Source organism: Ptychodera flava, chromosome 18 (assembly GCF_041260155.1).
Source record: "Ptychodera flava strain L36383 chromosome 18, AS_Pfla_20210202, whole genome shotgun sequence".
NCBI classification, from domain to species: domain Eukaryota; kingdom Metazoa; phylum Hemichordata; class Enteropneusta; family Ptychoderidae; genus Ptychodera; species Ptychodera flava.
Genome location: NC_091945.1, coordinates 38,643,443 through 38,848,704, shown reverse-complemented (window position 1 = coordinate 38,848,704; position 205,262 = coordinate 38,643,443). Strand labels below are relative to the sequence as shown.

Genomic DNA, 205,262 nt, shown 5'->3' with positions numbered 1-205,262 from the left:
TCAATGGTGTCACACACAGAGACTGGTTGCCAAGTTTTACAAGCAGTTCAAATTCACGTAGAGGTGGTAAAAGAACGATGTTACTGCAAATTTAGACTCAGAGGACAGTGTTCTTTGTAGTTGAATATCAATAAAGTTCATGACTTCAAAAATAATAGAGTGATGTGTGATGTGATGCGTTTTTTGTCTGGTTCAACGTCTGTTTGTACAAATGTACAGATCATTACGCCAGTGAAACTGATAGCTGCTAATTACGTGTCAGCCTATGTATACAAAGCCCCACCATGGCTGGCAATACCACCGGGCAATACCAGAACATCTCGTTGTCTGAGTTTTATTAGACTAGAAAGTTGCTGACTCAAAGCCCTGACTTCCAGACATTGCTATCGCTACTCAAATGTTCTGATTCTTTCAGATCGATTTGTGTTGTTAGTTTTAGATTTTGTTTGAAGTCATGAACTTTATTGATATTCAACTACAAAGAACACTGTCTATTATTTTTTTGTGTTTAATAAAAACGTCGGATCAACTAGAAATGATAAACACTCTTACAATGTTGCAATGTTTCTATCGCTTGTCGCTACAATCTTGTCAATATAGAAAACAAATGACGTTCACGAAATAGCCTGAAACCCCCAAGTTCACTTCGTACTGAAGTAGGCCCCGATGTCAGCTCATTGAGAAATGTGGTGTCATTCATTTGTTGATAACCAAAGTAAAGTTTGTTCATTTTACACATCACTCTATATTATTTTGAAGTCATGAACTTTATTGATATTCAACTATTGATATTCAATCATTGGTAAATGTACTGTAATATACAGGTCTTTATAGATGAACTAAGTAATATGTATTGAATTTCTGATGAAATCTGTAATTTTGTATTTTGGGGGGCAATTTTTGCCATTTTTGGTCAAAAAATGTGTATTTCCAAAACTACTCATCTGATAGCTTTGAAATTTGGTATACAGGTTCCTACAGATGATCTTAATGACATTTATTGAATGATGATGAAATCTGCAATTTTTATTTTGGGGGGCAATTTTTTCCATTTTAGGTAAAAAAATGTGTTTCTTAAAATGTACTGGTCTGATAGCTTTGAAATTCGATATGCAGGTTCCTACAGATGAACTAAATGTGACATTTTGAAATTATGATGAAATCTGTAATTTTGTATTTTGGGGGCAATTTTTGCCATTTTTGGTCAGAAAATTTAATTCTCAAAAAACTACTCGTCAATGATGATTGCTTAGCGCATGAAACAGCCTGTAGAGTGACAACTACAAGTTCCTAGATTCTCAGTATATATATATATATATATTATATATATATATATATATATATTATATATATATATATATATATATATATATATATATATATATATATATATATATATGATATACATATATATGGTATACATACAGTAGCTTTGCGAGGGGGTATAGCTGACGACCCATTCAATGCGAAGCCGCGTCGGATTTTCGACGCATGTGCGGGAATAAGATCGAAGGGGGATACAACGGCACTACACCGGTTCAGGTCAACAAGATGTTTATTTACATATCCACTGCGCAAATTGCCAAATTGTACGCATTCTTCTCGTCTCTGATCGTTCTTCTCGTCTGGCCTGCTGGCACCATCATGCTCATTGACACTGTCACTTGTTGGCTGCAATTCTGCTCTGCGCCAACGTGGCCCGTAGACGCATGTATGAACAGGAGTTGCGCAATGTACATGTCGACAGTAATCAGTATCACGAGTATAGGCCTCTCAGGCGCAGAGCGTCATTGCGGCTACGTACACTGTAAACAAGTGACCGTAAAACATACGTAGGATGACCTACGGCTGCCGTGCTAACTACTTTTTTATGCTTATTATCTAGAACTTTTTTAAAAATAGAGTCAATGACACTTGGCTCACATTTGTGACAGGCCAGAGTGAGTGAGTGTACTTTACTTCTATATGTTCTATATGATGCTAATGGCTTGTGATCTTAACACAGATATTTTTATTACATTTTTTGCATGATCAGTGTTTCAGTCACGATATTTAACACTCAAACAAGCGACCTAACGGCCGATATAGCTCCGCTGTGTTTATGTAGAGAATAACTATTTTCAACACATGTTGATGAAGAAGGTAGAAGTCTTTGATAGCTCATTTCAGTGGCCAGAAAAAAGTGGCTAAAATAGCTGCAAAAATACACAATTGAAGATTTCATCATAATTTGAATATATCACATTGGATCATCCCTAAGAACATGTCAACCAAAGCTCATTGACGAGTAGTTTTTTGAGAATTAAATTTTCTGACCAAAAATGGCAAAAATTGCCCCCAAAATACAAAATTACAGATTTCATCATAATTTCAAAATGTCACATTTAGTTCATCTGTAGGAACCTGCATATCGAATTTCAAAGCTATCAGACCAGTACATTTTAAGAAACACATTTTTTTACCTAAAATGGAAAAAATTGCCCCCCAAAATAAAAATTGCAGATTTCATCATCATTCAATAAATGTCATTAAGATCATCTGTAGGAACCTGTATACCAAATTTCAAAGCTATCAGATGAGTAGTTTTGGAAATACACATTTTTTGACCAAAAATGGCAAAAATTGCCCCCCAAAATACAAAATTACAGATTTCATCAGAAATTCAATACATATTACTTAGTTCATCTATAAAGACCTGTATATTACAGTACATTTACCAATGATTGAATATCAATAGTTGAATATCAATAAAGTTCATGACTTCAAAAATAATAGAGTGATGTGTAAAATGAACAAACTTTACTTTGGTTATCAACAAATGAATGACACCACATTTCTCAATGAGCTGACATCGGGGCCTGCTTCAGTACGAAGTGAACTTCGCACGAACACCTTTTTGCACGAACAGCTTAGTTGTCGGCACCTGATATCCGAGTTGTTCGCGTTTTGTGTATGATATTGTGTCTATTGTGAGTGTGTATCATGTTTGATTGCTTTATGTAAAGTGTTGATTAGCCATGGCGAAAGTAATAAAGGGAAAGCAACTCCACACATCGTTCATACCTGAATTGTTTGCGTTTTGTGTATGATTTTGTGTAAGTGTGTATCATGTTTAGCTGTTTTATGTAAAGGGTCGATTAGCCATGGCGAGACGTACCCGTAATCTACGTGTCTTGCTGTTAACCCGCATTGGAGCGGAGAGACTAACTTTACACTGCGATCCTTTGGCGCTACGTTTCGAAAACAGAGTTTTCTTCATCAGTTGCTTATTATATAAAAATTCATTTTTGATTGGTGAGACGTGTTGAATGATCGATTGATTTTATGTGTCAATATATGTTGTTCTACTGATTCAGAAGTTTGTTGTTCAAGTATAGGGAAGCTATGTCTACGATTTGGTCTTGTTGTGTTTGTGCATGCTCATGTGAATCGGAAAGTGAGCTATTGTAGTTTTTGTGAAGTCTGGCATTTACAGCAAAAAACAGGATGGTTGAACAGTCTCATATACATTACGTTTACTTTTTTGTACGTGGCACACAAGTTTTGTAGATAACATTGTAGATAAAAAGAACCGACTCATTTGAGTGTCTGGACTGAACACACAAGGGAATTGCTAAATTACTGAGGGTGTTGATAGTAGAGACTGAAGTTAATTAGTACAGCACTCTGGCTAAACAAACCATAAAACAATGTATACCTACTGAAGCCAATCTGTTGTTATAGACATACAAGGATAAACAGTGGAGTGGAGTGTTACATGATTCAAATGAGTCGGTTCTTCTTATCTACAATGTTATCAACAGAACTTGTGTGGGACATTCAAAAACGTAAACGTAATGTATATGAGACTGTCCAACCATCCTGTTTTTTGCTGTATAAGTGTATCTATTGGTTGCTTTTGGAATATAATTTTTAGTGTTTCGTCTTTTTCAAGTTCACTCCAGCTTTCTATTACGTCTTGTTTGATTCTTGTCGTTTTGATGTACGGACTATATGTTGTTATGAAGACTAGAGTATGTGTATTCTTTAAGTGGGGTCAAAATAATGTATTGTCATGGAACTAGTAACTACGGTGGCCCAAAACTACCTGTTCTCCGCATTCAAAGTCTGCGTCGCATTCAATTGTTTTTCTCTCACATATGTCTCCGCATTCAAAGTCTGCGTCGCATTCAATTGTTTTTCTCTCACATATGTCTCCGCATTCAAAGTCTGCGTCGCAATCAAATGTTTTTCTCTCACATAAGCTTATGTCTCCGCATTCAAAGTCTGCGTCGCAATCAAATGTTTTTCTCTCACATATGTCTCCGCATTCAAAGTCTGCGTCGCATTCAATTGTTTCTCTCCTAGATGGGCGTCGCAGTCAGTGATTTTGTCACCAACACATGAGGGCGCTGGCAAGTTTCTGTGAGCGTGACCCTCGCTCCATGATCCATGATTGCATCCGGAAAAAGTATCACTCTTTCAGTGTTCGTGATCGCGAAAAGCTCATTGATTTCGAAGGTAAGTGACAAAGTTATTCATTGTATTGTAAGCTTATGGGTTAATGATCTAGCCACCGTCTAGCCCTGGATGTATTGGCAGTTGTGGGACAGGCTGCCGTTTTACATTCGGACGCTCATGTGGGACCCATTATGATGCGCCCATACTGGTGAGCAGCGTACCCCTTGGCTAGATCATTAACCCCATAAGCTTACAATACAATAAATTACTTTGTCACTTACCTTCAAAAATGAGCTTTTCGCGATCACATATGTGAGAGAGAAACAATTGAATGCGACGCAGACTTTGAATGCGGAGACATATGTGAGAGAAAAACAATTGAATGCGACGCAGACTTTGAATGCGGAGACATAAGCTTATGTGAGAGAAAAACATTTGATTGCGACGCAGACTTTGAATGCCGAGACATATGTGAGAGAAAAACATTTGATTGCGACGCAGACTTTGAATGCGGAGACATAAGCTTATGTGAGAGAAAAACATTTGATTGCGACGCAGACTTTGAATGCGGAGACATATGTGAGAGAAAAACAATTGAATGCGACGCAGACTTTGAATGCGGAGACATATATGTGAGAGAAAAACAATCGAATGCGACGCAGACTTTGAATGCGGAGAACAGGTAGTTTGGGCCACCGTAAGTAACAGCCGAGGTGTTTCGATACGTGTTAAAAATCATATTGATGGCGAGTTTGAAATTATCTGAACAGATTGAGTGAGTCGGTCTTTTTCATTTCGATATTTATGCTACAAATCAAGAGAATGGATAAGCTTTTTATTATAGGAATCTTAGTATTATGAATAGTTGAGTATTGACTTTAGAGATAATATTCTGATTGGCGGCAATTCAATGCAGCGTTTGACGAACATCTTGACAGGAAAGGTGGGAACTATCAGGTAAAAGAAAAGATGTAAAAACTGTAGATGTTATGATAAACAGATTCAGTATCAGTGATATCTGGAGAATTAAGAATCCGACCAAATTGCGTTTTACTTGGAGGGGGGAACCCTTGATCCAGAGCAGAATTGACTATTGGTTGGTATCCGATTCACTACACTGCACGACTTCGTTTCACATGTTGGTATTCGCATGAAGGCGCGACTTTGCACAATTTTTAAATATCGGATATTTACAATCTAGTATCGAAGTTTGACATATCGACGATTTCAGGACTACTAGACGATACTAGAATAAACTGCGGTTGTCCCATGGGAATCCGCGTCTGTGAGATCTCAGATATTTACCCGATATTTTTTCGGCGATTTGGGGACTCTAACATCGATACTAGACGATACTAGAAAGACTTGCCCTGTGAATCGGCACGTCGGATCTGTGAAATCTCCGATATTTACCCGATATTTATCGACGATTTAGGGACTCTAATATCGATACTAGACGATGGTAGAATGACTGGCCCTGTGCCTCGGCACGCCGGATCTGTCAAATCGCCGATATTTACCCGATATTTTCAGCGACTTGGGTGACTCTATAATATCGATACTAGACGATACTAGAATAACTTGCCTTGTGCCTCGGCACGCCAGTTCTGTGAAATCGCCGATATTTACCCGATTTAGCCTACTAGAATGTCTTGCCCTGAGTATTGGCACGCGGGGACTATAAAATCGCTGGATTGACAAATCTTTCCAATTTGTATCGGCAATTTTGGGATTACGTTATTAGAAAACATTACTCGTTCACTTCGTTTCACATTACGCCAGCCTCATCTTTATTTATAAATATCATTTCTTACATTAACGGTGTTTACATTAACATTTTGTACAGTGAGCGCTATCCTGTAAATATTCCACCACAATTTTATAACTTTTTGTTGACCTTTAATCTCTTACATAAACGGTTATCTCGTCTTTGTATATAATCAATAAGAACATTCTAAACTTCCATTGTGAGAAATGCACAGCAACAGTGAAGCGGTTCAACCAAGAAAATGCTTGCTCTGCTCTTTCTGTATTTACCCCACTAATTTCCTCAAAACGATCCAAAGATGGGTGATATCTACATAAAGGATTTGCAGGTGGAAAACACTGTGGTTCAGTATGCTTGTTACAATGGAAAATATCTACAAGAAACATCACGCGTAAATATCCGATATATATCGGAGAATTCACCACCTCACAGTTCTGGCAAAACCCGACTTCCAAAGACTGACTCTAGCTTTGATACCAGACGATACTAGATTCATTCAAATCGCGCGTAAATATCCGATATATATCGGCGATTTCAGCCCTTTATAGATGTAGCTAAGCCAATCTAACTTCGATATTGTATAGTCTAGTAGCCGTAAATATCGGATATCATATAAAAGTGCAATGTCGCAGTGTCCCCGGTATTGGTGCACGCATCAAGTCTAACCATTCTGCAGTTCATCTAAAGACTAAGTTTAAATAGCTACGAATGTGATGAAAGAGGCAGGGGATATTGGAAAATTGACTCATTACTATCGGAAGATGAAGATTTCATCGGAGGCTTGCATATACGGCATGAAAAAGATATTTTGGACAAGATTTCTCTGACGTTCTTGATCCAAGGCTTAAATAGTATAAAATCAGGGATTTTTGTATAAAATGCAGCAAAAAAGGACTAAGTGCCAAAGAGACAAGGAAAAAAAGCTGGAGCAACAAAAAGGAACTCGAAATTAAGAAAGAGAAATAGAGAAAACAAGGAAAGACATTGATGAAGTTCAAAGAACTTTTATTTAAACGTCAAAACACAAGGTGAGAGAGTAAGATGGCATGAGCCTGATGAAAGAAGCAATGCTTATTTTTTGAAGCTTGAAAAGAGAAATCATTACAAAAAGCACCTTTGTAAACTTCAAACATCTACTGGTACTGTTACTACAGATTTAAATGAAATTTTAAACACGCAGAAAGAGTTTTATCGAAATTTATACCAGACTACATATTGTTTTCCTGAAGAAAAAGCAGAAGAGTTCACTGGTGATTTGCATATTCCTGTACTGTCAGAATTACAGAACAAATATTTGTGTATTAAAATTTGTCCGCATTTCAAGCTGCGTATTCGATGTCGCGCGTGTACAGCTACATTTAGTAACAAACCTGTAACCGTGAACAGCACTATTGAAATTTATAGCAATTTCCTAAAAGTTAATTGTTTCTATTGTAATGCTAATGTTCCACTGATTTATATCTAGAAATTTGGACTTGAACGAGTACATTGATTTCTTGCATGTACAAAAGTTGACTACACATCTCAATGCCTCTTGAGAAATAATTTATTCCATCTATGGTCACTACGCTTCCCCATTGCCATTGATTTCCTTTGTCCGTATTACATTAACATCAGTATGAACCTTATGCTCGGTTCGACTACAATATTGCCAATGACATATATTTAGCCGTCCCCCCTCATCTGTTGACCCAAATTTGTGAATTCTTGAACTGCAGCAGTCTTGCTCATTGAGTTTTTCTCATGACTATGTTCATCTACTGAGAGATACCAAGGCAAGATGGCAGGAAAATTATTTGAGTTCAGGAAATTTTAACAGATTTCACCTCCCTAGGATGCTTGAAACTGTCACATCATATTTCAAAGGGCCCAGCAAGTGTTTCCTGATAACATCAAAATGTATTTTATTGAAATAACAAAAGTCTCAAATTATAAAGCTCATTCAATTATGATTTGAGTAAATAGGTAAAAGAACATCTGTAGCAGCCTGCAAACTAAATGTCAAATCACTTACAATTTCTGAATATGAAAGTTTTAAAAACAGAGAAAACAGGAAAATATTACAAAATATACAAAATTGAAGACATTCCTACAAAACCATTAGGATTAATAGAACACTATTTAACAGAACTATATATACAAATTGAAAGGTAGAGAAATCTGAAAAGTAGTTTCTGAATTCTAGGCTATTTATCATTATCTCTTTTTCAAAACTCGCATATTTTTGGGACAATCACTTTATTTCAACAATGTTATCTCTTAGTCCCATGATGCATCCAAACACCAAATATAAAAATGATATTACATAGCAGTTGGGAAGTAGATGTGCTATGGACAGAATTCTTTTCTAAATTTAGAGAAAAAAATTATTTTCTTAAAAACAGTTCACTGTCCCGATTCAAAATTTGGTTTGCAGATCCCTACAAATATTTTTATAAATATGGATGAAACCCTGCATACCTGCAATTTTAACCCTTTGAGTGCAGTAATTTTTTCCCACCAAAATTTTAGTGCAACATTTTACCAATTTTTATGAAGTTTTCTTTAATTTTTTTGATAATTTTGGACCAAAATAATATCAAATTTCCTTAGCTGAAGTTTTTTATCAACATTTTGTCAAAAATCTGAAAAAATTGACTTTGATATTTTACAAAGGTTACAAAAATTGACTCTTGCGCACAAAGGGTTAAAGCATTGAACTAGGGAGTTGTGAGAAGATAATGAATGTAGATGGACAACGGACAACAGAGGAAAATCCACCCATCTCTGAGCTCTTCATCATTGAGAGTACAGCTAAACATTATCTGTGCAGCAAAGACTTTTGTTTACCTAAACAGATTTACGACTAGATGGCAGGAAATGTACAATATGTGAAGTATTTCACAACTTTGATACTGCTTAACATTGATAAAGTTATAGAAAATAATTAACTGGAGACAAAACTTGTGAAGATCACGTCAGTATTGCTTTAAACTTAATTACTTACTACAGTTTTACACCATACACAGTTTACCATATCAAATGCTCATTAAATCACCGTGTTGTTATGTACTCAAACTTCATATAGGTGTAATAACACAACCAAAGTTAAAAAAATATCGTAGAAAAATTTAATTTTGCTAATTTAGCATAATCTGAAAAAGTAATAGTACTACCATTCAAAGGAACTTCCATTTCAAATTTCAAAGGGCGAACAGAAGTGGTTCTTGTAAAAAGATTTTTTATAAATAAATAAGTAAAAATTTAATAAAATTATTACAATGTTGTTTCATAATGATTTGCATATTTACATTTTTGGAAAACCTTTTGGGGCCTGCAAAATTAAATTTTAAAACAATTGGGTTCAATATTTTTGAGAAAATTATAATGATTTTACTAAAAATTGAATCATGAAGAAAAAATTCATAAACATACAGAATTGAAGATATTCCTCTGAAAATGTTGAAATTTACATAACCCTACCTCTCTGCTAGCTACAAATAAAAAAATAGAGGAATTTGACAAATACTTTCTCTGGGCTTTTTCCCTTTTAATCACCTCATTTGCATATTTCTGACACAAACATACTCATTTGATGAAATTCATATCCCATCCTATGATGCATCTGCACTCCATACACTAAGGTGGTAGGTGCTCGGGTTCTGGAGTTTTTGATACATGTATACATAAAACAGACAAAAATATAAACATACATATGACAGGCAACTTCCTAGCTTTAACAAATACCTTCCATAGCCATATATATGGCAAAATGGAAGCTAATAGTTACCCCTAAAATACATATTTTGGCACAATTTAAGGAAATCTCATAAGGGTAACCCTAAGGAACTGGCCTATTACATTAGAAAGTAATCTTACAGGATCTTCTTGGAAAGCAGTTTGAAATGTGAAAAGTTGACCGAAGCGAATACCACTGGCAGAAAACCACATTTCTGATGAGCTCTATGTCACAGACAGCTGAACTAAAACATAGGGCCAAAGTCCCTGAAGCTAATATAGACATGGATACAAATGATATGTCATAACTTCATTTATATGGAAGCCACACCAACCAAAATCTAATTAGTTTTTGCAATTAGCATATGGTACCTGTCTAAGAAATCTGACTTGAATCCATTCAGGCATTTTGAGTTATTGTGTAAACAGATAGACAGATATAGACACAAAAACAGACACAGAAAGACAGACAGACACACACACGTGCACACTCACACACACATGGACTGACAAACAGACATTGCTATGACATAAGCTCATGTGTGTGAACACATGAGCTAAAAAATTAAAAATGTTCCATTTTCAAAGTTCTCTTCATTTGGCTATCTATGGCTTGTGTAAAGTTGCGATGTATGAGTGATTGCTAGCAGAATTTGACCTCTCTGACATTCCTCTGAGGTTACCCTAGATAAACAAGTAATAATGATTTAGCCAATCAAAACAGAGGGCATGTCGGCGTTGACCAATGAAATCTGAAAGCTCAATGACTAATTGCAGTGGTCATTCAATGCCTAATTGCAGTGATGTCAATATTATATATCTCCACTGGGTCGAGCTAAAGCTTATGAAGTCGTGTTTAGGATTTGACAGACAAGTAGTACACACGACTAATCGTCGATTCTCTCGCTGAATGATGCAAATAAAAGACAGAAAACATGTAATAATATCAGAACCCCATGATGTGTGAGTGCAAGCACACCGTACTAGCAGTATTTGCATGAGTGCTGCAGTTTATTTGGCTGTTGCGAGTGAAAGGCCTGTCGCCGAATACCCCGTAGCACTCGTGCAAATACTGCTAGTACGGCGCGCTAGCATTCACACGTCATGGGGTTCTGTCATATAACTCTAAATAGTGTCTGTGAATACTAAAATGGTTATTCAAATTCACATGTAAAAACATGTAACCAGTGAACAAGTTCAACTTTCACCATCCCTGCTTTCATTGCCAATGATGATGGGTACAGGGGAAAGTCCATCTTGCAAAGAATTCATGGGTACATCATTTTCAAGATTCATTCTGAATGGTGTAAGAGTTATTTCCTCCCCTCCATTTTCAGCAACACTGTCCTTTGCAACTTCAAACTGATTGTTAGGATATTTTACTTCATCACTGTCACTCAAAATTTCTGCAATATGTACATCATTTTGCTGCTCTTTTTGAGTAGGATCTTCTTCCCTGACAAGATCTGTATTGACATGTCTGTTTCTCTCGCTCTCAAACTTCTGAGGTTCATCTTTCCATGCTTGTTGAAGTTCCGATGCTGGTTGATGGTATGATGATGAATAAGACTGTGGCTGATATTGTTTAAGTATAGTTGCCACTCCAGGCTCTCTAATATCTTTTGGGGTCAAACCAACCAGGGTACAGAGCTGTCCAAGGCTGCAGACAATAAAAAACATCATATTAAACATTTGTTACATGAGAAAATTAAAGGGACAAAGTCGCCCATTTTTCATGAATTTTGTTTGATACGAGATACTACTTATATTGTTTGACATGACGAAAGTTACTGAATGAATGGGTGACCACGCATATATTCGACCTCAGTTTTAGAAAAATTAAATGAAACAAGTGCGAAAATTAATTAATGGTCATGACCATTAATTCATTTTCACGATGGTTTCAAGTATCGTGTCTACAACGGGGGTCAAATATATGCATTGTCACCCATTCATTCATTATCTTTCATCATGTAAAACAATATAAGTAGTATCTCATATCAAACAAAATTCATGAAACCAGATATGAACTGTAAATGCTCACGTGTTTCATTATATATTGCAGTTATGTGTAAATTTTAACCTTTGCCACATGTTTGCAACTTCATTGAAATAATTACGATCAACATAATAAACAATATTCACCACAGATTAACTCTATAGGTCATGAAGTATTAAAATATGTTATTAGCTGAAATAAAATATTGATTTCTTTGACTGCTATCATTGTATCACAACTTTATACAGCAAGTGTAATTAATTGCCTTTGGTCAAGTCCTTCAAACTATATATTCCAAACTTTGAAAGCTCATTAGATATGCAAACTATAAATTAGCTGACATGAAAACTTAAGTGCGAAATGATTCCAATATTGGTATAACCTGGTATAATCATCAATGTACATAGCATGTTATGCCAACTTTGATCAAATAAATCCAAGTATATATCCCTAATTAGGAACGTTAATTAAATACACACATTAGGAATTGGCTGAAGCAAAAATACTTAATGCTTTTCAATAATGTTAGCCTACATAATAGTATCTTTAACGTACATAGCAAGTTTCATCAATTTTGGTTATGTAAATTCAAATACATATCCCTAATTTCAAAAATTCATTAAATATGCAAATTAGGAGCTGGATGAAGTAAAAATGACTTTCAATAATGTCGTATCGTAGCATCTTTAATGTACATAGCAAGTTTTGTCAACTTTGGTTTAGTCAATACAGATAAATATCTGCTTATGAAAGTTCATTAAATATGCAAATGAGGAATTGGCTGAAATTTAAATGCTTAGTGACTTTCAATAATGTTCTATCATAGTATCTTTAATGTGCATAGCCAGTTTCATCAACTTTGGTCTCGTCAAATCAAATAAATACCCCTAATTAGGAAAGTTCATAAAATATGCAAATTAGAAATTGGCTGATGTAAAAATGCTGAATTACATGATTTAATAATGTTCTATCATAGTATCTTCAATGCACATAGCAAGTTTCATCAATTTTGGTCATGTAACTTCAAATATATATCCTTAATTTCAAAAATTCATTAAATATGCAAATTGGGATTTGGATGTAGTAAATATGCTTAATGACGTTCAATAAGGTTAAATCATAGTATCTTCATATGCATACCAAGTTTCATCAATTTTGATCGAGTAAACTCAGATATATACTCCTAATTAGGAAATTTCATTAAACATGCAAATTAGTAATTATCTTTCACATCACCCCTTAATATCTTTCAAAGCTGATATATCTTGGTGTGATCAACATTTGTAGCGAATCTCATCAAATTGTGTGTGGTCGTTGTCAATATATATCAGTTTTTTCTAAAATCATTAATTATGCAAATGAGCAAAAAGTAAGAAGCCACACCCACCAAAAACTAATCAGTTCTTGCCATTTGCAAACTAAATCTATGTACCAGATTTGATTCTGATCTGATGAGCCGTTTTTGAGATATTGAGTACACAGACAGACAGACAGACAGACAGACAGACAGACAGACATCGCTGCGACATATGCCCACGTGTGTCAACACGTGAGCAAAAAATGGGCGACTTTGTCCCTTTAATGGTAGTATCAATTGTTGATATGAACTGATAATTTATCAGATGAGAGGTTTCTGGAAAGATGATTCATTAAATATGCAAAAGAGTAATTACTTGATACTCGTGAATGCCTTTCAGTGCCAGTACATCTCTGTATGGACTACCGTATTCCTCCGATTCTAAGACCCGGGGTCAGCAACATGAAATGGTTGTAATTATCAGGGGGGTCTTATAATCGAGCCATCCCACATTTTGAACTAACACTGCTAATTTATGCTAATTTATTCACGTCAATTCAGCATTACTGGAGACTTTCACACATTTTTTGGCAGAACGTACTAAAGCTTACTTATATTAGCAACTTCTGACAAATTATTCTCGAGAATACACAAAGTCGAAAATACATGTAAATGGCAACTGTTCCTTCATTTTCAAAGATAAAACACAGCGATCACTTCCCAACCTAACTGACGAGTTGTTTTTTGATCGCTGTTAAAATTTCAACTGCTCAAACAATCCCTGTCTGATCAAATGGTTTGTGAGGTGAAATAAAACTTTGAAACAATTCTTGAAAGACGTAGACAATTCAAAACAGAAAGTCGATCATATATTCACCGGATTGGCATCATGCAGTTAACTCATGGCAATGCCATTGGCATATACAATACATGCATTTGCTGCACGTAAAAATAACCAACCTTTCTTTCAATCTAAGGTCTGTGTCGAGTAAAATAATGATATGGCACTGAAATTCATGGTTGTCAACGGTAAGAATTCATGATCCAAGGTGAAAAACTGTTAGCTACAAACAGTAAACCCGTGCATGAAATGGTAACACATACATCGTGGATCAGCTTGCAGCATGCAGCAAAACAATATGGCGGTCACTGTGGACTATTCTATTATATTGAGCAGGGGCCGCAGAAGGTTAACAACGGAATGATACAGAAAGAAAAGTATAAGGATAAAATTTAGTTTTGCCTGCCGTTCCAGTAAACAAATTTCAATGTTACATCATTTTAGCATCTTCAATGATTTTTCTAGGTCTTAAAGGAAATTTTAACCACTAAACAATTTACAACACTATGCTTATGCGTACACACCCTGCCTAACAAATAGTATCTCCATTACAGCTCTTCAATAGGCTCAAACAAAGGCCAAACAACCTTGAAAGTGTCAATGGGCAATCAGCAACATCAGCCGTCGTTTGTAAATATGCATGTTAAGGCTCTTCTAAATCGTTAGATGGCCAGTCAGCAACAACTTCGTATTAGTGATCGTTGAAGTCATACTATCATCAATTTTTGAGTTGTGATTTGTTGGCTTTTTGAACTAAACTAGGGAGGGGTCTTATACACGGATGTATAGCATTTTTGAAAATCTTCTAAAAGTGGGGGAGGGTCTTATAATCGGAGGAATACGGTATATGAATAATATAAAGGGAGTGTTGAAATCAAAAGGCCTATAATCCTGCATAGTCCTATAGGACAATGTTCACGGATGCATGACAGTGCGTAGTGACACAAATCAAGTGTTAAAGGGCCTATGACATGCCCCATACAATCAAACGTAAAATCACTCTTTGGGTCTTGAAGTTAGCCTACGTCACTGTCTTGCATTGCGTATCGTCCCCCTTGTCCAGATAAAACGCAAGTAAAAGTTACGGGTGGGCGTGTACCCCTAGCCCAACTTGCCCGACTTTTTTCGGCTTTTCGTAGTTGAGCCGACGACCTATCTTAATACGGGCAAACAGTCTTTCAAAACTTCGTAATCTCATGTCCGTAAGTGTGTGAGGAAAGGGCTTCCTTTGCTCAGAACATACATCCAGCGCGCAACGCACGAGAGAATATTGTAAGCTTAGTGTTTAGTTTGCTATAGTGACATGGTCTTTTCAGATTTACCAACTGGCGGTCACATGTCGCGTACGGCCGATCGCCTCGCCAATCGAGTAACTTAAAATGACTGAAATTAAAATGACTTATCAGGCTATCTGATTAGGTGTACTATGCTTTCGTGCCAAATATGGGAAATAAACATTACATAAGAAGGATGACAGTCAATGTCACATTCTCATTCATCGGGAAACATTTGTGCGGCCGGGAGCTTCCCGTCTCTACACAATCGCGAACGGTGAAGCGGGCGGTGAAGACGGCGATTCAAAATGGCGACCCGACATGCGGCGACAAGCTTTCTTTGTTTTTCTTCATCAAAACATGTACAAAATAGGCCTAACACATCACTTTTTGCAGGATTCGTTTGCTCTGAAAATGCACGGGAACATGGGTCGATTGCATGATTGCACCATTTGTCTTGTGCTCCAAGGAAATGATAGTTCTGTCAAAGGTCGACGTCCAACACAGCTACACTCAGAGAGATAGTTTTCAGAAAGAGTAGTGAATTTCGCCCAAAGCTATTTCATAAACAAGTCATCGTTGATGACACAGTCCCCACTTGTTAATGGGTGCTTTGATTACAGGTCCTCAGAGAGGATAGAGTCCTCTTCATTAGGTCTGTGATAAAAATACTTTTGAATAAATTCGCTTGATACATGTCTGAGTTGTAGTTCAGGAGATGAAAAAATCATAATAAAATGGCCACATGGTGGCCATATTGGATCGAATCACAAAACAAATCAATGTGCATATGTATGACATAGGTCAATGTCCTTGTACCAAGTTTGAATAAAATTGGTTGAGATATGCCTGAGTTATGGCTCTGTACATGAAAAAATCGTAACAAAATGGCCGCATGGCGGCCTATTGGGTCGCATCACAAAACAAATTGATGTGTATAGCTATGACATTGGTCAATGTCCTTGTACCAACTTTGAATAAAATCTGTAGAAACATGCCTGAGTTATGACTCTGTACATGAAAAAATCGTAATAAAATGGCCGCCTGCTGGCGGCCATATTGGATCGTATCACAAAACAAATCAATGTGCATATGTATGACATAGGTCAATGTCCTTGTACCAATTTTGAATGAAATTGGTTGAGATATGCCTGAGTTATGGCTCTGTACATGAAACAATCGTAACAAAATGGCCGCATGGCGGCCATATTGGATTGTATCACAAAACAAATTGATGTGCATAGCTATGACATTGGCCAATGTCCTTGTACCAACTTTGAATAAAATCTGTAGAAACATGCCTGAGTTATGGCTCTGTACATGAAAAAATCGTAATAAAATGGCCGCCTGGCGGCCATATTGGATCGTATCACAAAACAAATTGACGTGCATATGTATGACATAGGTCAATGTCCTTGTACCAATTTTGAATGAAATTGGTTGAGATATGCCTGAGTTATGGCTCTGTACATGAAACAATCGTAACAAAATGGCCGCCTGGCGGCCATATTGGATTGTATCACAAAACAAATTGATGTGCATAGCTATGACATTGGTCAATATCCTTGTACCAACTTTGAATAAAATCTGTAGAAACATGCCTGAGTTATGGCTCTGTACATGAAAAAATCGTAATAAAATGGCCGCCTGGCGGCCATATTGGATCGTATCGCGACGCAAATCAACGTGTATATGTATGACATTAGTCAATGTCCTTGTACCAATTTTGAATGAAATTGGTTGAGATATGCCTGAGTTATGGCTCTGTACATGAAAAAATCGTAACAAAATGGCCGCACGGCGGCCATATTGGATCGTATCACAAAAAGAATCGACGTGCATATCTATGACACTGGTCAATGTCCTTGTACCAACTTTGAATAAAATCAGTTGAAACATGCCTGAATTATGGCTCTGTACATGAAAAAATCGTAATAAAATGGCCGCCTGGCAGCCATATTGGATCGTATCACAAAACAAATCGACGTGCATCTGTATGACATATGAAGTAATCCTTGCACCAAGTTTGAATGAAATCGCATCAGGCATCTCTGAGATATCTGCGTGAACGGACGGACGGACGGACGGACGCACGCACGCACGCACGGACGCACGCACACACGCACGGACATGACCAAACCTATAAGTCCCCCCGGACGGTGTCCGTGGGGACTAATAACGAGCACTACGAATTCTTATTACAATACCCACCCTGGGTGGAGGGACGGTGCCATACCTTTTGTGTTTATCGTCAAACTGTTAACACGACGGAAGTGGTATTTAGTGGGTCAAGTTGCAAAATTTTATACCCCGTGTTGAGTGCGTAGTAATCGGATGTCGCATTCGGAAAGTGAGTAAGGGCTAAATGTTGATAATTTGAAACTTCAAAATATACAATGCAAGATCCGAGGTACATGAATATTCCACATTGATTAAGGGTCATTAGCATAGAATTTGAATACCGAAACAATGCTCATTAGTGTAATCTGCATATTTGAATATCATTATACCTCGCATCTTGCACTAATAGCTTCAAAACCCCAACTTTCATTTTCGATGTGTTAAAAAAACTGAATGTAAATATTTCGTGATAATTAGTTACGTTAATAGACGACATAACCATATTTCGATGAGTTTTGCGCTTACCTACCGGACATATGGGCTGTTTCTGTGTGTTGCTTTCGGCACCTTCTATCGTGTTGTCTGGCTAACTTCGCCAAATTTGTATAGCCCGAAATAGCTTCTACTAAACAAACTATCCAAAACGGGACAGCAGTATCACTTCACTTAATATGAGGTCACACAACTTGTAAAACGCTATCATTACGGAGCGAAGTGAGTCCGATGAACAGCACGTGATTGAATGTCCGAAAACTGAGGTCGTCCGAAAACTGCACACTGAGTGTACTGTACTGCAGCTACAACATGAAATGCATTGGATCGAAACACTCAGGCACGGGATTGCTCCACTTTTTATTCAACCGTGAAAAGTTCAAACTGAGACTGATATTGTCTTATTCCATACAAAGAAATGAAACGTAGCCTAATCGTACTTTCAAGTCTGTCCCGAGCATTCCATTGCTTTGTCCACTCGCGCGTTGTCCTTTAGAGTCAGAATCTGACTCTGATTTGGATCCACTCGCCCCAGATGCCTGGGGTTGCCTATGGGCCTTCAAGCTAATTCCCCTCGAAATGACTTTCTGAATTCTGGTGCAACACTGTCCTCACTGGAAGCAACTTGATAAGTCCCTGCAGCTGGACCGCCGGTGTGGCTTCCTTGCCAGTGTTTACTGGGTGTCTGACTTTGTTTGTGGTCTAATTTATGCAAGAACCGCTAAATACAGTACACTTTCGTGACAATAGCGTGGCACAAATGACGTCTAATTGTACCTGTTGGTCAATATGCAAATACGGCTGCCTGGCTCGGGTGTGAAAAGGCCCCCTGATCACCAGGCATGAAAAAGGAGTCAAATTTCGCCCTTCGCGCACACCTTTCCTAACTGACACAATATGCAATCCACAGACAGGTACTCTAGCTGACTTTTTGAAGGGAAAAAATAAAAACTTTGGAAATCATGTCATAGGCCCTTTAAATCGCTAATTAAGCTCATGAATATCATCAGTAGATAATGAGCACACCTGCACTACAGCAATAAGAGGCTTGTCATGTTGCTCCATGAGGGGTTAGAGGTCAGATTAGACATCAACGCCACCTTGTTATGCAGATACTTCATGCATTATGTCATCCCAATTGATTGTCAACAGATTATCAAGATTATTTCATCCAAACTATGCACGCTTTCTTGACTTTGTTGCATTTATCTTGTTGCAAGAGGAATAAAAAAGTGACCTAGCGGCCGATATAGCTCCGCTGTGTTTATGTAGAGAATAACTATTTTGACACATGTTGATGAAGAAGGTGGAAATCTTTGATAGCTCAATGCAGTGGCCAGAAATAGAAGATTTCATTGTACTTTGAATATATCACATTGGATCATCCCTAAGAACATTTCAACCAAAGCTATCTGATGAGTAGTTTTGGAGAATAAAATTTTCTGACCAAAAATGGCAACAATTGCCCCAAAAAATAAAATTTGCAGATTTCATCATCATGTCAAAAGATCAAATTTAGTTCATCTATAGAAACCTGTATACCAAATTTCAAAGCTGTTGAACTGTTGAACAGTACTTTTTGAGAAACACATTTTTAACCAAAAATGGAAAAAATTGACCCAAAAATACAAAATAGCAGATTTCATCATAATTTCAATAAATATTATTTAGTTCATCTATAGAAACCTCTATACCAAATTTCAAAGCTATCAGATGAGTAGTTTTTGAAATACACATTTTTTGACCAAAATTGGCAAAAATTGCCCCAAAAATACAAAATTACAGATTTCATCAGAAATTCAATATATATTACTTAGCTCATCTGTAGAAACCTGTATACCAAATTTCAAAGCTATCAGACCAGTACTTTTTGAGAAACACATTTTTTTACCAAAAATGGCAAAAATTGCCCCAAAATTACAAAATTGCAGATTTCATCATAATTTCAATAATATCATTGTGGTGATCTGTAGGAACCAGTATACCAAATTGCAAAGCTATCAGATGAGTAGTTTTGGAAATACACATTTTTTGACCAAAAGTGGCAAAAATTGCCCCAAAAATACAAAATTGCAGATTTCATCATAATTTCAATAATATAATTTAGTTCATCTGTAGGTACCTGTATATTAAGTTTCAAAGCTATCAGATGAGTACTTTTGGAAATACACATTTTTTGACCAAAAATTGCAAAAATTGCCCCAAAAATACAAAATTACAGATTTCATCAGAAATTCAATATATATTACTTAGTTGATCTATAGAAACCTGTATGCCAAATTTCAAACCTATCAGACCAGTACTTTATGAGAAATACATTTTTTGACCAAAAATCGCAAAAATTGCCTTAAAAATGCAAATTTGCATATTTCTGCACAATTTGAACAAATCTGAAATAGATCATCCCTAGGGACATATGTACCAAATATCAAAGCTATCTGACTGGTAGTTTTGAAGAAGAAGATTTTTAAAGATTTTTTTACCAAAAATGACAAAAATTGCCTTAAAGATACAAATATGCAAATTTCACCACGATTTGAACAAATCTGACTGAAGTCACCCTAAGTAAACTGCATATCAAATTTCAAAGCAATCGGACAAGCGGTTTCAGAGAAGAAGATTTTTTACCAAAAAACACCAAAAATGCCCCAAAAATACAAATATGCAAATTTCACTACGATTTGAACAAACTTAAGTGAGGTCACCCCAAGTGAGCTGCATATAAAATTTCAAAGCAATTGGACTTATGGTTCAGAGGAGAAGGCAATTGTTGACGGATGACGGCGGACGACGACGACGACGGAAAATCAACCTATTTGATAAGCTCCGCGTCGCTGACAGCGGAGCTAAAAAAAAGTGACAATTTTGCATGCGACATTATAATTCTTACCAGAGCCTTGAATTGCAGTGTGTTGGTGCCCCATGAACCATGTTACTCATCACTCGTGACCACAGACAAAACCGCTTGGCTAAATCCCCAATCTCATAAAAGATTGGTTCAATAACCGAGCTAAGGATGTTACAATTCTGACTGCGCCCTCGCCACTCGATCGCCGTAGAGTTCGTGAAGCACACACGCAAGTACACACACTATCATACATCTCACACAAACTTTATCGAAGCGAAGCAATGAATACAAAGCCATCCTAATAGCTTCTATAGACTTAGTCTACAGTAGCGAAACACCACATAAATAAATCAATGCACTGGTTTATCTTACCCAGCATCTCTGAGAAGATCAAGGAATGCATGGAACTTGTTAAATGATGATTCAATACTGTCAAGTACGCTTTCATCTTCAAACTCAAAGTCTCCTCCTTGTGGTTTACTTCTGAATGGAGATGATGGACCCCTGGCATTGATGATTTGGAGATGATGTTTCAAACGGCTATTTTCAACTTCCAACTGCAGTTGATATTAAGAAAGACACAGAAAAGGTCAAATTGTGATAAGTAAGTTAAATGATTAGATATGTGGGAACCTGGCCCATTTTAAATCAAAACTCCAATGTAACACCCTTTACTGTGAATAATTTCATAACAGACTCTTTACAAGTGGATTTATTGTTGAAAGTCAATTTAATGCATCTAAAACACTAATTATGTCAGTGCATTGTCCCTGTACTGACTGTGGGATAAACTAAAGCTAAATCTCTGCATTAGGGAAAGACTGCATTAACTTGCATGGTACCTGAAACCCGAGTCCTTGCCTGACCAACTTGGGTGACAAACAGAAGACTTTTAATCCCCCAAGGTGTGAATGTTTCATTGTTATGTTTATCTAATCCATCTGGGGCTATTGTAGTGCCACGGTAGGAAAGGCAGGTCTGTGAAATTGATCCTCTGATAATTAAGTAGGGAAGTAGGGTATTCCTAAGTTAATGGAGCTTTCCCGTAATGGATCTCTGGACACTTTTAAAGGTCATGGACATGGACATAAACATCAAATAAAGTGCGACCAAAATTTCTCATCTACCCGGTATGCTGAGAGTGTAAGAACACCTGCACCATGTGAGATCAATTTGTTCTCACTTTGTATTATTGCACATGAGAATGATATTGTCTTTTGACAAATGCTCATTGGTCATTTTCTGCCCCTGTGCCTAAGGTGTGCATATGATTTGATAAACAGCTTTTGTATTCAACGTCACTGCATTGATCACACTGTTAACTTTTTGATATCAGTCAAGAATGCAAGATATTTGGACTTTAACATTTCATGAAAAAACTTTGTGCAAAGTCTATATTACTGGGTATTACTCACCCACCAACTGTGCTGTTCAATAGGATTGATAGAAAGATGAAAGAATACCTCAATAATCCTGGCATCTGCTGCAGCTCTTGTTCTACTTTCAACATAAAATCTTCTTTTGACTTCTTCCAGTTCAATTTGCAAATCTTTGATTACTTTGACCTCCTCAGTGTGACTCATTTCCAACATGCTTTGCTGTTTAAGATACTTGTCATGTTGAAGTAGTTTCATATTACTGATTGGTGTGGAGTTTTCACTGGTCAAATTACCATCAGAGTGAGTGCTGTATCTATGTACATGTATTGATGAAGAAACATCAGGCACAGCAGTCTCACAGTTGGCATCTATGGACAGTGTTCCAGGGTCTCGGTCAACCGGTAAATCTCTGTTAAACAAAATTTCCTTGTTATTTCCTTGTTTCAGGCTTTTAACAGAATATTTACTATTGAGTGATCACACCAGTAAAATGTTCAAATAAAGGAGAAAATCATTGTAGTTTGATTTCAAAGATTCTGAATGTCTTTATTATAGGAATTACAAAGAAAATTTAATGCACAGATCACCCAGACATTGGACAAACTAGCTTTCAAGTATTCACTAATCTCAAATTTACAAAACTAAGTTTTGCAGCTTGATGGAATTTCACTGTAATTGACCCCCACCAGTTTATCACATGACACATGGACACACAGACGGAAGTTAATTGGCCAAATCTTGACAGAAGGAAGTAAACGTTGACGCTGCCATACTGGTTTTCAATTCTAACAGCTCCTCAGTATATAAAACTGAGGAGCTAAAAACAAAATGTATGCACTTTCATTCTGCACACAAACTTCGGTCTGTACCATCAGTCTTCCTCCGGGGACATTCAATCGAATTCGTCACTACATTCTTGTATCTTGGTCATGTCTTTACATATGATCTAAAGGACGACGAGGATATTGTTTCCCAACGAAGTGCATTATGTGACAGATCAAATTTACTTTTGGGAAAGTTTAGTGATTGTAGTATACGAGTAAAAATGTGCCTTTTCAATGCTTTTTGTAAAAATATTTACTGTATGCAACTTTGGTGTAATTTTACTGTTTCTGGTATTCGAGCTTTACATGTCTGCCATAATAACTCGCTTCGCAGGTTGTTGGTCTTACCACGAAATGCTAATATTTCATCTGCTGTTGTAGAAAATGGCTTCAACAACTTTTCTATACTGAGAAGGAAATCGGCATATAGTTTTATCTTGAGACTCCAGACTACTGAAAATGTTTTATTAAAGAATATACTCGCATCTGATGCGTCTTTATCTTTACATTTTAACTTTTAAAACAGTCATGTTTCATGGGTTTTTTTATCGTTCGTTTTTCTCGCTGCTTTTCTGGTCTGGCTGCTTTATTTGTTGTCTATAATGTGTATCTATATTCATACTTGCCTGTGTTCTTTTAATTACTATTTTTTATACCATAGTAAGATATGTATTTTTGATATGGGATGTATAGATTCCTGAGCTAAATAAATAATAATAATAATTTACATTTGATAAAGATCTGGCAAAGAAATCATTAATGTTTGATCTACTTGCTCCTGTTTTTTTCCAACCGGAGCTCAATGTTTTGCTCCTTTAAGAATGGCTTTTTATAGCCCTGTGTACGATGCTGTGTGCTCCCGGCGTTAAACTGCCTTCCACTACAGCCTACTAAGGTACATAGACATGCAGTCCCAATTTGGACTGTGCACCAAAAACTACTTTTCTATTTACTTTCGGCTGAAATCAACACAATTCCTATCAATGCCCACCTGAATCAGGTGAATTGTTATCATGATGTACCAAACCATTAGTTTGTCGGGAGATGCACTGTCAAGGGTGCAAAGGCCGGCATGAATGTACCTAATGGAGTGCCACAGGAACACACAGCATTGTACCCAGGGCTAGGCTTTTTGATACATCGAAAGTCTTTTCACAAAGTTTGCATCTTGTCGTGAATTTATCTTGTGCCTACTCGAGCCATCCTATGTACTCCGGCTGTTTTAACCAAAGGTCACTGAATAAAGACTTTTCAGGAGGTATTCCTGTGTGATCCAAAGAAACTTTAAATTTCCATAACCAAAGCTGGAACAAGCGACTCATGCCTACTTTGACGCCACTGTACATGCGTGCAAAACAGTAGATAATGGAATACACAACATGGTCTTGCCCACGCTAGTGCAAGGGTACCCCTTTATGATATTATAAGAAACACTACTAAACTCTCCAAATTTTGTCTCAGGAGGGCTCCCCACCTGTCGCAAAACATCTTTTTGCATTTTACGACGTTTGATGTTCGACAACTACACTGTTTGACGTTCGCCTTTACCATCTGGTCATTCTTGACTGTGAGTGTGAGCGATCGTAACTAGCGATTTTCCAGGAGTAAATTTTGATTTTCCAGGAGTTTCCAGGAGAGGTTTTAAATTCCAGGAATTTCCAAGAGTTTCAGGAGCATACGAACCCTGAAAATAGCTCTCAAGGCATCGCTGAGACATCTGCGTGAATGAACGGACGGATGCACAGACACACACACGCATGCACATGACCACATCTATAATTCCCCCCGGACTGTGTCTGTGGGGACTGATAATACGTGGATACACAAAGCTAAATTAGTATATTCTCACAAACTTGTTTTAGTGTGAAAGTAAAATCATTAAAATAATGTTAAAAAATACAGCTAGTCAGGCTTTAACCATTCCTACTATTGAGTACCTCACATACCATAATATGATATTTACATCCATACAGGGAAAAAAATTTCAAGGGATCTTAATTCACAGCCATCTCAAATGTTGCAATGGTTGGTACACATGTGTGCATGTGTATGTACCGTATATGAGACAGAGTTCAAGCTGGCTAGTTTACCTGTGTCTATTAGCTCTAGCAGCTGTTCTCCAAGGAACAAAGCCTGGCCCAGGCTTTGTAATTTCTGGTTGAGAAAACGCCGGATGCCTGGTTTTAGACAATACAGCTGATCTACTTTGGGCTTTTGATGCACTTGAACTGATACGGATGGTTGTTTTCCTTCCAAAAGCACTGTTTAAAGTCCTTGTTTTCTTGCGTGATTTCACCTTCTTTCCCACTTCTTTGGAGGATATTTTTAACCATTTGAACTGAATAACAGATAAAAGAAGCATATCACAAGTTTTTTACCTTTTCAAAAGCAGGAGCTGATATGAAAAGAAAAAGTCAAGCAAAATCAGGAAATCAATAGTCATAGAATCACTACATATTTCACTTCAAAACAAGAAGTAATTTTTAATGACACGGCAGAAATACATTTTCATGTGCCTATTTCTTTGTATGAGAAAACTTTCAGTCAGTCTTGGCTTGCTAGGATATTCAAACCTGCAATTAATGATTGGCTTACTTGATATGTACATTTATTGTCACCTGGTGTATGGGAGTGTTATTTGGTCTGCACATGCCAACAAAATCTTGTTAAAGGTCTTGTGAAATCAACTCATTCGGATTCTGCTGATTAAATAGCTTACAGGGATAATATTGTTACACTCGCAACAGAATTACAACATAAAAAGTACATGCGAGTGTTAATTTTTGTCATATTTCTATGTGCGGTTTCTATTGGGGTCATTTTGATACACTTAGGCTATGCCCTCAACGGGATCATGGTCAGTGCACTGTGACATCACAATGCTGTTCATTTTAATACATTGAATCGCATCCAACACCATCCTTCATCTCTGCCCCATATGTGATAACACAACAAAGTAAGCCCCGTGTGTGATCAGTGCAACCCACATCAGCCTTCTGTTTCTCACCAGTAGACTCTCCTGCTACGTCTGTTGGAAATTGACCAAGAAGACTGCTGCAAGTGCTGTCTGCTTTGTTAAATATGCAGGTTTGTCCTGATTTAAATCCATTGTGGACTTTTACCCTGGGAAGATTGTACCCATGATGCCTCTGTGGACATGTACAATGCAAACACATCAAATGCGTCAGTACCACAGTCACTCGTGATTCGATACACAACGGCTGCTGTGTGGTACACATAATGCATACTACACAAGAGCGGCCATCATGTAACCACAAGTGACTGGTCAGTACACCCTCTGATGGGCATTGCTTCCAGATAGCCTCAGTTACAACCAGGAAGTGTTACTCGCTTTGATCTATTGGCAATACTTGTAGCTTAGGCTGGCGAAACCAAAATTTAACATTGAAATTTTTATTCCCAAGCATGCCGAATCATTTTGATTGAATATTTATTTAACACATTCAAGTTTTTATCACATTTTGCGAGTGTGCTGAGCTTATCGTGAACACTGAGTATGATACTAATTATGTATTAGCGAAAACCCTAAAAGTTACTCCCTGTGGGGAGCTTACAAAGGTGTGAAATACTTATTTCCGATTTTAACAGATACGGCGTCCGGCAAACATGAGAAAGGTGGATAGGGTTGGAGACACGCCCAAATTGCATTTTCCTTTTTCATATTTAAGGAATAATGTAATCTCTCCCAACCCATAATGGACGAAAGTAAACTTTGCACGACATAATGTATAAGGTGGAGTTGAGTACATTACAGACAGCAAAGTTTGCTTGGGTCCATTATTGACAAACTAAAAAAAATACAAAAATAATTCAATTAACTGGAAAAATTACATCATGGCCAACTTGCCATTTCGAATCGATAACTATTTTATCCTGTACAGCAACTCAATCAAGCTGAGACGGCGTGCTGCTGGCCTGTCAACTGCACTATTACTACGGTATTTCAACACAACGGGTGCCAGGCAGTTGTCACAAAAGAACAATGTCATTTCCGGTTGCAACATGTCAAAGAAGTGATATTTTAGTGTTGAACTGAAGTACACATATTTCATTACTTGTACAAAAACTAACGTTGTGGTTTTTTTTGAGAATAACGCACTCTTATCCCCTGTGGTCATGGATTCATTGGCTTTCAGAACAAGTTGCCTTTGTAATTCTGCAAAACTAGCTATCAAATCATTGTTTGACCAAAGTTTAAAGGGATACAGTCGTTAAAACTGTGCTCAAAGGTTGTATCAGACCAATATGACCAATGTAAACACTGTATTTAAGGTACCATAGTGATTGATGGAAGTTTAAACATGTCTGTCACAATCTACACAGTATAATTTAAATGATGCAGTTATGATGATTAGGTGCATCTACTGGTAGATATCATGCATGAAATAAATTGTTTATAAACAAGAAACTCGCACAGATGCACTTCCAACAACCATTTCCCTTTAAATGTCAGTGATGTATTTGACGAGCCAAAAACAAATAATTTACGTGAGCCACACAACAAGTTGGCCTTCATCTTGCTGTTCCAGACAAGAAAACTAAGTCTGCTCAGAGCCAGTGATCATTGACTGGCTCAGAAATTTACGGTGAACACAGCTAGAAAAATTGGACGGTACTTTATTTTACCAATTCGTTTTGCAGCATCGTAATGATCGATGGCGATCACTGTAAAACAAGACACATGCAAAGTTCAGACTGTTTGCCACAAAGTTGTACAGAGATTTGACAGTTCAACAAAGTGAATCACAAGCTTTCCTTTGATGCAAAGGTGCATAGATTTACACCTCCAAATTGTTGACAAGTCTACAGACAGTAAATTACAAGTCTTAAAACTTCATACGTCGACACATGTTTTAATCATGCTCAGTGTAACCACGGTGTGGCTGGGACAGTTATTGCTGCAAATTTAAAATATCAGCGTGTTCATTTTTAGCTGGATGCCAGCCAAATTGACCGGCTACTTTCGTATTTTGGGCGGCTACTTTTCAGCACTGTTTTGCTCTCTGGCCCGGAAATTCTGGTTTTGATAACAATATTTTGATTTTTTTGGTGGTCTTGCAAGCTGGAGATAATACTTCAGAAGTGCCAATAGGCTATATCATGTAGTCTAGCAATTTACGCGGTGAACTTGTTGCTATCACTGTAGTACCACTATCAGCGAACGTGTTGTACTCATACTGGGAATCGCTCTCGAGGTCAACCTTGCTTGCCCGATCACAGGCCGAATTATTCCGACGTTCACATCGGGTATAGCCGAAAATTGGACTAACATACAATTACGTTATGCCCGCAAATAGCCGACCAATTCTGAATGAAGCCGACTTTTGTTTCGCTCAAACGCGGAAGAAAAAGTCGACGCTTGAGAGCTTTGGTTTTCTGCATAAGAGTAGGGCCTTGTCTGATGGGTTTGGTAGGTTTTGATCAAATCTAAAGCGACCAAAAGTTACTGAGTCTCATTTTTCATACTTTGAAACACTATGTCAATCCATCCATGGTCAATCACAATGCCAATATTCAAGTCGATCGACATCACGTTTTGTGGAGGGGCCGTGGTTGTGTGCATCGCGGAAGAGAAAGTCGATGCTTGAAAACTTTGATTTTCTGCGTAAGAGTAGGACTTTGTCTGTTGGTTTTGGGAGGTTTACATCAAATCTAAATAAACAAAAAATAACTTGGTATCACTTTTCATACTTTTGAAACGCTACGTCGATCACAGTGTCAAATTTCAGGTCGACCAATATCGCGTTGTGTGTACTTGACTGCCGGTGCTTTGTACACACACGGTGTAGTACAGGCTGGCGTTTGGTGTTGTTAGTTTGAGGTTTTATCAAACATGAACAGTGAAATTTAGCTCTCTTTTCAATTATATTCAACATCACCAAAAAATCATAATCAGCTCGCGGATTCGTTTTATTGTGAAATTAGTACAGTGAATTAAAATCACTGAGAATTGTGTTCCTATATTTCATTGAATTGAATAAACTGTTAGACTTTACTGTATCTCCAATCAAGTTTATTTAAATCAGTAAAAAACTTTGTACAGCCAGGCTGATCAGGATTCTAGCGGATCGTTTTCTGGGTTATGAAAACCCCTATTCTATGATGTATTTCAAAATGTTTGTTCAAGTCATGAGCTAAACATAATTCTACATAACAGTCTGGTGAAATTTTGCTATTATCTTTGTCAACTGAATGCAGTTGACAGGCCCAAGTGATATCAAATTAATTTTTCTGACGTTTTTTAAAAACTTTATCCCTTTAATTTTAAAACATGTTGTAATTGACAATGATAATGATTATTCTGTAAGCTGAAATGGTCTTTAATACTGTACAAGAATGCATAAAATTACTCCAAAATGTCTTCAAAATTTAAAAATTTCTTGCCCACAGGGACGGGGAGCCCGTCCCTGAAACCCTCCCCTACGTGTATGTTGCAATAGCCTTTTACACACTGTATAAGAATGCATTAAATTGCTAAGAAATGTCTTCAATTTAAAAAAAATACTGAAACCCAAGATATCTTCACAATATACATATAACTGTGTAAGGTCTACCTAAAGTACTTGCCCAGTAATTTTCAAAGCAATCAAAACAGTGGTTCGTGAGTTATCAGTTTTTGACAATTTTCACATTTTGTAAGCTCATTTGCATAATATTGGCAATGCAAACTTCATTTGAACAAAATCCCATCTATAGCCCGGGATGCATCCACACACCAAATACCATGCTGAAACGTACAGCAGTTTGTGTGTTTTTGATGTTGACGGACATACTGTACGTACATACATACATACATACATACATACATACTGACGCTACTGACGTCAGCTTATATGATAACCTCACATTGGTATAACCAAATATGAACTAAAAATTTGTACTTTTCTGCCATTCATTTATTTTCTTCTGACGTTTTATTTCAACAACTGTCATTCCTGGTTGACATCATCCCTAGGTAACAAAGTATGCCCATGTTTAGGGCTAATGCACGTTTAATTATCAAATACCAAAGCGTTGAAGTATCAAAACATATTTTTTGTGCTTTTTTAGAATCCCATGTGCAAATGAGGTAGCCTTCTCTGGCACCTCATTAATTCACTCTCACATACACCGGCTGCTTGAAATTCACACTGTCTATGGGAAATATAATGAACTCAAAATCAGAGTCTGGGATTTCCTTTATATGCCTTTGTTTTTTTGTTATGCACTATTAGAAGTGTTAGACTAAGGTGCACTCAAGGAATAGAAACCGTTGCACCATATACATTGAATGGAGACTCGGGGAAAAAATTGCACATAGATTTGAAGGATATTGCTGAGGCTTGTAAATGCACAAAGTCAAACCGGAAATCTTGCAGCGAGTTCGCTAAAGGGATGAAAAACCATTTTTAGAAGGTTCAGCAAAATGCTTGTCACGTGACTATTGTGCAAATAATAACTGTGTACTGTGCACAGTTGCATTTCCCAAATCAGAGCTTTCAGAAAATATATACTTTATTGGGGTTTTGGACTTCTAAAAGTGGGAAAATAATAAAAATCTGAATGTGCCAATTTTGTATGTAACATCCTTAATACATTTGTGAAAAAAAAACTGTCCTACCTCTGCTGCCTGTCCGCCACCACTGTTTATCAGCACTTGCTCCATGACATCTTTAAGCAAGTCTCGGTCTGGAGATAAATGAAAAATAAATGCATCTATTAATAGAGATATCCAATTTGAAAGCAATTTAGAGGGTTAGCAATTAAAAATACCTATCTTGAAGAAATAACAATAAAACATAATGCTGGTGTAGAACTTGTAAGGAATTATCAACGTGCTTCACAGTATGTGGTTTATCCTATGATGAAACACAATTTGTATACACGGAGATCACCATTCTACCACTGACAGGGCCATTGTAAATATGAAAAAGCTGTCCCCCAAAATAGTCATAAGCTGAAAATTGAGTTTCATGCATATGCATGATTTTTTATCCTCGTTCGCAGTTACTTTCATGTGATTGTCCATTACACATACATTTTTCTGGTTTTTTCCACATTGTATCTGAAAATTCATATCATTGAAAAATTAAAGTTGAGTTTTTATTTTTTGATCTTTTATGGAATATCCTTGACTATCTTCTCTGTTTTTTTTAATCCATGATGCCTTGAAGAGTACGTACGCCATCGCCATGCTTGCTTCAAGTAAAAATATGGTCTGTTTTTCATTTGACCGATTTCTAGAAATTTTGGCACAAAGATTCGGTGAAAAAATTTTGATGATACTTAGTCTATTTCTTGAGGAGATCTAGAAGTGAGGGTTTTGAAAACTAATCAGTATACCATTGTTGCACAACTTAATAAAATTCCAAAGATATACTGCTTGCCTATGTTGACCCCAAAATTGAGGTAAGAGATAGAGTTTGAAAAGGACAGTCACATCAGAATAAAAAAATGTACTTTGCCATGTTATAATTTTGGCTTTTGTAAGCACATGCACTGTACTCATGCTTAATGCTTGTACTGGCTCGTGTCAAGACAAAAATCCTATGATACCATACCATACCAAACACCGTCATGCGCAAAAACGGAATACAAATGACTGAATTGTGGAAGTGCCCATACACTGGCCTATAGAAACATAGGGCCAAAGTTCCTGAAGCTACTATAGACATGGATACAAAATTAAGTATTTTCTGACTCTATGAAATTATCTCACTAAAGTCATCCTATGGATCTGTAAACCAAATATTAAAGCTGCATGTCTGACCAGCGGTTTTTAAAAACAAGTGACCCAACAGTCAACAGAGCTCTGCTGTGTTATGTAGAGAATAACTTTTTGTGACACATGTATTGATGAAGAAGGTGGATATCTTTGATAGCTCATTTCAGGATGGCCTGACCAAAAATGGCAACATTAGCTGCAAATATACAAAATTGAAGATTTCATTATAATTTCAATATATTACATTAAGATAAAGCCTAGGAACCTGTATACCAAATATCAAAGCTATCAGATGAGTAACTTTTGAGAAACAAATATTTTCACCAAAAATGGCAAAAATTGACCCAAAAATACAAAAATTGAAGATTTCATCAAATTTCAATATATCACACCAAGACAACCCTAGGAACCTGACTGTATACAAAATATCAAAGGCATCAAAATATCAAAGGCATCAGACAAGTAGTTTTTCAGAAACACGTTTTTTGACCAAAAATGGCAAAAATTGCACCAAAAATACAAATTGCAGATTTCATTATATATTCAATATATCATATTTAGTTCATCTGTAGGAACCTGTATACCAAATATCAAAGCTGTCAGACGAGCGGTTTTGATGAAATTAAGTTTTGACCAAAAATGACAAAAAATACCGTCAAGGACACTATGCGCTCACATTCGGTTTGAATTGGTCCATTCAAGAAAAAATGTAAACCAGGAAAAACAAGAATGACAAAAGCAAATAAGGTCTCCAACTTAGGTACTGGAGGTAATCTTTAGGAACATGCTTATCAACTTCTATAGCAATGGGACAAGCAGATCCTAAATACATAAGCAAATGTCAACAACAAAAAATAGACAGAGAAGGCTTAACAAAAAAAAATACCGTCAAGGACACTATGTGCTCACATTCGGTTTGAATTGGTCCATTCGAGAAATATTTAAACCAGGAAAAACAAGAATGACAAAAGCAAATAAGGTCTCCAACTTCGGTACTGGAGGTCATCTTTAGGAACATGCATATCAACTTCTGTAGCAATGGGACAAGCAGATCCTAAATACATAAGCAAATGTCAACAACAAAAATAGACAGAGAAGGCTTGATAAAAAGAAAAGGTGGGAGTGGGTAAAAAATGTACAAGAGATCTGGTAAAAAAGTAATGCTACCTCATCAATCTTCTAGACCCTACCCCCTCCTGAATATCACATGTTCCATCCCTTGGTATTACATAACGCCAGATGACAAGAAATGTATTTACAACCTTGGGGATTTTTTAACTAATGCGATGAGTATTCTAATGTAAACAGCACTTAAGTTAGTTACAGATAGTGAAATGCCTTCCACAGCGGGCGGTGATTACAACATCAGAATTATCCTGGATCCAAATTTCTCATCAGTTCTTGTATGTCTTACATAGAAAAGTTGCAAAAATTGGTCCGCAATGAAAAAATTCACCTCAGCTTTGTTTTCTTGATCAAATTTTCCCACAAATTGATACCAAATATGACAAAATTATGTTCACAGCCTTCGAAACTGTCTCACAACATATCCTGGGTTGGTGTAGGTCATTTAAGGTCTCAAACTGAGAATATTACCTAAAATATACAAATTTGGGGGGTTTCCCAACACTTTGAGCAGAAAATTTATCTAATAACATCCCTCGGGACTTTATACCAAATTACAAAGCTATCAAACAAGTAATTTTGAGAACAAGTTTTCTTGACCAAAAATGACAATATTGTCTTAAAAATACAAATTTGTATATTTAAGGACAATTTCCACATATCTAACTATTGTCATCTCTGTACGTCTGTGTACCAAATATAAAAGCTGTCAGTCCAGGGGTTTTAAAAAGAAAATACTGTTTATAAGATTTTTTGACCAAAAAAAACAAAATTGCTCTAAAATAGTAATTTTCCCAATGTTGTCATAATTTCAACAAATTAGAAGAGTAACACCCTCGCAAAGATCCAACCCAAATTTGAGAGCAATTGGGCTGGTGTCAGAGAAGAAGAATTTTTATTGAAAATGAGAAAAATAACCAAAAAATTCAGCAAAAATACAAAATTAAGGGTATCTTCACAATATTCATAAGACTATAAGGTTCACGTAAGGTACTTGCCCACAAATTTTCAAAGCAATCAAAACAGCGGTTCTTGAGATATCAATCAGTGTTCTCCCCAGGCCATTTTAGCGTAGCGGTCCCGCTACGCTTTCGCCTCTCCCCGCTACGCTTTGATTCTCCCCGCTACGCTTTAAAATATTCCCGCCATCCTTTAGTTCACTCGCTCTGCGTAGCTACCAGCTGTTGCATGCATTGTCTACACATTAGCGCTCACTGCAACTTTCAACCTGGTGAAAGAGTGGAAGGTGTGAAGTACGGTATGCATCAGATAAGTTGTCCGGAAGTGTTGAGAGGAACGTTAAAACAATAGAACAATCGGCTGGGTTGTTCACAAATTTTCATTCTACAACGACTATTACGACCAACAAAGACCTTTAGTCAGTATACATCGCGGACAAGTAAAGTAAAGTAAAGTATTCACAGAGTTAGGCGGTGTAGCACTAGCAGGGCCTTTGATCACATTTCCATGCTTTGATCAACGAAATGGACCGCAAAATAAACAAGAGAAGCAGTTGACTGGTGAGGTTGATTATGATCTTACAACGATGATCTTTTTTTGTCCCATTATGATCGCGATCGCGATCGAGTTCACATTCAATATGGCGGCGGCCATGTTGGCCGACGTGTTTATAACGTGTTGACATTGATCCTGGCGTCGCGTGTGGTTCCACTCTGACACGTTCTCTGAAAGATTTTACACCTGATTTTCGAGCGATTCTAGTCGTACTTTGTTCATGTCTTGTGATCATATATGTGGTATTTTTAAAATCAAGAATCGAACGACGATGTCATGTTCAGTGGCAGTGGTAGTTACGCGGGGGGGCGTTGGTTGAAATCGATCCCCGTGATTATTCGCGGTGTTTGTCGTTCAAAAATGATATAAAGCTCAATTACATTTGAACTGTGTAAAGCTTAAACTTGTGAATTTTCCTCTTTGTTGGCAATTTTTGACAATTTTTTTAGCAATATAAGTATTAATGACATTCCAATCAGACGAACCATTTCTTGCTTTCAATCTGAACTTGCTGTTACTGTTTGAATCTTCTATTTTAATTGCAATTGTAATTACAATACTGTGATGATTTATTTAAGTGTAATAAAGAGTTTCCATGATGTTCAAATTGCATACTTGTGTGTTACCATTGCATTTTGTTGTGAGTGTACATGAATATGTGGGTGCATGTTCAAGCTTACATCCATATGCAAATATAACTTAATGATATGCAAATGATTATGCAAATTAGCCGCTACGCTTTGGCTTGATCCTGGGGAGAACACTGTCAATTCTTGACCATTTTCACATTTTCTAAGCTCATTTGCATAATTTTGGCAATGCAGACTTCATTTGAACAAAATCCCATCTACAGCCCAGTTTCGGGTGACAAACAGAAGACTTTTAATCCCCCAAGGTGTGAATGTTTCATTGTTATGTTTATCTTATCCAGCTGGTGCCATTTTAGTGCCATTGTAGGAAAGGCAGGTCTGTGAAATTGATCCTCTGATAACTAAGTAGGGAAGTAGGGTATTCCTAAGTTAATGGAGCTTTCCCGTAATGCACGTTTGAAAAAAAGGTTGTCGCAAAGGCGGAAAGCTACCTTAACTATACAAATACACTCCCTGCTATATTACATATGGTTCAGGAACATAAAAAATCACACAGACTCTATATATCAGCCCATATACATGTATGTCATACATAGTTTTCTTCCTATTTTAGAATGTTGGCCCCATATTCTGATTATTTTTCACCAAATAATACTTTTTTCTGCTGGTACTATTCAATATCAGTCAATATTCTTTAAAATGCCTCCAGATTTATTATTTCTTGCCGCAATTTTGGCATTTCCATGGCATTGAGCTCATGTTTATACAACAAACGAGTAAGTTTTTTGGCATTATTAAATGAGCTAAAACTTACCAATTAATGGGTTTCTCCTTAGGTCTAACACCATTAGAGTTGAGTTGGACTTTAGTACTTCAAGGAAGGCCTTTGCTCCTGCATCTGATATTCCACACTGTTGCATATCAAGAGCTATGATAAAAAACACAAAATATCATCTTGAGAAGAATTAATTACGTGCAATATTCATATAGTTATATTCAAAGTATTCATATTATGCCCATGACCTTGTGTTAGGGAGATTACACAAATGATTTTGATGCTGAGGTTTGTTTGTTATTACATTAGGTTTGGTACATATACACAAACAGAGCTTGAACCAGGAAAGGAGCAACATGGAAATCCATCATTAAACACAAACTGAACTAAAACTGCAAAACTAAACTAGCACAAAACCATTCTCACAGAAAACCAGACTTGCAGAATGATCTTCTACCCTGAACCACCAACAGCTGTTTCCTTAAGACTATTTGTCACCTTATGAGTGACTTTAGTTACCTTTGGATAACCACAGGTTAGTGGGACTCAGCCAATTTCATAACACCGGCAAGCAATTTCTTAACAAACCAGAGTGGAGTGAAGAGTAAGTGGCAGAAATACAATGACAAAAACTTCTCCTCTTCTCACTTCTGCTTTGCTTGTGGTTTCCTTCTTTTGTGGAAGAATATGTATTCGCCGCTTGAGATTTTGTCCGTTGTTTCAGAGAATCAGCTTGTAACATCAAAGCTATCAGACAACTGGTTTTTGAGAAATTTGACCAAAAATGGCAAAAATTGCCCCAAAACACAAATTGCATCATAATTTCAAAATATCACATTAGTTCATCGATAGAAACCTATATACTCAATACTAAAGCTATCAGAGGAGTAGTTTTAGAGAAACAAAATTTTTTGACCAAAAATAGCAACATTTTGCCCAGGGATACAGAATACAGAATACCTCCATAACATAGGAAGGAAAGGGTTAACAACAATCTAACAAAATGTTGCAATTTGCAACATTAATCAGTTGCATAAATGTATCAATTCAACTGGACTTTTTCTTTTTTGGGCCTTGAATACAAAAACTACTGAACAAGAAACAACAGTACTGAACAACATTACTCATCTTTTTTTGTAATTTTCGCTTGTAGTTTTAAGGTTTCAATTTTTCAGAATTCTTTTTTTCCGTGCTGGTTCTCTTCCCTGGAGCTCTTCATCATCAAACTGGTAATCCTTCATAAAGTGGTACCGATAGAAGCAGGGATCAGGGCACATTCTCACACCACATGCTCTGCAGGCATATTTTGTTTCTTTCCTTTGAAGATGTACTTTGCAGTTAGAAGTGGTGTATTTCCTTTCAGGTGCATGCTCTTTTGTCCTGTCAAACCTTGTATCAGGAGAAAGAGGTGCTGATGGATAGCAACCTGGCTGTCGACAAAATGACTTGCCACCTATGAGCTGATCACAAAATTCCTCACGGAATGCTAGCATTGATTTCTTTGTTTCAGGATGTGCTTTCTTGTACAGCAGGAAAGCATTCAAAATTGCAACCTCCAACAGATGCCAAAATATCTGAAAATACCATGTCTGTCCTTTCATGTGCCTCTTGTAGGACTGCAGACGTTGGTCAGCTAAGTCCACTCCACCCATACAGTTGTTATAATGGGCAATTGCTTCTGGTCTGTCAACTTCCTGGTGAGTCCATCTGCCACCCTGCTTCACAGATCTCAGCACTGTGTGTGAGTTGTTGTTGACTGGTGTTGTTGCCAATAAAGATACATGGGCTGAATCTTTCCACACAATAGCAGTCATACCATTTTTTTGCCTATAAACAGACTCTCCACGTCTCAGACCTTTCACAATCGGAGTGGATTTCTTCATGTCATCAGGCAGCCCTTTTCTGTTCATTCTCACCATGCCACAGGCCAAAATCTTTCGCTCTTCCAATTCAGTGTATAAAGTTGGACTTGTGTAGTAATTGTCACTGAACAGATAATGTCCTTTGTTGAAGTATGGCTGGCACAGTTGAAGAACAACTTCATTTGTTGGTGAATCACTGAGCTGCAAAGCTTCCTTCCCTGTGTACACCTTTGCATTGAGAACGTATCCCGATTTTGCCTCTGCTAAAGTGAAGACTTTTATCCCCCACTTAGTCGGCTTGTTCTTTATATACTGGCGGAATGATATACGTCCCTTGAACTTTATCATGGTCTCATCAACAGACAAACACCACGCGAGATTTACGTATTTTCTAAAGTTACCGGTGATCATGTTCCACAATCGACGTATCTTCCAAAGTTTGTCAAATGCCGGATCAGCTCTATCATGTATAGCACCGTCATTGTCAACAAAGTGGAGATAGCGTAGTATTTGACAGTACATATCTCTCGGCATTGTAGTACTGAAGGAAGGCAATCGCGTAAGCCAGAAATTCGACCAACAATCTTTGAAAGATCCTTCTCTATCGACCAGACCCATTGCAATGGTTAGTCCAAGAAAAACTTCAAGATGTTTGATATTTATACCGTTCTCAGGCCATTCTGATTTTGGGCCGTTAGCTTCGCCTGCACAATGCTGGTTCGCGTATTGGTTGGTTTCGGTAACAATGTAGTTCATTACAACTCCCGCAAAAAACAGTTGGAAAAGTTCCAGCACACTCAGGTTGTCAACTTCCCGCGCAACACTAACGTTCTCATCATCAAAATCTATATCATCTCTCCTTTCAAACTCACGACTCCCCTCACCCAAATCGTCATCAGAATTACCATTACTCGAAATTGTTGAAGCGCGTGGTGTTGGTCTTGAATCGGCGTCAACGTTACTTCTGGGTTGATCAGTGCCGTCTATGTCAGATTTCATAGTCAGACCAACCTTCATCGTCAGATGATTCATGTCGATTATGTAGACGAGCAAGAGGTACCGGTATATCATCCTCGATATCAGACTCGGTGAAACCATAGAAAGAGTCACTGCTACTATCATAAAATATGTCAGCGGTTTGGTGTCTAACCTCCATACTATCGGCCATTTTTAAAGTTTGGGAACAAAAATTCGGAGCAAAACGGAAGCAAAACAAGCGCAGAGGTCAAATAAATATTCAACAGCCAGCTTATTGTATATCATTAGAAAGCCCGGGAAATCCCCTAAACAATGATCAATAGGGTGTACCCCTATAGGAAGAATTCTTTATTCAAATAGGGTTTAAAGTTCAACTTCGGCTTTTCTCGTAGTTCGCCTGTGAGGGAGCCCCCATTTTCCTACGTGTTTTCATGTAGTGCGGAAGGAAAGCGTCAAAACAAAAGAGAATTTAATAGTGATTAAGAAAATATACTACTTTGGTTGGCAGGCATGTTTACATATCAAAATATCTGTCATGTTGTTGAATGTTGTCATATTCAAGTTTTTATTCAGATCATAAGGGTATACAGAATACCTCCATAACATAGGAAGGAAAGGGTTAAAGAGTGACATTTTCCAGAGCTCCCCTTCACGCTGCTAACATTTTCCTTACATGATGTGGAGTCCATCTTGTACTCAAGGTCCTGGGTTTAATATATTTCATCCATTTTAAAGTTATCTTAGAAGCTTAGTAACTTTTTTTACTGCAAATCTTGATTAAACTAAAAGATATTGAAGCTACAGCCATGACATGTGATGATGCACTCACAAGTATTGTGGGATTAAAATGGCCATTACTATGTGGTCAAGGAAAATTTTTATCATACTGTAGTGAGGTATGCATATCAATGAGCCACTTACCACTCCCTTCAGCAACCCACAGCATGAACTATTATATATAGTACAGTGTTTCACACTGCTTTATTCTGTATCCAAAATTTTTATTTGTGTAGCTCATAAGTTTTTGCCATGGCTCAGATATTCTGTATGACACTTGGCATACCAAATGACTGTGTCTAATAGAAGAAACAATAATTCCGTTTGGATGACTTTCAAGTGTTATAGCCTTAACCTCTGACATGGCAATCATAGTCATTTGTGAATAAGTATATGCCAGCCCTTCCAATTCATCTAAAGTCAAATGAGAAAGAGTGTAAACAGAGGTGGGATAGAAATAGGCATGGGGAATGACAACCACTCTGTGGACCACTGAAAACCTGAGGACAGAAAATATTCTGTAGTTGACAGGATCCCAACATGTACCCTGCGAAACCAGTGGTGAAAGGACCATACACAGGGGTGGGGGTGTTTACCTGAGTGGGAGTGCTTACCTGAATAATACAGTACTAATACATTTACTGACACAGGGAAAATGATGACATTGCTTTTTTTGGTGGCATACCATTATGTATGTACTATGATAGAGGAGCCAAGAGTCACACAACTTTTCATTGATCCTGTGATGATGTACATCAGCGATTTACATGAGAACATACGCAAAGGCTTGAACTATGATACAAACTCACCTTTAAGCCATAAGTCATCATGAAGTGAATCTGCCATAGCTCTGGCACCGTTATCATTGACAAGAGAATTGCAATTCATGGTTAATCTTCGGAGTCCTGACATTCTGTCCAAATCTGGTCTTCTATATCTAAGACTGTCTTGCCATGCTTCACTGTGCCTTTTGGTTGCTTGATGCTGTATTTGGATTCAATAGGACCAGAGTTCAATAACATATACAGTACAGACCCCAATTCATGCACCAGAATTGCTAGCTCCCAGTGCACTTGATGCACATCAAAACACAACTCTTTCCTTCCTTTTTTCAGGAAGGGCATGCCAATGGATTCACTCGGATCAACAGTACCTGGCGCGTTGTCACATTGGTGTCACCGATGCTACACCGTGCAATGTTTAGTCAAAGTGAGATGTTTCCAAGTTCAACTGGTGATCATGTTGTGTTTGGAAAAAACCACGGAATAGCAAAAAATGTCTTTTAAATCTTAAAAACGAAGATTTAGGTAAATCAAGATTTGCTAACTTTCCTAACGCAAAGACAATGTATTAGTCTCTGCCTGTTTCACTATCACCATGGCAATGTTAAATCGTTTCAGTTTTACCATAGACCCATTGGGTCTATAGTTTTATTTCTGTTTCATTGTCCGTGTCATTTGAAAAAATAATCTAACAGCTGAGCTCTGACGCCTAAACTATGGTAAGAACCAGATTCAGCGACCAGAAAATTCAGAAGATCGAAATTTCCTATCATTGGACGATCATGGATCTCACGCAAGTTATCGGGCCCTTCCGTTACAGTTTGAAGTCCTCAAACTCGAGTATTTGCCATAGCACTGCATCGATCTCGCCAACGTCCATGTCACTCAGCGTTTCTATGTCTTGAAAGTGGAATCAACAGGAAAAATAATCAAACAGCTGAGCTCCGACGCCTAAACGATGATTAGGGCCAGATTAAGTGACCAGAAAATTTGGAAGATCAAAATTTTATACCATGGGACGACCATGGATCTCACGCAAGTTATCGGGCCATTCCGGTTACAGTTTGAGGTCCTCAAACTCAAGTATTTGCTGTAGCGCTGCATTGATCTCGCCAACGTCCATGTCATTCACTGTGTCTACGTCTGGAAAGCCTTCTAATTCCTCCTTTTCGTCATTGTCAAGGAAAATTCTCATGATTTCAGCATTCGAGCGACCGACATCCGCGAGTTTTCAGTTAGGGTTAACGCTACGGCAGGATGTAAACAAAAATTTAAAATTCAAACTTAGCAATGCGTCCAAGAAAACATCGATCGATTTTATGCAAAAACTTCTATGGCAACCTGTATATTTATGAGCGGGAAAATGTAGCCTAACATTTGCTTAGTATGTCATCAGAAAATGATGACACGTTCATCACGGAAAATCGTTACCTTTCGCGCATTTTCAAATCGACCCGGAAATCTGGAATATTCGGGCTCTTTCGGGCGCTTTGGCCGCATCCCTATAGGGCGTTTGAGGGCCCTCTGGACTGCAAGGGTTAAAAATGAGAAAAATCACCAAAATATTCAGCAAAAATACAAAATTAAAGATACCTTCACAATACTCATAAAACTGTATAAGGCTCACCTACTAAGGTACTTGCACAAAAATTTTCAAAGCAATCAAAAAAGCAGTTCTTGAGTTATTAATTTTTGACCATTTTCACATTTTGTAAGGTCATTTGCATTACTTCAGCAATGCAGACTTCATTTGAACAAAATCCCATCTATACCTCAGGATGCATCCACACACCTAATACCAGGCTGAAACGTGCAGCGGTTTGCGTGTTTTTGATGTTGACAGACATGCTGTACATACGTACATACATACATATACATACATACAGTACATAAATACCGGTACATACAGATGCCACGGACCAGCTTATATGATAACTTCACATTGGTATACCAAATGTGAGCTAAAAAGGACAAAAGGTAGCAATAACGTCCCTTTTATAAATAAGATTCTCTATTGATGTCTGCATGTATGAATGATGCATAAGTTTTGAATTCTCCACAGAAATTATGATAGTCATGAGGTACACTGTCCAGGATATGAAGACTATAGTCTCAATTTTTAAGATGCACTTGCAGAATGGACAAAGAAGCACAAAGCCAAATGAACCACAGTCCTCACCAAACCCTTTGATTAACTTTCACACCTTCCTTTGGTATTGCCCATTCCCCACAATTCATTTAGCTTTGTGCTTCTTTGTCCATTTCACAAGTGCATGACCTGTTGTCTTCAAAAAGCTCATGGTACAGTGAAACAGTCAATCAATAGTATGCTACCCTGAACAATATTGGTATCAGTCAAGATCAACACGGATCTTTAGCTTATCAGGGTATGAAGAGAAACAGTTGTAATTTCAAAAGGCACCATTTGTCAATGTGCAAACCACATGTTGTAAATGATTACAAAGCACAGTCAAAGAGTCTTACATGTAAATTTGGCCACCCACTTTTTTATCATCTTTTTTCAGTGGAGAACACTGTAGATACTGCAGTTTTTGATGGATATACATACAAACATATAATGTATGGTACATACACACATACATTTATTCATACATACAGACAGACAGACAGACATACATACATACATACATACATACATACATACATACATACAATGTACCGGTATGGTACACACACACAATACATACATACATACATACATACATGTATGTATGTATGTACATACATACATATGTATGTATGTATGTATGTATGTATGTATGTATGTATGTATCGTGTGTGTGTACCATACCGGTACATTGTATGTATGTATGTATGTATGTATGTATGTGTGTATGTATGTATGTATGTATGTATGTATGTATGTCTGTCTGTATGGATGTATGTATGTATGTGTGTGTGTATACCATACATTGTATGTATGTACATACATACATACATACATACATACAATGTATGGTACACACACACATACATACATACATACATACATACAGACAGACAGACATACATACATACATAAATAATATTATATAGGGCTCAGCCCTTGGTGTCGCGCCAGGGGTTAAGATTGGCAATGTTATTTGTATTGATTCATGATAAAATAGAATTAATTGTTACTTCATATATGTTTGTATGACAACTATGAGTCATTTTCCCTCTGATGAAAGCAGTTCACGTAAGTACACGATGTCAAACCCTGCAGCAGTGCAGGTGTAGATTTTTCTGTAATGTGTAAAAATGTTGGACAAATATTGGCAATTTTTACCATGATAACAGCCTATTGTGTTAAACGAAGGACGTATTATGCCATCATTACCATTGCAATAGTAACCGCACTGCACTGCCCACCTTCCACTTGCAAGCTGAAAACTAGAGCGTTCTGTCTAAAAACTGGCAATTTTTGAATCTTGTTATTGACACAGGGGGCGCTTTTCTAAAATTAATTCCCAGCATTCTTTGCATATGCCTCCGTTCATATGCACGACAGTTTTCTCCCGTTTTCTATTTGTCATGCGTGATATTAACAATATTTTGTATCAGCGACAAGGTAGATAATAACACTAACTGGCTGATAAAAGATATATTTTATAAATGGCATGTTATAAAATAATAATTTGCACATTTCGTATTTGTTTATTTACGAGTACTCAAAAAAACATGGCGGCGCCCATGAAAGTAGGGTACACTTCCGGTTACTCGCATAGTATATTATGAATATGCGCATGCGTAGTCAGTAAGCCGCTGGCGCGACTATTACATACATTCAGACAGACATGCAGATGCCACGAATTATCAGACAAGATCTCTTTGGTATATATATATACATACACAAGTTAATAAAACCATGCAAAAATGCTATAAACTCATACATGTTAGTATCGTAATACAATAGCAATGTTAATGACCTTTCCACAGGTGGGTAGACACTCAATTCAGGTGAAATTACATATAGCAAGGGCTGTGAAATTTGTGCTGTATGTCACACATTGTATTAGTCCCAAAATATTACCGTAAAAACCCGATCAATTCCACCAGAAAAAAATAATTACGATTTCAAAATCGTCGATTTATTAGGAAATTAAAACTGCCGAAATAATTTAGTGGTCGAATTAATTGGAACGACGAGGATGAAATTTACGCGAGACATGTTTGCCATGTTGAGACTGCTTCAAAGCATGGACTGAAATTTTGTGAGGTCGACAAATTAGGTAACAAAAAAAACCTCAAACGCACGTGGGTGTCACATCAAAATCAAAGTGGCCGCGATTACAGACGGAGCGATCTATGACACTGCCACCGGCCGCTCGACGGACGACGCGTAAGTTGACATCGTTTGCCAGCCCTTGGAAATATATTGTAACTCCCTGACAGGCAGATGAGATAGTCTAATGGCGTTTGATGCATTGAAAGTTTGTAAAAATAATAAAAAATGACATCACCGATCATACGAAACGTGGTGTTGAAGATAATAGTTTTTAAGAGAAGACTATGACGATCATATTTCTGTAAGTATTGTCAAACTTTAGAAAACCAACATCTGAAGATTTACTTCAACCAACACTTTTGGATTTGTTCTACTCTTATTATAAGATTAATCGAATTTCTGGAAAGTAGGTGTACATTTTCGATTTCTGTGTATCGTCTATACCGAAGTTACCGAAGTCATATCCGAAAGAGTATAATCAGTTCGCGACAGCGTAAACCTCTCTCTCTCCGGCATTTCGATGTTTTATATTGTCGACATTTATATATCAGTCTGAAGTTTCAGGTCACTGCTCAATGCAAGTAGTTGATGTCAATTTTCCGTATCGGGCATGGTCTCTATCGTCACTCTAATCGTTTGTTTTTTTCCTGTTATATTCGATATCGGACTCAAAACACAACGTGAACAACGCTGATAATATATCCCATCTTTCGTAACGAAAACCGGTAAAGTTCGTAACTGGTGACATGTCACGGCCGGGAGAAAGTTCATCACCACGATCGAATGTCCGTGACGCTTTTGCTTCCAAATAGACATATTGAAATGCACAGGGAACTTCGCGGTATGGCAATTATATGAATTTTACCGTGAAGAAAGTCTGTGAATTTAAACTGGCCGTACAACCAACAATAAACATGGCGGAGCAATGATACCGACTTCAGAGACTTCAATTTTTTTCATTGCGACCGCAGGTGAGAGCGAGTCGTCGAATTTTTTCCCACTGGCTATTTGGCTTTGAATTTTCAATTGCCATTATGTGCTAAGTTAAAGCTATTAAAACACAAGACGGGCGTTCTCTGTAAATCAATACGCCCTTTGAATATGAAAAAAATCTGACATCTGAACCTCAACACGCAGCTTGAAAGTTGTTCTCCGAATCAGGACAGGGACATCGGTGAGGCCGGATTTCACGTAGTAGCTAACCGACGGCTCGTTCCTTGTAAGAAAGCATGCGATGTACGTCTCATGCTCCCTTGGGGCGTGGACTTTCGCCGTATCGCCTCTACAGACTACACCGTCTATTACCTAACCATGCTAACAAACACACGATAGTTCAGTAACATATGTCTTCATTAATCTACCGATCATCGACCGTCGAACCACTTCAAAACCAATGGTCGCGGTCACGGATTTAAGGACGTTCACAAGAAGACTATCAATAAGTGGCGCGCAGAATTATTTTCACTGGTTTTGAGAACTTCTAAAATAACTTGTAATTGTATTGAATACCTATCACCATCGAAGTTTCTGTCTTTCACTGTAGAGTTCTTTTTTATCCAAAACACATATCCAGAAGAGTCCCACAGAGCAGTCAAATGAAAGGATAATTGCTTCAAACGAATGAAATTGCACGAAAGAATGAAAATCAACAGCACATCCTGAACGTGATTAAAAACAATAGCGCTTGTGAATAGGACTATTCTATTTGAGTAACGGGGACGGAAAGCACAGAACTGTAAAAGTACTGGAAAAACGTGCCGTTTTTCTCGCAATTTTAGTAACTGTAACGACCCTTTATTCTTTACTAATACCTTTCCATAATTGATTTTAGGTTAAGGGTTTATACACACAGTGTACACTGATGTACAGAACTTTAAAAAAGTACTCTGCTGGGAACGAGCAGGGGTTTACACTCTAATGGGCGCAGTAAAACAATGGTCACGTCCATAGGTTCAAGGACGTTCACGGGGAGACACGATGGCAAAGAGTGCAGTATCGTAAAATCGCTAAGACTTAAGTTTTAAGAACATACAATATCTGGTCATCGGTGTACCGCTACCTGTGAATCGAAACGACATGTGTAGGCCTATAGCTTCGGAATTTTATGGGAGAGACACCACGACTGAGACCGACAGTAGCACAACAAACTATTCCGAATTGTGCGTCCGTGTAGGTGATTCTGGTTTCTCAATCGAATCAAGTTGAAAGTCCGACATTGACAATATTGACATAAAATATGTCCGAAAAGTTATGTTTTATTCAATTAACTGATTCATCTCCTTTAATATCCCCTAAGCTACATGTAAACAGTCCGGAAAGACTGACATCGATGTCTCCCGGGCCCCCATGCATGCATACAGTATGGCCGTACGTGTTCAAATATTTCTTCACCGTTTTGCAAAATATCTCGTCAACCGGGAGCATGGGCAACGTCTTTGTACGTTGGTCAAAACTAATGACACTATAGGTCAGGATATAACATCGGTCAATGTAAGAATGAATATGGAAGACGAAAATGCTTTCATCGATTGACAAAAATGAGAAGGAACGAGTTAGTAAATATCGAACCATAAAGGGGAGATCAAGACTGCCATCCCCCCCCCCTGATTAATCAACTGGGAACAAAATATATATTTCGATCAACAGACTTACACAACCAGAGACAGCATTTTATTCAGCTTTAAAAATAAGTCACCGCCTTTCCTATAATAACACCGTGTTTCCGTTTCGATCTACTCTGCTCTGTCCCCAATCGGTATGGCCGTCCGGGTTTCGCCTGCCGTACTGACTGATACATGGTTATTTCTTCAGCTATTTTTTCATCGTTTGGCATAAGATACAGCATCTCTTTTGGTGCACAAGGCAAATCAACGTTTAGAAGGAAAGTCACAGGACGTTAGGATATTATATAGGTGAAATTAGAATGGAATATTGAAGATGAAAAGACTTTTATCGGTCGACAAAAATTGCCATAAACCGAGAATTGAGATTGTCTATGATTTATTAATTGGGAACAAAAATATTCGATTGAGTCATTAAAACAACCAGAAAGAGCATTTTCTTCAGCTTGAAAACATAAGTCGTCGTCTTACTCTTTCCTTGACAGTCCCCATTTGCGTTTGAAAATATTAGTCTGTTCCCGGTCGGTAAGAACGCACCGCGCGGCGGCGTCGGCCGTTCTTACCGACATGTAACATCGATGTTTCCTCAGCAATTTTTTCAGCGTTCGCAAAAGATTTCGCAAACTCGTCCTTTTAGTGCACGGGGCACATCTGTCTATGTGTTTTAGGAACAAGCAACATGTGGTTTAGAACATAATATCTGTCAAATTAGGAAGGGATATTGATTCACACACAGAAAGAGTCTGTAAATTTCAATCGACACGGGATGGTAAGAATTCGGAAAAGACGATGAGAAAGGGAGAAAGTAGGTAATTTTTTCTTACTTTCTTCGATATTAAGGTGAGAAAATAGTTACAAAACCAGAGACTAGAGGGTTGGTACTTCACACACGCTGAAACTTCACGCATATTTCGAAAGCGGCGACTGAGATCCAGCTCAAAATCACTGAGGTTTCCCACTCAGCGAAAATAATCATGTGACCCAATGAAAACTAATCTGAAAGCCGCTTACAAAGCCCTTTGTTGTTCTCATTTCTGCCTTTTTGTCTGACCCGTGGTTCATCGTATTCGTAACGGTGGTTTTCGATGTCTTTAAATATCGTTCATTCACCAACTGATGGAAGTTTTTGAAGGGTATGTAATTCGGTCGAATTAATAGAGATCGAGAAAATCCCAATTTTAGTCGGTGGTCGATTTGAAAGGGCCCAAATAAAATTATGTTTTGTGAAAAAAATAGGGTGGTCGAATTAATAGGGTGGTCGAATTGATCGGGTTTTTACGGTAGTATGTCTGCAGCAAGGGTATTTGCATGAAAATGTAATATGATAGCATCATCAATCTTTTTCTTGCACTGACAAAGGTATAGTATGAGCCATCGGTGTCCAAAGTACCGGTAGCCATATATTGATATATGACAATGCCAAAACAGTATTAACAATATGTACCTTAATGACTTTAGCAAGTGTTTCAGCTCCCTTCCAAGTCATGCTACATCCACTTAAATTCAAAGATTGAACATTAGCAGAATTCTTGATACCCTGGCAGATAATATCAACACCAACATCTCCTATCCTACAATATTCCAGAGACAGGTGGCGTAGTGAAATGTTCTTAACGAATCCCTGACAACAAAATAAAAGAGAAGAGAAATTCATGATGTCTTCCACACATGTATACTGGAGTATTTTTACAGATAAGGAATGTGTGCTACAGTGGAAGGAATGTTTACAGACAAACGCTGTTCAGTTTACTTCGGGTAAGCAAGTGTATGCGTATTACTCCTTCAGTTAAACTATGTGTATTCAGCTTTTGAAACTGTATGATGTAAGTTGATACATGTTGATCAATGAGAAATGTGGTTTAACAGAGTTTTAAGGTGAACATACTATACATAGCTATCTAAATACAGCATACTATGTGATGGAAAGTCATCTTGATATCAAAGGCAGTAATACCATTTAACAATATAGACATTTTGAAACTCTCAAACCTACCTTTCTACTTTCACACACAAAAAAAGACACCACACAAGAGAACACTCTTCAGTTATTATGATAATATTACTCATTTCTGATGACATCCTTTAATCCACATAAATTTTCCATCACATAAAAACATTCTAAAGCAATCTAAAGAATCACCCATACAGCACCACCAGAACGAAGGGATTTAAAATTCATATCGCTGAAAGTCACAACAAAGTCCAATAGAGTTGATAAGTGATACCTTTGCAAGAGCAGACAAGTCTTTTTCCCTGAGTGGTAGTCCCTGTAACTCCAACACAGTCAGAGATTGTGTCACTGTTAGACACTCTTTAAGTGCTTGAGCTAATCTGTGAGTGACATCTTTGTGTCGGATAGCTGGTGCTTTCTTCTTGGCTGCAAACTTCTTTGCTATTGAGATTCCTTCTATAACATAGATTTAAGCAAAGAGATGAAAGAGCATGTCAGTCATTTTACTTGATTTGAGATTCTGTATGCAAGTTCACCATTGTATGCAAGCCATTCACAAACATAATTGTCCCACACTATGGTTGTGTTGAAGATGGATGGTTGATATAAAGTCTGTGCAGGGATCAGCATGTGCAGTCATAAAGAGGACCACAGAGTTAAGGAACAAGTCATTGACAATGACACAGTCCCAACTTGTTAGTGGGTAGTTTAGTTACAAGTCCTCTGAGAGGAAAGAGTCCTCTTCATTAATTAGGTCTGTGATTAAAAATACTGCAATACAGATGGGGCTTAATGGCCAAAAATGAGTTCCATGGTGGTGAAAACATATAACCAATGTAAGCCGCTATACTAATTACAAAAGGTCTTAAGATGAATCAATTAATACTTAATCGACAGGATGCTGCCAAACATTTTTGTATCCTATCCTAACACTGACATATTATCACCGGTACCATACTTCATTAAGTTTGATGCAGTACTTTGGACATTCACTCTAAAAACAAAAATCCATTATGTAAATGCATACTAGCAATTAATTTATAGATATAAATGATACCACTAAGTGTCATTGATTTGTATTTACAACACTATGAGATCAAAATGTGTACCAATTTTCATCAAATTTAACGCAGTGTTTGTGGATATATCATTCTAAATAGGAAAGTTCATTACATATGCAATTACAAATTAATTAACTTGACACTGATAAATGTCTTTTTCACTGTTAAAGCAATGTGAGCTTAACATCTGTACCAAGTTTCATGAAATTTGATGGTTTTTCTTGACATATCAGACTAATTACGAAAATTCAATAATTGATATGACACTGCTACATGCTGTTAAACAAATTGATCTGCATATGTATGACATAGGTCAATGTCCTTGTGCCAACTTTGAATGGTACTGGTGGAAATATGTCTGAGTTTTAGCTCTGTACATGAAAAAATCATAACAAAATGGCAACCAGGCAACCATTATATTGCATTGGACTGTGAAACCAACAAACATGCATATTTATGACATGATAGGTCAACGTCCTTCTACCAGCTTTGAATAAAGTTGGTTGAGATGCGCCTGAGTTATTGCTTTGTACATGAAAAAATTGCAACAAAATGGCCACACGGCCGCCACATTGGATCGTGTCACAAAATAAATCAATGTGAATATGCATGACATAGGTCAGTGTCCTTGTACCTACTTTGAATAAAATCTGTCGAAACGTGCCTGATTTATTGCAATGAACATGAAAAAATTGTAACAAAATGGCCGTCATGCGGCCATATTGGATCATATCGTGAAACAAATTCATGTGCATATGTATGATATAGATCAATGTCCTTGTACCAACTTTGAATAAAATCGGTTGAGATGTGCCTGAGTTATGGCTCCGCACATGAAAAAATCATAACAAAATGGCTGCACAGTGGCCATATTGGATCGTATCAAAAAAGAAATCGATGCATATGTATGACATATGACATATGAAGTAATCCTTCACAGTCCCTCCACAAAACGGCTCTGTACATGAAAAAATCATAACAAAATGGCAACCAGGCAACCATTATATTGCATTGGACTGTGAAACCAACAAACATGCATATTTATGACATGATAGGTCAATGTCCTTCTACCAGCTTTGAATAAAGTTGGTTGAGATGCGCCTGAAAGAAATCGATGTGCATATGTATGACATATGAAGTAATCCTTCACAGTCCCTCCACCAAACGGCCGGGAAACGCTATTGTCAAAACGTGCAAACGAGGGGATGAGCTGGTAGGATGTGCGTTGCGCGGGCGTTCGCTGTTGATGATGTCACACCAGCTGTAGCGTCCCTTCAAAGAGTGGGTACGGTTGTGTCGTCTTGACGAAGAAACTAGCCTGAATCGGCCGTAAAGTGAACAGCTACTTTGAAACGTCAGTATTTTCTCGATAAGCAGTATTCCATGATGAGAAAAGTGGGTGATCTTTTTATTCCTAATTGATTTTCAGCGCTAAATCGGCGTTTGATCACGCTATCGTGTGTAGGTCATTTTCATTGAATTGCGTCTTTCATAATGTGTCAGGAGAACATGAATTTTTGTTCGCTCTACACTGCAAAATTATGACGGTCTGTTTCATTCCGATGTCTGTTCTTGTGATTAAAGTGTACATAAAATTAAACTGACAAACCCAGTTTTTGAATAAAGGTTTATAATGAGACGCAAACTGATAGTTTATTGTGTAATGCTTTGCTCCGCAATTTAGAAAATGGCGTCCACTGACGATCTGTGTTCGCATTGTGTGAAGAGTCGAAATATTCATGTTTTTCGTTTTGATGACTGGTCAAATAAGTTCGATTGGGACCTATTTATCTGATTGAAGCAATTTTCAACTTATTTTAATGATTCAAAGTATAAAGTAAGGATAGAAAAGCAGATGACCCAAATTCCGCTGAACGCCATTTTGTTTTGGGACCCTCGTGGAGTCGATGTTCGATTCTTTGAAATCTTTTTTGATCGCTGTGCCTTGCGTACTACATGGTATTTTAATGTAGATTTTCTTGATTTGGTACTTGTAACACCATTTAAAATAAACTGACGACGCAATTTTTGTGATCAAACGTATCCATTGGCGGGAATTTTACGTGAAAAATATTGTTTTGATTCAAACCCCATTGCGATTTTTCTGGCGTGTCATGAAGCCCTATCGAGCCATGTGCTTGATGTGTCACACAGGTCTCCCGGTAGCTGTAAAACAATGCCGCTACGAATAGGAAAATTTACATTTAAGAAAGGTCATTTTTGTTTCGATGTCCTATGTCCTCGAAAACCGCTGGCTCCATGCACTTATGCACTCGTTTTCACGGACGGGGCATGTGAACTTCGTTTTAAACTTAAAGTTATACAATCGGAACAATGTAGACCTCTTCACTCTGTTCCTCTGAAATGATGTTGAAATCGGTGTCTTGTCATCAAGAGAGATGAAATCATGGCTGTAATGATTACATTGGTATTGACTGCAAGTGTAGTCTAGTCAAACCAGCACGTGTAAATACGAAACACAGCCTATGTAACGCATGCGCATTGTCCTTTAGTTCATTGCATGTCAGGTAAAAATGGTGTCATCGTTTATGCTAATGTTAGACCAAGCCGCGATAATCTCTTTACGCGAATAAACAGTGTAACGGAAGCGCAACGCGCATCAGGACAATAGAAATACATTGCGTTTCCCTACCGTTTTGTGGAGGGACCGTGAATCCTTGTACCAATTTGAATTAAATCACTGCAGGCATCTCTGAGATATCTGCACACACGCATGCACTGACATGACCAAACCTATAAGTTCCCCCAGAGGGTGTCTGTTGGGACTAATAAGAGCAACACGTAATTCTATGGCATTCTCTTGCAATATAGATCATCGGGCACAAGTTTTACAGGTCACATAAGGCAACATAAATTGAAAATTTGCAGCCTAAGCACTTATTTTCGTCAAACATTTGGGCCATTGCAGTGATCGCGTTTGCATCTACAGATAGAATAAGAGACAACAAGTCATCTTTGATGACACAGTCCTCACTAGTTAATGGGTACTTTGATTAGAGAGGATAGAGTCCTGTTCATTAATTGGGTCGAAGATTAAGAATGAGCTCCATGGTGGTGAAAACATAAAACCAATGAGGACTAACACCCAAACTACAAAAGATCATTAAATAGTCAATTTGTAATTAATCGACAGGATGTTGCCAAACATTTTTGCATTCTATTATCACACTGACGTGTACCACATTTCATAAATGATACTGCCAAGTGTCAAGGAATTGTATTATAACACTGTGAGATCAACATCTGTACAAAGTTTCATGAAATTTGATGAACCATTTCTTGCCATATCAGTTAATTGCGAAAATTCATTAAATATGCAAATCAGTAGTTAATTGACATGATACTCCTACGTATCTTTGCATGCCATTACACTACTGGAAGATCAATATCTATACCGTGTTTCATCAAATTTGATACAGCAATTCTAGCCCTATCACACTAATTATGAAAGTTCATCAAATATGCAAATTAGCAATCATTTGACATGATACTGCTTAATGTCTGTCTTTACACGGTATCATAGCACTAAAAGATAAACATCTGTACCAAGTTTCTTCAAATTTGATGCAGTATTTCTGGACATAACCCACTAATTAGAAAGGTTCATTAAATATTCAAATTATCAATTAACTTGAATGACACTGAAAAATGTTTTCATTCAAATTTTAAAGCAATGTGAGCTTATCATCTGTACCAAGTTTCATGACATTTGATGAATAATTTCTGAATATATGTCTAGTTAAAAAAATTCATTAAATATGCAAATAAGCAATTAATTGACATGATACTACTACATATCAATGCACATCATTACATCCCCAAATGATCAGCGTTATCACACTAATTACAAAAATCCATCAAATATGCAAATGAGCAATTAATTGACAGGATACAGCTTAATGTTTTCATACAGTATTACAGTACAGAGTGATTAACATCTGTACCATGTTTCATCAAAATTTCATGCAGTGGTTCTGGGGAAACCCATTAATTAGGAAAGTTCATTAAATATGCAAATTAGCAATTAATTTGCATGACACTGCTAAGTTTCTTTGTAAACTTATGTGGGACTATGCGCTTAAGATCTGTACCAAGTTTCATCAAATTTGCTACAATATTTCTAGACATATCAGCCTAATTACAGAAGAATCAATAAATATGCAAATTAGCAATTAATTGATGTAATACTGACATATCTCATTGTGTGCTAACAGGGCTCTGTGTGATGAAATCTATACAATCTATATCTATACATACCTTTTAGACACTTTCAGATTTTTATTTTTTTATCAATTGAATACGTCCCAAACCCCAATAAAGTATACATCGCAGACACGGTTTTGAAGGATATTGTCAAGGCTTGTCAATGAAGAAATTCTAACCGGAAATCTTGCAGCGTGTTTGCATAAGGCGGGAAAACCGGTTTTTTGAAGCTTCAGCAAAACGCTTGTCACGTGACTCTTATGCAAATAATGACCTTGTACTGTGCTTGGTCGGATAGCTCTACATCAGAGCTTTCAGAAAATGTATACTTTATTGGGGTTTGGGACGTGTTCAGTTGAGAAAAAAATAAAAATCTGAAAGTGTCTAAAAGGTATTTAGCTACCTTAAATGGGAAGCTAATTCGTACTGCACTGGTACTGAAGCATTCTCAAGTATATGTAATATTGAATATGTATATAAATCTATTTACCAATCTGGAAGCACATGACAGGTCAGATACACGTATTAACAAAGAGTAAAGATATGATATTGACAATGGAAATAGTTTGTCAACTGGCAAGATCAAACTATGTAATGTTTATAAAATCAACCAACGTCTTGGAAATACTCTCTTTTCTAAAAATTAGTGCAAGATTGTTGATTACTCTGAAAAGTTAGCATAATGTACTTGTAGTAATGTCTTAACTGTACCTTCTCCAGTGACATACTGGTAGTAACTTCTTATTCCAATAAATCGCAAATGCCTATTTATCTTGATGGAATTCAAAATGGGAGTCCAATCATTGAGTCGTATCCGGTCTGCATTGATATCTAACACATCATCATGGATATGAGCTTTAACTGACTGTAAAGGACATGAATTCTGAAGCATACACAAATTATCGTAATGACTAGCAAAGTCATATGCCCCAAGGTGCCTTGCCTGTACACTTTCAATCATTTTGCAGAACTATTCAATGGATCTGAAACAAGAAAAATACAAAATTGCTTTGAGTACATGCACATGAATCATTGATTCAGTTGCACATGGTATCTGATAAAAATGTCATGTGCATAGAACAATGTGTAAAGAAATACTTCCTCCTCAACAGTTCCTTGTCAGTCAAAATTTAATAAAACTTTACCTCTGCACATTGTACATGATACATGTATACACAAAGTAAAAGCACACACACACATCAATTGCTTTCAAAGAATAAGGGGACGTGCCTGTATGTATGATGTATACATTATGCTGTTCACTTTGGTTTTGCATTAATCAATCAATTACCGTACATGTATGTATGTACATAAGCGTCGTTCACCTGTGTCATTGTCAATAGTGACTTGCATTTATAAAGTTTAAGGTTGGTGACAGTTCACATCCTTTAAGTTTAAGCCTTCCCAATTAAATATTATGTAACTTGTGAGGGTTGTACAAATTGTTTTAAAGGGGAAGTTCACCAAGGATGATTTTTACATATGTGGTAGCTCTGTGGTCATTTACCCAGGAAAAACTATTTTCACCATTTATAACTCACAATATTTTTTACAAAAACGATAAAAATAGTACAGGAAATTGCCCATGTAATTTGAATCATGGGAAAAAAGCTCCAAGCTTGGAGCTTGCATAACGTGCATATGGAAGGGACCATCTCTGGACGGGTATGGCCCCCACATCGTCCACTCTCAGTAACACGGTAGTAAACAGTGACACAAAATCTGACAGTGAACAGTTAATTATAAGTAAATCATTGTTTATGCAAGGATACTCAGTATAAACAAAAGTTATGTAAATACGCACAGCCCGCTTTAAGCATGAGTGAGTGGACAATACAATACCCATGGGAAAATGGTCCCTTCCATATCACATTATGCAAGCTCCAGGCTTGGCGCTTTTTTCCCATGATTCAAATTACATGGGCAACTTCCTGTACTATTTCTATCAGTTTTTGTAAAAAATCTTGCGAGTTATAAATGGCGAAAATAGCTTTTCCGGGGTTAGCGACCACAAAGCTAGCACATATGTAAAAATCATCCTTGGTGAACTTCCCCTTTAAGACTCTAATCCTTTTTAGCTAACGTGTTCACACACATGGGCTAATGTCAGGGCTCTGTCTGTCTGTCTGTCCATGTGTGTTAAGTGTGTGTCTGTCTGACAGTCTGTTTACACGATGACTCAAAAACACCTGAACAGATTCAAGTCAGATTTGGTACACAGGTACCATATGCTACTTGCAAGAATTGATTAGATTTTGGTTAGTGTGACTTGCATATTCATGAAGTTATGCAATATCATTTTTTTCCGTACAATAGTTTCCCTATGAAGACGGTAAGGCCAAAAAAAAATTGTGCTGTTCTGATTACATGGTTTTCAAAAATAGGGTAGGTAGGTAGAGAAATTTTTTTCATTTTTTTTTTATTTCTCATGTGCATTTTGTACGCGTTCAAACAAACTACCAGTGAACAATTTCCTCATGAAATGCACTCAAATTGAATACCAGTTTATTAAAAATAAAACATACATCAGTAGAATTGAAGTGTGTGGTTTATTAGACTGCCACGGAAATTGATATGGCTGAATTACAATTCTTTGACAGGAAAGTGAACTGTTTAACCACAGGTAAGTTTGACTTGTAAGAACTGACACAACATAATATTTACTGTCATCAATGAAGTGTTTCATCTTGGATACTATACCAGGGGGAATTGGTCCCCCTCTCCTGGAATTTTTAAAGGGGGATTTTAAAATATTGGGGGCGATTTAACTGAAACATTTAAGGACATCTTATGTAAGTTTTAATGTTGCAGTGATGTAGTCAATTGTGACATACATACTACAAGCCATAAATCACTTGCTTACACAATCCAAGCTGCTGGCTCCAAACACCATCTTCTATATGATTTTTTCAAAAGTCAACAAATTTGGGTATCACTGTTGTGAATGTACTAAGGGCTTCCAAGAGTGGCGGACGACTCATTAATATTCATAAGCTTTAATATCCCTAAAAATTGTAGCATATTCCCTCATGCTTAAATATTCTGTATGTTTGTTTGCACATATTCTGTAAGTTTGCTTTCATAGGGCTTAATGTACATTCAAACATCAAAATTAACAACAGCCAGCCATTCCCACTGTAACCTTCAAGGGATTTTTTCATTTTTTACTGAACTGTCTGCATTACACAAACCAAGAAAAAAATCTATTGTAGTTATAAAAGAATGTTTTGTAGCTTCTGAAAAAAATAATGTGCTTGTTTGTCACGTTTTTACTGTGCTTATATCAACATTGCCCTTTGCAAACCATTGAGCTGTATTTTTGTAGTGACCTAGCTGGTCTTGTAGTTTTGTGCGCAGACTCAGTAGAGCTAAAACGAACACCTTAGAGGGTCAGATCCCTTGTTTTCAATTGAATACGGAGTCGACTTTTTCTCGATGTCAGATTTGCTCCAGTTGCTTTTTTTTCAGTCATTTTAGAATGGGGAAAATAACAAAGAGAAAGGTTGGTTGTCACCGACAGTTAATTTTAGGGTTTATTTGCTCCGAAAAATGAGTCAGTGTCTGTTCACTGAATTCAAAATCCGGGCCCATTGACACCACAGCTTGCTTCAATGCTTGTGCAGTCTGCACTGAACACGTTTCTGTAACAGTAAAGTCCAATATTAAGTCTAATTTTTCGTGTCAATTTTGCTATCAGAATTATTTTCAGAGTGTTATGGACATTCGTATGATGTACAAAACCTTCAGTTTGTCTCCTTTTCTCAATCGTGCAGAGATGATGTGACACAGAAACCTTATCAGGCTAGGGGAATGAACTTTTGTGAATGTAACTCTCAACTGGTTAATTAGCCCTGCGTACGATGATGTGTGTTCCGCTACAGCTAATCGCCCCGCTCACCACATGTGGTGAGCGGGGCGATTAGCCGTAGCGGAACACACAGCATCGTATGCAGGGCTACTGGTTGATAGGCTTTCATATGCAAAATCAGCGTACGGAAATTTACGCGTGGTATTGTTTCAAAAGCATTGTGTTGAAGTAGATCAAAAAGTATCAAAATCGAACTAAAATTAGTTTCATGCGTTTCACGTTTTTTTTCATATCATTATTTTTACTTCCGGGTTTACTCTAAAAAGTCTAGGGTCGGGGGGATAAAATTGGGGTAGGTCGGGTAATTGGAACAGCACATATTTTTTTTTTTGGCCTAATGACAGTGTAGACATATATCAAGAAATACTGCACAAAAATTTCATGAAATTTTCACAGATGACAATCTCAGAACATTATGAGGATCCTGTGAGTAACATGTCAATTATCTGCTCATTCGCATATTTAATGACTTTTGTTATTAGTGATATAACTCTGAAATTCCGGCACCAAACTTGATGATACCTGCAACAAATATTGATCTGATATATCTAATTGTACTCGAAGCATTGGGCAGTGTCAAGTTAACAAATAGCTCATTTGCATATTTTATGAAGTTTTGTAATTAGTCATATGACTCCGAAATAGCTGCACCAAATGTGATGAAATCTACTGCAGATACTGATCCGACAGATATCTAATTGTGGTGTAAAGCATTTAGTTGTGAGGAGTTAATTAAGGGTTCATTTGCATATTTAATGAACTTTGTAGTTAGTGATATTACTCCAAAATTACAGCATTACATTTGATGAAACTTGCTACAGATGTTGATCTGATAAATATCTAATTATACTGAGAAGCATTGAGCAGTGTCAAGTTAATAAATAGCTTATTTGCACTATATGAAGTTTTATAATTAGTCATATAACTCCAAAATAACTGCATCAAATGTGATGAAATCTGCTGCATATACTGATCCGACAGATATCTAACTGTGTTGTAAAGCATTTAGTAGTGTGAAGTTAATTAAGGTTTCATTTGCATAATTAAAAAACTTTATAATTAGGTATGTAACTCTGAAATTACGGCATCAAATTTGGTTAAACCTGCCACAGATATTGATCTGATAAATATTTTGAAACATTGAACAGTGTCAAGTTAATTTAGGGCTCATTTGCATATTTAATGAACCTTGTAATTAGTGATATTACTCTAAAATTACAGCATTAGATTTAATCTAATTGTCCCATGAAGCATTGAGCAGTGTCAAGTTAATTAATAGTTCATTTGCATATTAAATAAAGTTTTGTAATGAGTGATTAAACTCTGAGAGTACTGTGCGAAAGTTGATAAAACCTGTTACATATAGTGATATAACAGAACACTGATTGTTCTGTGAAGCGTACTACTATTAATGAACCTGTTGTAAAACATGTGTTATGTCAAAGCTGAATAAATAAATAAATAAAAATAAAATAAATTTGGAAAAAAATACTGTGTGACACATAAAGTTCAGTCTCGAAAATGAGTAACTTCAATTTGTAGTCGGCAATTTCAAAATAATTAAATTATTCATTATTCCATTGACTTTTATTCATATTCATTTATTTATTTATTTATTCAATATTTATTCAATGTTTCTAGGATGCTCCATCAAGGGGGAGTGGTCCCCCTCTACAGGAATTTTGAGGGGGATTTAAAAGGGTAACTCTCGGTAGGGCCCTATTGAGAAAATTGACAAAAATGGGCAGAGCAAAACATAACTATATGGTTTCTTTGTGAACAAAAAGTAGCAATTTACAACAGCTGCTTGAACACCTCAAAAAATAGAACGTGCATGCCAAATATTATGTAAACAATGATTGCACAGTGACTTTATAAATACTCTATTCACGGTTTACTTTCCACACAATACATCTAATCATTTTTCCCATAGGTAAGTTTTGAACATAAACATTTTCGAAGTCTTACTGGAGCAGAGGTTCGGCGCCTCGGATTTGTACTATTAATTAAACCGTGGTGATGTTGCCAGGTGATTGACACTCCTTAGTTCTCATGGCGCACGTTTCTCATACAAAAACGAAGCGTTTGTCATAGTATTCAGCGCGTTTTTGCATGAATTCAACATAATGCACATCATGACAGTGACACTACTTATCCGCATCTTTGTAAATGGGTAAACGATGCTGAAATCCAACTAGTAGTTTTTCTGCCACGTTGGGATCAATTATCGGGGTTTTCCTCAGCTCATAGTGTACATCACTCTTGCAGGGAGTCTTGATAACAGTCGTGTTTGGATATGTGTTTGCCTTGATAATGATTCAAGAAGCACCATTTTGTCAAAATACCATCCTAGAAATGTCGCATTTCAGGAAAGAACAGGAATAAATCAAAACAGTTCTGGGAGAACAGTAAATACGCCTATTTACACGTCCAAATTTATCGAGTTTGGTTATTTCAATGGACGACTTTGGACATTTACCACGATGCTCAACAGCCCAGTCATCTACCAAATTTTGTAGAGCTTTTGTCGAACAAACAATCCTTTCCTCACTAGACCCTAGTTCAGCGAGGCTGTGTCTCCATTATAAAACGTAGTTTTCCATGGTTCTTGGATGGCTGTAATTTCCTTTTCAAATTCCGCCGTCTCATGAACTCGGTGCTATTGGATGGGAGGTACAGACGACAATTCCTCTGGCTGTGATTACAAGTTTTATGGTGACCGAAATAAAAAGTGGTGTCGATTTGTTGTCTTATGATTATTTCAAAAAGCTTCTGAAAAATACTCCAAATTGGATCCGCATGTTGCCGGTTTTGTCCATGGCAATCAGCAGAGCTGTGGTGGGAGGTCATATCACGGCGGGAACACACGGCATCTTACGCAGGGCTAGGCCACAACATACTTCCAAAAGAGATCTATCACGAAATATTATACGGCAGGTCAACATACACACATCACCCATTCATAGGCCTACAGGTACACAGATCAACAAACAAACGGGGAGAGGCAATCTGCTTGAAACCATGAAGTAGTCCGTTTGTGTCTGAACTCATCTGAGGCTCGTGTTCAGTAATCGTTGGTCAAGTATTTTGCTCAGTAGTAACAATCATTTATTCATTTTTGACATCGTAATCGATCTGATGTACACAACAAATGTTTGAACGTTTTGCACCTTTGTGAGTCCCGTCGTGATTGGCAGCTTTCATCTATTGTTTGTTGGACACTTCGAACACAGCATCGGAGCAGTTTTGGCATCAAAAATCAACTTAAAATGGAAAAAATGAGAGAAGTTTGCCAACAACGTGATGCCACAAGTATTCACAAAACGTAATATGATGAAACAGTGCTTTAATTTACACCATGGTTGTTGAAAGCTCCAGATTTTCGAGAGGATTTGTTGACGCTGTTACAATGTGCAACTCATGTTGGATTATGAGGGGGTATTTATAGGCTCCCCCTGCCTTTAAGTATATTGGAAATCACATCAGAAATAACATTTAATCACTCATGAAATAATTAATTGTATAGCATGACAAACACTACACGTAGTACTATTTTGGTTTGAACATTTTCCATTGCACCACATACATTGGTCATGATAGCTGCTACTTGGATCAACTAATGAGCTTCAGCAAGTCATAGAAATGTACACTGAAACCATTTTCTACTTCCAGATGTAATATTTTCATCATTTGTTGTTTCGCAGAAAGTAGCATCATAATCATTCTGAAATATATGTTTGGCCTATAATATTTTATGTTAGAATTTTATATATGCAGCATAAAAATCCTGTCAAACTATGTTCAAGAGTTACTGAAAATCTATAAACATTGATGGCATTACATATAAAGCAGCTGTCTACACATTGGAGGCTGCATTCTGACTTGACGGATAGCTAGAATGAAACCATCACATCATGTCTCTCATTCACATTCTGCAGTTGAAATTCTATAGTAACTATACTGACATACAAGACAAAGCAACGGATACGGTTGTGGTAACGGAAAATATTCAGTTCCGGAATGTCTTGATCACGAAACGCGCTCGTCATTAACTAATACTATAGTAAATGTGCAGACAACGGCTGCTTACATAATAGAATATATACCATAATGCATAATGTTCAGTTGTAAGATGTAATCATGGAGGTAGAAGGAGAGATGTAAAGGAGAGGGCACACCAAGTTAAAAGTGTGATCACATTGAATATTTTGATTTCGCCATATAAGTAAAAAATTGACGTGACATACCTAATATGAAACCACGAAGTGTAACAGCTCTATAAACGCGGGATACATTCGAACATTAGTCTAACATGTCTGGTCTTGTCACTGTCAGAATTAAACTTGGCAGAATTTCAAGTCGAGGTAAAAGTTTAAATGAAGACGACGTCAAAATGTTACATGAAGTCCGATGTCTTAAAATACCTCTGATGAAACGTCTCAGTAATTTGCGGGCAGAAAGTTTGGGACACCTCAAATAAGTATTTTCTCACAATTTCAACTTCGGCGTTCTGTCAGCCTGGTTGACAAAATACATTTCAGCTTCAAAATATTACATAGCGATGGGCATTGCTAGAAATGCTGATGATTACGTTGCTGCGGTTTCGCAGCCCTGCAACTCCCTGGCAACCAGCCAGGGAGTGGCAGGGCTACAGGGGTGCTTACACTGATAACCATCACTGAATACCAGTAGGCAAAATTAAGCTTACCTGAGTCGATCGAGTAACCATACCGTACCGAGAGGTTAACATTTTTAAAATGGCGCTGTTTGACAATGCTGAAGTTATTTTCGTCTTCGGATTCGTATTCGTAGTGGAGTAACTCATAAATGTTTTATTTTTAGTCGAAATTTGGAACCTTAATATAAAAGTTTTGTCTTTAAAGAACTTTAAGTTCTTTTGTGATAATATATCATACTTCAATATTCGAGAATGTAAGTTGAAAAAAATGATCCGCCATCTTTTTTAGGCCCTAGTCGAAAATGGATATGACGCTGAAGCTGACGCTGAGTAGCCTCACTTTCAGCAGCCAAGAAGGTCACCTCAGGCTGAGTGAGGATGCTGGATGATCATGATGCAAGGCTGGCTGTACGCTCGTTCAGCAAAGTGAGTGACGCTCCGCCCCGCCCCGCCCCGCCCCGCCCCTCGTAAGGTCGAAGGTCACTTTCCAGTAACCTCCTTTTACATCCGGTCCGACAATGATCAGAGGTTTAGGTTCAACTTTGGTAACAGCTACTTATCGGTTTTCTTTAAACTCACTACAAAAACGTTTGAGGATGGCTTCGAAGACATTGAACAGTGAACGAATGACCACTGCCGACAACTTGAGCTACACTGTTGGCCACGACAGATCAAACAGAGAATTCTATATCCAAATTGATGACGCTATAAATGGTAGGTACATTTCAGCTGGGTAGCCTGGGCCACCGGGCAGGGCGCTGGGAACTGTGTAGCTGCAGTACAGTAGCTCGAGGCCCAGGTGTTTGGGTCGGACGGCTAAACCATAAAATTAAAAACCAGGTTCTGGTTTTGCCGCCCGACCCAAACACCCAGGCAAAACCTCGCAGCTTAGGAACTGGGTAGAGTGTATGCTACGTTGGATTGTCTGCGTATCATCAGAACGTCGAAACTTAGCGTAAACACGACACTATCTACCCAGTTCCCATGCGCCTGTGGCCTGGACCCTGCCTACGATGCGCGATGCCATGTGTTCCCAGTGTTGTACGGCCTCAGTCCCTTGTGAACTGATACACGACGGCCTCTAGCTCTATATGGTACACAGCGGCTGTCGTGTATTGGTTGGTCCAATCACAGGTGCCTGGAATTTGCCAGTGTGGACACACAGAAACTGAGAAAGGTTAGGTTAGGTAGGTTACTGGACGCAGGGAGAGGGGGGATACATGTATGATACTGTTTCTACAGGTAGGACAGTGAATCCAATAAAATCTGGAGTTTTGGGTCAAATAAAAGGTCTAAATCGACAGCGAAATAGCTCTTGCCTTAAAGTAGGGATTTTACATGAAATTGATAGACAGCTACAATAATGATAAATTAGATATCAAAAGAAAGCTCTCTTCAAGACCAATTGGTTGTTTTTTGTTAATGAAAATCGGTTCAGTACATGCAGAGATATGTCCTGTTGAATTGTAAAAATACGGCTTCCTATTTAGAGATCTGGTGAAATGGTCCCATTCGTGTGACTGAATATCTTCCAGTTGGTCAATACTGTTACACTCGCGACAGAATTGCAACCTAAAAGTACGCGCAAGTGTTATGCTTGGCCGTCTGTGACGTCACAGGTGTGTTCATTTACATCGAATAGCGGTCCAATGCCGCCTTATCTCTGCCCGGTATCCGCTAACAAACAGTGTTCGCGCTGCCCATTTGCCACGTTCGCCAATGCGAATCGAAATCCGAAGTGGTGAAAAAAAATCGATCCTAATTCGCCACAGCGACGAAACTGATTTTTGTTTTAAAAATATGGTAAAATAAAGAAAAAACGTGGGTTTTTCAGTCTTTTGTTTAATCTGCGCTTCTCTCTCGGTGATTTGCAAAAACTGTGTCTTCTTCCGTATTACTGCGTTCTTTCCGTCGTACGTATTTGCAATCGAGCCAAGTCTCGCGAGAGATTTGACGTCATTTAGTCTAGTGTACAGCATGCACAAATGGCTCTCGCGAGAATTCAAACTTAGACACACGCAATTTGAGCCCTCGCGATAAATTTGACGTCATTTTGTCTAGTGTACAGCGGGCATAGGAACGCTCGCTCGCGAGAATTGAAACTTTTGCTATACATAGCAGACATACGCATTTTAATTGAGACAACAAGGTTCGGTGTTGCAGTTGATTTACATTGCGGTCTAGATATGTTCTGTGTTGTGCATTTTAATCACGGTCTTAAACATTCCATGTTGCAGTCGATTTCCATCGCGGTCCTCGTGGTCCGGTATTCCCCGTTGTTCTTCAATTTAATTGCCGTCCCAACGACGCGTTCCGTGTTGCTATCGATTTGTATCATGGAGGACTCTACCTCCATGATTTGTATCGTGATCTCTACGTTCCATGTTGTTGTTCGTTTTAATGGTAGTCTCAACGTTCAGTGTTGCTGTTCATGCAGCTGATTTGCATCGTGGTCCCAACCTTCCGTGTTGTAGTTGTAGTGCATTCTAATCACGGTCCCATTTACGTTTTATACAACGGGGAATACCGGATTGCGGTCCCGACGTTCCGTGTTGTAGACAAGTGCATTTTAATGGCAGTCACTACGTTCAGTGTTGGTGTTCATGCAGTTTATTTGCATTGCAGTCCCAACCTTCTGTGTAGCGAGTAGCGAGGCAGGCTCAGCCGAGGGATCGTGGCCGATCTTACGAACCAGCAGAGACAAGCACATTATGGTTCAAACACTCAACACTTGACGGGAACTTGAAAAAGTTTACAGTTTAGCCGTTCATGTTCTTGCCGCTGTCTCAGCCACCAAAAGAACAACGTTTTCCCATAGTGGAGGAGGACACTGTCCTGATCATGTAAGCAGAAACCCTAGAAGTTACCCCCCGTAGGGAGCTTACGGAGGTGTGAAATACTTTACTTCCCGTTATGAGATACGGCGTCGGGCAAACTTCGGAAAGCCGAAAAAAGTCGACTGGAGAGGCTCGGGGGACACGCCCACATTGCATTTTAATTTTGCCATATTTCATAATCACGCGCGCTAAACGAAAAAAGAAATGAATGTAACTGTTTTATAGACCATCAACTGTATTTCTGTAATTTTGCAACATGGGCATTTCACCAGACCCAGGGCTTGACAATTTTTTTTCCAGTTCACTTGTCCGTCGGACAAGAGGATTTTCAATTTCACTTGTCCTCACAAAAATTTTACTTGTCCTCCATTTGTAATAATCAGGACCAAAATACTTGCGACGAATTCCGTAGCGGCTTTCAGGGCTTTCTTATTTTGGTAATTTTCGCCGATGTTGACGTAGATTTTCTCAAAAGTTCACATTGAAGTAGCCCTGCGTATGGTCTGTGTGTTCCCGGCGTTATACGGCCTCCACCACAAGAGGCCGTATAACGCCGGGAACACACAGACCTGTACGCAGGGCTAACATTGAAGGTACATCGGCTTCCCGTGTTTGGCAAGCATAAATGCCGTCGTAAAAACTTACGTTCGCGTTGATTGCGCCAGAAGTTGTATAAACAACTTGTCCGGCGGGCGACCAGATTTTATTTTTGACTTGCCCGAACGTAAATTTCACTTGTCCCGGGCGTCGGGCGATAGGAATTGTCAAGCCCTGCCAGACCTTTAGAAATTACGCCATAGTTTCCAAAACTAATACCGATTGAAATGACTGAGACTTAAGTTTGCGCAAAACATGAAATTTCACTGCGAGAGCAGTTGCAGACACTGCGCAACTAGCGTGCAAGTAAGCCTCACAGTACCCACAATCCTGTTTGATTTGTACCAACGACGTTAGTTTTCTTATAACTTTTTCAGTTGTGCATAAAAGCAATTATGTGAAGTCTCCCGATAATTGATTAATTATATTTATTAAAAGTGTGTTGAAATATTGTAGTATAAATTTCAAAGAAACCGTCAATTAACCATTAAAGCCCCCAGTTAATTATCAGCTTTATCTAATATAAATATTATTTACTTGATAAAATATTCAATGGAAAACAAAAGAATGACAAACTGTTAATGGGCCGTTGACACATTCGGTAATGCGAGAACCTGGGATTGAGAAGGGCTCCTTTAAAGTCACATTCTGCAGGCACTACAAATGTTGTTTCACAGTTTTGGGAAGCAAGTTATGACAAACTGAGGGTTTTCATTCTCTGAAAAAAGTTAGCATGTAAATTTCTTTTGTCTTTTCTTTTTGGAAAAAATCAATATCCTTTTATTTCATAAAACAGGTGCAACTAGTCTCCCTACTTTCCATCATGTCATTCTGTATGGCTGCAGGCACAATCAGTGGAAAATTTTTAAAAATGCTATCTCCTCTCTCAATCAAGCAAAATTTTCTTAGTCCTTTAAAATGGGAATTGAGAAGAAAGGTGTCCTTAAAAGCACATTTTCAAAATTTTTTTCAACTAGTCCAGGAATTTGTCTACACATGGGAGACATGGTACACTTCACAGGGGAATCTACGTTGCTACAAATCATGATGCATTATGGGAAATTTCTAGTACTGTGAGCCTTTAATAGTGGGAACACTGGTATACATCTTATCATTTTCAGTACCATGTAATGCCCATGACAACCTCTATGAAATACAGGTCCATAACGACAATGATCATTTTTATCTACTATAAACTATAGTCTATAGAAGCTATTGGGATGATGGGTATCCGTCTGGTGTCCGGGTCAGACTGTATGTATGTATGTATATATGTATGTCCGTTTGTGAGGCGTCCGTCCACTCAAATATCTTGAGAACCGCAGTACTTACTGATTTGATATTTGTTGGGTAGATTAAAAATATGATTTTGAGAAACTATTTTTTTCATTTTTGATGTTGTTGAAAATATGCAAATTAGCGCCAAAATAGGCGTTTTTGGTAAAAAATCTTCATCTTCATAACCGCTGGTCACACAGCTTTGTTATTTGATATACAGGTACCTAGGGATAACCCAACTTAGATTTGTTCAAATTGTGATGAAATATGCAAATCTGAATTTTTAATGAATTTTTTTGTCATTTTTGGTCAAAACTTTACTTCATCAAAACCGCTCGTCTGACAGCTTTGATATTTGGTATACAGATTCCTACAGATGAACTAAATATGATATATTGAATATATGATGACATCTGCAATTTTGTATTTTTGGTGCAATTTTTGCCAGTTTTGGTCAAAAAATATGTTTCTCAAAAACTTCTTGTCTGATGCCTTTGATATTTAGTATGCAGGTTCCTAGGGGTTGTCTCAGTGTGATATTTTGAAATTTGATGAAATCTTCAATTTTTGTATTTTTGGGTCAATTTTTGCCATTTTTGGTGAAAATATTTGTTTCTCAAAAGTTACTCATCTGATAGATTTGATATTTGGTATACAGGTTCCTAGGCTTTATCTTAATGTAATATATTGAAATTATAATTAAATCTTCAGTTTTGTATTTTTGCAGCTAATTTTGCCATTTTTGGTCAAGCCATCCTGAAATGAGCTATGAAAGATCCACTTTCTTCATCAATACATGGGTCACAAAAAGTTATTCTCTACATAACACAGCACAGCTCTTTCAAATGTTGGGTCACTTATTTATTCAAAACCACTGGTCAGACAGCTTTAATGTATTTGGTTTACAGGTCCCTAGGATGATCTTAGTGAGATAATTTCGGACACTCAGGAAATACTTTATCCATGTCTATAGTAGCTTCAGGGACTTTGGCCCCATGTTTGTAATTAGGGTGGCAGCCCAGATGGTTTACATTTTCACCACCATGGAGCTCATTCTTAGCCATTAAGCCTAATCTGTATTGCAGTATTTTTAATCACAGACCCAATTAATGAACAAGACTCTTATCCTCGCTCTCTCCCAGGACCTGTAATCAATTACGAATTAACATGCGGGGACAGTGTCATCAACGATGCCTTGTTTCCCCACAGCATCATTTGGTTAGCCAAGGATTATTTAAGCAGTAGATTTTGAACAGCAATAAAGAAGGCATGTCAGTTAGGTTGGGAAGTCATCGCTAGATCCCTGTTATTTATCTTTGTAGGAACGTTTGGCTGTCAATGTACATGTATTCAATCATGTGTACATTCTAGTTTTGTGAGTTGGTGAGAATAGTTAATTAGATCTTAATGCCCATGTGAGATTTTGTACATTCTGACAAAGAGTATGTGAAAGTCCAGAGTTATGCTGAATGGATGCAAATAAATTGGCATACATTAACAGTATTGGCGGAAAACATTTGATGGCTCAATTATAAGACCCCGCTTATAATTACACCCTTGGTCTTATAATCGGACGAATACAGGTATACACCTGATAGTGTATTTTAGTTAACATGTTTGTATGAAGGAGTGTAATAAATCCATTGTTATACATTTTCAAGAGATTTATTATGTTGTTCCTTTATAACTCCACGAACATCAAACTTTCCTATCCATTCCATTCCATTCCAGATCCTCAAAGAAAAGCATTCCTGCAATATGACTATGTCAGTAAGGATATAGTTGACATCTTTCATACAGAAGTACCTGAAGCTTACAGGGGAAAAGGAATCGGCAAAGTTTTAGCAAAGGTAAATTTAAATTGAAGTTCAGATATGATCATGTACTGAAAGGTATAGGGAATGTACATGAATATCCAGGTAATGGGCCATACCCAACTATTGAGGTAGAGCGTGCCTCAGGGACAGATATTCAGACTCTCAAACTTTTACAATTCTATTTGATATACCTTGTGGGGTTGATTTTAAAGCTCTTGGTGTAAGAAAACTTTTCACCGGCTTAGTTTTTGGAAATTCAAAAATTTTATTTTTCTCCAAAGAGTTAGATGGTGGCAATTTTGAATTTTAAATATTGGTAAATCTTGAGTTATTTGTTGTTTTTGTACCAAATTTGCATGGTGACCCCCAATTTTTATCCTTGATTTATTTAGAGAATGGTTGAAAGTTTCATTAAGAAAAGTTTGGTCAAAAGTCTTTCACTTTCGAGGCGCATACTACCTAAAGTCCACCGTTTGCCATACCTTTGTATTGTCATTAGTATTACAAATTATGTATCACAGCTGTAACTCCCTCCACAAGGGTTATGCATGAGTTCATATAGCATCAAAATCTCATTTACCTATATCCACCTTCAGCATGGTTATAGTTTACTTAAATAACAAGTGTATATATGTTGTCAATACAGTTTACTAATCTACTAGCAGAGAAGGTTAATGCCTAAACAAATACTACCTTCAAACAGGAAAAAATTGTAAATGTTTCTGTAACACTATTTGTGATTTGCAAACACATGGGATTAATAGTTTGAGTCCGCTTGTGTCCACACATACAAAACCGGATATGAACTGAAAATGCTCATGTGTTTCAGGATATATTGCTTCAGTATATATTGCAGTTGTCTGGGAATTTAAATTTTTGCCATGTTTCACCAACTTGGGTCAAGATAATCCAGGTATATCCCAAATCACAAATGATATTAAAGGGACATTATCGCTTTCTTTTGACCCATTTTTACAAATGTTGTTGCAAACGAGCATGTGCTTATGTTGTTTGACTTATTGAAAGAAGTCTAAAAAGTAGTCAACCATAGACAACTTCCATCCCATCTTGCCTACATTGTGTAGGAAAACCTCGGTTCAGGGGTTTTAGGTGGGCTACCTAAAACCCCTGACCCAAGGTGTAGGCAAGATGGGATGCAAGTTGTCTATGGTCGACCATTTTTTAGACATCTTTCAATAAGTTGAACAACATAAGCAACTGCTCGTTTGCAACAATATTGGTGAAAAAAGGGTCAAAAGATAGCAATAATGCCAATTTAAATATTCAAATTAGGAATTGGCTGAAGTAAAAATGCTTAATGACTGTCAAGAATGCTGTATCATAGTATCTTCAATGAGCATAGCAAGTTTGGTCAAGTCAATCAAGATATATAACCCTAATTAGGAAAGTTCAGTAAATATGCAAATTCAGAATTAGCTGCGGTAAAAATGCTTAATGACTTCAAATAGTGTTGTATAATAGTATCTTCCATGTGCATGACAAGTTTCATCAACTTTGGTCAAGTCAATCAAAGTATATAACCCTAATTAGGAAACTTCAGTGAATATGCAAATTAGGAATAAGCTGCAGTAAAAATGCCTAATGACTTTCAATAATGTTGTATCAGAGTATCTTCAGTGTACATAGCAATTTGCGTTAAGTTTGGTAAAGTCAATCAACCTATATATCCCTAATTAGAAAACATCATTAAATATGCAAATTAGGAATTATTTGCTGTAAAAATCCAAACTAACTTTCAAGAATGTTGTATCATAGTATCTCTAATGTACATAGCAAGTTTGGTCAAGGCAGTTAAGATATATAACCCTAGGAAAGTTCTGTAAATATGCAAATTGGTAATTGGCTGAAGTAAAAATCCAAAATGACTTTCAATAATGTTGTATCATAGTATCCTCCATGTACATAGCAAGTTTTGTCAAGTTTGGTCAAGGCAATAAAGATATATAACCCTAATTAGGAAATTTCATTAAATATGCAAATTAGGAATTGGCTGAAGTAAAAATGCGCGAAATGGACCGGGATCCGGATTAATGCCAAGTTTGGATGGGCATTTGAGGGCATGGCTCTGCATAATGAGTCTGTTGGTAACGGTTGCTATCGTTTGCATTATCTGCGTAATCTGTTTGCACTCAAATCACTCTCGGACTATAGGTACAGCCTTCGCAATACGCGAAAGAAAAAAGAGAGAAGGAAAAAATATCAATTTCATCAAACAGGAGCTTGCTGAGTTGATTTACTGAAGTTTCGGGGTAATGTCATTGTTCGAGAATGATTTGGCTACTTACCGCCATATGTACATACGAAATTGGCGCCGTATGTAGTGGAAATAACCATCAAGAATTTAGAAAGTAATAAACGTAAACAATAAAAATAATCCGAAGCTGGCAATTTCGTATGTTGAAATCACGAATTACTGATCTGAACATTGACTGAGAAACACGGTCAGGAAAATGGTAGGAAATAGGTGAACGACGCAACGTCATGACCGATCGCTAAAATAAAAAAATAAAGTAAGTTTACTACATCACGGAAGGATCGAGATTCCAATGAATCTCGCGTACCACGATATCTGTAAGCGATCAAGGTCGGCTTGCTCGGTTGCTTTGAGGGCGACCCCGGAAAACTCATCACGAGTTATGTTTATTTCCAGCAATGGGATAAACCACGGACTTGGTTCATAGATATCTTCGTTATTGAAGAAATTAAAGTCCCCAACATTTATCGAAATCTTACGATGTAGTGCCAACTCAATGAGCCGATCTCGGACATACGTATCCTCTTTGGCCTAAAGCCTTTCAAAGAAGATCGGGTGATGACGCTCACTTGCTCACCTTGAACTGACAAATACTATGTTTTGATGTCTTACAAGCTTTGTTTAATTCTCATAACAGAAGTCCAAAGGTTACTGGGGCAACCGGACACGTGTACATGTACAAACTATACGGCTGTTTTCAGAGCTAGCATTTATATCAAAAGCGACTGTAGCGTACCGGTACTGTCGGTCGTAGATTTGGAGGGCTGTTTAAAAAAAGTTACTCCCTTTGACTGACTGTAATTATATTGATCATGGAGGCTACCACCATGCTTTGATGTTTTGTTGTTTTCGATGTCATTGTCAATGTAAACTATGGACTCTGCCTACAGTAATACAGTGTACGCACTTTTTGCAAGAATACATCGTATATACAGATACTGACTCATCTCTTGCTAAGTAACATCCGAAAAGGGTTCACTTTCGCGATGTAAAATTTGCATCATAAACGCTCGTTAGTAAAATAGTTTATGACAACCACAAAGTTTTCATACTGTGTTCACGTCAATATACATGTAACTCTAAGCATACACATGGTTTGTTAACATCGTAATTGTTCTCGTATGCACAGCAAATGTTTGACCAGATTACACCTCTGGGCGTCACTGAATGATTGACAATTGATTGAATCACAGAACGACTGTTCCCTAATGGCAATTTCCTTTGTTACAGAAGCGATTTTCCCCTAATCGTCGTAATTTTAAAATGCATTGTGAAATTTTGCAGATACCTGTATGGCCTACTTGTTTATGAAACAGTCTATGTTTATGGTATGCCAATAATGTTTGTTTGAGAATCGCTTCGGCTGACTTTCACGGAGCGGTCTACCTTGCTGTTGCCAGTTGCCTCTCAAACACCATTATGAATTTACGATACGTTAGGGGTCTTTTATACCCCGCACCGGGGTTTAATGACTGTCAAGAATGCTGTATCATAGTATCTACAATGTACATAGCAAGTTTGGTCAAGTCAATCACGATATATATTACCCTAATTAGAAAAGTTCAGTTAATATGCAAATTTGGAATTAGCTGCAGTAAAAATGCTTAATGACTTCAAATAGTGTTGTATACATAGTATCTTATAGTGTGTGAACACGTGAGTTTCACATAAACAATCAATGTCAACAAACATTGATGTGAGAACCAGGGATTGAAAATTGCCTCTTAATGCACCCTCTCGAGTTCAAAAGGTGTATATGGCAAAGCATACAGTATTGTAACAAGATGGCTGACATGAATGATGTCGTACTGCCTGTTGCTGTCAACGATGTCTTTGTACTTCAGTTTCAGTGCCTGTATCTTGTATGCACAAGATAATCAAGACAATTTATCCACAACTTAATTAAACAGAAAAAGGTCTCTGTAGCTCGAACTTTCAATCTAACATATAGATACATAGACGATGTTATTTCTATGAATAACTCTGAATTCAGTAAATATCTTGCTATGATTTATCCTCCAGAATTGGAGATTAAAGAAACTACAGAAACGGCCTTTTCTGCTTCATATCTGGACATTTTACTTGAATTTGACTCTAATGGTCACCTTTCTACTAGGCTATATGACAAGAGAGATGATTTTAACTTTTAAATTAGTATCATCAATTTTCCACACCTCATCAGTAATATTCCTCTCTCACCAATGTATGGGGTATACATTTCCCAGCTTATTCGATATGCTAGAGCATGCAGTTCATATGGTGATTTTGTAGAGAGACATGGCCATCTCTCTTACAAACTATTAAATCAAGGTTACACCAGAGCAAGACTTGTCTCTACATTCAAACGCTTTTTTGGCAGGTATCGAAAGCTGGTAGATAAATACAATATCTCTCTTCGACAAATGATCACTGTTGGCATCGGTGACATTGGGCCTTAGTTAGTGACCACTACCTATCTGACTTACATGTATAGATTGATATATGGCGGGTGCCACATGTGGGGCAGGATGCGCTTACCATTTTCGAAACACCTGACATCACTTCTTGGTCTTTTGGCCAGAGGTCCATATATCTTTCTTTCATGAATATGACTTTGTTTGTGTACCGTCTATTTACTGTCTGTTCTATGCTGTTTTGTGTCTATGTTTACAACTATTGTCTTGCAAATTCCGACCTACTGTCATTGGATTATGGATTGGTATGATTGCGATTATTTTGCAATAGCTCTGATCAACTATCCTGTTTAAACCTATTTGTAGAGCCCTTTCAGCAATTTTTAGCTCATATTTGGTTTTATATATAAATACCAAAAAGAGCTTTAATATGATGAGTCGGTGGCGTCTGTATGTCTGTCTGTATGTATGTATGTGGGTATGTATGTGCGGATGTATGTCCGTCACACACAAAGGCTCCCACACCGCCAAAGCTACCGTCTCAGTATTTGATGTACAGGTAGATGCAGGGGTTGAGATGTGAATTTGTTCAAATTAACATGTCAGTGTCAAAAATGTGCAAACGAGGTAAGAAAAAGGGAAATCCTGCAAATGTGCAGGAGTGGTGGCAGTAACTGAATCAGCCCACACATCTGAATAAGAGGATTTTGACCTTTAACCTATTTGTATGCAGGGTACCTATTATGTTTTGGAGTGGTAGCAGTAACTAAAACAGCTAATTGGTCATTTCCTGTCATTGTTTATGAACTGTGACATATTAACAGACCTGCTGAAACCATGGATGTCTATTTTTGTACATCCATGGTTGAAAGATTCTCTGCTATGCATGTTGCTAAAGTTGACCTTCAGTACCTAAAGTTTCAGACCTTATTTACTTTTGTCAGTCTTGTTTTTCTGGTTTAAATATTTCTTGTTGTTTTGCTGGTTGTACTGTGCAGAAATTGTCCTAACATCAACGTATAATTTTCCTGCACTGAACAGATAGAAACAACACATTGTTTGATCTTTGGTATGTACCAATTCTGATCAAATTTGAGCGACACCGTATAATTGCGGTATTTTTTGTAAATGAGGCTGTCTCTACAGGTTCTGTTCAGCACGAGATCCAGTGCTCTCTTCAGCAGTCATGATGAAAGGAAATTAAATGTTGTTAAATGTTGTTTGTTATATATGACAAATACCTGTCGCCTGAGGGTGTTTAACCCTTCGCGCGCCAAAGTCTATTTTTGTCCCCTACATAAAATAAAGCCCTGTCAATTTTTCTCAGATTTTTACCACAATTTTGAGAAAAAAACTGTAGCCAATGAAATATGCTGTCCATTTGGTCCAAAATTATCAAAAAAATTACAGAAAAATTCATAAATATTGGTAAAATTTTGCACTAGAGATTTGGCGGGAGAAAATTACAGCGCTTAAAGGGTTAATGGCACTAAAGAGCATTCAGATTATATGAAAAATTGGCTTTACAACTAATTAAATGGTTAAATACATCAAGATAATAAAAGACCAGCTTAAACATTGAAAATATTACAAGTTCAACAAAGCAACAGTCTAAGTCAGGCATCTGAGCTTTCTGAATGTTTACTTACAGCTGGAGAAAGGATGACTTGTTCTGACCTTTCAATATAGGCTGTAACAAAATACTTTATTTATTACTTAGGCTGCTCTGGATCATTTTGTGGCCGAAGACTGGAGAATGAGGCTCAGTTGCTGGTATGTGAGAAAATATGTCAATGACAACCCAGTGGCTCAGTATACCAATCGGCTTGTCGCATGAAAGACATCACTCCATGACATTTTGAAGACTTTTGAATCTTCCCAATCATCCACATTGCTGTTTAATAGAAACAATGAAGAAGCTTGATTGATGTAACTATGTCATCTTTGTTGCTGATATTCAAACAGTTTTAATCATTTTAATATGAACGTGAGTTATGCAAGAAACAAAATTTTTATTTATTTATTTCTATAAATAAATAAATAGAATAAGTAAATAAAATCATTTTAATATGAACGTCAGTTATGCATGAAACTAAAGAACTGCTATACATTACAAATGACTTTAGGAATGTTGATGCTTCAGACTTCTTGTGAAGCTGTGTTTCCTGATGTAACAACTGTAGTAACTGACAAACATGAAGAAAAATGCCGCCATTCACACAGTTTATATTTTCAGTTTAGACTGAAACTTCACAAAAGCTTTATGAAGATCCCTAGGTGCTGATCAGGTGATTTTCGCTCGTCTCTTTCCTATATTGTTAGAAAAGCTGATCAATTTAAGTTCACTCGGAAAAGCTCTGCCTATGAAATGACCATGACCTTGACCATGACCATGACCTTTGTTTGCTTCATTCATTAGCAGTATTTCGGAGTATAAAAACCAGACAAGTGAGTGACCAAGTGCGGGACACGCAACCTGCAATATACGGTACTTTTAGGGACATCCCAAAATGCTGACAAAAGTGATTTCAGTTTAGTTTGGCACAATAAATAACATACAGTCAATAGCATTTTATATTAGGAGACAAGTGTTTAAAAACGAAAATATACCTGGAAGACCTTGTTTTTTTCAATGTGCATATCAATAATGAGTTCATACAGTCTGTTAAAAAATACCAGTTTATCACAAGTGGTTATAGTCTGAAAAATTTGATTTTGATCTCTGAGAGGCAATAGTGCAATAAATTTGTTGTCAGAAATATTTCTTCAATGTTATTTGGATGTATAGCATTGTGTAGGGGAAATATCAAAAGATTACCTTCATGTGTATAAAAACACAAGTATTACTTTTGTTGTTTGCTAATTTGCGTATCAACTTGAAATAATAAACTTTATTTTTTCACTGGCAACATGGAATACAGCTATGCATATGTAATTATTATTATTATTATTTACTATTATTATTAAGTGACAATTTCATTGATATCCATTCCATCCAATAGGGTTCTGATAAGCATTTTATGTATACTCTTGTGAGTGGAAATATATGAATTAAAGCAGTATCTTGAAAACTAATGTATATAATCTCTGTGCTTCAGGTTTAACAGAGTATTTGATAACTATCAGCTTGTCAGCCGTGATTTCATGTGCACAGTCTTTCTATATCAACTCATCCACTAATATGTGGTGTCCATAACAATCAAGTCAGGTTGTTGAACTCCATGGCGGTCAGCAATTAAAATTACACAAGCTCGAGTCCAGATGATGCCAAACTTTACCACATTATGAACAATATTGACAGTATGACATACAAGCACCTCATAACATTTATTCAAGAAATAGACATTTGTAACGTCAATAAAATTATTATTATTACTCGTCCATTAACTACTAGCCCTCATAAGACTAGCCAGTCAATTACATCTCACTCACAATTAAATATACACTGACATCCTCCCACTTGAGCATTTCAAAAACAAATTGCCCCATCTCTAACTGTCATTAATTACATAAATTTCATTATTTGATTTTCAAAATAAAATTTTGTTAGTTTATTAAGCATTTCATTCCAAAAATTTATATCAAAGCAGATTCTTTCTATGTGTATATCATTTTCTGTCCATACCACAAAATCTCCCCAAGGTAAGCCTGAAATTCCCATTTGTCCCATTACTTGGTAGTAGTATTGATGTGATTTCTTTAGGCTGTAATATCCCACCCTCACATTTCAGATAAGTACACTTTGTGTATGAGGCTTGGGTAGGACACTTGATCTCAAGTGTTCCAAAAGGTGACAGTTGACTTGGGTCATAAACAATCCTATCTGGTGATGAACCCACGAAAGGTACATCGGGATGAATGATAAACCCACACATTTTTGATATTTGCATAGTCTAAAGCTGCCTGTGCTTTATGTACTATGCCATATTTCATTGCTGCTGTCAGTATGTCCTTTGTTGATATCAGTCTGTCAGCCAGTGACTCAAAGTCTCTTTTACGACATACTATATCTTTGAATTTAGAAGAAGTGATGCGGGACTTTCTGAGTTTATGCCATTCGGGGCAATCACTCTGCCGTCTTGTTAGTGTTTCAAGTTCATGGCACTCTTCTAAAGAGACTTGAAGACCACGAAAATACTGCTGTTGGGAGGCACTTAGAACAAAATAATAATGAAACTGAATATGGTTATTATTAGGGGGTAATTTAGGAAAAGGTAACTGTAGGGGGAGTTTTATTATTGATAAGTCAGATTCTGGTTTCGGTAATTGATATGAAAGAACACTGCCCATTACTACATTTCCATATGAAGTTTCTATCATCTCTAAATTATCAAAGCTGTGAGGAAGAACTTGAAGAAGTTGTACAGATTGATGAGATACAGACATAGATTTGTGTAAATTAGACATTAAATTAAAATCAGGAAAATCACTATTGACTGGATTATAAAAAGTACTCTTTACACATGAATTAGAACTTTCAGACTTTGGCTTTGTGAATTTAACTTTGGTTACATCCCTGGGTTTAATTCCATGAGTCCGAGGTGGTACATGCCATTGTTGAGGTGCTGATGTTTTGCACACAATCTCTGGTATGGATTTGAGTCCCATGGTCTTATAGCGGGCTACCTGGAAGAGCATTGCAGATATGTGATTGCAAATGCCTTTGCCAGCTGTACAGGAACACAGATGGTCTCTCATGGACTTCTCATTCAACAAATGATCTGTAAAATAAAATTACATAAAAATTCAATGAAATTCAATGATCAATCAAAGAGGTGTAAAACTTAAGTTACTATTTTAAGAACCAATGACAAGATCCATTTGGCTGTTGTCTTTTTCAATAGTTTTATCCATCATAAAGTGATAGTTTTACACCTTTTTAATGTTTGAGAAAGTCATTTGCATGTACTTTCATCTATTTACTACTGATTGTTAATGAACTAGATGTGTCAGTGTGTAGCTAGTGTGGTTGCATTGTGATTTAATAGCAGCTATCATTTAGAAGATTTCAATCAGTAAATCAACTGGTTGGATTTTGATCAACCACTGCTATTAGTTTTTGAAAATTATTTCAATCTTTCAATCAATAAGTGCTTAATATTCTACCCAAAATATTGATAAATGTTTACATCAAGCTTGTTAACATATAATTGTCACCATCAAGATCAGTCTTGTTCAGTTATATTCACTTACTGTCAATTTATGAGGTGGGTCATTCTTTCTCATGGAGCGAAAGCACAAACACTTCAAGAGACACCCTTCTTCAAAGACTCTAACTGAAATTATCAAAGGAAAGAGAAAATATTAAAGAGAAAATATTTCCAAATGCTGACGGTGTCTCTAAGTCAAAGATTTTTTTACCAGTTTTCATAGTCACAGTGTTGAGAAGTCAGTTAAAGGCACATGAGCTGCAATTTTTTGCTCATGTGTTTACACACGTGAGCATATGTCGCAGCGATGTCTGTCTGTCTGTCTGTCCGTGTGTCTGTCTGTCTGTCTGTCTGTCTGTCTGTCTGTTGGTCCGATATCTCAAAAACGGCTAGTCAGATAAGAATCAAATCTGGTACATAGATTCAGTTAGCAAATGGCAAGAACTGATTAGCTTTTGGTGGGTGTGGCTTGCATACTTTTTACTCATTTGCATAATTAATGATTTTAGAAAAAATGGATATACATTAAAAACGACTACACACAATTTGATGAGATATGCTACAAATGTTGATCACACCAAGATATATCAGCAGTGGGAACCATTAAGGGGTTACATGAAAGATAGTTGCTAATTTGCATATTTAATGAACTTTCCTAATTAGGGATATATGTCTGATTTGACTCGATCAAAATTGACCAAACTTGGTATGTATATTAAAGATACTACTATTTAACATTATTGAAAGTCATTAAGGTGGCTGGAAAGGCTATTTTTGCACCAATTCTTTTCTCAGAGTTAATGTGAAGTTTCAAGTGTTAGAATCAAGATATTTAGTTCAAATTTTCAGGATAAGTCTCTTAGTTAATAGTTTCTCCAAAGTATATAAAAAATTCTATATTTGCAGCCATGATTTTGAAATATGACACAAGTACATATTAAAATTTAATTTTTCATAGTTTTTTACATATTTGAATTTAATAATAATTGGATAGTATTAATATTACCAAATTAGTTATAAATATGTTGACACTATTAATTGTAAGATTTGCATGGCAGGATTTGTAAATAAAATTTGTTTTTATGATTTTACATGGGTTTACATATCAATAAATTATTAAACATTCTTTCAAATTTCAAAATGTGGTATTTCAAAAAGTACTTCAAATACAGGAAAATTGTGCCATACATATCTTATCTGTAACCTTGTTAATAGGCTGTAAAATTCCATGTCCATATCTCATTTCAAAGGTTGGATTAAATTGGTATATAATTATGTAGGAAAACTTATTCTGTCAAAAATGTTAAAAAAAAGCCACATTTGCACCCCTCTTTTGAAGTCACAGAGCAGTTTTTTTGGTTAATCTCACTTTTGATACCTCTTTGACACTCAACGAATCTAAAAATGCATTTACAATAGCAGTCACTCTGAATGCAAGCACCGCCTTGTCAAACTTTCCTCAAAAACAGCAAATAATGACTTTCCCTTTTTAAAAATTTTATTAAAGCTAGGGGACCTCTACCATAGTTAATACACTAAGGACTTCCCAACTTCTTATTTGGTTAGTTTTTCAGAAGTTTCAACAGGCTATAACTCTGCAATGCTTATGTGCCCAAATGTCTAGTTTTTTTTATTCCACAGAGAATGTTGACTACTTTCATGTTTTAATAGTTTTATTGAAGTTTATAACTGACGCTCTAGCCTTTACCGCTACCTTAAGCGTTTTAACTTTAGCCAATTCCTAATATGCACATTTAATGAACTTTGCTAATTAGGGATATATATTTGAATTGACTGGACCGACGTTGATGAAACTTGCTACATGTATTTGGAGCTACTATGATACAACATTTTTGAAAGTCTTTAAGCATTTTTACTTCAGCCAATTCCGAATTTGCATATTTAATGAACTTTCCCAATTAGGGATATATATCTGAATTACTTGATTGTAGTTGTTGAAACTTGCTATATATCAAAGATACTGTGATATAACATTATTGAAAGTCAAAAGACATTTTTACTTCAGCCAATTCCTAATTTGCATATTAAATGAATTTTCATAATTAGGAATATTTATCTGAATTGACCAGATCAAAATTGATGAAACTTGCCATGTACATTAAAGACACTATAATACAATATTATGAAAGTCATTAAGCATTTTCTCTTCAGCCAATTCCTAATTTGCATATTTAATGAACTTTCTTAATTAGAGATATATATCTGAATTGACTTGACCAAAGTTGGCAAAACTTGCTACATATATTGCAGATACCATGATACAACATTATTGACAATCATTAAGCATTTCTACTTAAGTCAATTCCTAATTCAATTCCTAATTTACATATTTAATGAACTTTGTGTATTAGGGATATATACTGGGATTGACTTGATCAAAGTTGGCAAAACATGCTATGTACATTGATGATTATACCTGGTTAAAACAATATCGAAAGTCAATTCACATTGTCATGTCAGCTAATTTATAATTTGCATATCAATGAGCTTTCACAGCTCGGCATATGTGGCTTGAAGGACTTGGCCAACGGTAATTACACTTGCTATATAAAATGGTGATACAATGACAGCAGTCAAAGAACTTTAATATTTTTATTTCAGCTAATTACACATTTGTATACTTCATGACGTTTTAGAATTAATCGGCGTGATTATTGTTCATTATGTTGATCATAATACTTTCAATGAAGTTGCAAATATGTGGCAAAGGTTCAAATTTACACATAACTGCAATATATAATGAAACACGTGAGCATTTTCAGTTCTTATCTGGTTGACATTATTTTCATGATTTTATATTTAGATTAAAATTAGTTCATAGAAATGTTCTTACTCAGAGATATCAAGTACAATTGTCCACTGAGTGGGACTGCATTGGGAAGTTTCAGTACATGTACTACAAACAGTAAATGGGTGCTGTACAAAAATATAATGGACAGCATAAATGGCGCATGTACACATTTGAATCTTTAAAAATACAACACAGTACAACCAACTGAAAGGATGGGAGTATTCATTCCACTCTGACATACGATTCTCTGCTTTTCTTGCAAGATTAGCAGGAAATTTGAAATGACAAAATATGTTCAATTTCTTGCCTCTATATACAACAAGTAGATGAGGTCAAGCCACAATTTGTGACTTGGTAGATTGAAATAAATACCCGAGGAAGTTGGAGGCAAGTTAGTAAAGGCTGGACAAATTTCACAGTTTTGAGGCTCATGGTAATAATGACACCAATTCATAGGCCTGTAGTTGAAGGGCAGTGCAGATAATCATGTATTATCATCAATTTGTATTAATATCATTGTTAATATATCATTTTGGCTGGCTTGACGAGATTGAATACCCGGAGGTTGAGCAAACTGTATTATTGGGCACAGACATTGATGACAGCGTCCTTGACAACTTTGCGTTAACAGCCTTGTTCTGAGTTTAATATGGCTGCCGCGTGAATAGGGTGTATAAAGAAGTAACATCACATCCATCACATCCACATCATAATGACGAGTCACCATAACGTAATGGCTTGTGTCAACATCGTAAAGATACAACACCACAGCGTAATGGCTTGTCTGGCATACATAAATGAAATAACAACACAGTGAAATGACTTGTCTGCATCACATAATTGGCTAACCTCATCACATAATGGCATGTCCTCACCACATAAGGTTATAACCTCATCACATAAGGCTATAATGTCACCAAATAATTCCATAACCTCATCACAAAATGCTATAACCACATGGCATAATGTCATATCTGCATCGTGTAACGTTTAATTGGGGTGACATATAGTTATCATACATCATAAGACAGCTATGGCTTTCCACTCTGCCATGCCACAATTCTCGACTGTGGAGTGACGTCAGTAGGTGAAACGCATACGAGCAAAGTGAAGGAGAGATCAGACGATACAGAAGAGCGAATGATACAGAAATTTGTGTGGAAAAAAGCAGAACTAAAAGTTGTGTCATTTATGTATATTGAAACTTTGAATCATTTATGTATATTGAAACTTTGAATATTGCTTTGGTGGTTGAAAATCCGAACTTCAATTATTTGTTTTCACGGCGCTTTGACGCAAAAATGACGTGAAAAAACGCATTTCCTATGATGTCTCAACATAAGGCAAAATAATATGTCTCAAAGTAAGAAATTTACCCTACCTTGCCATATAATATACATCCATCCGGTCACCCAGCACAGTGAAAATTAAGCTACAATCCCTCCATCACATCTTGGTCATGACCGTAACTATATACGCCAATGCACCAGGGCGTGACCGGTTTTTTCCGTCACGTGGTCGGGGTCATCCGGTGTATTCTCCAATCAAGTGACAGGCTGTGTTGGGCGCCCTATATTGCAGATGATAAACACATTCCTTCGTGTTTTTAGAGTCGCATTAAAACACATCGAATATAGGTTACAATGGATGCGAAATTGGTCAATTTGACTGTTGTTGTTACAGAAGTTGTTGATGATGAGTGCATAGACCTCAGGACATTGCTGACTATACTGTAAGTACCGTGTTTGTGTAGATACTTGTCAGAAAATACCCCTACTTTAAAGCAAAACTGTTTTAGTGTTTGTGATCTGAGTTTCAAGGTTATCGTAATTTTTTTCTATAATTTATGAATGCAAAAATAAACAGATAAAGTTCAAAAATATTTTCGTACATCAAAACTACTAGATATGCAAGTCAAACTTGGTGGAAATGTTATTCAATTTTTATTGCAAGCTGCGTATTTTCTTTTTTTTTTCTATGCAGCAAGAAAGTTAGGTTTTGATCACAACATTATGGAACCAAAAAGTAACTTTATTAACCAAACTTTTTGTGCTTTTGATGGAAATTTTTAGAGAATTTCAAACCATAGTTGTTTTTTTCGATGGGACTGTGTTATGTAGGTCATTCCCCCCACACTCATCATGACCTGAGTTCAATTAGTCTAGAACATTCTCAAGGTCACTGCCCTTGATGACCTCACAACCTTGAATTCAATTAGTCATGTTTGGAATGTTCTGGAAAGTTGATTAGTTGTGTAAGGGAGATAATTTTAGAACAGTAATTAGCATGTCAATAAAAGTTCTAGATTGTTCTTATATGCCTTTATAAAAGGGACGTGCACAGCTTCCAGTCAGACTTTTGGGATCGTGTCTCTTGTGTGTTACTAAACTCCAGCAGTAGTCATTCTCAAGACTTTTCAAGACCTTCACTGTCAACGCTGGATTTATACTGTGGACTTTGTGCAGCTTCAAGCCTGCAAGCCAAAGGACTGTTCATTCATCCGACTGACTGTTACAACTCTGAGACTGGAGCTTTGCCGTCCCAGCTGAGATAAGTAGTCTGTACACTTTTAAAGCTTGTACTCTGTCCCTGACTTAGCAATTAGTTTTGTTTTCGTAATAAATTTTGTTTAAACGTAAACTGCTGAGTTCACCCTTTGTTCGTTTTCTCTGCACGTAACAAATTGGGGGCTCGTCCGGGATACGATAATTTTGAGCCGTTTGACAACATTTTGCCTACCTTTTCAAAACTACTTTACACTGTGAACTCAGCGAAATTTAATCATGGCGGAATTTAAGCCAGACGAATTTATGGATGACCTTGATCAGGACACATTTAATTCCCTCAGAAAAGACAACCTCATAGCACTGGCCAATTTCCTTAAAGTAGATGTCAAAAGATCTATGCGCAAGCGAGAAATACAGTTCAAGATTGCAAAACATTTAGTTAATTCTGGCCATTTTGAGGAGTCTGCCTTAAAAGATTATGAGCCTGAGTCTTCCTTCGAACTCAAAAATTGGAATTGGAAATACAGGCAGATTTCGAGCTAAAAAAATTGGCATTAGAAAAAGAAAAGAATTACAAATGAAAGAAAAAGAATTACAAATGGAAAAGGAGAGACAGGCATTAGAAAAAGAAAAAATACAAATGCAGTTAGAAATGGAAGAAAGAGAACAGAAAGAGAGGGAATTGGAAATGAAAGAAAAAGAATTGCAAATGGAAGAAAGACAAAGGGAGAAAGAAAGAGAGGAAAAAGAAAAGGAAAGAGAATTAGCAGAACACCGACTGCAGTTAGAAATAAAACGTTTAGAGCTTGGACAGTCAGGAAAATTCTTCCCTTCAGACAAGTTTGACATCACTAAGCATTTCAGGTTAGTTCCCCCTTTCCAAGAAAAGGATGTTGATAAATATTTCCTTCATTTTGAGAAAATTGCTCAGAGTCTGAACTGGCCTAAGGAGTCCTGGTCTATGCTTTTGCAGAGTGCTTTGGTGGGTAAAGCCAGAGAAATTTACATTCAGTTGTCAGTAGAGCAGGCTTCAAATTATGATTCTGTGAAGGAATTAATTCTCAAGGGCTATGAATTGGTGCCTGAAGCTTACCGTCAGAAATTTAGGGATTGTGAGAAGGTGAAAGATCAAACTTACGTTGAATTTGCTCGAACAAAAGAACAACTGTTTGATCGTTGGTGTTCTTCTGAAAAGGTCAGTCAGAATTATGACAAATTACGACAGCTTGTTTTGATTGAGGAATTTAAAAGGTGCATTCGGAGTGACATCAAGACATTTATCAATGAACAAAAGGCAGATACATTGGAGGTTGCTGCACGTTTGGCCGATGATTATTCATTGACCCACAAATCTTCCTTTCTCAGCAAACCATCCCAGTCCTTTTCCTACAGAAACAATGCAGGCAAATTTAACTCCTCCTTTTCATCCAAGAATTTTTCAAAGGAGAGTAGGAAATCAAATGAAAACAGTTCACAAAATTCAAGTAACACTTCCACATCATCAGATCCCAAGTCTCAATCTCCTTCTGACAAACAGTTCGGTACACTTTCTTGTAATTATTGCAAGAAAGACGGCCATTTAATGTCAGAGTGTTTCAAATTGAAAAGAAAACGTGAAGGTCAAAGTAGTCAAAGTGGATCTAAGCCCACCGGCTTTATTTCTTCATCAACTCAATTAGAGTCTAATAATGTGTGCAACACATTTTCTGAGGTTAAACCCCTCTTATCCCCAATTAATGAGGTCAAGGTCAATTCTTCTCAAGATAGCATTATGGGTATTTTCGAACCATTTATTCATAATGGTTTTATATCACTTTCTAGTGATTTCTCTTCCGCTACCCCTGTCAAAATTTTAAGAGATACCGGGGCTTCCCAGTCTCTTTTGTTGGCAGATACCCTGCCGTTTTCTGAAAAGTCATTTCAGGTTCTAAAGTTCTTATTAAGGGGGTAGATTGTAATGACTACATTCCTGTTCCTCTCCATAATGTCTATTTGTCTTCGGACTTTGTTTCTGGACCTGTGGCTTTAGGTATTAGGCCTTTTTTGCCTTTCGAAGGGATTCACCTTCTTCTTGGAAACGACCTTGCTGGGGACAAGGTCATCACTAATCCACTTGTGACTGATAATCCTAGTTTAGATCAGGATCCAGAGCCAATTGAACAAGAGATACCCGATTTATTTCCTTCATGTGCCATTACTCGAGCCATGTCAAAGAAAACTTCCGAGAATCAAAATACTCTCAAGAATAATGTCACAGATGTTGACTTAAATGACACCTTTCTCAGTCAGGTGTTTGACACGGATCATTCCGTTATCCCTCGTGGATTTGAAACTTCCAGTAAAACTTCTGCTGACCAAAGTCAGACATTTTCTAGATCAAATCTCATTGCAGAACAACACAAAGACCCAGATATTTGTCTTTGTTTGACAGGGTAGATGATGAAGGTAAAACTTCAGATAGCTCTGTTTCCTATTATACAAAATCTGGTATTCTCATGCGTAAATGGAGACCTCCAGATGTTTTGGTTGATGACGATTGGGCTATAAAACATCAAATTGTGATTCCAAAGCCCTATCGTGCTGAATATTGCGCCTGGCCCATGAAACCCCCTGGGCTGGTCACTTAGGAGTCAGGAAAACTTATCATAAAATTCTCAGTCACTTTTATTGGCCTAATCTCAGGCAGGATGTAGCACATTTCTGTAAAACTTGTCACACATGTCAAATGGTAGGAAAGCCAAATCAGACCATTCCAAAGGCCCCTTACAGCCAATTCCTGCATTTCAAGAACCATTTAGTAGGATACTAATAGACTGTGTTGGGCCCCTACCAAAAACAAGATCAGGAAATGAGTACATGCTGACAATTATGTGTACATCAACTCGGTTCCCGAAGCCATACCACTGAGAAATATAAAGACAAAGACTATAGTGAGAGCTTTAGTCAAATTTTTCACTTTATTTGGCCTCCCTAAATGTGTCCAGTCGATCAAGGCTCCAACTTTATGTCTGGTATTTTTCAACAAGTAATGGATCAGCTAGGCATTAAACAGTATAGGTCATCCGCCTATCATCCAGAAAGTCAGGGTGCTCTTGAGCGATTTCATCAAACTTTGAAAAACATGATTAGGACCTACTGTTTTGACACAGAGAAGCAGTGGGATGAAGGAATTCATTTTTTGCTCTTTGCTGTTAGAGAGTCAATTCAGGAGTCTCTTGGTTTTAGCCCATTTGAGCTTGTATTTGGACATACAGTCCGTGGCCCACTTAAGCTCGTTAAAGAGAAATTCCTATCAGACGATGATGATTGTCTGAATATTTTGCAATATGTGTCAGATTTTCGTACGAAAAAACTCTCTAAAGCATGTGAATTAGCCAGAGAAAATCTTGAGTCATCTCAGCAGTCAATGAAAACCAAATATGATAAAAGCACCTCAAAACGGAAGTTTGAACCAGGTCAAAAAGTTCTTGTTCTACTTCCAATTCCTGGCAAACCACTCCATGCTCGTTACTTTGGGCCATACCTAATTGATAAGAAATTGAGTGATTTAAATTACATCATAATAACACCTGACAGGCGAAAACAAAAACAGCTATGTCACATAAATATGCTTAAGCCATATTTGGATAGGGATAATCCTACTATAACTCAGCCTGTCAGTGCAGTCAGTTCAAACCATTATGAAGATAGTGATACTGAAACTGACTTGAGTGAAAATACTCTAAACTCAAAGCTGGGCTCGGTCAAGCTTCAGAACTCAGAAATCCTGGAGAAGCTGGAGTCTACAAAGTTGGCACACCTCCAGCCAGAAACAACAACAACAGGTGAAAGAACTGCTCCACGAATATAAACACCTGTTTCAAGATGTTCCAACGAGGACAAACGTCATCTATCACGACGTTGATGTTGGGGACAGTAAGCCTGTAAAACAGCATCCATACAGACTGAATCCAACAAAAGCGAAATATCTCCAGGAAGAAGTCAAATACCTGCTGGACAATGACTTTATTGAACCCAGTAAAAGTAACTGGAGTTCGCCGTGCATACTTGTTCCCAAATCAGATCACAGTTATCGTATGTGCACGGACTTTAGGAAGGTCAACACTTTAACAAAGACAGACACTTTCCCAATCCCGAGGATTGATGACTGCATCGACCGAGTGGGAAAAGCCAAGTATGTGACGAAATTTGACCTACTGAAGGGATTTTGGCAAGTCCCTCTGACGGATCGTGCTCGTGAAATATCCGCCTTTGTTACACCAGACGGATTGTTCCAGTACAAGGTGATGCCATTCGGAATGAAGAACTCTCCGGCAACGTTCCAACGGATGATCAACGACGTCATATCCGGGCTAGACGGGTGTGCAGCTTACGTTGACGACGTAGTCCTGTATAGTGACACCTGGGAGGAACACATCAAGCTCATGCGGAAGTTCTTTGAGAGACTGAGCAAAGCAATGTTGACTGTCAACCTTGCCAATCTGAGTTTGGTTGGGCTAGGGTAACTTACCTCGGACATACTGTAGGACAGGGTGAGGTAAAACCTGTTGATGCCAAAATCAGTGCCATTTCAAGTTTTCCCATACCAAACTGCAAACGACAACTGATGCGCTTTCTCGGTATGGCTGGTTACTACAGAAAATTCTGTCCAAATTTCTCCACAATTACTGAGCCTTTGACTAACTTACTTAAAAAGAAAGTAAAGTTTGTTTGGTCAGAGCAATGCCAACAGGCATTTGATACACTTAAAGCCATACTGCAAAGTGCCCCAGTGTTGTCTGCACCAGATTTCACTTTGCCATTCAAATTAGCTGTAGATGCTAGTGATACGGCTGCTGGTGCTGTTTTATTGCAAGAAGATAGTCATGGGAACTCCTGTTTGCTATTTTTCACGCAAATTTAACAATCTCAGAGAAACTACTCTACAATTGAAAAAGAGTGTTTATCTTTGATATTAGCTTTACAGCATTTTGAAGTTTATGTTACTTCTTCAAATCAGCCAATAGTGGTTTATATTGATCACAACCCTCTTGTTTTCTGCAGAAATTTAAAGGCAAAAATCAGAGATTGCTAAGATGGAGTTTAATGTTACAGGAGTTTAATCTGACATTAGACATATCAAAGGCAGAGACAATTTAATTGCAGACTGTCTCTCTCGTATTTAGAGTTAATTGTTGTTCACTTTCAAGAAATTTTACTTAGAGTAAAACAAAATTTGAGTACTTAAATCCTTTTCAAGATTACATTTGTAAAGAAAGATTTTCTTTGAAAAATTTTCTTTTTTGAAGAGGGGGTGTGTTATGTAGGTCATTCCCCCCACACTCATCATGACCTGAGTTCAATTAGTCTAGAACATTCTCAAGGTCACTGCCCTTGATGACCTCACAACCTTGAATTCAATTAGTCATGTTTGGAATGTTCTGGAAAGTTGATTAGTTGTGTAAGGGAGATAATTTTAGAACAGTAATTAGCATGTCAATAAAAGTTCTAGATTGTTCTTATATGCCTTTATAAAAGGGACGTGCACAGCTTCCAGTCAGACTTTTGGGATCGTGTCTCTTGGTGTTACTAAACTCCAGCAGTAGTCATTCTCAAGACTTTTCAAGACCTTCACTGTCAACGCTGGATTTATACTGTGGACTTTGTGCAGCTTCAAGCCTGCAAGCCAAAGGACTGTTCATTCATCCGACTGACTGTTACAACTCTGAGACTGGAGCTTTGCCGTCCCAGCTGAGATAAGTAGTCTGTACACTTTTAAAGCTTGTACTCTGTCCCTGACTTAGCAATTAGTTTTGTTTTCGTAATAAATTTGTTTAAACGTAAACTGCTGAGTTCACCCTTTTGTTCGTTTTCTCTGCACGTAACAACTGTGTAACATGAAATCCCCCACAAAATTTGGTAAATAAACTCAATGACACATCTGCCCACTAAGGGAGTGTTCAGAATGTACTTCCAGGGGCCTGGAGGATTTCGAGGGGGTGGGGGGCACCCATTTTCCCCAAGAAAAATGGGGGGGGGGCAGACAAAAACACCACAAGCTTTTAGGGGGCTAAGGAAAAATCACATAAGCTAAATGTTTGTCAAGAAGTCCTCATCTACAAAATTATTCATGGCTGTCAAAAAAATATCTGCTGAAAAATTACAAATTTGCTAGCTCCTACGAGGAAAAAAGGTTTGATTTTCCAATAATTCTGTGTGTGCAGCCAGAAGATCATGTGCATCAATACTACAGTGCCAGATTGTTGAAATATTGACCATAGCATTCTGTGTACACAAGAAATTTGCTGTAGTTCAAGAGTGATCTCAGTGTGTATGAATTAAGGAGAGCTGTTGGTAAGGCTCACACAGTGTAATGATACTTATACTTTAGAATCCCATTGGTTCTGATTTGTATGATCAAGGATTTCCCATTGACGGTTTGAAGAAAAGGCCAAAAAACTAATGAACATTTTCTGTTTCCTGTCATCTGAAAACATGTACATCATAACTATTTTAAAGTTTGTAAAAAATGTGAAATATGCATCTGTGCTCTGTCAACTTTGAAAAAAAATGTACTGCTGACAAAATGTGAACTGACATATCCAGGGTTATCTGCATTTACGAACATTGAATTGTGAATGGAACTAGCAGAAATATATAACATACACTATGTGAATTCATGTTATGGATAAGGTGTACTGTTCAACAAAAGTTCTGAAACATTCCTCAGGATTGTTACTTTCAGTGGCAGCCACTTTGTTTTATGGCAACCAGAAATGTCAGAAAACATACTTAGTCGAGTCTAGGAATATTGTCAATTTCATAAAAGTTTCACAAATGATCCACTGAAAGGTGCTTTATTGAAAATCATAAAACAAATACCATGTTTCTGTGATTGATTTTTATGGAGAATCATAATTGTGTTTTTCTTTGAAAAAAAATCACTGATGCAAAAGTGCTGACTCAGCAAATTTTCTATCATTTCATTAATAAGGTGGCATCTTTGTTATTGGACGAGTAACTTCATAGATGATGTTTATATCAGAAATACTACATGTATTGGTAAACGATACTTGAGAGTCTTAAGAGTGTAATTATAACATTTTTATCCACCATAGCTACTGTTTTCTTTGAACTGGTCAAGTTTGTAATAAAGTCATGTGAGAGCTGAAAATCATGGAGTAATGGATAACTGAATGTAAACTATTGTCAAAATAATCAAGAAAAGGTCTATAAAATGGATTATTTATAATTGACATGAATATTTCATAAATAACTTATCTCCAGAAATTTACAACTTGATTTTGTTCATTAATTTAATAGCTTTCCCAATAGAGTGCCACTTGCAGTCCCTGCAAAACATGCATTATATATACATATATATATACATGGAAAAAACAGGAAATATGAAAGGGATATGGTAAAAAATACCGCAATTATACGGTGTCGCTCAAATTTGATCAGAATTGGTACATACCAGTATGGGTACCAAAGATCAACAATAAATGTTGTTTCTATCTGTTCAGTGCAGGAAAATTCTACGTTGATGTTATGACAATGATTTCTGCACAGTACAACCAGAAAAACAACAAGAAATATTTAAACCAGAAAAACAAGAATGACAAAAGTAATTAAGGTCTGAAACTTTAGGTACTGGAGGTCAACTTTAGCAACATGCATAGCAGAAAGGCAGCTAGCCCCCTTACTGCCTTAGTTTGACCATAGACGGTCTTCCTCCCCTCTACTGACGGTCTTCCTCCCCTCTACTGTCTATGGTTTGAGCAGGTCTGTTAATATGTAACAGTTCAATGACAATGACAGGAAATGACTCAAGTCAGTGGAGTAAGCCTGTTTCAAGCCTGTTTCAGAATTCCGCTTTTTCTTACCTCATTTGCACATTTTTGACACTGATGGTTCATTTGAACAAATTCACATCTCAACCCCTACATCTACCTGTACACCAAATACTGAGACGGTAGCTTTGGCGGTATGGGAGCCTTTGTGTGTGACGGACATACATCCGCACATACCCACAAATATACAGACATTTGACTCATCATATAAGCTGTTGTTGGTATTTATATATAAACCAAATATGAGCTAAAAAAAAAATCACCAGGAAAATAGAAAATCCTCCAGGCCCTCTGGAAGTAATTTCTGAACACTCCCTAAATATAAATTTTGCATACATACATACACATATCTAACAAGTCATTGACAATGACATAGTCCCCACTTGTAATAGGAGTATTAGTCTTGAGGGGGCAGGGAAATGAGGTCATTAAGAAGTATCACTAAAAGTGTATATGTTCAGATCTATGGACACATAGGTCTATGTCATTGTTCCCAATTTGAAACAAGAGGCATGTCTAAGTTATGGTTCTAAATCGGGAAAAAAGATCAAACCTCTAGCTGTATTGGCCAGCCAAGAAATACATATGTGCATAATAAATGAGGTACAAGATGTGACATCTTAAGGTCTATTATCCTATCAAAATTGAAGCGTAAAGAACTTGTGGTTACTGAGTTATGCATATATATGCATATTCAAGGTCAAGGTCATCAAGGTCACGTGACATTTTGAAAAAAAACATTGTGTTGCTAATTAATCCATATATGCCAAAATTCAGACCTCTAGCTCTATTGGCTTGCCCACAATTATATATGGGCATAATTAACGAGGTAAAGCATGTGTTGTCATAAGGTCTCCCATCCTACTAAATATAAAGGACATAGCACTTGTGGTTACTTATTTATTGACATAATCGTGTATTTTAGGTAAAAGGTTATCGAGGTCACATGACATTTTGTCAAAAAATTTCTATCCTATAGTCTATCCCTATATACTAAAAATAGTGACAACATCACTGTTCGCTCCCATATAGTTATCAAAACAAGTCAACAATTGTATGAAAACATGGACATACATATACAGACAGACTGACATACACAGACTGGCACAGAGTGATGACATTGACCCCAAGTGTGCCTTGGCCCATGGAGAGTGATAAAGATATAACAAACAGCTGAATGTAATGATAAAATAGTTAAGTATAGGCCTATACAGGCACTGAGAGTGAATATGTTACAGCAATTTGATTAGTTTCTTTTCCTTTTCTACTTCTGTGATAATCTTTAAGACAATCAATCTGCAAGGCAGTTTATGTATTGACAAATATGTTATCTTTTACAAGCACACAGTAAACTGTTCTTGATTTTTCATTTACAATATTTGACATAGACTGAAATACATAACATGCAACCAATGTTTACACTTTGCCCATATCATACACCAGATACATGGAGAAATTTCAACATACAATCATCAATTCAGAAACCCTACAGGGAAAAGTAAACATTGTTTTCTTCCAGAACAGCTGATGCATCCACATCTGGAACAACTTACAAACTTAACCAATTACACAAGGATGATGACACAAGAGATAAAGTTAAACTGTGGTGGACTTGACTATTCCTTTCAAATCCTTACCTAACTTGACATCTTGAACTAAAATACACTGCATGGTTAATTACGCATAAAAATACATCGGGGTGGACCATTTGATAAGGGATGGTGTCTGGAAGATCGATGAGGTACATTATCTTTTATATCCGATCCATTGTACATTCTTTTTTCCCCACTCTCCCACCTTTTCTTTTTGTCAAACCTTCTCTGGCTGAATTTTTTATTGGCATTTGTTTGGAATTTTTTCAAAATCTGCCAGGATTTTTTTACCGCATTTCAACACCAAATACAGTTTACCATATCAAATGCTTACTAAATCACCACATTATATACTCTTAGTTCCAGTAGGTATAAAATTACCAAAAAAAATCTTAAAAAAGATATCCCGTAAAACTGACAGTTTTGCAAAGTTGCCCCAAAAATTCAAAATTCTGGATTTCAACTTAATTTCAATATATCTTATTAACAAAAACCCTAAGAACTGGTTTACTAAATACCAAAGCAATCAGACTGGTAAATTTTGAGAAACAAAATTTTTTACCAAAAATGAGAAAAATTGCCCCTGAAAATACAAAATTGCAGATTTCATCCTAATTTTAAATATATCTAATTAACACAAACCCTAGGAACCTGTACACTAGATATCAAAGCTACCAGATCAGAAGTTTTAGGAGAAAAATTTTTTGACCAAAAAAAGGCAAAAATTGCCCCCAAAATAAAAAAAAATTGTCAGTTTCAACATACCTTCAATACATTATATTGAGATTAATCTTAGATACCTGTATACCAAATATCAGAGCTATCAAATCAGTACTTTTTCGATAAAAAAATTTTTTATCAAAAATTGGGAAAATTGCCCCAAAATTACAAATATGACAATATCAATACAATTTGTACAAGCATGACTGAGATCATCCTGAGGAACATGAATATTAACTTTCAGAGCAATCAGACGAGCGATTTCAGAGAAAAAGATTTTTTGACTAAAAAAGGAAAAAATACCCTAAAAATACAAACATGCAAATTTCATCCCAATTTTTGCACACATAATTTAGAATACCTTAAGAAATCTGCATACTAAGTTTCAACCAAATCTGACCAAGGCTTACTGAGTATTAGCCATTTGCAGGATTTTTCCTTTTTTCCCCCTCATTTGCATATTTTTGGCACTGACATGTTCATTTGAACAAATTCACATCTCCACTTCTAGGTGCACCTGTACACCAAATACTAAGACAGTAGGTGCTACGGTTTAGGAGTTTTTGATGTGGACGGACATACATACATACATACATACATACATACATACGTACATACATACATACATACAGACGACATTTTTCCACCTTATAAGAATACCTCCCATTTGCATATATACATATGCATATATGGGAGCTAAAAATCATACATTCACCTCTATTGGTTTGTTCAAAATTAGATATGCACACAATGAATGAGGTACAATATGTGGCGTCATAAGGTGTCCCATCATACCAAATATGAAGGGTGTAGCACTTGTGGTTCCTGAGTTATGGACAAATATGTATATTTGGGGTCAAAGGTCACCGAGGTCACGTGACATTTTGTCAAAAAAATTGTATTGCTAAGTTATCCCTACATACCAAAAATCAGACCTCTAGCTCTATTGGCTCGCTCAAAATTAGATATGCACATAATTAATGAGGAACAATATGTGGCGTCATAAGGTGTCCCATCATACCATATATGAAGGGTGTAGCACTTGTGGTTACTGAGTTATGGACAAGTATGTATATTGAGGTCAAAGGTCACCAAGGTCACGTGACATTTTGTCAAAAAAATTGTATTGCTAAGTTATGCCCATATACCAAAATCAGACCTCTAGCTCTATTCGCTCACTCAAAATTAGATATGTGCATAATTAATGAGGTACAATATGTGGCGTCATAAGGTGTCCCATCATACCAAATATGAAGGGTGTAGCATTTGTGGTTACTGAGTTTTGGACAAATATGTATATTTGAGGTCAAAGGTCATTGAGGTCACATTACATTTTTTCAAAATAATTGTATTGCTAAGTTATCCCTATATACCAAAAATCAGACCTCTAGCTCTATTGGCTCGCTCAAAATTACATATGCGCATAATTAACAAGGTACAATATGTGGCGTCATAAGGTGTCCCATCATACCAAATATGAAGAGTGTAGCACTTGTGGTTACTGAGTTATGCACAAATATGTATATTTGAGGTCAAAGGTCATTGAGATCACTTGACATTTTGTCAAAAAAATTGTATTGCTAAGTTATCCCTACATACCAAAAATCAGACCTCTGGCTCTATTGGCTCGCTCAAAATTAGATATGCACATATTAATGAGGTACAATATGTGGTGTCATAAGGTGTCCCATCATACCAAATATGAAGGGTGTAGCATTAGTGATTACTGAGTTATGGACAAATATGTATATTTGAGGTTAAAGGTCACCAAGGTCACGTGACATTTTGTCAAAAAAATTGTATTGCTAAGTTATCCATATATACCAAAAATCAGACCTCTAGCTCTATTGGCTCGCTCAAAATTAGATATGCACATAATTAATGAGGTACAATATGTGGCGTCATAGGGTGTCCCATCATACCATATATGAAAGGTTTACCACTTGTGGTTACTGAGTTATGGACAAATATGTATATTCGAGGTCAAAGGTCACCAAGGTCACATGACATTTTGTCAAAGTGTCTGAGATATCTGCGTGAACGGATGGACTCACGGACTGACATGACCCAATCTATGAGCCCCCTGGACTTTATCTATGGGGACTAAAAACTGTGTCACTGCATCCTTTTTGCAATATGAATACGATGAGAAACTAAATTTTTATTTATCTTGGCCTTATACATGGGAGCCTATGTACTGCCTTATACATGGGAGTCTATGGACTGCCTTATACATGGGAGTCTATGGACTTCCTTATACATGGGAGTCTATGGACTGCCTTATACATGGGAGTCTATGGACTGCCTTATACATGGGAGTCTATGGTCTGCCTTATACATGGGAGTCTATGGACTGCCTTATACATAGGAGTCTATGGTCTGCCTTATACATGGGAGTCTATGGTCTGCCTTATACATGGGAGTCTATGGAGGTGAAAACTAAAAAGTCCTCTACCACGGCCAAATTTGATCGCATTGTGAAACAAATCGACGTGCATCTGTTTGAGGTATGGTACTATCCTTGTACCAAGTTTGAACGAAATCGCTCCAGGCGTCTCTGAGATATCTGCATGAACAGACGGACGCACGGACGGACGGACGGACGGACGGACGCACGGACATGACCAAACCTATAAGTCCCCCCGGACGGTGTCCGTGGGGACTAATAACCATTTATTTTATTTACTCCGATCAGTAAGAGCATGAAGAAAGGAGAGAAAATGATAGAGAAAACAGTGTGAAAATCTCAGTAATACTTTATGGGTCGCCTGTGCTTATACATGGGAGTCTATGGACTGCCTTATACATGGGGGTCTATGGAGGTGAAAACTAGTGTGAAAATCTCAGTAATACTTTATGGGTCGCCTGTGCTTATACATGGGAGTCTATGGACTGCCTTATACATGGGGGTCTATGGAGGTGAAAACTAAAAAGTCCTCTAACATGGCCAAATTTGATCGCATTGTGAAACAAATCAACGTGCATCTGTATGAGGTAGGGTACTATCCTTGAACCAAGTTTGAACAAAATCGCTCCAGGCGTCTATGAGATATCTGCGTGAACGGACGGACGGACGCACGCACACACGGACGCACGGACGGACGCACGGACATGACCAAACCTATAAGTCCCCCCGGACGGTGTCCGTGGGGACTAATTACACACACAAATGAGTGCACGAACACATACACACACACACACATATGTATGTGTATATATATATATATATATATATATATATATATTATATATATATATATATATATATATATATATATATATATTTATATATTTATATATATATATAAAAACCTATTTAAATCTTTTAATAACATCAGAAAGATTCTAGATCAGACCAAAAAACGAATATTGAAACAGATTGCTTTTTCTGTCCTACAACACAAAGATTACCAACAGAAATACCATCAATGGTACGATTACATATTGGATATAATAGACACTAAACTATACAAACAGCCAACTAAGCAATCAGTAACTCCACCTAAAATACCTGTGTAGTATATTACGGGAATAAGGGTCTCGATGATATCAACCTTTCGAAGATCTTTAATCAACGTGATATTCATCAATACCTACCAAGAGAAATGAAAGAGGATGATAATAGACCTCGAGTGACATAGAGACTAGTTAAACCTATTCGTGATAACATCTTCAACTACAAACAAACAGTTGAAAGTATAAACATCTCAGAAGATGAATGCCTATCTGACACTGAAAGTTGTGACTCAACATTCTCAGTTCTGTGATCCGAATCACAGACATATTGTCACAGGGGATCTCAGGATTGTTGAAAATGCCAGGTTATACGGAAATTGTTATCCAAGGGACCTAATTTTAGGGAGCCAAGGACAGTCAACTATTCTCAGTGTGTTAGGTTTATTGAGTCATCTCTCAAGGACTTCATTCCATCCATGGCCGCCAAATATAAAGTTGACATCACAACTTTCGATGAATGGAAAAGTAAGGTGATGGATGTGGTAAATGCAAAAGTTCAAGAATTAAGAAACGTAAAAAACCAAGGAAACATCTCCAGTACTTAAAGACCCTACGGCAGTCGCCTTTCTCGAAAACCTACACCGTAAATATGTTGTGGTACCAATAGATAAAGCTGCAAACACATGTTGCATTTGTGTGCAAATCACTCTATACAAAGCGTCTCCTTACTGAAGTGGGTATCATGAATGGAGGGTCAAACACATATACAATATCAACAAAAGATGTGACATCTGTCATCACGAATAACATTGCAGTACATGTGACAGATTTAGACTTAAAGTATCACAGAAAGAACAAAAACTACCACTAATGTACTGGATCCCAAGATGCATAAGAACCCATCCGGAGCTCGCTTTATTGTAGCATCAAGCACTTGCAGCACTAAACCACTCAGTAAAGCGGTTTCTAGTGTCTTTAAATTATTTTTGAATAAGTACACATTTTCCATCTAAAAAGTATATTTTAGAGCAACATCAAAACTTTCTGGGTTGTGAAAAATTCTTTTCAGTAATTGAAAAGTTGAACGTCATCAACACTAGGAAAAAGGCCAAATCCATCTCAACATTCGATTTCAGTACACTATACACCAAAATTAAACATAAGGATCTACTGAAAGAATTGCATAATGTAGTTGACTTTGTATTTGAGGGTGAACTAAATGATATATTGATTTCTCTTCTTCTAAGGCATGAGAAACAAAGCCTTTGTTTTTCTCAGGCATCACTAAAGTCTGCTATAGAACATCTTATAGTTGAAAGCTATTTCCAGATAGGCAACATACTTCTTTTACAAAACACAGGCATTCCTATGGGTATTGATCCAGCACCATTTTGGGCAAATTTATATCTACACAGGCATGAGTATAGATTCATCTAAAAACTCATTCATACCGATATAGCTCGTGCTCGGAAATTCCATGGATGCGCACGATTCATTGATGACATATGTCTTCTAAATGATGGTGGAGAGTTTTGTAAATCATACGAGCAAATATATCCTGCAGAGCTCACGTTGAAGTGTGAGCCTAATGGACAACATGCTACATTTCTTGAATTGGACATATCTATAGTAGATGGAATATTCATCTATAAATTCTTTGACAAGCGCGATGATTTCAAGTTTTCGATAGTGCGAATGCCAGATCGCGAAAGTAACATCCCTTCGTATATTTTTTATGGAACTGTATTGTCAGAATATCTCCGCATTGCTCGCGCAACACTTCAAATAGAAGATTTTCTCCCAAAAGTTGCCAGCCTGTACAACAGGATGTTGTCTCAAGGAGGACAACAACATAAAATCATCAGACAGTTTCATAAAGCTATGTCAAGACATCCTCAACATTTTGAAAAATTCAAAGCAGCACCGAAAGACATCATATATAACATCAGACGCAGAATAACTTAAGGTGTGGTGGTACCTGATCAGTACTGCTTGGGGAGCCAAGGCAGTTGACTGTATTGTTTTCAAATCCCCGAAACAGTCGCCTTGGTAAATAACTGATGAACACCTAGGAAATTTTGATGATGTTATTTCTTTGCTGTATATTAATGTTATAAACTAATCCTGCTGATGTAATATCTTCATCATTCATATGACACAATCATAGAGAACCCAAAATGATCTATTTCTTGCACTTGCATGATGTTACTTTACACCATTGTTGTATTTATTTCCATCCGAGTGAATTTAAACTGTTTAACTACTTTTGACTATATATATATATATATATATATATATATATATATATATATATATATATATATATATATATATATATATATATATATATATATATTATATATATAATATATATATATATATATATATATATATATATTTATATATAACCGTACTCTCTGTGCCCAAGTTCAGAGGTTGCCATAAAGCCATTATGGTGATAACCGGGAGGGCACATTGTATACATTTTGTGTGTATATATATATATATATATATATATATATATATATATATATATATATATATATATATATATATATATATATATATATATATATATATATATATATATATATACACACACACACACATGTATATATATATATATATATATATATATATATATATATATATATATATATATATATATATATATATATATATATATATATTATATATATATATATATATATATATATTGATTGATTGCAGAAAATAAATGAATGGGGAATTTGTCCTGAAGTTTCCTTTACACTTCAAATACTGTTTCATTTTCCTTTCAGGACAACAGATGGCCATTCTAAATGTGATGGGTATTGGGAGTTTTTAGTGCCCCAATTTACTGAACAAAGGTTCCGTAGTGCCCTTAGGGTACCAAGGACAGTGTTCGATTATTTGAACAACAATCTCAATCTGCAATGTGAGTATGGTCACCGAGGTCGCCCACCCATCGAAGGTGGCAAGAAGACTGCAATATTTCTTAAATATATTGGCTCAATGGAAACAATTCTTGATATCAGTGATCTTTTTGGTGTGACCGAATTCTCAACAATCAGAATCAGACGAGAAGTTACTGTAACAACAGCAATAATCAACAAGTTGATGGAAAATATTATATACCCCCTAAGATTTTACATTATCTTGGTCCTTTTTGGTTTCTTGTAGGGAGATTGTTAATGTTGTTCTGCTCTCTGAAATATGCTCAATTACCAATTGTTACAATGCAACTTGCACTCTTTACATGGCCGTAACAGGTGAATACTACTGTAATATAATTTTTGGTATATACCAAAAATTAAATGTTGGAAGTAATCATGTGTTGTGTCCATGTACAGAGTATGAATTGAGCTGTGTCAACCGGAGATGAAGCTCATTTCAGTAAGCAGGTCAACATAAATAATCTTCCAAAAGAAACTACCTCGTAAAATGGCCAAAATAATGTCAAAAATTAGTGACTTTGTAATATAATTTTTGGTATATACCAAAAATTAAATGTTGGAAGTAATCATGTGTTGTGTCCATGTACAGAGTATGAGTTGAGCTGTGTCAACCAGAGATTATATTATAATTGAACAACTCTAATAATTCAACCATCCAATTTTTTCTACAAAACATATTATTTTCTTACTTCTATTAATTCAACCACCTGTAGAATTAGGGATTTAGTTCATTTCAATTAATCCAACAAAACTCAAATTTTACTTTTACCTTATTAAGCTGTTTTTGTTTCTGACAGTAAAGTTTCTACACTCATGCTGTTTTTTGGTGTGTCTGTTCCTTGCAATTCATTATGTTTATTATTATCCAAAGCTCTTTCAAGTATTGCATTGTAATGTATTCATAAATATGGAAAAATTACCTAATGCAAAATCAAAGCCTAGAAAATACTCTATAAATCTAATCAACTTGCAAATATGTAATAAGTGCACTTTTTGAAACGTAATTATATTTTCTTCAGGTTGAATTAAGAGAGTTTTTATGGTATTCATTTTAGGTGGCCGAATGTGGAAGAGTTTGGATCTATTGCTGCAGAATATAATGACAGAGACAACAGAAATTTTCTGAATATGATTGGATGCCTTGATGGTTCACATATACCTATATCTAGACCACGTTATAATCCTGATGATTATTATAATCGGAAAAAGTACCACTCAGTCATTCTGCAAGGGGTCTGCCGAGAAGATTTACGTTTCACTGATGTCTGTGCTGGTTTACCAGGTGAGATTTAGCAACAGTATTTATCAATAACATTTCACATTTTGATTAATCAGATAGGCATACTGATAGCTTGGAGTATACTACATGTAGCTATTGTCTCTATAGGTCATTTCACAGTGGTCATGATAGAGGTCTTCGGTAAACCACTTTGTCAAGATTTTGAGTAACTTTGGTAATTTTCTATGACTTCGGAAAAGCAGTATTGTAGTTAATGAATATACATGCATTTTATTAAATCCAGTTTACTACTCATTTGTTTTACCTATTGTTACGTGCAGAGAAAACGAACAAAAGGGTGAACTCAGCAGTTAACGTTTAAACAAAATTTATTACGAAAATAAAACTAATTGCTAAGTTAGGGATAGAATACAAGCTTTAAAGTGTACAGACTACTTATCTCAGCTGGGACGGCAAAGCTCCAGTCTCAGAGTTGTAACAGTCAGTTGGATGAATGAACAGTCCTTTGGCTTGCAGGCTTGAAGCTGCACAAAGTCCACAGTATAAATCCAGCGTTGGCAGTGAAGGTCTTGAAAAGTCTTGAGAATGACTACTGCTGGAGTTTAGTAACACACAAGAGACACGATCCCAAAAGTCTGACTGGAAGCTGTGCACGTCCCTTTTATAAAGGCATATAAGAACAATCTAGAACTTTTATTGACATGCTAATTACTGTTCTAAAATTATCTCCCTTACACAACTAATCAACTTTCCAGAACATTCCAAACATGACTAATTGAATTCAAGGTTGTGAGGTCATTAAGGGCAGTGACCTTGAGAATATTCTAGACTACTTGAACTCAGGTCATGATGAGTGTGGGGGAAATGACCTACATAACACACCCCCTCTTCAAAAAAAAGAAAATTTTTCAAAGAAAATTCTTTCTTTTGCAAATGTAATCTTGAAAAAGATTTAAGTACTCAAAATTGTTTTACTCTAAAGTAAAATTTCTTGAAAGTGAACAACAATAAACTCTAAATACGAGAGAGACAGTCTGCAATTAATTGTCTCTGCCTTTGATATGTCTAATGTCAAGATTAAACTCCTGTAACATTAAACTCCATCTTAGCAATCTCTGATTTTTGCCTTTGAATTTCTGCAGAAAACAAGAGGGTTGTGATCAATATAAACCACTATTGGCTGATTTGAAGAAGTAACATAAACTTCAAAATGCTGTAAAGCTAATATCAAAGATAAACACTCTTTTCAATTGTAGAGTAGTTTCTCTGGGATTTGTTAAATTTGTGTGAAAAGTAGCAAACAGGATGTCCCATGACTATCTTCTTGCAATTTGTTGTTGGAAAACTTGAAATGGCACTGAATTGGCATAAAGTATGCATGGCAAAGTCCGGTTATTTTTATTGAGTTCGATAAAGTCATTGTTCGGCATATACTTGCTTCCTCCTGGAGATATTCCGCTTTTGCAGGATTCAGTCTGTCTGGATGTTGTTCCACTGGATGACTGTCGCAGACATCTTCGTTGTGATAGATGACGTTTGTCCTTGTTGGAACATCTTGAAACAGGTGTTTATATTCATGGAGCAGTTCTTTCACCTGTTGTTGTTGTTCTGGCTGGAGGTGTGCCAACTTTGTAGACTCCAGCTTCTCCAGGATTTCTGAGTTCTGAAGCTTGACCGAGCCCAGCTTTGAGTTTAGAGTATTTTCACTCAAGTCAGTTTCAGTATCACTATCTTCATAATGGTTTGAACTGACTGCACTGACAGGCTGAGTTATAGTAGGATTATCCCTATCCAAATATGGCTTAAGCATATTTATGTGACATAGCTGTTTTTGTTTTCGCCTGTCAGGTGTTATTATGATGTAATTTAAATCACTCAATTTCTTATCAATTAGGTATGGCCCAAAGTAACGAGCATGGAGTGGTTTGCCAGGAATTGGAAGTAGAACAAGAACTTTTTGACCTGGTTTAAACTTCCGTTTTGAGGTGCTTTTATCATATTTGGTTTTCATTGACTGCTGAGATGACTCAAGATTTTCTCTGGCTAATTCACATGCTTTAGAGAGTTTTGTACGAAAAGTCTGACACATATTGCAAAATATTCAGACAATCATCATCGTCTGATAGGAATCTCTCTTTAACTAGCTTAAGTGGGCCACGGACTGTATGTCCAAATACAAGCTCAAATGGGCTAAAACCAAGAGACTCTTGAATTGACTCTCTAACAGCAAAGAGCAGAAAATGAATTCCTTCATCCCACTGCTTCTCTGTGTCAAAACAGTAGGTCCTAATCATGTTTTTCAAAGTTTGATGAAATCGCTCAAGAGCACCCTGACTTTCTGGATGATAGGCGGATGACCTATACTGTTTAATGCCTAGCTGATCCATTACTTGTTGAAAAATACCAGACATAAAGTTGGAGCCTTGATCGGACTGGACACATTTAGGGAGGCCAAATAAAGTGAAAAATTTGACTAAAGCTTTCACTATAGTCTTTGTCTTTATATTTCTCAGTGGTATGGCTTCTGGGAACCGAGTTGATGTACACATAATTGTCAACATGTACTCATTTCCTGATCTTGTTTTTGGTAGGGGCCCAACACAGTCTATTAGTATCCTACTAAATGGTTCTTGAAATGCAGGAATTGGCTGTAAAGGGGCCTTTGGAATGGTCTGATTTGGCTTTCCTACCATTTGACATGTGTGACAAGTTTTACAGAAATGTGCTACATCCTGCCTGAGATTAGGCCAATAAAAGTGACTGAGAATTTTATGATAAGTTTTCCTTACTCCCAAATGACCAGCCCAGGGCGTTTCATGGGCCAGGCGCAATGTTTCAGCACGGTAGGGCTTTGGAACCACAATTTGATGTTTTATAGCCCAGTCGTCATCAACCAAAACATCTGGAGGTCTCCATTTACGCATGAGAATACCAGACTTTGTATAATAGGAAACAGAGCTATCTGAAGTTTTACCTTCATCATCTACCCTGTCAAACAAAGACAAAATATCTGGGTCTTTGTGTTGTTCTGCAATGAGATTTGATCTAGAAAATGTCTGACTTTGGTCAGCAGAAGTTTTACTGGAAGTTTCAAATCCACGAGGGATAACGGAATGCTCCGTGTCAAACACCTGACTGAGAAAGGTGCCATTTAAGTCAACATCTGTGACATTATTTTTGAGAGTATTTTGATTCTCAGAAGTTTTCTTGGACATGGCTCGAGTAATGGCACATGAAGGAAATAAATCGGGTATCTCTTGTTCAATGGGCTCTGGATCCTGATCTAAACTAGGATTATCAGTCACAAGTGGATTAGTGATGACCTTGTCCCCTGCAAGGTCGTTTCCAAGAAGAAGGTGAATCCCTTCAAAAGGCAAAAAAGGCCTAATACCTAAAGTCACAGGTCCAGAAACAAAGTCCGAAGACAAATAGACATTATGGAGAGGAACAGGAATGTAGTCATTACAATCTACCCCCTTAATAAGAACTTTAGAACCTGAAAATGACTTTTCAGAAAACGGCAGGGTATCTGCCAACAAAGAGACTGGGAAGCCCCGGTATCTCTTAAAATTTTGACAGGGGTAGCGGAAGAGAAATCACTAGAAAGTGATATAAAACCATTATGAATAAATGGCTCGAAAATACCCATAATGCTATCTTGAAGAAGAATTGACCTTGACCTCATTAATTGGGGATAAGAGGGGTTTAACCTCAGAAAATGTGTTGCACACATTATTAGACTCTAATTGAGTTGATGAAGAAATAAAGCCGGTGGCTTAGATCCACTTTGACCACTTTGACCTTCACGTTTTCTTTTCAATTTGAAACAATCTGACATTAAATGGCCGTCTTTCTTACAATAATTACAAGAAAGTGTACCAACTGTTTGTCAGAAGGAGATTGAGACTTGGGATATGATGTGGGAGTGTTACTTGAATTTTGTGAACTGTTGTCATTTGATTTTCTACTGTCCTTTGAGAAATTCTTGGATGAAAAGGAGGAGTTAAATTTACCTGCATTGTTTCTGTAGGAAAAGGACTGGGATGGTTTGTTGAGAAATGACGATTTGTGTGTCAATGAATAATCATCGGCCAAACGTGCAGCAACCTCCAATGTATCTGCCTTTTGTTCATTGATAAACGTCTTGATGTCACTCCGAATGCACCTTTTAAATTCCTCAATCAAAATAAGTTGTCGTAATTTTTCGTGACTTTGACAAACCTTTTCAGAAGAACACCAACGGTCAAACAGTTGTTCCTTTGTTCGAGCAAATTCAACATAAGTTTGATCTTTCACTTTCTCACAATCCCTAAATTTCTGACGGTAAGCTTCAGGCACCAACTCATAACCCTTGAGGATTAATTCCTTCACAGAATCATAATCTGAAGCCTGCTCTACTGACAACTGAATGTAAATTTCTCTGGCTTTACCCACCAAAGCACTCTGCAAAAGCATAGACCAGGACTCCTTAGGCCAATTCAGACTCTGAGCAATTTTCTCAAAATGGAGAAAATATTTATCAACATCCTTTTCTTGGAAAGGGGGAACTAACCTGAAATGCTTAGTGATGTCAAAATTGTCTGAAGGGAAGAATTTTCCTGACTTTCCAAGCTCTAAACGTCTCATTTCTAACTGCAGTCGGTGTTCAGCTAATTCTCTTTCCTTTTCTTTTTCCTCTCTTTCTTTCTCCCTTTGTCTTTCTTCCATTGCAATTCTTTTTCTTTCATTTCCAATTCCCTCTCTTTCTGTCTTTCTTCCATTTCTAATCTTTCCTGCCTTTCTTTTTCTTTCTGTCTTTCTTCCATTTGCAATTCTTTTTCTTTCATTTGTAATTGCATTTGTATTTTTTCTTTTTCTAATGCCAATTTTTTAAGCTCCAAATCTGCCTGAATTTCTAATTCTAATTTTTTGAGTTCGAAGGAAGACTCAGGCTCATAATCTTTTAAGGCAGACTCTTCAAAATGGCCAGAATTAACTAAATGTTTTGCAATCTTGAATTGAATTTCTCGCTTGCGCATAGATCTTTTGACATCTACTTTAAGGAAATTTGCCAGTGCTATGAGGTTGTCTTTTCTGAGGGAATTAAATGTGTCCTGATCAAGGTCATCCATAAATTCGTCTGGCTTAAATTCCGCCATGATTAAATTTCGCTGAGTTCACAGTATATAGTAGTTTTGAAAAGGCTGTCAAAATGTTGTCAAACGGCTCAAAATATTCGTCTCCCGGACAAGCCCCCAATTTTGTTACGTGCAGAGAAAACGAACAAAAGGGTGAACTCAGCAGTTAACGTTTAAACAAAATTTATTACGAAAATAAAACTAATTGCTAAGTTAGGGATAGAATACAAGCTTTAAAGTGTACAGACTACTTATCTCAGCTGGGACGGCAAAGCTCCAGTCTCAGAGTTGTAACAGTCAGTTGGATGAATGAACAGTCCTTTGGCTTGCAGGCTTGAAGCTGCACAAAGTCCACAGTATAAATCCAGCGTTGGCAGTGAAGGTCTTGAAAAGTCTTGAGAATGACTACTGCTGGAGTTTAGTAACACACAAGAGACACGATCCCAAAAGTCTGACTGGAAGCTGTGCACGTCCCTTTTATAAAGGCATATAAGAACAATCTAGAACTTTTATTGACATGCTAATTACTGTTCTAAAATTATCTCTCTTACACAACTAATCAACTTTCCAGAACATTCCAAACATGACTAATTGAATTCAAGGTTGTGAGGTCATTAAGGGCAGTGACCTTGAGAATATTCTAGACTACTTGAACTCAGGTCATGTGAGTGTGGGGGAAATGACCTACATAACACTATAACTTTGTAATCTGAAGTGATTGGTACTTCATAGGCCGAATGCATGATGCCAGAGTGTTAAGGACATTCAATTTATGGTTGTCTGGTTCTGAGAAATGTCTGCAGGGACAATACACCATTCTGGGAGATGCAGCCTATCCCCTTACTAGATGGCTTATGACACCGTACAGGTATGAACCCACATTGTTAATAATATATACTGAAATATAAAAATAATTTCTACTTTAGATAGTAAAACCTGAAAAGTATAACAGCCATGAATAGAATGACAAAACTCTCCTCCACACACAGGTGACCTTTATGATTGCACCTGTTAAAATATCGCAGAAAGCCCCCATATAGGTTTGCCTTAAAAGTAATTTTAACTATAATGTGTGGTCTGTCATGATTTACTGATTTAGTATTTATTTTATACACTGTAGAGTATAGTATCATGTAATTTCTGATAAGTTATGTTTTATATTAGTGAATGCCTTAAATGTGGCATGTCTCTGGTAATACTACAATTGCTGTCAATATTTATTCATGTTTCAATAATTTTCTTGCATAAATACTGGATATCTCAATAACCAGCAAAGACAATACATGTCTTTCACGAGACACACGGACATTGAAAGAGCATTTGGAGTATTAAAACGGCGATTTTGAAGACTTCTGATTGGAATTGATATTGTTGATATCAATGAGATAAATCAGCTTAGTGTGGCAGCATGTGTTGTACATAATCTTTGTATGTTGTATGATGATGAGCAAGATTTTGTTGATAATGATAATAATGATGAAGATGTACATGTTAACCCAAGAATGTTACAGGAAGTAGAAAATGTTTTGATTCCAAATAACGAGGGGTATGAGGGAAGGCTTAAAAGAATAGCATTGACCAACATTTGTAATTTTACTGTGAACCACAACTAATTGATCCCATTGACATTGATAATTTCAATCTGCAAACAAAAGAGCTTTTTTGTATCTTTTTTGTTGAAATGGACTGTTGATAGTGTATTGATTGACAAGTCTTTCAAGCCCTAGTAACTATCATTTTGACTATTTTTCAAGTATTTTCTCCCATGTATCAACTCTGGTTTCAACTGGTTTCTTGTTTAACTCCTAATATTGTTATAAAATGTTCAGGCTTTAACTTGTTAATAAAGTGGAGAACCTGTAAATTTGATAAAACAGAGTGCTTTACTTAAACTGCAAGCAAAACAAATTGTTAAAGATAGTGAACTTATAAGATCAGGCCCCTCATTCAGAACAGCAGACATTGCTAATCACAAGTACTTCAATGACTTCGGTAATACAGATCTGCACATGAGACAAACTGAAATTTCCAACATAGTTAAATTGGATGTAGCTCCAGGTTTCCAGTCATATTCATATAATTCAGGAGGTATTGGCAAATCTTGTTTTATTGATACTTTCTTAGAAAGGATGTACAATGTATTATGCCGACAATCCGAAAAATTTCAAACCACTTCACACCAAAGAGAAGTCATGTCAACATTCATGAAATCCTTAATTCTCAGGTTAGAAAGAAAGTATCACGATAGCAAGATGTTACTTTGGCACTATCTACAGAATCACACAAAGGATGGTAAAGCAGTATTTCAGATTGGCAACATCGCTCCTATTGCTACCATTTTTGACAAGTTCTATGAAAATATGAGTGACGATGAAAGACATGTTTTTCTTGAAAACCTCATTATATAATCAGTGTCCAGTCACAAGTCACAGCAAACAACAAATAGCATGGTGTCAGGCACTACCACTGCTCAGGAAATCCATAACACTTCAATTTATAAGTAATCAGGGAAAGGGGTATAATGTAATTAAATTAATAGAATTTATTTTAACACAAGAGAGAAATCAAAGCATTTATAAATGTCACAGGAGAACAGGTGACAAACAATGTAATAGTACTCATCACAACATCATCAGTTATAAATCAGCCATGTTTGTTTGCTGTAGAACTTGAGAAAGATGAGCAAAATTATCTGCAACCATTTATATTAGAAAATAATCTGGATATTTGCATATTGCAAGGTGCTCATTATGATTTGGCTGCTATTATTTACCACCACAACAATCATTTTTGGAGTGAAATTTTTTGTGCGAATGATAAGCCAGGGTGGTATTTGTACAATGACATTGTGAATGGTGGTAAAACTAAATATGTGGGTAGAAAACCCCTTACTTCAAACCTAGGCTATAATGTAGTCTCCGAAATCATCATCATCTACGTATGCTAACAGGATTATTAAGGATGTACTGTCTATGTTTTGTACAATAAACACAATTCTAAATGACTGTCAAAATAAATTTAATTTACTTCATGTTTTGCAAAAATGCAGAATAGTGGCATCAGGGAAAGATAGCATGTCAACATTAAGAGAGAAAATTCTCACCAACAAAAAACAAGTGAAGAGTGAATGGATAAATCTTTCTACGGGCTGTGATTTACCAGTAGTAAACAGAATGCAATACGTCGGTTTCGAGTTACCATAAGACCATGCGGTAATTCAAGGATTTTAAGCTTTCACCACTAGGGGCGCTCTTCCTTTGACCGGAAGTGAGGGCTACTTTCTGGACTTCGGTCTGCGTACATTGCGATAACACACAGACTCCGTACGGGACTCCGTATTCCTAACCTAAGTTTAGTCTACTTTCATCTGCTCTGTTGTCACCGTAAGCGTTTGACTATGCCAAATTTTACTGCAAAGCTGGCAAACTCGACAAATACCCATGGATGAATACAGTCTGTGGCCCAGTTTCCGTACAGGCCCAGTTTCCGTACGTGTTGGCTTTTTAACCTCTTCCGGGTCATTTTCCGTTCGAATTGCATTGTGGGTTACAGGCTGCATCTCTGTCGATTGCTGCAATATCGGTAAGTATCACTTATGTGTGCCTTTTAATAAATAATCACATTGTTTTTGTGAGCGCCTGTTAAAATCACGCAACTTTCATGGTACCTGCGAACGCTACGTCATATTCAAGGCATTATTCAAGAAATTCCGCAATACGCTCACACATATCTCGCACACTATAGAATCCGCCATCACTGTGTTGTTAGTTGTCGCCTGCAACTTTGTTTCAAAATATCAACGTGAAAGAATTTTAACTTGTGTTTCTGATTGCCGTTTATGGCCCAGTATCCGTACGCAAACACGTGTCATTCCTTAATCGCGATTGCGAACGCTTATCTTCCAAATTCGAATATTATCTTTCCTTCTTTTTCCGGAGTGTTTTGTTGTAAGCGTACTATCAGTGTGAGTGACAGTTTTCGGACAGGGTAGTGAATTTCGCCCAAAGCCGTTTCATAAATGACGAGCACTACGAAATCTTATTACCATGCCCTTTTGAAACTCTATTGTGTTTATCCCCAAACTGTTAATACGACGGAAGTTGCCAAACTTTTGCCCCCATGTTGAGTGCATAGAAATCGGACTGCTATCGCAGTAATAGGACGACTCTTGAATGTGATCAGGGGCTAAATATTGATAATTTGAAACTTCAAAACTCCGATTTTTAATTTCGATATGTTCAGAAACTGAATATAAATATTTCGTGATAATTAGTTACGGTTAACCCATGGACGACTCAACCGTATTTCGACGTGTTTTGCGCTTACCTACCGGACGTATGGGCTGTCTCTGTGTGTTGCTTACGGCACCTTGTATCGTACTACAGTCTGGCTAACTTTGCCAAGTTTGCCGTGCCCAAAATAGCTTCTACCTAAAAAAAAACTATCCACAACAGGACAGGAGCATCACTTGACTTGTGAAACCGTACGGAGCGAAGTGAGTACCGTACAACGAACAGCATGTCATTAAATGTCCGAAAATTGAGGTCGTCGGAAAACTGTCACACTAGCACTGAGTGTATTCATCACAAAGTCTAGTTTATATACCGGTAGAGGCCCCACCTCCATGTTCAGTGATTTAAGTTAAACAAAAATAATATTACGATCTTCTCAATCATATTCTGCTGGCGATATTGATTAATATTCTTATTATTTTACCATACGTTTTATTCCCTTTATTTTTCTTTTCATAAAGTGTAAAGTTTACATGTATAAGAAAACCTTTTTCCCACTCTGTTTGTAACTACTATAAAACAGTGTTTCCAAAAGTGATGCACGATGAGACAAACATAAAAGTTATCACGTTTTATGTCATCTATTCATTACGATCAGAACCATGGAGGTACAGAACAGTCAGAACAATGGTTGCTATTCATTGATTTATCAACACAAAGATTTCATAACACTTTTAAGTGAATATCACTCAAACCATGCTTTATTTTTCTCAGTGTGTATCCTTCCTTTTCTATGCAGGGAGCATAAAAAATCTGGTAGGGATTCTTCATGCAACATATTATCTATTTATCTATTAAATCAATAACTGATTCATAATTTTAGTTCGAGTTATGGAATATGTAACTTATACTAAGACATCAACTGATGGCTGTGAAGTTAAAAAATGGATTTCTTGTTTTTATTTTAGGATGTCTTGTTTCGTAATTGAAAAAGTGTTAAGTAAAATGAGGATAGTATGGATAAAAGAAGAGAGAAATTCTTAACCCCATGACTGATGTCTCGTCCTAATCCTAATATTACTCTAAAATTTTATTGATGTGCAATAATTCAAATTGAAAATTTTTGCTGCTAATATCCTGGTGAACGAAATCCTATTTCAGATGTTAACTTTGAATTGACATCATGAGAAAAAGAATACCGTAATGTGTTATTAAGCTTTGAAATGTGTGACTGGTATATATAAAATTCCCTTTTTTGTGCTCAAATGTATTAAACTAATTTATGTATTTAGTGCATGGAATATGTTAATCATCATAGGTACTATTTTCATGTATGCACGCCTTGTTTCTACAACAGACTTTATTCACAACCATAAATAAACACTTCCATTTCTTACATTTTACAGGTACCATGTTGAAAGAAGCGTACCATGTTGGATAGTTGGGTTCAAAAAGTCCTTGGTCTGGGAGGTGGATTCTATGGAAAGTCTATGGCACTTTAAGGGTTAAGCATGTAATGATTTTTAACATTATGAAAGTGTCATAATGTCAATGTTCATATTCCTTTTTAAAATAAGGGATGTAAAATAAACACATGTATTGCAGAATTATAAAATGACCGATGACTTGTCTTTATTTCCCTCTGTGATCTTATCATCATAAAACAAGGACCAGTAAAGTTGCAGTTTCCAATATTAAAAATATACAAAAGAGTGAATCTTTTTAATACATATAATTGAAGAGAAAAATATTTTAGAAAAGTAATAGACAAATACTAAATAAGGGAAACCATTTGATTTTGAGGGGGGTGGGATCGACAGATGAAGAAGAAGAAGGAAAAGAAGAAGGAAAGAAAGAAAATTGATCAGGTAATGTCTTGAGAAGAAAAAATTGATCATAGTATACCAAAGAAAAAAAAAACATTTGTTCAGCAATGTGGGAAATCTGACTGTCATTATATGGAGATGCAGCTGCATAACAAGGCACTAAAATTTTCAAAATAATAACAACAACAATAATAATATTAATTTATTTATTTATAAAGCGATTTAAAGTGTGATTAGAGACGCTAGGTAAAATACAATCAACATTATAAAAGGTAACAGGATTTAAAAATCAAAACAAAAACATCGATACAATGGATGAGTTCATTTAAAAGCAGAATTAAAAAGACTTGTTTTAAGACTTGGCAGGCTTGTTGAGCGACGAACAACAATCGGAAGGTTATTCCATAAAAAAGGGGGCGGCAGTACTGAAGGTACGGTCCCCATTCTTCGCGACCTGCTTTGACAATCTGTTTTTCGGACGTACAAATTAACCATGCTAGAAAGATAACTTGGACCAAGTGAATGGATACACTGATAGATGAAGATAAGAATCTTAAAAACAATACGTTGAGAAACAGGCAGCCAATGCAACTGAGACAAAATTGAGATGATATGCTCAGTGACTCCTGAGGCAAAAAAAAAAAAATTGTGCTGTTCCGATTACATGGTTTTCAAAAATAGGGTAGGTAGGTAGGGAAATTTTTTTTTTTTTCATTTTTTTTTATTTCTCAATGTGCATTTTGTATGCTTTCAAACAAACTACCAGTGAACAATTTCCTCATCAAATGCACTCAAATTGAATACAAATTTATTAAAATAAAATATTCATCAGCAGAATTGAAGTGTGTGGTTTATTAGACTGCCTGGGAAATTGATATGGCTAAATTACAATTCTTTGACAGGAAAGTGAACTGTTTATCCACAGGTAAGTCTGACTTGTAAGAACTGACACAACACAATATTTACTGTCATCAATGCAGTGTTTCATCTAGGATACTATACCAGGGGGGATTGGTCCCCCTCTCCTGGAATTTTTCAGGGGGATTTTAAAATTTTTTGGGGATTTAATTGAAACATTTAAGGACATCTTATGTAAGTTTTAATGTTGCAGTGATGTCACTTGTGATATACATACTACAAGCCGTAAATCACTTGCTTGTCAAGCTGCTGGCTCCAAACACCATCCTCTATAAGATTTTTTCAAAAGTCAACAAATTTGGGTGTCACTGTTGTGAATGTATAGGGCTTCCAAGAGTGGCGGATGGCTCATTAATATTCATAAGCTTTAATATCCCTAAACATTATAGCATATTCCCTCATGCTTAAATATTCTGTATGTTTATTTGCACATATTCTGTAAGTTTGCTTTCATAGGGCTTAATGTACATTCAAACATCAAAATTAACAACAGCCAGCCATTCCCATTGTACCTTCAAGGGATTTTTTCATTTTTTACTGAACTGTCTGCACTACACAAGCCAAGAAAAAAATCTATTGTAGTTATAAAAGAATGTTTTGTAGCTTCTGAAAAAATAATGTGCTTGTTTGTCACGTTTTTACTGTGCGTATATCATCCCTCACTACTGTAAGTTTGGATCAACATTGCCCTTTGCAAACCAGTGAGCTGTGTTTTTGTAGTGACCTAGCTGGTCTTGTAGTTTTGTGCGCAGACTCAGTAGAGCTAAAACGAACAACTTAGAGGGTCAGATCCCTTGTTTTGAATTGAATGCGGACTTGAGTTTTTCTCGATGTCAGATTTGTTCCAGTTGCTTTTTTTCAGTCATTTTAGAATGGGGAAAATAATAAACAGAAAGGTTGGTTGTCACCGACAGTTAATTTTAGGGTTTATTTGCTCTGAAAAATGAGTCAGTGTCTGTTCACTGAATTCAAAAACCGGGCCCATGTGCCCATTGACACCACAGCTTGCTCCACATGACACCACGCTTGCTCAATATCAATGCTTGTGCAGTCTGCACTGAGCACGTTTCTGTACCAGTAAAGTCCAATATTGAGTCCAATTTTTCGTGTCAATTTTGCTATCAGAATTATTTTCAGTGTTATGGACATTCATATGATGCACAAAACCTTCAGTTTGTCTCCTTTTCTCGATCGTGCAGAGATGATGTGACACAGAAACCTTATCGGGCTAGGGCAATGAACTTTTGTGAACGTAACTCTCAACTGGCTGATAGGCTTTCATATGCAAAATCAGCGTACGGAAATTTACGCGTGGTATTGTTTCAACAACATTTTATTGAAGTAGATCAAAAAGTATCAAAATCGAACTAAATTAGTTTCATGCGTTTCACGTTTTTTCATATCATTATTTTTTACTTCCGGGTTTACGAGCTCTAAAAAGTCTAGGGTCGGGGGATAAAATTGGGGTAGGTCGGGTAATCGGAACAGCACATATTTTTTATTTTGGCCTGAGGGAGTTACAATTCTAGCAGCCATATTCTGAATACGTTGAATGCGATTGAGTATTTTCGAAGACAATAAAGAAGAGCATTACATCACAAAGCATGAATCAACTATATCTGAATTAGAAAGATATTTGCGAATACTTGCAATGCGTTTTAAGTGAAAAATAACTGGGCGGCAGATATTGTTGATATGAGGGTACATCGTAAGACCGGAATCCAGGATAACTCCAAGACTCCAAGCCTGACTTTGAACAGGGATCAAGGTGTCACCGACCGTATCTCCCCTATTCTATCGTCAGAAACATTACTGGAAAATGCAGAGAAATTTATAAATTCAGTTTTATCATCATTCAAACAAAGGAAGTTTGCAGACATCCAAGACCTAACGTGTGAAATACATAATTCAAGATTGCTAGCCATCACGATGAAAGGCATCATTGATCTCGAAAGACATATATAATGAAGAATCATCGGCATAAAAAGTACAGCGTGTTTAAAATCTGTGGGTACAATACCATTACGTGATTATGTAGGATAATAATACCTGTAGGATTTCTGGCTGCTTCAGGATCTTAGTAGGCATTGGATCTCGGCAACATGTGGACAAAGGAGATGACTGAATGGTACACAAGACTTCCTCAGTGGTTATTGGTGCAAACGTTTCGAAACGACACTCGGGTTTCAAATCGCAGATCGGTGACAAGCTTTGACGGTGATCGAAGCTCGTCGGATGCTCAAGTTCAAAACTAGAGACTTCACACAATGTAAAAGGAAATCTGCAAAGCGATTGTCGATTTCTGAGGGATTATTATGTTTGCTAGGGAGATAAACAGATCTCTGAGGTTGGCCGATTAACCGTTCAATGATATTAAACAACTGTTTCTGGTTGCCTTTGCTATGAATAATAGTCACGTTTGGCATTTTCAATTAGGCGAACAACGTTGTCCGCAGCTCTCTGTAAATCTGTCAATGTACTTCTAGTTTAGATTTTCTCCAAATCCGTTCAGCTTTCATTCTTTCTGATCTTGCATTCGTAACAGACTTTGTAATCCATGGTGCTGGTTGTCTATTTTGAACAAATTTCATACGCGTAGAGGCATGGGTATCAAATGTGTCCAATGTCCAATTTTCTCATACCTTGGTGTTTGGCTGAAGCTGAATCGATGATGAGACACGGCGAATGAATCAGTGGGAAAACAATATTACATATTTCTGGATATTATGCGCTGCTGGTTTTCTGCATAGCAATGGCGATAGTCAACAGTGAAAAGCAAAGGAAAGTAATCAGATATGGCATAGGATAGGTTCAACTCGGATGTCGGTAATGGTAGTATCATCAATGCGTGTGATTATGTGGTCTATAGGTATGACCAGCGCGATGAGTGGGACAAGAGATCCATTGACGCAGGGAGAAAGCGTCAAGAAGATCACGGTACTTCCCTGCACTTGTGCCGTGCAATTGCGATCGTCGACATGGAAGTTAAAATATCCAACGATGATTAATGGCGAATATTTGTCAAGATGGGAGGACAGAAAATTCGTAAAATCCTCAACGAAACCATTGACAGTAAGACCGTTTGTCTTATTTGGTGGAGGGCGGTATACAGTGACAGCAGTTATGTCTGATGACTGAGGAATACATGGTAATGTCTGATTTCTTTTTGCTAGCATTCCTGATATATATATATATATATATATATATATATATATATATATATATATATATATATATATATATATATATATATATATATATATAATATAGTGGTGAATGAAAAGTGACCCATGCGGGACTCGAACCCACACCCCCCGTAGACATTACGGATGCTCTACCAACTGAGCTAATGGATCAGTCGGTCCAATGTGGGCGGTCCTGACTCTTAGATGGGGCTTTTCATTCGTTGTGCGTTGATGGTGAGTAGGCGGCTAAACTCATCACCTAACCTTTCAACCTAAGGATCCCTCGGGATTCTACAGGGCCTCGCACACAAGTCACCAACTTAGGAATCAGTTATTGGTAATGAGGATCAATCTTATGAATGATGCAAAGCCAGAGAAGGGTAAATTTGAAATGACTCACCATACGATTTTTTTATATGAAATATAGTGGTGAATGAAAAGTGACCCATGCGGGACTCGAATATATATATATATATATATATATATATATATATATATATATATATTTGTGTCCATAGCAAAGAAGGCAGTTTTCTTTGCCAGGTTAATGGTAGTGATCTATCTGATGAGAAAATGCAGATTCCGTATCTACATAAATCACGCAAAAAATCTGCATTGCTTCAGCATGTGGAAAAAAATCAACACAGAATATACAATATAGTAAACCAAATTCTGGCAGAGTGGTTGGAAAAAATTGCTGTCATACCAATTTCCTCACCCCACCCCCCTAAATCGAATGGTTCTCCGCTAAGGCCCTCAATAAAATTATTTTGTTTGCCATCCGCAAATTTCTTTTACTTCTATCCTCCTTGCCAGGAGGGAAAAATCACACACACACATGCACAGAAATGAAATGATTCTCTTCTATAATGGTTTCTCAGTAAAGAGTATGGAAATTCAAAATATGTTTGAGATGTACATGACTTTTCATTTTCAGCAACAAACATCATTGTATTACTGACTTATAAAATTTAAGTATACTATAAGTTAAGAGCTATTTTCCAGCTTATCTCTGTATTTAAATTGGAAATCTAACAAAATACACATGAAGTCCGTTGATCTTTTTATGAATCAATTTTTCATAGTAGAGAGTAGAAACAAAGGACGCTGCACTGGATGAAATATTATGATATCGGAGTATCATGCGAGTTGTTTTGTGTTTAAAATGGAAGCCTATGTGTCTATTAATAGAATAAAATCCTAAAGATCCCAAAATATCGCTCTTTTGTGCCTTTCATCGCATTTTCAAATTGTGTACGGTACTTGGATACAACTGTACGGAATCTGGGCCACTAGAGGGCGGTAGCAAAGTCCGCATGGCGACCCCTGACCCCAACCCTGACCGACCAAACTCGTTGTGAATGACGAAAGACAAATTTTTTACATATAGTCGACATTTAACGATAACAGAGGCATCACAGTCACTGTAAAGTGATTATTTTAACAAAGCGTACGGAAACTGGGCCACTGAGTGTAGCATGACCTTCCACGTTTCCCCGATGTTAAGAAAGAGAAACGCCTGAGATCGACATGGATAAGGATGATACGACGTGAACTTAGCTGGGTACCTAACAGTTTCCACATGTTTGTGATCTATTCCGCTCTCAGACTATGCGCCCCATAGACGTGTGTACATATGCCTGAGAAAAAGTATGTCAGGAAACCAAATGACCATATTTCCTATATATAGGGATTATGCTACCATGTCATCTTCGACGTTCGATTTTACTGTGAAAAGTAGCAAGTTCATCTATCATGTAGCCATCACCGTTCGTTCCCTATCATTCTCAAAATTCATACTTGGTACTTAATTTGCTTCAAAATCTCTCGTTTCGTGTGATCTTCTGCCGAATTCGACGGACACATCGCCAAAACATAAGCGTGAGCGACATTATTCGATCTTATTCGAGGGCGATGATTCTTATAATACTAAACGAAACGGCAACAGTCTCTGTGTCGGCGTCTTGCCAAATTTTGCTGCCTTCCAATTTGAATGGCATTCAGCTTGACTGACTCCCATTCGGCCTACTTTCAAACAGTGACTGCTATAACTTATACAAGAAATTATGTGATTCTGAATGATTTTAATATTTTTGTAGATTCCACCAGTTTAATGATCTAGAAGTGAACATCACCAGACATTTCTTGATGATATCAAAATATCAAATGAAAATATATCTGGGCTAAAATGTTATCATAATCATAAAAACAATGAATGCCCTCAAACAGTGAGTAATTTAAATGAATATATATCGTTGTGTCTTGTTTTACTTAGAGTTTTGTTTGGCCCAGCCCTTTTTGTCTCAAGAAAAGTACTTATACTCAAGATGCTATTTCAGCCTGCTTGATCACAACTATGACATACAAGTAAAACCGGGGCCTTAAATACCACAATAATCGTATCTACACTGCAATTGTGCTATACCATAAATGCTGTCTTCTGCATGGAAAATTGTTTTACTTGTGTGGCTCAAACATTTAGGTTATGGAAGACTGCATAAATTTGCCACATGAGAAGCCTGTAACTTATGACAAGCTATCATACTGTGAATACTAACTGAATGTGGCAGAAATATTCAATCTGTACCTCTTGTAATATACACTTAACATTGCTACCAGATTTTTAGAATTCAATTGCTACCTAATTTTATTTGTGGTGTTTAAAGTTTACCACCAAAATGAAAAAGGATTTCTATCCCTGAAATGTCATAAAAACACAGATTATAAATGCAAAAACTAAACACATATTTCTTTAATGTAAAAACCATCATGAACATCATACAAAACATCTCGATTTGTAAAATTAAGGACTCCTGAATGACGAGAAAGCTGTTGCCACACTTGAGATCATAAACTGGCTAAAAGTTACTCAAAATGGCTAAAAGATTTTTGATTTGGCTAATGAGTTGGCTAATCATTTTGCTCTCATACCCTCTTCCTCCATACCCCCCCCCCCCAGAAATCAAATGGTTCTCCCCTTACCGGGGTGACGAAAGCATTACAGTAGTCGTGCATACCAGCTCCCCCTAAAATTTATGGTTAAAATCTTTAGAGACAATGTACAAAATTAAAAATTTGTGGACACTTACCTTGTATGATGGGGTATCAAACTGTCCACTCAAAAGTTGTTTCTAACAATCGAAACACCTCATTCGGATGCATTTTCGAGACAGAGACAACAACTTTGGTAGCGACATGATGAGGTAAAAAAACTGATGACCGGAAGTTGACATTTTTTTACTCATAGGGTCAAAATAAAAGAAAAGAACGCATAGAAATAGCCTGAAACATAAAACCCGTGACATTATCAAAACATTCTTGCCATGTATTGGAGGAATAAAAAACGTTATTTTCTGTTTCGGCACGTGAAAACAGGCACATACTCGTCACACACAACTCCAGACGAGACGTGCGCCCCTATGCGATCAGCTGATTTGACCTCTGACGTCACAAACTATATAGCATAGGTCCGCGCGTACGCTAGCGAGTTTTGTCCTCCTCTGCTTGGCCTGGGACTACCATTTAATAGATTTTGGTAGCCCCAGAGAAAAGTTGGTAGTCAGTGGACGCGGGACTACTGCTATTTTCCAGCCCTGCTGTGTCATCAACGATAACTTGTCTGTAAGTTTATGTTTGACTTTTTTAGCAGTACATGCAAATGTCGGCAGCCAGTCTGATAAAGTCTGCTCCATTATTTCAGCAGTACATAGAAGCGATGTTTATCAAATCAAACATATTTTTTTATTACAGAGCAGCTGGAAGATGAGTGAATCATTTGCAGTTATGTCTAACTGTACAGAAATGATGGACATTTCACAAACACTAACTGAAGTAACAACGGAAACAGTACAACAAAGAAGTCACATGTACAAGCGGACATCTCATGTCCATCGCCTTGGTAATCAAAATGCAACCAAGATTCACAGAAAGGTTGAATTTGGATGGCTTGATTTTGACAACACTTCCAAATCTTACAGACAGGTCCGAAGCAAAAGAGGCGGTGGAACACACAGAGTGGCAGTTAACAAAAAATGCCAAAGGAATGATTTGTTGGAGCTTGCCAAGAATTATTTCTTTCCAAATGGCATTTCACCAAAAGGAAAAATGGAAGAATTTGACTTTGATTTGAAGGATTTTGATGAAAATTCAATTAGTGAACATTTTACAGTTGCAGAATTTTATGGAAAAATGCGAAGCAAAATGTTGAGACTGTACATGGCAACAAAGAAAAAAGAGTTTCCCATTGTTGAACAACCAACTACTCAAAAGTCTTATACGCCATTGTGCAAATCAGTCTCATCACATAGTTATGGTAGACCACATAATAATGATGAAGATTGTGTGAATGACCATGAAAATTTTCAAGCAGATCCACAAAGAAAACATTTAAGAAAAAGATCAAAACGTACATCTATGGTTGAAGTTAGCATTCTGGATGATGATACTTCTGAAGATGACAACTACAGCTGCAAGTTACGAAGAAGAGCAAGACCCTTTGGTAACAAACACGCAACAAAGGTTGACAGAAAGGTAGAACTAGGGTGGCTTGATTATAACTATATTTTCAGAGCCTACAAACAAGTACGCAGCAATACGGGCGGTGGAAAGCACTGTATTTCAGTAAACAAAACACACCAAAAGAGAGATTTGCTAGATATAGCCAAAAGTCTATTCTTTCCAAATGGTGAGTCAGTCAAAGGATCGGTTGAAGAATTTGACTTTGATTTGAAGGATTTCGATAAAAATTCTTTTGATGCAAATTGTACAGTTGGCGAGATATACGACAAAAATCCAGATTGTAGAATGTTGCGATTATATGTAACAACAAAGAGAAAAAATATTGTTGGTAATGAGACTGTTAATATTGCTCAAAATTCAAATGCAAACACAACAAAAGGGAAGAAAGCAAACAAAATTATTGTAAAGCAGTCAAATCATATCAGAATGATCTTAATCCATCGCAATAACATACTTAATGATATGTTGAATGTATTCTCTGATCCAAGTATTCTCAGTGACCAAATTGATGTACAATTTGTATCATTCAACGGTGAATTTGAAGAGGATTGTGGTGAAAAAATGCAACGTAGTTGTTTTGCTGACTTCTGGGCTGAATTTTATGAATTACTTACTGTTGGCAACATTTCTAGGATACCATGTTTTCAAAATGACTTCTCTGATGATAACTGGCAATCAGTGGCAAGGATTATCATAAAAGGGTTGGAGGAAGCAAATTACTTTCCAATAAGGTTAGCTTTGCCGATTATGCAGCTTGTGTTTGGAAAATTGCCTTCTCCAACAGATCTTGTCGATTGTTATCTGCTGTTTGTGTCTGAGAGTGATCAGAATATATTGAATCAAGCAACAACAGATTTTAAAGCTGTAAATAAGGAAGATCTAGAGCTCTGTCTAAGCCAGCACCAGTGTAGAACAATACCCACAGCTGACAACATTGGTTGTATCATCACTGAACTTGCACACAGTGAACTCATAGAGAAAACATTGTTTCTCATAAATCCATGGAGAGAGATACTTAGATCTGCTGCAAGTGTGATTAGTATTACAGATATTGCAGATATATATGGTCGTAAAATTCCATCAGCAAGTAAAGTGATAGAGAAGTTGTTTCTTCCTGACGCAATGAACACCAGGGAAAAAGCTGTAGCACAACATCTCAGGCATTTTATTCAAGAAATTGATTACATCACTTTGATGTACTTTTTGCGGTTTTGTACTGGATCCGATATCATGTGCCAAGAACCAATACAGGTATCATTCAAAGCCATTGAAGACATGAACCAATGGCCAGTTTCTTTCACGAGTTTCAATTCAATAGAATTACCTTTGATACATCAGAATTACCGAGATCTTTTTGTCAACTTAAGGGACTTCCTTCATAGCAAAATAGGGAAGATTATAGCTGTACAATAGACATACTGTACTTGGTAGGTAATACTGGTACTACATTATCTGCACTGATGTTGTAAACTCGTTCTTTACCAGTGTGGTATAACCATAGTCCCTGTAATACTGTGGTAATATTGCATTCCCTTTACCATTGTGTACTACTATACCATTGTTTAATAGTACTACTATTGCACAGCTAACTAAAAAAGTGACAGAGGATTTTATGTTCTATCTCCTCTCTTTTCAACACATATTATTCTCAAGCTTGTAATTTTGTTCAAATTCTGTAATAATTAACAGAGCGTATTTTTTTAAATTGTTTTTATTTTGAAGTTAAACTAAAATCCTTCCATGAATCAAAATCTTTTTGTTTATTTTACAAGGTGTTCAATGTGTTATGTAAAATGCCATTGTCACTTCACCATCCAGAAAACCAATGGGCTTCATACCATACTCGAAACTGGATGTGTTTAATTAATGCAAGTTAGTGTTTACCAACTCTGAGTATAGTTTTCTTTTATAGTTTGTAAACTTATAAACAGAAAAGGCATTTCATCTTTAACCCTTTTCCTGCCAAGTCCATATTTCACAATCACGTCAAGATGGTTATAAAATTAATGAAACACAACATATTCCATATGGTGTATTTTAACATAATACTGTACATTTGAAGGCTGTTGAAAACATAAATACTGTGAACTTGATTTTTTTTTGGACTAAAGATGCTAAAACATACCAAGCCAAGCGGGTGAAAATACGTCATTTTTAGGCTCAATACCGCTTTTTACTGACTTGGCTGATGGGGAAGTAATAGTCCTAATACTGTCTGGCAGGAAAAGGGTTAATATCATTCTTGATTTGTGGTTTCGAGTTTTGAAAACAATCGTATCTGATACTGATGACCTTGTTTTGCATGATTATTTTCAGGCTTATATTTACGTACGTACTTTCAGAGCTGTAATTAGAAGTAATTAAAATGCTACAACTGATATTATATGTAGCATATGTAGTCTGACTGTCCTCTGATTGGTGGAAGATGCAACATGTGGTCCCGGTGGCTTTGACTTTGTTTTGTGAAACTAATTTGTTACAAAATAATACATATTTTGATTGAAAACTGATGCATGTCGTCCCCAAAATGTGCACAATGTCCCCCAAAATTAATGGTACTGGGACACAGTTTCCCCTGGTTTAAAATTCATGGCTTCAACACTGAATAATCATGTAAAACGATTGATGTGCATCTGTACTTCATGGTACTATGCCCTAGTGTAAAATTTATTGAAATCAGTCCTGGAATTTCTCAGCAATGGATCTGGACAGACAAAAATTGAAACAAATTGACTGCCAGAGTGCCATATCAGATCATATTGCAAAACTAATTGATGCGTGACTGTATGTATTGGCACAAGGGTAGAATGAGAATCAATACCTGGAACATCATGACACTAGTACTGCCATCTTGTAACAAGTCATTGACAATGACATAGTCCCCCTTGTAATTGGAAATTTTAATTGGGAACCTCACTGATGGCTCAACGCAGAGGAACAAGTGAAATAAATCACTGAAATCAGTCTGGGTATGTCTTGCTACTGGCTCAAGACCGACAAAAATGACAAGCAAAATTGCCAGCAGGCATACACTTTCAATTTTATTTTAAAACATGTTGACGTTAGCTGTACGTCCTTGTACTTTGTCCTTGTGCCAAGTTTGAATGAAATGGGTCCAGTCATGTCTTGGTAATGATTATTGAAGGGTGAATATTAAAAAACAAATTGGGTTCTGGTCTACCATATTGTATTTTTTAAGGACTGGCATGATCAGTGATGGAATGATCAGTGGAACAGTTTTGACACTGGGATGCCTGTAGTGAAATTGTAAACATCTAAGCCATCGGTTTTTGTTTTTTGCATAAAAAATACTCATTACAAATGCAACAACAAAGCCCTGCCCTGTACTATTATGATGATAGCCATACAGATTACGGCTCTTTTCCAGTACTAGTATGTATATGGGCATGAGCAGCTCGATTTAAAATGCTGTAGTCTTGCAAACTGACTTGGTCCATCACCCAATTGCATATCCTGGTCCATGGGACAAGCATTACAGAATATAAATTCACTGACCATACAAAATACTGGTTGCCCTATACCATAAAGATTTGCTGCAATCATTAACTTCACTGCATGACACATGCTGTGCTTGCATCATGATGCATTTATTGAAGTAAAACAAATAAATTACAAAGTAAGCAAAAAAAGGGGGAAATTCTGTATTTGACACTTTGGAATGAAACAGGTATACCATTATAATATCTTGTGTAGCCCAATTTATCCATCAATAACATGGAAAAGTGTATCCATCACCATGTGGACAAAATTGATATCAGCTCTATGATATTGTACAAACATGAAAACGTACTTTTACAGCAAACTTACATACTACTGCTTTATAGTCTAGTAAAATTGCTAGAAGTTTTAACATGTTGTTGTTGTCAATACAGGTATAACAGAGGCAAAGGCAAGGATCTTTGATGTGACATAATACTGATACTCTACAAGTACCATGTTATACAACTTCACAAAAAAATACTGTTACACACCATCAAGTGTATAAGGGTTACATGATACGACAACTGACAAACTGTTATTCAACAGAACCAACATCAAGCTCTTTTTCATAGATCTCAAAAGATCATGAATTGGATCTTGCCAGATTTTTGAATCAGCATATCATGATGCTGTTCTGAGTTCATCTGTTTTTCAAGACCAGTTACAGTATGGAGATTGTTTCTGGTAACATTTCTGTGACATTGATTCATATAGTGTTAACTGCATTGTTTTGTTTTACTATGGCAGCTTGGAAAACCAAGTAAACTATCACTGCATCACTGGAACTTTACTCAAATCATCGTCCAAGTTGACAAAATCAACAAAAATGATCATGTGAAAGCTTTATGTCCTCAACATGTGCAGCACAGTCACACACGGAAATCTTGCCTAAAAATAAGTACAACCAAACTTTCATGTCCAAAATCATAGACGATTATTCAAACATAGTTGATATAATCTTTCATATTTAAAGTATTTGCCACAAAATGGAAAATTACGCAATTCAATAAAAAGTCTGAATGTATATCTTCAAAGCTGTCAAAACAATAAATAGAAGTATGTACCAGGGTAGCTGCACAAGAAGTCACCATAAATGATAGTCTCTACTGGGTATTGGTAGTGACTGAATTTAGTCAATGTGCCCCATAGGAATTGAGTGTTTATATATCTATTAATGTCAATCATAATGCATTGTCTTTGTACCAACTTGCAAAATACATCAAGAAATACATCTCTAGCTTGTAACATGGAAAATAGAGCCACTAGATTGGCAGCCATATTGAGTGAACTCATATGCATATGTACTTCACGGAGCTGGGATGGGCGTGGGGTGAAAGAGGGGTTCCATCACATAAGGACTTTGAAAGCATAGTAATTCCTTGTACTAACATTGTGCAGTCATATTGAGTGGTAAGATAAACTGATATAAACATTGCAGTATGTTTTACTTGAATGAGGTTGGAAGGAAATCCAATGGTACTTGTCTTAAGTAACAGAAACAAAACCAACACCAAAACCTGCCATTGTTAAATTAATATTCTTTAATAAAACTAAATGTACTTGAAATACTTTACTTTGCAAATGTGACAGAACTTAGTTCACATGTTTCTGAGATTCTGAAGAAAATTGCTGTACAAATACTGACAAAACCAAATCATATCATTCTAAAATTCCATCAATGAGGATTGAAAATTAAATTTGAATGCTGAAATTTCTTGTCAGACAGTAATAAAATTAAAAATACCGCAATTATACGGTGTCACTCAAATTTGATCAGAATTGGTATATACCAGTATGGGTACCAAAGATCAACAATAAATGTTGTTTCTATCTGTTCAGTGCAGGAAAATTCTACGTTGATGTTATGACAATGATTTCTGCACAGTACAACCAGAAAAACAACAAGAAATATTTAAACCAGAAAAACAAGAATGACAAAAGTAATTAAGGTCTGAAACTTTCGGCTGACTCGCAGCGTGTTTGCAAGGTTATATCTGATTGGTCGATTGTCACTATTCACAGCAACTTAGGGAGTTTATTTGCGTTATTTCATATAACGGTAAGATTCTGCCAACCAATTGGATAACAGCTTCGAAATAGCTGCGAGTCGGCCCGAAACTTTAGGTACTGTAGGTCAAATTTAGCAACATGCATAGCAGAAAGGCAGCTAGCCCCTCTTAGTTTAACCATAGACGGTCTTCCTCCCCTCTACTGTCTATGGTTTGAGCAGGTCTGTTAATATGTAACAGTTCATAAACAATGACAGGAAATGACTCAAGTCAGTGGAGTTGGCCTGTTTCTTACTGGCATGCCATCACTCCTGCACATTTGCAGGATTTCCCTTTTTCTTACCTCATTTGCACATTTTTGACACTGATGTGTTCATTTGAACAAATTCACATCTCAACCCCTGCATCTACCTGTACACCAAATACTGAGATGGTAGCTTTGGCAGTATGGGAGCCTTTGTGTGTGACGGACATACATCCACACATACATACCCACAAATATACAGACATACAGACGCCACCGACTCATCATATAAGCTCTTTTTGGTATTTATATTCATACCAAATATGAGCTAATAAAAATGGCAGACATTTTAAAGCAAAGAAAATGTTTTGAATATTATTCAAATGCAAATTTAAATTTAAGCTTGACTTTCTGTCCTAGTTATTTGCTATCAATAAAATGTAAAATCTGAAACGTGACTAAAACATTTACTTTGCTGTACCTTGTACCAATAAACTCTACATCTTTATTACAAAACAATAAATAGCTAGTTTGGATTGAAAGAGTGCATGTATGAACTCATGTTATGTATATCAGTCTTCACGTATGTGCATCTACAATTATCTAGACAATGCAAGGCTTTCTTCAGCTTCCTGTTGGTTTGCTTTAATTTCAGCCAATGTGCGCACAAATCTGGACCATTCATCATTTCTTGGCTGTGCAATACTCTGATAAAAGTAAATAATGTACACCAATTAGAGATCAATTCACAGCTTTCATATAAACAAACGAACAGTCTCTTTTACAAGGAAAGATTAAAACGTTCGTAAAAACTTGACAGGGAGTCATAATTCCGTATAATATTGGTCAGGTGTTTTCAGCTCAGTCCTGCAAAGGCTCTGAATTATCACAGCAAAGTTGCCAGCATCTTTGATATCTGAATATTTTGCAGAGTTTGGAACAGCACCTGCCATGCTTGCTATGCCTTCCTTACATGAATAAATATTTCTCTAAACTTTGTAATGACTATATTGACTATATGGGTAGCATAAGTTTAGAGGTCGACATGGAAAGAAATTGCTTTCAGTTAAAAATACACAAATTTGTAATGTGCAACTAAACCCCAAAGTTCACAATAGTATACCATTGCGCTGCTATGAGACGTACGCATAATTACACTGTAGGTGTATCTCAAGTTCTCTGATTTGAATTGTTAATTTGAACCACAATTTTGTCGTCAGTTTTGTAACTCTGATATGTTAGGATGATGTTAGAATGGTGAAGTTTGATACAATCTAAAGAACCAATAAATGGTTGATATATTTATAACGCTACATATGCAATGTTTTTAACAGACCAATGACTTCATACGATGTTATATTCTCTCTTACAGAGTCTATGAAAGTTTAACACATAACCCTTTGTATGCATTGAATATATTCAGTTATTACCTACACTAAAATAAGTAATCTTACCTCAGCAACATCATAAATCCAAATCCTACCATCTGCATCACCTGCAGCTATTTGATGTCCAGACTGAGTCCATCGAATACGATTAATAGCAGGTTGTGTATCCAGGACAATACCAGCTGTAGGAACCTGTTGGTGAATTTGCGATGTCTTCTTATTTTCTGCCAAACTTTACATATTACGGTATGTAGACTTTTTAAAAAATGTCTATTTTGACAAATTCTGGCATAATTTTTAGATTTGTATGGTTTTTCAAACGGCAAAGAAATCATTCTCTCATGTCAAAGTGTGACTCCAGCACATGCCAACCCCTGCATGCTGGTTACATTGATAACTGTCATTGCTGAAAAATTGTCATCAATTTGGACTCTTAATATTCATACGTGGAACACAGCTCTTTATTGTTCTACTTTTATGATATGAAAGAGCTGCTTTGTATAACAAAATCAAAAAAGGTCACAATTGCAAAATACTGGCCACAAGCAACCATGATATATTATTGGTAAACCTAGATATTTGAATTTAAAACAGTAAATTTTGGCTAACATCTTTGCTGGTTTATGATGTACAGCTATTAGGAAACAAGCGACCTAGCGGCCAATATAGCTCCACTGTGTTTATGTAGAGAATAACTATTTTTGACACATTGATGAAGAAGGTGGAAATCTTTGATAGCTCAATGCAGTGGCCAGAAAAAAGTGGCTAAAATAGCTGCAAAAATACACAATTGAAGATTTCATCATACTTTGAATATATCACATCGGATCATCCCTAAGAACATGTCAACCAAAGCTATCTGATGAGTAGTTTTTTGAGAATAAATTTTTCTGACCAAAAATGGCAACAATTGCCCCCCCCCCCAAAAAAAATGCAGATTTCATCATAATTTCAAAAGATCAAATTTAGTTCATCTATAGAAACCTGTATACCAAATTTCAAAGCTGTTAGACCAGTACTTTTTGAGAAATATATGTTTTGACCAAAAATGGCTAAAATTGCCCAAAAAATTCAAAATTGCAGATTTCATCATAATTTCAATAAATATCATTTAGTTCATCTATAGAGACCTGTATGCCAAATTTCAAAGCTATCAGATGAGTACTTTTTGAGAAACACATTTTTTGACCAAAAATGGCTAAAGTTGCCCCAAAAATACAAAATTACAGATTTCATCAGAAATTCAATATGTATTACTTAGCTCATCTGTAGGAACCTGTATACCAAATTTCAAAGCTTTCAGATCAATACTTTTTGAGAAACACATTTTTTGACCAAAAATGGCAAAAGTTGCCCAAAATTACAAAATTGCAGATTTCATCATAATTTCAATAAATATCATTAAGGTGATCTGTAGGAACGTGTATACAAAATTGCAAAGCTATCAGATGAGTAGTTTTGGAAATACACATTTTTTGACCAAAAATGGCAAAAATTGCCCCAAAAATACAAAATTACAGATTTCATCAGAAATTCAATATATATTACTTAGTTCATCTATAGAAACCTGTATACCGAATTTCAAAACTATCAGATCAGTACTTTTTGAGAAATACATTTTTTGACCAAAAATGGCAAAAATTGCCTTAAAAATGCAAATTTGCATATTTCTGCATAATTTGAACAAATCTGAAATAGATCATCCCTAGGGACATATGTACCAAATATAGAAGCTATCTGACTGGTAGTTTTGAAGAAGAAAATTTTTAAAGATTTTTTACCAAAAATGAAAAAATTGCCTTAAAAATACAAATATGCAAATTTCACCACGATTTGAACAAATCTGACTGAAGTCACCCTAAGTAAACTGCATATCAAATTTCAAAGCAATCGGACGGGCAGTTTCAGAGAAGAAGATTTTTTTACCAAAAACACCAAAAAATGCCCCAAAAATACAAATATGCAAATTTCACCACGATTTGAACAAACTGAAGTGAGGTTACCCCAAGTGAAGTGCATATAAAATTTCAAAGCAATTGGACTTGCAGTTTCAGAGGGGAAGGCAATTGTTGACGGACGACGACGGAGACGGAAAATCAACCTATTTGATAAGCTCCGCGTCGCTGACAGCGGAGCTAAAAATAAATTGACCATGAACAATGCAAATACTTTCACCATTCATTCATTCATCAAAAACACTGTCATAATGTTGATAGCAACAGACACGTTACCTCAGTATCATTGTTGAGATTCCACAAATCCAGTCTACCCATTCCATCAACACATGCAAACAGAGCTGGATGTATTGGTGACCATTTTACATCATACACATAGTCACTGTGATCTTCAAATGAATACAATGGTTTTTGTTGCTGTTCAGAACAAACAAAATTTAATTTCAACCTATACCTCTTGTTGCTGAACCACACATCAAATCAGCACATTACAATACATTTATGACTGAAAATGGCCAATCTAAATTAGCTGAACTCTCATAGGCTGATAATATAGCAGTGGTAAGATTCTCATAATACCCTTACATCATGAAAACAAGATCCTGAAAGTAAGATACAGTGTCAATCACAGTTCAGTCAATGTAGTGAGATTTTACAGTGTCCAATCAAACTAGTCTAAAGGTTTCATGCTGATGAAAATGCCAGTATGTGAGATCATGTTGATACAAATAAACACTTTATATATAATCTTCAACATCAATCATAAACATAAAAAGACCATACCAAAGAATTAGTTGTTCTGATGTGCAAACCTTGAAATGTATGGTAAATTTGTAAACTGTAAATTTCAATATAAAGAGTTAGGGTATGTAGCAACATGGCAAGAGATTGATTTTTACAAGATAGTTTGGAAAACACTACATCTGTATCATTATAATGATAATACAGAGTATGTACCTTGAGACTCCACAGCTTAACTGTCCAATCAAATGACGAAGTTAGGAACAAATGTGAGAAATCAATTTGACCCTGTGTATGTTGACAGTCAATACCGGTGACTGGACCATTATGTCCTTCATACAGATCACTTATACCAGCTTTACTGAAAGTCAATGCAAGACAAAAACAATCATGTTATCCTTGTCCACTCTTAATCTGTATCAGTTTACTGAGTGTGATTGTTGTAAACTCACAGACTACTGATTGTCACACTATCTCAGTTCCTTTCTGCATCTAAGAAAGAGTCAGAATTTATTCAACTTCCAATGAACTTGACTTTGACACATATGTGTTAAAGGCATACATCATTTCAGTTGGCATTTCATATACCTAGGATACAATATAAATGAGATGTTCATAAAGCATTACTCAAACCATTCATCTTTTCTAAGGGGCCGTGGATAATTAAAATGTGTGCATGGTAAGCACAACGTCTGCGTTTAGTGGGGGGGAGGGGTAGGGGTTTTGGCTGTATTTTGATTACTGTTCGCAAAAATCGCACTACATGTTTTTATATCACATCTCGCTACGTGTTTTTATGTATCGCACAATATCGCTATATCGTTTAGCATGCACCAGGGCCCTGCGGCACCAGTGCTACACCAGCATTCTTTTGACATACATGTGGTTCAGTGCACATGTAAAATAACATAACAATCATTGTGGATACACTGTTTCAATTCATTTCATTCTGTTGGTGGAATCATTGAGAGTTGGTGCTGAACAAAAATTTATTTTAGAGGGGGTATGCTGGGGGTGTTGGTAGTGTAGGCATGATTTCATAGCAACATAATTACCGATTGTAGGTATGCTGATACAGAATGAGGCTTAGTTGGATTTTTGCACTTCCAAACTTTTGTTTGTTTGTTTGGTTTTTTTTTTGGGGGGGGGGAGGGGGTTGAGACCCAATGCAATTAGTTGCATTTACCGTGCACATGGTTTAATTATCCATGGCCCCTAAGTCATTAGAATGGGACATCACCATAAACTGCACCGTGATTGAAGTTATTCCTGGTAATCTAATTTTTCTGAGTCATTATACCAGACATCAAATTAATTCTTCTTTTTGTACACATCTTTCCTTCACAGTGTGTCAGTGTTTTTCAGAGATGTTTGTAGAGGATTCTACACTGACATTGACACAAATCTATTGTACATATTATAGCCCAAACATGGGACTATGTGTCCGAGGGAGGCCAGAAGGTCCAGGACGTGCTGAATTGACACTCAATCACCAGTGACTTAGTCATGTTCAAAATTGAAAAACATCGATAACGGGAAAGAAAATTGTGGAAAAAAATACATGAGGCTAAAAATTAAAAATGCAGCTATTCTCTCATATGTTTTTTATTTCTTTATATGAACTACTTACTTTTTGAATAAACTGCAAAATTGAGTTAGAAACGGTACCGGGAACGGTGATCTGAAACATGGCAGCACCTAATATTTACATCGCTGATTTTGAAACGCATTTTTGAAGGTGAGCCAATCAAAACATCCCTTACATTGAATACTCATTTGAAAGCCCAGATCTCGCTCTTTCTCGCGATATAAGGTTCTTCACCAACATAGGGCAGTGTATATGACCAAATCCGAGACAAAAAATTGAGAGCGATTTTTCCGAGACCTAACCCGACCAACTCTCAGTGAAACGTCCTCTAGTACGCAGTTTATCATTATTTCTTTTGAATTTTTGCTAGAAAAATGAGAAATTTTGAACAGCTCACGTATTTATTGACGGAGATATTGACCACGCTTCACAGTAAGTGAGGCTACCCACAATTCTCCATGATCCGTACACATGGAGATCACTCATTGAACTGGAGCAAATTTCTTCTGTACACAGAACAGCTCGGTCCATATATCAAAATTCTGGGACCATAGTTTTGATAATCATAATTCTCTAATTTCTCACGGTGAATAATGAGAAGATCAATCCCTTTTGCGCAGAGGAGATAGCAATTTTGTGATTTTGTCGACATAGATTTTTGACAGCCATACACAATATTTTCAAGGAAACTAAGGGAATAAGTTGCATCTGTGTTGGCAAAAGAAAGGGTATTGATTTTTTTAAATGTTTGTAACAAAGGAAATTTGCATGTCTGACAGGTGGTATGATGAGACCATCTTAGATGCTGATAACTTTACCATGACAAGTATGCAATTTTTAGCACCTCCAAACATCGACCTCTCATTCAATTTACTCCTGAATTTTAAAGATGATCAATAATTTTGGAACATAGTTTTAACCAATAATCCTTAAATTAAATTCCAAGTTTCAAATTGTTCAGAAACTGATAAAATTGAAGAAGCCTTTACCAAATAATGTCAAAACTCCACATGGCCCCAGTGGTGATGTTTTGAAAGCCTTTATTTGGATAAAATACTTTTTGTAGGTAGTTTTAATGCAGTAGAGCTATTCAAAAGTGTCATCAGCTCAAAAAGACCTTCAATTTGATATATCACTTATGCCATTTGAGCTTAATATTTTCATTTTGTCATTTCTCGTTAAGTGTCGTTCATCCGTTGCCATGGATAAATCCAATATGGCCACCATCGTAATCGCGTAATTTTAGGATACATTTGTGTGTGCCATTGAAATCTATCTCCATGCCAAATTTGGTACAAAAAGATGTTTTATTAACAAAGTTACAGCAAATTTACTGTAAATTTCAGCTAAAATCCTTCATTTTTGTCCCATTGTTCCCATTGTTATTATATGTATTGTCTTTCTACAGAAAGAGTAAAAGTGAATGTTTTAAAAGCTATAAAATTGTAACCGTTCATCCAATTTCGAAAATTAAAAAAATGTTTAGCTTCTCTCATTGAAATCTAAAAAACTACATTAATTAAAATGCAGATTGAACATTTCAAAATTTCAGTTGGCCTCCCTACTATGTGCCCGAGGGTACGTGATCATTTGCCCTACGTAAGGAGGACAAATGGTCTCCTGCCCTGATAATACACTTTATTACACCTCACCTATAGTACTGATCTCATGATTGGCTAAAAGTCTGCCATGTGACATTCCAGAAAAAGTGATATAACATGGTTTGATTTGCTCTTAACCGAATTCAAATTCGAAGCAAGCACATGCATTGTTGTGTACAGGCACCGTGCCAGGAACTCTTGCATGAGATTTATAAAATGTGTCATTCGAAAATTTGCGTGTCATTTCAAACTGTTGTTCAATTCGCACAGTACAAACATTGGATTTTGGGATTATTTCAAATGTTCTGTGTCATAAAATTATAATGACATATGAAGATCGCCTGCTGCTTGGGCATCATCAATATTTCAGTCAGGATCACCATCCCTTGGGCAGGCCACAAACTGTGATATTGCCCTCACTGTTATGTGTCATTTTTATTGCAGACTACAATATGACACTTACCTGCCATGTCTACAAGCTGTGTAAACAAAACCATCTTCGCTACCAACAACAAAATTATTCACATCTCCAGTTGGGAAGGACAGACATGTTACAGCAACAGACTTGGGTTGCTTGTGTTGCAGTTCCATACTATCCTGTGTTATGCAATTATTAAAGTGACATAATGATCATTAAACCACACTTCACCTTACATAATCTCTCTAACTCAATGGATTTTGAGCTGAGCCCAGCATTTTCTCATGCAAGACAACACCTTGTCATTTGACTGCAAATGACTACAGGTACGTGTTGAATGTAAACAAGAAACGGGTACCTACCTGTGGTTGTGACAGCATATCTAGACTCCAAGAACACATCTTACCATCGGTGGATACACTTATTAGATTGTGTGCATTTTGAGTACCAACAACATTGACACAGTACACTGGATGCTGTTTGCAATACAGAATGTACAAAGTACATGTCATTATTTTATTGTGATTGTTCTGCATGTGAATTTGAATCAAACATATAGTTAACCTAATGAATTTTACAATACAAAGCTGAAAAGAACTGAGAAAATAATTTCAAGAGAAGCATTTGCCACTACCGGTACCCTTCAGCAAGTTGATAATCTTTTGTTTCAGTGCTACTGGAAGTAAAATTGTACTTGACAAAATAGGGCACATGTTATCAATACAGTATCCAGTGTAGAGCAACAGTATTCATACACTACATAAGGTTTGATATCCTGCACTGATTATGTGATAATGTCTCTTTAAAGTTGTACTGTCAGCTTTTGTGGTGCACTGTTTCAAAGAAATAAATGACAACCAGATATGAACTGAAAATGCTCACGTGTTTCATTATATATTGCAGTTATGTGTAAATTTGAACCTTTGCCACATGTTTGCAACTTCATTGAAAGTATTATGATCAACATAATGAACAATAATCACCGCCGATTAATTCTAAAAGGTCATGAAGTATACAAATATGTAATTAGCTGAAATAAAAATATTAAAGTTCTTTGACTGCTGTCATTGTATCACCATTTTATATAGCAAGTGTAATTACCGTTGGCCAAGTCCTTCAAGCCATATATGCCGAGCTGTGAAAGCTCATTAGATATGCAAATTATAAATTATCTGACATGAAAATGTGAAATGACTTTCGATATTGTTTTAACCAGGTATAATCATCAATGTACATAGCATAGCATGTTTTGCCAACTTTGATCAAGTAGATCCCAGTATATATCCCTAATAAGCAAAGTTCATTAAATATGTTAATTAGGAATTGACTTAAGTAAAAATGCTTAATGATTGTCAATAATGTTGTATCATGGTATCTGCAATATATGTAGCAAGTTTTGTCAACTTTGGTCGAGTCAATAAAGATATATACCGTATCTCTAATTAGGAAAGTTCATTAAATATGCAAATTAGGAATTGGCTGAAGAGAAAATGCTTAATGACTTTCAATAATATTGTATTATAGTCTCTTTAGTATACATAGCAAGTTTCATCAATTTTGATCAAGTCAATTCAGATAAATATCCCTAATTATGAAAATTCATTTAAAATGCAAATTAGAAATTGGTTGAAGTAAAAATGTATTTTGACTTTCAATAATGTTATATCAAAGTATCTTTGATGTATATAGCAAATTTCAACAACAGCAATCAAGTTAATTCAGATATATATCCCCAATTGGGAAAATTCATTAAATATGCAAATTGGGAATTGGCTGGAATTGGCTGAAGTAAAAATGCTTAAAGACTTTCAAAAATGTTGTATCATAGTAGCTCCAAATACATGTAGCAAGTTTCATCAACGTCGGTCCAGTCAATTCAAATATATATCTCTAATTAGCAAAGTTCATGTTCAAATTAGGAACTGGCTTAAGTTAAAACGCTTAATGACTTTCAATAATGTTAAATAATAGTATCTTTAATGTACATACCAAGTTTGGTCAATTTTGATCGAGTCAAATCAGACATATATCCCTAATTAGGAAAGTTCATTAAAAATGCAAATTAGCAACTATCTTTCATGTAACCCCTTAATGGTTCCCACTGCTGATATATCTTGGTGTGATCAACATTTGTAGCAAATCTCATCAAATTGTGTGTAGTCGTTTTTAATGTATATCCGTTTTTTCTAAAATCATTAATTATGCAAATGAGCAAAAAGTATACCAGACACACCAACCAAAAACTAATCAGTTCTTGCCATTTGCTAACTGAATATATGTACCAGATTTGATTCTGATCTGATCAGCCGTTTTTGAGATATAGGACCAACAGACAGACAGACAGACAGACAGACAGACAGACAGACATCGCTGCAACATATGCTCACGTGTGTAAACACGTGAGCAAATAATTACTGAACTTACCGTATGGGCGGCTGCTGACAATGGAGTTCTCTGTACTGGAGTGCGTTTGTTGCTTCGATTATCCCAAAGGACAATTTGTCCAGAGTATGTACCACCAACGACAAGATTTGGATGAAAGCGGGCAAAAACAGATGACATCACAGCAGACTATAAACAAAGCATAAACTGGTTTTTTATTGCTGCTGTATTCACAATGAATACAAGTGAATCGAGTAGTGATTAGGAATAGATTATAGTCAAGGTAAATTGGTATAGGAATTATCTGTGCATTACCTGGCAGTGGAAGATATATTCAGGAGTTGTTTTCTTGTACTTCATATTCCATACCAAAGCTACTCCATCAGGTTCATGTGGTGCATCTTCATTACTATTGTATGAAGCTACCAACAGCTCTGGATACTATGGAATGAAACAAATTTTCGACGGAAAGTTACTCAGTATGAAGTTGACATCAAGAATTGGTTTTTCCAAGAACCACTTCTTCAATGAGCTAAACAGTGCTTTGAGGATCACTGTTGTCCATTTGTCAATCAGAATAGCATCCTAGACACTAACCACACTGGCTGCTATTGACAGAAATTCTGGCAAATTTTGCGATTTTTACACCGGTGTCTATTGGTACAGCTTGTAGTCAAATCACCTGCCATACTATAATAAAGTATAAATGTTTGTTATTTCTTTGTCATTTCCAAGAAGTCTCATTAAAAAGTTTGGCCAAATATTTATTTCTCCAAACTACCTCAAAAGAGGGATAAAACTGCAGCAAGTGTAAATGAATAGAGTAAAATATACCGCAATTATACGGTGTCGTTCAAATTTGATCAGAATTGGTATATACCAGTATGGTTACCAAAGATCAACAATAAATATTGTTTCTATCTGTTGAGTGCAGGAAAATTCCACGTTAATGTCATGACAATGATTTCTGCACAGTACAACCAGAAAAACAACAAGAAATATTTAAACCAGAAAAAAAGAATGACAAAAGTAAATAAGGTCTGAAACTTTAGGTACTGGAGGTCAACTTTAGCAACATGCATAGCAGAAACAGTTAGTCCCTCTTAGTTGGACCATAGGCAGTCTTCCCCCCTCTACTGTCTATGGTTTGAGCTGGTCTGTTAATATGTAACAGTTCATAAACAATGACAGGAAATGACTCAAGCCTGTTTCAGACACTGGCCATCACTCCTGCACATTTGCAGGATTTCCCTTTTTCTTACCTCATTTGCACATTTTTGACACTGATGTGTTCATTTGAACAAATTCACATCTCAACCCCTGCATCTACCTGTACACCAAATACTGAGATGGTAGCTTTGGGGGTATGGGAGCCTTTGTGTGTGATGGACATACATCCGCACATACATACCCACAAATATACAGACATACAGACGCCACCGACTCATCATATAAGCTCTTTTTGGTATTTATATACAAAACTAAATATGAGCTAAAAATATATTACGGGTCTTATCACATGAACTGGCCCGAATTGCCACCTGTGTGACGTATAACAGGACAGATAAGAAATCTGAAGTACCCCTGTTGTACGTCATCAACTGGAACTTTATTCGTGCATGGTACCATTCATACATGCAGGTGTCACGACACACACAGATTTGTTGTGATTGACACCGTGCTAGCTCGGCCAGGTGACCCAATAAATCCAGGCATGGAAACATAGAAGGCATATTTGTCCAACGAAAGCTATAGCTTTTCCCAAGAATCGAATGGAGATACCGTCGATCATTTTATATTAATGGCTCAGTAATGTCGTGGCACACAGTCGAGTCGTGGATGTCGTACCTGGTGATCCCAGTTGCCGCTAGAACCGAAACCTACACCTCAATGTAAGTTCAACTGAATAAATGAGTACAGTAGAATCTTCGGGAAAGCAACATAGGAGGCACAAGCATAAAGTCATTTGACTAACAACGATAAATTTCCTTCATCGCACAGAAAATTTCATAAATTCTCGCTCGGAATCAAATTTGCAGCGTGGCATAAGGCTGTATCGAAGACATAAGCTGTCGAGCTGTGTACAGCGCTGTGGAATCCGATGTACTTCGAAAGTTGACTCACACAACACTCAAAACAGTTTCTGTCAAGTAACAAAATTAGGATGTATCCACGGGCGAGATATGTGTCACTGCTAACATCAAAGTCTGTAAGATGAAAACATTGACAACCGAGATCGGGATTGACGAGTCGACACCTGCAGAGACCTGCGACGGCAGCGTTGTCAGCACAAACATGCAATGAGGTACACATCCTGTGTGTCATCGAATGGAATCTTTCGCGCTCGCCAAGGTCATAAACCTGAGAATGAGAATTACTGTCTCGATCGTGTCGTTGCATTTACTTCATAAATCTATTTGTAAATATTCAAAATAACTGAATACTATGGCTATCCATCGCTGGCACGCTGAAAGCTATGTCCACCGATGGCCAACTTGCCTTGGCATCGGTACAGCGTGAGAAATTGATTGACACGTTCACGTGACCGAATCCGTACGTCTGGTTGGTGGAGATACCTTTCGATGTATCAAATTTCAGCTTGATGGGATTTATGAATGAAAGTATCTCCTGGGTGACAGGCCGCTTTACTCTTTAAATGAAAGTAATCTGCGTAAGTAAAACACAAAATCACTACGAAATTCATGCGATTTGTTACGATAATTTTGATCCATCTACATCTAAAGAAAAATAAGAAGACTGTTCATGTGATAAATATATAATCCCATGGTAATTTTCTCTGTTTGACATCATCGTATACTCATGTTTTTCGCGAAGCCACACAACTTCTCGCCTTCGGCTCGAAGTTTTACAGCTCTGCGAAAAACACTCGTATGTGATGACGTCAAGAAGAGAAAAATATCATGGGATTATATATAAAAATCAATACAGAGACAACGTCTAAGACTCTTTATGTAACTTTTACATATCACATTTTATCTCTTGGGGAATACTGTACAGATACTGCTTAATCATTGCAGAAGCAACAAATTTGACAATACAAAAAGCCCAATTTGTTCTTCATTTTACAAAAGCTACACAGACACCAAAGGCAATTTAACATTTGACATTATCTATACACATTAATATGATCAACAATAAGAAAGAGTTGTGTTTTATGTACCTGAGGAGACCAGTCCATACTTGTAACAACACGATGCTTGGACCAACGTTCATCGTAAAACTGACGATTCAGAGCAAGTTTAGTGCCAGCTTCCATTTCACTGAAAACAAAAAAAGATGCATCCACGCACCAAATACCAAGCTGAAAAGTGCAGCAGTTCGCAAGTTTTTGATGTTGACGGACATACTATACATACGTACATACATATACACACACATACATACAGACGCCACCTACTTCAGCTTACACGATAACCTCACATTGGTATACCAAATGTGACCTAAAATTTTAGCAAAGAAATGGGGACATTTTATAATTTCCATTTTTTGACAATGGTCTGATTATGACAAATTTGTTCAAATTGAAATGTCATATAGCAGAACATTGCCTTTATAACGTTTGCGTAACACAGTAGTACTGCATTTTTTAACCAAATATATAATATAACTTCCATAGCTGATTAGGAAACTTGTTGCTTATATATCAAGCTGCAGCGTCATCATTTTCAAAATATGCACACAATACAAGACATTACCCCTCTTTATCCTGATCATCACCACCAGCATAATCAGTAAAAATATCAATATCTTCACACAGTGCTCTTTCAATGACTCGACTGCTGCGGTCAAAAAATTTCAAAAAATCTTCTGATCCAACAATGTGTTGTTTTTCTTCTTCTGTCAGTTCTCTTATCACTGCAATCAATATAACAAGGATGACTGAATCCACTGATACATGCTTTCATGCATGTATATATTTGTGTCTGTGCGTCTTCTTACACTGCAACTGATTCTTACTGCTCTTGATAATACATTTGACTGTCGGCAGGCTGTTGTGCCTTTTCTTCACTATTATTGATGTAGTCTCTCGCACATACAGGAGTGGGGAATGCTGCAAGCATAAACTGCAAGCTGCTAGACATAACAGACTGTCCTGGGTTGCACTGTTTGCGTTGCTATCAATTATTCATGAGATATGGCATCAAGAACAGGGTGGAGGCAGAAGGAGGAAACTTGCACAGCGTTCATAAGTGCCAGCATAGGCAGTACAGCAGGTGTCGTTTCTACCATCTATGGTGCAATGTTATATATGTTGACTTGTCTTAAAGCTGCACTTTTCAATCCCAGGTTCTCACATTAGTGGAGTTCTCCTCCCAGTCAACACATGGCCAGTACGATGTTTGATTTCTATTACATTAATTACACAAACTGATTTAAATCTTTTGTCAGCTTTTGCTAATCCTGCAAATAGAGCTTATACAACCGTTTGATTGACGGTCAGTTCAAATTGCCAACAGTCATTTATTCCCCAGCACCACACTCAATTTCCTTAAAAAAACGTCTTTTCGTCATGTTAGAATTTGAATACAACCACAGGGTTCAATCGGCAGCAGCTTCGTGCTGACCGCTTGGCAGTCTGTCAGCGTTTTTGCGGTCCGAAAAACTAAAAAGTGGCATTTTCTGGAGCGTGTGCCCTCATGTTGCCTGTTTGGTGTCCACTTACACAATGAACGCCGCCATAGGTTGGCACCCTTTTAAAGGGAGGCTCCGCCTTTAACTTGGAGAACAGCGGCTGTAAGACACACACTGTATCCACTAATTTATGCATGTAATTAAGTAAAAACTTAAATATTTCCTTCCTGATTTTGTTTGATCATTCTCTCAGCTTCTTTCAGACAAATACAAGTCAAGATAGCAAGGTCCACTCACGCTTATCAAAACAACGTCTGTTAATTGTTCTGGCCCTCGCTTTATAGGACTGCTGCAGATGTGTTCTGTCTCGCTCAGTGTATCAAAAGCATTTACATTGAGACCAGCTAACTTAAAAATAGCATCAATGACACGTTCCTAACATTTGGTTACATTGGCAAGCCAGAGTGAATGTATACACAATATTTAACAGCTTTTATGGACCTTAGCTTGTGATATTCATAGTCAAGTGAATTTGAACAAATTTTGATGCACTGTCCATTGAAGTACAAAATGGTTGACAACTGTTGCAACCATTGATCATTCACACTCACATAATACCATGCAACCTGATACATCAGAATTAGTGATACAATCTACCATACTAAGTAAAGACATCCTCATATTGTATTGCATAGACAAAAATTTTTGAGCCAAAATTTGGGAAAATTGTCCCAAAATTACAAAAATTACAAATATGAAAAATTACATGCAATTTGTACAAACTTAACTGATGTCATCCAGAGGAATATGGATACCAACTTTCAAAGCAATTGGATGAACTGTTTCAGAGATTTTTCACTCAAAACTGAAAAAAACTACCCCAAAAATACAAACATTCAAATTTCACCCCAATTTGTAGACACCTAAATTAGAACACTTTACAGAAACATGCATACCAAGTTTCAACTAAATAGGACCAAGGGTTACAAAATTTTAGCAATTTGCAGATTTTTTCCTTTTTTCCCCTCATTTGCATATTTTTGACCCGTACATGTTAATTTGAACAAATTCACATCTCCACCCCTGGGTGCACCTGTACAGCAAATACTAAGATGGTAGGTGCTGCGGTTTGGGAGTTTTTGATCTGGACAGACTAACATACATACATACATACATACATACATACATACATACAGACATGCAAATGAGATGCAAACGAGACTGAGTCACCTTATTAGATAACCTGTCTTTGGTATATATACATATACCATAATAGAGGTAAAAATACAGTAAGTTTTCAATCGGGTTTGAACTCACAGATGATGACATAATTCTGAGTAAATACATATGTTTAGATTTTCTCTGAATCACTAAAAATAAATTACTCAAACCACAAAACATTTGGCTTTGTTTTAAATCAGGAATCATAATTAATTAATTCAGTTCTGTAGTGCTGTATAGGGCTTATTTGGCAATCTCTAACACACCCTGGCCGCCCTAAAATATAATGGTAGAGTCTGTGGGGTAGCTCTGGCATGGTACTTGATAAGGTCCTGTGTGATTTTGCCGAGTTGGAAACGCTGTTTGGCAGAGCCACTTGGATATGCCACTCCCTATAGGCGCACAAAGAAAGACATCTTTTGTGGCAGCATAACTGTCAGTAACTTGTCTTTGAAAATCTTTTCAGTGCGAATATCCTTAAAGGTTTCACTATAGTATGTTGTGTTTCTGTATCATTTTCAGCTGGCCCCACACCATGCCATGACTGGCTGATATAAGGACCTGCTTCACCTGTCAATCATTTCCTCTATGGTAGGTTACAACAGGGTTTTCCGTTGTTGTTCATGAGGGCGCAGCGGGAGAGGACAGTTCCTCATGCCTTACGGCACTCGTAGTCCACACCTTCGGTGCTACGCTTGCGATTCCCCCCACTGTTGTATGTGCGAGAGACTACATCAATAAGAGTCAGAAAAGGCACAAGGGACTGTTAGCAGTAATAGAACATTAGTACATGCTCCTATACCTTGTCAGATGATATAATTCACCAACAAAAACATTTTGATGTATGAAGGAAGGAAAACTTATAAATACTGATTCTGGCTAACTTGTGTTACTTTAAGATGTAAAATTTAACAATGTTTCATCTCTTTGCCCTAGCAAATGAAACCATCTGACCTGAAGTCTGAAAGTCAAGTTTATTTAAGACTCCCCACCACATGTACATTCTTTATCAGAAAGATTATTATAAATTGCTTATTAATACTTCAATGATAAATTCCATACACCATTGAATTCAAAATAATTGCTTTTAATGATGCTGTAGTAAAACTGACCCTCACATGTATGACAAGTAGGTCCAGTTGAATTACACATTTTAGTACCATTACAACTATAAGTACGAAAGACAAGCTAAAATAATGCTATATCTATTATTAGAAATTATTTGACAATAATTTTAAGTACACTCTGACAGTGACAATGTTTTGCTGTCACTACTATTTAGTTTGGACACTGGTAGTTCTGTTCAGTGTAATGAAATTAATCCTTTTTCTCCCAAGTAGTATTTACTTTTTATGGTTTGTCTATGAAACCTGGTAGAAAGAGGATTAAAGCAATGATGACAGGCAAGATCATGATTTCTTGCCTGCCCTTGGACTGGTTCTGGTTCGTTCCTATGACAGCAATAGAGATGACACATCACCTAAGCTAAGGCATTCTGAGAACTATCCCTCGGGCAGGCAACAAATCTTCATCTTTCCATTGCTATCACATGTGATCATTTCAATCTAGTTTGAATATATTTTGTCATTGGTAACTTAATCTGAATCTGTTTTGTCATCCATACCCTAGTATGAATATGAATTTACTTTGTTATGTGTCTCTATCTATTTGTCATCTGTCTCTAAATCTGAATCTATTTGGTCATCTGTGTCTCAACCGTAATTTTTTTTGTCATCAGTAACTTAATCTGAATCTATTTTGTCAATCCTATTTCAATCTGACTCTATTTTATCATCCATACCTTCTTTTACTTCTTCTTCTGTGACCTCTTCTTTCAAAGGTTCGGGTGTGGCTGTTACCATAGTTACCTGTTCAACGTCATCATCTTCCTCATCTAAAAATACAGATGAAACATCTATACATCAACTTTACGATTTCAACATTTGAATTGAGATAAACATTACGAATCAAATAAATTTGTAATGTTGATGGCTGGAGGCAAGCTATGCAAAGAGAATAGCAGCTAGCAAGCTATGGAAATCTCTGAGTACGTAAATGAAGTTAGATTATCCACAATTATTATAATATTTGAGGATTGACAACTTTTACAGAGTACAGACATTACAGTACCGGTACATCATATCCAATCCTCGATTATATTAGTTTGTTACAAATAGTCACATTTCATACTGTGATTTTGGCCATCCTTAAATGTACTCTTCTGACAACCTTTGCGAAACTTTGTGCACATTTAGCATTGAATTGGTGCAAGAAATTTGAGACTATAGCTTGATTACAGTGACTATTGAGCACCTTGGGTGAACCTTAAACAGACATCACAAAATAATTGGTATGTGATGATTTACCATTGATTTAAGACGGGTCTCAGAAAATCATGCAAGCAAAAGAATTGAGGATGAAAATGTGCAAATATAAGAGCTGTGTAAAGAAATATTTGAATTAATATTGTAGATGTGTTTTCAATGTATCAAAGACACTTTCACCACAGAATTTACGTAAAGCAGGGAAACAATAGATATACAGCACTAACATGTTGTCTCTCCTACTTATAAAAGTTTTATATGCTTTGTACAACAATCATGTATACTAAATCAGCATATTTACTGGTAAAATTCTATTCAGTTGACAAACACTGTAGTTGATCACTACACTTTACATATAACTGCTTGGTAGTACTAGGCATTAAAAGTAAACAGAAAAGTTTTGGTTCCTTCATGTAGATATGTCTGAAACACAGCCCAGTGAATGGCACTGCTATTATTTGATTACTTTATACAGGGTAAGGCTTGCAGAGTTGAAGCCAACAAAATGATTTTGTGAAGCAGAAATAAGAACACATTAAGATGTATATAGCATTATATTCCTCTCCGTCAAATCTTATCAACTGTGCTTGATACTGGACATCGGTATTTTTCTGAGTAATTCAATTTGATATACTACCAAAGTTAGACCTGAAAATAATCCTAGACAAACCTCTTCTATATTGTCGGTAATGAAGCAATTCAAGGAATTGGGGATTTTGCCAATGAAGCAATTTAAGTAATTGGGGGGTTTTGCCCGATGAAGCAATTCAAGGAATTGGGGATTTTGCCCAAAGAAGCAGAGCAGCTCACATTTCTACATCGAAGTGGCATGTTACAAGGTGCTCATGAGTACCATGTATTTGGCAAGAGTAGAAATGAACTGTGTTGTAGAGTAAAACACATGCATGATATTGACATAGGATATCATGATAAACAACATAACAGACAAAGTCAACCAGCATATTTTCTTATATTTAGAATAATGCAAGAAACTTCTTCCTCTGTGAACGTGTGTTAACTGCCATAATGACTTACTGTATATTGATTACAGCAGACTGTTCGACACTTCATGTACGTACACGTACAAATTTGTGTCCAGCACACCATTTAAAGTAACTCAATGATAACATAAACAATCATTTTCCTTTTAATGTATGACAATATTTCAATTGAAGCAGTTATTTTACAATCTTCCATCCATGAAAGTATGCTAGGCTGATCTACTACACCTTAAAAGGATCCTTAGCAATAATGCAGTAATGCAGATTTGCACACTGAAGCTTGAGATTCAAATGCATTACCTGGTAGCAAAAAACCCCAAAAGAGTCTTACTTCATCCTCACATCAGTCATTTTTTATTATCAATTTTTGTGTGATTAGTACAAGAAGACAGCAATATTAGTGACAGGAAGGTATGCAAGTTAGCTATATGTGTAACTTTGGAATCTAGGACCTTCCCTGACACTTATCGGATGACATGCCATGTGTTCTGCTTACATGACAAAATTAAAGTGTGTGCTTAACTTGCGTATTACTTGAATGATATCAAGCTTTTGACTGACTATAATACAAATTTTCTAAACATCTCTTAAATTCCAAAATCAATAAATAGGCACAAAAATTTCAGAAATAATCTGATTTAGAGTCTACAAAATGGTCAAAATCTTACGATTCTTGTTGCTTGGCAACATCTGTGAACTCTCAGGATTACTGCCACTTGGATTCACTGATAGATAAGATATACACCAATAAATATTTAGTCTGGATTTCAGTATTTTCTGTAGTCAGATTATACCAATAAGACTTTACATATTTCCATGTCATGCTTGAGCAGAATTTTGAAAGATTAAGATTTAAAAAGCAAATTATTAAAGTTTTTGAATTACCTTTCATTAAATTGATTAAACTCATTCATGTGATCAAAGCCATGATATGATGTTCTACTTTTATCATTTAACGCTTGAATCCTTTCTCTGGCAATATTCACTTCCATGCTATGTGCTATTTGATTTATTTTAAGAATATAGTTTAAAATCAAAATCTTTCTCCTGATTTAGAAGAAGAATCATTGTTAAGATAAACATGTAGTGAATAAACACATTTGATGATAACATATCAATTTCTACACTTCAAATGACAAAAATTAAAATTGTAAAGTTATCCATGCTATGAAATAGCCAACTGAAAAGATGAATTATTGGTGAGTAAACAATTGATATTTAATGCTACCAGTGAATGCATGAGAATGTAATACATGACTTAAATAAATAGATATCATAAGCACTGAAGGGCATGCGATTGTCATAGATTTGCTAACCAACAACATGCAGAAGAATGACGTAGGTACCTGGAAAATCCACAAGATTACGATGACCTTGACAAATGAAAAGAATTCATCAATGACAAGATTCTAAAATTTACTAAAGCTACATGTACAGGAATAATAGATATCATGAAAACAACTTGTAAAATATTCTTCATAATTGATTCTATATGTAGACCTGCTTCTCAAAGCTGAATGTGCTGTAGACCCCTGTTTGGACTAAACCAACATTCACAGACAATTTCAACTATGAGTACTTTACATGCATGATATTAACACCCAAGATGTATATGCAGCTCGCATTTAGAGAAAGTTTTCATTAAAGAGGCACTCCCATTTGGTAACATTTTTAAAGCACATTTTTTAATGCCAACGGTCGATATTTGACGTGGCGACTGCGTGCAGATTGCGAGATATCGATAAAAACATGTCTCCAAAAAAGTAAAAGTCTACGCTGACGCTGCTGAATGCCACAGTACCACTGGCGTCGGTGATCGGTCATGCCCCGTGGGAGAAAGCGGAGTCTTACTGACTTGGAGTAAAAACGAAAAACAGTTTTTGCTGATTCCACCAAAATTCGCATAGGTGACTAACACAGTTACGTGCGGTGGATACATAGTGGCCTCCGCGTGGTATGCAAAGGCGCATACCACGCGCCCGGCGTACTGTGTGGCAGACGACAAAATGTAGTCATCGGAGGCTGCTAATATTTGACACGTAAAAACTGATGTTTATGTGGTATTGGTTAAAAATATAATACAACTGATTTCGAATAATGAAAATGACAAACACTAAGGAGAAGTTAAAAACATAGGGCCAAAGTCCCTGAAGCTACTACAGACATGGATACAAAATTAAGCATTTCCTGACTCTATGAAATTATCTCACTAAGGTCATCCTAGGGACTTGTAAACCAAATATTAAAGCTGTCTGACCAGCGGTTTTGAAAAAACAAGCGACTCAACAGTTGACAAAGCTCTGCTGTGTTATGTAGAGAATAACCTTTTGTGACACATGTATTGATGAAGAAGGTGGATATCTTTGATAGCTCATTTCAGGATGACCTGACCAAAAATGGAAAAAATTCCGTAATACAGATTTGCATATTTCAACAGACTACCGGTATATTAGTCTATAATAGCAAATAAACGAGAGTTAATTACATTCTAATTAAAAGTAAACAAGACTTACTTAAATCAAGATTTACGTCATAAAAAAACAGCATATCTGTCAGGTTATAAAGAATCTTGAGCTGGTTATCTTTTAATATCAGTATTTTCATTCTATTAACCAAGCACATTTTAACTTTCAAATTAACATTGTAAGTAAGTTCTGTTGAATAAGTTGAGACTGTACGTACTCAGAGAAAGCACACTGAAGAGACAAATGTTTGAAACTTAAGAAGTTCAAGGTCATCAAAAGCATCATAAGGAATCATGTTACACTTTCAATGCACTGTTTACACAGATTGCATAATTGCTATAAATAGCACATGAGGAATCTTACAGCCTAGCTTTACCATAAAAACCTATCACTTTGACCACTCTTTTAATTGACCACTCTATTTTTTTCCTCAAAAAGTAATCTTATTTATCTTTACAAGTCAACCATAAATGGAAATTAGAACTTTCTCTATCTCTATTTATTTGACCACCCTATCATGACAAACTATTATGAACAATTTCTTTTAGATAACATAAATGGTAGTTCAGAATATATCAAAGTTGGGATTCAGGAAAGTTGCCTTTACATGTTTTAATCCTCAATTCACTATGAACTGTCAAAAAACGTTGAACTTTCTGATAATGCCACACTAAAATTATTTTGGCTTTGATGATTTCCTAATTAATTCAATTATTTAAAAACATAGTAATTATTTTTTTCTGGGTGAATTGATAGGGTTTATACAGTACAAGAATTACATACAATGTAAGTCAAACTTTAACCAAAAATGTCAAAAAAATTCCTTAAAAATACACATTTGCATATTTCATCACAATTTGAACAAATCTAAGTTTGGTTATCCTTAGGGACCTGTATACCAAATAACAAAGCTGTCTGACCAGCGGTTATGAAGAAGAAGATTTTTTACCAAAAACACCTTTTTTGGCATTAATTTGCCTATTTTCAACAATATCAAAAAATCAAAAAAAATAGTTTCTCAAAATCATATTTTTCATCTACACAAGAAATATCAAATCAGTAAGTACTGCGGTTCTCAAGATATTTGAGTGGACGGACGCCTCACAAACGGACATACATACATACATACATACATACATACATACATACATACATACAGACTGACGACGGACGCCGGACGGATACCCATCCCAATAGCTTCTATAGACTATAGTCTATAGTAGCTAATAAAACTTACCTGAGGTAAAGGCATAATGATGTATATAATGTCTTTGCAGTGGGAAGTAAATTAATTGCGTCGTTGGAACTTATTGTAGGCTAGACTCCCTAGAATATCGTCAATCAGCACAACAACAAACCTTCGGGGGATTTCGGGTCAAAATCAGAAACGATTGTAAAACTTCGGGATGTGAAAAATACGCTCGGGAAATGACATATTTTTATCGATATCTCGCGATCCGCGTGCAGTCGCCACGTCAAATATCGACCGTTAGCATTAAAAAAATGTGTTTCAAAAATGTTACCAAGTGGGAGTGCCTCTTTAATGCATCCCAAGGCTCTGATAACTTTAAAACTGTACTATCAAAATAACAGTGTTATGAAACAGGACTGTATGTTTGAGAGTAAGCGATGACTTTCTTGTTTCATCTACGCAGGAAAACAGCCAACTCAAAATAAATTTAACGTTAAGTTCTGACTTACTGTAGAATATTGTCATGTCACTAGATTAAAAATAAACCCTGGCTTACCCTCTTGATCACTGCTTGTTTCTACTGGCGTCTGGGTTTCTTTGGAGTATTGCACTAATTCCTTGGGTGGAATAACAGTTGTGGATAATTTACTAAATCCAAGCTTGGGCTTATGTTTAGGACTGAAAACACAATTGTAATGTTATATCAGCAACCAGCATGTTATTGACCACGGCTCACTTTCATGGAAATTAATTAATGAAGAAATACAGTGGACCCTCGCTAAATCGCGGGTGATGGGGTCCATAGTTAAAACCTCGACTTAGCAAGGGCCGCAACTTAGCGAGGGGCCGCGACACCATATTATGGTGTATAATTAGATAGTGACAATTTGTATGATTGACGTTTGGATTTGTTAGACCACTTTCATGGACATACATGCTTATACCCACCGCAACACGTTGAAGTTCGTAAATTATGCAAAAAAAAACAATGGGAGCCATAACGTAAATCGCGACTTAGCCGAAACTGCGACTTATTGAGGCGCGACTTAGCGAGGGTCCACTGTACTACGATTGATGGAAAATGCAACTGGCAACACTGATAATATTAATCACTGTCAGTCTAACATCAACTGTAGTAAGACTTGCACCACCTAAGATGTACATGTCAATCTATTACTTTAACATCAACTTCACAAGCACATGATCATCGACATCATATTACCTTTTCTAAAATTGTACAGAAATCAGTACAATTAGTAGATAAATAAACAGTGAATCTACCACCATGCAGACGCATTTCACATTTTGAATAGAAATGTTGAATTAGATGAGTTGATTAGCATGGTCTGTGTTACATACCTTGCAAATGATGGAGTCTCTCCAGCTGAATCTTGACTGCTTGCTTCACTTACTGATGATTTTGAAGCTCCAGGAGATGTACTTCCTGTTATGGAAAGAGTGTTTTCAATTCTTTGCCATGAAACACCTTTGCATGGTTGCCTATATTATTATGTTATGCAGGAGCCATTATTTCACTATAATTGCCAAGTCAGGGTCTTACCCTGTATAAGATTATTAGAGGGGAAGAGTTTTATTAGTTAAAATCTCAAACAAAATTGATTAACTAACAAAGGGAAACAAAGGACTATCATCATGGAACTTGTCAATGTCTAAGAGTACTAATGTGAGAACCAGGGATTGACAACTGCTGTATAAAAGAACAAAAGAATGTTTTCTGTACATAAAATATGCTTATAATAGATCATTAAAAGTTTCACTTCATGAAAAATACTACTAAGTACACCCACCTTTCTCAGGTAAGCCGATATCTTTCAACAAGTCTTCTGTTTCTCTCCATTTCTTCTCCAAATCACTTTCAGAGCTGGCACTAGCTGAAGCTGTTACTGCCTGTCTGGATGCAGCTTCTTGAGCCTGAAACAATTTGTATTACCAGTACTTTCAATCTTGACTTTCATACTGTGATTCATAAGATACCCCATATTCATTGTAATGACATCATCCCTGTTGGATCAACTACTTTATGAAGCTCAGCTGTTGATCAGTGTTTCTGATAATTTGGATGTAGTGTGACCTACATGTATCATATAAGCTCGTTTCCATAGATATACCAAATGTGAGCTAACAATCAGACAAGGTAAACCATCAAATAATGCACGACAAGTTTCAAAGTAATGCACAGGCAGTTTCAGAGAAGTTCTTTTGACAAGAAAAAGGAAAACAGCATCAATGACACTTTCCTCACATTTGGTTACCGTATTCCTCCGATTCTAAAATCCTGCTCGTTTATAACACCCCCCAGGATTATTTTATCAATTCGTAATTGGCCATTAGTTCATTTATAACACCCCCAGGGGTGTACACCCAAATTCTGACTGGAACAATAGAGCCATTGTCATGTAATGAGACAAGGATATCCGTAACACCTACTCTGCTTATCAAAGTCACAAACAAGTGTCAAAGTGAAGTATCAAACCTCAAAACAAGCACACTATTGTTGGCATTTGGAACGTATCAATCGGGAACGGTTCTATCGTTCCTGGCGATAAAATTTCACTTAGATTTCTCTACGTAATTGAGCATCTTGATCTAGTACAATGCCGTCTTTTCGTCACTGTCATTTTGCTACAGTCAAAATAAGATTATTGAATATCTTGATCAAGTATGAATCAAATGTTTCGATGCCATTTTGCTACCATAGCATGAACATTACGATAGTCGGGTTTTGAACATGTTGAGCAAGTACGATTCACTCATTTCATCACAATCAAACAACCACAATTTACACTCACACAAACACAAACAAGTTAGGGTATCGGTAGATGACAATGACGAGGGGGAAGATGACGATATAGACTTCAACAGGTTTGACTTTGATGAAGAGGGCAATGGTATCGACAAACCCGATATCCAAAGTTTCTTCCGCGCATGAACTGAAAATTCTTTGAATTTCTTTTGTTAATGTTTTATCAATTTTGTACATAGTTTTTCTCATGTAATAAAGGTACCATTTTTATTGTTTGAATGACGATGTTGCACTCTGTAATTAAAGGGGAAATTTACCTCAAAAATTAATTTGGAATATTAAACTGATATGATCATTGAAAGGCTTTCGAGTCGATTTTATTCACTTTCACTCACTGGCTAACGAACAGCGGTGTACTAAAATACCGGAAGTGACGTCGTAAACTTGGTCATTGAAGCAGTCGACGTGTGCAACTTTACCGGTAAGCTTTTCCAGTTCATGCGGTTACAGTGTATAGAATGGCTACAGAATAAAGGGGCCAAGCACTCGGTGTCGATGTTTAAGTCGAGTAGAAATAAAGTTTTCTGCGAATACCACTTTGAGAAGGGCTGCTTTTAGCGAAAGTTGCAAGTCCAACTACTGAACAACAAGCCTAAAAGAAAACTGTCCGGGGCATATATCCAGCCCCAAGTGCTTTGCTTGTACATATGGGACTGAACGTACGCTCAGGCACTAGAAACGGAACGCTGTAGACAGGACCGCTGGTTCTAGACTAATCATGGCTACAAATGCTCACACTTTTAGAATTAATGTCGATCTCTTTACAGCATTGGCATTACTTCGGCGTCGGCATGATTTCACAGCGATTGCAAATGCAACACATGCATCCATGGGTTGACAAGGCATGATTGATCGCCGAGAGGAATTTGAACTTCGTCATCGGAGCTAGAATAGTCACTTTCCGAACTCGAGTCGCTGTAACTTTCTGACGATGTCAGTCTTGGATCATCGATTGCTCGTTCAGGTTCGAAGTTATTGCTGATTATCTTCGCCATTATGATTTTCAGTCGAGCGCTGAGGTTTGCGTACCGTGTACGTGTCCTCTTCTTGGCCTAGAAGAGCTTGGCTGTAAGTGACCTCGCTTTGAACCCGCTGTTTACACGACGACCAGCAAGTTTAATACGTCACTTCCGGTTTCCGTGCGTTCAGCTTGTGGCCACTGCGCTAATACGCGCAAGTGAAAGTGAATGAAACCAACGCCACTGCGCTAATATGCGCAAGTGAAAGTGAATGAAACCAACGCTGTTTTGTTTATTTTTCACTAAATAACGATCTGATTAACTAAGAAAGTCTGGGTAAATTTCCCCTTTAATATTATTTCTAACCACCACTCAGCTGTCCAATCTAAGATGATCATTTTCTGTTGACGAAATAATTTTCTTTTTTTCTCTTCAGGAGTTTTATATATTTCACAATTTTCTCTTGTTCCACTCCTCTCAGAACGTCGACTTTAGAAGATCAATATTGCGCGATGCTCTTTTGTTTGCAAGGCTGGTTTTCGCCCGAATGCTCATGGGTTGAATGAGATTATAATGGCGGCGGTTACGAAGGCTTCGCTCGCATAGAGAGAGAAAAGTAGGCTTTGCGTAAGTTTACAAGCGCGGCTGGGCACATCGTGTACCTAGGCGAGGTGGGTGTGCTCGAAAACAAAGATCAATGCAAGTTTTGGATTCAAAATCGGCTGTTTTCGGCGGAGAAACTGCCGCCGTATTTCTGAGGAGCCACCAGCGTTTTTTTCTATATCAGTCTGAAGGACTGTGGTAGGAGGCCGTATAATGCCAGTAACACACAGCCGTGCCATGCAGAGCTACAGGATTGTGTACTGCATGCACTGCCATGCATAATGGACTGAGTTTATCGATGGACCATGGAGCTATAAACGGATGTACCGTACTGCATCAATCATGAACCATAGTTTAAAAAGAAAAGTTTTATTCCAAACAAATTTTCTTCGTATCATTGATAGCCTAGATTTTCTCTGGATAATAACTGGACAGATTTATGAAAGATGTCACTTTAGCTTGTCCGTGACAGTGATTTGATTTTTGTGGAAACTCAGTTGGCCCAGCTGAGTACATGACATGCACACTCATAACAGCTGGATTGCGATGATAATAACATTGTTTTGTGATATTCCGATACAAAATTACAATATCGTGATTGACAAGCCGTATTGACTATAAGTTGCAAGTGTTTCTTTGGGTGTTGCTCCAAATGATGATGTACATGTGTATGGACAGCCTACTTGATTTCCATGGACTTTCTCGTCGCTTGATTCACCACTGCGTGTCAGTGCGCCATTTTTGACACACTAGGTTATTTCCAATGAGACATTCTGTGATGAAACGCGCTAATCCCACAATGCCGCGCTCTAGATTCAACACTGTGTGGACGGACATACATGCCATATATTCTCGCCCGCTGGCCATCTTGTTACTTGCAGGTTCTTGTGTCACAGCGTGGTGAAAACAAACAATTGAAGTTCAGATTTTTCAACCACCAAACCTATATTCAAAGTCTCAACATACAGAAATGACAGAACTTTCAGTTTTGCTTTTTTCACATAATGTCTGTATCATTTGCTCTTCTGTATTGTCTGATCTCTCATTCACCTCACTCTCATGGGTTTCACCCACTGTTGTCACTCTGCAGTCAAGAATACAGACGCCACTGACTTACAACATAAGCTCTCTTTGGCATATACATACCGTACATATACCAAATGTGAGCTAAAAGTCAGAAGAGAATGGTCATCTTGTTCTTTTGAACATGTTTGTTTAAAGCATACCCCCTTTGCAGTTCACATAACTACATCCATCACTTCATCAATTCAATATAATTTTTGTTCGCTGTTTCTAAGGATTATTTTATAGAATATGGAAAAAAAACACTGACAATTTAAATCTCAGGTAAAAAAAACCAAAAACCAGATATGAACTGTAAATGCTCACGTGTTTCATTATATATTGAAGTTATGTGTAAATTTGAACCATTGCCACATGTTTGCAACTTCATTGAAATTATTATGATCAAAAAATGAACAATAATCACCGCCGATTAATTCTAAAAGGTCATGAAGTAAACAAATATGTCATTAGCTGAAATAAAAATATTAAAGTTATTTGACTGCTCTTATTGTATCACCACTTTATATAGCAAGTGTAATTACCGTTGGCCAAGTCCTTCAAGCCATATATGCCGAGCTGTGAAAGCTCATTAGATATGCAAATTATAAATTAGCTGACATGAAAATGTGAAATGACTTTCGATATTCAACGGTTTTGACCTAGTACCTGGTATAATCATCAATGTACATAGCATGTTTTGCCAACTTTGATCAAGTAAATCCCTGTATATATCCCTAATACGCAAAGTTAATTAAATATGTAAATTAGGAAGTGGCTTTAGTAAAAATGCTTAGTGATTGTCAGTAATGTTGTATCATGGTATCTGCAATATGTGTAGCAAATTTTGTCAACTTTGGTCAAGTCAATTCAGACATATATCTCTAATTAGGAAAGTTCATGAAATATGCAAATTGGGAATTGGCTGAAGAGAAAATGCTTGATGACTTTCAACAATATTGTATTATAGAGTCTTTAATATACATAGTAAGTTTCATCAATTTTGATCAAGTCCATTCAGATAAATATATCTAATTATGAAAATTCATTTAATATTAAAATTAGGTTTTGGCTGAAGTAAAAATGTCTTTTGACTTTCAATAATGTTATATCACAGTATCTTTGATGTATATAGTAAGTTTCAACAACTACATTCAAGTTAATTCAGATATATATCCCTAATTGGGAAAGTTCATTAAATATGCAAATTCGGAATTGGCTGAAGTAAAAATGTTTAATGACTTTCAAAAATGTTGTATCATAGTGGCTTCAATACATGTAGCAAGTTTCATCAACTTTGGTCCAGTCATTTCAAATATATATTCCTAATTAACAAAGTTCATGAAATATGCAAATTAGGAATTGGCTGAAATTAAAATGCTTAATGACTTTCAATAATGTTAAATCATAGTATCTTTAATATACATACCAAGTTTGGTTAATTTTGATCGAGTCAAATAAGACATATATCCCTAGTTAGGAAAGTTCATTAAATATGCAAATTAGCATTTATCTTTCATGTCACCCTTAATGGTTCCCACTGCTGATATATCTTGGTGTGATCAACATTTGTAGCAAATCTCATCAAATTGTGTGTAGTCGTTTTTAATATATATCCATTTTTTTCTAAAATCATTAATTATGCAAATGAGCAAAAACTATGCAAGCCACACCCACCAAAAACTAATCAGTTCTTGCCATTTGCTAACTGAATATATGTACCAGATTTGATTCTGATCTGATAAGCCGTTTTTGAGATAATGGACCAACAGACAGACAGACAGACAGACAGACAGACAGACAGACAGACAGACAGACAGACAGACAGACAGACAGACAGACAGACAGACATCGCTGCGACATATGCCCACGTGTGTAAACACGTGAGCAAAAAACTAAACTCTTATCTTTTGGCAAAATTGACAATTCTACAACCAAGTACATGTACCATGTAATCAGTACATGTAGTCTCATTAAAAACAAGAGTATGTGTCTTGTCAATGGGGTACCCTGTGCTTGCTTTTAGGTTGAACCAGTTACACATTATAATTGATCATAGCCTATTTTCCATTCTCACATTACAACTGTCATTCCGCTAAGTCAATAATCACCAAGTTGACTCCTTTAACCTGTTCACCCCCGATTCCCTGTAAACAGGTCCACAACTACCATTAATAACACTGCGTTTAGGCCAAACCATGGTGGTGAAAGGGTTAAACAATACAAACAGAACAATGAAATTTTGTGGTGAAAACTAACCTCTCTCCGTTTTCTTTCTTCCTCTTTACGTTTCTTCTCTTCTCGAATTTGCTGTAGCCGTGCCTTCTTCCGCTCTAACTCTGCTTTTCTATCCATTATGTGCGGAGAACGTTGATATCCCGACCTACAAAGGAAAAATACCATCAAGGACAGTGTGCTCACATTCAGTTTGAATTGGTCCATTCAAGAAATATTTAAGCCAGAAAAACAAGAATGACAAAAGCAAATAAGGTCTGCAACTTAGGTACTGGAAGTCATCTTCAGCAATATGCATATCAACTTCTATAGCAAAAGGACAAGCAGATCCTACATACATTTAAGCAAATGTCAACAAAAAAATTAGCCAGAAAAGGCTTAACAAAAAAAAAAGGTTGGAAGAGTGGGGAAAAAATAAAGAGTGGGAAAAAAATGTACAAGGGATCTGATAAGTAATGCTACCTCATCAATCTTCTAGACCCTACCCCCTCCTGAATATCAAATGTTCCATCCCTTTGTTGATCATATTTACATAAGGCCAGATGGCAGGAAATATATTTACAACCTTGAGGATTTTTTAATTAATGCTATGAGTGCTATCATTCGAAAGTAAACAGCACTTTAATTAGTTACAGATAGTGAAATGCCTTCCACTGTTGGGGGTGATTACGACATCTGGAATTATCTTGGATCCAAATTTCTCATCAGTTCTTGTGTGTCTTACATGGAAATGTTGCAAAAATTAATCCACAATTAAAAAATGTACTTCAGCTTTGTTTTCTGGATAAAATTTAACTACAAATCAATACCATATATGACAAAATTATGTTCACAGCCTTTGAAACTGTCTAATAACATATCCTGGGTTAGTGTAGATCATTTAAGGTCACAAACTGAGAAAATTACCTAAAATATAAAAATTTGGGGCTTCCCAACACTTTCAGCAGAAATTTTATTTAATATTATCCCTCAGGACTTTTGTACCAAATTAAAAAACTATCAGACAAGTAATTTTGAGAACAAGTTTTCTAGACCAAAAATGACAAAATGGTCTTAAAAATACAAATTTGTATATTTCAGGACGACTTCCACATATCTAACTATTGTCATCCCTGGACATCTGTACACCAAATATAAAAACTGTCCATCAAGGGGCTATAAAAAGAAAATATTTTTTTATGATTTTTGGACCAAAAATGACAAAAATTACGCCAAAACAGTAATTTTTCCAATTTTGTCGTAATTTCAACGAATTAGAAGGGTAACACTCTTGCAAACATCCAACCCAATGGGCTGGCGGTATCAGACAAGCAGAATTTTTACTTAAAATTAGGAAAATAATAGAAAAATTCAGCAAAAATACAAAATTCAAGATATCTTCACGATATACATAAAACTGTATAAGGTTCACCTAAGGTTCTTGCATACTAATTTTTAAAGCAATCAATCAAACAAGCCGTTCTTCAGTGATTGATTTTTGACCATGTTCACATTTTTTTAAGCTCATTTGCATAATTTGGGCACTGCAAACTTCATTTGAACAAAATCCCATCTACACCCCAGGATGCATCCACAGACCAAATACTGCGCTAAAAAGAGCTGCAGTTGGTGAATTTTTTAAGTTGACGGACATACTATACGTACTTACATACTTACATACATACATACATACACACATACATACAGACGCCAACGACTTCAGCTTATATGATAATCTCACATTGGTATAACCACATGTGCTAAAAAATCAGGATTCAATTTGTAAATCAGAATATCGATACATGTATTGAGTGAAGGTGACCGCCTCCTCCAATCATGCATTGACCTGATGCATGCCATACCTGACGGTTCGCACCTATCAAAGATTTCCACTGGAAGGGTGGGGCTACAAGGAAAATAGATCATAAATTGTATCACTCTACAGTGAAGCAGTTGTTGCTTTTTAGTTTTTGTGACCTCTCACCAGTAGAGCTACAATGTCAAAGGCCCTGTAGACTGGAAAATAAGCATGACATCAGTGTAGTGCAGTCAAGGTACCAAATACACGGTTAGTGTTTTAAGTGATGAAGAGTTATATTCAACTTTACAAATATGTATATCATATATGAATACATATTGCTCTATACATTTTTTTTACGTATTTTCTACTTACTCGTAATGTATTTATTTAGTTATATATTTATTTATTTATGTAGTTGTTCTTATTCACTTAGTTACTTAGCACTTTCAAGTCTACTCTTACACGATTAGTGTTTTAAGTGATGAAGAGTTATATTCAACTTTACATATATGTATATCATATTTAAATATATATATATTTTCTATATGTTTTTTGTGTTGTTTTTTTTACGTATTTCTACATATTCGTAATGTATACTACCCTCGATATACTTCAGTTTTTCTTGTTTCTTCTTCTTTTTCTTGCTTTAACATCAAGTGGCTTTGGGAACGGACTAGACTAGCATTTGCTTTTCCCGTTTCCGTTTACCCTTTATCACAGCACCCCTAAGATGTACATTCATTACTGAATTGTAATATTAATATGATTAAGGGTAATACAGATTTTTATAATTATTATTTTCATCAATATTATTAAATATATTTGTTCTACTGTGTATCATTGCACTTATCTACCAAAAATGAACACTTTAGAATCGTCTACACTGTGAGAAATCGCCTGGGACACAGTAATCATTGTCAACAAAGATCATTGACAAAACAAAACATTACCCGTGTGTCCGCCTTATGATGAACATGCCACGATTTGTACATTGTATTGTACAAATGGATGTGCCACACTGTACTTGTAGCTCTACTGGTGAGCAAGATCGCAAAAACCAAAAGTCACCATCTGCCTCACTGTAGAGCTACAAGGTTGCAGCTAGGATAGGCCCTGCATAGGGCAGGGAGATTTGACAATTTTGCAAAAAATGCGGTAGTTATAATTTTGACTGATATCAAGTTATCTACATGTAGTTTGGGTATTTGACATTTTGGTAGCCTGTGGGTGGGGGATTTGATATGGCTTGGAAAAAATGTCAAATTCCCCTGATGGGCCACTCCCCACCCCACCCCACCCCATGGAATGGGCCGCATGGCATTGATGCTACGATAGGTGAACTACCACTATGGATGAACGTGCAACATCTACACTGGTGACTTATTATAAACAGATATTTTACTGAAACAATGTTTAACTGACTAGCAAATCACCAATAACCACGTAATAACTCTTTCACATGCCAGATTGTACACCCATGTTTTACGATGTAACGATGTCAACCTTTGACTGTGAGGGATCACACTAGATCACGATTAACACGACTTCGGTTCTGTTATCCTGGTTCATTACTATTGCAAAAATGTCACGAGCGTTACCTGCATTAACAGTATCACAATTTCTGACAACCACTGTTGGGTTATACTGTGTTTTTGAACCGCTCTCTCTGTCTCCCTGGGCAGGATGTTACTTCTAATGCATTCTGAGACTACTGACAATCACAGATCCCGATTCGTCAAAAATTTGCCAAGCTAGCCCTGACTCGCCTGTTCCACCTTTTAGAAATCGTGTCTTTCATGATACAAAAAAAATATAATTCATATTTAGTAACAAAATACCGGTCATAGTAGGTGTGAACTATTACATCGTCTGAATGAATTGCTGGCTCTGTTGCATCCTCTGGACGTACCTACAGCTCTCGAATATTCTTGTTGTGCTCAGTGTTAATGAAGTCATACAATATCGTCAGACTACATGTGTGCATTTCCGGACTATATTTTAAGGTTTGTGTCCTTTTTTCCCACTGTACACCTACGTCGATTATATATTTAATCGATTTAGGTCGACAGTGGAAGAAATAATGACACGAAACATATGAAAATGTCTTTTTAGTCACTCGTGACGCCAAGGTCGGGACCCCAACAGAGGTCACTCCGGTGCGACCTCGGGGTTGTGACCTTTTGTATGCAAACTTACGACTTCACGACTTTCGTAACACGACTTGCGCGACTGTTAGGAGGGATCGCTGTGCAGTGAAAGAGTGCGGGGTTCTCTCAGTCTTTGGATGACTTACCTTTCAATGATACTCACCATTCACATTTTAGAGAAAGCATGGCATCGCACGCTTCGGCAGTACGGGCGTTATACAAGCGCGTATTGTCCTTACATCGTGGTCTTCCGCTAGACTTGCGGGGTATTGGTGATCAGTATGTGAAAGATGAATTCCGAAGGCACAAAAATGCATCAAAAGAGGAGGTCCAGAAATTCATGAAAGAATGGGAGGTAAGTATTTTTGGAAACAACTAGTACTAGTGCTGTACGTAATGCGCTCAATGACCTACGCGACTCCGATGAGGAGGGACCGACCCCGTAGTCCATTGAATGGTGTGCCCGGTGTCTTCGCGCACAGGTGCTCATGGGCAGGGTCAATGTCTATTCTGCTTGAACAATCAACTGTGAATGTGAAACTTCTGGTTGTAAATATCAACAGTGTACTAGATTTTCATCACCACATCAAAATTTTATGCAAAAAAGCTGGTACTCAGCTTAAAGTACTGCCCAGAATTGGCTGATTCCTTGATCAATCTTTCTAGGATAAAGATATGCCAATGCTTTATTTTATCACACTTCAATTATTGTTGGCTTGTGTGCAATTTTTGTGGAAGTGTTGATATATAACAAAGAATAACCAAGCCTGATTCTGTATCAGAATAAGCCTAATTCAGTATCAGATGACAGAATACCTACAATCGATAATTATGTTGCCATGAAATCAAACATACCCTCTCACTACCCCTGACACACCCCCTCCAAAGTCAATCTTTGTTCAGCGCCAACTCGACAATGACGCAACCAATAGAATTGAAATGAATTGAAACAGTGTATCCAAAATGTTGTTACATTATTTTACACAAGCTCTGAACCCTGTGTATGTCAAAAGAATGTTTTAGCACCAGTGCCGCACTGGCCTGGTACACGCCATAGCGATATTTTGCAATTCATGAAAACATGTAGCGATATGAAAATAATATTTGGAAATCCCCTAATACCATATATTTTCCAAAGGCAGAGACTCTAAAGTTTAATATGGTAGCAGAAGATTACTCAAAGGATGAAGTGGGTGTATATTTGGGGTAAAAAACCTCAATTTTGGTATTAATGATAAAAATTAATTTAAGTCAAAAACTTGACATTATTTTCTGAAATGTAATATTTCATTTGAAAGAAGAGTATATGTAGAAAAAAACGACTATTATATTTGGCTTTATCTATCCTCACTCTAAAATGGTAGGGGTTTAAAGACTGACACTCTAAAAAATTGATTAAAATCATGATAAGCAAAATTAAAATGCCTCTTATTCAAAATGTAAGAGCTTTATTGCCAAACAAAATAGTCGTTTTAAGCATTTAAAGAACATAATGTGAAAATTTCAGAAAATTTGACCCAGCCAGAGTGCAGTTAAATTCTTTGGAAATTTTGACATTGGGAGTAAAAAGAAGCCAGGGTATTGGGGTGATTTGCATACATTTGCATAAATTAAATATCATGCAACTTTTCACTGCTTGACAAGCTACAAGGTGAACCCAACCAGTATTTTAATCTTGGGTTAACAAATTACTTAAAATCAAAAAAGCTTTTGAGAAAAATACACTGTGTTGGGTGCAGCGCCCCCTTAACCAAGAGAAATCTTTTCACTCAAGATGGCCCAGCTAAACAAGCTATTTTACAAAGTTTAGAAATGATAATTTGATTGGCTGAACTTTTATTAGCCTTTTTCACCATATGTAGCTAGTTTGATCCATAGGCTTTACATACAGTTTAGAAAATGAACTATAGAAGGACACCATTCCACACCCAACTCCATTCTATAGGGAATGAATGCTACAAACATGGTGAAAATAGCACAATTTCTTGGATGTTCCCAATGGGGATAGTTTCTCCTGATCAAGTGAATTTCTCAGAGTTCTAACAATGTGCTTTCTTGATGTATCTTAGTGAAGTGTGAAATACGATTTATGTTAGAATTTTCACTTACTTTCAGGTATATGCCAATACACTTGTACTGCAAATGGGACAGGGAGAAATGTCAAAAATTGGGGTGCACTTGACAGAGGATAAAGTTGATAATTTACGAGAAGATCAAGTTGGCCAACTTCATGAACTCTTTCAAGAAACCACAAAACCTAACCCATTTCAACCTCCTGAAGAAGACAGATGATAAATGTTTGGTGATCATATTTGCTTCAGTTTTGTGGTATTTGATTGGCTCTTAAGAGACATTTTCTCATCTCAACTGAAATATTATGTCTTGGATATCATTTTGGCCAGTATTGTCACTGCACTTGATATTGTCTTCTTAACTTCGAATATTGAAAAAGTATCAAGGACTGACTTGAGCAGGGATATTTTGCAAGTCATTGTGATATGAACAACATAAAAAGGTTTGCTATGTTGTATGTTTTTACCTTTGCTAGCACATGGTTAAGTTTCAAGGAATATCAATAATGAACAAGTAAACAGATGTGTACATTGTATTGAATTGTACCTACATCTTAGGTCATTGCTATAGTATTGAAGATACCTCATCAGTATTGCAGTGTGTCAGCTTGGATCTATATACAGAATGTGAAGATGTTTACACATTTAGACTCTAGCCAGTTCAACAACCTCACAACAATAGGACACATTTGTTAGTTTGCATTTGTAATTACAAATTATTGTTATTTTACAGTGAGCATACTGTCCTTTGTATTTTGCTCAGGATCAGCCAGTTTGTGTACATATGACAGTGACTAGAATTGGATTTCAATCACTATGATTATTTAAGATAGAATGCACCTCGGGGACAGACATTCGGACTCTCAAATTTTTACAATTCTCTTCTAATATACCACATGTGGGTGTCATTTTAAAGCTCTTGGTGAAAGAAAACTTTTCACCGGCTTAGTTTTTTGAAATTCAAAAATTTTTATTTTTGTCCATAGAGTTAACACAGGAATGGCGGCTATTTTGCATTTCTAATATCGGTAAATCTTGGAAAATTTGTTTCTCTAGTACCAAAATTTGCGCGGTGACCCCCTATTTTTATTCTTGATTTTGAAAGAGAATGATTGAAAGATTCCTTGAGGAAAGTTAGACCAAAAGTTGAAGTCTTTCACTTTCGAGTTGCATACTACCTTAATTAATGGTGTGAAGAAATTAGTTTAGCAGTGTTCAGAGAAACGAAAAATTGTGCTGCTCATCAGAATGTCACACCCTCTGGAGGTGAAGTATAGGGCTTGTACAAATACATCCACTTCACAAGTTTTGCAACAGATCCAGGACAACATGTTCTGGAGGGAGACATACAAAAATGGCAGATTGTGAATTGTGTAGGTACAATAAGTGTACTACTGTATGTCAGGGAATATCAATATACTATGATATGCCTTGACATATACATGTAGCTAGTAGTACACTTTATTGTACCTAAACAATTCACAATATGCCCATTTTTGTCTTCTGTTGAATTTTTAGTTTTGTAATAGATTCATTCAAAAGTTTTGATTTCGTTTTGATCAGTAGTAGGGTGTACAATTACAAAAACTTTTATCATTTTGATGTTGAACTTCCTTTGCATTATGTACCTCAGTATGGCTTATCTTTTCTTGTTGTATATGAAGAAAATAGATTTAAATGACCTTTGGATTGTGCCTCCTATATGATGATGCTGTACGGTCACTGAGTCTATCTTTTTGGTGCCTTAATTATCATCAGATTTTTAAAACATCATGAATAAAACCAGCTTGTTTGAAAGAGAATTGTTCAATGAAAACCAATTCAAAGTTATGCCACTTAATCTGATTCTGTGCAAATGAGGAATTCACATACTAGGTTTCAGGTGTTATTGAAAATCATACCAAACAACAAGCGTGCAATTATAATATGTTTATTCCCATGTAAAATCTGACTGATGATTACAAAGTGTGTTCTATGAAGATTACAGAAAGAGGCTGAAGTAGTAACAGGCCTACTAATCTGGTCTAGCCTCTGACCTTACAGATATTAAAATAGAAAACACTGCTTACTAAGGGCCCTGTCACACCTTGATGATTGAGCCAGCGTATGCTGACGTATCAAAATCACTCTAAAACGCTGGCTTGCTGAACTAATGATTTATTTTTCAATTTTGGGCGTATACGTAGCGTATTCATGACGTACTCATAGGTTAAAAATATTTTTTTGTACACTAGACAATTATCTTGATGCATTTCGACTTATAAATAACTTACAAGTAACGTGTGTGAAGGTGTGTCAACAATTGCATAACCTACCAACAACTTATGGCCCGCGTGTGCGTGATGTATGAGCCATACGCTGGCAAAAGTTGAAAAGTTTTGTGCATGCACAAGTTTTAAACGATCTCGGCGTACTACGACATATACCAGCGTGCTTCAGCATGCTCCTATCTTGCACAAAACTTACCCGTAACATACTCTACATACGCTAGTGTATTTGCCAAATTTTTCATATGTTGGCATATGCTGGCTAAATCATCAAGGTGTGACAGGGCCTGTACTGCTGTGTTTGAACACTGTCAATTCTCGTGAGCTAAATGAGAAACAAAACTGTACATGAATATCAGTAAACTTCAATATGATATAACTGGTTCATTATGACTCAGGAGAAATTTTTCTATTCTGTTTTAAATCTATATTTTTACAGTATCAGGAATTGTATTCCCTATCTCTGGACCAGCAAACTTAATGGAAAACTGGCCCATATTGGTATAATTACTCTGGAGTATAGAGGTCACGTTTACATTTTCTTTGAGTGCAATGAATGTGTCTGATATAGGAAAAATGGTTTTTAAAGTGTGATGAGAGCCTACCATTGAGTTCATCATGAGCAAAGACTCCAAATTGATCATCATGATGCTTAAAAATATCAACTATTCAAAGATTGTTGAACTACAGTAGCGATTAGTATGCAAATGAAAATCTGTGCCCATTGTGGATCTATCAATCTTTTTTGCTTAAATTGTTAAATTTCCTTTAAATACGCATGGTAGGTACTTCCCCGCACTTCAAGACCAAATGCACTATGCAATAACACAAAAGCATATTGTACAACATTACACGCACTGGAAAGGTCAATACACCCTGAGGAGGGTGGTCTATAAACAGTCTGGGTTATGTCCTTATAGAGGATAGTACGATTGACCAATCAGCGAACCTCAGTTCAAGCAGCCGACGTCATGAACAATTAACCTTGGCTTATAGATTGCAACGAGTTCAGAACTTTTCGGCTAGATTCCACCCTTTCTTTTTAGCACTCAGTAGTTTTTACCGTGGTGGATGTAGATGTTATGTCTACCGTTCAGTACAGTCGAGATAGTGACTGACACAAGTGTTTTATACATCAAAAATTACTTCTTTGGATGGTTTTCCTGGTCAGGTACCGCTCCTACAAATCAGGATTTGACCCTTGTAAATTTACAGTAACGTATTTGTTGCCAAATATCACCTATTTTGTGTCAAATTTAAATTTAACCTTGCTATCTGTAGTCTGGAGACTGTTTTAAGCTTTGCAACGATGGGTCAACTGTTCTTGTCGGTCATCGGAGCACGATGGAGCACGATTTTTTTCCATCACCATGCATTTCCCGGTACTTGACCCTTCACTCAAAAAATATCTGCGCCAGCTCAATCGTTGAAAATTCAACCAAAAGCTGGAAAAGAGATCGAAAAACATCCAATAACTCTTTGTCGAACATGGTCAAGGGAAAAGAAACTCAGAAAACTATTCCTGAAGAAATCCCTAAAATTTTTAACACAGGAGAACATAGCAAATTGACTCGGGCTGAGACACTTCCGGGTAGCCAAAAGTCACGCTTGATCGGTGGATCAGTCAGGTCAGATCGCAATGCAGCATAACATTTCAAAGCGAATCCACATAACCTATAACCCTTACATGTACAGTACGTGATTCGTTCATGCCTTAAAGGCGGAGCCTCCCTTTAAAAGGACGCCAAGGTATGGCGGCGGTCATTGTGTAAGTGGACACCAAACAGGCAACACACAGGCACCTGCTCCAGAAAATGCCACTTTTTAGTTTTCCCCGGCCGAAAAAAAACAGACAGACTGCCAAGCGGTCAGTGCAAAGTTGCTGCCGATCGAACTCTGTGGTTATATTCAAAGCCTAACGCGACTAGACGACAATTTTTTAGGAAATTCCAGCGTTTGTGGTTGATAATCAATGACCATTGGCGATTTGAACCGACCCTCATTACATATACGGTATGCCATTGGCTCTTCTCAACTATCCTCTAAATGGACATAACCCAGACCGATATTAAAGTAGATCCAGATAGAAAATGCTGTTTTCCTATTACAGCATCTAACCAAACTGTTTCCGCATGAACAATTTCAATATTAACACAACCATCTTTTCCATTTTCTTTCATTTACTTCTGATGAATAGCCAGGTAAATTCTACTAGCATGTATACAATTACTTATCCAGTAAGTTCATGTTTTATCTACCTGATTGTTTGAACAGCTTTAATATCACCAAGATCTTTCAAGGCTGATATCTAATTACCAACAGTATCAATATGATGTGGTGGGCTATACAAAAAAGTATGGCACTGTATGGATGAGTGGTTAGTGAGTGATTTACTGCATGTGAAATGCAGATACGTCTAGGATGTCACTCACTGACAACAGCTCCATACATGACTGTAATATTGTGTATAACCTTAATATGATATAGCTGCTTCCTTTAAGAACCGTTTTATGTCAAGGTTAATTTTGAGGGTTTGAAAACATGTGGCAAGACATGAATCAGATGCAGAATGACTGAAATAGAATTTTCACAAAAGTCACATGCAGAACTGAAGTGGGCACCATAGCTTGCACCCTGCAATCTGTGCATGGATGTTGCCAACTATGCATTGCAACTTGTTTATTATCAAGTTGTTAAGTAAAGTTATTCAGACAGAGTTTGATGTTGATTGTTTTTTAAAATATGAAATGAAACTATAACTTTTGCAATAAACCATAAATTATTTGTCTATATTGGATAAATTGGCAAGTCAGAGGTCAAACATAACCAGTGTTCATGTCTTTGTTTACAAACTGTATTCAGGGTTGGCTGTTATGAAGAATTTATCAATGATTTGCATACATATGTGACATTTACAAAAATTACAGTCACCTACATGTGTGACCATAATACCATAAATGTAAGGAAATATTAAATTTACAGTATTATCTGTAAAGTGTGTGGTCCACACATAGAACAATAGAGCAATAATTGTACAATTTTCTCAATATTTTTATATACAAAACCAGTCTCTCTTTCATTGTACAGTCAAAGTGACAATAATTGTTAGTTTTGATAATTGTTTGATTACAGGGACATAAGCCGCAACTTGTTGCAAGTTTTTCAGTATTCTGCTTCAGTATATCAACTATCGTGTCTGACCCTAAACCGCTTGTCATGCTGAAATTTTGAGTATTATTTTTGTCAACACAGCTTATATGTGTGTAGCGATCATTGTTTATTGTTTACAAATGAATTCTAATCCAGACTTGAATACAATTTTCAACAATAACAATATAGGTTATACTCATATGGGTTGTGTTGATATGCTAAATTATTATAACTTGGCATTAAATTACAGTTTAGGGATTCAATGCAGAAATTGTAGGGAAACCACAAAACAAAAGTTCTAAAAAATAGCCAAAAGATGCAGCTTATGGAGCTTTATTTTCATTTCCTGTAACATGCAGACATGACCAAAACATGTAATGCATTGTGCTCAATATTCAGTGCTGTTTGTTGATAGACCTCTTCCAGTTTTTTGTTAGCAATATCTATTATACTTGGTACATTGTTGGTAATTTCACAAAAAAATTTTCAGAGTTTTACTTCTCCTTTGAAATTGTAATGTTGAACCATTGACATGAAATTGTACAAATCAATGGGATAAATATACTAAGCTTTACCGACAGGATGTTCCAGTGTAATGATTGTTTTGATGTTTATGCATAAGTAATATTGCCTATGCAAATAGGTCAATGTACGGTACATGAACCACATAGGATATTATGTGTGTGATTGTATACAAAATTGAAGCTGTAAATTTGTCAAAGTCAACATATATGAACAATATTTATAAAGTCAATGCTTCCTGACATTAAGCTTTCCATTCAGTGTTTCTGTTGGTTGATTCTGTGACATATTTTTGACTAGCATTCATTTGACACCCCTAAATAATTTGCTGCCCCAAAACACACAACTAAGTCAAAGTGGACAGTATCAAACATCACCATGGAAGTCCTAAATTGTTCATTATCTGCCAGGGTGTTCTATACAACAGGTCATTCCTCATCACTCGATGACAAGTCCCATACAATCCTATCATGTTAAGAGAGATGGCCAAAGCTTGTATCCAGTGCATCTATGTCTGATGTCCAAGCTTATCCAGTGCATTTCTCAGTGTTCTCATTTCAGGGATTGTCTTCATTCCAAGATTTCTCACCATGTAAAAATAAAAGAATTCAGGTGCCTGCAATAACAGAGTTATATTAATCTGAGTTATTTGTTGTTTTAGTTTTGTTCTGAGTGTGTTTAGGGTGACAAACATCCTTTTGCATGTCTGTATAGTTCAACTTGTGTTAAACATATGGAATATCAAATAACTGTTTATTAAGCTTCATACCGGTAATTTGGAGACCTGTTTCCAAGGAACCGTGGCTTGTCCATACTGTAAAACCAGTTTTTACCAACACATGTACCAATACAGCTGAATTCTCAGAGACCATGGCTGTAAACATCATGTAATAAATCTGTTCCCTTCTGATATCATCAATAACACTTTTTGTTAATTCCTAGCTATGGAAGACCCACACTGAAATTTGGAACTTTAATTAATGTAAATCAAAGGAATGTTACTGTATTCTATTCCCATGTAACTGTATTTAGGGATACATCTGTAACCTTTATGAACAAACTGACATTTTTTAAGGTCTTATTTAATTAATGTTTAAAATAGTAGATTTGTTCTCACTAACAATTTAATAGGGTCAAGATTGATCAACGTTGATAAGATTAAATTCTGTAAGTTTTCTAACTCGGAGTAGTTTTGTTGTAACCTAAATGTATCAAGATTTTTAAATAGTCATCTGGCAATATATGTCAACATTATATGTGAAGTGCAGCTAATGTTTATGGGTTTATAATGGACTTACCTCAGCTCTCATTTGGGCAAGGAAAACCAGGTCTTCACCAATCAACTGCTGCAGCGGTTTACTATATGTGCAGAATTTAAAAAAAACATCTGATATGCTAACAATAGATTTTGAAGTATACAAATGGAAGTTGCAAACTCTGTTAAGAATGTGAAACTGCATGAGAAAAATGGTTTCTTAAACCATTCTATTCCAATGTAACTATATTTAGGGATATCTCTGTAACATTGTAACCATAGTATGTAAGTTTCTATTGGGAACGTTATCATAATAATTCATTTATCACAGCAGAACTGTGATACATAAAATTTCATATCTGCAACATGTTATAGGTGACAAAAGGGAGTTGTGACAGGCAAACATTTCATCACAGGGACTGTGATTGCATAAATGACACCTAACTGCCTCTACCCTAGCACTACTATTAGCCACAATAAATGCTATACTTTGATCACTTCTATATTTTTATTTTAAGGTAAACATTTGACAACTTCCATGCAAGTATGAACCATGATTTTTTGGACCTACTGTAATCCTTGTGTCATTTGTCTTTTGTAAAGGTGCTGGCCAGATACTGTATGCAATAAAGCATACATAGATGTCGATGTAATGCCATTACAAAATACAAATGATAAATAGGGTTTGTCTATTCATATAGTTTCGAGCTCATATTTGGTATGTATATAAATACAAAAAAAGCTATATGGTGAGTCAGTGGTGTCGTATGTATGTATGTATGTGCGGATGTATGTCCATCCAATGCAAAAGCTCCCAAACCGCCACACCTACCATCTTAATATTTAATGTACAGGTAGACCTAAGGGTTGAGATGTGATATAATTTGTTCAAATGAACATGTTAGTGTCGAAAATATGTAAATGAGGTAAGAAAAAGGGGAAATCCTGCAAATTTAGGAGTGGTGCTAGTAACTGAAACAGCCTACACATCTTAGTCAGAGCTTCTATGATCTATAACCTATTTGTATGCAGTTTACCTATTATGTGTAGGAGTGGTGGCAGTAACTGAAACAGCTTATGAGTCATTTCCTGTCATTGTTCATGAACTGATACATATTGGTAGACCTGCTCAAACTAAGGGGGACTGTTCATTTTTACGGCCTGGGGGGCGCGGCAAAATCTTGTCGCCGGTGTTCAAAAAATGATGACCCCCCCTGAATTTTTCGCGCGAAAAATGATGACCCCCCCCCTTTGTCAGACGAAAAAATTTGATGACCCCCCCCCCCCCCCCCCCCCCCCCCGCTGAAAATACCCAAACCCATATGTCAAATTTACCGGCACGGTTTGGATTTGAACTCCGGTACGCGGCGCACTTTATTCGTGTAGCAGAGATGAAAGTACACAACTTCTCAGCCACATCCATGCAAAACATCTGTTAATTAGGACGACTGTAAGGCAATTTTGAACTTCATTTCATGGACAACTTATGTCCATGGACATTGTACAAAGTAAACTTATTTGAGTGGTTCGCCAAAGGCAGCCCTCCGGTTAAGAGGGTCATGGGCCATTACGTAAAGTCAACTTTATTCTAGTTGGCAACCAAAGGTGGCCCGCTGGTAAAAAGAGGGTCGATCATGGCCATTGCATGAAGTAAACCTAATTGGAGTGGGCCGCCAAAGGCGTCTGCCCGTTAAGAGGGTCATGGGTAATACATAAAGTATATATTTATTGTAGTGGGCCGCCGAAGGCGGCCCGCCGGTAAAGAGGGTCGATCATGGCCATGGCATAAAGTGAACTTTATTGTAGGTATTATGTTTTTCAAAATGTGGTGACCCCCCCTTTCCTACCAGTGAAAAAGTGATGACCCCCCCCTTCGTGGATTCCAAAATTATGATGACCCCCCCCTGGATTTTGCCGGCCCCCCCCCGGCCGTAAAAACTGAACGGTACCTAAGGGGGACTGGTGGAAACATTCCTCTGCTATGCATGTTGCCAAAGTGACCTCCAGTACCTAAAGTTTCAGACCTTATTTACTTTTGTCATTCTTGTTTTTCTGGTTTAAATATTTCTTGAATGGACCAGTTCAAACCAAATATGAGCACACTGTCCTTGATTGTATTTTTCATATTTCACCATGATGAGCCATTGAGTCTGACATGACATCAGTCATTCAATCAGATAGTCTGTCTTTCAGTTTTAAGTCCGTGAATGAGTCATTTAAATGTAACTCAACTGCATGTAGTGTTGTCCTTTGTCCGTCAGTAGTCAGTCTGCCCATCAATAAATCAACCAATACTCCAGGCAACAATTGTACCTAATACACCAAGCAATCAGGCCGTGTCACCCACAAGTAGCAAGTTCAAACTTACCAATTAATATCATTGTTTTTCAACCACCTAACAACCTCCTGGTTTGTCCAGTTACTGCAAGTGTCATCAACAGATTTTCCATCAGTTTCTGTCATTTTTCCATTGACTACAGATTGTCGTCTCTTCACTTGATTGGCTTTTCCTTTTTCACCAAGTTGCTTAATGAGTTGTTGCACACACAGACCAAATGGTTGAGATTTTTTTGCAAAGTTGATGTAGAATTTCGTTCCCAGAATTGCCCCCAGCCATCCCGTTGCTTTGTAATTCTCTTCAACCATAAGAGGTATCACTTCTTTTCTCTGTTGAAATGCATATTCAGCTTCTGTTGTAATCATGGTAACAAAATGAACATACAGTGATTTAGAATATTGTGAATGTCATTTCACTGAGATAATAACAAGCAAGTGATGTGTGTGACTGAGTTCAGTATGCACATTGTATATGACAATCTTTGTCAACATTAAATAGTCAACTATGCATTCAGTGGCACACAGTCCATGTAGCCGACAATGAGATGCTAATGATATGCGTAAGATAACTCCTCGACTAACTTTCAGCTGGTTGCTCACTTTCTACTATTTTTATAGTATTTTATACAAAGGCACAGACTTACTCTACCTGCTACTTAAAACTGATAGTGATTTTGTAGCTCATTTCTTACTATTTTTAGCTTCTATAGACTATAGTCTATAGAAGCTATTGGGATGGGTATCCGTCCGGCGTCAGTCTGTATGTATGTATGTATGTATGTCCGTTTGTGAGGCGTCCGTCCACTCAAATATCTTGAGAACCGCAGTATACTTACTGATTTGATATTTGTTGTGTAGATGAAAAATATCATTTTGAGAAACCCTTTTTTTATATTGTTGAAAATATGCAAATTAGCACCAAAAAAGGCGTTTTTGGTAAAAAATCTTCTTCTTCATAACCACTGGTCAGACAGCTTTGTTATTTGGTATAGAGGTCCCTAGGGAAAACCCAACTTAGATTTGTTCAAATTGTGATGAAATATGCAAATCTGTATTTTTAAGAAATTTTTTTGTCATTTTTGGTCAAAACTTTATTTCATCAAAACCGCTCATCTGACAGCTTTGATATTTGGTATACAAGTTCCTACAGATAAACTAAATATGATGTATTGAATATATATGAAGAAATCTGCAATTTTGTATTTTTGGTGCAATATTTGCCATATTTGGTCAAAAAATGTGTTTCTCAAAAACTACTCGTTTGATGCCTTTGATATTTGGTATACAGGTTCCTTAAGGGGTTGTCTTAGTGTGATAGATTGAAAGTTGATGAAATCTTCAATTTTTGTATTTTTGCGTCAATTTTTGCCATTTTTGGTCAAAATATTTATTTCTCAAAAGTTACTCATCTGATAGCTTTGATATTTGGTATACAGGTTCCCAGGCTTTATCTTAATATAATATATTGAAATAATGATGAAATCATCAATTTTGTATTTTTGCAGCTAATTTTGCCATTTTTGGTCAGGCCATCCTGAATCGAGCTATCAAAGATATCCACCTTCGTCATCAATACATGTGTCACAAAAAGTTATTCTCTACATAACACAGCAGAGCTCTGTCAACTGTTTTGTCGCTTGTTTTTTGGTTTACAGGTCCCCAGGATGACCTTAGTGAGATAATTTCACAGTCAGGAAATACGTAATTTTGTATCCATGTCTGTAGTAGCTTCAGGGACTTTGGCCCTATGTTTCTTAGTATTTGATAGCTGGTATATCAGACAGTTCGTGTTCGTGTCGACTACATGGACGATCTGCCCTTTCAGTGAAAAGCATGTAACGATGCCTTGAAAATGTTTTACACATTAGAGTGACTCCAAGGATTAGTTTAGGAACTGCATCCATCAGGCTTATCTGATCATTGAAACTGCTGAGGAATGGTGGAAATTTTTATCAACTGACACCTTTCAAATATAATTTCACCATTTGGGTTTGTATTGTATCAGATACTTGATTAGTATTCTGAACAGTTGTGATTTTACCATGCATTCCCATCATGCCTTGTGAGATAACTTATTCATCTCAATTTCATTTCCACTAATCAAAGCAAACTACTAATGCCAACAGGTATTACAGTGCAGGGATTACCTGTTGTATTCGGTAACTGTAAATTCATATATTAAAGGTATACATTCACCTGTAATCTAAATATGCCCATATATGGTCAAAGGAGTGTTCCTTGGTATTGAAAATGCCCATGTGAGGGCGCTGCTTTTAAAAAGCGGCCACCTGCTTAAAATCTGTGATTGGTTAGATTTTCTCTTTCCATGGTAACTGTGGCAAAATTGGAACAGGTGACAGTATACCTTTAAGACAAAATATCTTGAAAAGAATCTTACCAACTCGACAGTTTGGACTGTCTTTGTATTTTTGAGAGAGACAAACCAAGACAACAGCAGCATTTTCAACAGCATCAGCCATTGCTTGTAGTGTAGAACCTCCCATCTGATCTAAATCCATCCATACATTAAAACCATTCTGCTCAAGTTGTTTTTTGACCTTTATCATTAGTTTCTGAACATCCCATTGATAGCTGATCATCACATGGTCTGTATTCTGGACTATTGAACTGCCATCACCTAGATGGCTGCTTCTTTCCTCATTACCAGAAAGTTGTTTCTCTGAAGACAAGGAAAAATATACAATTGATTAGCACTTGTTTGTTTTACAATCCTTGATGTTCATTCAATTTTGAAGCTCCGATTTGAAGGGAAACATTCATGAAAATATTTAAAACAAATCTTTGATTTAATGAATCATCAAGGGACTTGTTGCCATGGTTATCAGTCCAATGACAGTCTGTGAAACTTAAGAGGCTCAAGGTTAAACTTAATGGGTTAGAAAAAAGTTACGTATGGAAGAAAACAATGAACAGAAATGGAAAAACAGTTTCCACAGTCAAAAGACATGTAATAGAGATATAAAAGCCTGTACACAAAATGGAACTATTGACCTTTTCACTAGACCAGTTGTAACAGATTGTCAAGTTTTTACATACTAAATCTCCCATGTTGGGATAAGATTGCATACAGTTAAACCTGTCTTAGCAGTCACCCTAGGTCACCTCATTATTACAGTATGACAGTGCTGTAAGATTTAACATGTTAAAGGCCCTCAACAGAACAGCTACCTCTCATTCTTTAATGTGGTCAGTATCCACAAATAAAATTGTATTTCTTGTACAAAATCTGCGTATAAAGGTCAGCGTATCTAACTGTGTTAGATATGCTAACCATTATACACAGGTGCTGTACCAGAATGACCTCTGTCAAAAATACACAGAAAGCAAGTAATGAGAGTCTATATCTGCATCACAATTGCTCAAGAAATTAAATGTAAATATAATAATTTTGAATAATTTATGGCATTGATTTCCATCACCATTTAGTAGCACACCATATACACCCACCCTCTATAGAAACGTCACCTTCATATAGCGTTGTTCACGCTTACAGGTTTGTTACTAAATATAGCTGTACGCGCGCGACATTGGACACGCAGCTTGAAATGCGGCGATGCGGACAAATTTTATCAATGTTGCATGGCTGGCTGTTTTTGCAGCTTGTACTCTGAGTGGTGAATATGCCTTTTAGTATTCATTGTTACACTAGCAGTCGCCTACTAAGATGTGTTTTCGTCGTTTTTGCATGCATAATTTTCAAAAGCGTAATCTAAAAATGCGGACAAATATTTATTTTTGCATATTGATGAGAGAACAGTGACGTAAACTGTGAACAGCCCTATAGTGGTTACTTTTTCTTGGTCCCTTGTGTGACAATTACTCTAAACAGATTTGACAGTAATAATGGGAATGATAATGAGAAACTTTCGAATACTTTCTCCTTGTATAATTTGTAAAAAGTACCCATCTAATGTATCATCAAATGCCAGTACAAGGGTGCATATCAACGTATGTCAATGATAAATAACTGTCATAATTCCCTCTGCAAATCCTGTCATTGATAGAAGTTTTTAACTTTGGTATTTCACACAGTAAATGAAAATGGCAACTTTTCTTATTTTTTCTGTATTACATAGATGACTACTTTCAACATTTCATTTCCTGGTATTAAAACAAACAGATTTCTGAGAGACGTGTGGCAGGAAAATCTTAGAGATGGAAGAGGCAATTATATTTTCAGAGAGACCAGATCAATATAGTAGACCATTCTCCATGGATATTTACCTAGTTGCCCATTGCCTTTGTGAATCACCCATAATGCACCATGGGCAGCCTGCTGTATTTGTTGATTGTCATGTGACCTAAGCTTTTCCAGCGTTTCTATGGCATTTGGTTCATTTGTTATTTTCTCTTTATTTTCATCATTGAATGCAAGCGTCCATACAGCTTCAGTGGCACAGTATATTTCCTTTTCATCACCCTCATTCATGAGCTGTACTAAAAGAGGCAGTGCCCCAGCATCTACTATAATCTTTTTGTTTTTGTCGTGGTTTGCCAAACTTGATAAACCTTGGGCCAATTCCTGTGGAATCAATGAGAAATTTTAGTCAGCAATCATGTATGAAATTAAGTAGTTGTAAAGCACATTTATTCATACAGAAAATAAATGGACTGTGAAAGACCAATATGTATACATTTTTGAAACGTGAAGAAACCTATTGAATGACTCAGTGTGTCTTTTGACTTTTTAAGTCAAACAGTAAAGTTACTTTCTTTATTAAACCTTGAGAAGATTTGGCAGATTTTTATCAAAAGATTAATATAATTGGATAATATATTGTGAAAACTGACATATTTATAAGATTAAGACAACACCTAGGTTTCCATTCTTCCATCAAAAACCAAAATGTTTTGGGTAATCATGTCTACCAACACTACAACATGTATAAAATCCGTTGATCAATAAAACCCACACTGACAGTCAATACATCGACATTTAAATGTATGCTTTGGTAATTTATACCCAAAGTGAAAGTCCCTACCTCAACATTAAATCCCTGGATTGATGTCTTGTCGCTTGATATCATGGCTTCTTTAAATGTGCGTATAACATACTGAATAATTGCATTGTCAGCCACAATCAAATCATTCTGCTCGTCTTCCTCCACAATGTAAGCAATCGTCATTATTGCAAGGGCTTTAATCGTCTTGTCTGTAGATTTGGTGTATGGGTCAATGATGCCCACTGCTTTGTGATCGTTGTAAAATTGTCTGCCCACACCACCTTTCGCACAATTATAAATTATTCCAATGTACATCAACGCAGTTCTGTAAGAAATCTATGAAGGAATATATTGTGAATAAAGCAATTCAAATGAAAATAATTATATGTAGAGTATAAATCCTTACTTCCATAAACTTGACTGTGCTAAGGAGACAAAAAATCTTGACTTGATCAACTCTCGAGTTCACTAATATGAAGACAAAAATGTACCTGCAAATAATAACTGCCGTAATCAGATTCGACTGTGGTAATAATTTGATCACCCACTATTAATTAGAATGCACTTGTTTTGCCTCATACAATTTTTGAAATTATACAAAATACACTGTATGATAAAAGGAGCGATATAACTTTTAATCAGAAACTTTCCCATTTTGTTAAGTAATATATCTGTACCAGCTTATGGTGTATCAGACATAGGGAGGGAATACCGCCATGTGTATACATTTCACAACTCCTTACATACGGTAAAGCATTGAGGTAGGAAGGGAAATCCTCCATGGGTAGAATTTATAACTGATATGAAGACTTTTAAGCGAGACATCCTCCATTAGGGAGCCGTCATTATTTACAACTGGGGGTGAGGTGGGATGGTCCGGAAGAATAGGAGTCACTACAAAAAAGTTGTGAATGGGAAAGGGGTTACTAAAAAAATACCGTCAAGGACAGTGTGCTCACATTCGGTTTGAATCGGTAAATTCAAGAAATATTTAAGCCAGAAAAACAAGAATTACAAAAGCAAATAAGGTCTGCAACTTAGGTACTGGAGTTCATCTTTAGGAACATGCATATCAACTTTTATAGCAATGGGACAAGCAGATCCTACATACATAAGCAAATGTCAACAAAAGAATTAGCCAGAGAAGCTTGACAAAAAGAAAAGGTGGGAGAGCGGGGGAAAAATAAAGAGTGGGAAAAAATGTACAAGGGATCTTGTAAAAAGTAACACTACTCATCAATCTTCTATTCCCTACCCCTTCCGGAATATCAAATGTTCCACCCCTTGGTTGACCATGTTTACATAAGACCAGCTTGTAGGAAATATATTTACAACTTTGGGGATGTTTTAATTAATGCTATGAGTGCTATCATTCGAATGTAAACAGCACTTAAATCAGTTACAGATAGTGAAATGCCTTCCACTGTGGGGGGATTACGACATATGGAATTATCCTGGATCCAAATTTCTCATCAGTTCTTGTGTGTCTTACATGCAAAAGTTGCAAAAATTGGTTCGCAATGAAAAAAATTACCTCAGCTTTGTTTTCTGGATCCAAATTTTACTACAAATTGATATTAAACATGACAAAATTATGTTCACAGCCTTCAAAACTCTCTCACAACATATCCTGGGTTGGTGTAGGTCATTTTAGGTCACACAACAAAATTACCTAAAGTATAAAAATTTGGGGTTTTCCCAACACTTTGAGCAGAAAATATATCTAATAACATCCCTCGGGACTTTTGTACCAAATTACAAAGCTATCAGACAAGTAATTTTAAGAACAAGTTTTCTTGACCAAAAATGACAAAATTGTCTTAAAAATACAAAGTTGTATATTTCAGGACAATTTCCACATATCTAACTATTGTCATCTCCGGACATCTGTACACCAACTATAAAAGCTGTCTGTCCAGGGGCTTTGAAAAGAATATATTTTTTAAAGATTTTTGGACCAAAATTGACAAAAATTGCCCAAAAACAGTAATATTTCCAATTTTGTTGTAATTTCAACAATTAGAAGGGTAACACCCTTGCAAACATCCAATCAAAATTTGAGAGCAATTGGGCTAGCGGTTTCAGAGAAGAAGAAATTTTACTTAAAATGAATAAAATAACCAAAAAATTCAGCAAAAATACAAAATTCAAGATATCTTCACGATATTCATTAAACTGATTTTGATCAACCTTAGGAACCTGTATACTGAATATCAAAGCTATCAGATTATTAATTTTTCAAGAAAAAAATTTTTGATCAAAAATTTGGAAAATTGCCCCAAAATCACAAATATGAAAATTTCAATTCAATTTGTATACTCTTGACTGAGGTCATCCTGAGGAACATGTATACCAACTTTCAAAGCAATCAGATGAGTGGTTTCAGAAAAAAACATTTTTTGACTAAAAACCAAAAAAATTACCCTAAAAATAGAAACATGCAAATTTTATCCCAAATTTTGAACACCTTCTTTAAAATGCCTAAAGGAACCTGCACACCAAGTTTCAACACAATCTGACCAACGGTTACAGAGTTTTAGCAATTTGCAGGGTTTTTCCTTTTTTCCCCTCATTGGCATATTTTTGGCACTGACATGTTCATTTGAACAAATTCACATCTCCATCCCTTGGTGCACCTGTACACCAAATACTAAGACAGTAGGTGCTGCGGTTTAGCTGTTTTTGATGTGGACGGACATACATACGTACATACATACATACATACATGCAAATTGCATGCAAATGAACTGATTCAGCTTATACGATTACCTCATATTGGTATACCAAATGTGAGCTAAAAATGATACACAAAAATGTTTGTATGACAGCTGTTGCTCTATAATTAAAAAGATTTGTGGTGCTTTCAAGGTACGCTTTCCGATTCCGGGTACCTAGTACCACACCACTAAAGAAGGTTCATTTTCTGATAAATCATTTATTCACCTAGAATGATACTGATCATTGGACACGTTTGGATGTTTATTAACCTCATCGACCACCTACATTTCGGATAAAATGTTTCAAATTCGAAGTGATTCATTGGAAATTTTCAGGGGCCATTCTTTTCTTTTTTTCTTTAATTCGACATTTGTGACTCTGTGGTGTTACAATGGTTCTACTCCGGAATAAAAAGGACGCGATGCGTTCTACAGACTCAGTACGCCCAAATAATCACGTGATGCCGGTACAAACAAACCCACATGTGCACTAACGCGTATGGAAATACAAAATGGAAATGTTATAGTCTCTTAGAAAAAGAAGAAGTTGTTAAAAAGTTAATGGAACAAAATGTTCTTGATCTAGCTGTATTTCTAAAGAATACAAATGTATGCTGAACCCTCCAGCAGCTCCGGGCTGAAAAATGTCCTGGTAACTTTTGTTCATTTGTTGTTCAGACTTTTACTGTTTTCTTAAAGAGCACATGTTGATACTGAGCTCAAGCAGCTCCAATGAATGTAAGTATTGCATGTTTTCGTATTACAGAGATGAATGGTTGTTTTTCTTTCTCTGTATTGTTCACTTACATTTGTAACACATCTTGATGTACCATACCATACTCTCTGTTAGTATGTGTTGAGTAAATAAAGATTGATTGTTTGATTGATTGAAATACACGTACGTCTATGCGCGTTTGCGCACATGGCTTTGTTTGTACCGTGGTCGATTCGAATTCCGGGTTTGGCCTATTCACTACGCGTACGTTGCTTGCACAGTATCTCTATCCATAGATTGCTACACTTGACCTGCTCAGCTCCGAGTCACCGTGACACCTGTTGAGTGTGATAATATTAATAATAATATTTTTATTGCTTGCTTGTAAATATAGAATTTACATCACATTTGTGGCAATAAAAGTGTGATACCAAAATAAGTTAAAATTTTCTTCAATAAAGATAAAGTATTACAGTATAATAATAGTAGCTAATAATAAATATAACTAGGTATTTCTTTGTTTATATAAAGTAAAAAGTATAATCAGCAAGTTGTTCATTAAAAGATAACTCTTGTTTTGTTAGTAGAGAAATAAGCTGATTTTCAGTATCGTCGTTTGGGAAATTGATTTTACTGAAAAAGTACTTTCTTTCTTAATTGACCAGTGAAATTGTCCAGAGCATCATTTACAGAGTTCTGTCTCCTAAGTAATGGCTAAAAACATAGTATGTCCACCGCTAAATGAAATAAACTCGCAAAACTCACCGGATCAGATGTGTGGTTATCCTTTTCATCGTTATTTTCCAGTTGCAGCAGTAACACTTTCAGTAAACCTTCGTCTTTGCATTGTTCACATACAAGTACGCTCCGATCTGTCATTGAGGTCATGATATTCAGAATCGTAAACATTGTATTCGCTGTGATATCATCTGCCGTAATTCTTCCATCGTTTGCACTGAGTATTTTTTCCAGAAATCGTGAAGTCGCTGGTACCATACCGTCGTACGCCAATTGATCACACACTATACGTCGCTGTTCCTTCGAGTCATAGTTGTAAAGAGCTTGTTCGACATTCTCTTCCATTATATCACCTATATCTCTAATGACTTCTTCAGCTGTCGTCCCCTTACTGTTACTCTCATTCTCAAGCATTTGAACAGCATTTTTTAGGCCTGGCAAAAGTTCCTGGATTTCTGGATGTTCCCGTAGTCGTTCACGATGTTCTTCTAACGCTGCCTTCGCTGGAGATGCGGCAAGTTCTTGTGTATTTTCGCTTATTTTGACGTCGTCTCGTTTGGAGACTTTCTTCGTGCTAGGAGCGGACCCCATACTGAAAATTCGACGACTTGGGCCGGTGTAACTTCAAATCCGACTGTGTCTGTCAAACCTCATGTGTTCGGTGAATTTACGTATGGAAGTAAAAGCCAGTTTCAACATTCACCTGATTTACTGAGGCTGCTGTGCCCTAACTGTGCAAACGAACGCTCGTGTACACAAGCAACGAGCCGTTGTTAGGGATAGTATGTCAACAATAGTAACGAACAACGGCATACACGCAATTGATATTTATTGTGGGCCCGACCCAGGTTTTTACCTGTCTTTCGCGTCAGAGAATACGATCTAGAACTGCTAACAACCGGTCACCTTTGATGACATAGTCCCCACATCCATGTACCGTGCTCATGTAGTGAAATTGTTTGTCAGTCGGATGCACAAAATTTAACATCTTAAACCCCTATTCCATATTTCTAAAAAATATTTTTAACCTATTCTGCTATACTGTACTGAAGTATGGACTGCGGACATATGCACAAATGCAAAAACCATACTCACAAACTTAACAAACACAATTGAAAAGTTGCACATTAAATTCTGCAAGCATATACTTAAAGTGAATAACAAAGCATCCAACATAGCATGTTTAATGGAATTTGGTAGATATCCTCTAATTGTTTCAAGCATAACACAAATGGTCAAATATTGGTTAAAAATAAGTAAGAAAGCAGATACAACACTGACTCGTGAGGCATATGATCTGGGCTGTCAACTGGACAATGCACATACAGATAATTGGATGTCAGGCATTAAACAATCGTTGCTGCTCGTAAATATTGGAGATGCCATGAATGTAAAGATAGAAAATGACAAACAGTTTACAACTTATTTCAATGTAAAAGTTAAACAGCTATTTGAAAAATGTGCATTTGAATTGATTCATGATGATACCAGACAAGGGCACCATAAAAATAAACTTCGCACATACAGAGAGTTGAAAAAAGAGAATTACAGTCAACTCGCACTTTTTCCAACTCGCCCGATTCCAACTCGCCCGATTCCAATGCACCCGATACCAACTCGCCCGATGCCAACTCGCCCGTTGTTTTGAGATAGAGTGTTTTAGATTCCAGCTATTTTCATGTCATGCCAGGCCAGTAACTCGTGAAAGACGGTCCTGCTGTTCCTAAAGAAGTGAGCCAGTACACAGTAACTATCCCTATACGTAAAGAAGCCGTACGAAATTTATTCTTTTGAGAGATTTGCAAAATATGAAATTCACAAATAAAAAGTTTTCCGTGTTGGCACATATTTCAAGCCGCACATGTGGTTCTCAATGTTAGAAATAATTGTTGTTAGAAATAAAACGTTTTAAACGTACCAGGTACTCATAAAATTGCAAAATAGTATCGGGCGAGTTGGCATCGGGCGAGTTGAAATCGGGCAAGTTGGTATCGGGCGAGTTGGAATCAGGCGAGTTGGTTCTGGGCGGGTTGGAAAAAGTGCGAGTTGACTGGTACCCGAAAAAAGATTTCTCTCTCGAAAGCTACCTTCATGTTATAAAAAACCCAGATCACAGATCAGCCCTGTGCAAGTTACGCATTAGTGCACACATATTACACATAGAAACAGGTAGATATAGAAACCTTGATGTTATAGACAGAGCATGCCCAATTTGCCAAAACAAACAAGTAGAAGATGAGATACATTTCCTTTTCATTGCAAAGGCTACACAGATATTAGACATGATTTTTTCAGTAAACTAAACATTTGTAAACACAGGGCCAAAGTCCCTGAAGCTACTATAGACATGGATACAAAATTAAGTATTTCCTGACTGTATGAAATTATCTCACTAAGGTACGTCATCCTATAGGGACTTGTAAACCAAACATTAAAGCTGTCTGACCAGCGGTTTTGAAAAAAAAAAGCGACTCAACAGTCGACAGAGGTCTGCTGTGTTATGTGACACATGTATTGATAAAGAAGGTGGATATCTTTGATAGCTCATTTCAGGATGGCCTGACCAAAAATGGGAAAAAAAATTCCTTAAAAATACAGATTTGCATATTTCATCACAATTGTAACAATCTGAGTTGGGTTATCCCTAGGGACCTGTATACCAAATAACAAAGCTATCTGACCAGTGGTTATTGTTATGTAGGTCATTCCCCCCACACTCATCATGACCTGAGTTCAATTAGTCTAGAACATTCTCAAGGTCACTGCCCTTGATGACCTCACAACCTTGAATTCAATTAGTCATGTTTGGAATGTTCTGGAAAGTTGATTAGTTGTGTAAGGGAGATAATTTTAGAACAGTAATTAGCATGTCAATAAAAGTTCTAGATTGTTCTTATATGCCTTTATAAAAGGGACGTGCTCAGCTTCCAGTCAGACTTTTGGATCGTGTCTCTTGTGTGTTACTAAACTCCAGCAGTAGTCATTCTCAAGACTTTTCAAGACCTTCACTGTCAACGCTGGATTTATACTGTGTACTTTGTGCAGCTTCCAGCCTGCAAGCCAAAGGACTGTTCATTCATCCAACTGATTGTTACAACTCTGAGACTGGAGCTTTGCCGTCCCAGCTGAGATAAGTAGTCTGTACACTTTTAAAGCTTGTACTCTATCCCTGACTTAGCAATTAGTTTTATTTTCGTAATAAATTTTCTTTAAACGTTAACTGCTGAGTTCAACCTTTTGTTCGTTTTCTCTGTACGTAACAAATGTGGGGCTCGTCCGGGATACGAATATTTTGAGCCGTTTGACAACATTTTGACAGCCTTTTCAAAACTACTGTATACTGTGAACTCAGCGAAATTCAATCATGGCGGAATTTAAACCAGACGAATTTATGGATGACCTTGATCAGGACACATTTAATTCCCTCAGAAAAGACAACCTCATAGCACTGGCAAATTTCCTTAAAGTAGATGTCAAAAGATCTATGCGCAAGCGAGAAATTCAGTTCAAGATTGCAAAACATTTAGTTAATTCTGGCCATTTTGAAGAGTCTGCCTTAAAAGATTATGAGCCTGAGTCTTCCTTCGAACTCAAAAAATTAGAATTAGAAATACAGGCAGATTTGGAGCTTAAGAAATTGGAATTAGAAAAGGAAAAATTGCAAATGGAAGAAAGGGAAAGGCAGGAAAAATTACAAATGAAAGACAAAGAATTACAAATGGAAGAAAGACAGAGAGAAAAGGAGAGAGAATTGGAAGAACATCGACTACAGTTAGAAATGAGACGTTTAGAGCTTGGACAGTCAGGAAAATTCTTCCCTTCAGACAAGTTTGACATCACTAAGCATTTCAGGTTAGTTCCCCCTTTCCAAGAAAAGGATGTTGATAAATATTTCCTTCATTTTGAGAAAATTGCTCAGAGTCTGAATTGGCCTAAGGAGTCCTGGTCTATGCTTTTGCAGAGTGCTTTGGTGGGTAAAGCCAGAGAAATTTACATTCACTTGTCAGTAGAGCAGGCTTCAGATTATGATTCTGTGAAGGAATTAATTCTCAAGGGCTATGAGTTGGTGCCTGAAGCTTACCGTCAGAAATTTAGGGATTGTGAGAAGGTGAAGGATCAAACTTATGGTGAATTTGCTCGAATAAAAGAACAACTGTTTGATCGTTGGTGTTCTTCTGAAAAGGTCATCAGAATTATGACAAATTACGACAACTTGTTTTGATTGAGGAATTTAAAAGGTGCATTCGGAGTGACATCAAGACATTTATCAATGAACAAAAGGCAAATACATTGGAGGTTGCTGCACGTTTGGCCGATGATTATTCATTGACTCACAAATCTTCATTTCTCAGCAAACCATCCCAGTCCTTTTCATACAGAAACAATGCAGGTAAATTTAACTCGTCCTTTTCATCCAAGAATTTTTCAAAGGACAGTAGGAAATCAAATGAAAACAGTTTCACAGAGTTCAAGTAACACTCCCACATCATCAGATCCCAAGTCTCAATCTCCTTCTGACAAACAGTTCGGTACACTTTCTTGTAATTATTGCAAGAAAGACGGCCATTTAATGTCAGAGTGTTTCAAATTGAAAAGAAAACGTGAAGGTCAAAGTGGTCAAAGTGGATCTAAGCCCACCGGCTTTATTTCTTCATCAACTCAATTAGAGTCTAATAATGTGTGCAACACATTTTCTGAGGTTAAACCCCTCTTATCCCCAATTAATGAGGTCAAGGTCAATTCTTCTCAAGATAGCATTATGGGTATTTTCGAACCATTTATTCATGATGGTTTTATATCACTTTCTAGTGATTTTTCTTCCGCTACCCCTGTCAAAATTTTAAGAGATACCGGGGCTTCCCAGTCTCTTTTGTTGGCAGATACCCTGCCGTTTTCTGAAAAGTCATTTTCAGGTTCTAAAGTTCTTATTAAGGGGGTAGATTGTAATGACTACATTCCTGTTCCTCTCCATAATGTCTATTTGTCTTCGGACTTTGTTTCTGGACCTGTGACTTTAGGTATTAGGCCTTTTTTGCCTTTGAAGGGATTCACCTTCTTCTTGGAAACGACCTGCTGGGGACAAGGTCATTACTAATCCACTTGTGACTGATAATCCTAGTTTAGATCAAAATCCAGAGCCAATAGAGGAAGACATTCCCGGCCTTTTCCCATCATGTGCCATTACTCGAGCCATGTCAAAGAAAACTTCCGAGAATCAAAATACTCTCAAAAATAATGTCACAGATGTTGACTTAAATGACACCTTTCTCAGTCAGGTGTTTGACACGGATCATTCCGTTATCCCTCGTGGATTTGAAACTTCCAGTAAAACTGCTGACCAAAGTCAGACATTTTCTAGATCAAATCTCATTGCAGAACAACACAAAGACCCAGATATTTTGTCTTTGTTTGACAGGGTAGATGATGAAGGTAAAACTTCAGATAGCTCTGTTTCCTATTATACAAAATCTGGTATTCTCATGCGTAAATGGAGACCTCCAGATGTTTTGGTTGATGACGATTGGGCTATAAAACATCAAATTGTGGTTCCAAAGCCCTACCATGCTGAAATATTGCGCCTGGCCCATGAAACCCCCTGGGCTGGTCACTTAGGAGTCAGGAAAACTTATCATAAAATTCTCAGTCACTTTTATTGGCCTAATCTCAGGCAGGATGTAGCACATTTCTGTAAAACTTGTCACACATGTCAAATGGTAGGAAAGCCAAATCAGACCATTCCAAAGGCCCCTTTACAGCCAATTCCTGCATTTCAAGAACCATTTAGTAGGATACTAATAGACTGTGTTGGGCCCCTACCAAAAACAAGATCAGGAAATGAGTACATGCTGACAATAATGTGTACATCAACTCGGTTCCCAGAAGCCATACCACTGAGAAATATAAAGACAAAGACTATAGTGAAAGCTTTAGTCAAATTTTTCACTTATTTGGCCTCCCTAAATGTGTCCAGTCCGATCAAGGCTCCAACTTTATGTCTGGAATTTTTCAACAAGTAATGGATCAGCTAGGCATTAAACAGTATAGGTCATCCGCCTATCATCCAGAAAGTCAGGGTGCTCTTGAGCGATTTCATCAAACTTTGAAAAACATGATTAGGACCTACTGTTTTGACACAGAGAAGCAGTGGGATGAAGGAATTCATTTTTTGCTCTTTGCTGTTAGAGAGTCAATTCAGGAGTCTCTTGGTTTTAGCCCATTTGAGCTTGTATTTGGACATACAGTCCGTGGCCCACTTAAGCTCGTTAAAGAGAAATTCCTATCAGATGATGATGATTGTCTGAATATTTTGCAATATGTGTCAGATTTTCGTACAAAACTCTCTAAAGCATGTGAATTAGCCAGAGAAAATCTTGAGTCATCTCAGCAGTCAATGAAAACCAAATATGATAAAAGCACCTCAAAACGGAAGTTTGAACCGGGTCAAAAGGTTCTTGTTCTACTTCCGATTCCTGGCAAACCACTCCATGCTCGTTACTTTGGGCCATATCTAATTGATAAGAAATTGAGTGATTTAAATTACATCATAATAACACCTGACAGGCGAAAACAAAAACAGCTATGTCACATAAATATGCTTAAGCCATATTTGGATAGGGATAATCCTACAATAACTCAGCCTGTCAGTGCAGTCAGTTCAAACCATTATGAAGATAGTGATACTGAAATTGACTTGAGTGAAAATACTCTAAACTCAAAGCTGGGCTCGGTCAAGCTTCAGAACTCAGAAATCCTGGAGAAGCTGGAGTCTACAAAGTTGGCACACCTCCAGCCAGAACAACAACAACAGCTGAAAGAACCAATCCATGAACATTTGTTCCAAGATATTCCAACGAGACAAACATCATCTATCACAATGAAGATGTCTGCGACAGTAATCCAGTGGAACAACATTCCAGACAGACTGAATCCTGCGAAAGCGGAATATCTCCAAGGGGAAGCCAAGAATTTGCCGAACAATGACTTTATCGAACTCAATAAAAATAACTGGACTTTGCCATGCATACTTTATGCCAAATTCAGTGCCATTTCAAGTTTTCCAATATAAATTGCAAGAGCATAGTCATTGGATAGATCATACAGTTTGCTATTTTTCACTCAAATTTAACAAATCGCGGAGAAACTACTCTGCCATTAGAAAAGAGTATTTAACTTTTATATTAGCTATACAGCATTTTGAAGTTTATGTTACTTATTCAAAACAGCCAATAGTGGTTTATATTGATCACAACCCTCTTGTTTTTCTGCAGAAATTAAAATGCAAAAATCAGATATTGTTAAGGTGGAGTTTAATGTTACAGGAGTTTATGCTTGACATTAGACTTATCAATGGCAGAGACATTTTAAGTGCAGATTGTCTCTCTCGTATTTAGAGCTTACTGTTGTTCACACTTTTAAGATTACATTTGTAAAAGAAAGATTTTTCATTGAAAAATTTTCCTTTTTGAAGAGGGGGTGTGTTATGTAGGTCATTCCCCCCACACTCATCATGACCTGAGTTCAATTAGTCTAGAACATTCTCAAGGTCACTGCCCTTGATGACCTCACAACCTTGAATTCAATTAGTCATGTTTGGAATGTTCTGGAAAGTTGATTAGTTGTGTAAGGGAGATAATTTTAGAACAGTAATTAGCATGTCAATAAAAGTTCTAGATTGTTCTTATATGCCTTTATAAAAGGGACGTGCTCAGCTTCCAGTCAGACTTTTGGGATCGTGTCTCTTGTGTGTTACTAAACTCCAGCAGTAGTCATTCTCAAGACTTTTCAAGACCTTCACTGTCAACGCTGGATTTATACTGTGGACTTTGTACAGCTTCAAGCCTGCAAGCCAAAGGACTGTTCATTCATCCAACTGACTGTTACAACTCTGAGACTGGAGCTTTGCCGTCCCAGCTGAGATAAGTAGTCTGTACACTTTTAAAGCTTGTACTCTATCCCTGACTTAGCAATTAGTTTTATTTTCGTAATAAATTTTGTTTAAACGTTAACTGCTGAGTTCAACCTTTTGTTCGTTTTCTCTGCACGTAACATTATGAAGAAGAAGATTTTTTATCAAAAACGCCTTTTTTGGCGCTAATTTGCATATTTTCAACATTATCAAAAAATTAATAAAAATCGTCTCTCAAAATCATATATTTTATCAACACAACAAATATCAAATCAGTAAGTACTGCAGTTTTCAAGATATTTGAGAGGACGGATGCCTCACAAACGGACATACATACATACATATATACATACATACATATAGACTGATGGCGGACGCTGGACGGATACCCATCCCAATAGCTTCTATAGACTATATTAGTCTATAGTAGCTAATAAATGAGAGTTAATTACATTATCATTAAAGTAAACAAGACTTGCTTAAATCAAGATTTACGTCATAAAAAAACAGCATATCTGTCAGGTTATAAAGAATTTTAAGCTGCTTATCTTTATTATACCACTCCAGGTCATGTGACCTATTGTTCTTGCCATCCATTTATCCCTGAAATCATGACTGACACCTATTTTTCTTATGCAAAATAAGTAATCAGTGTTATGTAGGTCATTTCCCCCCACACTCATCATGACCTGAGTTCAATTAGTCTAGAACATTCTCAAGGTCACTGCCCTTGATGACCTCACAACCTTGAATTCAATTAGTCATGTTTGGAATGTTCTGGAAAGTTGATTAGTTGTGTAAGGGAGATAATTTTAGAACAGTAATTAGCATGTCAATAAAAGTTCTAGATTGTTCTTATATGCCTTTATAAAAGGGACGTGCACAGCTTCCAGTCAGACTTTGGGATCGTGTCTCTTGTGTGTTACTAAACTCCAGCAGTAGTCATTCTCAAGACTTTTCAAGACCTTCACTGTCAACGCTGGATTTATACTGTGGACTTTGTGCAGCAGCTTCAAGCCTGCAAGCCAAAGGACTGTTCATTCATCCGACTGACTGTTACAACTCTGAGACTGGAGCTTTGCCGTCCCAGCTGAGATAAGTAGTCTGTACACTTTAAAGCTTGTACTCTATCCCTAACTTAGCAATTAGTTTTATTTTCGTAATAAATTTTGTTTAAACGTTAACTGCTGAGTTCACCCTTTTGTTCGTTTTCTCTGCACGTAACAAAATTGGGGGCTCGTCCGGAGACGAATATTTTGAGCCGTTTGACAACATTTTGACAGCCTTTTCAAAACTACTGTACACTGTGAACTCAGCGAAATTTAATCATGGCGGAATTTAAACCAGAGGAAATGGATGACCTTGATCAGGACACATTTGATTCCCTCAGAAAAGACGACCTCATAACACTGGCCAATTTCCTTAAGGTAGAAGTTCAAAGATCTATGCGCAAGCGAGAAATACAGTTCAAGATTGCAAAACATTTAGTTAATTCAGGCCATTTTGAGGAATCACCTTGAAAGATTATGAGCCCGAGTCTACCTCTGAACTCAGAAAATTAGAATTAGAAATGCAGACAAATTTGGAGATCAAGAAACTAGAATTACAAAATGAGAGAGAAAGAATTAGAAATGGAAGAAAGACAAAGATAAAAAGAAAGAGAGGAAAAAGAAAGGAAAGAGAATTAGCAGAACGCCGACTGCAGTTAGAAATGAACGTTTAGAGCTTGGACAGTCAGGAAAATTCTTCCCTTCAGACAATTTTGACATCACTAAGCATTTCAGGTTAGTTCCCCCTTTCCAAGAAAAGGATGTTGATAAATATTTCCTTCATTTTGAGAAAATTGCTCAGAGTCTGAATTGGCCTAAGGAGTCCTGGTCTATGCTTTTGCAGAGTGCTTTGGTGGGTAAAGCCAGAGAAATTTACATTCAGTTGTCAGTAGAGCAGGCTTCAGATTATGATTCTGTGAAGGAATTAATTCTCAAGGGCTATGAGTTGGTGCCTGAAGCTTACCGTCAGAAATTTAGGGATGTGAGAAGGTGAAAGATCAAACTTATGTTGAATTTGCTCGAACAAAAGAACAACTGTTTGATCGTTGGTGTTCTTCTGAAAAGGTCAGTCAGAATTATGACAAATTACGACAGCTTGTTTTGATTGAGGAATTTAAAAGGTGCATCCGGAGTGACATCAAGACATTTATCAATGAACAAAAGGCAGATACATTGGAGGTTGCTGCACGTTTGGCCGATGATTATTCATTGACCCACAAATCTTCATTTCTCAGCAAACCATCCCAGTCCTTTTCATACAGAAACAATGCAGGTAAATTTAACTCCTCCTTTTCATCCAAGAATTTTTCAAAGGACAGTAGAAAATCAAATGACAACAGTTCACAGAGTTCAAGTAACACTCCCACATCATCAGATCCCAAGTCTCAATCTCCTTCTGACAAACAGTTTGGTACACTTTCTTGTAATTATTGTAAGAAAGACGGCCATTTAATGTCAGATTGTTTCAAATTGAAAAGAAAACGTGAAGGTCAAAGTGGTCAAAGTGGATCTAAGCCCACCGGCTTTATTTCTTCATCAACTCAATTAGAGTCTAATAATGTGTGCAACACATTTTCTGAGGTTAAACCCCTCTTATCCCAATTAATGAGGTCAAGGTCAATTCTTCTCAAGATAGCATTATGGGTATTTTCGAGCCATTTATTCATGATGGTTTTATATCACTTTCTAGTGATTTCTCTTCCGCTACCCCCTGTCAAAATTTTAAGAGATACCGGGGCTTCCCAGTCTCTTTTGTTGGCAGATACCCTGCCGTTTTCTGAAAAGTCATTTTCAGGTTCTAAAGTTCTATTAAGGGGGTAGATTGCAATGACTACATTCCTGTTCCTCTCCATAATGTCTATTTGTCTTCGGACTTTGTTTCTGGACCTGTGACTTTGTTTCTGGACCTGTGACTTTAGGTATTAGGCCTTTTTTGCCTTTTGAAGGGATTCACCTTCTTCTTGGAAACGACCTTGCTGGGGACAAGGTCATTACTAATCCACTTGTGACTGATAATCCTAGTTTAGATCAGGATCCAGAGCCAATTGAACAAGAGATACCGATTTATTTCCTTCATGTGCCATTACTCGAGCCATGTCAAAGAAACTTCCGAGAATCAAAATACTCTCAAAAATAATGTCACAGATGTTGACTTAAATGACACCTTTCTCAGTCAGGTGTTTGACACGGATCATTCCGTTATCCCTCGTGGATTTGAAACTTCCAGTAAAACTTCTGCTGACCAAAGTCAGACATTTTCTAGATCAAATCTCATTGCAGAACAACACAAAGACCCAGATATTTTGTCTTTGTTTGACAGGGTAGATGATGAAGGTAAAACTTCAGATAGCTCTGTTTCCTATTATACAAAATCTGGTATTCTCATGCGTAAATGGAGACCTCCAGATGTTTTGGTTGATGACGATTGGGCTATAAAACATCAAATTGTGGTTCCAAAGCCCTATCGTGCTGAAATATTGCGCCTGGCCCATGAAACCCCCTGGGCTGGTCACTTAGGAGTCAGGAAAACTTATCACAAAATTCTCAGTCACTTTTATTGGCCTAATCTCAGGCAGGACGTAGCACATTTCTGTAAAACTTGTCACACATGTCAAATGGTAGGAAAGCCGAATCAGACCATTCCAAAGGCCCTTTACAGCCAATTCCTGCATTTCAAGAACCATTTAGTAGGATTCTAATAGACTGTGTTGGGCCCCTACCAAAAACAAGATCAGGAAATGAGTACATGCTGACAATAATGTGTACATCAACTCGGTTCCCAGAAGCCATACCACTGAGAAACATAAAGACAAAGACTATAGTGAAAGCTTTAGTCAAATTTTTCACTTTATTTGGCCTCCCTAAATGTGTCCAGTCCGATCAAGGCTCCAACTTTATGTCTGGTATTTTTCAACAAGTAATGGATCAGCTAGGCATAAACAGTATAGGTCATCCGCCTATCATCCAGAAAGTCAGGGTGCTCTTGAGCGATTTCATCAAACTTTGAAAACATGATTAGGACCTACTGTTTTGACACAGAGAAGCAGTGGGATGAAGGAATTCATTTTCTGCTCTTTGCTGTTAGAGAGTCAATTCAAGAGTCTCTTGGTTTTAGCCCATTTGAGCTTGTATTTGGACATACAGTCCGTGGCCCACTTAAGCTCGTTAAAGAGAAATTCCTATCAGACGATGATGATTGTCTGAATATTTTGCAATATGTGTCAGATTTTCGTACAAAACTCTCTAAAGCATGTGAATTAGCCAGAGATAAATCTTGAGTCATCTCAGCAGTCAATGAAAACCAAATATGATAAAAGCACCTCAAAACGGAAGTTTAAACCAGGTCAAAAAGTTCTTGTTCTACTTCCAATTCCTGGCAAACCACTCCATGCTCGTTACTTTGGGCCATACCTAATTGATAAGAAATTGAGTGATTTAAATTACATCATAATAACACCTGACAGGCGAAAACAAAAACAGCTATGTCACATAAATATGCTTAAGCCATATTTGGATAGGGATAATCCTACTATAACTCAGCCTGTCAGTACAGTCAGTTCTGGCCATTATGAAGATAGTGATACTGAAACTGACTTGAGTGAAAATACTCTAAACTCAAAGCTGGGCTCGGTCAAGCTTCAGAACTCAGAAATCCTGGAGAAGCTGGAGTCTACAAAGTTGGCACACCTCCAGCCAGAACAACAACAACAGGTGAAAGAACTGCTCCATGAATATAAACACCTGTTTCAAGATGTTCCAACGAGGACAAACGTCATCTATCACGACGTTGATGTTGGGGACAGTAAGCCTGTAAAACAACATCCATACAGACTGAATCCAACAAAAGCGAAATATCTCCAGGAAGAAGTCAAATACCTGCTGGACAATGACTTTATTGAACCCAGTAAAAGTAACTGGAGTTCGCCGTGCATACTTGTTCCCAAATCAGATCACAGTTATCGTATGTGCACGGACTTTCGGAAGGTCAACACTTTAACAAAGACAGACACTTTCCCAATCCCGAGGATTGATGACTGCATCGACCGAGTGGGAAAAGCCAAGTATGTGACGAAATTTGACCTACTGAAGGGATTTTGGCAAGTCCCTCTGACGGATCGTGCTCGTGAAATATCCGCCTTTGTTACACCAGACGGATTATTCCAGTACAAGGTGATGCCATTCGGAATGAAGAACTCTCCGGCAACGTTCCAACGGATGATCAACGACGTCATATCCGGGCTAGACGGATGTGCAGCTTACGTTGACGACGTCGTCCTGTATAGTGACACCTGGGAGGAACACATCAAGCTCATGCGGAAGTTCTTTGAGAGACTGAGTAAAGCCATGTTGACTGTCAACCTTGCCAAATCTGAGTTTGTATGGGCAAGGGTAACTTACCTCGGACATACTGTAGGACAGGGTGAGGTAAAACCTGTTGATGCCAAAATCAATGCTATTTCAAGTTTTCCCATACCAAACTGCAACCGACAACTGATGCGCTTTCTCGGTATGGCTAGTTACTACAGAAAATTCTATCCAAATTTCTCCACAATTACTGAGCCTTTGACTAACTTACTTAAAAAGAAAGTAAAGTTTGTTTGGTCAGAGCAATGCCAACAGGCATTTGATACACTTAAAGCCATACTGCAAAGTGCTCCAGTGTTGTCTGCACCAGATTTCATTTTGCCATTCAAATTAGCTGTAGATGCTAGTGATACGGCTGCTGGTGCTGTTTTATTGCAAGAGGATAGTCATGGTGTAGATCATCCTGTTTGCTATTTTTCACGCAAATTTAACAAATCCCAGAGAAACTACTCTACAATTGAAAAAGAGTGTTTATCTTTGATATTAGCTTTACAGCATTTTGAAGTTTATGTTACTTCTTCAAATCAGCCAATAGTGGTTTATATTGATCACAACCCTCTTGTTTTTCTGCAGAAATTTAAAGGCAAAAATCAGAGATTGCTAAGATGGAGTTTAATGTTACAGGAGTTTAATCTTGACATTAGACATATCAAAGGCAGAGACAATTTAATTGCAGACTGTCTCTCTCGTATTTAGTATTGTTGTTGTTCACTTTCAAGAAATTTTATTGTTGTTCACTTTCAAGAAACTTTACTTTAGAGTAAAACAAAATTTGAGTACTTAAATCCTTTTCAAGATTACATTTGTAAAAGAAAGATTTTTCTTTGAAAAATTTTCTTTTTTTGAAGAGGGGGTGTGTTATGTAGGTCATTTCCCCCACACTCATCATGACCTGAGTTCAATTAGTCTAGAACATTCCCAAGGTCACTGCCCTTGATGACCTCACAACCTTGAATTCAATTAGTCATGTTTGGAATGTTCTGGAAAGTTGATTAGTTGTGTAAGGGAGATAATTTTAGAACAGTAATTAGCATGTCAATAAAAGTTCTAGATTGTTCTTACATGCCTTTATAAAAGGGACGTGCACAGCTTCCAGTCAGACTTTTGGGATCGTGTCTCTTGTGTGTTACTAAACTCCAGCAGTAGTCATTCTCAGACTTTTCAAGGCCTTCACTGTCAACGCTGGATTTATACTGTGGACTTTGTGCAGCTTCAAGCCTGCAAGCCAAAGGACTGTTCATTCATCCGACTGACTGTTACAACTCTGAGACTGGAGCTTTGCCGTCCCAGCTGAGATAAGTAGTCTGTACACTTTAAAGCTTGTACTCTATCCCTAACTTAGCAATTAGTTTTATTTTCGTAATAAATTTTGTTTAAACGTTAACTGCTGAGTTCACCCTTTTGTTCGTTTTCTCTGCACGTAACATCAGTCACACTTTTATTCATATGTAAATAAGTAATCACAACACTTTAATGAAAGAAAATCATTATCATATCAATTAAAGTGTAGTGATTACTCATTTGAATATGAAAAAAAGTATGACTGATTACTAATTTGCATGAGAACAATAGGTCAAGTCAAGATGTCTGAAGCATTCACACACATTCAATTACACAATGAAGACAATTTGTTCAACTGATATATTATAGCATCACAATTTATAATTCAATTTCAACTTTCTTTGGACCATGCTCAATGTAAGCAACATGATTTGTTGATGAAGACTGTCCATCTTTAGATTCGGCGTCTTCTTAGGTTGGACCAATCCTGTCTGTTTTGTTACATTGTTTTTTCGCAACTTGAGAAACTATAGTTTACTTACAGATTCCTCTGATTTAACACTAGATGGAGGTGATAGTAATATATTCAACACATGCTTTTGTAGTGCAGTAGACGTACATAATGAGGCGCGTAAACCGTCATCTGATCTGGGACCTGTTTGTTCTTTGATAAGCTGCTCAGCGAATCCCTGATGGTACAGAGATGTTGCCGCATTCACCTGAAATTTTCAAACACAAGACATATGTGACAAATATCATGGAAATAAGTACAGCCTTTTCGTAACGTTTGTGGAATAGTCGAAAGAAATTCTATGAGTGTGATACTGCCGCACACACGAAAAATTATTTTGGTCAATGAATTCAATTTTATAACTTTACAGAATTCGTTTTGTGTATAAATATTTTAGTAAAAGAATAAATTACCTTGCCAGAATGTCCAGTGTGCTGGCCTTCTGTCAAAGCAATCTTGCACATTTGCTTTGTGTAAAGACATATATTTTCTGGCATGAGAACTGGATTATCCCTTGGCAAGGGTCATCGATAGTACAATCCCGTCCGGTGGTATCATCGCCCAGTACTTTTTTATATAAAGTTGAAGTACACATCGTGGATTTTATGCGCTCCGTAGTAACGGCTGCTCTTATAGGGCAGTTTGCCCGTGTAAAATCCACTTTGGTTGTTTTTGGCCGTCCATGGACCTCTAGGAAGTCTCTTGGGTCATCAGATCATACAAGTTGACAAGGTCCATCTTGACCAGTCGAAAACACGAAAATGGCATTGAAAGCCTGATGCATCCACGAGGCAATCACATGCATGTACAGATTGAATTCCTTCTCGCTAGCCAATAGCCGATAAGATAGAGTAAGGCAAGCCATTTTATTTAACCAATCAGACTAAAACAGTTTCCTTCTACACAGGTGCATTATACCACTCTGTAGCCCTTATTCAAATGCAGATTTGCAGTTGACCGGAGCCCTTGTCCTACTTGTCTGGGATAGGTCATTCTCCCCAACTCGCATGCCAGGTGCATAATGACCTCTGTGAACCTTTCGACGTACAATGAGTCACTCCATTCCATTGTGGGTATTCAAATCAAAAGAAGACGATTTATTGACAGTAATTTTCAAATTTTAGAGAAGATTGGCCTGTTTTTCGTGGTATAAGTCGTTAATCGCACCTCGTAGGTGAGCTGTTACAGTTGTAATCACCACACTTATGGTCAGGAACTTGTAAACATCACTCGGCCTTCGGCCTCGTGATGTTTACAAGTTCCTGACCATAAGTGTGGTGATTACAACTGTAACAGCACACCTACTCGTGCGATTAACTATACTAAGTATTTTCATCCTATAAACCAAGCACATTTCAACTTTCAAATTAACATTGTAAGTAAGTTCTGTTGAATAAGTTGAGACTGTACGTACTCAGAGAAAGTACACTGAAGAGAAAAACGTTTGAAACTTAAGAAGTTCAAGGTCATCAAAAGCATTATTATAAGGAATCATGTAACACTTTCATTGCACTGTTAACACAGATTGCATAACTGCTATAAATAGCACATGAGGAATCTTACAGCCCAGCTTTACCATAAAAACCCTATCACTTTGACCACTCTTTTAATTGAACACTCTATATTTGTCCTGAAAAAGTAACTTCTATCTCTATTTATTTGACCACCCTATCATGACAAACTATTAGATAACATACAGGGCACAATAAATGACGGTTGAGAATATGTCAAAGTTGGGATTCAGGAAAGTTGCCTTTACATGTTTTAATCCTCCAAGATGGTAAGCATTTCACTATGAACTGTCAAAAAAGTTGAACTTTCTGATAATTCTACACTAAAATTATTTTGGCTTTGATGATTTCCTAATTAATTCAATTATTTAAAATCATATTAATTATTTTTTTCTGGGTGAATTGATAGGGTTTATACAGTACAAGAATTACATACAATGTAAGTCAAATTTTGACCAAAAATGACAAAAAAATTCCTTAAAAATACAGATTTGCATATTTCATCACAATTTTAACAAGTCGAAGTTGGGCTATCCCTAGGGACCTGTATACCAAATAACAAAGCTGTCTAACCAGCGGTTATGAAGAAGAAGATTTTTTACCAAAAACGCCTTTTTTGGCATTAATTTGCCTATTTTCAACAATATCAAAAAATTGAAAAAAGCAGTTTCTCAAAATCATATTTTTCATCTACACAACAAATATCAAAACAGTAAGTACTGTGGTTCTCAAGATATTTGAGTGGACGGATGCCTCACAAACGGACATACATACATACATACATACATACAGACTGACGACGGACGCCGGACGGATACCATCCCAATAGCTTCTATAGACTATAGTCTATAGTAGCTAAAAACGCATTCAGAGGCACACAAGACCTTATAAGCATCTTTTCAAGGACAGATAAAGCATCATTATGTGAATTGGAAAATACATACATGTTTTAAACTCAGACAAGAAAAAATGAAAAAACAAAGTAAACTATTTATGAACCTGTAATATGTTGACCTCATATATATATATATATATATATATATATATATATAATATATATATATATATATATATATATATATATATATATATATATATATATATATATATATATACTCTTTCATTGTTGTTTTTGCAAATTCTTTTTGTACTTTATGATCAAGATCCCAACTGGGATACGATTTCAACAAGTCATCGACAATGACATAGTCCCCACTTGTAATAGGAGTATTAGTCTTGATGGGGCAGGGAAATGTGGTCATTAAGAAGTATCACCAGAGTGTATATGTTGAGATCTATGGGCACATAGGTCTATGTCGTTGTTCCCAATTTGAAACACATGAGGCATGTCTAAGTTATAGTTCTAAATCGGGAAAAAAGATCAGACCTCTAGCTGTATTGGCCAGCCAAGAAATACATATTCGCATAATAATGAGGTACAAGATGTGACATCTTAAGGTCTAATATCCTATCAGAATTGGAGGGTATAGAACTTTTGGTTACTGAGTTATGCATATATATGTATAATCAAGGTCAAAGGTCATAAGGTCACGTGACATTTTGAAAAAAAATTGTCTTGCTAATTAATCCCTATATGCCAAAAATCAGACCTCTAGCTCTATTCCCTTGCCCAGAATTAGATGTGTGCATAATTAATGAGGTAAAGGCTGTGTTGTCATAAGATCTCCCATCCTACTAAATATAAAGGACATAGCACGTGTGGTTACGTATTTATCGACATAAACGTATATTTCAGGTCAAAGGTCATCGAGGTCACATGACATTTGGTCAAAAAATTTCTATCCTATAGTTATCCCTATATACCAAAAATCAGACATCCAGCTCTATGGGTTTGCTCAGAATTAGATATACGCATAATTAATGAGGTACAGTATGAGGCATCATAAGGTCTCCCATCATACCATATATGAAGGGTGTACCACTTGTGGTTACTGAGTTATGGACAAATATGTATATTTGAGGTCAAAGGTCATCGAGGTCATGTGACATTTTGTCAAAATAATTGTATTGCTAAGTTTTTGCTATATACCAAAAATCAGACCTCTAGCTCTATTGACTCGCTCAAAATTAGATATGCACATAATTAATGAGGTACAATATGTGGCGTCATAAGCTGTGCCATCATACCATACATGAAGGGTGTAGCACTTGTGGTTACTGAGTTATGGACAAATATGTATATTTGAGGTCAAAGGTCACTGAGGTCACGTGACATTTTGAAAAAAATAGTATTGCTAAGTTATCCCTATATACCAAAAATCAGACCTCTAGCTCTATTGGCTCGCTCAAAATTAGATATGCACATAATTAATGAGGTACAATATGTGGCGTCATAAGCTGTCCCATCATACCATATATGAAGGGTGTAGCACTTGCGGTTACCGAGTTATGGACAAATATATATATTTGAGGTCAAAGGTCACTGAGGTCATTTGACATTTTGTCAAAATATCTGAGATATCTGCGTGAACGGATGGACTCACGGATGGACTCGGACATGACCCAATCTATAAGCCCCCTGGACTTCATCCGTGGGGACTAAAAACTGTGTCACTGCATCCTTTTTGCAATATGAATACGATGAGAAATTAAATTTTTATTTTTCTTGGCCTTATACATGGGAGTCTATGGACTGCCTTAGGGACTGGTCAGTTTCTTCGGCCTGGGGGGGGGGTCCGGTGGATTATTTTTTGCCGACGTCAAAAAGTGGCTGACCCCCCCTATTCCAAATTTTGAAAACAGGGTGACCCCCCTATTCCAAATTTCGAAAACAGGGTGACCCCCCCCCCCCCAACTGTAATATGTAATAATATAATACTGTAATATATATATATATATATATATATATATATATATATATATATATATATATGTAAATATATATGTTATATTTTACATACATTTATATTTTGACAGTCATTCTGTGTTTTAATGAAATTGTTGGCATGTCAGTTCTAAGATGGGAATTTCAAAGTGTCAATCTTAAAGTTTGAATACAATACATTTTCAATGAGCTGTGAATGTATTTCACACTTTCTATGCTTAACCAGATGTCCTGAACTGTTGTTCAGAAATGGATGTCAATCATTAATATCAAACAGGAAAAAGCAGTAAATCAAAAACTTTGATGGGTGTTAAGACTTGCCAGCCATCCAATTAAATCTCCTGAGGAACAATAGAGAGGCATTTTAGCCAAATCTGATGTGTGCAGAGTCAGAGATGACCTTTTCTTGTAACAATGATATTTGTGCATGTTGCTTTCTCATACTGAATTCTCATAGACAGAACAGAAAAGTATCAGGAATTTGTCACGCTTTTCATATGAAATGCAGATTTCATAATAGTACACTTTCACTTAGCAAACATCAAGATATCTCTGGCATATATCTCTGATTTATTAAAGTATGGCGCCCAAAGGGCGCGGAGAAAAATATGAAACATCCTGATATCTCTGATATATATGTCTTGTATATTAAAGTAATGCACAGGAAGGGTGTGCTGAAAAATGTCTGATATATTAAAGTAATGCGCTTGAAGAGCACGCTGAAAAATATTGAACATACATATATCTCTGATATATGTATGCCTGATATGTTAAAGTTGGGCGTGCTGAAAAATATGTCTGATTATCAAAGTTACGCGCCTGAAGGGCGCACTGAAAAATGCAACTGGATGAAATTTGTGGCTGACACGATGCATTTTAGGCAATGATGAGCCTGTGTCGAAATTCAAAAACACACTGACCGCCCTATTGGGCATTTCAAAAACATGGTGACCCCCCTATCACCAAAGTCAAAAACAGGGTGACCCCCCCCCCCCCATGAATCCATCGCCCCCCCCGGCCGAAGAAACTGACCAATCCCTTATACATGGGAGTCTATGGACTGCCTTATACATGTGAGTCTATGGAGACTGCCTTATACATGGGAGTCTATGGAGGTGAAAACTAAAAAGTCCTCTAACACGGCCAAATTTGATCGCATTGTGAAACAAATCGACGTGCATCTGTATGGTAGGGTACTATCCTTGTGCAAAGTTTGAAAGAAATTGACCTGGGCATGTCTGAGATATCTGCGTGAACGGACGGACGCACGCACGCAGGCACGGACATGACCAAACCTATAAGTCCCCCTGGACGGTGTCCGTGGGGACTAATAAAGGCTTACTTTACTTTACTTTATATCCATGACTTCATCGGGGGATGGGAGGGGTGGGGATGGGTGGGTGGATCGATTCATGGGGTCACCCTGTTTTTGACTTTGATGATGAGAAGGGGTTGTGATTTCTATAAAGGCTTATTTTACTTAATTTTATTGTAAAATTTATATTCCATCCTTTGTTTACCGTTGGCGCCGGGGGTGGTTACCCTGTTTTAGAAATATGGAATAGGGGTCAGCCACTTTTTGACATCAGCAAAAAATAATCCACCCCCGGCCGAAGAAACTGACAAGTCCCTTATTGACTGGATTGATTTAAACAGAATAATGGCTATATATCATATAGGTATGTGTTCAACAAGGGAGAGCAAATGTAAATGTATATGTCCATTCTGACAAGTAGCTCTGGCAAGAAGTGAATATCTATATTATATCATGCTACCATCATTGTGCTATTCTGGTTTGATGAGAGCTCATTCCATCGATGCTCAAATACTATTTTAAGCAGTGCTAAAATGGGCCCCTAAACCGGCATAGAGGGTTAATGCAGAAACCAATAAAAGGGAGGGCATTTAGTTTGCAGGGAAATTTTGGGGGTAAATAATAAATGAATGGTTGATTTAATAATTAGTTCATCCTCTTTTTGGCAATGCCTCAGTGTACTTTTGACACTTTATCGTACTTGCACTCTCACTTTTTGTCGTCTGCTTCACTGGACATCAACCATGGCCGAATACACTACTGAGCTGAAAAAGAAAGATTTCATTAATGACACAGCTGACTTGGTTAAGTACAACGCAGCTTATTTGTAAATTTTGCTGAGGAAGACCTCTTTGGAGACAGTGTGCATGGGTTGTTAACATAATCCTGACTTCTAAAAATGCTGAGTGTCGGGTTCTAAATTTCTGTCATTCTATCTCTCAGACGTCTGTTTTACCCAAATCAGATGGTTGAAACACAATTTGATATAATATTGTTACAAAAACTGCCAATATCTGACGCCAGGAAGTGTATTTAATGGAGGACAGTTCAGGTCAGTTTTTCATTAAACATTTTTTTCCTAAGGATTGAAAGAGATACATTGTGGTATTGAACTCTAAACATCAAAACATCATCTCATTCCAACCTGCTGTAATACATTATGCTGGAGAGTCAAAAGAGAAGCTCACCAAATTTGAACCACTATCTCCATGCATTTTTGGAATACCTGTTGTGAAAATTCATTTACTGGTATCAAATTTATTTTGAAGCTTGGTACATACAAATCTAATCAAAGACTTTTGATCAGTGCTTTTGAGATGTAAAATGACCATACAGCAATGCAAATTGGAGAGTACGAAGGAAATTGCAGATCTTTGGGTTCACTATACTGATAAAATGAAAATGAATGATGCCTTAGTTAGCCACTCTTGTGACAAGGCTTACATGCTATTTCTCAATGGAATTAACTTTGCACCGCTCATACTGGCTTT

At 36.7% G+C, this 205,262-nt stretch overlaps 5 protein-coding genes and 3 long non-coding RNA genes across 15 annotated transcripts; 4 read left to right on the top strand and 4 right to left on the bottom strand.

Moving 5' to 3' along the window:
* Nucleotides 1-7,196: 7,196 nt before the first annotated feature.
* Nucleotides 7,197-75,713, bottom strand: LOC139117750 (centrosomal protein of 78 kDa-like). 4 transcript variants are annotated; one of them, XM_070681008.1, is made up of 11 exons: nt 75,607-75,713; nt 54,926-55,197; nt 49,204-49,385; nt 48,423-48,599; nt 40,157-40,331; nt 35,770-35,883; nt 30,622-30,689; nt 25,091-25,338; nt 22,261-22,585; nt 21,170-21,354; nt 7,197-11,585 (listed from the first exon to the last, which is right to left on the bottom strand). In XM_070681008.1, the coding sequence occupies exons 2-11, from the start codon at nt 55,173-55,175 to the stop codon at nt 11,123-11,125; spliced, it is 2,187 nt and encodes a 728-aa protein (XP_070537109.1). In that variant the 5' UTR covers nt 55,176-55,197; nt 75,607-75,713; the 3' UTR covers nt 7,197-11,122. The 4 variants fall into 4 exon arrangements, with proteins under 4 accessions (XP_070537109.1, XP_070537107.1, XP_070537110.1 ...); XM_070681006.1 differs by lacking the exon at nt 75,607-75,713 and adding an exon at nt 62,791-63,192; XM_070681009.1 differs by lacking the exon at nt 75,607-75,713 and adding an exon at nt 62,791-62,924 and having other exon boundaries at nt 49,204-49,382.
* On the top strand, nt 63,093-75,696 carry LOC139117758 (uncharacterized). Its single transcript, XR_011548567.1, has 3 exons — nt 63,093-63,186; nt 69,204-69,322; nt 75,678-75,696. It is a non-coding gene; the product is annotated as an uncharacterized lncRNA (long non-coding RNA).
* A 1,250-nt stretch (nt 75,714-76,963) lies between the features above and the next one.
* LOC139117757 (uncharacterized) lies at nt 76,964-120,922 on the bottom strand. Its single transcript, XR_011548566.1, has 4 exons — nt 120,591-120,922; nt 83,301-83,489; nt 79,151-79,233; nt 76,964-78,678 (listed from the first exon to the last, which is right to left on the bottom strand). It is a non-coding gene; the product is annotated as an uncharacterized lncRNA (long non-coding RNA).
* On the top strand, nt 110,301-113,187 carry LOC139117566 (uncharacterized). The gene is made up of 2 exons (XR_011548553.1): nt 110,301-110,922; nt 112,979-113,187. It is a non-coding gene; the product is annotated as an uncharacterized lncRNA (long non-coding RNA).
* Nucleotides 120,923-120,950: 28 nt separating the features above from the next.
* LOC139117754 (uncharacterized) lies at nt 120,951-124,404 on the top strand. The gene is made up of 2 exons (XM_070681017.1): nt 120,951-121,122; nt 121,252-124,404. The coding sequence occupies exon 2, from the start codon at nt 121,264-121,266 to the stop codon at nt 123,430-123,432; it is 2,169 nt and encodes a 722-aa protein (XP_070537118.1). The 5' UTR covers nt 120,951-121,122; nt 121,252-121,263; the 3' UTR covers nt 123,433-124,404.
* A 1,183-nt stretch (nt 124,405-125,587) lies between these two features.
* Nucleotides 125,588-161,831, bottom strand: LOC139117752 (cytoplasmic dynein 1 intermediate chain 2-like). 5 transcript variants are annotated; one of them, XR_011548564.1, is made up of 19 exons: nt 161,704-161,821; nt 158,350-158,473; nt 152,451-152,574; nt 152,002-152,086; nt 151,199-151,320; nt 148,332-148,358; nt 147,654-147,710; nt 145,462-145,554; nt 141,563-141,722; nt 141,028-141,127; nt 138,162-138,287; nt 137,889-138,035; nt 135,827-135,940; nt 135,510-135,643; nt 132,074-132,218; nt 131,393-131,533; nt 129,228-129,353; nt 127,633-128,480; nt 125,588-127,471 (listed from the first exon to the last, which is right to left on the bottom strand). XR_011548564.1 is itself a non-coding variant. In XM_070681012.1 (18 exons), the coding sequence occupies exons 2-18, from the start codon at nt 158,443-158,445 to the stop codon at nt 128,373-128,375; spliced, it is 1,905 nt and encodes a 634-aa protein (XP_070537113.1). In that variant the 5' UTR covers nt 158,446-158,473; nt 161,704-161,821; the 3' UTR covers nt 125,588-128,372. The 5 variants fall into 5 exon arrangements, 3 of the variants coding, with proteins under 3 accessions (XP_070537113.1, XP_070537114.1, XP_070537115.1); XM_070681012.1 differs by having other exon boundaries at nt 125,588-128,480; XR_011548565.1 differs by lacking the exons at nt 147,654-147,710; nt 148,332-148,358 and having other exon boundaries at nt 161,704-161,825.
* A 466-nt stretch (nt 161,832-162,297) lies between these two features.
* Nucleotides 162,298-164,732, top strand: LOC139117756 (succinate dehydrogenase assembly factor 3, mitochondrial-like). The gene is made up of 2 exons (XM_070681020.1): nt 162,298-162,607; nt 164,368-164,732. The coding sequence occupies exons 1-2, from the start codon at nt 162,437-162,439 to the stop codon at nt 164,542-164,544; spliced, it is 348 nt and encodes a 115-aa protein (XP_070537121.1). The 5' UTR covers nt 162,298-162,436; the 3' UTR covers nt 164,545-164,732.
* A 1,506-nt stretch (nt 164,733-166,238) lies between these two features.
* LOC139117751 (uncharacterized) lies at nt 166,239-183,770 on the bottom strand. The gene is made up of 7 exons (XM_070681011.1): nt 183,017-183,770; nt 178,859-179,155; nt 178,101-178,398; nt 176,254-176,535; nt 173,887-174,208; nt 171,562-171,622; nt 166,239-170,879 (listed from the first exon to the last, which is right to left on the bottom strand). The coding sequence occupies exons 1-7, from the start codon at nt 183,578-183,580 to the stop codon at nt 170,772-170,774; spliced, it is 1,932 nt and encodes a 643-aa protein (XP_070537112.1). The 5' UTR covers nt 183,581-183,770; the 3' UTR covers nt 166,239-170,771.
* Nucleotides 183,771-205,262: the final 21,492 nt, after the last annotated feature.

Excerpts from the sequence above, each read along its gene's own strand:
- LOC139117751 (XM_070681011.1), bottom strand. The coding sequence starts at position 183,580 with ATGGGGTCCGCTCCTAGCACGAAGAAAGTCTCCAAACGAGACGACGTC. Across the intron at positions 178,399-178,858 it reads TCCAGGGATTTAATGTTGAG|GAATTGGCCCAAGGTTTATC; the intron begins GTAGGGACTTTC and ends TTGATTCCACAG. Across the intron at positions 176,536-178,100 it reads CAAAGGCAATGGGCAACTAG|AGAAACAACTTTCTGGTAAT; the intron begins GTAAATATCCAT and ends CCTTGTCTTCAG.
- LOC139117750 (XM_070681008.1), bottom strand. The coding sequence starts at position 55,175 with ATGATTGAAAGTGTACAGGCAAGGCACCTTGGGGCATATGACTTTGCT. Across the intron at positions 35,884-40,156 it reads TGATGACTTATGGCTTAAAG|CTCTTGATATGCAACAGTGT; the intron begins GTGAGTTTGTAT and ends TTTTTATCATAG. Across the intron at positions 30,690-35,769 it reads AAGGAGAAACCCATTAATTG|ACCGAGACTTGCTTAAAGAT; the intron begins GTAAGTTTTAGC and ends ATTTATCTCCAG.
- LOC139117754 (XM_070681017.1), top strand. The coding sequence starts at position 121,264 with ATGAGTGAATCATTTGCAGTTATGTCTAACTGTACAGAAATGATGGAC.
- LOC139117752 (XM_070681012.1), bottom strand. The coding sequence starts at position 158,445 with ATGGATAGAAAAGCAGAGTTAGAGCGGAAGAAGGCACGGCTACAGCAA. Across the intron at positions 138,288-141,027 it reads GTATGGACTGGTCTCCTCAG|TATCCAGAGCTGTTGGTAGC; the intron begins GTACATAAAACA and ends TTCATTCCATAG. Across the intron at positions 138,036-138,161 it reads AATATATCTTCCACTGCCAG|TCTGCTGTGATGTCATCTGT; the intron begins GTAATGCACAGA and ends CTTTGTTTATAG.
- LOC139117756 (XM_070681020.1), top strand. The coding sequence starts at position 162,437 with ATGGCATCGCACGCTTCGGCAGTACGGGCGTTATACAAGCGCGTATTG. Across the intron at positions 162,608-164,367 it reads AATTCATGAAAGAATGGGAG|GTATATGCCAATACACTTGT; the intron begins GTAAGTATTTTT and ends ACTTACTTTCAG.